Consider the following 282,132-nt stretch of genomic DNA (forward strand, 5'->3'; position numbering starts at 1 on the left):
AATATCCTCATAGACCTGCACTGCCCCCAAACAACAAAAAAATAACCCAAAGGCATCCAGTGGAATTGAGAATGCTGTGGAATGCTGTGAGCTCATCAGGAGAACTTTCATGGAGACCATGAGGCCTCTGGAGTCCGAAGTCTCAGAGGGTGGCTGTGACTCAGAGGAAGCGAGAGTTCCAGTGTCTGAAGAAAGTTCCAGGATATTTTTGTTACTTGGAGAAAATCTGGCAAAGTAGGCCAGCTGTCTTCTTAATGAGGTCTGGAGATGGGCTGGAAGTGGATCAGTGGGAACAGAACAGGCCTTGTGTCACACTAGGGTCCTGGGTGTGAGCCAGGGGACCACTGAAAGCACCATGGACAACACCAGGGCCTCCATGCCTGGTGGAGCAGTGTTTTGGTGTCTCTTCTAGTCTCCTTGTTTTCTTTCTGTCTCTCTAAGTACACAGAATTAAAAAAAAAAAAAAAAAAAAAAAAGGCAGGTCATTCAGCAATACTACACATGTGTAAACCCCTGGGTTCACTGCCATGAGATAAAGTCCAGGCAGCAGGGATGGAGCTGGGTTCACCCTGATATTTCTAAGGGACACAGGCAGCCAGAGTTGTGTCTGATTTACTACAGACAGGAAGGGAGATCCCAGGAAGGTGGTGGGAGGCTCTATGCAACTCTCTCTCTCACTCTCTCTCTCTCTCTCTCTCTCTCTCCCTCTGTCTCTCTCCCTTGCCTCCAGTGTTATAGCTGGGGCTTGGTGCCTGCACTACAAATCCACTGCTCTGGGGGCTATTTTTTCCCTTTTGTTGCCCTTGTTGTTTGTCATTGTTGTTGTTATTACTGTCATTGTTGTTGGATAGGACAGAGAGAAATTGAGAGATGACGGGAAGACAGAGAGAGGGAGAGGAAGATAAACACCTGCAGACCTGTTCACCACTTGTGAAGCCACCTTCCTGCAGGTGGGGGCCAGGGGATTGAACCGGGATCCTTGCACTGGTTCTTGCGCTTTGCATTATATGTGCTTAACCTGCTATACTAGGGCCTAGCCCCAGCAACTCTCTCTTCTTTCTTTCTTTCTTTTCTTTCTTTTTTTCTCCTCATCAAGTGACAATAGTCAGGGCTTCCCTCCCCAGGGACAGTTCAGCACCCTGAAGCCTGACCCCCAGCCTGGACCATGGCCTCCCTGGGCCTCCCCCTCCTCGCTCTCAGGGCACTCTGGATCCTCCCGCTCCTGACTGCCACCCTGAGGGCTCAGAATAAAAGTAAGTCTCCTTCCATGTCTCTGCCCAGGGTTTGGGAGGCAGGTGTGGGGGGCAGGCTGCTTGGAAGAGACTGAGGGCAGACATGGGTTGTGCTGTCACCCCCAAACAGGGCTCAGTGAGGACCCGACACTTGCTTTCCCCCTCCCTTACCTCACTAGTTTGGGATGACCCCGTCTGCACAGAGAACGTGTCTGTGACCAGCGGCCACCCAGCAGTCATGTCCTGCAACATCTCCAACCCATTCAAGACTGTCTCCATCTTTCTGAACATCTCTGGGAGGGATCTCCAGCCTCTCTTCATAGACAAGCCCCCAGGATACTACTCTGAGCCCGGAAGGCAGTTCTGGGTGGCAGGTGGCATGGCGCAGCTGGTGATAGAGGAGGCCTGGGACAGCCACAAGGGGCAGTACATTTGGAATCTCCAAGGACAGCAGAGAAATATTCTAATCACTTCACTGAATGTGTCAGGTGAGGGGGGGGGGGGGCAGGAAGGGGATCCTGAAACCCCAGTCTGTCTCTATTGGAGTGCAGTCCAGGGGGAGGGGATACCATTCATGTTGACTGAGGAGGTATTGGTGACGGATTGTGGAATTGGGGGCTGGTGACTGGGGTTGGGGGCAGAGAAGATACCTCCAAGGAAAGGAGACATAACCTGCTTCTGGAAGTTACTGGGCACCTGGGACAAAGGACCATTCTGGGGGCAGCATTTCCAGGGAGGAGGTGAACCAAGAAACTTTCCATTCCATCTACCCGCTCCCACCACTGGCTGTGAGTGCTCCTCCAGAACCCTCAGACTTTCTCCAATCCCCCCAATATCTTGACTTAGAACGTGTCTTGGGTTACTCAAGAACTAGGGTCTCTTCTATTCCTTGCTGTCTACCCACCCTACTCTACTGCCTTGCCTGGGACACTGCACCTCCAGAAGAGACCCTCAGTCCTGACCAGCCCCCAGACCTCTTGCTTTCTGCTTCATACCTCTCCCCATTTTGTCCAAGTCCTACTGACACATCCTCACTGCCCTCCCTCCAGACACTCATCACTGCCTTCAGCACAGAGCTGTCCCATAATACTCTCAGGACTGACTAGTGACTGTGATTCACTGAGAAAGTGGGACAACCTGCAGGGTTTTTCTCCATCTTCCACCTCCAAATCCCATGTCTGCATCCTCCAGCTGCCTTCCAAATTACAACCCCCTCCCAGGCCCTCTAGGGTTCCTTGCTTGTGAACTCCAACACCTCCCTTGCCTGTGCAAAGGCTGGCCGCCCAGATCCCTAAGTCCTCCCCTCAGTCCCGTTCCTGTGTCCCACTCCTCAAGTCTCCACACCCAGTCCTTGACACCCGCATATCCACCACACCCCATTTCATCCAGTCATGGTCATCCTGAGCGCTGGGGTTCTAGATAGTGGAAAGGTGATGTGACATAGGCTCCCCCTCCTGGTGGGATCTGGAAACAGCAACCTGGGAACGGTCCAGCCATCCCAGCCCCTCTAACCTGTTATGTATTTCATTAACAGAGTCCATAGACCTGCGTCCTTCTTCACCAGAGACTAAAAACTTACCTGTCACAACAGCTACCTTCCAGGGTACAGGTGAGTACCTGCGGCAGGTCCTAGAGTCCTCAGCAGCCCCTCCCTGGCTCATCCTGTCTTGATGTCTGCATACCCCATGCCAAGTCCCCATTTCAAAGTTCTCTGCTCACCTAATATTCTCCTGCACTCTGTCCTATCCTGCACCCTTTCCCCTCTCCTGCACATAGTTTGCTCTCTCACCCCTGGCCATGGGGTGATTTCTACCCTGGGGTGTGGGCAGGGAGGGAGGCAGATGGTCCTGAGGAGTGATAGTGGAGACCCACCACTTCTTGCAATCCTAGGACTAAAGAATTATAGCAAGCTATCCTGGAATGAGTCTATAATACTTGTCTGCATTGTTCTTCTTGTCACCGTTATGGTGCTGGCATGCATCGCCTGGCACAAAAGCCGTGGTCCCTCAAATGCCAAGAGGCTCCTGATTTAACGGTAAGGGCCCCCTGCTCCTCCCCAGCCTGTGGGGCAGGTGTGTGTGTGTGTGTGTGTGTGTGTGTGTGTGTGTGTGTAGGGTGTCAGGTAGGCTCACACTGAACCCAGCCTTCACACTGGACCTCTGAGCACTGCACTCTGGGGCTATAGAGGAGGGTATAGTAGTTCAGAGCTTCAGGGAGATAGTGCCAGAACTGGACACCACTATCCCTTAATTCCTGAGTCCTCAGGACCCCACGAAGGCTACCTGGGATGGGGTTGACTTTCTGCTCCTTTGGGAGAGCCAGGATGTGCATGCAGGAAAGAGAGAGAGAGTAGGGCAGGTGCATTCATGTAGCATGTCTGTGTATCTATCCATCACACACTCCTCTGCTGACACTCTCGTCTCTCCCTGCAGATGTGGTTGCCCTGAACTTGGGGACTGAGGGAGGACCAGGAGAGTGAATAAACCCACGTGGAATCTAGAATCCAGCCCTCCCTCCATTTGCAGGGGGGACGTTTCATGAGTGGTGAAGCAGGTCTGTAGGTGTCCTAAAATATAGTGATCTTCAGGTATAGGCCTCCAACACATGCATGGACAGATGCGAACAGAACTCCACACAAGTCTGCAGCTGTAGCTCACCAAGCAGAGGGGAATCCCTGAAATAGGGACCTTAGAGAGGACTGAGGACAAGAGTGTAAGACTTTAAGCCAAGAAGAATGTGAACCTGAAGTCATGGTATAAGTTATAACCTGTGAGCACTACACAGAGAACAGGGAAACTTAGAAATGGCAGCTGAGGGTGGAGCTAATACCTTAATTTTTTGTTGTTATTGTTTGATTTTGCCTTTAACCAGAGAATTGCTCAACTCTGGTTTATGGTGTGCTTTGCATTTAACCTAGGAGCTCAGAAACTCAGGTATGAAATTCTTTCTGCATAATTATTTTACTATCTTTATGACTGATGCTTTTAGTCTTTAATCAAATCTCAGAGAGTCTAAGAGTCTGAGTAAAAGAGGAAAGATAAGTTTAAGAATGAAAGGGAGGGGGGTCAGTCGGTGGCGCAGTGGGTTAAGCGCACGTGGCGCAGAGCGCAGGGACCGGCGTAAGGATCCCGGTTCGAGCCCCCGGCTCCCCACCTGCAGGGGAGTCGCTTCACAGGTGGTGAGGCAGGTCTTTCTCTCTCTCTGTCTTCCCCTACTCTCTCCATTTCTCTCTGTCCTATCCAACAACAAAGCAACGTCAACAATGGCAATAATAACCGCAACGAGGCTGCAACAACTAGGGCAAACAAAAAGGGGGAAAAATGGCCTCCAGGAGCGGTGGATTCATGGTGCAGGCATTGAGCCCAGCAATAACCCTGGAGGGGGAAAAAAAAGAATGAAAGGGAGAATGTAAGATAAGAAATAGTATGAGGCCCTAATCAGGGAGTCTTGAGATTCCCAGACTTGATGAGCCCAGACCTCAAATAAATCCCTCTCTCCATTGTTCGTGGTCATTTCTGTCAGGAACAACAAAATAGGCCCTTTGTGGGCTCCCATAGGACCTTGCCCTCAACTTGGATCAACAATAGTAGAGAATGTTCCATCCTCTGAAGGGAAGATGAACAACATACTCTATGCTACACCGGAGGAAGATGGGTCGATATTGGTGTAGCATGGACTGTTCCTACTCATGACCAAAGAATGTGAGCTCAAATCTACAGGGATGCAGAGGTCACACAGGCTCCTAAGCGAATTATAGGCCCCAGATCACATCAAATCGATGGGGTTTACAGTCAACAATATTTATACACCTTTCCCATATTATGGAGCTACTCTCTTCCCTGATCCAGCTTTCTGGTCCTTTTCCCAGCCATGACATCATCTCCCCAGACAATAACGGATCCACTGGCATATCAGATTTTAGGCTCAGGGGCAAAAAGAAAAAGGAAAAAGAAAAAAAAAAGTATAGCCACAGGCCATTTGGAATATAAATAAAATATGCCTACTAGCTATCTACAAAATGGAGGACCCCCCCATCCCAACTATTCATCTGCACTATTCCAGCCCTTAGGTCCATGATTGAGCAACAATTTGTTTGGCTCTGTATGTTAACTCTCTTGTCAACCACCAGCTTCCAGATGCCAACCAGACTTCCCTGGACAGACAACCCCACCAATGTGTCTTGGAGCTCTGCTTCCCCAGAGCCCTTCCCCACTAGGGAGAGAGAGGCTGGGAGTATGAATCGACCTGTCAACGCCCGTGTTCAGCAGGGAAGCAATTACAGAAGCAGACCTTCAACCTTCTACATCCCACAATGACCTTGGGTCCATGCTCCCAGAGGGTTGATGAGTAGGAAAGCTATCGGGGGAGGTGATGGGATACACAGTTCTGGTGGTGGGAATTCTAAGAAGCTGTACCCCTCTTATCCTATGGTTTTGTCAGTTTCCTTTTTATAAATAAAAATTACAGTAAATAAATAAATAAATAAATAAATAAAAAGAAATAGTAAAAGCGAAAGAGTGAAAATTGCCCAAAATAGTGACTCATGTCAAACGCAACAAGATTTAACGCCATAGACTAACAGCTGCCTCACATCACTCCCCCGATAAACTAATGAAAAATTACCTAGAAACGTAACAAAATGCAAACCAGAATTTCTTCAGAAACTCACTAAGCCACAAGTAAGTGCAGACATGTGTAGTCAATGGATGGGGAAAAGAAGGGGGGTAAGGGAGAGATTCTTAGAACTTAAACTATACTTAGTGACAACACTATTTTGTGATTATGCAGCAAAATATATTGCTGGTAGCAAGAAAGTGGGTCTGGGTGAACTCAGGGCAACCTATGAATTCAGGGAAAGCAAGAACTCACTAGTGTTTAAGGGAAAAATCTGGCTGAGGATTAAAGTCCAGTGGTGAGTTCAGGCTCTCAAAACCGATAGAAAAATAAATCCTGGCCAACTTGCAGAAGCATGGCAAGTGATTCACAGCTGTAGTACTTTGCTCCCTGGATCAATGAGTTAAGGCAACAATGACTGTTTTTTTTAAAAAAAATCACCTGAAAACTGACCAATTTACAGCTGTGACTTCTTAAGTAGCTCACTTAGCCAGAAGTGGGTGTAGGCATGCATCTCAGGGCTTAAGAAGCCATGCTTTGGGGCAGCTGGCACCATTTTAGTAGTTACAAAGCAGAGCACATGGTGGGAGGAAGGAAGACTGAGAATTTCTGGGGATTTAACACTGCTCACAAATTTTTTTTTTTTTTTTTACCAGAGCACTGCTCAGCTCTGCCTTATAGTTCTTCTTCTAGCGTTTGCCCTTCTTCCGTAGCCAGTCAACAGGTCAGGTTGAAAGCTGTCAGGAGCTGCTTGTTGCTGGCTTTGAAAGTGACTGGGATCCATGTGGATTCAGTCGGCTAGGAAGGATCGTCAGTTTCCCCAATGAATGGGTACTCACGGGATGCACCACGAGGTCGATCCAGTGCATCCTTATAGTGGTGCAGGGGATTGAACCTGGGACTTTGGAGCCTCGGTCATGACAGTCTGTTTGCATAACCATTATGCTATCTACCCCTGTCCTGCTCACAAGTTTTTAAGGCAAAAACTTGGCTGAGAACTAAACCTGTGTGGGCTACTCAAGCATAGGCACCTGACTAGGAGAATAAACCCTACTTGTTCTTTGAACATAAAGTAATTCTTCCATGTTGTTACCCCCCCCCCAAAGGCTGGAAATACAGCTGGGAGACCCTATATTGACATCATAGACACTCACCTGGTCAGTGACACATGATAGAAGCTCCCCTCTTACTCCTCCACAATAGGTAAGCAGGGATATCCAACACCATAGCTACAGTGTCACCTGCTGGCAAAACAAAAATTGTGTTAAATGTGGAGACAGAAATACACAGCAAACGAGCCCTAGGAACCCCACCCCTCCCCAGGGGCACCATAAACTCCAGCTCAACCACCAGCACAGCAGGCTACACACATTCCATCCCCTGCAGGAGTCCTGCCAGTCCACTCTTCTGGTATGCTTGCCAGATGCTGAGAGCCCACAGACAGATGGCAGATAGAAACAGAGTCTGTCTCTCTTTGTTAACTGATAAATAACATATATGTCTGAGTGGACATGGGGAGGCAACAGAGAGCTCCCCAAGTAGAGTTACAGGTTGGAGCTTCAGCATCACAGGGGAAAGTACATGTTGTGCTGTTTCTCCCTTGTTCCCTGTTTCTTTTTATCTTATGAATGAATGAATGAATGAATGAATGAAATAAAAAGTGGACATGATGGCCCTGAGGCAGTATAGTGACATAAGGTCTTTAATTTGGTCTCTGGCATCTCATGGTGCCAGAGTGATGCTCTGGTTCTCTCTCTCTCTCTCTCTCCATCCTCTATCACAAATAAATAAATACACAAATCTTTTTTTAAAAAATGACATGAACTCATCCAGAGTCTAGATAAAGTCAGCAGAGCTGGGAGGCTGTGGAGGGCAGGGTTCCAGGTGTATGCAGGTGTACCTGGTACTCTAATCCTTCCCAGGCACAACCAGGAGAAGAGGAAGCAGTCACTGAGAGCCCCACACCTGCTGGGACTGGCTAACTGATGCCCACTGGGCAGTCCACCAATCAGAACAATGGTAGCATATAGTAACCTAGCTCCAGCCCTTCATCTCTGTGTTTGTTCCTCACTTGCGGAGGTCCACACACCCCAAACTGCAGTTCTGAAACTACAATCAGTGCTAAGTTGTAACACTTGGGCTGTGAACACTCTTGGGATGTAACACTGTAACCCAGCAGTTGTGACTCAACCAGACTGTGGCTTCCTAGGCAACACAGCAAGGAACTGTCCCATGTGCTGATGTCAGATGGGTCCTCCAGCACCAGGGCCAGCTCTGTGCCCCTCACAGAGGGCAAGGACCATGAAGGGGGGGGCCCAAGAAACAAAGTCAAGGATGGGAACTTTCTTGGGGGGACATAGGCTGACTCTGGCAGGTTTAGGTCACCTGCACCAGGGATCAGGCAGCCCTGCCCACTTCTGCTGTTCCCAGAGGCCAAATCGTCAAAGTCTCTGTGACAAAGCTTATCCCCACAGGGACCTCACTCCCAGTCTGTGAACTCCCTTGTCACCATAACTTCTCCATCAAGCAGATGTCATGATCTTGATGTCATGATCATGATGTCATGATCACAGCAGCTTGTCTTGTTACCATGAGCAAGAACAAGTTCCTGGAATCCTCTGACCAGTGGGGACCAAGCAGGAGCTTGAGATGACATGACAGACCACTAGGAGGCAGCACACAGCCAGTGAAGGTGCCCTCTCTGAGGAGGTGGGCAGGCTGCTCTGCTCTGTGTCCTCACCTCAGGGTGAGGAATAGCCCTATGCTCACACTCCCACACTCCTGTCCCCTACCCCCACTACCCCTGCCTCTAGGCCCATGAGCTCACCACTCAACACGAACAGCAAATGCAGAAGGGAAGCATTCTCGTGTGTGTGTGTGTGTGTGTGTGTGTGTGTGTGTGTGTGTGTGTGTTGTTTTGTACCAGGGCTTCATGCCTGCACAACCCCATGAGTCTTGTGGACTCTTCTTTTTTTCCTTTTAAGTTAGAATCACAGTGAGAGAGAGAGAGAGAGAGAGAGAGAGAGAGAAGAAGAGGGGGAGGAGGGGGTTGGGGAAGAAGACAAAAAAAGGGGACAAGAAAAAGAGGAGAGGCACCACAACGCCATACTATGAATAGCACTCCCACATGGTGTCAGGGGCTTGAACCCAATTCCTCAAAAATGATAGTGTGCTCTACTGTGTGTGCTGTCTCCTTCTCCCCCAGATGGGTTTTCTAGAGGAACCACATCCAAGACCTTTAACCACCTCCTTTACACTCTCTTGGGATGAATCATCCAGCAGTTTGGTTCAATTAGGTGAAAAAAACAGAAAATCCAAAAGGAATCAGCTTTTGTTTCTCCGTTTTGAAGATCTAGCATCTGAGTCACAGACTGTAGGGACCTGTTCTTTAGGAGAACCCCAAAATGGCCCCCAAACTGCCCCCACAAACTTCTTCCATTGGCATCCGGGACTCAGGGCCACATGGGCACATCTGTAGCTCTAAGTGACACTGGGTTCCAACCACCAGAGGGTGGGCTAGGGCCAGGGGTCCCAGCACCAGGCTGGCAACTCCAGGCACACAGTCATAGGCTCCATATCTGGACTCCAGAAATCAAAGCTAAGCTTGCCTGAGACTCAAGTGCAGTGTGTTTTCACATGGACACCATGAGGGGAGGGCCCCAGGAGGACCCCAGAGGGGACACTTGTCCTGGTTGTCAGCTATCTTTTAGATTCCTGAGGGAGGGGCTGAGCATGGATTTCCCCTCCCAGAAGGCCCTTGTTTTTCTCTGCCTCTGCTCCCCCTGCCTGACCTGTACAGTCAAGGTAACCCTGCCTCCAGGAAGTCCACCAGAACATCTTTAGCCTCAGGTGCCATCCTCCCCACCCCACCCCAGGAAGTGATCTAGCTTTAGGTTTGGGGCGGTGCCTTCCCTGAGATAATGCTCCCTCAGAGCTGCAGACAGGAAGAGTCTGGACCCAGCAGCCGAGAGATAGGCCTAGGTTCCCCCGTGGGGTGCTGGGAACTGGTGTGGAGAGCATGTCCCCATGGTCCCCTTTGTTCCTCCTGCTCCTGGAGGTCTCCTGGGCCCTACACACCCCAGGTAAGCTCTCCCCAGCCTCTTCCTCCCCCCTCCACCCATGTCTTGCCCAACCTCTCCCTGACTCTCAGTGTGCTCAGCATCCCCTCTGGCCACCCCTGCAGCCCTCACCTGACACTCCCTTGGGTCAGTTTCAGCCTTGAGCTCCTGTCACCAAACACCCAGCATCATGATGTTGGTCACAGTGACACAATATTGGTCCCCTCCTTCCCTTCCTGGCATGGCTGGGACCTTCTCTCTGAAGGTCACAGGGTGGCCTTTGTCACCAGTGGTCAGCTACACATGTTGGAGGGAAGTAGGTACACTGCCTTTGCCCCCAGCAATCAGCTGCTGATGTAGCTGGCAAAGAGGCAGTGCTTGGGCTCCATGAAAAAAGGTTCTGGAAGTGGGGTCCTGTGGGTACACAGGGACATTATGAGGTTCCTAGAAACAAGGATGCCTCGTGGTTCTCCCCATAGAGATATGCAAATCCCTTGCCTACTTGGTCACCCCCAAGGGGAGCTCTGTGGAAATCACCTGCTCCATGGAGGGCTTGAAGGGGGTCTACCTGAAGCAGAGGTGGCCGAAAGACAGCAATGTCATCTACTATGAGCAAGCTCAGATATACACTGTGGACACGAGCTTCCAGGGCCGCATCACCTTCTCAGGTTCCATGAGCAACCTGACCATCACCATGAGGGGCCTGCAGCCCAGGGACACGGGTATCTTCTTCTGCCAGTACGTCATGCAGATGAAGGAGGTGCCAGGCCCCGAGACCTTCATCCTGGTGACAGGTAAGGAATGGGCTTCCTGCCACCTTCCTCAGGCCAGGCTCTGCTCCCCAGCCCTCAGTGGGGAGCTCTCCTCAACTCTTTTCTGAGTTATTTCCAGCTGGAGCCTGCCTCTTCCAGGAAGCATCCTGGGCTGTGCCTCCTCTCCAAAGCCCCCTGGCCCCTGAGCCCCAAGGTTTCATAGACTGCCCTAAGTCATGTGTTTCTCTCCTTCCTTCTCCCCAAGATGTCCAAGAGACTTGGCTGACGAGTGTCACTTTCCCTATAGTCCTGGCCGTGGTCTGCTTCTTCTTCGGGCTGGGGCTAGGGGCCCTGTGTGCGATGTGGAGGACACAGGTCAGTGTGAGCCCTGATATCTATCCCCTGAGTCCCTGTAGGTCTGCTCCTGTCACCCAGAGCAGGAAGGGCTTGGGTGCTGGGAGTGAGGAAGACCTGAGGCCCAAGCTGTGGAGTCACTACTGAGCACAGCTTGGGGCCTGGGATGATATATCCTGCTTGAATATTTATTAATTAATTGATTTTTGTGGTTTAAATGTGTTTATATTTTTATTTGCTATTAATAGTTTGTTACAAGATTGTAAGATTACAGTGTATGAATGAGTCCACAACCACAACCACCACCACCAAAGTTCTGTGTCCTCACCCTCCCACCTCCCAAAGAGAACCACCAGAGTCCTTACAAGGCTTAGAATAATTTGCTCGCTTCAAGTTTATGTGTATCAGTTCTCTAGATTCCACATGCATGAAACCATCTGGTAATATTTTGTCTCTTTACTTATTTTACTAAGTATAATCACCTCCAATTCCACCCAGTTTGTCCCAGTGGACACAGTGCCATCTTTTTTGATTACAGAATAGTACTTTTTAAAATATTTCCTTTTGTTGCCCTTGTTTTATTGTTGTAGTTACTATTTTTGTCGTTGTTGGATAGGACAGAGAGAAATAGAGAGAGGAAAGTAAGACAGGGAGGGGGAGAGAAAGATAGACAATTGCAGACCTGCTTCACCACTTGTGAAGCGACTCCCCTGCAGGTGGGGAGCCGGGCTTAAACCCAGGTCCTTACGCTGGTCCTTGCGCTTTGCACCACATGTGCTTAACCCGCTGTGCTACCAACTGACTCCCCTCAGAATAGTATTCTATTTATAAATCCCATAAATTCTTTAACCAATTGCTTGGACATTTTAAAAATATTTTATTTGTTTATTAGGGAGAGAGGGTGGGGGGCATCATTCTGGTACATGAGATGCCAGGGATCAAACTCAGGGATCAAACCTGAGAGTCCAACACTATATCCACTGCGCCACCTCCTGGGTCCCTGTCCTGCTCTGAAATTTAAGTCTGAGGCACTCAGTGAGACTAGGTGCACATGTGTGTGAGAGTGTGATCAAGTATGCACAGCTCAAAGCAAGTGTTCATGACACAAGCATGTTGAAACCTGCAAGTGAGAGTAGCAGCTTGTGTATGTCATTGTATGAGTGTGTGTACATGTGTGAGTGTGTGCGCACATGAGAACATGTGCTGACACATGTGCAAGCAAGTGGGCATGCATGTATGTCCGTATGTGTGTGCGCATGCGCGCGCGCATGCCCATGCAAGTGTGCACACAACTGGGGGTGTGAAGTCAGTGTGAGCATACTGGGCTGTTAGCTCTGCCATTGCTCAGCTGAGCCCTTCCCCCGCCTCCCGACAGATACACTGCTTCATGGGCTGCACCCCACTACATCCAGGTCCCTGGGGACACCTTCCCCCTCCCAGTTCCAGGAGACTGGGTGGTGGGTCGTGCCTCTGTGAGCTAGTGGATCTCCAATTTCAGTCTAGAAGCTTCCACAGGGGAGGGGGACCCAGAGCAAGTGTCCCTCTGGAGGTGACAGGCTTTTTCTTTCAGATAAAGAGTCTCTGCTGGAGGAAAGACAAGTCCTCAGTGTGTGTGGTCTACGAGGACATGTCCTACAGTCACTGCAACACTCTGTCCACCCCCAACCAGTACCTCTGACCCCACAGGATGGACAGATAGCTGCACAGCTCCTGGGGCCTTCTAGCCACCTCCCTGCCCACTGCCTGCTGCACCTTCCCACATCCTCAGGACCCCCAGATTGCCAGAAATAAAGTGCCTCCCCACTTCCAGTTTCAGTGTCTCTTTGTCAACACCTGGGCCCTGCAGAGGTGAGGGCCACCCCTTCTTCAAGTGCTGCAGACTGTGTGTGAGAAGCGGGAAGGAGCAGAGGGAGGAAGGAGGTACTCCACCAGCCCCAGGCCCCCAGCCCAGGACACAGGCAGAACAGAACTCCATCTGCTGCTCACAGCCCCCTTCCCACCCCACCCCCAAAGGTTTGGGATGCAAGTGACCCCAGTTCTGCTCTAGAAAGTGCCCTAGCGCAGGGCCTGGGTCCCACCAGCCTGGTGCCTGGTGAGGGCAGCACAGAGCCCAGAGCGCTCTGGAGGATCAGTGTTAGCCAGCATGGCGACACCCAAGTGGTAGCTAGCTGTCTGTCCCAGGACCCTGGCTCCTGAGCCCAGCAGCCAGCTGAGATTAGAGAAGAGAAGTGAGAACCCAGAGCTGAAGACATATTTGAGCTGCTTCTTCTGGCCGGTGATGCACAGGGGATCCTGGGGAGAATAAGGCAGCACACAGCAAAGGTTCTAGAAAGTTTACTGGAATAAACAAGTTAAGAAATAGTCACCAGGAAAAGAGAAGGGTGACCATTAAAAAAGGAACCAGGTGCCTCACAGGCAACATAAGAGGGAGACCTGTCAGCAAAGAACTAGAGCCAATTGTCTGCTTGCTAAGCAGGAGTATGCTGGTTATATACTTTTCAGTTGAAATGGGATTTTTGTGGACAAACATGGGAAGGGGTGTATCACTAGCCACCCTGGTGTTGGAGCAGATTTCTAGCCTATTCATTTGTCTCCTATTCAATTACCAGGTGTGAAAGCTCTTACTGTCTCTTTCTTTCTTTCCTCCCTCCCTCCCTCTCTTCCTTCCATTCTCTCTTTCTTTCTTCTTATTTTTTAAATATATATATATATATTTTTTTATCACCACCAGGGTTATCGCTGGGGCTCAGTGTCAGCACTATGAATACACTGCTCTTGAAGGCCATTCTTCTTCCTCCTCTCCCTCTTTTTTTTTTTTTTCTACTTTATTTGACAGGACAAAGAGAAGTTGAGAGGAGATGGGGAGATAGAGAAAGAAGGACACCTGCAGACCTGCTTCACCACTCATGACTCCCTGCAGGTGGGGGAGCAGGGCCTCGAACCTGTGTCCTTGTGTATGATGATATGTGCACTTAACCAGATGTGCTACTGCCAGGCCCCAGAACCTTTTTCTTTAGATATTCAAAATGACTAGAAGCTGACTGCTAGCTTTTGCAGTTGTAAGCACCTGTGGATTTTCACTGGCTCTGAACTGTTGCTACTCTGTCAGCCTGGCAACAGACTTATTTATAGTTCTATGCCACAGCTAGTGTCACCTAGTGCCACTGCGTCAAATGGCCACATGGTAGTCCTGGGGACAGCCCCGGTCACTAGACTGGCTAACCCTGGGACTCTGCAGCCCTCAAGGGTAGTGCTGTCCAACTGGGGACAGGGGTGTTACTCCTCTTGCTAAGAGCATAGGGAAACTGAAGTCCAGGTCCACCTGGGTACATGGGAGGGCTAATTGAACTCTGAACCTCCACAGGCTGACCGCCCCCCAGGGTTTTCTGTGGTTCGAAGAGTGGGTCTCTGCTGGCACTGGCACCCTACGTGGTCACCTGCAGCATCAGCATCAGCATCAGTCAGCTGTCTGTCCCCAGCACTATGTGGAACACGTTGAGCTGAGCTCCTGTGTGTTAGTACGACACAGGAGAAGCTTCAGGACAAACAGCAGCTGCCTTTGGTCTAAAAATTGAAAAGAAAAAAAATTAAAATAAGGGGGCAAGCGGTATCACAGCAGGATAAGCGTACATGGCACAGAGCACAAGGACTGGCTTAAGGTTCCCAGTTCGAGCCTGGCTTCCCACCTGCAAGGGGGTCACTTCACAAGTGGTGAAGCAGGTCTGCAGGTGTCTATCTTTCTCTCCCCCTCTCTGTCTTCCCCTCCTCTCTCAGTTTCTGTCTGTCCTATCCAAAAGCAACGAGAGCAATAACAATAAACACAAGGGCATCAAAAGGGGGAAATTAGCCTCCAGGAGCAGTGGATTCATAGTGCAGGCACCAAGACCCAGCAATAAACCTGGGGAGAAAAAGTTTTAAAAAATTAAAGTAAAAAAAGAAAAGAAAAGGGACCTGCACTTTGTGTGGTGGGCCTCATTACAGAGACTACAATTTTAGAGAATATCACAAGGTCAAGAGGGCGGGACTGGGATGTGAAAGCCACGGTGAGATTATCTTTTCAGGAGGAAGACGTAGATGGAGATCAGGTTGAGAAATCAGGGAGGGGTGAGACCTGCTTAAAGCTGCACTGAGAACTGTCTAGAGGAGAGAAGGAGGGAGAAAACATGCTAAAAAAAGACGTGCAATGAACGGAAACTGAAAAGAAGATAACAAAATGTCAGTAAAGCCTGATTTAACAGTAAGAACAACATCCTAAGAACTGTGCTTGCACTTTTGATAACACTACCGCAAATGCTTTGACAGTAAATGTAAAGGGAATAAACTGGACCGACTGAAAGTCTCAAGTTGAGTTTAAAAATTTTCAGAATGGAGGCTGAATGCCCAGGCACCTGGTAAAACACACACATTACCGTGTGCAAGGATCTGGGTACAAGTCCCCAGCTCCCACCTGCAGGGGTTAAGCTTCACAAATGGTGAAGCAATGCTGCAATTGTCTCTCTCTCTCTCTCTATCTCTCCATCTCCCCTTTCTTATCAATTTCTCTGCTTCTATCCAAAATTTTTTAAAAGTTTTTATTTATCTATTGCATAGAGACAGAGAAAAATTGAGAGGGAGCGAGGGCGAGAGAGAGGAAGAGAGGGAGACTTGAAGCACTGCTTCACTTCAAAGCTTTCCTGCTGCAGATGGGGACAGGGGCTTGAACCCAGTGCACATTGTAGCATGAGCACTCAACGGGGTAGTCCACCACCCAGCTCCCCCAAATTATTTTTAATATTTATTTATTTATTTACTTATAATCTGATAGGGCAGAGAAAAATTGAGAGGAAGAAAAGAGATAGCGACACCTATCAGAGAGAAACACCTGAAAAACTGCTTCATCATTTGTGAAGCTTCCCATTTGGAAGTGCAAACTAGGGACCTGAACCTGGGTCCTTGTGCATGGTTATGCGTATGTTCAACTGAACATGCCACCAACTGGCTCCTATAAAATAATTTTTAATGGGGGACAGGTAGTGGTGCACTTGGTTAAGCGCGCACACTACAGTGCATAAGGACCAGGGTTCAAGCCCCTGGACCCCACCTGCAGGGGGAAAGCTTCATGAGTGGTGAAGCAGGTCTGCAGGTGTCTCTCTGGTTTTTCCCTCTCTATCCCCTCTCCCCTCTCAGTTTCTCTCTGTCTATATCCAATAATAAATAAACCAACAAAGATTTTAAAATAAAATAATTTTAATTTAAAAAACATATGGTGGTCTGGGAGGTGATGCAGTGGATAAAACACTGGACTCTCAAGCATGAGGTCCAGAGATCAATCCCCTGCAGCACATGTGCCAGAGTGATGTCTGGTGCATTCTCTCTCTCTCCCCCTCTTTCTTATTAATAAATAAATAAATAAAATATATGTTTAAAAAAACATATGTAGGGAGTCAGGCGGTAGCACAGCAGGTTAAGCGCACCTGGCGCAAAGCTCAAGGACCAGAGTAAGGTTCCCAGTTCCAGCCCCCGGCTCCCCACCTACAGGGGAATCACTTCACAGGCGGTGAAACAGGTCTGCAGGTGTCTATCTTTCTCTCCCTCTCTCTGTCTTCCTCTCCTCTCATCATTTCTCTCTGTCCTATCCAACAACAATGACATCAATAATAACTACAACAATAAAACAAGGGCAACAAAAGGGAATAAATAAATATTTAAAAATATTTTTAAAAAAATTAAACAAATATATATAAAACAATTTCAGAGTTTGTCTTCTGTAAGAGATATGTGCTTTAAGCAGCTTGAAAACTGAATGCTGGAAAACACCAGAACATGAACAAAAAATGTATATATTCTGAAAAAATAGTAATATGAGCAAAATGAACAATGGTACAAAAAGATATAACTCATGTTGACGCAGATGAGCAGTAAAGCCTTGATGACAAAATAGATAAATAAAAATAGAGCATCACTGTTTCTGGTGTAGCGTCTGTCTCTTTAGATGAGCAGAATTTTGTCACGTCATTTTCTCAGGCGAGAGAACTTAATGACCACCCACCCACCTAGCAACACACTGTCAGGGACAAGGCAGGAGGAGTCCAGATGGACACAGCAGCCTGCTTCATACAGAAAGACTTTTAGGCTTGGAAAGGCCCATTATTCAAGCCTCTCAAAATAGGACAAGGGAGCTACTATCATAACTGTGTTGAGCTGTTGGGTAGTATGCCAGCTCCCCTGGCTTAAAGCTTCTGTCTCTAATCCTGCTTAACTAAGCACTGGCATGCCTGCATGGCATTGGTTTGATCCCACTCAAAGCTGCAGTCTATTTACATAAACCACTGTTAACTAAGCACCACCTTCCCTCCAGGGCATTGGTGGTTCAGTGGTAGAATTCTCACCTGCTCCGCCCCCCCTCCTTGTCACACCCTGATTTTTCACCAATCTTTTTTTTCGCTCCACCCTGTCTACGGCACACCCTGTTTCCACCCTACTTGGCTACTATATATATATACAAGCTGCTTTTCTGAGTAAAATCACTTGGAATTGCTTTCCAGCTCCGAGAATTCCAGAGTGTATCTCCTGCGACATTAGTGCAGCACGAGATCCTGATCCCTCTCCCACGCAGCAGCCTAGATCGGCTCCAGTTGAGTTCTCTCCAAACCAGAGAGCACTTGCTCGGGAAGAAGCACCCTCAGGCTATCCCGGCATTGGGCTACAATCCAGGGCAGGTGAAGAGTGTAGAGGAGCCCAGGCCACCCCCACCAACTGTCCTCTTGCAGTCCCTGTCCATATGGTCACTTGGGGGACAGTGCATCCACCCCACCCCCCCCAAGAGCTCCTCAGTGGTGGCATTTGTGCTAGTGACTGCCAAAGCCAATTGCCACAAATTTGGTGTCCTTAATACAATAGGAATCCACTGGCTGAGAGGTGGCTCAATGGGTATAGCTCCTTCCTTACTTGTCTGAGGCCCCAGGTTTTATCCCAAACACTGGATATGATGGAATGATGCTCAGATCTCTCCACCTTAGAAACAACTCCACTGCTCCTGAAGGCCATTTTTCCACTATATTGGGTAAGACAGAGAGAAATTGAGAGGGGAGGGGGAGGAGAAGGAAGAGAGGGAGAGCGAAAGATAGACACCTGCAGACCTGCTTCACCACTTGTGAAACTAAGCCTTGCAGGTGGAGAGCCAGGGCTTGAACTTGAATCTTTGCACAGGCCCTAGCACTTCCTACTATGTGTGCTTAACCAATGCACCATCAACTGATCCCCAATCCTCTCTCTCTCTCCCCTTCTCTCTCTCTCGCTCTCTCCCTCTCTCTCTCTCTCTCTTCCAGAGGAAGTAGACTCAGAGTCAAGGCTGAGCTGATTCCTTCTTGTGTCGGAAGGCAGCCTCTGCCCAGGTCTCTGCCAGCTTCTGAGGAGCAGCCTCAGTGTTGGCTTGTGGCCCCATCACTCCATGCTGACCCTATGGCAACTTGGCTTCTCCTGGCACCTGTGTGTTTGTGTCTCCTCATCTCCCTCCTTATAAGGACCCTTATCACAGGTTCCAGGTAGACATGGATTGAGGGGGCACCGCTCACCTCCACCCCCGTAAACATCTAACAAGAATCCATCCCAGAGCCGTGAGAGCTGAAGACATGTGCCCCTCCACAGCCACTAGAATATCTGAGGTCAGCAAGGCCACCACATATTCTAGAAGGAGATGGGCTGGACCATGTACTTGAAACATCTTTGGGAGAATTGTCCCTTCCCATACTTGCTTTGCCAGCTTTGTAACCAGGTCTCTTCCCCTGCAGAAATCAAGGACTCTCTGCTCCCAGCCAGGCAGAATGACAGACTCTTTAAGACCAAACCAAACAAAATAATGTAAAGGTCAAGTTCAATGCAACAGACAGCTTTATATCTGTTGGGCAGCACAGGCAGAGGAAGCTGAGCTTGCACCCAGTTTAGCAGTCAAAGAGCTAAAATGAGCCAGGAATGCTGACTCAAACTGTAGTGGAAAATTAAAATTAGAGAGTCGGGCTGTAGCTCAGTGGGTTAAGCGCAGGTGGCGCAAAACACAAGGACCGGAGTAAGGATCCCTGTTCCAGCCCTGGCTCTCCACCAGCAGGGGAGTCACTTCACAAGTGGTGAAGCAGGTCTGCAGGTGTCTATCTTTCTCTCCTCCACTCTGTCTTCCCCTCCACTCTCCATTTCTCTCTGTCCTATCCAACAATGATGACAACAATAATAACTACAATAATAAAACAACAAGGGCCACAAAAAGGAAATAAATAAATAGGTATTAAAAAAAAACCTTTAAAAAAAAAGAAAAGAAAACTTAAAATCAAAATCTTAGCAAATCTTCCACCATGTCCCAACTCTGCCAGAAAGAGGACTGAGGCTGGGGGACAGGCTCTGTACACACTGTGTGTCCTTGTCCCTTTAGTCACCTTCCTCAGCCGGCCTGTTATTTCTGTCCTGGAGGCCAGAGGAGGCTGGGGACTTGGGGGCCCAGTGATCTCAGCCTTAGAGCCTGCTCAGATTTCCCCCAGGGTCCCCAATTCCCTGCCACCTTAGGGACATTTGGTCCTGTCACACATAAGAGATCAGCTCTACAGTGGGAACACAGGTGCCCAGGGAGCCACAGTGGTCATCCTGAGCCAGTGAGGCTGGTGCCACCCCCAGGCCTAGGTGTTGAGGTCCCTGTGTCCAGTCTCAGGAGGCTAAAGAGGCCTGAGGGCCAACAAGAGCCCCAGAAGCCAGGTCAGCAGAACTGCCAGGATCAAAGAGCTGCTTTCTGAACCCTCACTATGGGCAAGGAAGAGGGGGGCATTGCCAGGCTGCCACAGGGGCATGGAGCTCATGTTACTGGGAGGCCTGGCCCTGAGAGTATATGGGGAGCCATGAACTGTAAGGAGGGTCCTGCAGTGGGGAAGGGGGTGGGGGCTGAGGCTCAGTGTGGGAACTCCTTGGGCATTTGCTGTGACCTTGCCCATCAGGTCCCCAAGTCCCATCTGACAGTGGGGGAGCTGCATCCCTTTCAGACAAGCAGCTCTGCCTCACCTTCTGACCTGGTCTGAGCGCTGGTTACTGTGGCCTCTGTGTATCAGAATTAAAAGCTGGGGGATGCCTTTTATCCCCCAGTTGCCTTAACTCAGGAGGGTGACAGGTAGAGCGAGTGTGTGGGTGCTGGGGTGGGGTGGGGTGGGGGAGAGCAGATAAGTGCAAAGCTGGTGGGAACATGAGAATGGGGGAGAGCAACAACAGAACTGGGGGCCCCTCCAGACCCCACAGCAACCCTAGCAGGAACCGCAGGCAGGCGCTGACATTTTATGGGTGGCTCTGTACCTGGGGTGGGGAGGGGTGGAAGGAGGCCCAGCATCCCCCACAGCCCACATCCCCCACAATGACACAGCCTGAGCGCACGCGCACCCAGCAGCCTTTCTGCAGCCCAGAACAGCATAACCTTGGCTTTGAGCTCAGCCCCCTCATAAAGCCCTGGGAGTCCTGGCTTTTGCTGAGCCAGCCCTCCCACTGCTCCCCCCTAAAAGGTGCCCCTGTTATGTGCTCATCCAGTTACCTCCCAAAGGTGGTGGCCAGCCTCCCCTTGTACCCCCTCTTCCCTGTACCCTGCAGTCAGTTGCCCAGACATACCAGACTGCCATCAGCACCCCTGGGTGCCCCTCATGGAAGTCCTGGGGGCACCAGCATGGATGGCCTGTCCAGGCTCCCTGCTGCCCCTCTGAGCTGGGTCCAGGTGCTGGGGCTGCAGAGGCTTGACCACTTCCTATTTACCTCAGGATTCAGCAAGTGGGGCGGAAGACCACATCCTGCCTTCCCCCAGGTCCCCTCTCAGCCCCTTGGGGTGCTATGGAGCTTGCTGGACTTCCTAAGGCCCAGGTCACAAGGGCCATCGCTGGAGGCCCTGGATTTGTGTCTACCTGGCTCCATAGCCAACTGCCTCCCCCCAAGATGGGAGGGTCAGCCGCTGCAGCATCACTGAAAAGCACTGGGAGAAGGTGACAACTGGTCTGCAAACAGGCACAATGACAAGGGCTCAGGGTTTCAGCAGGGACCCTCAGTTCTGCCTTACTCAAATATGGGGTGTGAGCTCTAGAAAGTGGGGTTTCAGGAGCAGAAAGCCAAACCAGGGATGCAGGGCATGGGGCAGCTACACACCGTCCCCAGGCTCAGAGTGTAGGAGGTATAGGCACACTGAGTCCACCTTGGCACTGCCCTTCCTCATCCACCAGCCTCTGGAAGAATGGGGCGAAGAATCTGACCCAAGCCTCTGGAAGGCTTCTGGGGTGGGGAGGCTCTTCTATTATTATCTCTGGAATCAGATGAGTTTCTGTAGCTTCTTCTCTTTCTCACATCTTGCTGAAGCAAAGTTTGGGGGGGAACAAAACCTCAAGTTCAGCTATTCCCCCAGAAGACATCTGTTATCAGAGATGATCTCCATGGGGGCCTGGCTCCAGCTGCTGCACCCTTGTCCATTCCCCATGTAAACCTGCTTGCCATTTGTTCCCTGCTTGCAGAGTGACTCTGAAACCCTGCCAAAAACTACACAACAGAACACAGAAACAGGAATGCATTCAACACCTACAAAAAGCAACATGATAAAAAATTTAAAGAACAAATTTCCTTGTGATGCGATGTGTCAAAATATACCTTTTTTATTTTAACAAGTAATGTCATAAATTATGGAATCTTCACATGCCTTTAAGTATTATTTATACTTGGTATTGGGGTATTATAATTTTTCAGACATTTTTCTAGCTTACTAATGCAAATTTTAATCCATTTAAGTCAACTTAATTTGACCCCTAAATTGCTGTGCCCTCAGCATTGACATGCTGTTACCCCTCTTATAGGACTGTTTAAAACATATTTTGTTGCAAAGCACAAGGACTGGTGCAAGGATCCCAGTTCTAGTCCCTGGCTCCCCACCTGCAGGGGAGTCGCTTCCCAGGTGGTGAAGCAGGTTTGCAGGTGTCTAGCTTTCCCTCCCCCTCTGTGTCTTCCCCTCCTCTATTTTTCTTTGTCCTATCTAACAACGACATCAATAACAACAACAATAAAAACGAGGGCAACAAAAGGGAATAAATAAATTAATACTAAAAAAAAACATATTTTGAGGTGGAAGAAGCCCACACTAGTGGAATCAGCTTTATGAGAACAGAGCTTTTAAAACTAAAAAAACAATGTGAATACATGAAAAAAATTATCTTTTTTAAAGAGCAAAACATTAAAGATAATAATGATGGGGTTGGGTGGTGGCACACCTAATTGAGTGCACATGTTATAATGCACAAGGACTGGGGTTCGAGTCCCCAGTCCCCACCTGCAGGAGGGAAGCTTTGCGAGTGGTGAAGCAGTGTTGCAAGCATCTCTCTGTCCCTCCTTTTCTATCACTCCTTTTCCTCTCAATTCTGTCACTATCCAGTAAATAAAGATAATAAAAAATTAAAATAATAATAATGATAAAAATAGAAGCTAAAACAAGCACCCCTTTTCTTCCCCCATCTCAGCCATCCCAGACCCTGATGGGATCTGAGGCTTGTCCAGCCATTTCCAGGGAGCTAGGGTCAGTGGGGGAGTTGGGGGTCAATGGCATCCACTTATGCTCACCCTTGTAATCCCCTCGCCACCTCCCCTAGAAACTCCCTCACCTGACTGCTAGGATTTCCCCAGGCAGGTGTCCCCATCTGTCCAGCATTCGACCTTGCACAACACTATGGCCCGCTGGAGCCCCCCAGCTCCAGCCCTGTGGGAACAGAGTCCTAAAGCTGTCTGGGGCAGCTTTTAAAATTTAAAAAAGAAATAAAGATAGCAACGCAGAGAAAAATGCCCCTTGAGGTTACAAAGGACACTAAAGCTTGTGAACATGGTCACCCATTCAACACTGAAGAAAACTAAGCATAGCTGTTAAGCTCCCCAACCCCCAACCCTACAGACTCACCAACTGTGGGGAGCAGCCTCCCACCCCAGGAGGGCTGGCTGGCAGAGGGGATGGCTGGGAAAGAAAGGTGGACAGGTGGTACCTCAGGAAACATGACCTGTCACACCCAGTAATGGCAGAGGGAGAGCTCCCCTCTACTCAGCCCTAAGACTGGGGGGTCTTGGAGTAGAGCATGTGAGGACATAGGGTATGGAGACACAAGTACATAAAGACAAAGTGGGGAGCCAGGTGATTGTTCACCTGGTTGAGTACACATATTACAGTGTGCAAGGACCCAGGTTCAAGCCCCCAGTCCCCAACTGCAGGGGGAAAGCTTCACAAGTGGTGAAGTAGTGTGGCAGAAGACAGTGGGATGGGAACATGGGGACATGGGGGCAGCCCCTAGACACTGACAGCAGTAGGATGAGCCGCAAGAAGAAAACCCAGTCTACTCTTCCCAAGGTGAGATTGCTCCCCTTCCTTGCCCCCCATAGCTCCAGCTTGGCTATACCCCTTCTCAGTCCAGCCAGTTGTATGTCTCCCATCTCAAGCTTATTCTGGGGTGAGTGTGTCCCTACTTCCTCTTCAGGACACCAACTCACTTCTGTAATTGTGACTTCAGTGACATTATTATTATTTTACCAGAACACTGCTCAGCTCTGGTTTACGGTGGTGCAGGGGTTAGAACCTGAAACTTTTGAGCCTCAGGTATAATAGTCTCTTTGCAAAACCATAGTGCTATCTACCCCTGCCCACTTTATTATTTTTTTATCAAGTCATTTTTACAGGGAGATAATGGTTTACAGTACAATTGTTGACACACGGGCAGAATTTCTCATCTCCCTGTGACAGGGTTCTACTGAACACTCACCCCCAATTGAGGTCCTTCTTCACCTTTGTGTACAGTGTCCCCAATGCCCTCTCTACCCTCTCCTACCTCCTCCCCCAAAGTCCTCCAGTGACTTTAAAGCTGCCAAGAGGCTGACAAAAAAACTCATGCCTGAGGCTCTAAGGCTGCAGGTTCAATCCTCAGCAGCACCATCAACCAGAGCTGAGCAGTGATATAGCTGAAAACAAACAGAAAAGATGCCAAGAATCTTGACAGTGCAGGGAGACGAGGTCTTCCTCCTCCAGGAGAATAGTGTATAAAATAAAGTATAAAGTATAAAGAATTAATGTATAACATTAATTCCCCAATAAAGAAATAAATTTAAAAAGTAAATAAATTTTTAAAAATATATATTTTTATTTTTTTAATTTTTTAATTTTTTTTGCACTACCTGCGCTACCACCTGACTTTCATTTATTTATTTATTTAATATTTATTTATTCCCTTTTGTTGCCCTTGTTTTTTTTTAAATAATTTATTTCTTTATTGGGGAATTAATGTTTTACATTCAACAGTAAATACAATAGTTTGTACATGCATAACATTCCCAGATTCCCATTTAACAATACCACCCCCACTATGTCAGTCATCATCTTTCATGGACCTATATTCTCCCCACCCAACCACCCACCCCAGAGTCTTTTACTTTGGTATAATACTCCAATTCCATTTCAGGTTCGACTTGTGTTTTCTTTTCTAATCTTGTTTTTCAACTTCGGCCTGAGAGTGAGATCATCCCATATTCATCCTTCTGTTTCTGACTTATTTCACTCAACATGATTTTTTCAAGGTCCATCCAAGATCGGCTGAAAATGGTGAAGTCACCATTTTTTACAGCTGAGTAGTATTCCATCGTGTATATATACCACAACTTGCTCAGCCACTCATCTGTTGTTGGACACCTGGGTTGCTTCCAGGTTTTGGCTATTACAAATTGTGCTGCCAAGAACATATGTGTACACAGATCTTTTTGGATGGATGTGTTGGGTTCCTTAGGATATATCCCCAGGAGGGGAATTGCAGGGTCATAGGGTAGGTCCATTTCTAGCCTTCTGAGAGTTCTCCAGACTGTTCTCCACAGAGGTTGGACCAATTGACATTCCCACCAGCAGTGCAGGAGGGTTCCTTTGACCCCACACCCTCTCCAGCATTTGCTGCTGTTACCTTTTCTGATGTATGACATTCTCACAGGAGTGAAGTGATATCTCATTGTTGTCTTGATTTGCATTTCTCTGACAGAGACTTGGAGCATTTTTTCATGTGTTTCTAGGCCTTTTGGATCTCTTCTGTGGTGAATATTCCGTCCAAATCCTCCCCCCATTTTTGGATGGGGTTATTTGTTGTCTTGTTGTTGAGTCTGGCAAGCTCTTTATATATGTTGGTTATTAAACTCTTATCTGATGTATGGCATGTAAAGATCTTCTCCCATTCTGTGAGGGGTCTCTTGGTTTGGGTAGTGGTTTCTTTTGCTGTGCAGAAGTTTTTCAATTTGATGTAGTCCCATAGGTTTATACTTGCCTTAGTCTTCCTTGTAATTGGATTCGTTTCATTGAACATGTCTTTAAAATTTATGCGGAAAAGAGTTCTGCCAATATTTTCCTCTAAGTATCTGATAGTTTCTGGTCTAACATCCAAGTCCTTGATCCACTTGGAATTTACTTTTGTATTCGGTGAAATACAGTGATTCAGTTTCATTCTTCTGCATGTTTCAACCCATTGTTACCAACACCATTTGTTGAAGAGACTCTGCTTTCCCCATGTAATAGTCTGGGCCCCTTTGTCAAAGATTAGATGTCCATACGTGTGGGGCCTCATTTCTGGGCTCTCAATTCTATTCCACTGGTCAGTGTGTCTATTCATGGTCCAGTACCAAGCAGTTTTGATGACAATGGCCCTATAATACAGTTTGAGATCTGGGAGTGTGATGCCTCCAGTTCTGTTCTTTTTTCTCAAGATTGTTTTGGCAATTCTAGGTCTTTTCTGGTTCCAGATAAACATTTGTAGCATTTTTTTCTATTCTCCTAAAAAATGTGCTTGGGATCTTGATGGAGATAGCATTAAATTTGTAGATGGCTCTGGGTAATATATTCATTTTGATGATGTTAATTCTTCCAACCCATGAACATGGGATATCTTTCCACTTCTTTGTGTCTTTTTCAATTTCTTTGAGTAGTGACTCAGAATTTTCAGTATACAACTCTTTCACTTCTTTGGTTAGGTTTACTCCTAGATATTTTATTGTTTTTGTTGCTATAGAAAAAGGAACTGATTTCTGGATTTCAATTTCTTCTAACTTAGTGTTTGCATAGAGGAATGCCACTGACTTTTGAATGTTAATTTTATAGCCTGACACATTACTGTATTGCCTGATGATTTCCAAAAGCTTCTTGCTGGATTCCTTAGATTTTTCCATGTATACTATCATGTCATCTGCAAATAAGGAGAGTTTGACTTCTTCTCTTCCAATCTGTATCCCTTTAATTCCTTGCTCCTGCCTGATTGCTATGGCAAGAACTTCCAACACTATGTTGAATAGTAATGGTGATAGTGGGCATCCCTGTCTAGTACCTGATCTGAGGGGAAATGCTTCCAGTTTTTCACCATTGAGTATGATGTTGGCTGTAGGTTTGCTATATATAGACTCCACTATTTTCAGGAATTTTCCATCTATTCCCATTTTGTGTAGTGTTTTGATCATAAAGGGATGTTGTATTTTGTCAAAGGCTTTCTCTGCATCTATTGATATGACCATGTGGTTTTTGGTCTTGCTTTTGTTGATGTGGTGGATCACATTGATTGAGTTACGTATATTAAACCAACCTTGCATGCCTGGGATAAACCCCACTTGGTCATGATGAACAATCTTTTTGATAGACTGCTGTATCCGGTTGGCTAGAATTTTGTTTAATATTTTCGCATCTATGTTCATCAGAGATAATGGTCTATAGTTTTCTTTTTTGGTTGTGTCCCTGTTTGCTTTTGGTATCAGGGTGATGTTGGCTTCATAGAAGCTGGCAGGGAGTATTCCAGTGTCTTCAATCTTCTGGAAGACTTTTAAAAGTAGAGGTATTAGTTCTTCTTTGAAAGTTTTGTAGAATTCATTTGTAAAACCATCTGGTCCAGGACTTTTATTTTTGGGAAGATTTTTGATAACTGTTTCAATTTCATTAGCTGTGATGGGCCTGTTCATGTTATCCACTTCCTCTTTACTTAGTTTTGGAAGTTGGTAGGTATCTAGGAAATCATTCATTTCTTCCAGGTTCTCTAGCTTGGTGGCATATAGTTGTTCATAGAAGCCTCGCAAGATATGTTGAATTTCTGCAGTGTCTGTTGTGATTTCTCCTCTTTCATTTACTATCCGATTTATTTGGGTCTTCTCCTTTTTTTGTTTTGTGATTCTGGCTAAAGGTTTGTCGATTTTGTTTACTCTTTCGAAGAACCAACATTTACTTTCATTGATCTTTTGTATGGTTTTCCTATTCTCAATGTTATTTATTTCTGCCCTAACTTTAGTGATGTCTGTCCTTCTGATTGCTTTAGGATTCCTTTGTTGTTCTTCTTCTAGGTCTTTAAGATGTGCAATCAGGCTGTTTATTTGTGCCTTTTCTTGTTTCCTAATGTGTGCTTGTATAGCTATGAACTTCCCTCTTAGGACTGCTTTAGCTGTGTCCCAAATATTTTGATAGCTTGTGTCTTCAATTTCATTGAACTCTTGAAACATTTTGATTTCTTCCTTGATTTCCTCTTTGACCCAGAAGTTGTTAAGAAGTGTACTGTTGAGCTTCCACATATTGGGACTGTTACTAATCTTTTGTTGATTGTTAAGTGTTAGTTTAATTCCACTGTGGTCTGAGAAGATGCTTGGGATGATTTCAGTGCTCTTGAATTGGCTGATGCTGTCTTTGTGGCCTAACATATGGTCTATCCTTGAGAATGATCCATGTGGATTTGAGTAAAATGTGTATTCCAGTTTCTTGGGATGAATGACTCTGAAAATGTCCAATAGTTCTAGTTTATCTATCTCTTCATTTAGCTCCCTTATGTCTTTACTGATTTTCTTCCTGGATGATCTGTCAAGTTGAGATAGTGGGGTGTTGAAGTCCCCTACTATGATTGTGTTACTGTTAATATATTGCTGTAGCTCTTTCAGTAGAAGTTTGATGTATTTAGATGGCTTCTCATTGGGTGCATAGATATTAATAATTGTTAAGTCCTCTTGATTGACTGATCCTCTGAGCATTAAGTAGTGTCCATTCCTATCTTTTTAAATCTTATCTATTTTAAAGTCTATCATGTCAGATATGAGAATAGCTGTTCCTGCCCTTTTTTGTGGGCCATTGGCTTGTATGGTAGTTTTCCATCCTTTCACTTTAAGTCTGTGTCTGTCTTGTTGAGTTAGGTGAGTTTCCTGTAGACAACATATTGTTGGGTTGTGTTTTCTGATCCATCTTCCTACTCTGTGTCTTTTAATAGGTGAATTCAGGCCATTCACATTTATTGATATCAAAGATTGAAGATATTTTAACGCCATTCTTGTAGAGTTTTAGAGTGTTTTGATATATATCCTATTTGTGGTGGTCTGGTTGTTTATAGGAGACCTTTCAGAACTTCTTTCAGGGCAGGCTTGGTGATGGTTGCTTCCTTCAACTGTTGCTTGTCTGAGAAGGTTTTGATGCTTCCATCTATTCTGAATGACAGTCTATCAGGATATAGTATTCTTGGCTGAAAGCCTTTCTCATTGAGCACTCGATAGATATCTTGCCATTCTCTTCTGGCCTGTAGTGTTTGTATGGAGAAGTCTGCTGCTAATCTTATGGGTTTTCCTTTGTAGGTGACTCTTTGTTTTTCTCTTACAGCCTTGAGGATCCTTTCTTTATCCTTATTCCTTTCCATTCTAAGTATGACATGTCTTGGTGTCTTTAGGTCTGGGTTAATTCTGTTTGGGACCCTCTGGGCTTCTTGAATCTTTATGTCTTTGGTGTTGTCTAGACTAGAGAAATTTTCAGCTATTATGGCCTGGAGAATGCTTTCTTCCTCTCCTTCTCTTTCTTCCTCTGGTAAGCCAATAATGTGTATATTGTTTCTTTTGAAGTCATCCCATAAGACTCTGTAGTTGTTTTCAGCATCTCTTAATCTCTTTTTGAGATCTCTTACTTCTTTTTTAGTTGTCTCTAATTCATCCTCAATCTTGCTAATTCTGTCTTCAGCCTCATAGATTCTATTCTCTCTGCCCTCTACTGCTCTCTGGAGTTCATCTATTTTGTTGCCCTGCTCTGATACTGTTTTAGCTTGTTCAGCTAGTTGCCTTCTTAGCTCAGAGACTTCAGCTTTCAGCTCTCTAATAACCATGAGATAATTAGAATTTTCTTCCATATTCTCATTTGTTGTTCCTGCATTTCTGATTACAATTTTTTCAAATTCTTTACTCACTCCTGTTATTTTCTTAGCTAATGTTTGGATGTTGAACTTGTTGTTTTGTGCTTCACCCTCTTGAGGACTTTTAGCTGAACTCGAGTCTCCAATATTTTTTCTTGTTGTTTTAACCATTATATATTATGTTATGAGTTCCCTTTATCAGTACTTTTCAAATTATTGATTACTATTGCCTGGATTGACTTGTGTCTAAGTAATTTAATTAAAGGGTTTACCGTGGTGAAAGTTAACAGTTTTTTCAATCCCTGAGTTGGAGCTCAGTGGTGTAAAAGCCTCTTTTTTTCCTTCCCTGTAGGCTATGGGTGCCTGAGGGCTTTTAAACTATCAATAGGCTTCTTTGCTTAATCACTGACTCCTGACCAAGAGATAAAGCAGGGTGTGGCAGAGATAATCCAGTGGTTATGCAAAGAGACTTTCACAGCCCCTCAGCTATGCCACCGAGGTATAGGTCTGCTCCTGAGTTTCTCGGTTAGATCTCTGTACCCTGGTGTCCCTCCCTGTTGCTGCTCCAGATTCTGAGGGTAGTAGCAATGGAGACTCAGAGTTGCACTTGGTGAGTCTCTGGGGAGTCCTTTCCTCCCTTCAGCTGTCCCCTTGTTGTGGAGCAGACTGGAGGTGGTGTCTCCACTGATAAACTGTTGAACTGTTAGCAGCCACTTAATCTCTCCTTAGGCCCCTCTCTCCTCTCTGTCACCAGCCACGCGTGTTTGTAACTCACGGGTGATTTACTGGGTTCCTGTGGTCATTCTAGTCCTGTCTTGTTTCGGTCCGGGTGGTCTCCTTTGGTAGTCCTAGTTGATCCGGGAGAGGAGAGGAGACAATATATATTTTTTAAATTAAAAAAAAAATGTAGGAATGACTTAGAAAGGAAGAGAAGACAGGACCATAGAAAAAATGGGCAAGAAATCAACAGATAGATAGACAGATAGTCTGTCAACCGATAATAATAATAGTCAACCCATATCTGTGACCTTGGGAGAACCATTGAAGTTTCCAATTATGGGAATGGGGACACAGAACTCTGTTGGTGGGGACGGTGTAGAACTGTACCCCTGTTATCTCATAATTTTGTAAAATAAAATAAAAAGTTGCAACAAGAATGTAAATCTAGAGAGTTCAAACAGAAACATGGTGAAAGGGGGGGCCTGGTGGTAGCACTCCCAGTTAAGTGTACAGTATACCATGTGCAAGGGCCTGGGTTTGAGCCCCTGATCCCCACCTGCATGGGGACACTTCACAGTCAGTGAAGCAGATCTGCAGGTCTCTCTCTCTCTCATCTTTATTTATTTATTCACTTATTTTTATTTCATTGCCTTCGTTATTATTGTTATTGATGTTGTTGTTGGACAGGAGAGAGAGAAATCAAGAGAGGACAAGAAGACAGAGAGGGGTAGAGAAAGACACCTGTAGACCTGCTTTACCACTTGCGAAGTGACCACCCTGCAGTTACTGGTTGTGGCACTTCGTGTCATGTATGCTTAACCTGCTGTGCTCCCACCCAGACCCCTTATCTTTATTTATTATTTATTATTATTGGATAGAGACAGCCAGAAATCAAGAGGGAAGGAGATGATAAAGAGGGAGAAAGGGTGGAAAGGGGTAGGTCCACTTCACAAGTGGTGAAGCAAGTCTACAGGTTTTTATCTTTCTCTCTCTCCATCTCCCGCTCCTCTCAGTCTCTCTCTGTTCTGTCCAGTAAAGTAAGGAGAGAGAGAGAGAGAGGACATGGTGAAGCACAGAGGGGGCGGTGGGGAGAGCGATTCTGATCTGTGCTCGCTCCTCTTTCCAGAGCATGTCCAGGCCATGGGGTCACCTAGGGAAAGACTGGATATGTGAGGTCACTGTCACTCCCTGGGACACGTCTGGAGAACCTTTGCCCCTCCACTGTCCAGTCAGTTGTGTCCCACTCCACATGTGGGCTCTTTGCTCTGTGGAATCACCAGAAGGCCCCTGGACTGTTGGAGTGGAGAAAGGGACTGGGAGTGGAAAACTCAGAAACACCAGCTTACTGTGGCATCACCCTTCCCTGTGATGTCATCTGACTTCGTGGGTCACATCTGAGTCATTGATGGAATGACTGATGAGATAGAGGAAGCAGAAATCCATCTTCAACCGGAAGCACAGCTCCACCCCATACCCAGCTGGCCCACTGTTCGAGTCAGCTGCTCCCAAATGGCAATAGCTTTACTTTTTCCCTCCCAACTCTGGGAAACCCTGGAGCTGAAGCCCTGAAATATTGTCTTAAGAGTTAGAACAGCCTGCAGCCCAGGAAGTGGCACAGTAGATAAGGAATTAGACTCTCAAGCATGAAGTCCTGAGTTTGATCCTGTTAGCGAGCATAAATCAAACCACCATCCACTGTAAGGAAGCAAAGATGTTTATTGACGAATTGCAATCCGGGCCGAGATGGTGACTGGTGTTAGTCTACCAAGCTCGACCGCGAACAGGGCTCAAACCATACAATTTATAGGAATTCAGACTACACTCAGGGAGGGGGAGCACATCACCTTATCAACCTACATCCAATAACAGGCTATAGCAAACACAAGATCCAATCATTTCAAACTTAGCAAAAGCATGATCCATTCAAAGCAAAGCGCGGGCTAGTTTCAAATATAGTAAGATCACACAACCAATAGAATTCAACCAGGCACATCCTCCTGCCATCGGCTATGACCACCCATCCGGTAGACAGCATACCACAAAGTCTGTTCAAAGGTCCTGATAAGGCTTGTCCCCATGTAGGGTCCTTCGAACAATGGGTGGCCTTCACTGATGAGGTCCTGATAAGGCTTGTCCCCAGGCAGGGTCCTTCGAACAATGGGTGGCCTTAACTGATTAGGTCCTGCTTATTCAAGGGGGAAGGGGCAAGGAATTTTCCACCTCATACTACAAGCAACTCATACTAAAAGCACTTAACAACCAACTGCATAAAAAGGGAATTTCAAGGCTACTGCCTTTTACAGATCCCTTGCATTACATGTTCCAGAGGTTGCCTGGGAAGGGGAATTTGGGGTCCTCCCTCAGATGGTGTAATCCCAGGGAGCCAGCTGGGCAGCTGGGGACTGCAAGAACCTGACTGGAGTCTTGGAGAAAGGGTTTCCTCTAGTTCTATGGAGCTCAGGGTACAGGCAAGGGTCTTGGCCCTCAGTTCTAGAGAGCAAGAAGCAACCCCAGTGGGGGTACACAGAGAACACCCCAATTCAGAGCAATGGGTTTTCCCAGGAGATTTCGATATTCTTTTGCTAAAGTTGGGATTGTTTCCAATAGTTCCGCCCTGTCCAAGAGACAATGAAGTACATGAAAGAAAAGAATGGAAAGAAAAGTTTAGGGATAGGCACGTGGCTCACCCAGTAAGACACACATTTCCATGTGCAAGGACCTCGGTTCAGGCCTTAAGTCACCATATGAGAGCGCCACCAGCAGGGTGAAAGCTTCACAAGCAGTGAAGTGGTGCTGCAGGGGTCTCCTCTGTTCTCTTTCTCTCTCTGCTTGTCATTCTCTATAAAATGGGGGGGCATTAGTCACTTAGAGCAGTGGTGGAATCATGCAAACACTGAGTCCCAGCAGTAATCTTGATGGGGTGGGGGGAGACAAAGAAAGAAGGAAAGGAAAGAAAGGAGGAGGGAAGGAAGAAAAAAGAAAGAGAGAAAGAGAGGCCCTTATCCTGGAGGGAGGGGGGTCCTTCTCTGCAAAATTGCTGAGAAACAAAGAATTTATAATAATAATAACTTGACTTTTCCCAGCTTCGGGACACATGCTGCTTCATGACCATTCAAACCTGCAGTGGAGATCAGAGTGGGGTCAGATCTCCCTTCCCATCCTGCTGTTTTCAAGGGTCATTTACATTGATAAAGTATGGGGAGGGGAAAGAGGGACTAGAAAACCAGGAAGTGGATTTAGAGGCAAGTAAGGAGAGGAGGTGGCCAGATCTCCCCTCCTCCTGGGTTGTAAAGTGTCCTCTCAAACTTCCTCTTAGAATATAGCTTATAAAGGTCTTAAATTACCCTTGATTCATTTTTTAAATTATTTTTCATGACAGAACCAGAGTCTTATGTACACATAAAGTCACCACTCAGGATCACTATTTAAAAAAATGATTTATTTATTTATTTATTGTTGGGTAGAGAAAGAGAGAAATTGAGAGGGGGAGATAAAGAGGGAGAAAGACCGAAGAGACACCTGCAGCCCTGCTTCACCACTTGTGAAGCTTCTCCCCTGCAGGTGAGGACTACGGACTTGAACCAAGTCCCTTGTGCACTGTGATATGTGTGCTCAATCAGGTGGGCCTCTGCTTGGCCCCTTTAGCATCATTTTTCATTCAGATCAAAATAGAGAGGGAAGGAGAGATAAGGGTCCAGGTGGTGTTGCACCTGATTAAACAGACACACTATAGTTTGCGAAGACCCAGGTTCAAGCCCCTGGTCCGTACCTACAGAGGGAAAGCTTCACAAGTGGTGAAGCAGATCTGTAGGTGTCTCTCTGTTTCTCCCATTCCTCTCTCAATTTCTCTCTGTGTCTATCCAATAATAAGTAAATTTAATTTAAATAAATAAATTAATAAATAAGAAAAGGTATCACAACATCAGAGCTTCCTCCAGTTCCTTAACATCTCCCATATGGTACTAGGATTTGAATCTGGGCATGGAAAAGCATATACCTAAATAAGTGAACTATTGCCCTAATCTACTCTTCACTATTTTATTATTTATTTATTTATTTGAAAGGAAAAGGGGAGATAGACAAAAAAAACACCTGCAGGACTGCTCATAGAGTTTCCTCACGCAGATGGGGAATAGAGATTTGAACCCTGGTCTTTGAGCATAGTAATGTGTGCCTTACCAGGTGTGCCACTACCTGGCCCCACTCTTCATTATTTTAAGGCAAAAGGAGAGCAAGAATGAAGTAGGGGTGTGAGTGCCCTTTCCTTTTCTGAATTCAACTGTAGCCCATTAATGGCCAGCAAAGTGCTAACAAGTTCCCATCTATGTGCAATCTGTCAGTCTCAGGTCGTCTCTGTCCACGGGGCCACATCAGATGGCCCCTTCCTTCACGTGCTCACTTGTTCTTATTATTAGCAAGGTAGAAATAACAGGGAAAACCCTTAACTTATCATGGAGCAGTCAGGTACCCACAAGTTCCATCGGGTTTCTTATTTGCTTCATAACATATATCAGTGGCGTGTTTGTTACGATCAATGAGTCAGCACTGACACATTGCTCTTAACGATAATCTACTCTCTGTAGATTCTGCCTGCTGTCATCCTTCTGCTCCCCATCTACAAATCTGTGTGACACTTAGTCCTCCCACTTCCTGGCCTCTATGGCTGTGTGAGTCTGTCCAACTGTCCTTGTGTCCATGACCTTGCAGCATGAGTAAATCAGGGAGGAGGGGAGGAGGAGGTCAAGCTATGGGGATCTGCATCTGATGGTCTGGTCAGTAACTCAGTATAGGTCCTCAGCATTGCTGCAAGAAGGAATTGAAGAATAAGCCAGGAGGAGCTGGGTGGTGGTGCAACTGGTTGAACACATGTAACCATGTCCAAGGATCTGGGTCCAAGTCCCCAGTCCTTATCTGCATGCAGGAGGCTTCATGAATGGTGAAACAATGCTGCAGGTTTCTCTCTCTGTTTTTTTATTTTTATTTATTTTTTTTATTAAAGAAAGGATTAATTAACAAAACCATAGGGTTGGAGGGGTACAACTCCACACAATTCCCACCGCCCAATCTCCATATCCCACCCCCTCCCCCGATAGCTTTCCCATTCTCTATCCCTCTGGGAGCATGGACCCAGGGTCATTGAGGGTTGTAGAAGGTAGAAGGTCTGGCTTCTGTAATTGCTTTCTCGCTGAACATGGGCGTTGACTGGTCGGTCCATACTCCCAGTCTGCCTCTCTCTTTCCCTAGTAGGATGGGTCTCTGGGGAAGCTGAGCTCCAGGACACATTGGTGGTGTCTTCAATCCAGGGAAGTCTGGCCGGCATCCTGATGACACCTGGAACCTGGTGACTGAAAAGAGAATTAACATACAAAGCCAAACAAATTGTTGAGCAATCATGGACCCAAAGCTTGGAAAAGTGGAGAGGAAGTATTAGGGAGGTACTCACTGCAAACTCTAGTATACTTCTGCTTTCTTACTTTGGTGCCATACTCCAAACTCAGTCAATTTCTGCTTTGCGTTTCTACTTCTTTTTTTTTTTACATGCATAACATTCCCCAGATTCCCATTTAGTAATACAACCCCCACTATTTCATTCATCATTTTTCATGGACCTGTATTCTCCCCACCCACCCACCCACCCCAGAGTCTTTTACTTTGGTGTAATACTCCAATTCCATTTCAGGTTCGACTTGTGTTTTCTTTTCTAATCTTGTTTTTCAACTTCAGCCTGAGAGTGAGATCATCCCATATTCATCCTTCTGTTTCTGACTTATTTCACTCAACATGATTTTTTCAAGGTCCATCCAAGATCAGCTGAAAACGGTGAAGTCACCATTTTTTACAGCTGAGTAGTATTCCATTGTGTATATATACCATAACTTGCTCAGCCACTCATCTGTTGTTGGACACCTGGGTTGCTTCCAGGTTTTGGCTATTACAAATTGTGCTGCCAAGAACATATGTGTACACAGATCTTTTTGGATGGATGTGTTGGGTTCCTTAGGATATATCCCCAGGAGGGGAATTGCAGGGTCATAGGGTAGGTCCATTTCTAGCCTTCTGAGAGTTCTCCAGACTGTTCTCCACAGAGGTTGGACCAATTGACATTCCCACCAGCAGTGCAGGAGGGTTCCTTTGACCCCACACCCTCTCCAGCATTTGCTGCTGTTACCTTTTCTGATGTGTGACATTCTCACAGGAGTGCAGTGATATCTCATTGTTGTCTTGATTTGCATTTCTCTAACAGAGACTTGGAGCATTTTTTCATGTGTTTCTCGGCCTTTTGGATCTCTTCTGTGGTGAATATTCTGTCCAATTCCTCCCCCCATTTTTGGATGGGGTTATTTGTTGTCTTGTTGTTGAGTCTGGTAAGCTCTTTATATATGTTGGTTATTAAACTCTTATCTGATGTATGGCATGTAAAGATCTTCTCCCATTCTGTGAGGGGTCTCTTGATTTGGGTAGTGGTTTCTTTTGCTGTGAAGAAGCTTTTTAATTTGATGTAGTCCCATAGGTTTATACTTGCCTTAGTCTTCCTTGTAATTGGATTCGTTTCATTGAAAATGTCTTTAAAATTTATGCGGAAAAAAGTTCTTCCAATATTTTCCTCTAAGTATCTGATAGTTTCTGGTCTAACATCCAAGTCCTTGATCCACTTGGAATTTACTTTTGTATTTGGTGAAATACAGTGATTCAGTTTCATTCTTCTGCATGTTTCAACCCATTGTTTCCAACACCATTTGTTGAAGAGACTCTGCTTCCCCCATATAATAGTCTGGGCCCCTTTGTCAAAGATTAGATGTCCATACGTGTGGGGCCTCATTTCTGGGCTCTCAATTCTATTCCACTGGTCAGTGTGTCTGTTCATGTTCCAGTACCAAGCAGTTTTGATGACAATGGCCCTATAATATAGTTTGAGATCTGGCAGTGTGATGCCTCCGGTTCTGTTCTTTTTTCTCAAGATTGTTTTGGCAATTCTAGGTCTTTTCTGGTTCCAGATAAACATTTGTAGCATTTGTCCTATTCTCCTAAAAAATGTGCTTGGGATCTTGATGGGGATAGCATTAAATTTGTAGATGGCTCTGGGTAATATATTCATTTTGATGATGTTAATTCTTCCAACCCATGAGCATGGAATATCTTTCCACTTCTTTGTGTCTTTTTCAATTTCTTTGAGTAGTGACTCATAATTTTCAGTATACAAGTCTTTCACTTCTTTGGTTAGGTTTATTCCTAGATATTTTATTGTTTTTGTTGCTATAGAAAAAGGAACTGATTTCTGGATTTCAATTTCTTCTAACTTAGTGTTTGCATAGAGGAATGCCACTGACTTTTGAATGTTAATTTTATAGCCTGACACATTACTGTATTGCCTGATGATTTCCAAAAGCTTCTTGCTAGATTCCTTTGGTTTTTCCATGTATACTATCATGTCATCTGCAAATAAGGAGAGTTTGACTTCTTCTCTTCCAATCTGTATCCCTTTAATTCCTTGCTCCTGCCTGATTGCTATGGCAAGAACTTCCAACACTATGTTGAATAGTAATGGTGATAGTGGGCATCCCTGTCTAGTACCTGATCTGAGGGGAAATGCTTCCAGTTTTTCACCATTGAGTATGATGTTGGCTGTAGGTTTGCTATATATAGACTCCACTATCTTCAGGAATTTTCCATCTATTCCTATTTTTTGTAGTGTTTTGATCATAAAGGGATGTTGTATTTTGTCAAAGGCTTTCTCTGCATCTATTGATATGACCATGTGGTTTTTGGTCTTGCTTTTGTTGATGTGGTGGATCACATTGATTGATTTACGTATATTAAACCAACCTTGCATGCCTGGGATAAACCCCACTTGGTCATGATGAATAATTTTTTTGATATACTGCTGTATCCGGTTGGCTAGAATTTTGTTTAATATTTTCGCATCTATGTTCATCAGAGATATTGGTCTGTAGTTTTCTTTTTTGGTTGTGTCCCTGTCTGCTTTTGGTATCAGGGTGATGTTGGCTTCATAGAAGCTGGAAGGGAGTATTCCAGTGTCTTCAATCTTCTGGAAGACTTTTAAAAGTAGAGGTATTAGTTCTTCTTTGAAAGTTTTGTAGAATTCATTTGTAAAACCATCTGGTCCAGGACTTTTATTTTTGGGAAGATTTTTGATAACTGTTTCAATTTCATTAGCTGTGATGGGCCTGTTCATGTTATCCACTTCCTCTTTACTTAGTTTTGGAAGTTGGTAGGTATCTAGGAAATCATTCATTTCTTCCAGGTTCTCTAGCTTGGTGGCATATAGTTGTTCATAGAAGCCTCGCATGATATGTTGAATTTCTGCAGTGTCTGTTGTGATATCTCCTCTTTCATTTACTATCCGATTTATTTGGGTCTTCTCCCTTTTTTGTTTTGTGAGTCTGGCTAAAGGTTTGTCGATTTTGTTTACTCTTTCGAAGAACCAACATTTACTTTCATTGATCTTTTGTATGGTTTTCCTATTCTCAATGTTATTTATTTCTGCCCTAACTTTAGTAATTTCTGTCCTTCTGGTTGCTTTAGGGTTCCTTTGTTGTTCTTCTTCTAGGTCTTTAAGATGTGCAATCAGGCTGTTTATTTGTGCCTTTTCTTGTTTCCTAATGTGTGCTTGTATAGCTATGAACTTCCCTCTTAGGACTGCTTTAGCTGTGTCCCAAATATTTTGATAGCTTGTGTCTTCATTTTCATTGAACTCTCGAAACATTTTGATTTCTTCCTTGATTTCCTCTTTGACCCAGAAGTTGTTAAGAAGTGTACTGTTGAGCTTCCACATTTTGGCACTGTTACTAATCTTTTGTTGATTGTTAAGTGTTAGTTTAATTCCACTGTGGTCTGAGAAGATGCTTGGGATGATTTCAGTGCTCTTGAATAGGCTGATGCTGTCTTTGTGGCCTAACATATGGTCTATCCTTGAGAATGATCCATGTGGATTTGAGTAAAATGTGTATTCCAGTTTCTTGGGATGAATGACTCTGAAAATGTCCAATAGTTCTAGTTTATCTATCTCTTCATTTAGCTCCCTTATGTCTTTACTGATTTTCTTCCTGGATGATCTGTCAAGTTGAGATAGTGGGGTGTTGAAGTCCCCTACTATGATTGTGTTACTGTTAATATATTGCTGTAGCTCTTTCAGTAGAAGTTTGATGTATTTAGATGGCTTCTCATTGGGTGCATAGATATTAATAATTGTTAAGTCCTCTTGATTGACTGATCCTCTGAGCATTAAGTAGTGTCCATTCCTATCTTTTTTAATCTTATCTATTTTAAAGTCTATCATGTCAGATATGAGAATAGCTGTTCCTGCCCTTTTTTGTGGGCCATTGGCTTGTATGATAGTTTTCCATCCTTTCACTTTAAGTCTGTGTTTGTCTTGTTGCGTTAGGTGAGTTTCCTGTAGACAACATATTGTTGGGTTGTGTTTTCTGATCCATCTTCCTACTCTGTGTCTTTTAATAGGTGAATTCAGGCCATTCACATTTGTTGATATCAAAGATTGAAGATATTTTAACGCCATTCTTGTAGAGTTTTAGAGTGTTTTGATATATGTTCTATTTGTGGTGGTCTGGTTGTTTATAGGAAACCTTTCAGAACTTCTTTCAAGGCAGGCTTGGTGATGGTTGCTTCCTTCAACTGTTGCTTGTCTGAGAAGGTTTTGATGCTTCCATCTAGTCTGAATGACAATCTAGCAGGATATAGTATTCTTGGCTGAAAGCCTTTCTCATTGAGCACTCGATAGATATCTTGCCATTCTCTTCTGGCCTGTAGTGTTTGTATGGAGAAGTCTGCTGCTAATCTTATGGGTTTTCCTTTGTAGGTGACTCTTTTTCTCTTGCAGCCTTGAGGATCCTTTCTTTATCCTTATTCCTTTCCAATCTAAGTATGACATGTCTTGGTGTCTTTAGGTCTGGGTTAATTCTGTTTGGGACCCGCTGGGCTTCTTGAATCTTTATGTCTTTGGTGTTGTCTAGACTAGAGAAATTTTCAGCTATTATGGCCTGGAGAACGCTTTCTTCCTCCCCTTCTCTTTCTTCCTCTGGTAAGCCAATAATGCGTATATTGTTTCTTTTGAAGTCATCCCATAGGACTCTGTTGTTGTTTTCAGCATCTCTTAATCTCTTTTTGAGATCTCTTACTTCTTTTTTAGTTGTCTCTAATTCATCCTCAATCTTGCTAATTCTGTCTTCAGCCTCATTGATTCTATTCTCTCTGCCCTCTACTGCTTTCTGGAGTTCATCTATTTTGTCGCCCTGCTCTGATACTGTTTTAGCTTGTTCAGCTAGTTGCCTTCTTAGCTCAGCGATTTCAGCTTTCAGCTCTCTAATAACCATGAGATTATTAGAATTTTCTTCCATATTCTCATTTGTTGTTCCTGCATTTCTGATTACAATTTTTTCAAATTCTTTACTCACTCCTGTTATTTTCTTAGCTAATGTTTGGATGTTGAACTTGTTGTTTTGTGCTTCGCCCTCTGGAGGACCTTTAGCTGGACTCTTGTTCTGGTTCGAGTCTCCATTATTTTTTCTTGTTGTTTTAACCATTTTATATAAGTTAACAGTTTTTTCAATCCCTGAGTTGGAGTTCAGTGGTGTAAAAGCCTTTTTTTTTTTCCCCTGTAGGCTATGGTAGCCTGAGGGCTTTTAAACTATCAATAGGCTTCTTGGCTTAATCAATGACTCCTGACCAAGAGATAAAGCAGGGTGTGGCAGAGATAATCCAGTGGTTATGCAAAGAGACTTTCAAAGCCCTTCAGCTATGCCACCGAGGTATAGGTCTTCTCCTGAGTTTCCCGGTTAGATCTCTGTGCCCTGTTGTCCCTCCCTGTTGCTGCTCCAGATTCTGAGGGTAGTAGCAATGGAGACTCAGAGTTGTACTTGGTGAGTCTCTGGGGAGTCCTTTCCTCCCTTCAGCTGTCCCCTTGTTGGTGGAGCAGACTGGAGGTGGTGTCTCCACTGACAAACTGTTGAACTGTTAGCAGTCACTTAATCTCTTCTTAGGCCCCTCTCTCCTCTCTGTCACCAGCCACGCGTGTTTGTACTCACGGGTGATTTACTGGGTTTCTGTGGTCATTCTAGTCCTGTCTTGTTTCGGTCCGGGTGGTCTCCTTTGGTATTCCTAGTTGATCCGGGAGAGGAGAGGAGAGGAGAGAAAGCGATCTGCTGCTCGTAGCTCCGCCTCCGGAAGTCGAATCCTTCTCTCTCTGTTTTAATTCCTTCCTTCCTTTCTGTTACTATTTGTTTGTTTGTTTATTTATTTATTTATATTGCCACCAGGGTTATTGCTGGGGCTCAGTGCAAGCACTATGAACCCAGTACTCCTAGAAGCCATTTTTCTTTTCATTTCTCATCTCTTTTCTTTCTTTATTCCTTTTTTTGTTTTTTCTCTCTCTTCTTTATTTGATACAACAGAGAGAAATTGAGAGAAGAGTGTAAGACCACTTAACCAAGTGCACCACCACCTAGTTGTCTCTCCCCCTCTCTACCTCCCCTTTCCCTATCAATTTATCTGTCACTATCAAATAAATAAATAAATTTAAGAAAGAATAATCCAGAAGATTTAAAGGACAGAAGGAGAGAAGGCTTGCCGGAGAGTAAGCAGTGGCATCTCTAAGCTCCATGCCTCTTTTCTCTTAAAAAAAAATTAGGGGGCTTTATTTTAATTTTATTTTTTATATTTTTATAACTTTTATTGGTAATTTAATATTGATTTACAAAAAATTACAAGATAACACAGGTACAATTCCATACCATTCCCACCACCACAGTCCTCTATCACTATTTCCTTCATTGGAAACTGCATTGGTTCTCCCAAGGTTATAGACATCTTTCTTTTTTAATTAATTAAGTAATTAATCTATTTATTTATGATTGGATAGAGAGGGGAGGGGGAAAGAGAGAGAGAGAGAGAGAGAGAGACACCTGTAGATTTACTTCACCAATTGTGAAGCTTTTCAGGGGCTTGAGCCAGGGGCTTGAACCCAGATCCTTGTTCATTGTAGTGTGTGTGCTTACCCAGGTGTGCCACCGCCTGGCCCCAATTTTTTTTTCTTTCTTATATTTGATAAGGCAGACAGAAACTAAGAGGGAAAGGGGAAACAGAGGGAGAGGGAAGGGCCGGATAGTGACACACCTGGTTGAGTGCACATATTACAATGCACAAAGACCCAAGTTTGAGCTCTTGGTCCCCACCTGTAGAGGGAAAGCTTTTTGAGTGGTGAAGCAGTGTTGTAGGTGTCTCTCTGTCTCCCTCCCTCTCTATCACCTCTACCCTCTCAATTTCTGGCTGTCTCTATCCAATAAAGATAATTTAAAAATTTTTAAAAACTAGAGGCCAGATGGTGGCACACCTCGTTGAGTGCACATGTTACAATGTTCAAGGACTTGAGTTTGAGCCTCCAGTCCCCATCTGCAGGGGGAAAGCTTCACAGCAATTAAGCAGGGCTGCAGGTGTCTCTCTGTCTCTCTCCCTCTTTACCTTGTCATATACTTCACTTCTGGGGATGATCAAATATATTTTGTGGGGAAGTAAAGGAACATGATGATGACTGATGAGGGGCTTGAATGAGCAGTTTCAGGGGGGTACCTGAGAGTCTGGGATTACTGCCAGCCCATGGAATAAATAAGCACAATTAACAGTCTTGGGACAAGGAACCTATGCTGAACCATAAGTATTATTATTATCATCATTATTATTATTACCAGGGTTATCACTGGGGCTCAGTGCCAGTACTATGAATCCACTACTCCCAGTGGCCATTTTTATCTTTTTTCTCTTTATTTATTTTTATTCTTTCTTTCTCTCACTTTTAACCACAGCTGATCAGTGCTCTGGTAAAGAAAGAAAACTGATAATAATTAAAATTAAATTAATTAAGTAGTTAGAAAGAGAGGGGGCAACTCATTTCTTCTAAAGCATTTCTCCCATCCTGAGCTCCACGCTCCAGGCTTACTCACCCCCTAGCACCATCAGAAGGGGATAGCGTTTAGCATGTGAACTGTGGATTCAGGAATGTGGATTTTGAGTGCTTGTTGACTTGCTTTCCATACTGTCCTACAGCTGCCATAATCAAGGCCGGAGTCTGAGGCATAAACAACCCAGATACTCTCACAGTGTCAGATACTGGGGTGCAAAAGCAAGGCTCCCCTGAGGCCTGTCCCCAGGCCTTGCTGGTGCTTCTTGGCAGGCAGAGCACGGATCTGCATGTGTGCTAGCCAGGACGTATGCACGCATTTGCAGATGTCCCACTCCGTCCTCCAAGCATCCACATTCAGTGACCTCATGGATAACTCTAGCCCTCCCAATTCTTCACCTGGAAGCTCCCATTCCACCAGTGACCAGTGAGCCAGCAGGCTCCCCCTTCCACCATCTGCGTTCTTAATGGCTCAAGTCTCCGGTGGTTTCAGAATGGTTAACCAGAGCCCCCAGGAGGCCACTTTGCCAACTGCAGTCATTCTTCATTGCAGATTTTCCTGTCTTTTATCCTAAAGACTCAGCTCACTCTCAAAGTGACACATCTGCAGCTTCTTCAGCAAGGTTGTTTCAGCCTTTGTGACTGTGAGATCCTTTGACATTCCACCATAACAAAACGATCCCTTTAAATGTGTGAATATTAAGTCTGCTTAGTGAACAAGCAATGCTTCCCATGCCTTTATCATTACAGTATCAGAGAAGAGACCCACGGTCTCCAAAGTCCCTCTATTCCCTCACCCACTTAACCCTTTCTCCCCCACCAACCCCTTGCACCCATTAGTCTTTTTTTTAGTATGAGAGAGAGCATTCTCACATGAGATAGAGAGATAAGGGCCAGAACACTATTCTGGTATCTGTAGTGTCTAGTGTTGAACAGGAACTTCAGACCTGTAAGTTCAATGTTCTGCCAGCCAAACCACCTCCCACCCCCAGCTACCACCCCACTGGTCTTTTTGCTGTCTCCACAGTCTTCCTGTTTTCCCAAATGTCATATAGCTGGGACCACAGAACATGTCACATTTTCAGGCTGTGGCTTCACAGAGCCAGCCAATGTACTTGCCCCTCCATTTGTGCCTTAGTGCGCCTGGAGAGTGGGTGTCTTCTTGACTCTAAGTAATCCCCCATTTATACACACGCATGTATGTCTATACCCATTCCTGCACTAAGGCGTGTTTTGGTTACTTCCACGTTAGAGCAGCCATCGTCAAACCTGCTGTAGCTATCCACACCAAGGCTTTGTGGTCTGATAAGGCGATAAGCTCAAAAGAGAAAAGCCCAGACGAGTGTCTAGGTTCATGTGGCTATAAACAAGCTCTGCGGCTTAAACGACAGACTTCTCCAATTTCTGGAGGCTGAAAGTCCAAGATCAAGATGTTGGCAGACCCAGTATCTGGTGAGAGTGCTCTTGCTGGCTTGTACATAGCTGGCTTCTTGCTGTGACCTCAACTGACGGAGAGAGAGAGAGAGAGAAGAAGAAGAAGAAGAAGAAGAAGAAGAAGAAGAAGAAGAAGAAGAAGAAGAAGAAGAAGGAGAAGAAGAAGGAGAAAGAAGAAGAGATGGGGTAGATAGAATAATGGTTATGCAAAGAAACTCTCATGCCTGAGGCTCTGAAGTCCCAAATTCACTCCCTGCACCACCATAAGCCACAGCTGATCAGTGCTCTGGTAAAGGGAAAAAAAACTGATATTAATTAAAATTGAATTAATTAAGTAATTAAAAAGAGAGGGGGCAACTCATCTCTTCCAAAGCATTTCTCCCACCCTGAGCTCCAACCTCCAGGCTTACTTATCCCCTAGCACCATCAGAAGAGGATAGCGTTAAGCATGTGAAGTGTGGGGTGGGGTGCATACAAACACGGCATCTCACTGGCTCAGTCACTAGCTGGCTTGTCCAGAGTCGTGGTGTCAGTCACTGCAGTGTCTCCACCAGGTACACAGGGGCTGTGGGCTTGGTGAACAAAATGCTCTGGGTCAAGAGCTTTTGAATCAGTAACCAGTCAAGTGAAGTCTGCTGTCCACAGCACACATTTCAAAAGTTCTTCTCTGTACCCCCGTGAGTCAGAGAATCTTCCTCATTCAGCTGATTCCTGGAGTGAATGGCATTGATATTGTTTGATACTAAACTAGAGAAATCCGGACTTCTGCCTCTATCTAAAAAATATTTCTCATATATAATATTTCATTTCAGATTTCTAAGCCCCTGAGTAAAACGAGTCTCCCATAATCCTCTTGCCTTGGTCTTTGCTCAGAAACTAGGATTCCCTGGGCCTTGGAGAGTGAGTTGAGCGCACTCACTCTTTCACTTTTTGGAACATTCTGTTCAAGACAGGAATGAGCTTGTCTCTGGCATGGAGGGGAAGGGGGAGCTCCAGGCAGAAGATGGGAGGGGCCAGCAGCCACTTTGGCTCATCCCTGTTCTTTGCTCTTTTTTGGTCATTTTATGTTTTCCAAAAATGGATTTACTTCATTTAGGTTTCCAACTTTACTAATGTGTTCCCAATTTAAAAAAGAAAGAAAGAAAGAAAATCTGGGGACCAGGTGGCGACACACCTGGTAGAGTGCACAAGTTACAGTGTGCAAGTGCCAGGGTTCAAGCCCTTGTTCCCCTCACTTACAGGGGAGAAGCTTTGCAAGTGGTGAAGCAGGGCTGCAGCTGTCTGTCTCTTTCTTTCCCTATCTCTTTACCTCTCTCAATTTATCTCTGTCTCTATCTAAAATAAATACATACATAAATACTTTTAAAAGGCCACTGGGGGGCCAGGTGGTGGCGCACCTGGTTGAGTGCACATGTTGCAATGCGCAAGGACCCAGGTTCCAGCCCCCAGCCCCTCCTGCAGGGGGAAAGCTTCACAAGTAGTGGAGCAGTGTTGCAGGTGTCTCTCTCCTTCTCTATCACCCCCTTCTCTCTTGATTTCTAGCTGTCTTTGTCCAATAAATAAAGATTTTTAAAAAATTATATTTAAAAAGGCCACTGGAAGGCAAGGAAAATAATATAATGTATATGTATGTGAGACAGAGTTTCACATGAGAGAGAAAAGGAAACAGACAGACCACTGTAGCACCACTGTAGCACATGCAGTTCCTGGAACCTCAGGCATGAAAGTCTGATGCTAAAGCACAAGGACCGGCATAAGGAACCTAGTTCGAACCCCGGCTCCCCACCTGCAGGGGAGTCGCTTCACAGGCGGTGAAGCAGGTCTGCAGGTGTCTATCTTTCTCTCCTCCTCTCTGTCTTCCCCTCCCTCTCTCCATTTCTCTCTGTCCTATCCAACAATGACAACAACAATAATAACTACAACAATAAAACAACAAGGGCAACAAAAGGGAATAAATAAATATTTAAAAAAAAATTTTTTTTATTAAAAAAAAAAGGAAGTCTGATGCTCTGCTAGTTGAGCTATCTATACCCCAGCCATCACCACCACCATTTATAACACTCAAGACAGTTGGCCTTTCTTGTACTCAAATGCTGACTCGGCTTGCTCTGTCCCCACCTCTCCCTTTTGTGGGATTTTTCAGAGACGGGACACACTGAAGCAATTAGGCAGGAAGTGGTGTTTATTTAATGTCAGTAGGCTTAGTGGACTCACATCCAAAATAAACAGCCTAGAACAAGCTAGGCTTCTTGCTTTTATACATTTTTCAACTACTTGATGGCAAGAAGTTTAAAAGAATAGCAACAAACTGAAAGGTCATTTTTCCAAATCAAGAAAATAAATTTTGTTTGGGTTATCATTGGCTCTCGCAGAACAAGCAGTCTCTAAGGCTGCTGCCCAAGGCCACTTTGATTACAGCAGTAGAAAGTCCTGTTTATGCTGGGGCTGGGAGCCCCCAGTTAAGCACCCACATTACCATGCACAAGGACCCCAGTTTGAACCCTCGCTCCCTGCCTGCAGGCAAGATGCTTCCCAGGTTTGCAGGTCTCTCTCTCTCTCCTCTCTCTCCTCTCTCTTCTCTCTCTCCTCTCTCTCCTCTCTCTTCTCTCTCTCTCTTTTACCAGAGTCCTGTTCAGCTCTGATTTCTGGTGGTATGGGCAACTGAACCTGGGACTTTGGAGCCTCAGGCATGAGAGTCTCTTTGCATAACCATTATGCTATCTACCCCCATGCACATCTCTCTTTCTCCCTGTCTATCACCCCCTACCCTCTCAGTTTCTAGTTGTCTTATCTAATAAAAATAGAAAATAAATAAAGTCCTGTTTATACCGAGGGGAGGAGGAAGCTTACTGCCAACTGCATTTTTCTTCTTCCTCTTCTTCTTCTTCTCCTCTCTCTCTTTTTTTTTTTTTTTTTTTTTTTGCCTCCAGGGTTATCCCTAGGGCTCTGAATTCCCTGTTCTTGGAGGCTGTTTTTTCCCTTTTGTTGCCCTGGTTACTTATCATTGTTGTTGTTATTACTGTTATTTTTGTCACTGATGTTGTTGGATAGGACAGAGAAATCAATCAAGAAAAGATAGGAAGACAGAGAGGGGGAGAGAAAGACACCTGCAGACCTGCTTCACCACTTGTGAAGCAGTTGGATCCCCTGCAGGTGGGGATCCAACAGTTCCTTTCACTGGTCCTTTTGCTTTGTGCCATGTATGCTTAACCTGCTGCTCTACCTTCCAGCCCCCTGAATTTTTCTTCTTCAACCAAGAAGTTAACCCTGACTTCTCTGACTACCCCAGGCAGGTGTGAACACCCAGAGAATGTCCCCAATCTGGCTGTGATTGGATTAAGAGTCCCCAGAACCTGCACCATGGCCCAGACACCCCCTCTCTGAAGCCTGGGGATGGGGATGAGGGACATGCTTAGTGCTGCCAGGCTGAGTGTGTCATCTCCTGCTGGTGCTCACGTGGGTGGCCTTGCAACCGAGGTAGCCGCTGGCCTCCCCATCACCTATTCAAGAGATGTGCATGATGCAGAAAGGACAGTCAGGAGAAATTCAGGTATGAACTTCCTATTTTATTCAGAAAGGAGAGTGCTTATATAGCAAAGTGGAACAAAGAACATTTTTCACATATGTCAGTAATCATAGGTTTCTAAAAGGTCAGTACCCCTATGGTGGGGAGGGTGAAGGAATGATGGGAATTGATCAGATACCAAAAGGTCAAAGCAATTAGTTACCATGAAACAAGAGATGTTAATTATCTAAAGGTACTAAGAAAAACATGGTGGTTAAACCAGTGGAGTAAGATAAAGTGGAGAAGGGCAGAGTATTAATGTAAAACATGATCAAAGAAGGAGGAATAAGGTGTGTGGGGGTCTCATCGTTAAGTTACTGGCAAGGCAGTGTGATGGAGTATACTTTATATGTGATCAAAAGATGGTGAACTCGAACTTTAAGTGAACTTTCAAGCAGGAAACCATTTGGTTTGCAGCAGGGGAATGAGTTAAGTGTGAGAGGTTGCAGGCCTCTGAAGCCTGGGAGACTGACAAGGGGGAACTGAGTCAGGAAAGTGTTTCCCTCCAAGCTCTGTCCTCGAAAGGGAGAGACTGATAGGTGGGGTGTCTTTTCAGACCTCCATCCCAAGGATGGGGGAGTTCCCCTATGCTCTACCATGCTTTCACATAATCCCACAATCTCCCACTGGGTCTCTGAGCTGGTGAGTTAACCCAGCTGGAGAAGACTGGGGTGGTGGATTCCCTCTGTGGTCAGAGACCCCAGCCACACCTCCACGGATGCGTAGGAGTGGAGGAGGAGTCCCACACCTGCCCACCTGCAGCCAGTAAGTAGATGGTGCTGGGGGGAAAGATGCTGGGAATTTCCATGCTGCCAGCTCAGTGAGGGGCAGCTGCTGAGGGCTTTGCTCCTGGGGGCAGGTGGGAGGGTCGAGCAGGCACCAGGGATGGGAAAAGCTCCTCATAGTGACTCATAGCACTGTCACCCACAAGGCAGAGATGCAGAGATAGGTGATCAGAGCCATCGCAATTGTGCCAGGCAGCCTGGCTGGCACCTGAAAAGGTGGGGCACACAGGGTGGGCCTGGTGGAAAATGACACCACCCTGAAACCTGGAACAGGCATGCCCCCCACCCTTGCCTACCCTGGCCCTGACAGGCCAGTAGTCACCATCAGATGGAGAAGGAGCCTGGGGATCACCTCAAGTTCCTTTAGGCTGAATGATACTAGGACTATAGCAGGTCACAGTCCCTGGCACCTAGTGGCACCACCTCCCACACTGCAGTCCCTGGAGTGACAAGGACAGGGTGTGGTGGGGCCACCAATGCTGAAGGGCAGAGGTGAGAGGAGACGTGGCTAGGAGGCTCTTGGCTCACTTCCTTATGACCTTCGAGGCTGCAACAAGGATGGGGTGCCCAGGGGTGTCTGAGGTGGGGAGGAGTCTGGGGTGGGGAGGTCCTGCTCAAGCAGGGAAGGGACCTGGGAGTTGTCTGTTGTAGTCACAGCACCCACAGGCTCCGGCCACACCCCACTGTGCCAGGGCTCAGTGCTTTCTAGGCTGCAGGCACGATGTGGGGATAGGCGGAAGCTGGCTGTCGACCCCCCATGCAGTTCATGGCATGGTCAGGTCTGAGGCAGGTGTGTTGTTATTTAACTTAAATGGGGTTAGTTTGGCTGCTGCAGTATGTAAAAGGATTCATAGCGGGGAGCTAGGAACAGGTTTAAACAAAACAATGTTTATTAGGGTGAAACAGGTAAAAAGAAAAATAAGCAACTATCATCAAGGGTTAAGAATACTCTAGCTCCATAAAGTCTGAGTACAGTAATCAACAGTTTAGTTCCGTAAGATAAACAATTATCAGCTCTGGTAAAGGTTGTTCCTGGCTGTAGAGGGGTCTAAAAGTTTACCAGATAGCAGAGTCACACGTGTTCAGTTCCCGGGAGAAGTAGCCATGACAGATACCTGGAGCACCTCCACCAAGATGCTTCTGACCAGGAGAAGAAGCAGCAGTCAAAGACAGCTGACTTCTGGCTGGCTGTCTTTTAAGTCTATTCAGTCCACCCACAATGCTTTGTGCACCAGCACAGACTGGATCCACCCACAGTCCACCATGCGCCTGTACAGATCACTGCATACTCTGTCTCCAAGACTGATGTCAACACTGTGCTGGGACTTCCATCCATGGTCGCCGGTATACTGAGTCACCACACAGGTGCTCTGTCAGTCCCTGAAGACTACCAGACCCCTGTCTCTTGCACCCAGACTGACCCTCCCACACTTGGGAGTTGTGCAGGCCCTGAGCCCCACATCCACAATTCAGGAGCAGGTAATCCTTCACCCAAAGGAAAGTTGTCCTGGGGAAGGCTTCTAGTACTCCACACAAGAGGCAAGTTGGTGGGAGGGGAGGGGTGTCCAGATTCTAAATGTTGGACCTGAACCCACTCAGTTCAGGTTGCCCTCCCCCCTGCCAGCTCCCCCACCACTGGCAGAGGAATGATAACACTCAGGTTTATAATGTCCTGCCCCATCTGGGATGCACAGCAGAGTCCCTTCTAGCAGCTAGATTCCTCCAGTGCTCACACCCCTACCTGGCAATGACTAAGACAAGTGTGGGAGTTGGGGTGTCCTTAGAGTATCAAGGTGCTTATGAGGCTCTGGCTCCACCTGGGCAGGGTCTCCACCTCCACGCCACTTACATGTAAAATCCTGGGACTGAGGGAGTTGGGCTGTAGCGCAGCGGGTTAAGCGCAGGTGGCGCAAAGCACAAGGACCGGCATAAGGAACCCGGTTCGAACCCCGGCTCCCCACCTGCAGGGGAGTTGCTTCACAGGCGGTGAAGCAGGTCTGCAGGTGTCTATCTTTCTCTCCTCCTCTCTGTCTTCCCCTCCTCTCTCCATTTCTGCCAGGATAGCCTGAGGGTACTTCTTCCCGAGCTAGTGCTCTCTGGCTTGGAGAGAACTCAACTGGAGCCGATCTAGGCTGCTGCGTGGGAGAGGGATCAGGAACTCGTGCCGCACTAACTTCCGCAGGAGATACACTCTGGAACTCTCGGAGCGGGAAAGCAATTTCCAGGTGTCTTTAATCAGAAGAGCAGCTGTTTTTATACTCTCCAAGTAGGGTGGAAACAGGATGTGATATAGAGAGGGTGGAGAGAAAAGTGACTGGTGAAAATCAGAGTGTGACAAGGAGGGGGCGGAACAGGCGAGAATCCTATCACTGAACCACCAATGCCCTGGAGTGCTTTATGTAAAAGTGATTTATGTAAACAGACCAAAGCTTTGGATCATTAAATCCCTATATAGGCATATGGTTAAGCAGAAGCCAGGGGGAGGTGGCATACTGCCCAACACATTTCTCTCTGTCCTATCCAACAACGACAACAACAGTAATAACTACAACAATAAAATAACAAGGGCAACAAAAGGGAATAAATAAATTAAATAAATATTAAAAAAAAAATCCTGGGACTGAAACATTCTTGTCAGGGGACTCCTGTGCACCTCAGCCTCCACCCACAGGGTGCCAGAGACTCCCTCATTTTAGTTGCCAGGGGCTGGAAAGATAGTACAATGGTTCTTCAAACACTTTCATGTTTGAGGCCCCAGAGTCTCAGGTTCAATCCCCAGCGTCTCCATAAGCCAGAGCTGAGCAGTGCTCTGGTCTTTGTCTTCCTCTTCTTATCTCTCTTGCTCTCACTCTCTCATTAAAATAAAGCAAATAAAATACTTTTTAAAAAAATTATGTTGCCAGACATTGCCAAGTGCTCCTCTCTGACCCCAACCCCACTGAGATAAGCTTGTCTCCAGCAGCCTGGCCTGAGAGAACTTTCTAGGACAAAGGCAACGTCCCATTCTGTGCTGCCCAATCTAGGTGTCACTGAAAGCTTGGGGTGTGCTAGCCAGACTGGAGGGGGGGGCAACTTTATTCATGTTTAAGTTATTATGTACTTGTTTGTGACCAGTAGCTGCCCCAGAGCAGGACCACCAATGTCAGAGTCCCAGCAGCTCCTGGCCTTGTCCCTAGCCTGAGTCGTGAGGAGCTGGTTGGACTCGGGGGCTCATTTATATCCCCCACCACACACTTCTGCCAGACTCACCATGGGGTTGGCACCACCCGCCTGCTGGAACCTGAAAGGTTGCTCCTGACTCCCATGGTATCTCTGTCCAGCCTGGGTCCTGGCATAGTCCTGGGCCTCCCATGTACCCACACACACATGGGCACAGCAGGTTGGCCCTCACCTTTGGGCTACTCTCAGGACCACAGAGGGTCCTCCTTGCTTACTGCCCCCTCCTAGGCTGCTCCCCTCTCAGAAGCAGCCCTGCTCACGGAGGACCCACGGCTTGTCCAGCTGGTTGGCTCATCGGCCCTGCCCTCCCCAGACTGCGCCTCAGTGGGGAACTGTACTAGTGCATCAAGGACAATCATTAGTGCTGACCATGCCCCCAGGACTCAAGAGCACCTGGTTAAGGGTCCAGATGGGCACAGATCCTGCCTTGCCCTGTGGGTCGGGTGGAGGCGACTATTGGGCCAGGGCACTGCCACCTGTTCTGCTGGCAAACATGGATGCTGCTGCCCCCAATGCTACTCTCTGCAATTAACACCACTCATATTCATAGAAGTAGCAGATAGGGGAGTCGGGCGGTAGTGCAGCGGGGCACAGGGGAGTCACTTTACAGGCAGTGAAGCAGGTTTCTCCCCCTCTCTGTCTTCCCTTCCTCTCTCCACTTCTCTCTGTCCTGTCTAACAATGATGATATCAATAACAACAACAATAAAAAACAAGGGCAACAAAAGGGAAAATAAATAAATATAAAAAATTAAAAAAAAAAGAAGTAGCAGATACTTCTGCATAGCTGCCTTGCTTACAGTGGGACTGCCTCCCAATAACCCTGTACTTATCTACCTTGAGTTGGAGTTACCCTAAATCAGATATGCATGTCAGCCCCTTCATCTAGGCTGACATGCTTAAGTTTCTATGCTCTGTTGGCCTTTAGCCAGGCCTGTCATAAAGGTGACTGGGAGCACTCACATTAGCCTCCAGCTAGATGAATGCATCTAATGTAGTAAGGCCTGGTTTAGAACAGAGAGTTGAGGAGCTCTGGCTAGCTATCACAGTGCACTGTAAGTATGGCCCACTTCCCCTCCTAATCGCAGGGCTGGCTGGGAGCAGGGCTGCCTAGCAACACAGGGGAGGATCCCTATAACAATTGCCAGGAGGGAGAGCATATTCAAAACTGGAGGTACTGGGGCCCGATGTAGGTGCACCCAGTTGAGCATGTTACCATGCACAAGGACCTGGGTTCAAGCTTTCACTCCCCTTCTGTAGGGGGAGGCTTCACAAGTGGTGAAGCAGGTCTGTAGGTGCTTATCTTTCTTTCTCCCACTCTATCTTTTCTCCCCATTCCTTATCAGTTTCTCTCTTATCAGGTAAAATGAAAAAAAAATGAAAGAAAGAAGGAAAGAAAGAAAGAAAAAGAAAGAAAAAATTGGCTGCTGGAAGCAATTGAATTTATAGTGCCAGCACTAAGCCCCAGTGATAACCCAGGTGGCAAAAAAAAAAAAAATCACTGGAGGTACAGACACAACAGAGCACAGATGTGCAAAGACCAGTTTCAAGCCCCTGGCTCCCACCTACAGAGGGGATCCTTAATAAGCAGTGGAGTATTGGTGTAGTGTTTCCTTCTCTCTGTCCTTCCTCCCCCTCCCTCATTATCTCTCTCTGTCTATTATCCACTATCAAAAATGACCATTGGCAATATGGAGTTGTGTAGGCACTGAGCCTCAGCAGTAACTCTGGTGGAAAAAAATTAAAAGTAAAAAACCTCAAGGTAAGGTTTCCACTGACTATACAGCACTTTCGCACCACTATATATTGAAAAACATATATAGTTGCAACATCATAAGCCAGTAACACAAGACCTCAAGTATCTCAGTTTCCTACCAGAGTTGTCTTATAACTTTAGTAAGAAAAAAAAAAATCCTTGTTGACACCAGATGAGACAGGAGGACTATATCACCTTAGATAAAGTTTCTGTTTTTAAGTTGTACTTTCCAAGACCCAGTGGGTGATATTAAGGGAAGATAGTGTATTTATTTGGTCCCTGGTCCTGTTCTTTTTTTTAAATATTTATTTATTTATTCCCTTTTGTTGCCCTTGTTTTATTGTTGTAGTTATTATTGTTGTTGTTGGATAGGACGGAGGGAAATGGAGAAAGGAGGGGAAGACAGAGAGGGGGAGAGAAAGATAGACACCTGCAGACCTGCTTCACTACTTGTGAAGCGACTCCCCAGCATGTGGGAAGCCGGTGCTTGAACCGGGATACTTACACTGGTCCATGCACTTTGTGCCACCTGCATTTAACCTGCTGTGCTACCGCCAGACTCCCCCTGGTCCTGTTCTAAGTCCTGCTGATCCCCATGAGAATCCTAGGGGCACTGTCTTCTTACCATCCTGTTTCACGGAGGAGAAAGCAGAGCACACTAGGCTGAGTTACATGCCTGAGGTTGTACAACTGTAGCAGAGTGGAAATTGAAACTTGGTGCCTGACCTAGTGCCCCCTTTCCTGTTCAGCCCTGTTTGACTCAGTCTTCAGAGCTGGTTGGTGTATTTTTGTAACTGAGGTAAAACTCACTTAACATAATAAAGTTCACCGTTTCCCCATTCCAAAGTGTAGAACCCAGGATAACAATGGAAATACCTTAGGACCCAGCAGTACCACCCCTAGGCATATACGTAAAGGACTTGAAAGCTCAAATTCAAAAGTATATATGAGTGTCCATGAGATATATAGTGTATCCACTGTAGCATTGGACTCTCAAGCTCAGAGACCAAAGTTTGGTCCCTGGCATCACATGTGCTAGAGTGACGCTCTGGTTCTCTCTCTTTCTCCTAAATAAATAAATATTTTAATGATATATGCATTTCTATGTGCATGGCTGCACTATTCACAGTAGCCAAGATATGGAAGCAACCTAAATGTTTATCAATGGGTAACTGGATAAAGAAGTTAGGGGGTATATTATTCAATAGAATACTACTATGCAATGTATTGGATCATCTGAAATAAAGTGAATGAAAACAAAAGTGATTATGCTAAGTGGAATCAACAAAGAGGTGAAAGACAACTACTGGATGGTTTCACTCACATGTGGACTACAGATGACAAAAGCAAATGAACTTGCAAAAATAACAGTAGCCAAATTCTAAATGGATAGCTTCTTCTTCTTCTTCTTCTTCTTCTTCTTCTTCTTCTTCTTCTTCTTCTTCTATCTCTTCCCCTTCCCCTTCCCCTTCCCCTTCCCCTTCCCCTTCCCCTTCCCCTTCCCCTTCTCCTTCTCCTTCTCCTTCTCCTTCTTCTTCTCCTCCTCCTTCTCCTCCTCATCATCATCATTTCCACCAGAGTTATTGCTGGGGCTTGGTGCCTGCATGACGAATCAACTGCTCCTGCCATCCTTTTTTTTCCTTTTCTTTTTACTTGCTAGGATAGAGAAAAATTGGTGTTTGGGGGGGGAGAGTGGCACGAAGAGGGAGAGAAAGACAAACACTGGTAGCCTTACTTCACCATCTGTGAAGCATCTCTCTTAATGCTTGTGGCAGGAGCTTGAACTTGGGTCCTTGCACAAGGTAACATGTGCAATCAATCAGGAGAGTCACAATCCAGCCCTCATGTTCAGCTTCTATGGCTCCCTATGCCTGGCAGCAAGAAGATATACACCCATTTCCAATATTCAGAATTCACCTCAACAACCGAAGTCACTTCCAGTGGATGTGTGGGGCAGGTTGAAGCAGAGGGTGAGGATAACATCACAGGTTTCTGCTATTGTGAGAGGAGAGAACCCACCCCATGTGGAGCTGGCCTTCAAAGCAGCTTAGCCTGATGACTGCACTCAAGATCAGTGGAAAGACTTCCAACCCCCTCCCTACTCAGCCTTGCAGGTGAAATGTGCTTCTACTGCAGTTTTGAGTTGAAAAATAAAATGACCCTGGGCAGCAGGGACAGAGAGCAGAGGGGTTCCTGCCCAGTGGGAATAAACAGTAGAATCTCGGGCAGGAATGTTATTGAAAGAAGACTGGTGCTCCATGTTTGAAGGGCCAATTAATCAAGAGGCAAGGGACGGGATAAGCAGTCTTTAAAAATCAGGTCACCGTGAGCCCCCACACCTATGGACATCTAATCTTTGACAAAGGGGCTCAGACTATTAAATGGGGGAAAACATTTTTTGAAGAGTCTCTTCAACAAATGGTGTTGGAAACAATGGGTTGAAACATGCAGAAGAATGAAACTGAACCACTGTATTTCACCAAATGCAAAAGTAAATTCCAAGTGGATCAAGGACTTGGATGTTAGACCACAAACTATCAGATACTTCAAAGAAAATATTGGCAGAACTCTTTTCCACAACCCAGGTGTCCAACAACAGATGAGTGGCTGAGCAAGTTGTGGTGTATATACACTCAGCTGTAAAAAAATGGTGACTTCACCGTTTTCAGCTGATCTTGGATGGACCTAGAAAAAATCATGTTGAGTGAAATAAGTCAGAAACAGAAGGATGAATATGGGATGATCTCACTCTCAGGCCGAAGTTGAAAAACAAGATCAGAAAAGAAAACACAAGTAGAACCTGAACTGGAATTGGCGTATTGCACCAAAGTAAAAGACTCTGGGGTGGGTGGGTGGGGAAAATACAGGTCCAAGAAGGATTCAGAGGACCTAGTGGGAGTTGTATTGTTATATGGGAAACAGGGGAATGTTATGCATGTACAAACCATTGTACTTACTGTTGAATGTAAAAAATTAATTCCCCAATAAAAAAAATTTTTTTTGTTCGGCATTTCTCTTTTCTTTTTTTCCCAATAAAAATTTTTAAAAAATCAGGTCATCAGCATCACCTGAGAAGATGGCAGGCTTCTGTAAAAAAAACCACCTCAGCAACTTTGACCTGAGCTGGGTTTTTATGGATAAGGGGGAGGGAGAAGAAACGATATAGTGTTGGCCACCCATGGAGGCAGGCATCTTGAGATCTTGACTAGGAGACCACGGTGCCAAACCATGTCATAGGCTGCTGTGAGATCAACAAAGACAGCACCCATCTTTAAATTCTTCTGGAATCCATTTTCAATGTAAGTTGAGAGGGCCAGGGCTTGTTCGCAGGTAGATCTTCCTGGGCGGAAACCAGCTTGGGCGGGTGATAGGAATTTCTCTGTAAGATGAGAAATACATGACAGAAGCAGCCTCTCAAGGAGTTTGTAACACACGGAGAGGAGAGAAATTGGTCTATAGTTGGTGGCCAGTGTTGGGTCTTTCTTTGGTTTCAAAACCGCTATAATCTTCGCACGACACCAAACTTTGGGCATAGACTCAGATTCCAAGATGTGGGACAGGAATGAAGCGAGCCACTTCTTTGCCTCGGGGCCCAGGTTAAGAATGAGTTCTGGAGTGATGTTATCATAGCCAGCAGCTGTTCCCGGTTTAACCCTCTTCAAAGCGTCTTCCAGTTCAGACAGTGTAAAGGGAGAGAGTTTTGGAGATGGACAAGATAACCGGAAGTGGGATGACCACTCATGGGAAATTTCTCTTTTCCAGACTGGGTCGATCTTAGCACGTCCAACTTGAGTTAGGTGACTGGCCACTGAGTTTGGAGATACAGGAGGATGGGAGACGGAAGGGGGTTGGCTACCGGCACCCAGTCTGTGAAGAAGCTTCCAGGCCTTCCTACTTGAGTGGGTGAAGTTCAGACTTTCCGTGAGTTGTTGCCAGCAGGCTTGGCGTGCTGCATCCAGGGAGGCAATGAGATGGTCAGCCACATCTGGGTCACCCGACTCATCATACTGCTTTAGTAGTTGCTCGCATTCAGCATCAAGACAAGGCGTATAGTTAGCACGTCTCCCACGAGGAATGGCTTGGGAAGCTGCTTTGAAGATGGCTTGGCGGAAGCGCCTGTAGGAATCTTCAGAGGGGATAGAGTTAATTGGAATTGCAGGAATCTATTTGTTGGTAAGATCACTGAACAGACGCCAGTTTGCTTTCCGAAAGTTCCATCTTAGTTTCTCCGAGCACAGAATCAGTGGGAGCTGGAGACCAATGTGGATGATAGCTGGGCGGTGAGGACTGTGCGGGAAGATCTTGAGAACTTGTCTCGTAGCGGGAAAGGCTTGGCCGTTGACTGTGCTAATCCAGCACAGGTCGGGTGACGAGTCTTTATTCCATCTAGCACTGTGAAAAGAGCCTGGCTGTTTGGGATAGTATAATAGGGAGAGGTCATTCGCTGAAGCCCAGTCGGCTAAGATAGAGCCGTCAGCACGAGTGGAGGAATAGCCCCAGTCTTGGTGATGACTATTAAAGTCTCCAATGTAAACGGCTGGGTGATTTCGGGCTAGGCAGGACCTCATTATCCCATGAGGCACTGGGAGGCTTATATACATTGACGAGCTGAATAGTTCCAATAGTAATGGAGCCGTAGAAGGTCGAAGAGGCCGTATGGTAAACGTCCACAAGACACGATTTGGTGTAGATGGCTCGGCCATGTTTAGGAGGGAGATTATAGCATATTAAATCGAATCCACTGATGGTGAATTGAGCAGCTTCATCGACTGCTATATGTGTTTCTTGTAGGCAGATAACATCTGCCTGATGCTGTATCGTCAATTGACCAATAAGAACACGTTTGGCAAAGGACAGCCCCTCAACATTAAGTTGGAGGACTCAAAGAGCAGGACCAACAACTTGAAAGCTGTCAGGAGCTGCTTGTTGCTGGCTTTGAAAGTGACTGGGATCCATGTGGATTCAGTCGGCTAGGAAGGATCGTCAGTTTCCCCAACGAATGGGTACTCACGAGATGCACCATGGAAAGGTCGATCCAATGCATCCCTATATCATTTCTTCTCCAAAACAGAAGATTCCGGGTGCATCTGGGTGACAAGTCTAGCAGATGGAGACTTGTCTCAAGTGGCCTCCCCCAGGGCTCTGTTCTGGCTCCTACGCTATTTAATATTTACATCAATGACCTCCCAGAAACTTCTTCAAGGAAGTTCATCTACGCCGATGACATCTGCTGTGCAACTCAGGCATCCAAGTTCGACATCCTCGAGGAAACACTCACGAAAGACATGTCTCTGATATCTGATTACTGTAAAAAATGGCGACTAATCCTTAGCACTGCAAAAACGGTATAATCTGTTTTCCATCTACACCATGCCTCGGCCTCGCGTGAGCTTAATGTGCAGCTTGGCGATACGAGAATCCAGCATGAAGCCCAGCCAGTCTATCTTGGTGTTACTCTTGATCACACTCTGTCATTTCACAAACATCTCATAAAAACTGCAGCAAAGGTGGGCGTGAGGAATAACATCATTGCAAGACTGGCCAGCTCCTCATGGGGCGCGAGCGCTTCCACACTACGATCATCTCTGGCATTATGCTATTCCACTGCAGAATACTGTGCCCCAGTATGGTTCCGTAGCCCCCATGTCCACTTGGTCGATTCCAAATTATATTCCTCCATGAGGATAATTTCTGGAACCATCCGTTCCACCCCGGTTCCATGGCTGCCAGTTCTTAGCAACATCGCCCCGCCAGATATTCGTCGGGATGCGGCATCATCTAAGTTCATTTCCCACGTCTGCGCTCGACCGGACCTGCCAATATACTCGGATATCTTCGCCCACCCTGTCCAATGCTTGATGTCTCGTCATCCAATATGGTCCCCTACGCCTACACTGAACTTCTCTGTTCCAGACTCTTGGAAACAGAGTTGGCAGTCAGCTGAGGTAAAGAACAAACACCTCATCACAGACCCCTGCAAGCGTCAACCCGGCTTTGACCTAGCACGTTACGATTGGGCCCTCCTCAATCGCTATGGAACAGGCCATGGCCGGTGCGCCGCTATGTTCCACCGCTGGGGAGCCAGAGATGACCTGAACTGCCCCTGTGGCTACAGACAGACTATGACCCACATAGTCAGTGACTGCCACCTCTCCAGATTCAAAGGAGGTCTCGAAACTTTACATCAGACTCAACCTAACGCTGTTGACTGGCTAAGGAAGAAGGGCAAACGCTAGAAGAAGAAAAAGGGCGAGGGAGGGACTGGGAGAGACTGGTTGCAGGTAAGGAACAGGGAGGGAGGGTAAGAAATAGGGGGGAGGGGCTGAGAGAGGCTGAGGTACATGGTAGGGAACAGGGAGGTAGGAGTTAGGGTGAGGTTGCAAGCGCAGACTTTGGGGTGCTCAGTCAGCCCCTCCAAATTCTTTCCCCCAGTTTCCTCAAACAAATCAGTTTCTGTTCAATGAAGTTGCTTATTTTCTTTTACTTTCTTTATTGCTACTCAGGTTATCACTGGGGCTTGGTGCCAGCACAGGTCTACAGCTCCTATTGTTATTTAATTTATTCAGAGAGAAATTGAAAGAAGGGGTGGGGTAGATAGCCTAATGGTTATGCAAAGAGACTCTTGTGCCTGAGGCTCCAAAGTCCCAGATTGAATACCTGTGCTACCTACCATAGGCTAGAGCTGAGCAGTGCTCTGGTAAAAAAAAAAATAAAGAAGAAAAGAAAGAGAAAGAGAGGAAGAAAGAAAGAAAGAAAGAAATTGAAAAAGGAAGAGGGAGATAGGGAGAGAGAAAGATACATGCATCACTGGTCCACTGCTAGTGAAGTTCTGTCCTCCTACAGAGGGGGATGAGGAGGAAGAGGGCTTGAATCTTGGTCCCTGTGTGTGTAACATGTACTCTATTGGGTACACCACCCCTGCAGCCCTTCAAGTTGCTGCCGTTCACACAGCAGCTCCAGTTGTGTTCTGTCTACAGAAATGCACACAGGTCTGATCGACAATGAATGTGTCAGTTAGCTATGTAAGGAATAAAGTGGAGTTTATAACACTCACTAACAGAAGGAAGTGAGTTTTGAAAAGGTAAAGGCACAGACCAGAACCCTGTCTGAAGGTTGGCCAAGTGAGTCCTTTCTGAAGCCAGTGTTTCCTGAGTGCAGGAACAGGTGTGTGCTGAGAGCCTTCATGCCAGTGTTGGTCCTCTTGCTCTTACTCCTGTTCCTCCTGCCCTTTATTCAGTCAAGGGCTTCTGCACTTTCTCCAGGTCACTCAGGGACTAGCAAAGAAGGACTAGAGTGCAGGACCTGAGCAGAGTGCGGCCTTCAGTTCCCAGCCAGCCCTGACCTGAGTCAGGTCTTTTGGATTATTATTCTGAATGCCAACACTCAGTTGCTCAGTACTCCAAGGCTGATCAATCCAGAGACAGGTATGGTGCAAGGAAAACGGCTTATTCAGGTGCTAGCAACCAGAGAAGATGCCAGACTAACCCCTCAGAAAGCATCTTACTCTCATTTTAGGGTTTGGAGTGTCCACAGGGGTAGTCAATGAGGTAGGGAAAGATAGAAAAGGACGGTGAGTCCGTGAGAAAGAGAAAGGGGGTTCAGTCACATGATCATCCACCTGGTTTCAATGGTTTGATGAATCACTGGGGCATGTCTGCATGGCACAAAACTTTTAAGATATTTTAAGAAATATTTTTCAGAGTCTATATAACAGTCATCAGAGATCTCTCCTGTGAGGCTGATGTTTGTTTCTGCATATTCTTTCCTTTTCACTCATGACTGGTGCCTAGAGGGGTAACATTAACACATAAATGCATGAGAACGGTCTCTGCTGATGCCCACTTACCCATAGGGTATCCAAGCTCAGCCCATGCAAGCTTGGTCCCCTGCACCGAGTGCAACACAAGTGGAAAACAAGACATACCAGGACAGCTGCAGTCTATGAACTAGGGGCTGCTGAGAGGGTCCTTGCTAGGCCTCTTCTGGGTACCTCTCCCTCTTTATATGATAGCAACAGAAAAGATGCAAGGAGGAATGTCTGGTCCCACTTATCAGCTTGCTACTCGCACATTTGAGATTCTCACACTAGTGAAGTGGTTATCTCATTGTTGTCTTTATTTGCATTTCTCTATCAATGACTTGGAGCATCTTTTCATATGTTTGTTTCATATGGATCTTTCTCTCTCTCCCTTTTAAAAAAGATTTTATTTATTCATTCATGAAGAATGATAGGCAGAGAGAGAGAGAGACAAAGAACCAGACATCACTCTGGTATATGTGCTTCGGGGATTGAACTCAGGACCTCACGCTTGAGAGTCCAATGCTTTATCCACACATTTGGATCTCTTCTTGGTGAATATTCTGTTCATATCCTCTTCCCATTTTTGGGGTGAGGTCATTTGTTATTGTTGTTGCTGAGTTCAGTGAGCTGTTTATATATTTTGGTTATTAGCCTGATGTATGAGATGTGAGATATTTTCCCATTCTGTAAGGAGTCTCATTGTTTGGGTGGTGGTTTCTTTTGCTGTGCAGAAGCTTTTCAATTTGATGTAGTCCCATTGGTTTATTGTTTTAGTCTTCCATGCAATTGGATTTGTATCATTGAAGATGCCTCTAAAATTTAGATGGAAAAGAATTCTGCCAATATTTCCCTCTAAGTATTTGATAGCTTCTGGTCTAACATCCAAGTCCTTGATCCATTTGGAATTAAAAACATTTTTTTCCTTTTTGTTGCCCTTTTTTTAAATTGTTGTTGTTGTTGTTGATGTTGTCATTGTTGGATAGGACAGAGAAATGGAGAGAGGAGGGAAAGACAGAGGGGGGAAAGAAAGATAGACACCTGCAGACCTGCTTCACCATTTGTGAAGTGACTCCCCTGTTGGTGGGGAGCCGGGGGCTTGAACCAGGATACTTACACTGGTCCTTGAGCTTTGTGCCACACTTCTGCATGTTTCAACCCAATTTTTCCAAGACCGTTTGTTGAAGAGACTCTCCTTTCCCCACTTAATACTCTGGGAACCTTTGTTAAAGATTAGATGTCCATAGGTGTGGGGGCTCACTGCTTTGAGAATACAATAGAGGAAGCTAGAAACACCCCCCCCTCCCAATCTTTTTATTCCAAGAGAGGATATGTACACCAAGAGGGACCATGATCAGCTAAGAGAATGGTGGTTTGGATCTCCCAGGGAGCAGAAGGCAGACCCCTTTCTGTTCACAACTGGCCTTGTGGTCCTCTGAAGTAGGCAGCAAGTGTTGATGAACTCTGCCAACAAGACTATGTTCACTGCCTTGGCAAAGCCCTTGCCTCTAGTCCCATGAGACTCAGAGCTGTGCTGACCCCTCCATGGACAGGACCCACTAGCCATTATCACTGAGGCTTGTGGCCTCTCCTGCCCTCTCCTCAAAAGAACTGCCCACTGGTATTGGTCAGGAGTGTACCATTGAGCTGGGGAAGGAGTGGAGAGAGAGTCCTGAGAGGGGAGAGTGTTGGGTGTGCCCTAGGAGGAAAGGCCCCTGCAGGCCCAGAAATGAACTAGCCTCAGCTCAGGCTGCTATCTTGCCCACATCTTTGTCACCCCCTGCAGAGCAGTATGTTGGCTTCATATCCAAAGCTTGTTTCCCTGTTCTTCCATTGTAATGGGGGTAGCAGAGAGAGGTGTGGCATAAAGTCATCACTTTCTGGTTTGGGTCCCTCTCCTTCCCCAATGGCTGGCATCAAGACTGAGGGGCCCGGGACTGGGCGGTAGTGCAGCTGGTTGAGGGCACATGGCACAAAGTGCAAGGACCATTGTAAGGATCCCTGTTTGAGCCCCAGCTCCCCACCTGCAGGGGGGTTGCTTCACAAGTGGTGAAGCGGGTCTGCAAGATGTCTTTCTCCTCCCCCCACTACCTCATTTTCTATCTTATCCAACAACAACAACAGCAATAACAACAACAATAATAACAATATCAATGATAAACAATAAGGGCAACAAAAGGGAAAAATAGTCTCCAGGAGTGCTGGATTCGTAGTGCAGGCACTGAGTCCCAAAGATAACCCTGGAGGCAGAAAAAAAAAAAAAAAAGAGGGACCCTACACACCCTTGCCCCCTGCTGCCACTCCCTCCAGTCGCCTACCGGGCCCCCCTCCTTCTGAAAGGCACTGCCGGACGCTTTCCGGAGTCTGAGCGAAGGGAGGGCACTTGCCTGGCAAAGGAAGCCCTGCACGAGCACGTCGGCTAGCAAGCTGAGAGGCCAGCGGAGCTGCAGGCAGCCAGATAGCGGACTGCACTGCCAGAGTCAGATCATTCTAGGGCACAAGACAGCTGAGCGCGCGCCAGCCCCGCCTCCCAGGGCCCCGCCCCCATGAGGGGCCGCCCCCGAGATGCCTCCAGCCCCACCCCATCGCCCGAATCCCCAGCCCCGCCCCCCGGGACAGCTCGGCCCCGCCCCGCCGGGTTGCCAGGGGAAGTGACGTCACAGCGCGATGGCGGCGGCTCCTTCAGGCAGCTGAAGGGGGATTTAGGCCCGGAAGATCCGAGTCCATCCGCGGCTGGGAGAGGGTAAACGGGGCCGGTGGAGGCCGAAGCAGGGGCGGCGGCGCTCGGACTGTCCCATCCGCCCGGTATTGAGGCGCTGGGAGCGGTGGGGCCGCTGGAAAGCGATGGTGAAAGCGGGGCCGTGAGGGGGGCGGAGCTGGCAGCCGGACCCGCAGTAGCGGCAGCGGCGGCGCCGCCTCCCCAAGCTCAGACCCAGGAAGCGGCCGGGAGGGCAGGAGCGAGCCGGGCCGTGCCGCCATGGAGCTCAGAGTCGGGAACCGGTACCGGCTGGGCCGGAAGATCGGCAGCGGCTCTTTCGGAGACATCTATCTCGGTGAGACATCCCTCGGGCTCGGGGCCGCCCCTAAACCGGCGTCCGCCCGCCCCCCGCACGGGACCCCGCCCCGAGGCCCGGCCCCCCTCCCGCGGCCGGGTACAGGGACCCTCGCCCCACCCCCTCCCCGCAGCCGCTGGCCGGAACCCCCCCCCCTCCGTGAGCCGGGACACCCTGTCCCCGCTCCTCCCCTGGCGACTGCGGGGTCCTCTCTGACCCCTCCCGGTGACCGAGCCGGGACCCCCGCCCTCGCCCGCGGGCACCTGCCCCCTTGTGCCCTTCGGGGGGCAGGACCCAGCCGCTGCGACCCCCGGCCCGGCAGACAAAGACGGGGGTGCGTTGGGGAGCGGCGTCCCGGGGCCGGGCCTGGCGGGGGAGGGGCGGGGCCTGCTGCACCCCACTTCTGCCCGGGGAACCGGGGGCCGAGCCCTGGGAGCCCCCACGGGCGGCGGGCGAGGCCAGAAAGTATCCGGGCCCTGTGTGCCCGCCCCTGGCTGTTGACATTCTCAGGTTATGCTGGAAAACAATGCGACTTGGAATGTTCTTGAACCCTCCGGCTGGACAAGAGAAGCTCTCACTAACAGCTTCAAGTTGGAAATTGAGGAATAACTTTGCCACATTGGCACCGGGTTTGTCCAGTCCCCTGGCACATGGCGCCAGGGCAGGGGGGCTGGCTGCCAGCGAGTTTGGGGGTGCTCCTGTTCACGGCCGCGTGCCTGTCAGACAGGGTTGGGGACAGCTTTGTGTGACACTCGTGCTTCCGGTTCTGCCTTCCAGGTGGACCTAGGTGCTTGTGCTCACCGCCCCCCCCCCCTTATTGTCACTCGAGAGGACAGAAACCCCCTGCCTGGACTGACAGTTGAGGCCGGTCCTCCTCGGGGTCCTCGGGAAGAGCTTCTGGAAATGCTTGTCACCGTCCACGCTGCTGCTGTGCCTGTGCCTTGCTGTAGTGCTGAGCAGAGCACACCTTAAAGACACTGGGTTTTGACTGTTTAATTATTTATATCTGGTAGTCATCTGGGTGCCTTCTCAGTAGCCTTTTGGAAGGCACAGTACTGGGCCAATACAGGCTGCTTGGCTTATTTATAGAACAATAGATTTTGGCAAAAGTTTTTACCATCGGTTTCCGGGAGTTTCACAGAAAAAGGCCAGACTGTTAAGACACCCTGTGCAGACTTCAGAAAGTGGATGTTCTGAAACTTGTCCTGTGGTCTGACAGCTTTGTGCTTTCTGGAAGCTAAGCCCGGACAGTCGGGCTGTGGAGTGTTGTCACCAGATCACTCGCAAAGATCTAGCCCTTCACCGTGGCAAGAGCTCCCTCTGCTTATTTGCCATTGCAACCAAAGGCCTTGCATTGTTATGCACTCATAGGCCCACTCCACCCAGTTGCTGGTCCCATAGGGGCCTATCCCGACCTGGATGGTGGCTTTAGTTTTGCTCCCAGCACCCACATGCCCCGCCTATCAGGATACTCTTGTGTGGGGTTGAGTTGGGCACACCAGCTTCTTCCAGGTACACAGGCCACTCTTTTGTGAGATGTGAAATGATGATGAAAGTGGGTGCCACTCAGCACAGCAAGGCACATAAAAGCATAGGCTCAAAAGCACCGCCACGGAAGGTGAAAGGTGACCAGGGTTTCCAGTAGGTGGGATGGGCTCCAGAAGCTGGGACCCAGGAAGCACCCACATGCCACAGTTCAGGGTCAAAGATGACTGATGGAGAAGCCGGGGATGGCGAATCATCGGGGACAGGGTTTTGCTTTTGTCTGTCTGGACCGCTAATTCAACATGAGTTGAGGGGTTGCTTGGCTTCTTTCTCACCTTGAAAATCAATATGCCCTCCTGGGTGTTCTGTGGTGACTATAATTGAGGTTATTCCTGCTGCCTTCACTTTGCTGTCGGTCAGACATTCCTGCTAGACCCACCACGTTTTGACTGTGGAGTTTGGGGGTCCCAAATTTCTGCTGGGACTTGGTGCTTTTAGACACCGAAGGGGGTTTGGCCTCCCACTGCCAAGTGCCTCCCAGTCTAGAAGATGAGTGTTGACCAACCTTTAGGTGACCTACAGTGCTAACACCACCCACCCTCCTCCAGACTATTCCAGATCTTTCCCGGACTTTTCCTTCTAAGGAGAACAGCATCTTGAAGCAGCTTCAGTGCCTGGAGGACGTATCTACTGAGTTGACTTCATCGTGGAGCCCAACCCAGCTGGCCCTTAGTCTACCTCCCCTGAAGCTTGTGGGACCTGGGGGCTCCCACCTCCAGTGGATACACACAGAGGGCGAGACCTTGCTCAGTGCCTGCCCTTGGCTGTAGCATCCCTGCACGTACCCCTTCTCAGGGTTGGGGGGCAGTAGGAAGCAGATGTCCTTTCGTTTTCTGGCAGTGTAGCTCAGTATTCAGTAACATCTGAAAACAAAGGAAAAGCCAGTCAGTGTGCTTGGGGCTGTGTCCCAAGCCCCGCAGTCCCAGTGGGCATAGTGGTGGTGGAGCGGAGCTGCTGCTCTGTGCAGCAAGTGTTTGCGAGGTTCCCAGGTAGCTCTGTGCCCCATGTTTGTCTTCCGGAGGCCAGCAATAGGCTTCCCGGCCGGGCCCTCCTTTGGCTAGTAGAATGAGCTTTCCTTTCCACCAGCTATTTACATTTGTACTACATCAGGCCACTTCCAGGTGGCCCAGGGATGGCCTCAGCGTCCACCTGGTCCCGCATGGCCTGCCTACATGCTGTGTGCAAACACTGGGTGAGCCCTATCCCCTTATCTGATTTCCCAGTTTCTCCTCTCCCTGCTCCTCTTTTCTTTTCAGTGGTGCCTAGCAGGGCGGCTGGAACACAGCAGGGGTGATGGCGCCTGGCTGCCAGGGAAGGGAGCCAGCTCTGCTTGTTAGCTCCTCCCCCAGTTCTTAGGGGTGGGGTAGCCTGAGCATTTCCAGTGAGGAGTCTTGAGACAAGCAAACTTCAGCTGTCTTGTCAACAGTTGCCCTGGAGATTGACCTTTGCCCTCCTGCTCCTCAGGCCTCTCCCTTTTTCTTTGTTGATAAGATAGGGTCAAACTTGGGGTTATTTTCACTAATTCACCGTCTGCTTTTGTCTGCCTAGCTACGGAGACCAACACTGTCCTATGTCTAAAACATCTTTGCCCAGAGAGGAGAACTTTTGTGTTGGAACAGACGGGCTGGGCTGTTGGGACTGGGAGATATAAACAGACACTGAATAAGCATTGACATGCACTTGTCTTCGATATGTTCTGAGTCTGGAACCCAGAGTTCGGTGTTCTCTTTCACATGTTCTTTCCCCAGTTGAGACTTGCACGTGGTGTGGGGGACCAGGATTCATCGTTCAGGTCTGTTGGAGAGCAGCACTTTTGTAAAGTCCGTGTTAGATGTTGAGCGGTGTCACCTGCTCCCAGAGCTGCTCTGTGCTGCTTCACTTTGCTGTGCCCTTGCTGCTGGCTGCAGTTTGAGGGCTAGACTTGGAGCAGGAGGAGGGGTGGCTACAAGCAGTAGATGGTGGAGCTCAGTTTTACTGAGAGGTCTGACTTTTGGGACTCATGGTTGCTCTCGCAAGATTATTCAAGTCATTCAGACTCTGAGTGACCTTCACCTCTCTGGTCCCACAATGGGGGCTGGGTCCTCTTGAGTTGACCTGGAGGAAGGCCCCGTTCGTTCTGTTCTGGTATGATCTAGTGTCTTATCTCCTGTGATCCTGGATGAAGACTAGTGCCATGACAAGAGGATGGAATTCATCTTGTGTTTAGAGTTGTCTGGTCATTTGACCCCATGACTCTGAGTGTTGCATAGTGACTGGCAGATGTTAGCTTTTTTTTTTTTTAAATTGCCACCAGGGTTATTAATAGGGCTTGGTGCCTACACAACAAATTCAGCACTCCTGGCAGCCATTTCTCCCTCTTCCCTCCTTTGCCTTTGATAGGACAGAAAGAAATTAAGAAGGGGAGATAGAGAAAAAAGAGAGACACCTGCAGCACTGTTAACTGTTCATGAAGCTTCTCCCCTGCAGATGTGGGGGGAGGTTTGCATATGGTAACGTGTGTGCTCACCAAATGTGCCATTGCCCAGCCCCTAAACATTAGCTTTATCAGCTACAAAAGATCTGAGCTAGACCACTGCTCTGCTCACTAGTCCTGTGGGCCATATGTGCCTGATGGCCTGTATCTAAGGCCCTGCCTTGGGGGAGTGGTGGTTTGAAGGTGCGGACATCGCTGGGGAAGAAGAGTATTCTGGGCAGTCTACATCGCTCATGCTCAGTGCGGGGGACCTGCTGATGTAACTGGGAGGATGAGTCACTGCTCCTGGGCTGGCAAGTTCAGGTCAGAGTTCCAGGTCCTCACAGGACCCACGGCCTTGGTTTTTCATCATTTTCACAGTACATTTGGATGGTGAAGTGATTTCTCTTGTAGTTGGATAGGTAGCCCCACTTGCAGGCAGGAGGTGCAAAGTGTGTTAGCCTGTCTTCTCAGAGCCCTTGTGGACCAGCCACTGGCAGTGGCCAGGTAGTGGGGGTTTCCATGGTAGTTCATCTGGGATGTGATAGTTGGCTTGGATCCAGGTTCACTTAAGGTGACTGCATCTCATGCATCTCTGGCAGACTAGAGGTGATAGTTCCCCAATGGTTCTTGAGCAATTCCTGACCTCGGGAACATCAGCACACAGCTGTCCCGATGCTTGCTGACCTCTTTCTGCTATTGCACTGGGGGTGTCAGTACTTCACATGGCTCCTCCCTCGTAAGACAGACTCAGGCCTGGCCAGTGAGCACAGCTGGCCAGAGAAACCAGCCAGGTGTCTGCCTGCTGTCCATTCCCCCTGGGGCCACTGACCCTGCTTTGGGCAGGATCTGGGAGGCAGTGTGAGTTCATTCCCATACACCCCTGCTACTGGAAAGATAGGTGTGTTTTTACCAGGGAGAACCTGGGCAAAGGTGGGTGTAGACTGTGTGGAGATTCTTTCTCTATTCCCTGTGAAAGTTCCTAAAGGGTGGGGAGGGGGTAGCATAATAGTGATACAAAAGACTCATTCCTGAGTTGTCAGGTTCAGTCCCCAGTAGCACCATACACCAACACTGAGCAGTACTCTGGTATCTCTCATTAAGATAAAATGAGTGACAAAGGATGACAGAGGACTTAGTGGGGGTTGTATTGTTATGTGGAAAACTGAGAAATATTATACATGTACAAACTATTGTATTTATTGTCGACTGTAAAACATTAATCTCCCAATAAAGGGGAAAAAAATGTTTCTGAGGAAGTGCTCGTGGACTGGGTGTTTGGTCAGGTGGGAACTGAGGATCGTTTTTGTGGAGCCTGCAAGAACCCGTTATTGTCGTCTTTGCAGTTCCTTGTTGGAAGAAAGCAGAGAGGTAATCCCTTTTAGATGAAAACTACTTTGCCTATGAACTCAGGCTAGAACAGGTAGTACCAGCATCTGCATTGCTGGTTTTAACGCACAGCTAACAAAAGGTGTGTGGCCAGTCACATTGCACAGGTGTAGTCCAGACTTTGAACACATCCGTCCTCCTGCCTGGTGTCAGCTGGAGGTGATGTCCTGTTCCCAGGGAGGAAACCACTCACTGAGCCTCCCTAGGGGCCCCTCAGCCTGCCTGCCAGGGTTTAGCACTGATTACTGTAGTCCTGTGAGCCCTACTGTTCAGAGATGTGCAGCTCATACTGAGCCTGGAGGCACTGAAGCCATGTGAGTGTTTGAAAAAAATCTAAGCCATCCTCTAGAGAAAGGCTCATCAAAGCAGCTTGGATTCTGCAACCCACAATGACCCTGGGTCCATGCTCCCAGAGGGATAGAGAATGGGAAAGCTATCGGGGGAGGGGGTGGGATATGGAGATTGGGCGGTGGGAATTGTGTGGAGTTGTACCCCTCCTACCCTATGGTTTTGTTAATTAATCCTTTCTTAAATAAAAAAAATAAAAAATAAAAAAAAAAAGCAGCTTGGAGAGACCACTGGGACCACTGAGAGAGGTGTGTGTGTGTGTGTGTGTGTGTGTGTGTGTGTGTGTGTGTGTCACAGCAATGTCAAATTCCCCACAGTGGATATTGGGTAGGTGAAGGCAGGGCCCAATCAGTGGGCATGATAGGAAGTTTCCAACAACAAAGAAAAACACCCTAATCCTACAGAGAGAATCCCGCATTGGCCTGCCTCTGGTCCCCAAGTGACTAGATCAGAGTGAGGACATATGGACGTGGGTGGTGAAATATCAAATAGATTTTTCTATACATATCAAATACTTAGTTTTCAAAAGTGAAAATAAGGGTAATTTTCCACAGGGACTTGACTGTCACTGACAGAAAGAAGAGCACATCCACTGGTTATCTCTTGGGGGGGGAGCTTCCAAGCATGCAGAGGCATTGGGTGGCAGGCGTAGCTAACAGATCATTAATGTCTATGATTGTCTCTGCCAAGGTACGGACATAGCCGCAGGAGAAGAAGTTGCCATCAAGCTTGAATGTGTCAAAACCAAACACCCTCAGCTCCACATTGAAAGCAAGATCTACAAAATGATGCAAGGAGGAGGTACAGCCTTTGCCTATTGGGGGGAATCAAGTCTGTTTGCTGAGGGAGAAGGTGGAAGGACATGGAGTTTCTTGTTTGTATGGGGTAGGGAGGGAATGGCCACACCCTTGACCAGGCTGCATGATCTTGTCCTAAGCGGCCTATAGATTGGCCTCACTCAGAAAGAACTGTGTGCTTGTGGTTTTTGATTAAGTACCACCTTCCTTAGCTTCACATTACTTAATAGTGCCTTTAAGCTGGGGTTTGTGTGACTTTTGCTTTTACAAGCACACTACTTGGTTGTGTGGGATGTGCCACCTTTGTCACACCCTTTGCTCACTGCTTGGGAGGGGGTCCTTTCAAATTCTCCTGAGTAGAGCAACAGATTTGCACTCGGACCACTGTGACCTCTTCAAATCAATTTATGTCCCAATTTTGGAAACCCTCTCAGCCTTAGAGCAAGACCTGATGTCAGAAAACACGTTGTGATCTGTGGATTTCAGAATGGCTTGATTTATGGGGGAGTTTATGGAGGATTTATGGCTTGATTTATGGGGGAGTTCTCAATCCTGAAGGCCCTGCAGAATCATGAGCATTTGTCTGAGCACTTGTCTCTGGTAGCCCAGGGTTCTTGGCATAGCCCTCAATGTTCTGGACCTTTTTTGGTAACAGAATTTTTTGTGACCACAGAATGGTTGCACTGCTTCCTCTCTGGAAGCCCTTCAAGTCTCTGGCATCTTGATGGTGTGTGTTGGGGTGGGGGAGAAGGCATCCATGACTTCTGAGTCTGAATTAGCCCTCTGTCTGGTAGAAAGGGGAGTACTCATCACTTAACTTTCCCCCACAAAAACAGTTAAATCTATGCCAGCATTAAAAGCTGGTTATCGAGGGTGGGGGTATAGCATAATGGTTATGCAAAGAGACTTTCATGCCCGTGGCTCTCAAGTCCCAGGTTCAATCCCCCACACCGCCATAAGCCAGAGCTGGGCAGTGCTCTGATAAAAAATAAATAAATAAATAAAAGCTGGTTATCAGTCCATAGACTTGGTGCAAAGTGTCAGCAGTGGATATATCTCAGAGCACACAGTTCAGTGCAGAACAGTGTCTGACACCTATACTGGGTATCATGGCGCCAGAGGAGGCAGCAAGCTCTCAGTCAGCATTTGAGAATGAGAACTTGCTGACCCCTGTTGTTCCTGTGAGGGAACCCACCTAGTACCTTTGTCCTCACTGAAGTGCAGGCTTCTCAGGCATTGAAGATGATCTGTGGGTTGTCCAAGGTGTGGCCTCAGGGCAGGAGCCTGGCCCTGGGATTGAGCAAGACCTCTGAGGTTTTTTTGTTTGCTTGCGTATTTTTTCCATCAGGGTTACCAATCAACTCCTAGGCAATTAAAAAAAAATTTTTAATATTTATTTATTTTTCCTTTTTGTTGCCCTTGTTTTATTGTTATAGTTATTATTGTTGTTCTTGATGTCATCGTTGTTGGATAGGACAGACAGAAATGGAGAGAGGAGGGGAAGACTGAGAGGGGAGAGAAAGATAGACACCTGCAGATCTGCTTCACTGCTTGTGAAGTGCCTCCCCAGCAGGTGGGGAGTTGGAGCCAGGATTCTTATGCTGGTCCTTGCACTTTGCACCACATGCACTTAACCCATTGTGCTACTACCCGACTCCTGGGACTTTCCTTTTTCTTCTTCTTCGTTTTAATAGAGAATGAGACTGCTCACTTTAGCAGCATGCGTATACTAAAATTGGAGTGATAAAGAGATTAGTGTTGATAGAGGGTGAGACAGAGAGGAGAGACACTTGGAGCACCGCTTGTGACACTTTTCCCCTTGTACTTGGGGATCTGTGTGCTTTGCTTGTTTAACCACCACTCAGCCCCAAGACCTCCTCCTCCGAGCTTTTAAAAGCCTTGTTGAGTGCCCCCCACTCCCGCCAAGTTTTGTCTCTATGAGAGAGAGGAGAAACCATAGCTCTGAGCCATGCTCAATTCTGGCATAAGGTGGTGCCAGGAATTGATCCAGTGGCCTCTGGGAAGATCTGTGATCAAAGAGGCTGAGCTATCTCTCCAGCACAGACTTCCTGAAATTTAAGGGAGGGAGACCATTAATGATGCTCACAATCAGGACCAGCTGAGCAATCTTACACTAACCTGAGGGTTTCTTCAGGCTGCTTGGCCTATACTGCTTGAGGGACCTGTTGTGTAGGTTGTTTGATAAGTAGTGAGCAGCAGCCTACAGGGTGTTGGTCACATGTCTCCCACCCTCCACCCCCCCTCCCATGACAATCTGGAGACTGGCTAAGTGCCCTCAGACACAAAATTTACCCATTGTAAAACCCTGCTTTATCACACATGAGGAATCAGGTACTTTCTCCCTGTCATCATGTCCCTTTTCTACACCCTAGAAACCTACCAGAGTTCTAGAAACTGACTTCCCTCATCTGATGTAGGCGAGGTTTTACTCACATGTTAGATGTGCACTTTACTCTCCTGTGAGTGATAGGTACTGTCAAGGTTTAAAGATCCCTCAGAAAATCTTGTCCAGGGCCTGGAAAACTGATGCAGTGGTTATACAATAGACTCTCATGCCTGAGGCTCAGATAGCCGAGGTCAAATCCTCTGCCTAATCATGAACCAGCAGTGAGCAGTGCTCTGGCAAAACAAAAAACAAAACAAAACAAAAAAACAAAAAGGAAAGAAGGAAGGAAAAGAGAAAATTTTCTGTCCAGAAAGGCAAAGCTTTCTGGGGCTTCATCATGTAACCTCACTCTGTGTAGGACCAGACAAGCTACAACTCAAGCTCAGCGTCCTTCACTCCTGGCAAAAACTTTGGGAGCGGGAGTCCTTTGCTTCTGCTGTATATCACCCTCACTTGCATTCACTCTGCCATTATGTGAAAGGAACGATGTTGTAATCAGACACACCACATGGCAACACATAAAACTTGTGAACTTACAGGATACAGTTTTGCTGTGTGTGTCTTCCTAGTTTCCTTTTGACAGGCTGTGTGCCTGACTGTGTTTACTTCTGTTACTCTTTAGTGGTTAAGTTCTCTCTGTTGTAGAGAAGCCCCTGATGTGTTTCTAGTATCCGAATCTTCAGAGTGGTGCCTCATGACACCCTACACCTTATCTTTTGCACAACTTCGAGTGAAATTTGTGGAGCAGGCAGATGCTTGGCCCTGCACTCTGGTGCTGGCTACCAGGCATGTACACAGCAGTGTGCTCTAAAGTGGCAGCACAGGCCTCTTGCCCCGCCTGCATGGCATCAAGCTCCTGCTGTCATCTTCAGCCTTGCTGTCACCATGTCCATCCTGGCAGATGTCCTGGCTGGCACTGAAGAAATTTAAAGAAAGTTGATGGAAGTATGGGGGTGAGGAAGTGGTGCTGTTATCAGCACTTGGCTTAATGTCTTACGTAGAAAACCCAGAAAAGGAGTGATTTAGCCAGATCAGATTTAGCTTAGCATCAAAATAGAAATTTATTTTACAACAGTACCAAGAGCTAGTTATAGGATGTCATCCTGCTTCTCCTCAGTACAGGGGAGAAGTATGTGCACAGGGGAAGGGGTTAGTGTGTGTGGCAGGTGGGAAAGGGAGTGTTAAGCTCTGGGAGGCCAATCATCACACACAGGGCAGGAAAAATAGGCCCACACTTCAGATATGTCACACTCCTGTTCTTGTAAGCTCAGGATTCTAAGAGAGCTTGATCAACAGTAAGTGATTACATTCATCTTTCTCTTTCATTCATTCATTCTTTCTTTCTTTCCTTTTTTTTTTTTTTTGGGAGTAGTTGGTACATGTATAGTATTTCTCAGTTTCCCACATAATAGCTTAACTCTTCCTCTGCCATCATGTTCCAGGACCTGAATACTCTCCCCCACCTCCCACCCCAGAGTCCTTTACTTTGGTGCTCATGTTTCTTTTAAACATGTTTGTGGCCAGGGCCAGCAAAACAGCTAACCTGGATAGTGTGCCTGCTTTGTCATGCAAGCAGCCCAGATTCAAACTTGGCCCTCACTGCATTGGAAAAGCTTCAGATCTCAGATGTCTCTCCCTCTATCTATAGCTCTATCTGAAAAAAATCAACCTGGAGCAGTGAAACCCCAGAGACAACAAAAAAGTCTTGAGACCACTTTGACACAAGTTTCCTGCACCTCCATGATGGCTCTTGAGTGAGTTAGAGCTGCATATATCTTCCCTTTCTTGATTTCTAGACTCTGTTTTCTGTATGGAAGGCTCTACTCTCACCCTATTGCATCTTTGTGCCTTCCTATTAGAATTTAAGGAGTTCTCATCACCCAAATAGAATGTCCAGGACTGGTCTTGACCCAGGAGGAAGTTGAGGACAAGTTCATTGAGAGTGTAGGTTTGGATGTGTGGGCTTTTGGGTGGGGCAGAGGTAGGGGAGGAGTCAAGTTTTTAGGACAGATCTGACCCAAAACAGGAAATAGGGAAAGAGGAAGATAAAGGATGTTGCAAGACCCCCTCGCTTCACTCAGAGGGCCCCAAACTTGTTTCAGATCCTGTTGCCCAGTGCAGAAATGTTTTCAAATGCTCTGTTTAGCTCTGGATACAAAAAGGAATTTATAAATGATAACACCCCAGCAGAATATAGAGGAAGACTAACTTGCACAGTGTTTGCACAAACAAGGCTGTGCAGGGCACACCCAGACAGCAGCCTGTGAAGTCCTACGGAGCCTGGAACAGCAACAGGAAGGACAACAGTTGGGAAACTAAGACCCAGGCTTCCACACATGCCCAGCATGTTCTGTGCCCTGCCCCTGCCCCCCAACTCAGTGACCTCAGATCACATAAACAAGAGTGCCTTTTCTCCTCCAGCTCCACACTGCCAGTCACTGCAGTAGTAGGGTGGCTCCCTGGCTCCTGGTTCCAGGCGCCTGGGAGGGACTGTCACTCAGGGACTCTGGAAACCACTGCAGAAAGCTCATTGCCAGCTGTCATGGACTTGGGCCTTGCTTCATAGCTGCTGGGGCCAGCACAAATTGGACGCAGAAGTCTTGTATTTTGGGCCTGAACACCCGTGCACATGTGCAGTCTTGAGCAGGGAGGTTCGCCCCTTTAGTGCCCTGGGGCTTGGGAGGGGGAAGCAGGAATGATCCTTCATGTGTAGATTCCTTTCACACAGCTCGGCTTCCACATTGTGACTAAGTGTGAGTTTTGTTCAGGAACTCCTGGTCTTACGGTTAAAACCTAGTTTCCTCTGAGACATTGAGGGTGGAGGGGTTTCAAGAGGACCTGGTGGAATAACTCAAGTCTGATTAGCAGACTGAGCTATTTGAGACTGGAGACTCCCACTTAGCTGTTCTCTGTGCAAAGTATCCTGCTTGCCCAGACCTGGCAGAGCCTAGACCTCATGCCTGAGGTCACAGTGCTCAGAGATGATCGTCACACACTGTTAGTGCCATTGGTACCTCAAAAAGTGGAGCCTAAAGGGCACTTGCCCCAGAATAAGCAAGATCACAGTGGCTCAGTGGAGGGTGATATTCATAGGAACAGCCTTACTCAGATACCTCTCTTAGCCTAGTGTCAGTCCATTGCCCAGGACAGTTTGCTACTCTGTCCAAGAGAAGAAAATCTTCACCCCTGAGAGTCTCTTCCATGGGATGTGGTTTGGGTCCGTCTGGTCTCTTGCTGAATCTTTAACTCTGGCACAGAAACATCACTTTTACATGTCCACTTGGGGGGGGGGGGAGTTTTTAATTTTTTTAATTATCTTTATTTATTGTATAGAGATAGCTAGAAATCAAGAAGATAGGCAAAGCTTTCCCTCTGCAGGTTGGAGCCAGGGGCTTGAACCCCGGTCCTTGCCTATTTGTAACACGCGCACTCAAACAAGTATACTAACATCCAGCCCCCAGGCCACTTTCAGAATGCCCACAAAGCAAGTCTATCTCCTGTATCCTTCACATGAGCTGGCTGGAGAAGTCCTCTGCTTTGCTTTGGGAGAGCCCAGCCCCTGGGGCATGGAGGGCCCCTGCCCACCTGTCTTTCCCTACTCCGCCCATCAACATCTGGTCACAGAAGGCAGCCACCTATCTCTTGAGGTGTAGCTATGTGGGGTTGCTGTTACCACACACTGTCTCTTGAGGTGTAGCTATGTGGGGTCGCTTTCCCTGTGGGACAACAATGGTGGTGGTCTTCTACCAGAAGGGACACTTCTGGGCCTGGAGGGGCAGCTTATCTACTCAGATTACCTTCTACAGCAGCAGCGCCTGTCTTCCTTGATCTTCCTTCAACCCATGGCACCTGTCAATTCCTACCACGGCCAGTGACTTGAAATTTTAGGCCCCTGTTGGTTGGACATGGAGCCTGTAGTCTCATGGCCTCAGAGAAATTCAGAGGCTAAAGTATCATTTTTTAAAGATTTTATTTATTTATTAATGTGAAAGATAGGAAGAGAGAGAGAAAGAACCAGACATCACTCTGGTACATGTGCTGCTGGGGATTGAACTCAGGACTTCATGCTTGAGAGTCCAATACTTTATCCATTGCGCTACTTCCCAGACCAAGTATAATTCTTTAAATACTGTTTTGAAGTAGTCAAAACTAAGCCAGAAGTTATTTAGGAGTAAATCTTATTTTTAAAAAAGATAAATTATGAGAAAGGAGAGGAAACCAGAACATCATTCTGCTAAGCTCAGTGCCGAGAATTTAACTTGGGACATTATACTTGAAAGTCTAACACCTCATCCACTGCATTACTTCCCAGGCCACTAGGAATATATCTTAAAGCAGGCAAAATTTATATAAAGAAATGTTTAACTTTCTTGGAGGACACTAAGAGATACTCTTCATTCATGGAAAGGATTGAGTACGGTTCATTGAGATACCAATCACAGTTTAGCAGGACTTGTAGCTGATCATGAATTCATAGAATAGCAAAGGGTCAACAGGCTAAAACACTCTGAGGAAGGAGAGGTTTTTTTTTTTTTACACTAAAATTGAGGGAAGAGGAAGAGATATATCTATATATATGGAAAGAGGGAGAAAATACCCAGTGAAACACTGCTTCACCACTCATGAAGCTGCCCCCCATACACACACAGGTGGCAACTGGGGGCTTCCCCCTATAGGTGGGGCCCAGGGGTTTGAGCTGGGGACATTGTAAATTATGTAGTATACTAAATGTGCCACCACCCAGGCACCCCTCCCCTGAGGCCCATTTTTCTCTTCAAGTGTTCAGAAAACTCTTGGAAATAGTGGCCACCTAGGGCTAAGAACACACCTGGTGTCCAGACTGGTCTCTAAATTATCCCCCACCAGGTAGGGCAGGGAGGAAGAGTGACTGCAGTGTGGTGGTGGGGTGTGTGTGTGTGTTCGTCCAGCTTGGGGCAATTCTCAGAGTGAATAGTGGACTCTAATGCATAGGCTAGGGCCAGGACCCACAAGCAGAGACGTTGCTGCAGAGGTGCCACAGGAAGGCACAGAAGGAACCATGAAAATAGAAAATCAGTTTGCAGATACCGCAGCTTGCTTAGTGACAGCCAATAGAAAAGCACCGTAGGTGTGAGAGATCTGGTAGGCAGCTAACAGCAGTCAGACCCAGCAGCCAGGCAAATCCAAATAGAGGACTCTTACAAAAATGGCCATAACAAGGGGCCAGGTGGTGGTACACCTGGTTAAGTGCTCATAAAAATGACCACAGCTTTTATGTGGTGAAAAATTTGGTAGCTCTATAGACTTTTGACCTGCTAAGCATGTTTACCTTTGCTCTAAGACCTGACCCCTAGACAAGGAAGTTATGAAAGGTGTGGCAGCACCATAGGTGGGGAAATGTGAGTGTGAATATCGCCATTGCAGCTCTGCAGGTGTCCCTACAGAGACTAGGTGGACCCTTGGCACAGAGGTGTGGTAAATCACCTGTATTTTAATTATTCCATTTTGATAAGTTTTGCCAGCTGTATAGGTTGTCCTCACTTAGTGACCAGGTTTCAGTCCTGAACCTTGTTAATAAATGATTTGGTCAATAAAAAAGGAGCCACCTCTTAGCTGTATATTGGATATAGTGGACTGTACTGGTAGTGGGTTTATCAACCATCGTATTTATGCCAGAGCATTGCTCAAACTTGTCTTACCCTTCCTTCCTTCTTCCTCTGCTGCTGTTGCTTCTCCTGTTTCTTGTTATTGTTGTTGTTCTTGATTGACTAGGACAGAGGAGAAAAAAAAGGTTTTAAGTTCCTGAAATTATTGACATGAGTCTATTATTATTATCTATTACCTGTTTTATTTCCCTGCTAGCTATTAACATTTTAATATTGTGCAATCTCATTACACCCTTGATTAGTTCTGTCCTTTTTTCTTCCTGGTTTGTCTGACTAGAAGTTTATCAGAAATCTTAAAGAATCATAGTGTCTAATTTTTTCTGTTCCTTTCTCTTAAATCTATTCTTACTAGTGATTTAACATTGATTTATAACGTTATAAGACAATAGAGATATAATTTCACACTGTTCCTACTAGTAGAATTCTGTGTCCCCATCCCCTCCATTGGAAACTGCAGTGGTTCTCCCAAGGTCACAGATAACGGGCTGTGTCTATCACTTTACATGTGTATCTATATATTCCCCTCCCCATTTTTTCAATGGTCTTGCCTTTACTTCTTTCTTACTCCCAAGTGAGTGTCCTCACTTTTTCCCTCTTCTTTCTCATCTAAGAGAAGCAGTGCCTAACATCCTTTGGTGTTTTCCAGATTCACCTCCCTTTATGTGATGGTATAAAAACAAGATCCTGGTGGCAGACAGTTCATGTTCTAGTGTAATTGGGGTTCAGAGCCCTCTGGTCACCTTATAACTTAGCCCTCTGTTCCATTTTATTTGTATTATTTATTGCATAGAGACAGCCAGACATTGAGAGGAAGGGGGAGATAGAGAGACAGAGAGGCATACCTGCAGCCCTGCTTCACCACTTGTTAAGCTTTCCCTCTGTGCGTGGGGACGGAGGGCTTGAACCTGGGTCCTTGCACATTGTAACATGTGCACTCAACTGGGTGCATCACCACCCAGCCCTCTGTTTCATTTTATATATCATTATGCTTTGATCTTTTACTTCATCTCTTCTACTTTATTTAGGGTTAATTTCCTATTAAGATAGAAACTGAAGGTGGGAGACTAACACAATGATTCTGCAAAAGACTTTCATGCCTGAGGCACCCAAGGTCCCAGGCTCAAACCACCCTTTATTTCTGATTCTACTGCCAACTGGGATCATACTTTATATAACTTAATCCCTTTTAACTTTATTGGGACTTGCATTATGTCCAGAATATAGCCTGTCCAAGTAAACACTCCATGCATGCTTGAGAAGAAGGTATGCTTTGATGTTGGGAGAGGGAAATTGAGGTCCCTGGTAAGATTTGTGAAGTATCACTGTGTTTCCAGTGTTTTCTCATCTTTGTGTGGGGCCAGACTTCATCTGGTGTTTCCTGCCTCCTTTGACATGTGTATCCATGCTTTCACTGCTGGAAACACCGCTTCTCCCTTGCTTTGCTAAGGCCTCTTTGCAGACTACTATCAGTCTAATCATGTAGCCTCTCAGTAGAATGAAAGGTGTACATTCTGAAAGTTGTACATTCTCTCTTCTTTGGAGATATTGTCGATGTTGTCTTTGTTGCTTTGTACATAATGTCTCTTCAACGATTTTTGTGAACATACACATTGATGTGGTGGTCTCCAGGAGGTTTGCTGAATTTCTTGAACCTGTGGCCTGATTGGGTTGTTTGTTTTGCTTTTATTTATATCTCAATATACCTTTTGCCCTCCTCTTTTTTTTTTTTTCCCCCTCTCTGGGACTTCCATATGTAGGTGGCAGGTGACAGGGTCTCAAGGCACCCTGAATTGTGTGGGTATTCTCAGTATCTTTTGATGCTGTGCCTTCAGCTTCACAGGTCTTCTCTTCTGCAGTGTCCAATCTCTTGTGTTTTCCATCTCAAACACTTTGGTCTTTGTCTTCGTCTCCAAAAGTTAGATTCAATTTTTTTTTTTTTTTTAACAATTTTAGAAACTTTTTATCTCTGCTAATTCTAACATCTACATGAGTTTCTGTTGTATGCTTTACATTGGTTTGGTCTAGCTCTCCCCCCCCCCCCCCCCCGCCAGAAAAATTGGTTTGGCCCCTGCTAGTTTTGCGGCCCGCTTGTCCCCACCCCAAGGGAACCCCTACAGAGTTCCAGAGTTCTTGGTGAGGAGAAGGATGCAGGTGGTTAGTTTAAGGGTCTCTCTCTGCCGCCAGAGGAGAAAGACAGGAGAGCACGTGTTTGCCCGCTCGTGAATAAAGATACACAGCTTCCCAGCCCAGCCGTGTGTCCCCGAGTCTCTGTCTCTGTCTACTGCCACGAAGCTAGCCCAGCCTGCTGGAGCCCCCGAAACTTTAACAAGTTTCAGTTTTCTTAATATGGATCGTGATTTTTTTCCTTTTTTTTTGCACACTAGCTGTCTTTGGGTGCTGGACACTTGAATTTGGCATTCTTGTGTACTGGGTATTTGAATATTTGTGGGGAGAAGGCAGCTTGCTTTCAGGGCTTAGTTTCTTTTGTACTCATGGTTGGAACACGATTATAAGTCTGTCTGCAGACTCACGTGACCTTTTCTTGTCTTCCAGGCAGCTGTGTGATTCACTGACTCCTGTTCAGTGTCTCATAAACCATCTTTATGTTCTGTTTTGTTTTCTCCTTGGTTTTGGCAGAGGTGAGAGTGAATTTGGTCCCTGATACTTCATCTTAGCTAGAAAATAAAATTTTCAAACTTTTAAACGAAAATGTTGGTTTTTTTTTTTTCATTTAAAAAAAATGTTTATTTTCCCTTTTGTTGCCCTTGTTTTTCATTGTTGTCATAGTTGTTGTTGTTATTGATGTCCTCATTGTTAGATAGGACAGAGAGAAATGGAGAGAGGAGGGGAAGGCAGAGAGGGGGAGAGAAAGATAGACACCTGCAGACCTGCTTCACCACCTGTGAAGCGACTCCCCTGCAGGTGGGGAGCCGGGGGCTCAAACCGGGATCTTTAAGCGGGCCCTCATGCTTTGTGCCACATGCGCTTAACCCGCTGCACTACCGCCCGACTCCCGGTTTTTTCCTAATATTTATTTATTTCCTTCTGTTGCCCTTGTTTTATTGTTGTAGTTATTGTTACTGATGTTGTTGTTGGATAAGACAGACAGAAATGGAGAGAGATGAGGAAGACAGGGAAAGAGAAAGAGACACCTGCAGACCTGCTTCACTGCCTGTGAAGAGACTCCCTTGCAGATGGGGAGCTGGGGGCTCAAACCGGGATCCTTGAGTCGGTCCTTGTGCTTTGCGTCACATGTGCTTAACCCACTGTGCTACCGCCTGACTCCTGGTTTTATTTATTTATTTATTTATTTATTTTGGCTCTTTGTCACTCTGAGTTCAAGATGGATTTCCTGGGTAAGATACCATATACTCACAAAGGAAAGGGTTGATACTTGCATCTTTGTTAGGATTTAGCAACTCTTTTCATCAAAAGGTTCCAAAATAAAATTAAATATTTTGTGAGTGTTTGCCTCACATAAAACCAGGGATATAGTTTAGGGACCACCCAGCTTAGTAGTATCCAGAATTACAAGGAACAGTAGGAAGAAGATAACCTGAAGGAAAAGAATGGCAAAAGACCATGCATGGACTTACTATAGAAGAGGAAACATGATTGACCAATAAATGTATGAAAAAAAAGATGCAAATTTACACCTACCGGAGTGATCAAAAGGAAGAAATCAGTTTCCCATGTCAGAATTTTCATCAGTGAGCAGATAAGAATGCTCTTGAGGAAGAGAACAGTGTGAAGGCGATCTAGCTGTGACATCTGTCACCCCATCGATGACCGATGTTGATTCAGCTGATCTGGCTGGCTAGGCAGGTGTCTCCTTCCTCCCTCACCGCTCCATGTGTGTCTCTCATCCCATACTCATCCTTCTCTTTCTGGCTTATCTCACTTAACATAAGTCCTTCAAGCTTCATCCAGGATGGGCTAAAAATGGTGAAATCACCATTTTTAATAGCTGGATAGTATTCCTTTGTGCAGATAGAACACAACTTTCTCAGCCACTCACTCATCTATTGTTAGACACCTGGGTTGCTTCAGGTTTTGGCTATTTGAAATTGTACTGCCATGAACACAGGTATACACAGATCTTTTTGGATGGATGTGGTTGACTCCTTAGGATATATCCCCAGAAGAGGAATTGCAGGGTCATAGGACAGGTCCATTTCTAGCCTTCTGAGAATTCTCCAGACTGCTCTCCATGAGGGTTGGAACAATTTACATTCCTTTGTCCCCATAACCTCCAGCAGTTGTTGTTGCTATTCTTTCTGATGTATGATATTCTCACAGGATTGAAGTGGTATCTCATTGTTGTCTTTATTTGCATTTCTCTGACATTTTTTCATGTCTGGTGGCCTTTTGAATGTCTTCTGTGGTGAATATTCTTTTCATATCCTCTCCCCATGCTCTTAATAGTGAATCAAAGTTAGACATTAGTGACAGATGTGCTATACCAGTAACAGATGTTACCCAGAGGGAAACCAGGTGTCTGGGGTATGTGGACCCCCACCTCTTTCCTGTCTGTTGTGCCCCTTACACACACACACACACACACACACACACACACACACACACACACACACACACACACCATGAATTTTGCATATTGTGTCGCTTCCAGTACATCCTGGCACTTGTCCAGTAGCATCTGTCTCTAGTGGTTATTAAGGGTGCTAGGACCCCACCCTGCTCAGGGGCACACACTGACAGGATGCCCCTGTCTTCTGCAGTGGGCATCCCTACCATTAGGTGGTGTGGAGCAGAGGGGGACTACAACGTCATGGTGATGGAGCTGCTGGGGCCCAGCCTGGAAGACCTCTTCAACTTCTGCTCCAGGAAATTCAGTCTCAAAACTGTCCTGCTTCTTGCTGACCAAATGGTAAGAGTATTTTCCTGCTGCAGCCCTGCAGCTAAGTGCCTGGCCCACCCTTGGTTGACTGTATGAAGCCGGGTGCTTGCTGTCTTTCCTTGTCCTGCCTGGTGAGAGCCAGGAGAGCCTGGAGGCCTACTCTGCCTTTACACAGACTGGTGACACCCCGCATCATATGGGGCTCCAGGGCCCTGCAGGAATCACCAAATGGTTCCTTGTGGAGCTTTCTTTGAAGAATCCTGCTTTCATCCATTGTGTGTAGCTGACCTCATCAAATTGCTGTCACCCAACCTGTGAGGGACAGCTGGGGAAAACAACAGGCCTGTGGAGTGCCAAGATGCTTGTTACCTTAGTGGTTGTGTTCTCTGCTCAGCCCAGGGGTACAAGGAGTGTAGCTAAACAGGGCACCACTCTGCTGACCAGACCCCTCTCCCAAGAGCTGAAGTTTTTTGTTTGTGCCTCCAGGGTTACTGCTGGGGCTAGGTGCCTGCACTACGAATCCACTGCTCCTGGAGGCCACTTTTTCCATTTTGTTGCCCTTACTGTTATTGCTGTTGTTGGATAGGACAGAGAGAAATCAAGAGAAAGGAGGGGAAGATGGGGGGAGGAGGGGAGAGAAAGATAGGTGCTGGCAGACCTGCTTCATGTCATGTGCACTTAGCCCACTGTGCCACTGCCTGCCCCTCCCCCCCAAGAGCTGTTTTCAACAGAACCTTTCAATGCTGCTCTGTCTGCAGATTAGTCGTATTGAATATATTCATTCAAAGAACTTCATTCACCGTGATGTGAAGCCAGATAACTTTCTTATGGGACTGGGGAAGAAGGGCAACCTGGTGTACATCATAGACTTCGGACTGGCCAAGAAATATCGGGATGCCAGGACCCACCAGCACATCCCCTACCGTGAGAACAAGAACCTCACAGGGACGGCGCGGTACGCCTCCATAAACACACACCTTGGAATCGGTGAGCCCATGGGTCTGGTCATGGATTTGGGCTGCCTCTAGGCATGTCATTGCCCCATAAGGGGCCATGGGAGTGGTTAGTGTGTTTGTCTGTGGACAAAGTGTCAGGGATCAGAATCTTGCTTTGTGTGGTTGTGACCTTGGTGTCATTCTCAAGTTGAGTTGCAGCAGAGGATACTTGTTGAAACAAGAATCCAAGGATATTTTTTGTGATTAAAAAAATTAACTAGGGGCTAGGTGGTGGTACACCTGGTTGAGTGCACACATTACAGTGCATAAGGACCTGGTTCAAGCCCTTAGTCCCCACCTGCAGGGGGAAAGCTTCACAGTTGGTGAAGCAGGGCTGCAGGTGTCTTTCTGACTCCGTATCTCCCCGCTCCTCAATTTCTGGCTGTCTCTTTCTAAAAATTAATTGAGTGGGAGAGATAACAATGGTTATGCAAATAGACTCTCATGCCTGAGGTTCTAAGGTTCCAGGCTCAGTCCCTTAATGCATGCCACTATAAGCTAGAGCTGAGTAGTTAGTACTCTGATAAAAAAGAGTAAGAATAATTTCCTTTTTTAAAAAATATTTTATTACTTATTTATTCCCTTTTGTTGCCCTTGTTGTTTTATTGTAGTTATTGTTGTTATTGATGTCCTTGTTGTTGGATAAGACAGAGAGAAATGGAGAGAGGAGAGGAAGACAGGAGGAGAGAAAGATAGACACTTGCAGACCTGCTTCACCGCCTGTGAAGCGACTCCCCTGCAGGTGGGGAGCCAGGGGCTCAAACAGGGATCCTTCTGCCTGTCCTTGTGCTTTGCACCACCTGCGCTTAACCCACTGCGCTACCGCCCGACTCCCTAAGAATAATTTCCATAGTGGGGTGGAGATAGCTCACCCAGTGGAGTGTAAAGTGTGACCTGAATTTGAGCCCTCTGCCAACACGTGGGAGCTTCACAAGTGGAGGAGCAGTGCTATGGTATCTCCTATCTCTTTTATCTCTTTTTCCCTCTGTCTCTCACCCTCTATCTGGGGAGTGGGAGGTGGGGGGAATAGTCTACCCAGAGAGGTGGAATCATGTAAGCACAGGACCCCAGCAATGACTCTGGTTGGAGGAGAGGGGGATTTCATTGTCTGACCTTCAACTCTGCTGTCACCATACACATGTGCCTCCATGAACCCATTTTTCTTCTCTCTCCAGAACAGTCTCGAAGGGATGACCTGGAGTCACTAGGTTATGTGCTCATGTATTTCAACCTGGGCTCCCTGCCCTGGCAGGGCCTGAAGGCTGCCACCAAGAGGCAGAAGTATGAGAGAATCAGTGAGAAGAAAATGTCCACTCCCATTGAAGTGTTATGTAAAGGCTACCCTTGTGAGTGTCCTTGACAGGGGCTGGCCACAGTGGTTCTCACCTTGCTCCTGACATGCTGAATCTCCCCTCACCCCATGGCTTCTGTGGGAGAAGGGTGACTTTGCATCTGGACACTGGCTGACTTTGCCCTCTGGAGTTCTGTCTTGGGGAGTCTTTCTCTGTCTGTGAGCCTTCCCATAGGATTGATGCCCAGGGGGTAGCCAAGATCTGCTCTGTCCTGTGGGCTTTCTAAGCACCCTTTCCTGAGGTCTGGCTTCAAAACACCATGGTATACCCTGCGTGGCACAGGGACAGTGAGGTTCACACACTCCACCCTGGAGTGCTAACCACTGCTGCATCTCTTGTTTTGCAGCTGAATTTGCCACTTACCTGAATTTCTGCCGTTCCTTGCGTTTTGATGATAAACCTGACTACTCTTACCTAAGACAACTCTTCAGAAACCTGTTTCATCGCCAGGGTTTCTCCTATGACTATGTGTTTGACTGGAACATGCTCAAGTTTGTAAGTGTACCTGCTTCTTAGTGTGAAAGGAATGGCCTCTCTGGCCAGGGCTACCTAGTGTGAGACACAACCCCCGCCCTGGCCCGTCCTTGCAGGACTATGGCGTGTGGGGTGGCACATGTACCAGGGTGGGTGCCTGGTGCAGAAAACAAGGGTTGGGACCACTTAGAGTGGACGAATGCAGTGGCTTCAGAAGAAAGCTTTTCTTTATTGTAAAGTGTTTTGCTATTATTATTTTTTGGTATTGTTGCACCATCTGTCCAGAGAATGGTTTTGATCACCTGTGGCGTTGTATCATAGTATGGGAATGCAATCCTTGTAGCAGGAGGGTGTGGCCCTGACCAAGGTTTCCTACCACCGTGTTTGGGGACCTGCCCCATCTCCCTGTGATCAACTGCAGTGTGGTGCTGGGTGTCAAACCTGGGACAGTAAGCACCCAAGCAATGTGTTTTACCTGTAGGGCTACTTCCCTAGATACCCAGTTGGGGTAGGGGGGGGACAGGGAGTGTGTGTGTGTGTGTGTGTGTGTGTGTGTGTGTGTGTGTGTGTGTGTGTGTGTGTAGTGGGAAGGAGGGGAAGAGAATGTTGGAACGGGGGGGGGGTTGGACTTTGTTTCTTTTCTAAAATGGAAGTTTTGTCAGTCTTTTTGTTTTTAATATTTATTCATTTTCCCTTTGTTTTTGCCCTTGTTGTTTTATTGTTGTAGTTATTATTGTTGTTATTGATGTCTTCGTTGTTGGATAGGACAGAGGGAATTGGAGAGAGGAGAGGGAGACAGAGGGAGAGAAAGATAGACACCTGCAGACCTGTTTCACTGCCTGTGAAGTGACTCCCCTGCAGGTGGGGAACTGGGGGCTTGAACCGGGATCCTTTCGACGGTCTTTGTGCTTTGCGCCGCGTGCACTTAACCCGCTATGCTACCGCCCGACTCCTGTTTTGTCAGTCTTTTACACCATGACCAGAATTCAGGGTCTTTGTTTTTTGGAAGTTTTTTTTTTAATATTTGTTTTATTTATTTATTCCCTTTTGTTGCCCTTGTTGTTTTATTGTTGTAGTTATTATTGCTGTTGTCGTTGTTGGATAGGACAGAGAGAAATGGAGAGAGGAGGGGAAGACAGAGAGGAGGAGAGAAAGATAGACACCTGCAGACCTGCTTCACCGCCTGTGAAGCGACTCCCCTGCAGGTGAGGAGCCGGGGTTTGAACCGGGATCCTTATGCCGATCCTTGTGCTTTGCGCCACCTGCGCTTAACCCACTGCGCTACAGCCCGACTCCCCAGGGTCTTTGTTTTTTACAGATTTATTTTATTACATAGAGTTTTGAGGAGAGAGAGAGAGAGAGAAGCCAGAGCACCACTCTGGCACATGGGGCACCAAGGATTGATTTGGAGCCTCAGACACATGAGCCATCAGTGCTCTACCAGTTGAGCTATTTTCCCATCTGCCAAAATTCAGTTTTTATGAGACTTTTATTAACCTCTTTCATTAAGAATTTGTTCTGGGGGAGTCAGGCGGTAGTTCAGCGGGTTAAGCGCACGTGGCACTTAGCACAAGGACCGGTGTAAGGATCCTGGTTCGAGCCTCCGGCTCCCCACCTGCAGGGGAGTCGCTTCACAGGCAGTGAAGGCAGGTCTGCAGGTGTCTGTCTTTCTCTCACCTCCCCCTTCTACCCCTCCCCTCTCCAATTCTCTCTGTCCTATCTAACAATGACGACTTCAGTAACAACAACAGTAACTACAACAAGGGCAACAAAAGGGAAAATAAATAAATGTAAAAAAAAAAGATTTGTTCTGGGAGTCGGGCGGTAACACAGTGGGTTAAGCACAACGTGGCACAAAGCGCAAGGACCGACATAAGGATCCCGGTTCAAGCCCCCGGCTCCCACCTGCAGGGGAGTCATTTCACAAGCACTGAAGCAGGTCTGCAGGTGTCTATCTTTCTCTCAACCTCTCTCTTCCCCTCCTCTCTCCACTTCTCTGTCCTATACAACAATGACAACAACAATAATTACAACAGTAAAAAAATCAGGGCAACAAGAGGGAATAGATAAATAAATAATTAAAAGAAAAGAATGTGTTCTAGTTAGCTTTGAGTTTGAAATGAATTGGAACCTTTCCAGGGTGACAAAACCCAACAGGAGCACAGCAGGTAGCATTGTCCCCAAGCCTTACTGGAAGAGGGGTGTCCATGTGGCAGGGCCCTCTGGTGAGAATACTCACCCTGTCACAGGGCTTTGCAGGCCTTTTGTGCAGAGGTCCAGCATCACGTCACATCCTCTCTTCTGCAACCAGCAGACCACTGCAGAGTGTGGGTATGGCCACCCCAGTAAAGTGGCCTGTGCAGAAGGGGTTGGCAGACTCTGACCTTAGGATTAGAAAAGTCACCCTTGGGACTTGGGCAGTAGTGCAGCAGGTTAAGTGCACATGGCACAAAGCGCAAGGACCAGTATAAGGATTCCGGTTTGAGCCCCCAGCTCCCCGCCTGCAGGGGAGTCGCTTTACAGGCAGTGAAGGAAGTCTGCAGGTGTCTATCTTTCGCCCTCTGTCTTCCCCTCCTCTCTCCATTTCTCTCTGTCCTATCCCAACGACATCAATAACAACAATAATAACTACAACAATAAAAATATATATATATATATGGGCAACAAAAAAGGAATAAAGAAATATTTAAAAAAAAAGTCACCCTTATGTGAGGGTATCCAGTTAAGCATCTATACCCTCCCTGGGACTGGGGGCTGGGTTCCCCCACTGTTACTGTTTTGAACCCAGTTCTGGCCTCAGATTATTTCCCATCCTGGTGTGGCTGTCGCCAGCTCCCCTGGACATTGGGCTTTGTAGAGGTCTTGTGCTTGGCAGATGGGAAGGAGGAGGCAGTGCTGGTCCTGGAGGAGAAGTATCACATGCCACTCATTGGTTGGTGGTGTGGTAGTCTTGTCTGTGTGGGGGGGACAGCCAAGTTGCACAGGTGCCACCTCTTCACTAAACCTAACTAAGTCTGGTTCATCCTCTCCCCACAGGGAGCCAGCCGGGCAGCTGATGATGCAGAGCGGGAACGCAGGGACCGAGAGGAAAGGTTGAGACACTCTCGAAATCCAGCCACCCGTGGACTCCCTTCCACGGCTTCAGGCCGGCTGAGGGGGACGCAGGAAGTGGCGCCTCCCACTCCCCTCACCCCTACCTCACACACGGGTGAGTGTTCCCAGGGTTCTAGCCCCCAGCTGGAGGGAATGCTTCCATTCTGTGTGTGGTTGATCTGGTTACTCTAGCTGTGTGGCTTCAGGTGCCTTGTAGGAAGGTGAATATCCCCATCTAGTCTTTTCTTGGTGCCCAGAGTAGACAGGCTGGGAGGCAGACACTTCACAGGACTTGGTCTCTTGGAGGACAGAGTTCCTGGAAAGCTCTGTTCTTCCTTAGCTACTGTGCTGCACTGTTTTCTCATAACTGGATTCCTTGACCCCTCACCCTGCTGCCTGCCCTGCCCACTGCTGAGGACATGGGTTGTGAGCCTGCTTCATTAGCGCCAGGTCCTCTAAGGCAGGGGCTCATGAAGGAGGGCCAGGCTTGAGCTTCACCTGTCCTCTCCTCTCTTTTAGCCAACACTTCTCCTCGGCCTGTGTCTGGCATGGAAAGAGAGCGGAAAGTGAGTATGCGGCTGCACCGGGGTGCCCCTGTCAACATCTCCTCGTCTGATCTCACAGGCCGACAAGATACCTCCCGCATGTCCACCTCACAGGTACTCAGCCTGCCTTCTGTGCAGAACTGGGGGTTGAGGGTGGGACCTGCAGGTGGGATGAGGGGTTAGAACATTTGCCTGCCTGCTCCATCATTGTAAGCATCATAACCTAGGGGCCATGGCCGTCAGAAGTACAGCAGCCATGTTGTAGCAGGTGACTAGGCTTTCTCTTCTGCCTCCCGTCCCCTGTGGACTGTGGTCGGGCACACCCAGCCTCGAGATGCTTCCTCATTCTTACTAGCAGGTGCTTACCCAGGGCGGGGAGCAAAGGGTGCTACAGAAGGTCACTGCAGGTGGCCATGCACAGGGGGACTTATAGGGTAGAGCATCTGGTGGAGTGCCCTGAGGCCAGGGTTCCCCTCTTTTGACATCCTGATTGTCTTCTCTGAGATGGCTCAGCGGCTGCGTGAGTCTCTGCCTCTCCCTCTGCCCGGGTCCTCTTCCCACTCTGGCTTCTGCTCCTGTTCTGCATTGCTGACATGCCTCTTTTAACAGAACAGCTCTTCACATACATGCTGACACATTCCCTTGGATAGCAGGGTTTGGGGGGAGGAGTCTGTGTCCCCTGGTGCATATTAGGTGGTCAGGAACTGGGTTCAGCAAGAGACAGCACCCAGACCCTTGGCGTGTCTGCTGAGTTCTGAGGCCCTGCCACCTACACCTGTGCAGTGCTGGGCATAGCTGGTAGGTGAATCCGGTCACTCATGAGGCTCGGGAAGGGCTACATCTGAGAACAGCATTATGCTATAGAAGGCATGGTCCAACCCACTTTTGGCTTATTCTACTAGGAATGGGTTATAGAGACCAGACATGTAAGGGGTTTGAATCAGAGGCTTTGGGAATTTAGTCAGGGAATGATATTGGACCTCTATGGCCCCTGCCCCACCCCTCACAGGAATACAGAAAGGACTTGAGGGGTTCTCCATAGAAACCCTGAGGTCTGTGACTCACTCTGGCTCTTGGATGTCAGGCTGGGGTGACCAGACCCCCAGGAGTACTGTGAGCTCTGTCTAGACTCAGTGTCTGCAAGCCAGAGGCAAAGGATGGGCAGACTGAACTTTTTTTTTTTGTTGTTCTTTTTGGTTGGTTGGTTGTTCTCATTGAGACAGAAATTAAGAGGGGAAGGGAGCGAGCAAGAGAGAGATGCCTGCAGCACAGTTTTACCACTCATGAAGCTTCCCCCCTGCAAGTGGGGACCAGAAGCTTGAACTCTGGTCCTTGTACATGGTAACATATTTTAAACATTTTTTAATTTATTATTGGATAAAGACAGAGAAATTGAGAAGAGAGGGGGAGTAGGGAGAGAAGACGCCTGCAGCACTGCTTTGCCATTCATGAAGCTTTCCCCCTGCAGATAGGGACCAGGGGCATAAACCTGGGTTCTTGCACACTGTAATGTGTACACTTAACCAGGTGCATCACTGCCTGCCCCCCACCTTGAACTTTTTTTGTTTTGTTTTGATTTTGTAGTTTTAAGCATTTAGTGGGTTTGTGGTCATTAGAGAAATGGAAGTGGGTCCTTCGGATTTTTCCGTGGCACCTCTGGTGAGACCCTGGCTGATGTGGAGGCTCACAGTGGGATCATGCATCTTGTCTCTTATTCTCCCTTTTTGCTCCATGCACAAAAGCACAAAATGGGTTTGAGCAGTAGGGGTGAATCTCCAAGGAGTTATGATTTGGGAGGTATCTCCTTCCAAAATAGGAATTTAGCTGTGGTCACTGGCATCTTGGAATGTTCTTAGGATTTCACCTGGAAGTGCCACACCACTTCCATCTTGGCTTTCCACTTTGGTGACCCATGGCTACTCTTGTACAGAAAACTGAAGGCTCCCTTCGAGGGTGTAATTGGGGACCCCACAGCACCATGGAGGCTCCTCCTAAGCCTCTCAGCAGCAGGACTACCTCAGGTGTCAGCCCTGGTGGCTTGGAGTTCCCTCTAGTTCTCATGATACTGCAGCCTTCACTGATCCCACCCCAGGGAAGCTGGAACAAAAGCACAAGTGGTAGAGCATAGGGTGGACAGGTGGGCACCACACATGCAGGGGTGCTGACCATGCAGGCTGTCAGGACTGAGGCCTCGCCCTCTCTCCTTGTACTCTCCAAGGATGTTGTATCCTGGGCAGGTGTCTTCTTTCTCTGCTGAACGTTACTCAGGGCTCCTGGCCCTCCTTGGGCGGGGGGGATATGGCACTAGTGACTCAGCTTTGTGCACTGAGATGTTGAAGAGAGTGGCCACTGCACCTGGTACACAATTCTTGGTGCTGGGGTCATCAGCCACGACCGCTTTATCAGGTTCATGGAGCTGAAGGGCCAAAGGGATGGCTTTGACTTTCTTTTCTCTGAGAAGAAAGGGTTGTATTAGTCCAGTACTGTTCATAAACGTAGTACAGTTGTCACGTGTTTCCTTTAACTCAGTCCTGTTAACCTGTGCCCCTGTGCCATGTTCAGATAAGGTCTGTGGCCTAGTCCTCCTTTGTGTGTTAATGAGGGAAGGTATCATGGGAGGAGGTTGTCCTTCTTGGAGCCGTCGGTGCTGAGCGCACAGTGGGGGGCTGGCCCTTCTCCGCGTCAGTTCTTTTAGCAAGGGAGAAACTAGGCAGGGTGTGCTGTCTCCTGGGCCTCCGTGGTGGGTCTCCTCTGGAAGGGCGATGTTGGACTCTCCCCAAAACTCAGGAGAGGTCATGGGCCTGCTGGAAAGAGCCTGGAAGCAGGAAGTCACACGTGCCAGCCGACCAGCTGAACTTTACCAACAGCTGTCTTTCCCCCCCACCTCAGAATAGCATTCCTTTCGAACACCACGGCAAGTAGCTGCATGGCTCCTGTTGGAAGGCAGCGCTGGGTGAGTGCTTGTGCGGCCCACATACACAGAGTCGGGGGTGGGGGAGCGGCCAGCCACCCATTTCCCTGCCCAGCTGCCTGCAGGGGAACCAGGGGTGAGGCTTGCATTCCAGGCCCCACAGGCAGGGCCCGCTTCCCCCTGCCCAGCACTCTCCTTTCTGTGGATTCCAGAGCAGCAGCCAGGCCTGGGTGCAAGCAGTCCACAGAGAGTCCTGGGGCAGGGTGATCCTGGACCCCTGCCTGTTGTGCCCTTGGCCTGTGACCCCCACAGCAGTCTTGATTCTGCCCCTGTTGGAGAACACTCGGAACAGTGGCTTGTTGTGTGACAATGTGTCTGTCATGCTCAACTGAGTAGGCTGTGCTTGGTGGGGATTCTCGAGCTTTGCTGTGAGATTCCTGGTGGTCTCTGCGTCCTGGCTTTGCCATTTTTCTTCCTGACTTGTTGATTCCTGTCCTCGTTTTGCTTTTCCCTTTGAATCCAGTCTCTGCCTGCATCTTGTCCACGCAGCTGTCGTTTCTGTTAACCCATCAGCCACAGCCACCTACTCCCCTGGTGTTGGTGCATGGCTGGGCATCCTGGCTGGGCTCCCCTCTCGTCGCCATCCTCTGCAACTTCTCCATTGGGGCTGGCAGCCTGAGCCTGTGGGCTCAGTGCCCTGGAGAGACCCGCCGCAGCCCCCGTCACTGCATCTTGGGAACCTCTTCTTGGGAATGGCTTTCCATATCTTCCCCCAGAGGGCCCTCCCAGCACCCGATGGGGCAGGTGTCTTCCCTGCTTGGACTCTGGTCTGGTTGTTCTTGAGCTTCTTGGCTTTGCAGCCACAGCCTCCTTGCCTGCATGTCTCTTCTTCCCTGTCTTCCTGTGACTTGTTCTGCTGAGCAACGTGTCTTAGCCGCGGAGGGTCTTCCCAGAGTAGCTGGGGGTGCAGGCGTCCAGAGTGGGGCTAGGCGGCATCTGTGTCCCCTCCCCCCAAGGCACTGTCACTGGTGTTTGGTGCCCGTACCCACGGGCCTCACTCTGACCTTCTCCTGTGCTTTGGCTCCGACAGATTCCCGGTCGGGTGGCTTCCAGTGGTCTTCAGTCTGTGGTGCACCGATGAGAACTCTCCTTTTTGCTGTGAAGGGCAGACAATGCATGGCTGATCTACTCTGTTACAGTGGCTTTACTAGTGACACGCCCCCGGTCTAGGACCAGGCCACCCACCCAGCGACGCCCATGGGGGAGCAAAACACAAACTAAACCGGACAGACTCCAAGCGCTGCCATCGCCGGGGGCTGCCACCAGGCCCCATGGACTCAGTCATACGGGCTGGGAAGAAATGCGTGAGTGAGACGGTTGCAGAGAAGCCCAGCGGCTTGTCAGCCCCTGCCGTGGTGGCGCCCTGCTCCCTGATGAGTCTACTGTAACTATTGATCTTCTACTTGGTTAAGACAGTTTTGTATCATTTTGCTAAAAATTACTGGCTTAAATCTATGTAAAGAAATCTTTTTATTGTTTTCTTTCTTGTCTGTTGTGCGGTCTTAAAAACGATGTTGACTTCAAAGAACCCTGAAACAAAGAAACTGTCTTGGAGTTTCTGTCAGAGGGAGCGAGGCAGGAGAGGAGGGCACGGTAGCTTCTGGTGGCCTGTGCTTTGCGGTCTGTCCTGTCATGTAGTCCACTGTGGACGAGGGGTGTGCTCATGTATGTAAGTTGTGTGCGTGTTTGTGCGTGTGTCTTGACATATTGACCTGGTTTTGGCTGTTGCCCCCTTCACCACTGTCACCCGGAAGCCTGCACAGCAGAGCCACTAGAATCCCCACAGCGAGTCGTCAGAGCAGGCCCAGCTGTGGGTACTTCTGGGATGGAAGCTGAGAGTGGAAACCCATGGAACTAAGGGCCACCGAGTGTGGCAGGTCTCTTGAGAGGAGGTCTGTGAGCCCAAAGACAGGCCCCCTCCTTGGGGTGGTACATGCTTACTCTGGCGGTTGTGATTGCCTCAATGCCTTTGAAATTTGGGAACTTTCCTAAACAGACTGTAAATTCCATCACCAGTGCAGATTGGCCCTCATTTGTGTTAGCAGCTATAAGCATCCCCACCGTGTGCCTGGTGTACACTCTGAAATGCCAGGAAGCTGGTGACTTGGTGGCCTGCACATCACAGAGGAGCCAGGGTAGAGCTTCCAAAGCCTGGGACGGTGGCACCAGGATCAAATGCAACATGTATCAGAGGTACTTTTCATTTTTCTGTCACCTCTGCAGAATTTGCTGCTTGGAAATGGGCATTTATTGGAAGCTAGAGTTCTAGAAGGCACCCGCCTCTTTGAGTTTCGCACTTCCCAGACCCTCCTCCCCATCACAGGGAAGCCAGCCCTCAGGTCCCTGACTCGTGAGCCAGTCAGTGCGTGGATGCCACTTTCTGACTCCTAAGCTGGCTGCTTCTGAGCGCTTCCAGCACAGGGCCCTGTCTGGTGGGTCAGAGCAATTGTGGGCTCTCATTGAAGCTTACCTCCTTCTGCAGAGGGAGGCATCCCAGGGTGTGGTCAGTAGTTCAGGTCCCTGCTGTAGTGTCAGAGGTGGCAGGGGCAGCCTCCCAGGCACACCCCCAGGGTTCTGCCTGAGTTTAAGTAGTGGACTCAGCCCAGCTGTGACTGGGACAGTTGTTGCCCTCCCAGTATTTAATTTCTCATCACAACGTGCAGGAAACATAGTTAGGACGTGTATCAACCTGTGTATCGGTGGCCAGTCTCAGAACTGTGCGTTTGTATGACCACTGTATTTGTGTACTTAACATCCATGTAAATAATAAATTCATGACGACTTCCACCTTTCTTCCCCTCCCCGTCGTGTCTTTATTTCATCAGTGTGTGCCCAGAGGCTTGCAGGCCTGGCTTATGGTCTGGTGTTGAGTACCAGCTGGGAGCAGGTGGGGGCGACCCTGCATGTGTGCCCATCTGCTCAGATTTCTGAAAGACCCCTGGCTTAACCACCTTCATTTTTGTGGTAGACCTGTGACTTCATCGTTCTGTGCCACCTTTTCATTCAGATGGGCTGTAGGGCAGGGGGACACCTCAGCACCAAGGCTGTGGCTCTTCCCACACAGTGCCGAGACTTGAACCTGGATCTCATCCACCACCTTAGCTGGTGAGCATTCGCTTTCTCAGGGGCATGGACTATGTCACTGGCATAGCAAGGGGTGCCCAGGGTTCCCACTAGGCAGCTCCCAGGTAGGCCTTGCACTGTGCCTCATGTCACTTATTTCCAGGGTGACATGCTTGGGGGTGATGGGTGGGTCGAGGGGTGTACACTGCCTCCTTCCTCAGAGGTGTTCTGGTGTGATCTTAGCTCCTCTGGCATCCCTCTCCCACTTGTGGTAGGTGCTCCAAACAGCTCAGACTCCCATGTCTGGGAGCATGGGGGGAGGTCACAAGTCAGAGATACCAGCCTACCCTATCCCACACCCTATCTACTACCAGCTACCAGGCCCTACAAGTGATGGGACAGGGAGGGGCAGGCCTCCCCCACCTCCAGTTTTTGTTTTCTCTAGCACCCCATTTCTCCCCCCTCTCACTGTGCCCCAAGATGTGGAATCCAAGAAAGAGAGGCTTCTTCCTTGGCTCTGCCCCTGCTCACCTTCCTGACCTGCCATCTGCCAGCCCTCAGTGGGGAGCCTGGCCCCTCTGTCAAGAAAGTGACAGGACTCAACATATCGCCTCCAGGCTAAGTGACCAAACACTGTCCACTCAGCATGTGTGGTCTTACCCTCGAGAGCACCCTCATGCCCCACCCTACCCCCTGGGTCGCACTGCTATTGGAGAGATGCCTAGAAATCCCTGAGAGCCTCAGCATAAGGCCAGCTGGGACCAGGGAGAGCAAGGAGGACTCACCATGCTGTCCTCCCATATGGAGCCTCTCCCAGCACTGCTTTTTACTAGTCTCACTTGGATGGCATGTTGGAGAGGACAAGGGACAATCCCCCCCAGAGTCCTATCTTTGGTGGCTACATATATGCTGGGAAGGATGGATGGACACACTACTTCCTGTGGTGTTTTCCTGGTCAGCCATGAAAGGCAGTGTCTGTCACCTGCCAGCTCCCACATGGCCTGCCTCAGGCTTCCCGACTATGACACTAACCTTCAACTCCTCTTGGGGCCCTTAGCTTTTGAAGCCACAGGTAGGAATGTGCGACCAGATTAGGCAGAATGAAGACTGCTCAGTGGCCTCCCTGGCCCCCAATGTCAGCCTTCATGTGGGGTAGAGATATCATAGACTGTGGTGGCTGGGCTGACGTTCTCACCTCCAGTACATATGGCATAGACTGCAAAACCTAAATTTCCAATGCTAAAAATTACCATACCTGCTGCCATATGACTCAAGAACAGGAGCTGGCTTCCCTGGAAGTAGCCAGCCATGCTGCCCACTCAGCTGCCTACTGGTATCCCAGGAGCATGACCAGAGGACTGGTCCTTACAAGACCAAGCACTCTGGATTGGATATGGGGACAGGGAACAGGAAGAGGAAGTCTTAGGCTGGGAGAGGTCTGACAGCTTAGGGAAAGAGAGACCAGGGGAGATACACAGCCTTGATCAGCACTTAGTTTCAAGTGTGGGCACTCCATGTCCCCCTACTCCAAGATACTGAGTTGGCGGAAGAAAGGGAGGAAGGAGGTACGCCTGCCGGGGGAGTAGGGCAAAGGGGGTATACACCCCTCCATTCACCAAACTAGAGACCAGAATCAGGGGCTAAAGCTGGGGTTACCCCAGGGCACCCAACCCAAACACCGAAGTAGATGTCATACCCCACCATGAGGGGTGAGTTCAGTAGGTGTTTGGGACCTTGAGCCCTGCAGCTGCTGCCCACCCTGTCTGCAGGGAGCTCAGCTGTGTGTGTGGAGCAGGGGGAGGGTGGGAGGACCCCGCTCTGCACACAGTGGTAGTGGGCCCGGCTGCTAGCTCTCCCTTGCTTGTCTTTGCAGAGGAGCAGGGACATGGCATCTCTTCGGCTGCATTCGGCCCGCCAGGGCACCCGCTGCCGTCCCCAGCGCTCTCGACGCACCACCTACTGAGGCGGCCCCCACAGCCTCCAACCAGGCTTCCGGCCACACAGGCCGCTGCTGGCCACAAGGGCAGGTGGGTGTGAGGGATCAGGCGAGGACAGGGAGTAGACCCCCACTCACAGAGGGTGGCTTCAGCTAACCAGAGGGGGCAAGGACAGGAGGCAGTTTACTTTCCACACAGTGAGTGGAGACTCTACATCCACTGGGCCTCCACCCGCCCGGGTCTGGGCCAGAATCACATGCAAACAGCGGCCCCACCGACAGGACCAGAGTGTCCAAGTGACCAGGCCATAGGCTTGGGACAGTGAGCATATGCTGCTCCCACACGAAGACCCAGTCCAGGCCCTGCACATGGGGCATGGGGAGGGGCTGGGGTGTCAGGACATGGGGGTCCAGTCCCCAGAGGGCCCCAGCCCTGCCTCTGATTAAAGTTGTGTTGTCTCAGCAGCATGGGTTTCCAGGTCCTTGAGCCACCCCAGTGGTGGGCACCGGGCCAATCGGGGTCAGCCGGCGGGGGTCCCCGGTGCGGACGGCTTGTAACTCCCAGGCTTGGCTTCACCGCAGATCCACTTTGGAATGACACGGTTCCCACCCCGCCACCTCCCCCGAAAAACATTGATGGGGCGATGATCTGCTGCCTGGGCAGCCGCCCAAGCCAACGGCCCCGCCCCTGCCCGTCCTGTTTGTGAAATAAATCCGAGCCTTGACGGTCTCTGTCCGCTGCCTGCACCACTGGGCGCGCCAGCCTCACACACTTGTCTCAGGGGTGTGGGCCACCTCCCCATTGGGCTCGGGCTCGGCCTTCAAGAAGTGCTCCACCTCCCTGGAGTCCACCTGCACATCCTCAGGGGGCTTGGGATGCTCCTGGGCCACCACCACCGATTCGGGCATCTTGGGCCTCTTCCCCAGGCAGAAGAAGTTGCCCAGCAGAAGCACCAGGGAAGAGGCCAGCACCTCCACCCCTGCCAGCACGAACACATACTGGTACACTCTCGTGGCGTCTAGGAGCTTGCCTGCAAAGGGACGGGTCTGCACTGAACCATGGGCTCTGCTCCCCTCCCCGGCCCACCTCAGGGAGTGCAGACCCAGAGGCTTAACCCACACTTGGGAACTATAGGGGGAGGGGTCTCAGATTTAACCAGGAGACTGCTCCTGGCCTCACTGCCCTCATGGTGGGTGGGGGCTTCCCTTCCAGGGACTCCCAGGAACTGCCAAGGCACATTCTCCAGGAACCACAGAGTATGAGGATTGGGGCACCTCCCACCTTGACCATTCTGAGGGGGGCTAGGGGAGGAGCCAGAGGCCTGAAGCACAACTCATAGGGCTGTGGGTCCCAGGATGGGGAGGGTCTCCAGACCCAGGGCAGGAGACCCAGGCTGGGGTTTCAGAAAGGCCTCTGCCCGCTACCCCCACCCAGCACTTGTTCAGCCTGGCTTCTGCATAGACTCGAACCCTACCCACAGTGCCAGAGGATATGAGGCCTACAGGCTAAAGAGGTGGAAAGTGGGGTTCCTTTAGCCCTGGCCCATCTCTCAGTAGGGGCTCCCTGCTCAGGAAGGGGGAGGCTTGCCCCCCATTATAACTGCCCTCACACTTACCTCCCGAGGGTGGCCCAATCAGCACTGCCACGGCCTCCAGCAACAGCACCAGCCCAATCGCACTGGAAAACTTGTGGGTACCCACAATGGCCATGAGCACCTCGAACTGCAGAGCCCCCACCATGCCATAGGAGATGCCAAAGAAGATGCTGAAGACCACCAGGCCACCATAGTCGCTGGCCGTGGAGCCCGTGAGGTCGGTGAAGCCATTGAAGAACATGGAGAAGCTGAAGAGGTAGACAGAGTAGGGCCGCACCCGGGGGAGTCCCGCCACAAAGCCAGCCGTGGGCCGCGCAAAGATGTCAATAAAGCCCAGCACAGTGAGCAGAAAGGCCGCCTTGGTGTCCGGCACGCCCAGGTCCTTGGCATAGCTCACCAAGAACACAGGTGGCACAAACAACCCCAGCACCATGATGGAGGCAGCCAGCGCGTACACGATAAAGCCACGGTCCCGGAACACACTCAGGTCCAGCAGCCGCCGCCGGGGGGCCAACGAGGATGCTTGGGAGCCAGGTCCTGGGCTCAGCACCTCCAGGGGCCGCATGAGCGCGGCACACACGCAGCAGTGCAGCAGCAGGCCGCCCAGGATGAGGAAGCCGCCGCGCCAGCCATAGTGGTCCTGCAGCAGCTGGCCCAGTGGGGACAATGCACATAGGAACACAGGGCTGCCTGCCGCTGCCAGCCCATTGGCCAGGGGGCGCCGCTGGCTGAAGTAGCGGTTGAGCATGATGAGCGATGGCTGGAAGTTGAGTGCCAGCCCCAGGCCTGGAGAGGAGGCTGGTCGTCAAGCTGGCCAGGCCCACCTGCCAGGGACCCCGCCAGCCACACCCACCCAGGGGAACAACAGAGCCCATCCCTCTGTCCAACCCCTGGCTGGCTCACCAGTGATGACTCCCGTGGTGAGGTAGAGCTGGATGATGCTCCCACAGAAGGCCGCGGCCACCATGCCCAGGGACGCCAGCAGACCACCCACCAGCATGACAGGCCGGCAGCCGAACCGGTTCACACACACGCTGCACAGTGGGCCTGAGGAGGGAGGGGTGGCAGGGGCTGGAACGGGTGCCTCCTCCCAGGCCCCAGCTTAGAGCCCAGAGCACAGGTCACACTGAGACAACTACCAGGTCACCTGCAGGAGGACCATCCCCAGGACCCCTCACCTGTTCCATAGAGCATGGCCAGGAGGATGGAGGAGATCCAGGCCGTGTCGCTGTAGCCAATGCCAAACTCACGCATGAGTTCCTTGAAAAAAACACTGACTGCCTTGGGGAAGGCATAGGAGAAGCCAGTGATGACGAAGCAGCCCAGGAGCACAGCCCAGCCCCAGCCACCATCAGGGGCTTTGATGCCCATAGGGCCCTCATCCACCACAGCCCCTCCCATGGCCTGGATGGCTGCTGCTCGACACCTGGGAAATGAAGAGCAAAATGTCAGGCTGTGTGGGGAAAGGGACACCACTGCTCCAGCCCGCTGCCCTGGCCTCCCCTGCTTCCCACACAGCTGGCTGTAAAGGGCAGAGGCTTTTTAAGGCTCAGCCAAGACTCGGGTTACCTTGAGGGCACACCTTGGGAGCCAGCCAGCCAATCCCCAGCACACTTCACCCCACAGAAGCAAAGCAGGCCTGGAGCTTAGCTGGGGGCTGGGGCCCTGCTCCCTGCTTCTGGGGGCCCAAGTGAGAAAAAACACCAGGGAGTGCTGGCCCCAAGAGAGCAGATAGGAGAAAAGGCTGCAGCCCCTGACCTTCCAGGTGAGAGACCCCAGCTGTCCAGCCTGTGGTGGTCTGCCAACCTGTGCAGCTGGGGTGACTCCCAACCTGACACTAGGAGAGTCAGTGAGCAAAGGCATCTAGAATTCAGGCTTTGGGGCCAGCCTTCCAGCTGGAGCCCCTTCCCCCCCTTCTTTATCTTCTCCCCCTCTTCTCCACCCATCACCTCCCTCCTCTAGCCCAACCCAGCACCAGAAATCCTGTAATCTCCAGCATGAGCTGCTGGCCTGTCCCCCACCTCACGTGACAGAAGTGCCTTCAGCTGCAGGGACAGGGCCGGGAGGCCCGGCTGAGACCTGGGGTTCTCGGCTGGCTGCCACCTGGAAGTGGATCTCCCCAGCCCTGGGGGAGAGGAAGCCGGCTGATGTGCAGTGTCTGCTGAGGTGTGACTCCTCCCCCACATTGCCCTGTCCAGCCCACTGCCTGACTGCCTACTCCATGCCTTGGCTCCACCCCATGGCCTGGCAGAGCTCCTAGTGCACAATGTCTGCATGTATGTTGGCCCTGGAGTCTGCGTTGGAGCTGGAGGAAGAGCAGGGCACAGCATGCAGGGTGAGGGAAGTGTGAGACAGGAGCCCTCTCCATCTTTGGGGAGGTCCAGTCTCAGGTTCAGCCTTGGGATGAGCCATTTTGCAAAGTCACAGCTGAACTCCCAGGAGCGCTGACAGTCACACCCAAACCAGGCCCCAGATCTCCCTGCAGAGGACTTCTGAGCTAGGGGTCAGGACCAGGCATACCACTTCTAGGGTCCCCAAAGAAACACCCACCTCTCCTGGCACCCAGACCCTCGGTGTTTCCAGTGCTAGGTGCACACACTGTGAGGTGGCAGAGTCCCCTGTCAGCATGAGGACCTCTTGTGCCCACAGCCTGCAGTGTGACCCCCTCCTATCAGAGACACATCTCTGATGGTTCAGGGGTGCCTGGGAAGGGACAAAGGGGCGAACAGCCAATGAAGCAGAAGGCAGAGTCCCCATATGCAGAACTGGCCATGGTCACAGTACCCTGGGCTGGTTTGGGCCGTGAGCTCAGGCATATGCTGCACTTTCTAAGGAGACTGGGGGAAGGAGGCACATCTGGACCACCAGGACCAGCCCAAGGACCTGCACTAGCTGCTCAGTGGACCCTGTTTTTTGCTTGTCCACTGCCCACCAGGGCTGACCTCTTTGTGGAGCGTCCTGGGGTCTTCAGGGGACACTGACCATCTGTGGGACACTGGGTATTGGAGAGCTGACTCCCAGGAAGGCACAGCATGTCTGGAGTTGTACCTCACCCGGGTGCCAGAACCATGGCCGTTTCTCCCACCCACCCACCCACCCCTAGCCTGGGCACTTCCTCATGATGGGGAGGGATGGGGGGCACAAGAAGGGCTCCCCCAGCAGGTCAGTGAGCAAGTGGGAGTTAAGAAGGGTTAGGGGTTTCTAGAGAGGGGGGCTCTGGGTCCCAAACTGCTAGAGAGGACACAGGCTGCTATCCCCAGGAAGCACTTGTAGCTGCCTAGTTTTGAGGAGCTGGGGGAGGCCCTCACTGCACTTAGTGCCACCATGGTCCTAGAAGCGCCAGCATGTCTGTGGCCACATGCCTACTGGCCTTTCCGTGACATTTACCCTCTGGGAGAAACACTTGAACCACCAGCCCAGAAATAGCCTCCCCACTGGGCCTCAGAAAGCTGAGCCCAGGTGGGGCGCTGTGCCCGCCTGATTGCCTGGCAGAGATCCCTAGGGTGCCCCCAGATTCCACAAGGAAAGACCCCAGCCCCAGGCAGCTAGAAACTGAGCCAAAGGCCCAAGAAGGGGGGATGTGTGCATTCCAGAGCAGTCTATAGAACCCATCTACCATCCTCAGCTCCTTCCTCAGGCTAGAGCTCCACCCGCCACCCCCCCTCCAGGGTCTGCCTGTAGTCTTGCCAGGACCCCGGCCTTCCCTATGGCACCACTTCTCTCATGTGCACCCCTTCACATTCCCCAGGTCTGAGCTCCATCCTGGTGCCAGTGTTCAGACCCACAGCTCCCTCCACCTGAAGCCAACACACCTCACTCTGTACCTCCCGTCCTGCCACCCCCTTCCCATCCCCCACTCGTCCCCCTCCACCTCTGTGCCAGGGCCCCTCACCCACGATGGATCCTGGTTATGCGCCTGTCAGGCCCCTGCTCTGGGCTTTACGCAGTGGCCCTGGTCCAGGGTCCCCACAAGTGTGCCTTCGGAGCAGGCTGGCACGTTGGTGATGGCCTCCAGCAGGTCCTGGGAGACTGGCTCTGGGTAGGCGGGGCAGGAAAGGGCTGTCACATTCCTCCCTGGACTCTGCCCGCCCAAGAGCCCAGCGGATGCCCAGAGCCACGGAAACTGCCCCCTAGGCTCAGCCTGCAGGTCCCTGAAGCCAGTGGGGGTGCTGTGCCCTCGGGGAGGGAGCCCCCCATTCTGTGCTCCCAAAGCAGCTGGTGTGAAAGCCAGTTTCCAAGCCCAGGCTAGCACAGGATCCTCACTGCAAGCTGTCTTCTGGGGATGTGGGCAGCCTGGCCCTTGCCCCACCTCCACTGACCAAGGCGGTGGCACCCTACCTGCCTCCACCAGCTCGGCTCCTCCCCTTCTAACATCCTCCTGGGGACAAGGAAGGAGCCACTAGTGGGGACACTGGACCCTTCAACAGGCAAGGGGAGGGGCTGGAGGCCCCAAAGCCGCCCGCACCCCTCCACGTGACCACCTGGTCCCATCCCTCCCCCCCCCCCCCTCCACCAGCACCCAGAGGTCCAGCCCTGAGGCCAAGCCCGAAAAGGGATCTTGCTCAGTGGGAAGAGGCTGGAGACTAGGAGGCGCTCTAAGCACCGCCCCCTCCAGCGAGGCAGGTGGGACTAGGGGATGATGCTCCACCCCGCGGCCACCCACCAGCCAGGACGTGGGGGACGTGACCGCGCCAAGGGAAGAGCTGCTGCCGTATTGTCTAGAGTATGCGCCCCCACGCGGTCGTATTGTCCGGTGGGCGCGCATCTGACAGGCGGGGGCAGCACGGGGCACCAGCGACCCCTACACCCAAGGGACCCCAAAGACCCTCCTGCGCCCCCACCCCCATGACTAGCTTCTTTCATCCTCCGCGGCCGGATGGGCGTGGCTTGGCGTGGGAACATTAGCGGGATCCCCGGTTCACCCCTGGGGTCGGTTCACCAGGAGCAGGGGAGGCCAGGAGGGCGGCAGGGTGCCAGGCTCTACCAGGCCCTATCCAGCCGGCGTGTCTGAGGCTGGCCGCCAGGGACCCAGTACACGCACCCAGCCTGGAGGCACCCTGTTTCCCCACCCTTCACACCCGCCTGGTTCAATATAGAGGCGCCCTGCCCTCCTCCCTCCCCTCCAAACAAATGTCAGCGGGAGTCAGGACCTTCCCAAGGTCTCCAAGAATCTGGATCAGGGCTCCCCTGCCCATGCCATGCTCTGTCCAACCTGCTCCTTGCCAGGCAGGTACCCCTGTGCCCTCCAGCCCATGAAGGCACGACGCCCCTCCCCCCAGGACCAGTTTCTCCCTTGCCCCTATACTCCCCCCAGCCCAGATGCCTCTGGGACCCTCCACCCACCTACATAGCACCCATCCGGTTCTGGCTTTGGACAGGCCCTAGGCAGTGCTGGGGGGGAGGGGGGTGTCGCCCAGACCCGCAGCCTAGTGTGGTCATCACAGTGATCCTGTCACCTAGAATGTCTAGACCGCCCCCTCCCCACTTCCTCAGTGGGCCCCAGGCACGCCTGTGGCCATGACCTGATTCAGTCACTTTCCTGCCACCCGCCTGCTTGCCTCCAGCAGGCCCAAAGCACCCTGAGTTCTTAGCCCACTTTCCAACTCAGTAGAAGTCACAGGCCTGCCCATCTCCCCAGGGGCCGGAGAGGGGAGTGCACACCACACCCCACACTCCGCGGGGTCCCAGTCAGTGCCTCAGGTCTGGGCTCTGGGACTTAGGGGGCCTCCCAGAAGGCGGGGGTGGAGGTGAGGGAGTGGAACCGCACACCATTCCTAGCACCCCAGTACTCGTGTGCCATCTACTCCTGCTAGGGCAGTCCCGCCAAATATAGCCCCTGAGCGAGCTATTTTTACCCGGTCCCAACTGTGGGCAGGGGCTCAACCCTAGACGGAGCAGCGCCAGAAAGTGAAGGATGCAGGGGCGAGCGCACCGCGCAGCCAGTACGAGGCCCAGCGCACCCGGCTACGCCTACCTGCTGCCCGCAGCCCCGACTTCCTCGCTCCGGGTGCTCGCGCCGCTGTCGCTGTTCCCGCGCAGGGCCTGGCCAGGCCAGCCCGCTCGCTACCACCCCGACGGCGCGTCCGTCTCCGCCCTCTGGGGGTCCCCGAAGACACGCCTGCCTGCCCCTCCTTCTCCCCCTGGGACACGGGCTCCAACCCCCCTCGCTCATCGTACCAGCCCCGCCCTAGGAGCTCCGCACCCCCCCCCCGTACCTGGCCTGTGACACCGGGCACGAGCCCCCCCCACCCCGCGCACCCCTCACCTCGCGGCGTCCTGACACGGGAAGCCTCCCCCCATCCACTCAGCTCTGGGACTCCAGGAATTTTATCCCCAGCCCACGCCCCACTTTGGGCCCCTGCGACCCCATTGGAACCTCAGCTCTTTGGCCAGGGCGGCGCTTCCTGGGGCCGGGGGTGCACGGATAGGTTGCTGCTTGGCTGTTGGGCAAGGCCTTCACCCGCTCAACTTCCGTTTCCCCAGTGGCTCCACACCCTGGAAGCCAGATAAAGCCGCCTGACACCCCCCCACACACATACAAACCGGGTCAAGGTGAAGCTATCCCCAGCGCCTTTTCTTAGCTGTGACCTGGAAAGTACTAAAGCTTGTGGAGGCCTCAGAAAGTGTGGTCTTTGGGTGGCCTGGGCTTGTGCACGCACTTGGTGACAGTGACCCAGGGGGCTCACGACACTGCACCTAACCAGCTCTGGGGTGACCTTGGCTTTTGGGGCAGCAGGAGGGGAGGTGTAGGCCATTCTAGGCTTGTCACAAATCTACCCTCTTAGGGGTGGGAGGCGGGCAGAGTGAACCTCCAGTATATCTATCCCTGACCCCTTCCCAACGGGTGCCATGGGGGCGGGGTGGGTAGCACCTGCTTCAAAAGCTGTCGGGTGGGGGGGGGGGGGCTTCTGGATCCCATTTTCCCTGTGCACCTGGGCCAACAAAAGTGACCTTGGGGCGGCCAGGTGGTAGCAAGGACTGACTTAAAGATTTCAGTTAGAGCCCTGGCTCCCCACCTGCAGGGGAGTCGGGGAGTCGCTTCACAGGCGGTGAAGCAGGTATGCTGGTGTCTACCTTTCTCTCCCACTCTTTGTCCTCCCTCTCAATTTCTCCAACAACAACAACAGCAATAACAATAACAACAAGGGCAATAAAATTAGGAAAATGGCCTCCAGGAACAGTGGATTTGTAGTGCAGGCACCAAGTTCCAGCAATAACCTTGGAGGGGAAAAATGACCTTGGGTAAGGGGAGGTGGATGGGGACAAACAGTGGTGCACCTGAGTAAGAGCTCACATCACAGTGCACAAGGACTCAGGTTCAAGCCCCTGGTCCCCATCTGCAAGCGAAAAGCTTCACCAGTGATGAAGTAGGGCTACAGGTGTCTCTGTCTCTCTCTTCTTCTCTGTCTCTCCCTTCCCTCTCAAGTTCTCTCTGTCTCTATCCAATAAATAATAAATAAATAAATAACTACAAAAATGACCTTGGAGGCTCAGAACACCCTTCCCTATGGGGCCACATCTTGGCTCCAGGGAAACTTCCAGACCTTGAGAGGATCACATGGACTCCCATTCTCAAACCGCCAGAATGCCTACTAGATTCAAGCCCCATTCTGTCCAGTGCCACCCAATCAAAAGCCACCACCTGAGATCTGGGCAGTAGTGCAGAGAGTTAAGTGCACGTGACACAAAGCGCAAGGACCGGCGGGAGGATCCTGGTTCGAGCCCCTGGCTCCCCACCTGCAGGAGAGTTGATTCACAGGCAGTGAATCAGGTCTGCAGGTGTCTGTCTTTCTCTCCCCCTCTCTGTCTCCCCCTCCTCTCTCCATTTCTCTGTCCTATCCAACAATGACATCAATAACAACAACAATAAAACAACAAGAGCAACAAAAGGGAATAAATAAATATTAAAAAAAAAAAAAGCCACCACCCTGGACTGGATGCCAGAGAGACAGAGCTATGCATAGCTGGGTAGTGACACCTAGTCTCAGTGGAGCCTCCGTTGCCCATCCAGGCCCTTCAAGTCACTCCTGGGACCCCCTTCTGCCAGGGTCTCCCCATTTATATGAGGAGAGGGGACTATCCCAGCCAGTCCCCACTCAGGTCACAGCTTGTGATAGAGGGACAGAGCCTCACCCAGCCTGGGGTGCCCACCACCTCTCCCCTCCTTTTTCCCTGAACTCTCAGAAATACTGAAGCAGAGGCCACCCCCCAGCACTGCACTTGCAGACACATGGCAGCCTGAGTAGGGTGTCTGCGTGGGAAGTGGGAGGTACACTGGGGATGGGGGGTGACAAGTAAGTTTCTGTCTGCACGCTGTCTTCCTTCCTCACACACATGAACCTCATTCTCTCTCTCCTCTGTCCATCTCCCTCCCTCTTTTTTTAAAACTGCCATCAGGGTTATCACTGGGGCTGAGTACCTGCTGGATGAAATCACAACTCCTGGTAGCCATTTTTTCTCTTTCTTTTCTTTTTTATTAGATAGGACAGAGAAATTGAGAGGGGAGGAGGAGGCAAAGAGGGAGAGAGACAGAGAGACACCTGCAGCACTGCTTTACCACTTGTGAAGCTTCTCCTCTGTGGGTGGGGAACAGGAGCTTGAACCTGGGTTCTTGTGCACTATAATATGTGCACTTAACCAGGTACACCACTCCTGGCCCACCTGTACCCCACTCTTTTTGAGGAACTAGCTGATAGATTCCTATAATGGTGGAGCTGAGTCCATCCCACCCAAAGGCGCCTGTTTCCCCATCCCCTCCCCATACTTGCTATTTGCCTTTTTCTCTACAGTGAACCCCCCTCTGCCCTGTGAATGTGAGGTGCTGTGTCACTGTGGCTGGTTTTGCGTTTCCATGATGATTCATGGTGTTGACCATTTTCTTTTGAACTCACTGGCCACTTGCCCATCTGTGGAGAACTGTCTACTCACTTCCTTTGCTGGGTTGTCTCACTTCACTTCAGCTGGGTTATACTGCTGGTTGAGTTTTCAGAGTGCTTTCTGTGTCACACTGGCAAACACTTCCTGCCATTCTGTGGGTCTCCCCACTCCCTCCCACAGTCCCTTGATGCAGAAATGTTTTGTTTTTGCTTGGTTGGTTGCTGTATATTTTCTGCTTAAGGGGATTATTAAGTGAGTTCTATTTTGTTGTCTCTGGGATAACTTTTTCAGATAGACAGAGATAGGCACAGAGAAAGAGAGTGAAAGAGACCACAGTGACAAAGCTTCCCTTCAATGTGATGGCCTAGCCCAAACCTGGGTCACACACATGGCAAAGTAGCACACTGTCTAGGTGAGCTGTCCCTCCCCATATTATTCTGTTCTATTATTCCCCCAGCTTATTCTGTTCTATTTTTTATTGGTGTAATGTTGTCTTACAAGGTATAGTTTTAAATGGTGCAATCCCACCTCTCTTCAAATTCTGTCATCACACCACAGCCACCACCAAGGACCAACTTAGCCTTTAATTGGCAGGTGGGACAGCAAGTGCCCCCCATGCTGGGCTTCCCTTCCTGTGCCCCCTTGTCCCCACCCCCAGGCCCTATGAATCCAGCCTGACATTCTCCCTCCCTCCACTCATCTGCCCTTTGTCTCAGGGTCACTGTCCCTAAGTGGTACTGGGGCCGGAGGTTGAGAGCACCACTATACCCTGTGCCCTGGGAGACCATCTAGGCCCTGGGGGTGTGACTCAGGGCTGGGACTGTCACTGTGCTTCCCACTTGTTGGTGCCCCCCTCCCCCTCTGTCCTCCAGGGAGTCCCCCCACCCTGGCTTGGTCACCTCCTAGAGGTCCCCAGCCCAGTGCAGGATAGACCCCACTCAGCTGCCCACAGATCTGTCCTGCCCCCATACCCAGATTGGCAGCTGTCCACTCAGCTGCCCACCCTGATGAGTGGGATGTCACTTAGAAGCAACCAGGTGGCCAGGCAGGGACCTACGACCCCACCAGGAAAGGCTGCCATCATCACCTGAGGAGAGTGCTGCAGGGGTCATAGCCCTCAGCCCTCTGGGGGCCAGGCTGGGAGTGGACGAGGCAGTCAGGCCTCAGGAAGGCTTGGGTAGCTGTGCCAGGCTCTGTGCCCCCTTCTAGTCTTGGGAGAAGCCAGGCTTCACCCGCCCTTCTTACGAATTATGCAACCCCAACTCAGTGCTGAAAGGGGGCCCTGGGGACAAGGTGTGGTCCACAGACTCTGGTGGCTTAAATCCCACCCATGCCTCCTCGATGCCCAACCAATCATATGACTTCCCTGGGCTTCCTGCTCTCAGGGCTTGCCCTTCAAAGGGGTGCTCATGGTTTATATGTAGCCTTGAGTTATCTCCTGCCCACAGTGCTGACAGTGAGGGGCAGGATAGCCAAGGAAATGGAGTACTCCCATGGGCAGGATAGCTTTGGGGGAGCTTCCTGGCTCCTGGCTGGAGCAGCATGTCCTCCCACACAGGACTCAGGGTCTAGCCCCAACCTGCCTCCAGCTCTGGCCTCTGGGAGATGGTGGCATTGGACTCCTGTCCCCTGCCCCTGCCAGGTGCACTGTCTCTCCTACCAGAGGGATCTGGAGGTGCCCATCCAAGGCCTGGTACACATTAGGGGGTCAAAGTCCATTCCCCACAGCGGACCACTCTGGCTTGGCAACTCGATGCCAGGCATCCATTCAGGCAGCACTTGGAGATCCAGGCTTCACAGCAGGGGCCCAACCCTGTGTGTGGTGACATTCCTGGGGTTCACTGACCCGCAACAGAGCCCCCTGCCCCCAGGACTTAATGTCCACATGGAGCTGGAGGGGCAAGCAAGGCAGGCTCCTCTGACTCAGTTTCCTCATCTGGAAAGTGGGGAGAGCTTGAGTGCCACTAAGGGGACTGTGAGGGCCTTCTGTAGTCAGGGCTGTCCCATGTGATACCCTGGAGCAAACCCAGCTCTCACTGGGTATGCCTACAGAGACATGGGACCTGTTGGGGAGATTGCCCCTGTGGTAGCTGTGACCCAGGGCAGACAGGGGAACAGGCTACATTGACAGAATAGCGCTGCACCTCTAATCCCAGCCCCCAGGGTGCATCCTCCCTGGAAACCGGCTGGTAAGGGAGCATAGGAGTGGGGACCGAATGCACAGGACTGGGGGCTTGGTGGAAGAGCAGGAGCTGAGACCTGGGGGACTGGGGGGAGGCAGAGAGCTGTGTTTACACTCTGGGGCACTTGTCATCTCCAGCTCCCAAAGCTGGCAGAGGCAGCATGAACCTCCAGGGAGCACAGCCACAGACAGCCTGGCCCTGGGCTGGTGGCCTTGGGAATGTTTCTTAGGCTCCTCTCCCAGTGTGCCATCACTAACCACAGCAACTGGGACATCAGCATGGCACAGTGACTGGAAACTGTGGGGGACAGCAGTGGTGCCAGGGTTGGGCCCTGCAGAGAGGAGTAGCAGCCCTCAGGGTAAGGGAGGTGGGCTCAGGTAGAAGGGGCCCAGGGTTCCCCAATGTCCTTGGTCCCTCCAGAGGCATCTCCTGAAGCTTCTTGGGGTCACTAAACACAGAGCAGGGACACACTTTCCTGGGGATGCTAAGTGGACAAGACAGCACCCCTGGGTGGGGGCTCTGACAGGTGGGGTGCTGCCTGGGGGACAGGCGGGTCTGGACCACTGGGCTGAGGCTCAGATGGGAGGCCAGGTCTTCTGGGGCTATTTGGGATGGGGGGGGGTGCTGAAGATGGACTGCCAAATGGCAGTATGAACTGGCCCATTCCCAGGGAATCCATACCCTCTGTGGGGTCAGGGCTGGGGTCTTGGGGGTGGTCAAGGTCAGGCACATCCCCACTTGTTGGGACACTGTGCTGATAAGGACATTTGGTGGAGCTTGGGTGGAGGTTAGCTTATTGCTGCTGCTGCTCCTTCCTCTTCCCCCCATCCCTGCACCCAAGCACTCAGCTCTGCTTATGTTGGTGCCTGGGATTGAACGTGAGATTCTGTTGCATACAGCACTGTGTTGTCCCCCAGATCCACTTCCTGCTTCTGTGCTGTGAGTCACCTGTGAACTTGTTTTTTTTTTTCTTTTTTTGGCATAAGGAGGCACTGGAGAAATAGCTCCCTGGAGCAGTGCTGCTTACCACGTTCAAATCAAAACCCTGACCCCGAATGGGAGATGCTATGGTACCAGAGGAAGCTCTGGTGCTGTAGTGGTGACCCCCCCCCCCCCGCCTCCAAATGAAAAAATATTTCCTTTGTCCAGGAAGTGACAGTGCACATGTGCAACAGCCCAGTTCTACAAAGATGAATGAATGAAGAAAGAAGAAAGAAGGCTGGGGAGACAGCATAGTAGTTCTGCAAAGAGCTTCCATGTCTGAGGCTTTGCGGTCCCAGGTGCAATCTACTGTACCATCATAAGTCAGAGCAGAGCAGTGCTCTGGTAAAAGAAAAAAGAAAACAGAAAGAAGTGAACAAACACACAGAGTAGGAATGTACAACAAGATGACAAGCCTTTACAAACCAAACATCCAGAACAAGAGACAGTCAAGGGGTTCTGAATGTGCAAGACCCCACAGATTCACCCAGGACAAACTCCCCTGCTGCCCCCCACCTGTGGGTTTTCTTGCTATTGGACAGTCCTGGTTCTGAGGCTCTGGCCCCGCCTCTGGGCTCAGCACAGGTGTCGCAGTCAGTGTGGCGCCGGCCAGTGTCTGGCTGTCCTGACACCTTCCCTGGTGCTACATGCAGGCACTTCGGGGACCTGGAAGCTGCATCTGTGGTGTGTGAACCCCACTAGCATTGCTCTCCCACTCCTGCTGAGTCAGTGTTCCCAGAGCTCAGGGTCTAGCTTAAATGGAACCTTCCCTGTTTTTAAAAAATGATTTATTTTAAATTTGACGAGAAATTGAGGAGAGGGAGATAGTGAAAGAAGACAGAGAGATAACTGCCACAGTTTCACTCCCCATGAAGCTCACCCCCTGCAAATGGGGGCTGGGGAGTTGAACACAGGTCTTTGCACATGGTAATGTGTTTGCTCAACCAGGTCCAGCACCACAGGGCCCTCAGATGTATCCTTTTCCTGACTGCCAAAGGGAAAGTGTCTGAAAAAGCTCCCCCCAGGAGAGTACATGCTGGGCTGGGTGCAAGGCTGAGTTCATGCCCCGGCACCACCTGGGAGCCCCACGGACAGCACTGGTGGGAGGTCCATGAAGGGTGGAGCAGTGTTGCGGTGTCTCTCCTCTCTGTTCATCTCTCTTCTCTCCAAATAAAATAAATAAATAAATAATTGGATTGGGGGAGCTGCTCAGTGGTACCCAGTGTGGATAAGGTCCTAGATTTATTCCCTGGTGCTATATTTTTTTAAGTGAAAATCTAGAAGTTTTGGAAATGTAAAACAAGAACAAATGGTTCTGGTCTTGGGCACAGAGTCAAATGACCAAAAGAAGGTCATCCTATGGGGGGGGGGACCAGATGCACAAGGACCCAGGTTCAAGCCCCCATCTCCACCTATGGGGGGCCAGGTGGTGGTACACACACTACAATGCACATGGACCCAGTCTCAAGCCCCTGGTCCTCACAGTAGTGGGAAAGCTTAACAAGTGGTGAAGTAAGGCTGCAGATGTCTTTCTATCTCTCTCCTTATCAATTTCTCTCTGTCTCTATTCAATAATAAATAAATAAAAATAAAAAAGAGATCATCCTTTGCAAAACAGTGCAGTGGGGGTTCATGGTGACTCATGCCTGCAAGCTCCTGCCACACAGCAGAGAAAGCGCAAGCAGGGTGCTCAGGCTGCACTGTGACACAATGATGTTCCCGGGAAGAACCAGCCTGGAATCTTCCAGCCCTCCCCAGGGCTTGCAGAGTCCAAGAAGAAGTGGGTGTTTCCCCTCCTGCACTCATCTCAATAGCAGAAATTGCACGGAAATGCTGCCCACACATAGCCCAGCATACCTGTCTGCTCCTCTGTGGGGTATTGCATTGTCACAGACACCAGAAGCCATTTGAAAATATTTTCATCTCCCCAGAGAAAGTCCACACTGGGGCTGGGTGGTGGTACACCTTCTTACAATGTGCAAGGACTGGAGTTTGAGCCCCCACTCCCCACCTGCAGGGGGAAAGCTTTGTGAGAGGTGAAGCAGTGCTGCAGATGTCTCTCTTTCTCTCTCCCTCTCTGTCACCCACTACCCCTTAATTTCTGAATTAAAGACAATGTGAGGGAGAGAGAGAGAAAGAGAGAGAGAGAGAGAGAGGTCCCACACCTATCCAGTTCTTGTCCCCCAGCCTAGTCCCTGGCAGTAGTGGAGATTGGGGGGGGGGGCAGGTTCTTGGCACAAACCCTGAGGTGCACCCTGACTCTTGCACACTGCTTATGATCAGAATGGTGCTTGGCCCCTCCCCCTGCCCCCCCCCAAAAAAAAGTTTGTGTTTTAGTCCTGACCTCAGAATCTTAGAGGGTGGCCTTACCAAATGTGACTGGTTAGGTTAGGGCCACAGTCAGAGAGATAGAGATAAAGACAGAGAGAAGAGAAGAGAAGAGAAGAGGGAGAGAGAAAGAGAGATGATCCAAAGGAACAGGTATCTTTTTTTTTTTTTTTTTCCTCCAGGGTTACTGCTGGGCTCCGTGACTGCACCATAAATCCACCGCTCCTGGAGGCCATTTTCCCCCCCTTTTGTTCACCTTGTTGTAGTAGCCTCGTTGTGGTTATTATTGTTGCCATTGTTTGTTGTTGGATAGGACAGAAGAGAAATGAAGAGAGGAGAGGAAGACAGAGAAGGGGAGAGAAAGATAGACACCTGCAGACCTGCTTCACTGCCTGTGAAGCGACTCCCCTGCAGGTGGGGAGCCTGGGGGCTCGAACCGGGATCTTACGCTGGTCCTTGCGCTTGGCGCCACGTGCGCTTAACCCGCTGCACAGGTATCTTTACAGAAAGGAACCAAGACAGAAGCATAGGGCCCTGCAGCCCCGTCCCCACGTGCACCCCCACCTCTGTCCCCCTCCCCCCATTGGGTTTAGAGTACTGGAGTCTTGGGGTCCCAGGGCGCCCTGCAATTGCCTGCCACTGTTAGGGTCCTGGTCTTCTCATTCGGCTGAAGCATCCGCCGGAGTCGACTGAGTGGGAGACAGGCCTTTTCGCCCCCTGCCCGGGGCCCCTTGGGCTGGGTCTGTGTAGGGCGGGCGCAAGGAACCCGGAACCCCACGCTGGGGCTCGAGTTCCCGGCCGGCAGCGTCGGAGCACAACACTGGAATACTTGGTCGCTATAGCAACGCGACCGTCGAGTCCCGGGGAGCGTTCTGGGTGAGTCTGAAGCGCCCGGGGACGCGCCGGGACGCAAGCGGTGACTTCCGGTGCCTTTTGGTCATTGTGCGGGGAAACCCGGGCCCTCCACCCGCAAGTCTGAAGCGGGTTGGCGTCGCTGCCCAGTCCTGCCGGCAAACAGTCCCTCGACCGACGCGTCGGGCTGCTGCGCTTTCCGGGCGGGGCGGAGCGGGGCGCTTGCTGGCAACTCAGGGCGGACCGGCTCCCAGGACCTCGCGGGCCCGGCCGACAGCACCCCCTCCATCCCTCCCACCCACACATCATCCATTCATCCAATATTCACAAGCAGTGAAGCAGGTCTGCAGGTGTCTGTCTCTCTACCTCCCCTTCCTGATTTCTTACTGTCTCTATCCAATGAATAAATAGCTTTAAAATTTCAAAAAAAAATCAATAAGAATAATATTAATTTACAACAAAATTAAAGATCTGAACCCTTTTTGTTTTGTTTTAATTTTTTATATTTACTTATTTATTTATTCCCTTTTGTTGCCCTTGTTGTTGGATAGTCCGGAGAGAAATGGAGAGAGGAGGGGAAGACAGAGAGGGGGACAGAAAGACAGACACCTGCAGACCTGCTTCACCGCCTGTGAAGTGACTCCCCTGCAGGTGGGGAACGGGGATTGAACCGGCATTCTTACTCTCTCTTTCTTTCTCATTAGTAAATAATAAAAATAAATAGATTGGGGACCAGGTCTAGCACACCCAGTTGAGAACACATGCACAAGGATCCTGGTTCAGACCCCTGACCCCCACCTTCAGGGGGAGGCTTCACAAGCAGTGAAGCAGGTCTGCAGGTGTCTTTCTCTCCCTATCTCTCCACCACCTCCCCTCTCAGTTTCTCTCTGTCCTTTGCTCTTGCTGGTCTCTTTTTGTTTATTTACTCTTTGGAAGGGGGCTAGAGACAGAGTGAGTGAGGCCTAGAGAGGAGAGACACCACAACGCTGCTCCTTGTGGTGGCCAGGGGCTCCAACCTTGTCATGGTGAAGCGTGCACTCTGCCAGGTGAGCCCTTTCCTGGTGCCTGCATGAAAATCTGTCACCATTGAAGCTCGCTGAATGCATTTAAACAAAGACAAAGCTATCTCGCTCACTAGAGTTGGTTGGTGTTCTGCCAGGGAGGGGTGTGTAGCTGGGTGGAAAGCTTGCATCTGGCTCAGAGTCCTCAGAGCAGTACATAGAAGGGGCCCTTTGTCTGGCTGCCTCTTTGTCCAGCATGCTGACTCAATGGCCCATTCATGCAGGCCTAGTGACTGAGTCCAGTTTTCACAGCTGGCCCCTTTGTGGACATTTCTCTCTGCAACTGCTTCTACTTCCGTGACATCACACTGGGCTTCCCCACTGCAACCCTTATCAAATGCTTATTCTAAAACCCGGTTCTTCCGAGTTTGGGTTAGTGAAAGAGAAGTGTGACTGATCCCACGGTTACACCTGCAGGTGGGGAAACCTGGGTAGGGGTTCCTCTGCTTCTGTCACATCTTGCTGTGTGTCCTGGCGCCTTGGCCCCCTCTACCCCTCCCTGTTTGGACTGGATGCAACCAGCTTCGTCCTCACAGAGCCCCACTACCCCTCTACATCCCTCTCCACTTGAGTTTTTAACTTTATTTATTTATTTATTTATTTGTAATAAATAAATAATCCACCAGGATTATTGTTTGGGCTCAGTGTCAGTACTATGAACCCTCTGCTCCCAGTGGCTTATTATTATTATTTTCAATATTTATTTATTTTCCCTTTTATTGCCCTTGTTTTACATCATTGTTGTTATTATTATTGTTATTGATGTCGTTGTTGTTGGATAGGACAGAGAGAAATCAAGGGAGGAGGGGAAGACAGAGAGGGAGAGAGAAAGACAAGACACCTGCAGACCTGCTTCACCGCTTGTGAAGTGACTTCCCTGCAGGTGGGGAGCTGGGGGCTCAAACCGGGATACTTTCGCCTGTCCTTGCTTTGTGCCATATGCCGTTAATCGGATGCCACCCAACCCTGGCATTTTTTTTTAACTTGATTATTTGACACAACAAAAAACATTGAGAAGGGAGAGAGGAGAGACACCTTCAGACCTGCTTCCATCCTGCAGGTGGGGAGCGTGGGGAGCGGGGGCTGGAACCAGAGTCTTTGTGCATGGTAATGTGTGCTTCCCTCCTCACCAGCTTGTCTCCGTCTCTGCCCTTCCCACAACACTGGTGGCTGTAGAGAGGGTGCCTCACTGCCTGCCTATTCCCAGAGGGTGAAGCCATGCCTGGCACCTAGAAAGTGCCAGCCAGATGCAAGGGCATTTCCTATGTGGGTTGGTCTCTGACCCAGCTGTTTTGTTCCAGCTATAGTAACTGCCAGGAGGCCAGGGTGGGTGACTTCCCCTCAGGGAGCCCTGTGGCTAGAATGGGGCTCCCTTCCCCACTCCCTTCCCCTGCAGCTGGGACTCAGGGCGCACAGTACCAAGTGGACCTCAGGAATCCAGGGAACCCCCTTGGCTGTCTGCTTGGGGGAAATACTTGGTGGCAGCCCACTAAATTTGAAGCCAGTGACTCCCATTTCCTAAAAAAAAAAAAAAAAAATTGATTTATTTCACAAGAAGGGGGCAGGTCCGAGCACCAGTTCTGCTTAGGCAGTGTCAGGAACCTGGGGCAACTCACACACGCAAGTCCTATACTCTATCCTTTGAGCTACCTCCTGGAGCTCAGTAGCTCTAGTTTTGACTGAATTCAGAGCCTCATAAAGTGGATGTCCCTCCTGTGCTTACTGCTGGGGTCCCTGTAGGTAATGACAGATCTGCCAGTGGGGTGGTGGGAGGGTGCTGGGTGACCAGGGTGGGTAGCACCAGGATCTGAGAGCAGCCTCATGTGGTCTGGGAGGAGGAGGAGGAAGAGGGCCCTGAGAGTAACCCTAGGCCTGAGAGGGGTTGCAGGAACCTGGAGGTCAGGCTTGTGGACAGAGGTCCTTTTGACTGACATAGAAGGACAGCTGTGGAGGGGCATAGAGGTGGTGCATCTGGTACCATGTGCAAGGACCTGGCTTCAAGCCCCTAGTTTCCACCTGTAGGAAGTTTGGCAAGTGGTGAAGCAGGGCTGCAGGTGTCTTTCTCTCTACCTCCCTCCTACTTTTTCTCAATTTCTTTTTTTTTTAATTTTTAAAATTTTCTTTATTGGAGGATTAATGGTTTATAGTTGACAGTAAAATACAGTAGTTATGTGTAATATTTCCCAGTTTTTCACATAACAAACCCCTACTAGGTCCACCTCTGCCATCATGTTCCCCCCACCCCACCCCAGAGTCTTTTACTTTGGTGCAATACACCAACTCCAGAGTTCAGGTTCTACTTGTGTTTTATTTATTTATTCATCTTCCCTTTTTGTTGCCCTTGTTGCTGTTTTTTAATTGTTGTAGTTATTATTGTTGTTGTTATTGATGTCATCGTTGTTGGATAGGACAGAGAAAAATGGAGAGAGGAGGGGGAGACAGAGAGGGGGAGAGGGGGAGAGAAAGACACCTGCAGACCTGCTTCACGGCTTTTGAAGCAACTCCCCTGCAGGTGGGGAGCTGGGGGCTTGAACCCGGATCCTTAACACAGGTCCTTGTGTTTTGCGCCACCTTAACCGCAAAACACAAAAGCACTACCGCCCAACTCCCTGCTTCCAGGTTTTGGCTATTACAAATTGTGCTGCTATGAACATAGGTATACACAAATCTTTTTGGATGGGTGTGTTGGGTTCCTTAGGATATATCGAGGAATTGCAGGGTCATAGCTACGGTAGGTTCACTTCTAGCCTTCTGAGAGTTCTACAGACTGTTCTCCACAGGGGTTGGACCAATTGACATTCCCACCAGCAGTGCAGGAGGGTTCCTTTGACCCCACACCCTCTCCAGCATTTGTTGCTGCTACCTTTTCTGATGTATGACATTCTCACAGGAGGGAAGTGGTATCTCATTGTTGTCTTGATTTGCATTTTTCTGACAATCAGAGACTTAGGGCATTTTTTCATGTTTGTTGGCATTTCAGATCTCTTCTATGGTGAATATTCTGTTCATGTCCTCTCCCTATTTTTGGATGGGGTCATTAGTTTTCTTGTTGTTTGGCCAGCTTTTTATATATGTTGGTTATTAGCCTTTTGTCTGCTGTATGGCATGTAAAGATCTTCTCCCATTCTGTGAGGGGTCTTTTTGTTTGGATAGTGGTTTCTTTTGCTGTTCAGGAGCTTTTTAGTTTGATGTAGTCCCATTGGTTTATTCTTTATTCTTTATTCTTTTTCTTTCTTTCTTTTTTTTTTTTTTTACCAGAGCACTGCTCAGCTCTGGTTTATGGTGGTGTGGGCGATTGAACCTGGGACTCTGGAGCCTAAGGCTTGAGAGTCTTTTTACATAACTATTATGCTATCTACCCCCACTCCCATTGGTTTATTCTTGCGTTAGTCTTCTTTGTAATTGGATTTGTTTCACTGAAGAGGTCTTTAAAATTTAGGCGGAAAAGAGTTCTGCCAACATTTTCCTCTAAGTATTTGATAGTTTCTGATCTGACATCTAAATCCTTGATCCACTTGGAATTTACTTTTGTGTTTGGTGAAATATAGTGGTTCAGCTTCATTCTTCTGCATGTTTCAACCCAATTTTTCCAACACCATTTGTTGAAGAGACTCCCCTTTCCCCCATTTAATAGTCTGGGCACCTTTGTCAAAGATTAGATGTCCATGTGTGTGGGTGTTTAATTCTGGGCTCTCAATTCTATTGCACTGGTCAGTGTGTCTATTCGTGTTCCAGTACCAAGCAGTTTTGATGACAATGGCCCTATAATACAATTTGAGATCTGGGAGTGTGATGTTCTATTCTTTCTTCTCAAGATTGTTTTGGTAATTCTAGGTCTTTCCTAGTTCCAGATAAACATTTGTAGCTTTTGTTCTATTCTAAAAAAAATTTGGTTGGGATATTGATGGGGACAGCATTTAATTTGTATATGGCTCTGGGTAGTATATTCATTTTAATGATGTTAATTCTTCCAACACATGAACATGGAATATCTTTCCACTTCTTTGTGTCTTTTTCTATTTCCTTGAATAGTGAGTCATAATTTTCAGTATACAAATCTTTCACTTCTTTGGTTAGGTTTATTCCTAGATATTTTATTGTTTTTGTTGCTATAGTAAAAGGAATTGATTTCTGGATTTTTTTTTTTTGTCTCCAGGGTTATCACTGGGACTCTATGAATCCACTGTTCCTGGAGGCTATTTTTTCCCTTCTGTTGCCCTTGTTCATTATTGTTGTTGTTATTATTGTTATTTCTGTTGTTGTTGTTAGATAGGACAGGGAGGAATCGAGAGAGGAGGGGAAGACAGAGAGGGAGAGAGAAAGACAGACACCTGCAGGCCTGCTTCACCGCTTGTGAAGCCACCCCCCTGCAGGTGGCGATCCAGGGGCTCTAACCGGGATCCTTATGCTGGTCCTTCTTCTAACTTAAGTCTTTCTTTTTTTTTTTTTTTTTTTTTTTGCCTCCAGGGTTATCACTGGGGCTCAGTGCCTGCACTAGGAATCCACTGCTCCTGGAGGCCGTTGTTTCCCTTTTGTTGCCCTTGTTTATCGTTGTTGTTATTGCTGTCATTGTTGCTGGGTAGGACAGAGAGAAATCGAGATAGGAGGGGAAGACAGAGAGTGGGAGAGAAAGACGGTCACCTGCAGACCTGTTTCACCGCTTGTGAAGTGACCCTCCAGCAGGTGGGGAGCTGGGGGCTTGAACTGGGATCCTTGCGCTTAGCACCATGTGCACTTAACCCACTGTGCTACTGCCTGACCCCAACTTAGTGTTTCAGTTTCTTTCTGTTTCCTCACTGCCTCTCATCTAACTGATAACCCCTGAGTAACAGTCTTTGCAAAGCCAGTGAGTCAGTCAGGGAACTTCCTGAGTGTTGTGATGGCTTCAGCACCAAACCCAAAGAGCCCGTTTCTAACCAGTGATCAGATGCATAGGTGAAGGTTTGGAGACTGGTTTCTGAAGTGCAATCTTGTGGGACTGACCCCCTAACATGTGGAGTCTGTATGGCTCTAGGAAGACAGTGTGGGTTGAGAGAAATAAGGGTCCACAGGGACTAGTGGTCCATGTGGTATCAGCAGAGCCCACTCCCAAATCTGGCATCAGGAGCACAGCAGGGTGTCAGGTTGCGTCCTGGGGGAAAGAGAAGAGACCGTAGTGGAGCAGGAACACAAATCTTTATTCACCCAGGCGTCTCAGAGTTGGGTGAGGACACAGCGGTTCGGGCCACGTGGAGCTAGCAAGATGGCCGCCTCATGCTATGTGTAGCTACCTTTCTCTGAGTCAGATCGCCAAGCGAGAAAAAGCGAGAGAGAAAGGCTGAAGTGGGAGGGCTTTTATGGGAGAAATTCCGAAAGTGGCCAGTCAGGATGGGATTGGCTAGAAAAAAGGGGGTGGGGGAAAACAAGGCACTCTGGGAAGCTAGGGTTTCAGTGCTCTCGGAATGGGCGATACCCTGAGGTTATCTGCACAATTACCCAACACCAAGGCACTCTGGGAAGCTAGGGTTTCAGCTCTCGTGAGAATGGGTGATACTCTGAGGGTATCTGCATAATTACCCAACAGCAGGGCTTTCTCCAGGGTGATAGGGACTGGGCTTGAGTCTATGTAGTACACATGTGAGCTATTTTTACTAACCCTCTTTTGTTTTTTCATTTTTGTAAGATGTATTTGTCTATGAGAGGTGGAGAGGGAGAGGGAGAGGGAAGCCAGAGCATTACTCTGGCACATTCGAGCTGGGAATGGAAGTCAGGACCTTATATTATACTTGGGAGTCCAACACTTTGACCACTGCACCACCTCCCAGTCTGCCATGTGTATTCCTTATGCCATAGCCCTGAGGCCTGCTTCTGGCTCCCCGCCCTTTGATCACAGTGCCCTCCCCATCATGCAGTCACTCCTAGACCAGCCAGGTAGGCAATGTGTGCTGTCTTCCCAGCTTGAGCCCCATGTGGACCCCTTAAAAAAGTTATAGGGAGATGTTTGTGTGCAGATGAAGTTGTACTTGGAGAATTAGAACCACAAGAACAGTCAAAGGACATGACACCAGGCAGGCATCAGGATTGGGGCTGAGATGGCAGAGGAACTGGCAGGTGTGGGGAAGCCGGGCCAGCAGCTTCTGCTGAGAACCAGGTGGCTCTTAAGAGCTGCAAACATCCTCTTGGCCTTGACAGCAAGGCCTGAATGAGCATCTCTATAGGCTTCTCCCTGTAGGGTTTTTGCTATCTGCAACAAGGCAAACTGCCTGCCTCAAACATCTGGGACCCTGAGAACCCTGTCTCACAGGGCAGCCTCCCTGTTTTTTTTTTTCTTCTAGAACACTGCTAAGCTTTGTCTTACAGTGCTGCTGGGAATTGAACCTGAGAAGTTTGGTGCCTTCTGGCATGAATGTCTTTTTGTATAAACATTATACCATCTCCCCAGTCCTCCCCTGTGCTTCTTACCTTACTGTGGGTCACAGGTTTGCTGTCTCAACTCTTGGGGGTAGGAAGTAAAGGGTTATGTTTGGCCACAGGCCTACTGGCCAGCCCTCTGCAGGACTCTCCTCAGCACCTGTGTGTCAAGAACTGCCATTTCTTGTGGCCTGAGAGGTGGCCCAATGGTAGAATTCTGGACTTACTAGTATGAGGCCTCAAGTTCAGTTCCTGGCATCTCAACTCTGGTTCTGTGTGTCTTGTGTCCTGTGACCTGAGCTCCCGTGGGAAGAGTGCCACGCCAACATGTCTGTCGTAGCTGCTACACAGACATCTCTAGGCAGTACACCTGCTGTTCCTTCTGTCCTGGAGGATGCCAGACAGACAGCACCCTGCTTCCCTTTGCTTTCCATCCTGTTATGGAAATGGGGCGATAGCATCGGTTTTGGTTGTGTTGGTGACTCTGCACTTACTTGGCTTTTGTTAGTAGTCGTTTCTGAGTGAAATGATCTTATGCCTCTAAAAAGTAACCACACCCTTGCTGAGCTGCAGGGCTGCCAGCTTATGAGCCCAGTGTTAGTGTCCCAACTAAAGACAGTCGCCAGGCCCTCTCCACCCTACTCTCTGTGGTTAGTCTAGTCTGTGAATTCCTGTTGGATATTGTCCCAGCTGAGGCCTGGCAGTGGACTGTGCTGTGACTCTGAGGTGTCCTTCCAGGGTTTCTCTGTGGCTGTCCGAAACCTCATTCACTCAGAGAGATACCTCTACCAATGCATGTTAAGCAAGTGCATTGAAGTGACTGAGATAGTGTGGTGTTTTTCTTTTAAAGAAATAGATCCACTCAGACCTAAGGTGGATCCTTTGGGGTGGCGAGCCTCAGCCTCAGGCTGCCCTTCTGGAAAATACTCAGAGGGGAGTAACCCCTGGTTCCTTGGTTCCCTCCCCAGACAGCAGAGCCTCTGCCCCCTCTGTCCATGTTGGGGTCTCCAGTGGGCTTGCAGAGCCAGGCCAGGACACACAGGCTTCATGTGTGAGAGCCGCCCCTCTCCGCCTGGGGGTGTGGCCTGGGTGAATGTGCCTAGAGCCCCCTGGGCACACACGGGGTAGGTCCAAGACACTCCATAGCAGCTAGGTCAAGTGACAGTGTTTATGTCTTCAGGGTCACTTATTTCAGCACACACACACCCCACCCCCGGGTTTTATTGTTTTACAGAAGGACAGTCTCTCTGGGCGGTGGAGGCTTCAGCCAACTCAGGCTTAGTGAGCCTCTTATTTCTGCCTGCACAGGTGCTGTGTGGCTAGCTGTCTTCCTTCTCCGCTGGCAGGCTGCATCGATGTGCCTAGGGCCTGCCTACCCCTGACCAGTCCTGCGGAGTTCCTGTGTGCCCGGCCACCCAGATCAGGGCAGACCCAGAGGCCTCACCCATCTCAGCACTGCCTATTCCTGCAGCACCTCATGGAGCCGAGCCTGAGCGAGCTGCTAGCCCACAAAGAAGAGGAGTGGCGGGCGTTGCAGGCCCAGCAGGCCCTGCTGCAGGAGGAGGCATGGCAAGACACCCAGCAGCAGTTGCAGGAGGCACAGGCTGAGCTTCACAGCCTGCGGGAGGACTTTGTCTACAACCTGAAGCTGCTGGAGGAGCGGGATCAAGAGCTGCAACGCTATGATGCTGCCTTTGCCCAGGCCCAGGGGCTGGAGGGGGCACGGCAGGCTGAGCTGAGCGAGCTCAAGATCCAGGTGGTGAAGCTGCAGCAGGCGCTGTTGGGCCAGGCCCAGAGGGCAGAAGCCCTGCAGCAGCAGCAGGAGCAGGCAGGCCAGGAGCACCGCATGCAGCTTGAGCGGCTGCACAGGTGAGGCACAGGGCTGCCTGGTGGGGGCGGTGTGTGTGTGGGGGCGTTCCCAGGGGAGAGGGGGTGGAGGCTGTCCAGGTGATTGACAGGTGGGCTGCCAGGAAGGGACACAGGGGGGCTGTCCAGGTGAGAGAGAGGTGGGCTGCCCAGATGAGACACAGTGCTACCTAGGTGAGAGATGAAGGACTTCCCAGTGAGACACAGGGGGCTGCTCAGGTGAGACACAGGTGGGCTGTCCAGGTGAGGCCTCAGATGCTCTCCCAACCCTGCCCACAGGAAAACCTACTGGGGGAATATGGACAGGACACACCTTGCTGTCTGTTTCTGGGCTCTGACATTAATGGAGTTGGAGGTGACCTCTCGGGATCACTGTGAATCCCTGCTGTGTGTCTCCAGTGGTGCTAAGCTGGGTGTAGTTTCTGTTAAACCCTGAGGCTGCTCACACTGCACTATCCACACAGTGACAAGAACAGCGAGCTAGACCAGCAGCGGGAGCAGTACGCACACCTCAAGTGGAAGCTGGAGAGGAAGTTGGGGGAGCTGAGCAATGAGTTGGCTCTGCAGAGGCAGGTGAGCTGCACCCCCCTCCTGGCCTCCACCCTCCACCCCCCATTTATTTCCCCATCCCTTTGCCCTTGCCCCTCCATCCCTCCACCCCCTCCATTCTGTCCAGGTGAGCATCTGTCTGGCTGGGGCTTATGGCACCAAGGCCTCTGCCTGCACACTGAGTGCATGCTCTCTAAGTGATAAATATTCCCTCCTTTGTTTTTAGAAGAAAAAAATATCTAAAGTTAAAAATTGATATATTTGGGAGCTCAGACTATTAAATCCTGTCTCAACAAAGCAATAACCGATTGCAAGTTTAGACACAATCATGGGCCAGAGGACCTGTTTGCTGGGCAGGGCATTTGCCTTGCTCACACACAGTCTGGCCTCAGGCTTCAGCACCACGACATTGGGCGCAGCTTTGGGGCTTTGGGGTCTCTCTCTCTCTCTCAGTAGAAAAGTGGTCCAGGAGCAGTGAAGGCGTGCATTTCTGGGCCCTGACTCATCAAAACTAAATAGATACAAACACATCTACCCCCAGTAGATGTGTTTAGGCCGGGTCAGAGAACCAGCAGAGCATGTGGGAGATTGTCCTGGGATTGGGGAGACCTCTAGCATTATCACAGGGTACTGGTGAGCATGGTCCTTAGACACACAGATGCCATCGGCTGTGACATGTAGTATGGGGGCACAGTAGGGGAGTGAGGCCTGAGAGCCTGGTGTCTCTTTGTCCATCCTCTAACAAGTCCATTTGCATGCAGGAGCTGCTGCTGGGGTTCGAGGCTGAGATGCAGCGGAGGGAGCATGAATTCCGCCTGCAGGCCGATGACATGAGCCACGCAGTGCTGACGCATGAGCTCAGGGTCCGTTGGTGCCATCCTTGCTCAGCACATGGGGGTCGGGGGGGCTATTTTCCTTGTCCCCTTATCAGTGGTGCTGGCACCAGCTCCCCATCTGCCCGTGGTGAACCACTCTTCCTCTCCTGCAGGTGAAGGTGCTGAGCAAAGAGCTGGCGGCCCTGAAGGAGGCAGGTGTGCGGGCCACAGAGTCCCTCCAGGGTGCAGAGGCTGCACAGGCGGAGCTGCAGGAGCAGCTGCAGCACCGGGACTGGGTGCTCCGCGACGTCACTGCAGTCAAGGATGCCCGGTACAGTGTGACCCTCACTCCCCCGCGTCTGGACTCTGTGCTTCTAGCTGATCTGCACCCTTGCTTCCCCCCTGATAGCTGCTTCTTTTCAGGATAAAAGACTTAGAGGATCAGCTTCACTCACTGCAACGGACTAGAAAAAGAGAAGAGGAAATGTTCAAGAGAAGGTGAGTAGACTGGGCCCCTGGCAGGAGACAGAGCTGGCCCAGTGGCTGAGTTTAGGGACCAGGCGAGGGCCTTGTCATTATCCTCCATCCCCCTGTCCTCTAGGGGGTGTTTGGCCTGCAGATTCGCTGCTTTGGATATGCCTTTGACCCCTGGAATTTTGACCAGGTGGCATTAGCAGCTTGGTGACATCACAGCTTGGTGATTGTCACAACTAATGTCTGATCTGGTGAGAGTCCCCAAGGGCTTGGCATTTGCAGCAATAGCAGAAATATAAGACAGCACCTTGTCCTTGTCACCCTGGAGGTATAACCTGGAACCCAGGTTAGAGTCAATTGACCTGGGGGCCTGCTCCACATATGCTGTGGTGTGTCAGTGGGCTGCTGCTGGCTCTGGGAGGTGCATCTGGGGGCGGCCAGCCCAGCCCAGGCCCAGCGGCTCAGGCATTGCCACCATTTGTACAGGGCTGCTGGCAGAGGCCTAGAGTGCCATGGTTTGCCCTGTTTCAGATACGAGGAGCTGGACCGCCTGGCTAGGGAGAGGGAAGCGGCTCTGGGTGCGGTGAAGTGTGCCCACAAGGAGCAAATGCAGCTGCTGGAGGCCCGGGCCCAAGAGTTGGAGGCCCACAGTCAGGCCCTGGAGCTGCAGCTGTACCGGGCCGAGGGGAGATGGGCAGATGCCACCAAGGAAAAGGACACCATAATCAGCAGGTGAGCACTGTAGGCCTATGCCCATGGGCGGTCACTTCTGCAGTGCTCTGGCTGGCTTCCTCCTCCCTTTCTGACTTATATGGTGCGCCAGGGAATGAACCCAGAGCCTCACATGCATAGTACTGCTGAGTGACCTCCCAAGCCCAAGATCAGTCTTTGTTCCTCCTTCCTTTCCTTTTTTTTAAAATATATTTATTTATTTTTTTATTTCCCCTTTTGTTGCCCTTGTTGTCTTTTCTTTTTTTGTTGTTGTAGTTATTACTGTTGTTGTTATTGATGTCATTGTTGTTGGATAGGACAGAGATAAATGGAGAGAGGAGGGGAAGACAGAGAGAGGGAGAGAAAGACAGACACATGCAGACCTGCTTCACCACTTGTGAAGCGACTCCCCTACAGGTGGGGAGCCGGGGGCTCGAACCGGGATCCTTATACTGGTCCTTGCGCTTTGCTCCACGTGCGCTTAACCCACTGCACTACCACCCGACTCCCCTCCCTCTTTTTTTAAAGATTTTATTTATTTATGAGAAAGATAGGAGGCGAGAGAAAGAACCAGACATCACTCTGGCACATGTGCTGCAGGGGATTGAACTCAGGACCTCATGCTTGAGAGTCCAAAGCTTTACCGCTGCGCCACCTCCTGGACTCCTTCCTTCCTTTCTTAATTTATTTATTATTTATTTTATTTACTACTATTATTTTTAATATTTTATTTATTTATTATTGAATAGAGACAAACAGAAATTGAAAGGGGAGGAGGAGATAGAGAGGAGAGACACCTGCAGCCTTGTTTCACCATTCGTGAAGTTTCCCACCTGCAGGTGGGAACCAGGGACTTGAACCTGTGTCCTTGTGAATGTAATGTGTGCATTAAACCAGGTGCACCAGCACCTGTCCCCTATTATTAATTTTTATTTTCCTCTAGGATTATCAATGGGGCTTGGTGCCTGCACTACAAATCCACTGCTCTTATGGCCATTTTTACCCATTTTATTTAATAGGACAGAGAGAAATTGAGAGAGGAGGGGAGACAGAGAGGGGAAGAGAAAGAGAGACACCTGCAGACCACTGTTTTTGAAGCATTCCCCACGCACGTGGGGAGCCAGGGGCTTGAACCAGGATCCTTGCACTTCATACTATGTGCACCTGACCCAGTGCGCCACCACTCTCCCCCACATTGTAACTTTAAAAATTTTTTTTTTACCAGTGCCCTGTCACATGAGGGCTCCAGTTTCTCCACTGGTTGATTTCTGTCTGTGTGAGCAAAGCCACGGCATGAAAACAGCTCACTGTACCCTGGTCTGGGCAGAAGGGCGGGAGTGCAGAGAGCCCTTGGTAAAGCAGCTTTGACTGTAGACAACCAAGGCAACTCTGTGAGTCCCTTGCTGGTGGCAGGTTCTTCTCCTGGGGCGGGGCTGGGGTGTGAGGAGTGTCCTTGTAGGACACCTTGCTCCTCTCCCCTTGTGCTGGTCCATGGCCACGCTTTCTTCCTTCCTGCTGTGCTGCTCAGGGCCCAGACAGACTGGGAGCGCTGAGGCTGCAGGGCCTGGAGAGCTCTTCTCCTGTGTCTGTGTCCTTTCACACGGAGATATATTCTGCTTAAAGACCAGCAGGGGTGGGGGGTAGCACATCTGGTGGAGTGCAGATGGTACCATGCATAAGACTTGGGTTCAAGCCCTCCAGACCCCACCCATATACCATAGTGTGGTCCAAAGAGACATGGGGCCATACAGGCGCAGTAGCTGCTCCCACAGTTAGACCTGGAGAGAACTAGGTGAAGCTCACTCCCACAGCATCTCCTGTAACACAGCAGATCCATCAATACACCATGCATTGTATAAGCAAGGAAAATTCACTCATTAAAATAGGTGCTTCATTGTTACTGAGCTGCTTTGCATTTAGGGATGCTCAATTTTGAAGCCACATCTCAATTCAGACTGGGCACGTGCTGAGGAGCCTTGAGTGGCTCAGGTAGCCTGTAGGGTGCAGTCTAAATGCTGGTGAGGACTCTGGGGCTCTGTGTACCCCCAATGAGGCACAGGTGTCAGCATGGATGAAGCCTGCTGTACTCTGACGCTTGTTTAGGTTTTTGGGACACTGGGAAGAAAGAAAAATGTAGCTCTTGACTTGCAGCCACCCCCTTTTTCCAGCCGGCTGGGGCTCAGTGCCTACGCAATTCCACCATTCTCTGCCGCCATTTTTTTTTCCCCCTTACTGGGTCTTGGTGATGGCACTACGAATACTCTTTTCCTGGCATCCATTTTCTCCCATTTTATTGGATAGGACAGAGAGAAATTGAGAGTCGATGGGGGGAACGGAGAGGGAAAGAGAAAGATATATACCTGCAGGTTTGCAGGTATATATCATTTATGAAGCTTCCCCCATGCAGGTGAGGACTTTTTTTTTTTTTTTTTTTTTTAGATAGAGAGCAAGAGATAAATAGGAGAGAGAAAGAGGAGCAGCAGGAGGAAGAGAGATACTACTTGAAGCCCCCACCCTAACCCCTGCAGGCACTCCCATGAATGACCTGAGGCTCGAACCTGGGTCCTCGCATTTGGTGATGTGCACTTTAGAAATTCAGAGTACCACCCAGGTGTGTGAGTCCATTTGTCTTGTGGGTGCTGAGTGGGATTCTGGATGTGGGGCTGAGAAGCTTCTTTCTCCTGTCACTATCACCCTCTCTCAGCTGGGCTCTTCTGGTGTTCCTGAAGTCATTTAGTGACATTAGAAGGGGGCTGTTTTATTCAAAGTGGTAAGCTTGAGTTGGGACAAATTGTACTAGCAGTCGTTTGTTTAAAGTATATAGAAAAGTGTTCCAGTAGGTGGCACAGTGGATAAAGCATTGGACTCTCAAGCATGAGGTCCTGAGTTCAATCCCCAGCAGCACCTGTACCAGAAGGATGTCTGGTTCTTTCTCTCTCTCTTCCTATATTTATAATAAATAAAATATTAAAAAATAATTAAAAAGCATATAGGAAACATTTGTTTTGTTTCCTCCCCATGTTTGAGACACTTGGTCAACTTGCTGCCTCCCTTGAGGTAGTTTTGTGTTGCCCGACTTAGTGCTTGATGTTTCTGGACCTGTCCCCAGGGGGCGCTCACCACTCATTTATGGAGATAGTCTTCCTGGTTCTCCACTTTCGCTGGATGCTGGGCTTTGTACACTTCCTAGTCACTCCCCCTCTCTCACACACTCTTTAAAAATAAAAATATGGGGGTCAGGCAGTAGTGCAGCGGTTTAAGCTCACATGATGCGAAACACAAGGGCTGCCTTAAGGATCCCGGTTTAAGCCCCTGGTTCTCCACCTGCAGGGGGGCTGCTTTACGGGCGGTAAAGCAGGTCTGCAGGTGTTTGTCTTTCTCTCCCCCTCTGTCTCCTCTCTCGATTTCTCTCTGTCCTGTCCAACAGCAACAACAATAATAATGACAACAAGGGTAACAACAAGGACAACAAAATGGGAAAAATGGCCTCCAGGAGCTGTGGATTCATAGTTCAGGCACTGAGCTCCAGCAATAACCCTGGAGATAAAAAAATTATATATATATTTTTATTTTGTTTCTTTTTAAAGCTTTATTTACTTATTTGTTGGATAGAGACAGACAGAGAAATCAAGGTGGGGAGAGATAAAGAGGCAGAGTTTTCACCCTGAGAGATAACAGTCCTGCCTGACCCCAAGCAGCCACCCCCTCCCCCCCCATATCACAGGGCACCTGGGTGGGAACACAGGGCAGGGTCCAGGGAAGAGGCACACATGGGATACTGACTTGGGCTGCTGGATGGGTTTTCCTCAGACGTCAGTACCCCTGCCATGAGCCTGTACTCCACTTGGTGGGGGAGGTCCCACTGATGCATTGGAGTTCTGCTTCAGGTTCTCTTGGTTGGGTCCCCTTGGCTCTCTGCCACCATGGTGGCCAGCTCGGTGCCTATGGCTCTAGGCTGTTCAGAGTGTGCCCCCTGCACCTACCCCAGCTTCCTGAAAGCAGCTGAGAAGGAAGGCGGGGGAACATGGGATAGGCACCCAGTGGTTTTCTCAGTGCAGCCCATAAGGCATCAAGTCACCTGCCTCACCTGGCCGGAAGAGGCCATCATCTTTGAACAGGAGTCCAACAGCTGGGCATTGCTGACTAATGTCTTTAGCTTTTGCCCTTGCGTAAGATTTGCTTAAGGAAGTTCAGTGTGGGGGCTAGGTGGTGGCACACCCAGTTGAGTGCACACAGTACTATGCAGAAGGACCTGTACAAGGACCCAGGTTCAAGCCCTCACTTCCCACCTGCAGGGGGGAAGCTTCACAAGCGGTGAAACAGGGCTACAGGTGTCTATCTTTCTCTCTTCTTATCTCCCCCTCCTTTCTCAATATGTCTCTGACCTATCCAATAAAATGGAGGGAAAAAAGGAAAAAATGGCTGCCAGGAACTGTGGCTTTGTAATGTTGGCACCAAACTTCAGCAATAACCCTGGAGGCAAAAACAGATGAAAGAAAGAAAAGCAGATCAGTGCTACAGACAGGCTTCTTGGCTCTTGGGCTCAGGTCCTTGTTCTCAGACATGTGGGGTGCTCAGTCACCATCAGTCTCCTCCACACACCCCGTTCTCAGTTACCTCAGCTCTCCTCCACACACCCCGTTCTCAGCAGCACCAATTTTTTTGGCAGTTCTGTGCCAATTTGATGTTTGCTACTGAGATTTCAGAGGATGGAGATGCCAATCAGGGACTTTATGTGGGGATCCCACTCTTGCTGTGATTGTTCTGTCTGCACCAAGGCTCAGTGCATGCCCTGTCCATGTGGCCACACTGGTGTCTGCTACCAGCCCATCCCTTGTGTCCTTATCCAGGCACGCCTGGTGGGCACCTCGTAATCTGGTACCCATGTCACTTTCAGGAACTCAGTCAGAGATGTGCACCTTATTTCTGTGCTGTCAGATGTGACTGACATGTCACCCTCGTGCCAGCCAGTGACCTCTGTGGGACTCTTTCATTTCCGTATCTGTCAGTGCAAATTTTGTGAGTTGAGATACTGTGAGATGACACTGTCACCACCAGTGCAGGCTGTCCAGATGCCTGCTTGAGAGCCAGGCCATTGTGGGCAGGCCAGCTCATGCCCCCCTCCAACCTCTCCAGGTCTCCTCTCCTCAGCTGCTCCTCCTAGGAAGGGGCCCATATTACAGTCACCATACTAGGGAGCCTTCAACTTGCCTAGAACTTCAGCTGGAAAACATTCACCACCATGGACAGGGCAGGGTCTGGGATTGGGGTGTTCTTGACATTGGGGGTAGTTCTGGAGGAGGACTGTACACTTGTTGGGCAGGGATGGTGGCGTGGGAGAGACTGGGCCCCCAGAAGCTCCTTCTTGGTTTTGCATGAGTGTGTGTGCACGTGTGAAGGTGTGAATGTGTGGATAAATGTGTGTGAGTGCACATATGAATGTCTGTGTGTGAAAGGAGTCGAAGGTGAGTGAGCTGTGGGTGAGTGTGAGTGTACTGTGTTCTATGGCTGTGAGTGTGCTGGGGTGGGTGTGAGTGAGCCTGAGTTGAGTGAACTGGTGCCCACACTCACCTGCTTGCCTCCCTGGTCAGGCTCCATGAGGATGCTGCAGCCCTGCAGTCAGCCTGGGACGCCCAGGTGGCCCAGCTGTCAAAGGAGCTCGTGTCCCGAGACTTGCAGGTGCAGGCACGGTGGGAAGAGGAGGAGAGGCTTAAGGCCCAACTGGCCAGCTGCCAGCAGGATGTGGACAGGTGAGTAGTCCTCGGCCCCTGGCAGCATGCCCTGCACCCTGGTCCTGCTCAAATTCTGCTGAGGACACAGGCAGCAGGAGATGGGTAGGGACAGGTCTGCTGTGGGGGTGAGGAGAGTATGAGGGGAATGGAGTAAAGTCCCTCTGACCGGAGTGCACAGGGTGTGCTGTGACTGGTTTTGACATCTTTGTCTTGCTGCAATCAGGACCCCTGGCTGCCACCCACAGTTCCCTGCTGCCTTGTCCCTGCAGCAAGTGTCTTCCATCCGGGGCATCTAGATTCCACACAAGATGAAACAATTAGCAGCTGTCTTTCACCTCTCCTTACTTCACTCAGCATAGTTACCTCCAGGTCCATCCATTTGTTCCAAATAATACAATCTCATCCTTTTTGATTGCAGAGTAGTATTCCATTGAATAAATTTTAAAAAAACTATTATCTTTATTTTGTTTGATAGAGACAGCCAGAAATCAAGAAGGGGGTGATAGGGAGAGAGATAAAGAGACACCTGCAACACTGGTTCACCACTTTCAAAGCTTTCCCCCTGCAGGTAGGCACCAGGGGCTTGAACACGGGTCCTTGTGCACTGTAATGTGTGTGCTCAACCAGGTGCACCCCTCCAGCCCCCCCTTTTTGACACTTAAATTATAACTGGGGCTTGGTGCCTGCATGACCCACCCAACCCACCACACCCAGCAGCCTTTTATTTTCTTCTTTCTTTCCTTTTCTTTATTCCCTTTCTTTTATTTTGAGAGCTTATTTGGGGAAGGCTATCTTCCTCGACAGAGCATGCACATGGAATGGTGAGGGAGGAAGGAGACACTTGCCTAGCTAGCCAGATCAGCAGTCAACGGGGTGACAGATGTCGCAGTCAGATCGCCCTCACATCCGACCCTTTATTTTATTTTGATAGGACATAAAAACTTTGAGAAGGGAGAGGAGATAGAAAGGGAGAGAGAAAGAGCACCTAAAGCCTTGCTGCACAACTCATGAGGCTTCCCCATTTCAGGTGGGGACCAGGGGCTTGAACCTGGATCCTTGCACCTGTTAGCATGTGCTCTCAGTCTGGTAACCCACTGCCTTCTCCACCCCCCGCCCCATTTCTTCTTTATCTAGTCCTCCATCCTTGAGCATTTAGGCTGCTTCCACATTTTGACTGTTGTGAATAGTGCAGCTGTGAACACAGGGTGCATATGTTAGGTGTTCCCCGTTCTTACATATGAGTGGCCACTCTCCTCCTCCCCAGGTCCTCTATTGTGCCAGCAAGGTATATTGGGGTGGCCTGAGGAGGCCAAGAGAGCAAAGGTTCCAGCCCTGGATGTCCACTGCCCAGCATGGCAGCTCTCCTCTGCCTGGGGCCTGGGGACGCTGGTGGCAGGTAACTTGCCCACAGGTACCGGCAACAGCTGGCACTGGCAGAGGGCCGTGAGCAGGACCTGCAGCGGGAGAAGGTGCAGCTGGAGCTAGACTGGCAGCGGCGCTGCGATGGCATCGAGCGGAACCTGTACCGGCAGTCGGAGGATCTGGTGCAGGCGCTGACCACTGCCAGAGAGCAGGTGGGAGCCCCTCACCATGGCCACTCTGCACTCCACACAGCTGGCAGGCAGACTCTAGCCAGAATGCCAGGGCTCATGGTAGCGAAGTCTAACTTAAACACAACAGCTGGGAAAGGGAACACGGCCCTGCCCCACCCACAGCTGGCAATGTTCTGTGCTGCCTCTCAGCCCTGATGTGCTGCTCTGGCTGCTCCTGGCTCCCAGTAGTTCTCCCCAGGTTGCTGTTGTCTATCCCCACCCCAGGAATTGCCCTAGGAAGGCCTCATGAACTCCTCCTCCCCTCCAGGTGACAGCCAAGCTTCAGGAAGCAGAACACATGCTGTGTGACCGGGAGGCAGCGCTCAAGGCCGTGAGCCTTGAGCGAGACCAGGCCCTGCAGGCACTGGGGAAACACTCACTTGTCCCCAAGGAGAAGGACCCAGAAGTACAGGTCAGTGGTCTGGCCAGTACAGCCCCCTTCAGATCCCTCAATGCCACCCTCCCAGCCAGTCCCCAAGACCTCCTTCAGTGCCCAACAGACTTGTCTCGGTTAGGCTTGCTCTTCTTTTCTCTTATGAGAAAAAGGAATATGTTTCAGAATGCCGTTATAATGATGTGATGAGATGTGTTGGTAATAACACGTGTACCTCCTGTGTGTGCTGGGGGACACTCAGGAAAACAAACTCGCCCATGTGACTTCAGACACTGTCCTTAGTATTTCACTAATGCTGAGGGTATTGGGGGGGCTAGGGGGGCTTGGAGAGACAGCACAGCACACAAGCTACATGGAAGTAAGCTTCCTTCCTCCTTCCTCGGAAATTTTATGGGGGGGGGGGCTGGAGGTAGCTTTCAGTGGTAGTGGTGGTGGTGGGGAGGCTCTTGCAGAAACTACTTGCAGGTATAGATCACAGAAGGTGCTGGGGGTAGATAGCATAATGGCTATGCAAAGAGACTTTCATGCCTAAGGCTCCAAAGTCCCAGGTTCAATCCCCTGCACCACCATAAACCAGAGCTCAGCAGTTCTTTAGGGGAGAAAAAAACACAGAAGACAAAATTGATTTTGTGTGTGTGTGTGTATTGGTGCTTTCTAACTTGATTAGATACCAAAGAGATTTTTTATTATATTTATTTATTTATTTTCCCTTTTGTTGCCCTTGTTTGTTTTTTATTATTGTTATAGTTATTATTGTTGTTATTGATGTCATCACTGTTAGATGGGACAGAGAGAAATGGAGAGAGGAGGGGAAGACAGAGAGAGGGAGAGAAAGACAGACACCTGCAGACCTGCTTTACTCCCTGTGAAGCGACTCCCCTACAGGTGGGGAGCCGGGGGCTCGAACCAGGATCCTTAAGCTGGTCCTTGCGCTTCACGCCACGTGCACTTAACCCGCTGCACTACCACTCGACTCCCTCATTTGATTTTTTTCACTAGATTTTTTTTCTCAGTCCTAAGACTAGAGCTGTGAACTGGGGAGTCAGGTGGTAGCGCAGCAGGTTAAGCGCATGTGGTGCGAAGCGCAAGGACCAGCATAAGGATCCCAGTTTGAGCCCCCAGCTCCTCCCACCTGCAGGGGAGTCGCTTCACAGGGAGTGAAGCAGGTTTGCAGGTGTCTATCTTTCTCTCCCTCTCTCTGTCTTCTCCTCCACTCTCCATTTCTCTCTGTCCTATCCAACAATGACGACATCAATAACAACAACAATAAAACAACAAGGGCAACAAAAGGGAATAAATAAATAAATAAATAAATATTTTATTTTAAAAAAAGAGCTGTAAACTGTTCCTGGAGACAGCCTGAGAGGAAGGTCCCCAAGTCTAGCCGATACTACGCACTTCCCGAGAGCCCCCACTGCACAAGGGAGTGACCACCTGCTGGGCCCCAAGTCCTGCCCATCACCTTGCCACTGGTCACAGCACCACGTAGCTTGGTTCTAAATATTGAAATGGTGCTTTCTGTCCTTCCGGCTTCCTGAATAACCATGGTGCTGAGTTTAGAATTGTTAAAAATTATTTCTATTATCTTTATTTATTTGATAGAGACAGCCTGAAATCAAGAGGGGGAGAGAGAAGGAAAGAGAGAGAGACACCTGCAGCCCTGCTTCACTGCTTGAAAAGTTTTCCCCCTGCAGGTGGCAAGGGCTTGAACCCAGGTCCTTGTGCATTGTAACCTGTACACTCAACCAGGTATACCACCACCTGGCCCCTGATTTTAGAAATTTCTTGCTCTATATCTTTTAGATCTTTCAACATAGATGACCTTAACCACAACCCTAGGACACTTTTTCATCCAGATAGGAGAGAGATGGAAAAGGGTGGGGGGAGATGCCACTCGCACCTGCCGTGTGTTCCTGAGGCTTGAATCTGGGCCACTCTCTTGGCAAGGCACCTAGCTCCTGGGGGAGTTTCCCTCCTGCCCTGGAGACACCAGCACCGCCAGATGCCTAGAAGGGGAGCTCAAGTCCAGAGTCTGGATTTGTATCCCAAGGCCACACACACAAGGACTGAGCTGGGGAGGAGGGACAGAGGCTTTATCATTGGACACTCCCCCCTTGACTGAGCCCTGAGACTGAGGAGTCACTCCAGGGTGCACCCTCCCCCAGGGAGCAGCGTCTGGTGATGGAGCTCAGGAAACAGGCTGAGCATGGGAGTGAGGGGCTGGTCCCTCAGGGCTGGGGGCCTGTGAAAGAGCTGCAGCTGAGGATGGATTCTGGAAAAGGCTGGCGGGGGGGGGGGGGGTTGTGGGGTGGGGGGAGGGGTTTTGGGGTGGGGGGAGGATGAGAGCCAGGCCCACAGCCCACAGGCAGGTCACCCTGAAGCTGAGAGAGGCAGAGTGGGCCCTCTTGGAGTCTCTAGGAACATTCACTGCCCCCCATCCCAGGACCCTGACCCTGTGCTGGTGTCTCCACATGCTAGTGACAACCCCATGTCCCCCACTCAAGGCTTGTGATTCCCTCACAAGGGAATGTGGCTGTGGGACCACCCTTCCGACCCAGGCCCTGCTCTCCATGGTCCACCCTGGAGGAAAGTGACTCACACTGTCCTGGCAACAGGGCTTTCCCGATGGATGCCCTGCCGCCTGCCACAGTGCCCACTGCCCACTGCTGAGCACGGGCCCTAGGGTTGTACTGAGCACCCAGCACCGTAGCTGACCCAGAAGGTCCTCAGAAGAACAGTCTTCAGCCAGACCAAGAGACACACAACTCCTGAGCAACCAGCACTGCCCTTCACCCTGCTCCTCATCCTGCCTCTCCCCTGTTGCAAAATGCCCCATGACCACCTCCAGGGGAGCAGTGGGACATGTATCTATGAAAAGCCCCACCCCACTTTACCCAACCCCCCCACCCCACCGTGCTGAGGAGGGCTCCCCACCACTCAGTGCCCCCAGAGAAATGGCTGCTGCTCTTACATACACACACACACACACACCACCACCACCACCACCACCACCACCACCCCTTCTTCCCCCCACTGCACAGAACGGACACTCTCCTTTGGTCTAGCAGGGGGAACTCTGACCCTCCTACAGGTCTGTGGCCAGGCTGGGAGCCACAGCAAAAGAACTATGTTACAATTCAAGACACCAGCCTTCCAGTGCTCTGGGCGTATCCCAGCTGTGCCCTCACAGTGTCCCCCACCATGGTGGCAGCACCTGGAGTGGCTGGGCAGAGGCCCCACTAGTGCAGAGAGGCCCTGATTGTGCTCAGTCCAGCGGCTCTCCATACCCCAGCCCTCCTGCCTGCCCTTCAGGTTACCTCAGGGTGATGCCATTGGGTGGGGGCATATGCAAGGACCCTTCACTCACCTCACCCTTCACAGGAGACGTGAGGAAGGGCCCATGGGAAGTTCATGGCCACTGTGGGGCTGATATGTGCTGGCAATATCTAGGGACTGTCACTTCATGAAACTCTTATTTCCTGGCTTGTCACCCAGGGGGCAGATCCTTGAGCACCAGGTCCCTGGGTGCCACTGGGGAAGGGCACTTCCCCTGACTCTAGCATTCTGAGTCATGGGTGTCTGCTCCTCTCTTTCTTCCTCCCTTTCTTTCTTTTTGTTTTTGTTTTTGTTTATATTAATGAGAGAGAGATAGAGAGACAGAGAGACCAGAGCCCAGCTTAGCTCTAGATGATGATGATGCTGAGGATTGAACCTGGGACCTCAGAGCCTCAGGCATGAGACTCTTGTAGAACCATTATGATGTCTCCCATGCCCCTTTTCTTTTCTTTCTTTAAAATTTTTTTTATTAATGAGAAATAAGACAAAGAGATAGATGATAGATAGATAGATAAACTTTTTCCATCAGAGAGTGAGAGAGAGAAAGAGAGACAAGAGAGAGAGAGAGAGAGAGAGAGAGAGAGAGTCACCACAGCACTGGAGCCTCCCCCAGTGCCATAGCACCCTCATGTGGTACTGGAGCTTGACCCTGGGCCATGGCACACAACAAGACACAGGCTCTCCCCAAGAGCTGCCTCACCAACCCCTAGCCCACTTGTGATGGCGGCAGCAGTGCTGTAGCAAAGTCCATGAGGTCTGACCAGTTTGAATGACCTTATGCTGAGTCCACCAAGCACCAATTCCATTTTCCATCCAAATGCCTCTGGGTTTGTTTTCCTTTTTCTACCTCTTAAATTTCTTTTCCAGCAGAGAATATCCTATCCTTGTGTGGACAACAAGAATTTTTTTTCTTTTTGTTTTTTTACTACTTAGCTTTGGCTTTTAGTGATGCCAGAAACTGAACCTGGGACCTCTGGAACCTCAGGCATGAAAGTTGTTTGCATAAACTGCTGTGCTGAGGTGTGTGCGTGTGGGGGAGCTGGTCTCTGTAAATTCTCTCTCATCACCAGTGCTTCCTTTCTTTCTTCTTCTTGTTCTTCTTTGTTTTTTTCCTCCAGGGTTATTACTAGGGCTCAATGCCTGCACCATGAATCCACTGCTCCTGGAGGCTGTTTTTCCCTTTTGTTGCCCTTGTTGTTTTATCATTGTTGTGGTTATTATTGTTGTTGTTGTATAGGACAGAGAGAAATGGAGAGAGGAGGGGAAGACAGAGAGGGAGAAAGATAGACACCTGCAGACCTGCTTCACCACTTGTGAAACGACCGCCTGCAGGTGGGGAGCCGGGGGCTCGAACCGGAATCCTTAGGCTGGTCCTTGCACTTTGCGCCATGTGCACATAACCTGCTGCGCTACCACCTAGCCCCACCACCCAGTCCCCCAGTGCTTCCTTTCTTGTTGCCCACATTTTCAGATAGAATGAGAAACAACAGAGAGAGAGAGAGAGAGGAGACACCACAATAGCAAAGCGTGGTGGGGGTCGGACTTAAACCTGGGTCATGCATATGACGAAGCAGGCACCCTCCCACCTGTGCTCTCTTGCTGGCCCAAGTTTTTCTCTTCCTCACTAATTAAAAAAAATTTCTTAATTATACTTATTTATTTATTGGAAAGAGATAGAAATCAAGAGGAAGAGGGAGAAAGAGGGAAAGAGAGAGACACCTGCAGCCCTGCTTCACCACTCGCAAAGCTTTCCCCCTGCAGGTGGGGACCAGGGGCTCCAACCCAGGTCTTTGAGCACTGTAACATGTGTGCTTATCCAGGTGCGCCACCACCCGGCCTCTTCTTCATTAATTTGTTATCACTTTCGTTGCTGTGCTCTTCAGTCTCATTTTCCTTGTTTCAGGTTTCTTGGATACATGAACTTGGATTTTCACCAATTTAAAAAATACTTCTGCACCCTCAGTTATTTTTATTTTTATTTTGTCTCCAAGGTTATCACTGGGGCTCAGTGCCTACACTATGAACCCACTGCTCCTGGAGGCCATTTTTCCCATTTTGTTGCCCTTGTTGTTGTTGTTGTTATTGTTACTGCTGTTGCTATTGTTGGACAGAGAGAAATCGAGAGAGGAGGGGAAGACAGAGAGAGGGAGAGAAAGATAGACACCTGCAGACCTGCCTCATTGCTTGTGAAGCAGTCCCCCTGAGGTGGGGAGCTGGGGGCTCAAACTGGGGCCTCGAACTTGGATCCTTACACCTGTCCATGCCCTTCGCGCCATGTGAGCTTAACCTGCTGTGCTACCACCCAGCCCCCTATTTGGTTTTTTTTTAGTATTTGTTTTATAATATATAGAGAGAAAAATACCAGAGCCCTGCTCAGCTCTGGCTGATGGTGTTGCTGGGTATTGAACCTGAGACCTCAGAGACCCAGACATGAATCTTTTACAGAACTATCATGCAGTCTCCCCAGCCTAACTATTTCGTGTTCTCGTTTCTCTGCATGTTAGATTGATTAATATTGCTCCAGTCATGGAAGCCTCGTGACTCTTTCCTTTTGGTCACCTTTTCTCTACTAGAGTTTGTATATTTCCTTTTGCTGTATGATTCCCCACCCCACCCCCATCTTTTCTCCTCTGACACTAAATCTACTTTTAATCCCTTCCTAGCCAGTGACTTTTTAAAAAATTTCAAATCACTTTTTTCCCTCCCAAGTTGCTAGTGGGTTCTTTTGAAAATACCTCCTGGTGGCCCAGGAGACGGTACAGTGAATAAAGCAGTGGGCTCTCAAGCATGAGTTCCTGAGGTCCATCCCCGGCAGCACATGTCAGTGACGGCCTGGAGTCTCAGTCTCTCTCTCTCTCATAAATCTTTAAAATATCTGCAACTCTTCTGCTTTTCATAGTCATTTTTGCTTTGTGGCCTTGAGCATGTTTGTGATAAGTGCTTTAGAAACCTAATTGGGGAGGGTATAGCATAATAGTTATGCAAAGAGACTTTCATGCCTGAGGCTGTCAAGTCCCAGGTTCAATCCCCCACACTGCCATAAGCCAGCGCTGAGTAGTACTATGGTAAAAAAACAAAAACAAAAAACCTAACTGGGGCCAAGAGAGAGTCTACCTGGCAGAGTGCATGCCTTACCATGCATGAGGGCCTGGGTGTGAGCCCCACCAGCATGTGCAGTCCCATGAATAGCACCAAGGGAGCACTATGGGTGGTGGAGCAATGCTACAGGACCTCTCCCCACCCCGCTTCAAGTAATCAAAACTTATCCCAGGGAGGCCACTCACTGGTGATATTGCACCTGTGTGGGTCCCCAAGGCACATAATTGATTAATTAAACAAGTAAAGAGCTTGACTGCTAATTATCTCATCACGGTTTGTTTTTTTTTCCTCCTGGGTCTGTTTCTGCTGACTGATTTTTCTTTTATAGATGGATCATGCTTCCCTGCTTCTTGATACTTCTAATAATTGTATCAGGCTATTATACTTTTTTGTCCCCTGAGCTCTGATTAGGCAGCTGTTAATCTTGAGTTACATAAATGCTAGTCATTATGTCCACTAGTGAGCATTCTGAATGCACCATTGTGCTCCTGGAGTTTCTGTCTTGTGTTGTGCTTTACTTTGGTAAACAGTCAAGTCCTGAGCGCTTAAACTTCCCTGTCCCAGCATAGCCTTCAGCTCTGTTAGGGCAAGTCTGGGGTACCCTGTCCTGGGGACAGGTCCCCATCCAAGGTACACTCTCTCTCTGAAGCACCTGGTGGTTCTGGAAGTATCTCCCCACCCTGCACCAGCTCTGAGAACTCCCTGCTGACTCACCGTCAGCCCCTCCTAGGCAGCTCTGGGCTAGAAGAGAATCCCAGCGTCAGATTCCTGGAGGCTTTTCCTAGAAACTACCCCTCCTGGTTTACCAGCTCCACCGAGATGACACTCGCTGTCCTCCACTACCTGCTCTGGAGCCTCCCTCTGGGGCTCTGGAGAAAGCTCGGGTGCAGGCCGGCCACTTTGGTTCCCACTCACAGGCCTCACTCAGGGGCAGTGGCCCTGGGTTGTCTGTTGTCCAGTGTGCAAGGTTCTAGCTGCAGAGGCATGGTGGGAACTGGTGGTTTCTCTGAAAAATCAAGATATGGGGCCAGGCAGTGGCACAACTGGTTAAGCACACATTACAGTGTACATGGACCTAGGTTCAAGACCCCCACCTGCAGGGGAAAAGCTTCTAGAGTGGGGAAGCAGAGCTGCAGGTGTCTCTCTGTCTCTTTCTCTGTTTCCCCTTCCCCTCTCAATTCCTCTATGTCTCTATCCAATAATAAATGAATAAAAAAGTTTTAAAAAGAAAAACCAAGATACAATTCATGTACCAATGTTTACTTTTTTGTCATCGCTGTCATCATCAAGGCTTCACCACTCCAAGCAGACTTTTTCAGATAGAAAGACAGAGACAGAAGAAGAGAGAAGGCACCATAGTACCAAAGCTTCCACCAATGTGAGGGGGGCTGGGGCTCAAACCTGGGTCATGCACAGGGCAAAGCAGGCATCTCCCCACCTGGGCTTTTGTTGGCCCAGTGTGCTTTCTTTTCTAACATTGGTTTTTGTGATTTTCAACATGACCCATTATTTGTTTTGAGAATATTCTGACAGGGACCAGGATGTGGCATGCTCAATTGAGTGTACTCATGTGAAAAGACCTGGGGTTCAAATTCCCTGGTCCCCACGAGTGGTACGGCAGTGCTGCAGGGATCTCTCTCTCTCTCTTTCCCTCCCCTCCCCCCTTTTTTTGCCTCCAGGGTTATTGCTGGGGCTTGATGCCTGCACCATGAATCCACTGCTCCTGGAGGCTATTTTTCCCTCTTGTTGCCCTTGTTGTTTTATCATTGTTATGGTTATTGTTGTTGTTATTGATGTCATTGTTGGATTAGGACAGAGAGAAATGGAGAGAGGAGGGGAAGGAGAGGAAGATAGACACCTGCAGACCTGCTTTACCACTTGTGAGGCTACCCCCCTGCAGGTGGGGAGCCGGGGGTGGGGGGCTGGAACCGCGATCCTTACACATCGCACTATGTGTACACTTAACCCGCTGTGCTACTGCCCAACCCCCCCCTTTATATCTCCCCCTCTCCTCTCAGTTTCTCTCTGTCCTATCAAATAAAAAAGTAGAAAGGAAGTGCTAAGTTAAGTGGTGGATCAACTGGTTAAGCATATACCTTACAGTATGCAAGGACGCAGATTTAAGCCGCTAATATACTCAGGTTTAAGCTAATATTTCAAGTGTTAATGTCTGAGTGTCTGCATGGCTGCTGTGGCCATTGAAGCTGTGCACATGTGTGTGCAAGTGTCAGTGAGGTACATTTTCTCAGCCCCCGGGTGCATCTCAGGAGTGGGAGCAGCTCTGGCTTTAGGCAACGGCTGAGCTAAACGCAAGCGGGACCAGGTACACTGAGTTTCCGAACGTCTGTGAAAGCTTTAGTTTTTGTGGAAGAAAAATACTTCTTCATATCTCAGTTCACTCAGCAAGGACCTGCCTCCTGTGCCCTGTAGGGCAAGAAGAGACCAGAGGGGATACCAGAGGACAGCAAGTGGGCAGGAAGTGGGCACTCTATAGATCTCTGGCCAAATGCTCTCTCATGTGTGTGTGACAGGTGCCCCTGCAATCTCAGGAGGGAGATATAGGTGACAGCGCCCCTTGCCAGGAGATCCGCCAGCTCCGGGAGCAGAACGCCACCCTACAGAGTGTCATCTCCCAGATGAGGAGGGAAATGGAATCGCTGAGCGACCAGGTCCTCCCCACTGCCCAGTCAGATGGTGAGGCCACTGAGACAAGCCAGCCTGACCCTATGGCCACCACCACTCCTGGTGAGGAGGGGACAGGACAGAAAGACAGTGGCCAAGGCAGATGGCTATGGGGGTCAGGATTGGGTTCATTTAGAGCTACCCCCTAGCAAAGGACTGGAGTAATATTAATCAGTCTAGCATGCGGAGAAACAAGAACACAGATAGCTAGGCTGGGGAGACAGCATAATGGTTCTGCAAAAACTCATAACTGAGCTTCTAAGGTCCGTATGCTGGTCCTTGCGCTTTGCAACACCTGCACTTAACCCGCTGAGCTACTTACTGCCCGACCCCCTGACATCACTCTGGTACATGTGCTGCTGGAGATCGAACTTGGGACCTCATGCATGAGAGTCTGTTACACCATTTCCCGGACCACTTGAACCACTTGACTTGTTATTTTGTATTTAATGTTTAGGAGAATATCTTGTTGACTTTACATTGTCATGATTACAGTTTGCTTATATTTAACCATTTGATATGATTATAGTTACCCAAAATATTGCCTGAAGATAATCAGGACTAGCTTCCCTTTGTTCTATATTCTGAATACCTGAGATCATTCACAGTAAATCACACACACACACACATACACACACACACACACACACACACACACACACACACACACACACACACACAGATGGGGGGGGAGATACCAAAACACTGAAGTTTCCTTCAGCGCTATGGGTGCCAGGCTTGAACCTAGGTCTTGCACATGACGAGGCAGTGCATTATTCAGATGAGCTCTCTTGCCAGCCATGAGAGCAGAGATCTTGTGTCTGTCTTCAGACATGAGATTGAAATGTTTGGAGGCAGCAGGCACTCCCGGGCCTCCTATCTGGTTCCTGGGACTGAGTCCAGGCTGTGTGAGGCTCCTCCCCATTGGGTATGAGGGCACCATCCCAAGCTGGTGGGTGGGGGCAGGCATGAGTATGCCCTGCCGAGGGAATCAAGACTCACATGTCCACATCCCCTGGTTTGGGGCAGGTTATGTCCTGGCCCTTGAAGCAGAAATCCAAAGTCTGAAGGAAAAGTTTAAAACGCTGGAAGAACAGCTGGACGCGTTTGATTCTTCGAAGGCGTCACCACCATTGGCTCCTGTCCCCACCCAAATCCTCCCCTTGGCAGAAGCCACAGGTGAGTGTTTTCCTGGGGACCTTGGAATTTACCAACAGAGGTTGGACCCTGCAGGACTGAGCTGTCCTCACTGGGCTTTGCAGGTGCCACCTTGTCCCCATGATCTTATGGTCTGTCCTCTGAGCTTCACCCTGGTGTCTCTTCCTTTTGGGTCAGGGCCACCTTCACAGCCCTGTTTCACCTCTGCTGACATTGGGCCCAGGCTTCAAGTCCACGGCAAGCAGCCCTTCATGTACTTGCTTTTATGGGCCAGTTGGATCTACTGCCATTTTTCAGAGCTTGTCTGCCTTTCCTTCTTGCTCAAGGCTGTCTCATGCCAAGCACGTACAAGCCTGTTGGCTCTGTACACTGCACGCTCCCACAGGCAGCCCTTCACCGGGGGTGGGGCAGAGAGATGAGGTGTTAGACTCCCACAGCCCATCATGAAGACAGAGAGAGGACAGCAACACCATCCCTGAAGCTTCCCCTCTACATGGTGCTGCCCCATGGTGGCCAGAGACTTGAACCCAGGCCCTTTAGCATGGCAAAGTGTGCTCTCTACTGGGTGAGCCACCTCCCAGCCTCTAGTATGTTGCTTTATGTTTAGTCTAACATTACATTTCCCTCCTTCTTCATTACTCTTACTACCCTTCCTGACAATAAGGAACCTTTGGGTATGGCCCCTCTGCCCACTTGGCCCTGCTCTGATGGTGCCCCCAAGAGCCTTCTCCTGGAAGGACGCCGACTCATGCCAGCACCTCCTCTAACTGGGCAGCTGGGCAAAGCTAGGAAAGGTCTCACCAGAGTAATGAAATTAGAGGACTGACATTCCACACCTGACGTCTCTGGACATGTAGCTTAGTCTGCTGGAGCACAAAACTTGCATGTCTAAGAGCCAAAGGCCACAGCTTCAATCCCCAGCACTACCTTTTACCAGAGCTGAGTAGTTTCTGGTGTATGTCTCTTTCTCTTAGAAGCCAGGTGGTGGCGCAGCAGGTTAAGCAGACATAGTATGAAGCACAAGGACCCGAGCTAGGGTCCCAGTTTGAACCCTCGCTCCCCACCTATATAGGGGAAGCGTTACAAGCGGTGAAGCAAATCTACAGATTTTTCTCTTTCTCTCCCTCTTACTTGTTTTTGGTCAGTTTTGGAGTCACCATTTCATGGGCCTCATATATATGTAGAAAGATAGTCTGTATTTCTGTTCTTTGAGGCTTATTAGACTGTGTTCATTTGTTCTTACTCGATTGCTAGAACTCAACTTAGAAACCACCAGGACTTGGCATTTCTTCCCTTCTTGGGAAGATTTTCAACTGTAGATTTTTAATTTTTTTCCGTTATAGGACCAATATGTGTCATTCATTATCTTTTGCTAGAAAACTGTCTGCTTTGTTTAAAGTTTTTTACTTTGGGGGTAGAGTAGATAGCATAATGCTTATGCAAAGAGATTCAAATGCTTGAGGCGCCAAAGTCCCAGGTTCAATCCCCCATACCACCAGAGCTGATTAGTGCTCTAGTAAGAAAAAAAAAAAAAAAGAAAGAAAGAAAGAAAGAAAAGAAAAAGGAAGAAGAAAGAAAGAAAAAAAGAAAAGAAAGTTTTCAAAAATAAGCTTCTAGGGGCCAAGTGGTGGTTGAGTGCACTTGTTACAAAAAAAAAGCTCCGTGGTCCGGCAGTGGTAAAACATCGGATTCTTAAGTGTGAGGTCCCAAATTCAATCCCTGGCAGCATATGTACCAGAGTGATGTCTAGTTCTTTCTCTCTCCTCCTATCTTTCTCATTAATAAATAAATAAATTCTTGGGAGTTGGGCAGTAGCGCAACAGGTTAAGCGCACATGGCGTAAAACACAAGGACTGGCGTAAGGATCCCGGTTCGAGCCCTGGCTCCCCACCTGCAGGGGGGTCACCTCACAAGCGGTGAAGCAGGTCTGCAGGTGTCTATCTTTCTCTTCCCCTCTGTCTTCCCCTCCTCTCTCCATTTCTCTCTGTCCTATCCAACAGCGACGATATCAATAACAACAATAATAATAACTATAGCAATAAAACAACAAGGGCAACAAAAGGAAATAAATATTTAAAAAATTTTTTTAAATACATTCTAAAAAAAAAAAAGAAAAATAAGTTCATGACTTTGGGCCTCTGTTTGGAGTGTCCTCAAGAATTTTAAAAGCTGAGCAGGTACAGAGCAAGGGCCCTTTTCCTCACTTGAATTCAGCCCCTTTTTCTTCCTGCTTAGTTTTCCAGGGACACTCCTGCTCAGACTCTTTTCAAAAATGCAGCTATGGGGTCTGTGGATTCTCCGCTATAAACTCACTTCATTTCTTGTTTCCTCAAGCCCAACATTTGCTTTTTCTTTCTATTCATCTACTTTAGTTCTCCTTTTTCTCCTATTTTCAAAGGAGCATCTAGCTCACTGTCTTTCTGATTCCTTCTTTCTCCTCTCACCACAGCTCTGTGTGACCATTTTGTCCTTCACAGAGGTAGCAGGAGCCTCCCCAGGCAGAGGCAAGGACTCCTGGCTCTCCCTGCATGACCCCTGCTAGTGTCAAACCCTCCACCCACTCAGCTGGGGACATCTCCACCCCCTGCCTGGAGAACCCCGACTCCTCTACCAGAAGAATGGGTACCTGTAAAGCCTGCCCCAGGGCCTTGTCATCTGACTGACCTTGGCTGCTCTCTCTACAGGAGGCTCTGTACAGGCTGCTGGTGTAGGTGTGGCACTGGCACTCAGGAAGCTGAGAGAGCGGGCACGCCTCGTGAGCTTCCTGGTGGCTCGGCTCAGACAAAAGGTACAACAGGTCTCCTGACAGAGCGCCACCCCTGGGTGTGCAGCGTATAAATTGGGGGCAGGGACACCCCAGTGTGATTCCAAGCACGTCTATCAGAGAAAGAGAGACCAAAATCACAACACTAGAACTCTCCCCCTGCTAAACAGCATTCCCATGTGGTGCCAGGACTTAAACCCAAGGGAGGGCTCTGGTGTAGGGCAGCCTCTCCATCCTTGTGTGGGCCTGGATGGTGCATGGGGTAGCAGACTGCCCAGGGGTGCCTCCCACTGGAGGGCGCAGCTGTCAGTTTGAATCTACCCCCTTCCCAAACTCTGGAACCCATCACCATTCTTCAGCAGTGGTGAGCCCACACCCTGGCGAGCTTTTCCTCTTGCCCCTTGGCCTTCCTTCCTGGATTGTGACCATGACCTCGGGTTATGTCACATCTCTACCCTCAAGTATATGTTCACCAGACACACAGCTCTGCTTCACTTCAAAAATCTCATAACACTTCTTGTTTTAGTGGTGAGAAATACACATGGCAAAGAGCTTAACATTTTTGGCTTTAAGTGTTTATTTTTTTATGTGGCTAGCTCCAGGAAGTGAGTGGAGGACGTAGAGCTCACACAGCACAGCACAGCACAACACAACACAACACAACACAACACAACACAACACAACACAACACTGCCAAGCAGCTTTTTGGATCAGTTTTTTTATTCCACAGAGAGAGGAAGCAAAGAGAATGAGAGATACCAAAGCACCCCTCCACCATTCATGGTGCTGCCTTGGTGCTGTCCATGGTGCTCCTGTGAGGTCCTGGGGATTGAACCCAGGATGTCACACACGGAAAGACACGTGCTGTAATCAATGAGCTGCTCCTGGCCCTTAATTGTCCCTCTCCAAGTGTGCAGTGTAGTGACACTAAAACCTATTCACAGTATCACACAGTCCAAACCATCTCCAGAGCTTCTGTGTCTCCCAGAAGCTCTGCCCTATCAGCACTGAGTCCTAGCCCCATCCCCCCACCCCCATGGGTCTGATGGCTCTGTGGCTTCACACGAGTGGAGTTGTGTAGGGTTTGTCCTAGGGTAACACAGTCAGTACTTCATTCCTTGCCACAACTGAATAATGTCCCAGTATGTGCACTCAGCCAAGGTCCCTTCTGGGCCACCATGGAGAGTGTTGCCATGGAAAATATCTGTTCTACTCCCTGTGCTCTTGTTGGGTTTTTTTTGTTGTTGTTGTTTGTTTTGTTTTGTTTTGTTTTAGATTTATGAGAACGAGAAAAGAAAGGGAGAACAGAGCCTCACTCTGGCACTTGTGATACCAGGATGGAACTCAGGACCTCATACCAGAGAGTCTGATGTTTTATCCACTGTGCCACCTTCCAGAATGCTATGTTTAACTTTCTAAAGAACCATCCAACCACTTCCACAGCGGCTGCACTTAGTTCACCACCAAGGCCCAGCATCCCCACTACACTGTCTGCTCTGTCTCAATGAGGGTTGCCATCCTGCTGGGGGTGAAGTAGCAAGCACCACATGTATTTCTGGCTTTTTTTTTTTTTTTTTTGGGGGGGGGAATTTTTTCTCAGTTTATCCTCCTTCTGATCTGTGTCAGTGAGCTGTAACAATGAGTTCAGGATTACAAAAGAGGACTTCTTTTTTTTTTCCTCCTTTTTTCCCCCAGGGTTATTGTTGGGGCTTGGTGCCTGCACTACGAATCCACTGCTACTGGAGGCCATTTTTTCCCATTTTGTTGCCCTTGTTGTTACCCTTGTTGTTGTAATTATTATTATTGTTGTCATTAATGTTGTTGTTACTGGATAGGACAGAGAGAAATCGAGAGCGGAGGGGAGACAGAGGGGGAAAGAAAGACAGACACCTGCAGACCTGCTTCACCACCTGTGAAGGGACTCCTTGTAGGTGGGGAGCCGGGGGTTCTAACTGGGATCCTTATGCCGGTCCTGCGCTTTGTGCCATGTGCGCTTAACCTACTGCACTACCACCCAACCCCCGAGGACTTATTTTTCATACCTGCCTCAAAATTGTTTGGACAGGGGTAGATAGCATAATGGTTATGCAAAGAGACTTTCATGCCTGAGGTCTGAATTCCCAGGTTCAATCCCTGCACCACCATAAACCAGAGCTGAGCAGTGCTCTGTTTTGCTGTTGTTGTGGTGGTGGTTTTTTGTTTTGTTCTTTTACCAGAGCACTGCATTCAACCAGGTAAGCTGCCACCAGCCTCCTAGAATTCTTTGTAGAGGCTCAGATTTTTCTCCTACTCCATGACTTATCTTTCCCCTGTCTTAAAATGTCCTTTGAAACACAGATGTCATATTCATTTATTGCTGCTGGGGTTATTGCTGGGGCTCCTCACTGGCCCTGTTCCACCACTCTCCCCATGCTGGGACTCCTCTGTGGTGAGTAGGGGCTTGAACCTGGGTCCCCACATGTGGTAAGGTGTGCTTTACCAGTCCCCACAAAGTTTTTAACTTTGGTGAAATCCAACTCCCCCATTTTCCTGTGGTGTGTACTTTCAGTGCTTTGCCATGTCTGCACAGCCGTAAATACAGAGGTGGTCAGGCCTAGGTGGTGGCACACCTGGTTGAGTGCACATTACAGTGTGCAAGGTTTGAGACCCTGGTCTCTAACTGCAGTGGGGTGAAGTAGGTCTGCAGTTGTCTCTGTCTGTCTGTCTATCTATCTATCTATCTTCCTCTTCCCTCTTGGTTTCTGGCAGTCCCTATCCAATAAATAAATAAAGATAATAAAAGAAGAATTACTGGGAGTCAGGTGGTAGTGCAGCAGGTTAAGTGTAGGTGGTGCAAAGCACAAGGACTAGCATAAGGATCCTGGTTCGAGCCCCTGGCTCCCCACATTCAGGGGGTCGCTTCACAAGCAGTGAAGCAGGTCTGCAGGTGTCTCTTTTTCTCTCCTCCTCTCTATCTCCCCCCCCCATTTCTCTCTGTCCTATCCAACAACAATGACATCAATAACAACAATAATAACTAGAACAATAAAACAAGGGCAACAAAAGGGAATAAATAAATATTTAAAAAAATAAAAGAACAGAATTACTATTTTAAAAAGAAAAGAAAAAAAAAAAAACAGATGTGACCTCTTAAGCCCATGAGCACACAACCTTTCCATCTCCTGGAAAACTGCAGGCCCAGGCCGGGGCATGGGGGAAGGGGGGCATCTGGAAACATTATTCTGAGCTTCCCTTCTCCTGGGAACAGGCAGTGTCCCCAGAAGCCCAATGCTTTCCCTGAACTGAAAGTGCTTTTCTACTGCTGCAGTGGAGGAGGAGTGAGCATTGGGGTGGCTGGGGTCACAGGGCCACATGCACATGGTGGGGCCTCAGCTCTGGGAGCTCAGGGCTGGCAAGTCCCCATCTCTGCCTGCTGTCAGAACTCCACACATGCTCACACAATCATGTGCATGCTCACATGGGCACACATACTCCCTTCACATGGACGAGCACACACTCACATGCACACACTGGCACATCGAAAATAAACACTGGAATAGCAGCTTTTGACCCCTCTTGGCAATCACATGCAGCTTGACAGTCCTGGGGGGGAAGTCCACCTGGAAGACCTACATCTGGTTTCTAGTCAACAGTATTCACTTGCCAAGTGGTTGTGTTTAGGGTGTGTAAGTGGCAAATGTCGAGAGTCAGCTGTTGGCTGGGAATTCATCAGCAGAGTTTCTGGAGAAGGAAAATAGCTCTTTCTCTTTGAGAGTAAAATGGACCACCAGCAGTGCCTCTTCTCACCCCCTCATGTGTGTGTGTGTTTTGGGGGGGTGTCCCCAAGAAACACCTAACCCTGCTGTGCATCTGTGGCTCTGACAGCTTTGTGTGACCTGTGGCCCTCCTGTCGTGGGAACTTCTCTTTCCAAACCTGTCCACCCTGCCTCTGCTCGCCCCCATACCTGTCCCTGTAATGAGGGGCCCAGGAGAGCCAAAGCAGCGATGTGGCAGTGCAGGTTTGTTGGGGAGGGCACACTGGGGAGGAGAGCCTGACCACATGTTCCCACCCTGCTCCCCAGACTCTGTGTTGTCTTCCCCTTGATTCCTGTCCCCCAGCCCAGCTTACCAGATCCTGTCCTCCCCCAGGGCCTCTACCCACCCCTCCCTCACCTGCCCCCTAGGTGCTGCAGGAACCCCTGGACCTGGCCACTGTGAAGCATGACCTGCTCCCTGAGCTGGACCAGGTACACCTGGAGATGCGGGAGCTGCGTGCACAAGTGTCTGAGCTGGAACAGCACATCCAGGCATCGGGGCAGGAGGAAGGGGGCACCACCAGTGGGCTGCGACTCTGCACTTCAGGCCCTGGTGCCCCCAAGAGAGAGGTAGGCTCCTCTGGCTCCTCACCGTGCGAAGTGGGATGCTGTTGAGGGTGGTCCTGCTTCCCCAATCAGGAGCCCTCTGTTCAGAGAGAGGGTCAGGAGCCTGCACCTGCAGCATAGGCACCCCTCCCCTGCCCTGCACTGAACTGATCGCTGTGGGCTCCCCACTGGGGCCCCAGAGAGACGCTGATGTGCTGGGCTGCTGGGGTGGACTCCTGAGAACCTTGGGGGCTGCTGGGGCAGTAGGAGGTGGAGCTGCCCTGTCCTGGCTCTCTTCTTGGCCCACCTGCTGATCAGTCTGGGGACCCCATGCCCAGTAGTTCCTCAACTGTGGGTGCCCAGGCTGAGCCTGGAAAGAGCAGAGCACAGCCCCCCCCCCCCCCCCAGCACCCAGAAGAGCCTGCAGGCACCATCCTCCTTCCAAGGGCAGTATGAGCCTGCTTTCAGGCCAAAGGGGGAAGGGCGGCCAGGAAGGGCGCATGCCTGGCTTTGGGTACAGCCAGAGTTTGAGCCCCAACACCACATAGAGGGTGCTACAGTACCTAGGGAAGCTCTCCTTCTTTGCCTCTCCATCTGGGTGAAAATTCACTGCTCAGGAGCAGTGGATTCAGGCATAGATGAGGACTCAAATCAGAAAAAAAAAAAGTGAGAGAGAGAGAAAACAAAACAATGAGCTGGTTTTCTCACTTGCCTCCTGAGAACTGTCAGTCTGGTGACCTGGCTTTCCTCTGATCACCTGCCATCACCTCTGCTCACCTGCAGTGTTAGGCAACATGTGGTGACCTGCAGTCTTCCGAAGTAGACATGAGATAGCCTGGAACCACTCTGGTCCACCGGCAGAAGGGGCTTGGAATGACCTTGTGTGCTCACAGAAACAGCAGTGTCCCCTAGGGGCCCAGGCTGGAAGCTTCTCTGGGGACAGGGACTGAATGAAGGACATGAGACAGGCCAGAGAAGAGTTGAGAAAGATGGCTCTGCCTGGGTGGGGAAACTGAGGCCACCCAGGCCTTGGTGAGAGGCACAGGCAGCAGGATGGATGCATGTCAGAGTCTGGGGACACTGTGCCACTGGGCTTCCTAGATTCAGGAAAACCTGCTGCTAGGGGCCTCTACCCACCCAAGTCAGGAGGGGCAGCTCCAGTGTGAGCACTGACAACCCCCAGCCCTGCGGGTTGGGAGCCACCTCTGGGGCTGAGTGTCCGCAGCTCTGCATTTCCACACACCCTCTCACTGCCACTGCCCTCCTGGGGCCCCTTGTGCAGAGGGACCCTCAACCACCCACTTTCCCACCTGAAAGCCACCTCAGAGGCTGGCTTCCCACCAGGCCTTTCTGCCTGTCCTGTCCACTGGGGGCAGTGTGAGTTGGTACCTGCCTTGCCCTGCCCTTCTGGCCAGCCAGCCCACACAGGGAGCCCAGGGGGCCACTGCAAGGAGCACCCTGCCCTCCAATGCCTCCACCCCTCCACCCTCCTGTTCCACTTCACCCCAACCCCCACCAGGACCCCAGGGCTCCTCCGTTCCTAGTGCCCTTGCATTGGGCCTTTTTGTTGGCCTCAGCCTCCTCTAGAATCACCCAGCTCATGGGGGGTGGGAGTGGTGAGTGTGGGGGGAACCATCAGCCTCAGTGTCTCTGGGATGAGCTCACACTCACTGGAACCAAGTCCAGGAGAGTGGGTCCCTGTGTAGCCCTGCTTCCCTAGAGTCTCTGTGGCTGTTAACCTCAAGTCTCAGCCAGGAGTTCAGGCTGTCCTTAGTACCTGTTTGTTCACCCCAGGTGCCAGCTTAGGGGGTTAGCCAGAGGCTTGCATGCACAGTGTCACCACCCCTGGCCCAACTCTTTCATTCAGAGAGACAGTGAGGAGAGACACCACTGCGCCAGAGCGTCCCTCAGTGCCCTGGCACCTCCCATGTGGTGCCAGGGTTCAAACAGGGGCTATATACATGGCAAAGCATGTGCCCTACCCAATGAGCTAGCTCTCAGCTCCCACCAAAAAAAAAAAAAGAGAGAGAGAGAGAGACTATTTCCTGATGGAGGTTGGTCAGAGCACGATTAGTGCTGGGGAATTATGAACCCAGGCCTCCAGCATGCAAGTCCTGCACTCTGCCTGCTGAGCTGTCTCTGGGCCTCTTAGGAGCAGCTTTGGAAGCATGGGTTTTCCTCTACAGTGTCAGTGTTCTGAGCTTTGCAAGCCCCCAGCCCCCATGGCTGTGCAACCTTCACTGAGAGTCCAGTAGGAACCCCCTTGGGGGCCTGGTGGGATGCCCTTTGGGCCTGTGTGGCCCCTACATGTGGGCCTGCCTGCTGCTAGTCTGTCCCACCCCCTGGAGGTGCCCTGTACCCCATAAAGATCAGCCTGTCCTTCCCTCCCTGCTCACTTCTTGCCCAGAGTTCCCTAGCACATGTGCTGTCATCATGTACAGCCCCAAGCACACCAGGAACTTGCAGGCACAGGATGTCCTGTCTGTTCCAGGGACCCGAGTGCTGGCTGTCCCTGGGCCAGTGCATGTGGCCTTGTTGGCTCTTCACAAGTTGTGGAGCACTCACACTTGAGGCCACCTGTGCTCCCCCGGGGGGACCCTGGACACCACTGGTCCCTCCCTGCCCCTCTGACACGGAGGCAGCCCCCATTCTTCCAGCTGTGTGTGTGGGGGGGAGTGCCCCATGGTCTCCCTGATGAGGACTCAGGCCTCACTGGCCCAGGAGAAGGGCACCCTCAGAAGACCCGTGTTGTCACCCTGTGTGGGGGTGCCTGCGTGGGAGGGGGTGCAGGCAGAAGCAAGAAGGCCTCTGAACCAGCCCAGTAGCTAGGAGGGGGGAGGAAGAAGGGGGCGCTGCGGTGGCCCATCCCCATCCCCACAGCAGCACTTTGTCTGTGGCTCCTGCTGGGGGGCACCCAGCTCGACCCCACGGCCCAGGGCTGTGTAGAAAGGCCTTCTCCAGGAGCCCGCTGGGGTCTCCCGCCCCTGGGCCCTTTGTCTGCTTCGCCAGGGCCGGTCTGAAGGGCCCCTCCCTGGTCTGGTTGCAGGGCCCAGTAGAGGGCAGCCCTGGGCCCAGGTTGCAGCGGCGGCTGAAGGAGGCTGCGCGCAGGATCTTGCGGCTATGCCTGGAGCGGGAGCAGCTTCTGGAGCTGGGGAACCGGCTGCGAGCCCAGCGGGGCTGCCCCACAGGTGAGGGCTGGGTGGGGCTGGAGCACAGAGGATGCTTTCTTCTCCCCTCGGACCTGCCCTCTGGGGAGTGGACCCTGGGATGAAGGTACAGGAGGAGGCCCCAGAACAGAGCCGCCTATTGTGAGCAAATCGGGTCAGCAGTCACGGGCACAGAGCACCCCTATACACATACCCTACCCCCGCCTTTGTGAGAGATGCGCTGCAGCAGCCCTGAGCGTCAGAGCCCTGGAGGCTGAACCTGGGCCCCATTGCGTTCCCAGGTTGCTAGGCTGAACCCCCACCCCCACCCCTTGCTCCTGCCACCCAGCCTAGCCTCAAGCCCACTGTCAGGAAAAGCAAGCAGCCCTGAGCCCAAACCCAACGCAGGCCTGAGGACCATCAGCAGAACTGTGGGTGACCACAGCAGCCAGTCTTAGCCCCAGCAGCAGACCCCCCCCCCCAGCCCCAACCCACAAGGCCCTGCCTTTCTGCAGGGCTCCCCAGCCTTCTGTAACTCTCCTGCCCAAGCCTTCCCTGCCTGGAGCTTGGAGTCACCCCAGCAGGTGATCCTCCAGCAGTGTCAACACAAAAGGACATCAGAAGCTCAGGAACAGACCTTGGGCCCCTCTGTGCCCCTGCGGGGCAGGAGTGTTGCACAGAAAGGGCAGCAAAATGCATTGACTACAGAGAATTCCCCGGGTGCCCCTAGCCAGTCAGCACCCAGAGAAACAAATAGCACCGAAGGGACAGAAGATCTGCCACATCCACACTGTGCAGAGTTTTTGCAGCCGGACTAACTGCTGAACTTCTGTGGCTCAAGTAGGTGTACTTAGGGTGTACGGGGACCAACGCTTAAAAAGCAGCAAGCTCAGTGTGGCAGGAAGTAGGTGGACGTTATCTATGAAAATCCGGATACAGATCGGAAGAGAAGAAGTCAAACTCTCCCTATTTGCAGATGACATGATAGTATATACACAAAAACCTAAGGAATCCAGCAAGAAGCTTTTGGAAATCATCAGGCAATACAGTAAGGTGTCAGGCTACAAAATTAACATTCAAAAGTCAGTGGTATTTCTCTATGCAAACACTAAGCTAGAAGAAATTGAAATCCAGAAATCAATTCCTTTTACTGTAGCAACAAAAACAATAAAATATCTAGGAGTAAACCTAACCAAAGAAGTGAAAGGCTTGTTTACTGAAATTATGAGTCACTACTCAAGGAAATTGAAAAAGACACAAAGAAGTGGAAAGATATTCCATGTTCATGGGTTGGTAGAATTAACATCATCAAAATGAATATACTACCCAGAACCATCTACAAATTTAATGCTATCCCCATCAAGATCCCAAGCACATTTTTTAGGAGAACAGAACAAATGCTACAGATGTTTATCTGGAACCAGAAAAGACCTAGAATTGCCAAAACAATCTTGAGAAAAAAGAACAGAACCGGAGGCATCAAACTCCCAGATCTCAAACTGTATTACAGGGCCATTGTCATCAAAACTGCTTGATACTGGAACATGAATAGACACACTGATCAGTGGAATAGAATTGAGAGCCCAGAAGTGAGCCCCCACACCTATGGATATCTAATCTTTGACAAAGGTGCCCAGACTATTAAATGGGGAAAGCAGAGTCTCTTCAACAAATGGTGTTGGAAACAATGGGTTGAAACATGCAGAAGAATGAAACTGAACCACTGTATTTCACCAAATACAAAAATAAATTCCAAGTGGATCAAGGACTTGGATGTTAGACCAGAAACTATCAGATACTTAGAGGAAAATATTGGCAGAACTGTTTTCTGCATAAATTTTAAAGACATCTTCAATGAAACGAATCCAATTACAAAGAAGACTAAGGCAAGTATAAACCTATGGGACTACATCAAATTAAAAAGCTTCTTCACAGCAAAAGAAACCACTACCCAAACCAAGAGACCCCTCACAGAATAGGAGAAGATCTTTACATGCCATACATCAGACAAAAGTTTTTTTTTTAAATATTTATTTTATTTATTTATTCCCTTTTGTTGCCCTTGCTGTTTTATTGTTGTAGTTATTATTGTTGTTGTCATTGTTGGATAGGACAGAGAGAAATGGAGGAGGGGAAGACAGAGAGGAGGAGAGAAAGATAGACACCTGCAGACCTGCTTCACCACCTGTGAAGCGACTCCCCTGCAGGTGGGGAGCTGGGGTTCGAACTGGGATCCTTATGCTGGTCCTTGTGCTTTGCGCCACCTGCGCTTAACCCGCTGCGCTACAGCCCGACTCCCCAGACAAAAGTTTAATAACCAAAATATATAAAGAGCTTGCCAAACTCAACAACAAGACAACAAATAACCCCATCCAAAAATGGGGGGAGGACATGGACAGAATATTCACCACAGAAGAGATCCAAAAGGCCGAGAAACACATGAAAAAATGCTCCAAGTCTCTGATTGTCAGAGAAATGCAAATAAAGACAACAATGAGATACCACTTCACTCCTGTGAGAATGTCATACATCAGAAAAGATAACAGCAGCAAATGCTGGAGAGGGTGTGGGTCAAAGACAGAACTTGATAGGGAATGGGGAGATAGGAAGGAAGGGTGGGGGGTTCGGAGGATAGCGCAGCGGGTTAAGTACACATGGTGCGAAACCTGCAGGGGGATCACTTCATAAGTGGTGAAGCAGGTCTACAGGTGTCTTTCTCTCCCCCTCTCTGTCTTCCCCTCCTTTCTCCATTTCTCTTGGTCCTGTCCAACAACAACGACATCAATAACAACAACAATAATAAATACAACAACAATAAAACGACAAGGACAGCAAAAGGGAAAAAAATAGCCTCCAGGAGCAGTGGACTGAGCCTCAATAATAAATAAAGATTTATTGGAGGCAAAAAAAAAAAAAAAGAAAAAAAAAAGAAAAGAAAAGAAAAAAAGGAAGGAAGGGTGGGAGAGAGGGAGAGATAGCATAATGGTTATGCAAAGAGACTCTCAAGCCTGAGGCTCCAAGGTCTTAGGTTTAGTCCCCCTGCACCACCATAAACCAGAGCTGAACCAGAGCTCTGATAAAATAAAATAAAATAATTAAATTAAAATTAAATTAAATTAAAAGTTTATAGAAAGGAAGAAAGAGACACCTGTAGCCTACTTCAATGCTTGTGAAGTTTTCCCCTGCAGGCGAGAACTGGGTATTTATTTGAACCCACGTCCTTGCACATTGTAACACTTGCACTCTACCTTGTGCTCCCCTGCCTGGCCACTCACCTTATTACTGTTCCGACTCCTAGAATGTTACAGAGTTGGAATTAGTGTGGAGCCTTCACTAACTATTTTTTAATGTTTTTTGTTTTGTTTTGTCTTGTTTTCTGATTATAAAGAGGCTGTTTGCACCCTGTAAGAATGAAATGTGTGCAGAGAGCACAGACATGGGGGTGTGGAGTGCTGGCTGGGATCTCTTTCTGCTGTGCTTCTGAAAACTCTGTCTGGGGTGCTGACCCTTCACCTGTCAAACAGGCTGCAGGTTCCCCCCAGGCTGTTGTTGTCTCAGTCTGTATGTGGTGTCATTCCCTGAGACACATTTTATGACTTGTTTATTTTAACATGGGGCCAAGGGAATGAACTTTAAGCCTTCACCCCCACACCCCCCCACACACACTTTCTTTTTTCTTTCTTTCTTTCTCTCTTTTTTTTTTATTTAGAAAGAGAGGAGAGGCTTCACAGCACTGCTCCACCATCCATGGAATTCCCCCCACCCCAGTGCTGCCCACGATGGTCCCATGAGGTGCCAGGGCTCAAACCCCAGCTAAACTTGAAGTGTGGGAAGGCATGCACTTTATCGGGTCAGCTATCTCATACCCACCAGAGATTTTTAAAATTTATCATTTTATTGAGGAGTCAATAGTTTATAGCATAGTTGTTGACACATGGGTAAAATTTCTATCTCCCCGTGATAGGTGTCTACAGAACACTCTCACCCCCAGCTTTGGTCTTTTTTCACCTTCATGCACCAGGACCCCAAAGCCCACCCCTATCCCTTTCCCTGCCCTCCTTCCTTCCCTAGAGGCCTGTGCTTTGTGCAACACAACAAACTCAATCCAAGTCTTATTTTGTGTTTCCCCTTTGCTTTTATTTCTCAACTTCTATTCATGAATGAGGTCAGTCAGATTCATCCTTCTCTTTCTGGCTGATCTCACTCAACATGGTTCCTTCAAAGTCCATCCAAGATGAGGTGAAGATGACTTCATCATTCTTAACAGCTGAATAATATTCCGTTGTATATATACCACGACTTTCTCAGCCAATTCTTAACAGCTGAATAATATTCCGTTGTATATATACCACAACTTTCTCAGCCACTCATCTGTTGTTGGACTACTGGGTTGTTTCCAGCTTGGGGCTATTACAAATTGTGCTGCTATAAGTAGAGGTGTTCAGAAATCTCTTTGGGGGAGTCAGGAGGTAGCACAGTGGGTTAAGCGCAAGGACCAGTATAACAATCCCGGTTCGAGCCCCCAGCTCCCCACCTGCAGGGGAGTCGCTTCACAGGCATTGAAGCAGGTCTGCAGGTGTCTATCTTTCTCTCTCCCTCTCTGTCTTCCCCTCCTCTCTCCATTTCTCTCTGTCCTATCTAACAATGACGACATCAGTAGCAACAACAATAATAACTACAGCAACAATAAAAAACAAGGGCAACAAATGGGAAAATAAATATTTAAAAAAAATTAAAAAAAAGAAATCTCTTTGGATGGGTGTATTTGTTCCCTTAGAATATATGCAGGAGAGTCTCTTTGCGTAACTATTATGCTGTCTACCCTTGTGAGATGTTTTATTTTTAAAAATATTTATTTATCAATGAGAGAGAGTATGAGAACCAGAGTATATTGGGGATCAAACTCAGGACCTCATGCTTGAAAATCCAATGCTTTATCCACTGCTCTACCTCCCAGGCTGCCCCCCCAATTTTTTTTTTTTTTTTGCCTCCAGGGTTATTGCCGGGGCTCGGTGCCTGCACCGCTAATCCACTGTTCCTGGAGGCCATTTTTTCTCTTTTGTTACCCTGGTTGTTTTACCATTGTGATTATTATCATCATTGTTATTGATGTTATGGATGGGAAGAGAGAAATGGAGAGAGCAGGGGAAGACAGGGAGGGGGAGAGAAAGATAGACACCTGCAGACCTGCTTCACCGCCTGTGAAGCGACTCCCCTGCAGGTGGGGAGCCGGGGGCTTGAACCAGGTCCTTCCGCTGGTCCTTGCACTTCGCGCCACTTGCACTTAACCTACTGCGCTACCACCCGACCCCCGTTTTTTTGTTTTTTTTTAACTAGGGAACTACTCAGCTCTGGTTCATGGTGGTGTGGGGGACTGAACCTGGGACTTTGGAGCCTCAGGTAGGAGAGTCTCTTTGGATAACCATTATGCTATCTATCCCAGCCCTTGAGATATTTTAAATGTAAGGACATCTGCGAACATATGAGATACTTGCTTGTCAGAGTGTGTGTTCACACTCCGACATACACCATGTACACTCACACCAGACCAGTTGGCCACTTCCAGGTAGCCCTCTAGCAGGTTTTTTGCAGAGGAAACCTCACTGGCTAACTCCACTGCCCCTGACCAGACAGAGATCTCTGTCCCCAAGAGTCTGGAGAACATGGAATGTTCGAGCAGCCTCCAGAGGAGGCCAAGATGCCTGTATGGCCACTACTGCCCCCCACCTCCATCACCACCACCAACGTGTGGCATTCAATAATAGCTGTTAGAGAAAGCCTTTCGTCAACCTTTTTGGTTAAAAAGCATTTCATAGTTTAAATTTTTGTTTAAAGATGTTTATTAGCATGACCGAAAAGCAGAGAGAGAGAGAACCAGAGCATCACTCTGGCACATGGGATGATGGAGATCAAACTCAGGGCCTCTAAGTTCAGTGCCCCACTCAGTACATCACCTCCTGGGCCAAAATATTTTATAGTTTTAATTCAGTTGTGTGTAGGGACAGGGTGAGAGTGAGTTTCTGCTGCTTCCCAGAGAAATGTCCCGGTGACTGTTACTGAAGGCTGGATCCTCTGGGTTGACAAGAAACCCAAATCTCACCTCCAGTCACTGCTGTTCTGTGGTTTATTGTATTGCTCTTCTCCCAGTCTAGTTAAAAAAAAAAGAAAAGAAAAGGAAAGAGAAGAAAACCCAGAGAAGTAGGTAGCATAATGGTTATACAAAGAGACTCTCCTACCTGAGGCTCCAAGGTCCAAAGTTCAATCCTCCCCACCAGTACTGCCATGAACTAGAGTTGAGCTATGCTCTAGTTAAAAAAAAGAAGGCAGGAAGGAAGGAAGAAGAAAGTAAAAGTAAACACTGTTTCTGTGCTGCTTTGTTGTGTAGTTGCCACATTCAAGGTGGGAACTGTCTGCCTGAGTCCTGCTCCAGCGGTGTCCTTGTGAGGGATAGTGTCTGTGATTAGTGTCTGGATTCTTGCCATCAGTGGGCTCAGGCTTCTGCTTTGCTCCAGCTACTTAGGAGAGGATTTCAAACTCCCCTCCCCTCCTTTTAAAAATGTGTTCAAATTCTACTATTGCATTTCTTCTGCTGAGCATATCCACGTCAGCTTCCTGACAGTCCCTCTGTGTGTCTACATGCCCTTCAGCTTCATCTGCCAGGAGCCCTAGCTTCTGTGTGGATGACTCCCATTGTTGGCATCTGTGCCCGTCCCTCCTTAGAGTTCACTGTCTGTCACTCAGAGCAGGAAGGCCTGAGAAGCCAGGCTCATCGTGGGTCACAGGTGGGGCAGGGGCTGTCCTCCCTGACACTTGTGTCTAACAAGTATTCTTTTATTCATTATTTATTGGATAGAGACAGAGAAATTGAGAGGGAAGGAAGAGACAGAGAGAGAGAGAGAGAGAAAGACAGAGACACCTGCAGAAATGCTTCACCAAATTATGAAGCTTTCCCCCTACAGATGGGGATGGGGAATGAACCCCAGTCCTCCTGCATGGTAACATGGGTGCTCAACCAAGTGCACCACTGCCTGGCCCCTTTAACTGCTTCTGCTTCTGCTTCTGCTTCTGCTTCTGCTTCTGCTTCTCCCTCTCCCTCTCCCTCTCCCTTTCCCTCTCCCTCTCCCTCTCCCCCTCCCCCTCCCCTCCTCCTCCTCCTCCTTCTTCTTTTTCTTCTCCTTCTCCTTCTTTTTCTTCTCCTCCTCCTCTTCCTCTTCCTCCTCCTCCTTTTAATTGTATAGAGAAAGAGAGAAATTGAGAGGGGAGGGGAAAATAGAGAGGGACAGAGACAGAGAGACACCTGAAGCCCTGCTTCGCCACTTGTGAAGTTTTCCTCCAGCAGGTGGGGACCAGGGTCTTGAACCCAGGTCCTTGCACACTGTAAATGCTTAACCAGGTGCCCAGGTGCGCCCCTCCTGCCCCTCCTGCCTCTCTCTCTTTTTTTTTTTTTTTACTGAGAGAAAGATGCAGAGACAGTGGAGGTGGGTGGGGGAAGGGGGAGAGACCAGATCACTGCTCAGCTCTAGCTGATGATGGTGCTGGGGATTGAACTATGGACCTCAAGCATGAAAGTCTTTTGCAGAACCACCATGCTGTCTCTCCAGCCCAACAAGGCTTCTTTAGCCAGGAGTCGGGCAGTAGTGCAGTGGGTGGTGCAAAGCGCAGGGACCGGTGTAAGGATCCCAGTTTGAACCCCCAGCTCCCCACCTACATGGGAGTCACTTCACAGGCAGTGAAGCAGGCCTGCAGGTGTCTATCTTTCTCTCCCCTTCTCTGTCTTCCCCTCCTCTCTCCATTTCTCTCTGTCCTAACAACAACGACATCAGTAACAACAGTAATAACTACAACAACAAACAACAAGGACAACAAAAAGGAATAAATAAATAAATATTTTTAAAAAATAATTTCTGTTTAAAGAAAAAAATAAGGTGATTCTCAGAAAGAGGTAATAGTTCTCAGAACACTGAGAAGATGAGCTAGCCCACTAGTTTTCTGAGCAGTTCTTAGGAAAAGTCACAAGAGCACAGATTTCCAGGGGAAGGACCTGGGTTGCAAGTGGAGGCAAGATTGGGGGGGTGGCTGCCTGTCGGGCACAGCCAGGAGAGGTAGCCAGCTGCCCCATCTGCTTCCCAGGAAGCACAGTTTTCTTTCCTATGGTATCTCACCTTTGGTGAAAAAGCATCTTAGGGGCAGATATTCTTTTTTATTTTATTATTTTTTGTTAAATGTATCTTTTATCTGTTTATTGGATAAGAGACAGCTGCAGCACTACTTCACTGCTTTTGAAGCTTTTAACCTTCAGGGAGTGGGGCTTGAACCCTGGCCCTTGTGTTTTGTAACATATGCTCTCAACCAGGTACACCACTGTGTGGCCCCAGATATTTTTTTCTTAAAAGGACTTAGTTACTTATATGTTAATGAGATAGAGAGGGAGAGAAAACCAGAGTATCACTCTGGCACTTGCAGCACCAGGAATCAAAGTCAGGCCCTCATGCTTTTGCAAACCCAATGCTTTATCTCCTGCACCACCTCCCAGGTCACTGGAGGCAGATATTCTTGATCATGAAACAAGGCTTGTTTTCTTCCAAGTTGTAGCAAGAGTGCCCATTTGGCCTTGTGGAGCTTTCTACAGGGTTCCAGAGAAGAAGATGAATAAATGATGGTGAAGCAGTGCTGCAGGTGTCTTTCTCTGTCTCTCTCCCTATAAACCCCTTCCCTCTCAATTTCTGGCCATTTCTATCAAATAAAGATAATTAAAAAATATATTAGCACATCAGCTAAGCAAACCAATTTTTTTAAAAATGGGGGAGGAGGCAAAAGATTTGAACAAACACTTCTGCGAAGGAGACACACAGATGGCCCTCAGACATAAGAAAAAATACTGGTGTCACTTATTACTTGAGAAAAGCATATTAAAATCAAAACAAGATACCACCTCACACCAAAGAGAATGGCCTACATCATGCAGATTGGAGGGGCTAGCAAAAGAGCTTGCTTGGATTATGCATTGCTTTGCCATGTATGTGAACCAGGTTTGAGCCCAGCCCCCTTCCTTCAGTGCTGTGACCTCTTTCTTTTTCTCTCTGTCTCTTGAGAAAAAGGGAGGGAGGAACAGAGGGAGGGGGACCTCCCTGACAAGTGCACACATTATCGTGAGTCCCTGTGGAGAGCTGCAATGTCTCCTCTCCCTCATCTCTCTCTCCCTCTATCTAAAAGAAAGAAAATGTCTTCCAGCAATAGTGGAGTCATGCAGGCACTAAGCCATAGTGATAACCCTGGTGACAAAAATAAAAATGGGAATACCATACAACCCAGCTATACCACTCCAAGGCATATATGAAAGAAAAATAAAAGACGGTAGTGTGGTGGGTTAAGCGCATGTGGCGTGAAGCACAAGGATAGGCCGGCATAAGGATACTGGTTCAAGACCCCAGCTCCCCACCTGCAGGGGAGTTGCTTCACAGGCAGTGCAGCAGGTCTGAAGGTGTCTGTCTTTCAACCTCTCTGTCTTCCCCTCCTCTCTCCATTTCTCTCTGTCCTATCTAACAAAAACAACATCAAAAACAATAACAACAACAACAACAAAACAAGGGCAACAAAAGGAATAAATAAATAAATTAAAAAAAAAATTTTTTAAAAGACTAATTCGAAGGGACATATGTACCGCTGTGTTCATAGCTACACTATTCACAGTAGCCAAAGATCGGAAATAGCCTAAATGCCCAAAAACTGGATAAAGAAGTTTTGGGACATCTCAGCTGCTTTTTGGACTCTCATTATGAACATGCATTGGCTTTCCCTTTTAAAATTAAATACTGGGAGACTTCTGGAGGTGGGGCTATGGAGCAGCAGCAGCTGTGTTTCTCTCCTCTCCTTTCCTGGATCAACTAGGAATACCAAAGGAGACCACCTGGGACCACAACAAGACAGGACTAGAATGACTTCAGGAACCCACCAAATCACCGGTGAGTGCAAACATGTGTGGCTCATGGACAGAGATGAGCCTAGGGAGAGATTAAATGGCTGGTAATAGTCCGGCAGTTTACCAGTTGAGACACTGCCTCCAGTCTGTTTCAGCAACAAAAGGACAGCTGAAGGGAGGAGAGGACTCCCCTAAGACTCATCAAATACAACTGTGAGTCTCCATTGCTACTGCCCTCAGAAGCTGGGGGGTGGGGGGGGGGGAGGAGGCCCTGTGCTGATACCAGCCGACAGAGAACTAACAAGGAAACTCAGGAGAAGATCTATACCTCGGAGGCCTAGTGGTGGGGCTGTGAGAGTCTCTTTGCATAACCACTGGATTACCTCTGCCCCACTCTGCTTTATGTCTTGGTCAGGAGTCAATGATTAAGCTAAGAAGCCTGCTTATAATTTAAAAGCCCTCAGGCTCCCATAGCCTACAGGGAAGAAAAAGAACAAAAGAGGCTTTTAAGTCAGTGAGTAAAATACTATTGAAACAACTGTCAATTTCCACAACTGTGAACCCTTTAACTTATCTAGACACAAGTCAATCCAGGCAAGAGTGATCAGTAATTTGAAAAGTACTGAGAGAGGGGCCTCATAACATAAAACTATATTTAATGTTTAAACCAACAAGAAGAAATATTAGAGAAATGAACCAGGTCAAGAGTCCAACTAAAAGCCCCCCAAAGGGTGAAGCACAAAATAATGAGGTCAACATCCAAACACTAGTTAAGGAAATAATCACAGGAGTGAGTAAAGAGTTTGAAAGAATTGTCATCAGAAATGTAGAAACCACAAATAAGACTCTGGAAGAAAACACTAATTATCTCAAGGTCATTAGAGAGCTGAAAGCTGAAATAGCTGAGCTAAGAACACAACTAGCTGAACAAGCTAAAACAGTATCAGAACAAGGTAACAAAATAGATGAACTCCAGAAAACAGTAGAGGGGAGAGAGAATAGAATCAATGAGGCTGAAGAGAGAATTAGCAAGATTGAGGACGAATTAGAGACAAAAAGAAGAGATCTCAAAAAGAGATTAAGAGATATGAAACAACAACGGAGACCTATGGGATGACTTCAAAAGAAAAAATATATGCCTTATTCGCTTACCAGAGGAAGAAAGAGAGGGAGGGGAAAGAAAGCATTCTTCAGAACGTAATAGCTGAGAACTTCTCTAGTCTAGACAACATCAAAGACATAAAAGTTCAAGAATCCCAGAGGGTCCCAAACAGAATTAACCCAGACTTAAAGATACCAAGACACATTATATTTAGAATGGAAAGGAATAACGATAAAGAAAGGATCCTGAAGGCTGAAAGAGAAAAACAAAGAGTCATCTACAGAGGAAAACCCATAAGATTAGCAGCAGACTTCTCCACACAAACACTACAGGCCAGAAGAGAATGGCAAGATATCTATCGAGTTCTCAATGAGAAAGGCTTTCAACCAAGACTACTGTATCCTAGGGACCGGGTGGTGGTGCACCTGGTTGAGTGCATGTATTACAGTGTGCAGGGACCCAGGTTCAAGCCCCTGGTCCCCACCTGCAGGAGGAAAGCTTTGTGAGTGGTGAAGTAGTGCTCCAGGTGTCTCTCTGTCTCTCTCCCTCTCTATCACCCTCTTGATTTCTGGCTGTCTGTACACAATAAATAAAGATCATAAAAAAAATTTTTAAAAAAGACTACTGTATCTGGCAAGACTGTCATTCAGACTAGAAGAAGGCGTAAAAATCTTCTCAGACAAGCAACAGTTGAAAGAATCAACAATCACCAAGCCTGCCCTGAAAGACGTTCTGAAAAGTCTCCTATAAATATGCCGTATATGAACACTCTAAAAATCTACAAGAAGGGCGTTAAAATATCTTCACTCTTTGATATCAATAAATGTCAACGGCCTGAATTCACCTATTAAAAGGCACAGAGTAGGAAGATGGATCAGAAAACACAACCCAACAATATGCTGTCTACAGGAAACCCACCTAACTCAACAAGACAAACACAGACTCAAAGTCAAGGATGGAAAACCATCAAACAAGCCAATGGCCCACAAAAAAGGGCAGGAACAGCTATTCTCATATCTGAAATAATAGACTTTAAATAAAATTTAAAAAGATAGGGATGGACACTACTTAATGCTCAGTGGATCAGTGAATCAAGAGGACTTAACAATTATTAACATCTATGCACCCAATGAGAAGCCATCTCAATACATCAAACTTCTACTGAAAGAGCTACAGCAATATATTAACAGCAACACAGTCATAGTAGGGGACTTCAACACCCCACTCTCTCAACTTGACAGATCATCCAGGAAGAAAATCAATAAAGACATGAGGGAGCTAAATGAGGAGATTGATAAACTAGAACTATTGGACATTTTCAGAGTCATTCATCCCAAGAAACTGGAATACACATTTTACTCAAGTCCACACGGGTCATTCTCAAGGATAGACCATATGTTAGGCCACAAAGACAGCATCAGCCAATTCAAGAGCACTGAAATCATCCCAAGCATCTTCTCAGACCACAGTGGAATTAAACTAACACTTAACAATCAAAATAGTCCCAAAATGTGGAAGCTCTACAGTACACTACTTAACAACTACTGGGTCAAGAGGAAATAAAGGAAGAAATCGAAATATTTTGAGAGTTCAATGAAAATGAAGAAACAAGCTATCAAAATATTTGGGACACAGCTAAGGCAGTCCTGAGAGGGAAGTTCATAGCCATACAGGCACACATTAGGAAACAAGAAAAAGCACAAATAAAAAGCCTGATTGCACATCTTAAAAGACCTAGAACAACAACAACAAAGGAACCCTAAAGCAACCAGAAGGTCAGAATTAACTAAAGTTAGGGCTGAAATAAATAATATTGAAAATAAGAAAACCATACAAAAGATCAATGAAAGTAAATGTTGGTTCTTCAAAAAAGTGAACAAAATTGACAAACTTTTAGCCAGGGTCACAAAACAAAAAAGGGAGAAGATCCAAATAAATTGGATCATAAATGAAAGAGACACAACAGACACCACAGAAATTCAGCATATCGTGCGAGCCTTCTATGAACAAATATATGCCACCAAGCTAGAGAACCTGGAAGAAATGGATGATTTCCTAGATACCTTTGAACTTCCAAAATTAAGTAAAGAGGAGCTAGATAACATGAACAAGCCCATCACAGCTAATGAAATTGAAATAGTTATCAAAAACCTTCCCCAACTGAAATGGAATTGGTGTATCGCACCAAAGTAAAAGATGCTGGGGTGGGTGGGTGGGGAGAATACAGGTCCATGAAGGATGATAAATGACATAGTGGGGGTTGTATTGTTAAATGGGAAACTCGGGAATGTTATGAATGTACAAACTATTGTATTTACTGTTGAATGTAAAACATTAATTCCCCAATAAAGAAATAAATTAATAAAAAAGAAAAAAGAGAAAACACAAGTAGAACCTGAAATGGAGTTGGCGTATCGCACCAAAGTAAAAGACTCTGGGGTAGGTGGGTGGGGAGAATACAGGTCCATGAAGGATGATAAATGACATAGTGGGGGTTGTATTGTTAAATGGGAAACTGGGGAATGTTATGCATGTACAAACTATTGTATTTACTGTTGAATGTAAAACATTAATTCCCCAGTAAAGAAATAAATCTAAAAAAAAAACAAAAAGCCTTCCCCAAAATAAAAGTCCTGGACCAGATGGTTTTACAAATGAATTCTACAAAACCTTTAAAGAAGAACTAATACCTCTACTTTTAAAATTCTTCCAGAAGACTGAAGACACTGGAATACTCCCTTCCAGATTCTATGAAGCCAACATCACTTTGATACCAAAAGCAGACAGGGTCACAACCAAAAAAGAAAACTACAGACCAGTATCTCTGATGAACATAGATGCGAAAATATTGAACAAAATTCTAGTCAACTGGATACAGCAGAATATTAAAAAGATTGTTCATCATGACCAAGTGGGTTTTATCCCAGGTATGCAAGGTTGGTTTAATATACCTAAATCAATCAACGTGATCCACCACATCAACAAAAGCAAGACCAAAAACCACATGGTCATATCAATAGATGCAGAGAAAGCCTTTAACAAAATACAACATCCCTTTATGAGCAAAACACTACAAGAAATGGGAACAGATGGAAAATTCCTGAAGATAGTGGAGTCTATATATAGCCAACATCATACTCAATGGTGAAAAACTGGAAGCATTTCCCCTCAGATCAGGTACTAGACAGGGATGCCCACTATCACCATTACTATTCAACATAGTGTTGGAAGTTCTTGCCATAGCAATCAGGCAGGAGCAAGGAATTAAAGGCATACAGATTGGAAGAGAAGAAGTCAAACTTTCCTTATTTGCAGATGACATGATATAGTATACATAGAAAATCCTAAGGAATCCAGCAAGAAGCTTTTGGAAATCATTAGGCAATACAGTAAGGTGTCAGGCTATAAAATTGACATTCAAAAGTCAGTGGCATTCCTCTATGCAAACACCAAGTTAGAAGAAGTTGAAATCCAGAAATCAATTCCTTTTACTGTAGCAATAAAAACAATAAAATATCTAGGAATAAACCTAACCAAAGAAGTGAAAGACTTGTATACTGAAAATTATGAATCACTTCTCAAGGAAACTGAAAAAGACACAAAGAAGTGGAAAGATATTCCATGTTCATGGGTTGGAAGAATTAACATCATCAAAATGATATACTGCTGAGAGCCATCTACAAATTTAATGCTATCCCCATCAAGATCCCAAGCACATTTTTTAGGAGAATAGAACAAATGCTACAGATGTTTGTCTGGAACCAGGAAAGACCTAGAATTGCCAAAACAATCTTGAGAAAAAAGAACAGAACTGGAGGCATCACACTCCCAGATCTCAAATTGTATTAGAGGGCTGCTGTCATCAAAACTTCTTGGTACTGGAACATGAATAGACACACTGACCAGTGGAATAGAATTGAGAGCCCAGAAGTAAGCCCCCACACCTATGGACATCTAATCTTTGACAAAGGTGCCCAGACTATTAAATGGGGAAAGCAGAGTCTCTTCAACAAATGGTGTTGGAAAAAATGGGTTGAAACATGCTGAAGAGGGAGTTCAGCGGTAGCGCAGCGGGTTAAGCACATGTGGCACAAAGCGCAAGGATCAGCGTAAAGATCCCGGTTGGAGCCCTGGCTCCCCACCTACAGGGGAGTCGTTTCACAGGCGGTGAAGCAGGTCTGAAGGTGTCTCTCTTTCTCTCGCCCTCTCTGTCTTCCCCTCCTCTCTCCATTTCTCTCTGTCCTATGCAACAATGACGACAACAATAATAACTACAACAATGAAAAAACAAGGGCAACAAAAAGGAATAAATAAATAAATAAATATTTTAAAAAAACATGCAGAAGAATGAAACTGAACCACTGTATTTCACCAAATACAAAAGTAAATTCCAAGTGGATCAAGGACTTGGATATTAGACCAGAAACTATCAGATACTTAGAGGAAAATGTTGGCAGAACTCTTTTCTGCATAAATTGTAAAAGCATCTTCAATGAAACAAATCCAATTACAAAGAAGAGTAAGACAAGCATAAACCTATGGGATAACAACAAATTAAAAAGCTTCTGCACAGCAAAAGAAACCACCACCCAAACCACGAGACCCCTCACAGAATGGGAGAAGGTCTTTACATGCCATACATCAAACAAGAGGCTAATAACCAGAATAAATAAAGAGCTTGCTAAACTCAACAACAATTAAACAAATAGCCCCATCCAAAAATAGGGAGAGGACATGGACAGAATATTCACCATAGAAGAGGTCCAAAAGGCCGAGAAACACATGAAAAAATGCTCCAAGTCTTTGATTGTCAGAGAAATACAAATAAAGACAACAATGAGATACCACTTCCCTCCTGTGAGAATGTCATACTCAGAAAAGGTAACAGCAGCAAATGCTGGAGAGGTTGTGGGGACAAAGGAACCCTCCTGCACTGCTAATGGGAATGTAAATTAGTCTAGCCTCTGTGGAGAGCAGTTTGGAGAACTCTCAGAAGGCTAGAAATGGACCTACCTATGATCCTGCAATTCCTCTCCTGGGGATATATCCTAAGGAACCCAACGCACCCATCCAAAAAGATCTGTGTACACATATGTTCTTGGCAGCACAATTTGTAATAGCCAAAACCTGGAAGCAGCCCAGGTGTCCAACAACAGATGAGTGGCTGAGCAAGTTGTAGTGTATATTTACAGTGGAATACTACTCAGCTATTAAAAAGGATGACTTCACCATTTTCAGCCAATCTCGGATGGAGCTTGAAGAAATCATGTTAAGTGAAGTAAGCCAGAAACATAAGGATGAATATGGGGTGATGGGGTGATCTCATTCACAGGCAGAAATTGAAAAACAAGATCAGAAGAGAAAACACAAGTAGAACTTGAACTGGAATTGGCATATTGCACCAAAGTAAAAGACTCTGGGGTGGGTGGTGGGGGGAGAATAGAGGTCCAAGAAGGATGACAGAGGTCCTAGTGGGGGTTGTATTATTATATGGAAACTGAGAAATGTTATGCATGTAGAAACTATTATATTTACTGTTTAATGTAAAACATTAATTCCCCAGTAAAGAAATTAAAAAAGTCTGTTCCACACTGATAAATGTGAGTGGATGCACTACCACCATCCTGCACCACAGAGTCCTCTGTTGCCACAGCATGTGCCCCCCCCATCTCTACCACTATCATCACAGAGTCTAAGAGCCAGTTTGGAGATACATATTCAGTGGAACACTACTCTGCAATCAGAGGAGACTATCATATGGGACAAAACAGTTGGAACTTGGGGTGACTGTGTTAAGTGAAGTAAGTAAAGAGGTGAAGGACAACTGCTGGACAGTCTCCTTCATGCATGGAAGACAGAGGACTAAAGCAAAAGAACTTGCAAGAATAATAACCAAGCTGGCTCACAGACTTCATGAGTGCTGAAGCCAGGCAGTAGGTGTCTTTCTGTCTCCCCTCCCTTCTCAACTTCTCTATGTCTCTATCAGATAAATAGATATTAAAGAATAAAATTTCTTCAAAAAGAGAGAGAAATCTGTTTTCAAAGAAGACTGCAAACTTTTAATCCAACTTCTACACATGGATGCATGAATACAATCTTCACAGAGTGAAAACTCTCAGAATATAACCTAAAATAATCCTGAGCCCAGACCATTAGCCAGAAGCCCACAAGAGTGGAGCCATGAGGCCCCTGGACACTTCCTGGAAGATTCTGGGGCCCAGTGAATGGAGCCAGGTAGCAATCTCACAGGAACCTCATAGCAGGAATCATGGCCACCCCTATGCCCTGCAGTCTGATAACTCAAACATAGCATCCAGGGGCTCTTGTGAAGAGAGGCCCATGCACATCTAGAAAAGCCCCCCATGCAGCCACAACTCCTGAGGTAACTGACAGACTGAAGTCCTGATTGGCAGGCCTGGCAGGCACCCTGGGATTTCACCCTTCTGAGAAAACGCCTCGGTGCCAACATGTCAGATCAACCTCGAATTTCTCATTTGTATTCCTTGTCTACCAAAAGGGTTTTTTGTTTGTTTGTTTGTTTGTTTTCCTGCACACATGCTCCATTCCAGGAGTGTCCCTTTGGTCTTATCTCCTGGTCCCTGACCCCACTGAGGGTGTCAACACATGAGGACCAAACTGGAGGCTCCTGCCATTTTTCTAGATCTCTGCCTTCCAGCCCTGTCTGGGGCCCATCCACCCCGGATCCACACATGCACATGCACACACATGTTCAGTCTGCCTGTGACAACACCTCTCTTTTGTGTAAAGACAAGTCCTTGTGATTTTCCAGAGGCCCGCTAGGGAACCTCAAAAATAGTTTCAGGTGAAAAAGATATCCTGAGGGGCTGGGTGGTGGTGCACACCTGGTTGAGAGCACGTTACAATGAGCAAGGACCCAGGTTCAATCCCCTGGTCCCCACCTACAGGGGGAAAACTTCACAAGTGGTGAAGCAGGGCTGCAGGTGTCTCTCTGTCTCTCTCCCTCTCTATCACCCCCTTCTCTCTCAATTTCTACCTGTCTATCCAATAAATAAATAAAGATAATTTAAAAAAAAAAGGTTTAAAAAAACTTTAAAAAAATATATATCCTGATGGTTTTACCTTGTGGTCTGTGGATAAGGCATCGGATTCTCAAACATGAGGTCTTGGGTTCAGTCCCTAGCAGCACATGTGCCAGAGTGATGCTCTGATTCTCTCCCTCCCCACATTACTAAGTAAAGCTTTAAAAAAAAAATGGGCAGGAGTGGTCCAGGAGGTGGTGCAGTGATAAAGCTTTGGACTCTCAAGCATGAGGTCCTGAGTTCAATCCCAGGCAGCACATGTACCAGAGTGATGTCTGGTTCTTTCTCTCTCCTCCTGTCTTTCTCATAAATAAATAAAATTAAAAAAAAAAATGGGCAGGTAGGAGTCGGGCAGTAGCACAGTGGGTTAAAGCGCAGGTGGCACAAAGCGCAAGGACCAGATTAAGGATCCCGGTTCGAGTACCTGGCTCCCCACCTGCAGGGGAGTTGCTTCACAAGCGGTGAAGCAGGTCTACAGGTGTCTATCTTTCTCTCCCCCTCTCTGTCTTCCCCTCCTCTCTCCATTTCTCTCTGTCCTATCCAACAACAACAACATCAATAATAACTACAACGATAAAAAACAAGGGCAACAAAAAGGAATAAATAAATAAATATAAAAAAATGGGCAGGAGACAATGGCTATGCTAAAGACTCTCATGCCTGAGGCTCCAAGGTCCCAGATTCCCCAACATCATCATCAGCCAGAGCTGAGCAGAGCTCTGGTCACTGTCTCTCTCTGTTTCTATAAAGTAATTTTTTAATATATATAAATTTCATGTGCCTTTATACCAAGGATTCATCTTTGAGAAGGAAAACAATCAGAATTCAGGTATTGTAAACTAAGGGAGGCTGAGCAATGCTCTGGTAATAAATAAATAAATAAATAAATAAATAAAATTAAAATAAATTAATTAAAAAATAAAATAAAATAAATAAACTAAGGGAAATAAACTCCCATGCTGTGGGCTCCTCTGTCCTGTTAGTGCTTGGGAAATGCTGGGGTCCAACCTCAGCACCATCTGGCCTGTGTGGCATCCACACCTACATTGTGCCCATCACCACTGGAACAAATGCCTTGAAAGAGCTCCTGTTTGAGTTTCCAGGGTGGTCTGTTGGGATCCCGGCCCAATAAACACGGTGTTGGTGTCCTCAGTTGGCTTCTGTTTGACCAGATGGGCTCCTATTCTAAGAAGTGCTGTTTCCACAGCAGTCATGCTTGGTTTCTTATCCACCCAAAGCAGGCTTCCCAAGACCTAGGGAAGAGCAGGCCTGGTGGTGTCTGCTGCCATGTTTGCACAAGGGGGAGGCCATGTCTTCAGGGGTTGCAGGGGGCGAGGGGAGGCCTGTGTGCCTGGAGCACTACTCTGGACTCATAGCTGTCCCCAAGGATCTCATATACCAGAGGGCTGTGGCTTCAAAGGGGCTGTTCTGTGGAGTGTTTGCACTCAGCAGAGAGGCCCTGAAGCAGTATGACTATGAGCCTGCCTCTTCTCATTTCCAGGAAAGCCTTGCCTTCCTCTGCATGCAGCCCCTGAGGCCCAGCAACCTTCCCCTGAGGCCCCTCCCCACAGTGGCTCACCTCAGGGACTGCCCCAGGCTACCACTCAGGTAAGGCAAATGCCATTGCTTTACTCCTCCCTTGTGGGTTACACACTTTATCACAGAGACTTCAGAATATAGTAAACACTTTTCTGTGTTAAGATCTAATTATTTATGAGAGAGTGGGGAGGAAGAGGGGCCTATGTGATGCCAAAGATTGAACTCAGGCCCCCATGTCAGGGAGTCCAACACCTTAGCCATTAGTGCCACCTCCCAGGCTGCAGAAACACTTTAAAACATTTTTTTTGAAATCTTTATTTATTTTTTTTGTATAGAAACATCCAGAAATCAAGAGTGGGGGCAAGATAGAGACAGAGACACCTGCAGTTCTACTTCACCACTTGCAAAGCTTTCGCCCTGCAGGTGGGGGACCAGAAGCTTGAACCTAGGTCCTTGTGTATTGTAATGTACATTCAACTAGGTGCACTCCACCCAACTCCCAGTAAACATAGTTTTAAAGCTTTGTAACCTTCAGCACTCAAGCCTGTCTTCTGCTATTTTTTTTAAATGAATTTATTTTTCAAGATTTCTTATGAGCGAGAATGAGAAATGAAAGACACCCAGCACACCACTTAGCTCTGGTAGACGGCAATGCCAGGGATCAGACCTGGGGCCTCCGGGGCCTTAGGCGTGCACACTCTGTGCTCTGACACTGAGCTAACTCCCCACCCTTCCTGCTGCCCTTTAATCACAAACTTTACTGAGCATACAGTTTATTTTTTTAATATTTTATTTTTATTCTTGGATAGAGACAGAGAAATCAAGAGGGAAGGGGAAAATAGAGAAGAGAGACAGAGACTTCTGCAGTCCAGCTTCACCACTCCTAAAGGGTTCCTCCTGCTGGTGGGGACAAGGAGCTTGAACCTGGGTCATTGCACTTAAGCACACAGTTTCGTTCACCTGGTTATCGTTTTTCAAATCCTTATCAATATGATGAACTTTTTGAATGCCTCTTCTGGGTTAAGAGACAGGTTGCCCGGTGGTGTGCACTCCTTCTTATGCCTAAGGCCCTGGGTTCAAGCCCCAGCACCACTTGGGAGCATTGAGGTGCTCCATGGATGACACAGCAGTGGGGTCTCTCCTCCTTATCTCTCTCTCTCTCTCTCTCTCCCCTTCATTCTTCTCAATGAAAAAAAGGGGGAAAAAGGAAAAGTGCTTTGTTAGGCTTTGTATATGCTCAAGGCCCAGAGTTGCATTTTAAAAATGCATTTTCTGGGGTGAGGTGGTGTTTCACCTGGTACAGGTTATGATGCATGAGGTCTTGGCTTCAAGCCCCGGCCCCTACATGCAGGAAGGGAAGCTTCATGAGTGGTGGAGCAGTGCTGCAGGTGTCTCTCCTCTCTGCTTTTCTTTGTCTCTTATCCTTTGTTAAAAAGAAAGGAAAAAAGGGGGGGATAGCTGCCAGGAAAGGTGGAACATTGCAGGCACCAAGCCCCACTGATAACCCTGGTGGATAAATATATATATTCTTATTTTTTAAATATTTATTTATTTTCCCTTTTGTTGCCCTTGTTGTTTTATTGTTGTGGTTATTGTTGTCGTCGTTGTTAGATAGGACAGAGAGAAATGGAGAGAGGAAGACAGAGAGGGGGAGAGAAGAATAGATACCTACAGACCTGCTTCACCGCCTGTGAAGCGACTTCCCTGCAGGTGGAGAGCCAGGGGCTAGACCTGGGATCCTTACTCTGGTCCTTGCGCTTTGCGCCACATGCACTTAACCTGCTGCACTACCGCCCGGCTCCCAAATATATACATATTCTAAAACTTTCTTATATCCTCAGGGGTATTAAAGTTTTTGTTATATTGACCAGCTGTATTCCTTCTTTCATGAGTTATCTATACACATTCTTTGCTAATTTTTCTATACTTATATACTCATAAGTTTGTAATAGTTCTTTATATATTAAAGAAATTTCAGGGAGTTGGGCAGTAGCACCGTGGGTTAAGCGCAGGTGGTGCAAAACGCAAGGACCAGCGGGAAATCTCAGTTCAAGCCCCCAGCTCCCCACCTGCAGGGGAGTCACTTCACAAGCGGTGAAATAGGTCTGCGGGTGTCTCTCTTTCTCTCCCCCTGTCTGTCTTCCCCTCCTCCCTCCATTTCTCTCTGTCCTATCCAACAAAGACAACATCAATAACAATAATAATAACTACGACACTAAAACAACAAGGGCAACAAAAAGGAATAAACAAATAAAAAAAAGAAGAAGAAAAGAAATTTCATGATCCAGGAGGTGGTACAGTGTATAAAGCATGAAACTCTCAAGCATGAGGCCCTGAGTTCAATCTCTGGCAGCACATGTACCAGAGGGATGCCTTTTTCTCATTCTCTCTCCCCTCTCCTGTCCTTCTAATAAATAAATCCGATTTTAAAAAGAAATTTCTCCCTTTTTAAAATGTTTTATCTTTATTTATTGGATAGAGACAGTCAGAAATTGAGAGGGAAGGGGGTGATAACGAGGGAGAGAGACAGAGAGACACCTGCAGCTCTGCTTCACCACTTGTGAAGCTTTCCCATGCAGGTGGGGACCAGGGGCTCGAACCTGGGTCCTTGTGCACTCAACCAGGTGTGCCACCACCCGGCCCTCAGAAATTTCTTTTTCTGTTATAAATCTTTCTTGGTTTTTTCATTTACCTTTTAATTTTTTCAAGTACAGACAACTCTTTTTTTTTCCTTTTTTTTTTTTTTTTTAATAATAAACATGATCTGCTCTTCTGGTGGATTTATTCATTGGCTGCAGGGCTTGCTTGCATTCTGCATTTAGGTAAATGGTCACACATTCCTTCCAGATGTACTGTCTCACTAGTTGTCATAGTACCTTAAGGTTATTGTCCTTTTTCTGACTGATTTTGAACTGACACTTTTATCATGTACTAAAATCTATACTCTTAGGTCTTTTGTTTGTTTTCCCCAGCTCTGGTTTATTGAACCTGGGACCTCAGAGCCTCAGGCATGAGAGGTATTGGCATAGCCATTATACTGTCTCCCCAGCCCTCTTGCTTATGTTTATAACTTTTTTTTTCAAATAGCTTCATATTTATGCAAAATTTCAAGAATAGCCCCGGATCTCATAGACCCTGCCCATCGTTCACTTTTAGCGACATTTGCTTTTTCCAAGCTTTCTCTTTCCTCTTTCTGGCCCCCACCCCCATGCTGAGGAGACAAAGTCAGCTGTCCACACTGAACCCCTTTGTCTGGTTGTCTGAAAACCAGGGCCCCTGACACAGAGCCCCAATCAATTATGAGAATCTAGACACAGCACAGACAGGGTCCTGGGAGGAAGCCTGCCCTCCCTTGGACCCTGTGACCCCTCAGCCACCTTCTCTGTCCCTGTGGCCCGGATGTGGGCAGCCTCTGCCTCTTGCACCCTTGACCTTGAAGTAGCCCCGGGGTGGCTTCAAGCTGCACTGCCTGGCTCTGACCCTCAGAAACTTCTTGAATCTTCTCTCATTTCTTTATTGGGTCAGAGTTTCTATGCATTCCTTTATAGTATAAATGTTTTAGACTTGAAGAAGATACTGAAGCTAATGAAAGGGATGGCTCTGTGCACAGTTCCCCAACACAGTGTGACAACCATGGCCCCATGGCCCCTGCCAGGGAGATGGGAAACCTACCTAGTCATAGCCACTGTGCCGCTCACCCTGGCCTATTTAGTGCACCTCCATGTGCTTCTGGGACTGGCAACCTTTCTCTACAGACAGCCCTGTCAGCCCAGGTCGGCAATGTTGACACGGGCCTGTGGGAACTTGTCACCTCTGAGGCTGGCTGCCCAGGCAGCTCTGGGCCCACATGTACCATAAGGATGTACCACACAGGGCTCCAAGGAGGGAGGTGTTTTCCTTGCTATAGAAGTCATCCTTGGGGTTCCTTTCTTTCTTTCTCTTTTTTATTTTTTTGCTTATTTATTTATTTTTTAAAGTTTTGTGGGGTTGTATTGTTTTGTTTTTTTTTTATTGGGGAATTAATGTTTTACATTCAACAGTAAGTGCAATAGTTTGTACATGCATAACATTCCCCAGTTTCCCATATAACAATACAACCACCACTAGGTCCTCTGAATCCTTCTTGGACCTGTATTCTCCCCGCCCACGCACCCACTCCAGAGTCTTTTACTTTGGTGCAATACGCCAATTCCATTTCAGGTTCTACTTGTGTTTTCTCTTCTGATCTTGTTTTCAACTTCTGCCTGAGAGTGAGATCATCCCATATTCATCCTTCTGTTTCTGACTTATTTCACTTAACATGATTTTTTCTAGGTCCATCCAAGGTCGGCTGCAAATGGTGAAGTCACCATTTTTTACAGCTGAGTAGTATTCCATTGTGTATATATACCACAACTTGCTCAGCCACTCATCTGTTGTTGGACACCTGGGTTGCTTCCAGGTTTTGGCTATTACAAATTGTGCTGCCAAGAACATATGTGTACACAGATCTTTTTGGATGGATATGTTGGGTTCCTTAGGATATATCCCCAGGAGAGGAATTGCAGGATCATAGGGTAGGTCCATTTCTAGCCTTCTGAGAGTTCTCCAGACTGTTCTCCACAGAGGTTGGACCAATTTACATTCCCACCAGCAGTGCAGGAGGGTTCCTTTGACCCCACACCCTGTCCAGCATTTGCTGCTGTTACCTTTTCTGATGTATGACATTCTCACAGGAGGGAAGTAGTATCTCATTGTTGTCTTTATTTGCATTTCTCTGACAATCAAAGACTTGGAGCATTTTTTCATGTGTTTCTTGGCCTTTTGGATCTCTTCTGTGGTGACTATTCTGTCCATATCCTTCCCCCATTTTTGGATGGGGTTATTTGTTGTCTTGTTGTTGAGTTTGGCAAGCTCTTTATATATGTTGGTTATTAAACTCTTGTCTGATGTATGGCATGTAAAGATCTTCTCCCATTCTGTGAGGGGTCTCTTGGTTTGGGTAGTGGTTTCTTTTGCTGTGAAGAAGCTTTTTAATTTGATGTAGTCCCATATGTTTATACTTGCCTTAGTCTTCTTTGTAATTGGATTTGTTTCATTGAAGATGTCTTTAAAATTTATGCAGAAAACAGTTCTGCCAATATTTTCCTCTAAGTATCTGATAGTTTCTGGTCTAATATCCAAGTCCTTGATCCACTTGGAATTTGCTTTTGTATTTGGTGAAATACAGTGGTTCAGTTTCATTCTTCTGCATGTTTCAACCCATTGTTTCCAACACCATTTGTTGAAAAGACTTTGCTTTTCCCATTTAATAGTCTGAGCCCCTTTGTCAAAGATTAGATGTCCATAGGTGTGGGGGCTTATTTTTTTGTTTATTAATGAGAGACAGAAGAACAAGAAAAACAGATATCACCGTGTATATGCAATGCCAGAGATCAAACTTAGAACTTCATGCTTGAGAGTTCAGTGCCTTATCCACTGCACCACTTCCCACACCACTGGGTTTCTTTTTTAACAACTGAAAAGATGAAATTCTTAGCTTCTGGGCCATACAAAATTGGGTGGTGAGCAGGAGTCAGCCTGCTGTCATGGATTCTCAAACTCCATGGAGGTGGGTTTGCATATTTACTTTATTTTTCTCCCCTCTCCTCTCCTCTCCTCTCCTCTCCTCTCCTCTCCTCTCCTCTCCTCTCCTCTCCTCTCCTCCCCTCCCCTCCCCTTTCCCCTTCCCCTTCCCCTCCCCTCCCCTCCCCTCCCCATCTCTCCTCACTTCTTCTCCTTTCTTCTTTTCTCTTCTCTTCTCACTTCTTTTTGTCTAAATAATTTATTTATTTACTAATGATAGAGATAGGAGAAGAGAGAGCATGAGAACCAGAGCATCACTCTGGTATATGTGCTATTAGGGATTGAACTCAGGACCTCATGCTTGAGAGTCTACTGCTTTATTAGCAGCACCACCTCTTAGACCACGTTTTTGTTGTTTTTTGTTTGTTTGTTTTACCAAAACACTGGATTTCCCTCAGTTCCATAGTGCCTTCCTTGTGGTGTAGGGACTTAAACTAGGCCATACCTGTGACAGAGTGGGCACCCTCCTTGGTGAGCTTTCTCTCCAGCCCAGTACTTTGCTTTCTCTGGCATCACTCTACCCAAGCTGGTTCATTCTCTTATTGAGGGACACACCTGATTCCTGCTGTTAACACCACTCTGACAATGTATTCTGACATGTAAAAGAATATTTTCTTTCCTTCCTGCCAACAGGGTTATTGCTGGGTCTCTGTGATTTCTGTGATTATACAATCACTTCACCGCTCCTTTTTTTTTTTTCTTATAGAGCCAGAGATAAATATGGATGGGGGAGTGGACAGAGAGAGAGAGAGAGAGAGACCTACAGCACTATCTTACTGCTTGTGAAATATCCTCCTGAAAGTGGAGCTGGGGGCCTTGAACCTGAGTCCTCATACATAGTAATGTGTGTCTTTTCTAGGCTAAGTACAGGCACAAAACTGTTGAGTCCAGGCTGTGCAGCCTGTCCAGTCATGTCCACACCTCCATGGACAGCACAGAAATTATCAACATAGTCTGTCACATATTGGTCTTTTGAAGGTCAATGAAATAGAATAATCTATTTTTTATTGTTATCTTTAATTATTGGATAGAGACAGCCAGAAATCAAGAGGGAAGGGGGAGATATGAAGAGAGACAGACAGCTGTAACACTGCTTTACCACTCACAAAGCTTTCCCTCTGCAGGAGGGGACCAGGGACTAGAACCCAGGTCCTTGCACATTATAACATGCGCGTTCAACCAGGTGTGCCACCACCTGGCCTCAGAGTCATCTATTTTTATTACTGTTTGATTTATTTTTTGTAATAAATAGAGTATTTTGAGGGGCAGTTAACAGGGGCCCCTGAAGATTGCTCAGCCTGTGAGCCCTAGGGGCAAGGCTGAGCTCTGGTGGCCTCCATGTCAGTCCCCACCTCAAAAGTCCCCAAGCCCCCCCCTTAAATTACTGCAATGGGCTGCTCCCCACGCTCCTCCTGGGGAGCAGTAGCCCTGAGCTGAGAGGGGCCGTTTTCAGGAGTGAGTCTCTCCTGGAGCTCCAGTGGCGCAATCAGTTAGTGTGCGCGGCACGTATATAGGAATGAATCTTTCCTCCCTCCCTCCACACAGAGGCAGCGCAGAGGCTCCAGTGTGACTTGCAGATCCACTCGGCAGAAGGAAAACAGGTCCCCAAAGCCACAGTCCTCCCCAGGGCACAGAAAAGAGAGTAGCCGACATACCCAGACAACATCCTCCCAGGCCAGCACTTCACTCCAGGACGTGTGGAAGCTGCTGGAGCTGGGGTCCAGCCCTTCAGGCCTCACTTCCCTGGACAGCTCCACTCCAGGTAGGTGCAGGCCTCTGTGATGGTCTCTTGCACTGGCTGCAGCACAATGATGTGTCCACCTGCTTCCCAGACCCATCTAGACATGTCTGCATGTCAGGTCAACCCCAAGCCAGCCCTGGCCCACAAGCCTTCTTGCCCAGATACCAGGGCAGCCATCGCCACCAACCTCCTAGGGATGGAGAAGGGTTGTTTGTTTAGATGGAGATAGAGAGATAAAGAGAGTGAAAGAGACCAAAGCAGTAGGGACCAGACTCTAACCTGGGTCACACACCAGTGGTATTGATTTAATTGCATTTCACTGTTACACTGCTGTGCATCTCCTCACATGTGTGTTTCTCCGCCCACCTGTCTATGGAACTTGTTTGCTTTGTATCATCAATTTGGCATCACTCAGCATGGGTGATGGGAATTAGACCTCTGCTGAGACATGGACTGGTGGCATTCTTGCCCACCATTTTCCAACTGTTTTTTATTTTCTTCCATTGTTTCTGGGGATATATGTCATGTACCTATTTTTTCTTTTAACTAGAATGTATTCTCCTTGTTTTTAATATAGACCTTTTTTTGGTTTCATATTACATAGACAGAGTTTTCCATTGACAGAGAAGCCAGAGAGCTACTTCTGACACATATAGAGCTGAGTCTCAAACCAGGAGCCTTACACATTGGGTTCCTATGCGCTCATTCTACCAGTTGAACTATCTTCCCAGCTACATGTTTGTGAGTTGTTTTTTCTGGTTTTTTATTTTTTAAGATTTTATTTATTTGTTTGTTTGTTTGTTTACGAGAATGATAGGAGGAAAGAGAGAAAGAACCAGACATCACTCTGGTGCATGTGCTGCTGAGGATCAAACTCAGGACCTCATGCTTGAGAGTCCAATGCTTTATCCACTGCACCACCTCCCGGACCACTTTTTTTTTTTCTACCAGGTTTATTGCTAGGTCTCAGGTGTCTGCACAATGACTCCACTGTACCTGACAGCCTCTGGTTGCTTTTTCCTTGATAGATGGTAAGAAAGATAGAAAGAAGTAAGGGGTGGGGCCAGGCAGTGGTGCACCTGGTTAAGTGCACACATTACAATGCACAAAGACCTGGGTTCAAGCCCCTGTCCCCACCTGCAGGGGAAAAGCTTCACAAGTGGTGGAGCAGGGCTGCAGGTGTCTCTCTGTCTCTTTCCTTTTCTGTTTCCCCCTCCTCTCTCAATATTTCTCTATCTCTATCCAATAATAAAAATAAATAAAATATTTAAGAAAGAAAGAGAGAGAGAAAGGACCAGTTGGTGGTGCACCTGGTTGAGCACACATGTTACAGTGTGCAAAGACCGGGTTTGAGCAACTGGTCTCCACCTGCAGGGGGAAAGTTTTGCAAATGGTGAAGTAGTGCTGCAGGCGTCTCTGTCTCTCACCCTCTTTAGCTCCCCTTTCCCTTCTGATTTCTGGCTGTCTCTATCCAGTAAATAAATAGATAATAAAAAAAGTTTTAGGGGGCTGAGTGGTAGCACAGCATTAGGCATAAGGATCCGAGTTCCAGCCCCCGACTCCCCACCTGCAGGGGTGGTCACCTCACAAGCAGTGAAACAGATCTGCAGTTGCCTATCTTTCCATCCCCTCTCTGTCTTCCCCTCCTCTCTCAATTTCTTTCTGTCCTATCCAACAACGACAGCAAGAACAACAACAACAATAAACAACAAGGGCAACAGAAGGGGAAAATTGGCCTCTAGGAGCAGTAGATTCCTAGTGCAGGCACCAAGCCCCAGCAATAACCCTGGAAGCAAAAAAAAAAAAGGGAGTTGGGCGTTAGCGCAGTGGGTTAAATGCAGGTGGCTCAAAGCACAAGGACCAGTGTAAGGATCCTGGTTCAGGCACCCAGCTCCCCACCTGCAGGGGAGTTGCTTCACAGGTGGTGAAGCAGGTCTGCAGGTGTCTGTCTTTCTCTCCCCCTCTCTGTCTTCCCCTCCTCCATTTCTCTCTGTCCTATCCAACAATGATGACAACAATAACTATAACAATAAAACAAGGGCAATAAAAGGGAATAAGTAAATATTAAAAAAAAAGTTAAGATAGAAAGAAATAGAGATACCTGCAGCACTACTCCATTGTTCATGAAGCTTGTACCCTACAGGTGGGGGCCTGGGGCTTGAACCCAGGTCTTTGCACATGGTAGTATGTGCATGTATGTTCCACTAGTTATACTACCGCCAGCTCCTGCTACTTTTTTTTTGGTTGGTGGTTTTTATTATTACTATTATTATTATTATTACTATTATTATATATGGGACAGACAAAAAGAAGCCATAACACCATAGAACCAGAAACCATATGTATGCAAGCCCATGCTGTGCCAGCTGAGCTATTTCCCAAGCCACTAGGTATTGTGTGTATATATAATTTAATTATATATATATATATATATATATAGTTAAATTAATGTTCTTTTTAATCCTTTCTGAGTTCTGTGACATACTCTACCATTTATTCATCCTGCTATCTTTTCTTTCTTTTTTTTTTTTCCTTCTGGGGTTATCACTGGGGCTTGATGTATGTAGTTAAATTAATGTTCTTGTTTTTTTTTTTTAATTTCTTTATTGGGGGATTAATGTTCTACATTTGGAAGTAAATACAATATTTTGTACATGTGTTATATTTCCCAGTTTTCAACATAACAATACAACTCCCACTAGGTCCTCTGTCATCCTTTTTGGACCTGTACTCTCCCCCCACCCCCACCCCAGAGTCTTTTACTTTGGTGCAATATGCCAGTTCCAGTTCAGGTTCTACTTATGTTTTCTCTTCTGATCTTGTTTTTCAACTTCTGCCTGAGAGTGAGATCATCCCATATTCATCCTTCTGTTTCTGACTTATTTCACTTAACATGATGTCTTCAAGCTCCATCCAAGATGGGCTGAAAACGGTGAAGTCACCATTTTTGATAGCTGAGTAGTATTCCACTGTGTATATATACCACAACTTGCTCAGCCACTCATCTATTGTTGAATACCTGGGTTGCTTCCAGGTTTTGGCTATTACAAATGTGCTGCTATGAACAAAGGTATACACAAATCTTTTTGGATGGGTGTGTTGGGTTCCTTAGGATATATCCCCAGGAGAGGAATTGCAGGGTCATAGGGTAGGTCCATTTCTAGCCTCCTGAGAGTTCTCCAGACTGTTCTCCACAGAGGTTGGACCAATTGACATTCCCACCAGCAGTGCAGGAGGGTTCCTTTGTCCCCACACCCTCTCCAGCATTTGCTGCTGCTGTTACTTTTTCTGATGTATGGCATTCTCAAAGGAGTGAAGTGGTATCTCATTGTTGTCTTTGTTTTTTGTTTTTGTTTTGTGTATATATATTTTTTACTTTATTTTATTTATTTGCCTCCAAGGTTATCACTGGGAGGCGGTGCCTGCACTATGAATCCACAGCTCCTGGAGGCTGTTTTTTCCCTTTTGTTGTCTTTGTTGTTTATCATTGTTGTTATTACTGTTGTTGAATAGAATAAAGAGAAAGCGAGAGAGGAGGGGAAGACAGAGAGGGGGAAAGGTAGATACCTTCAGACCTGCTTCACTGCTTGTGAAGCGACTCCCCTGCAGGTGGGGAGCTGGGGGCTTGAACTGGTATCCTTGCTCAGGTCCTTGTGTTTCATGCCATGTGCACTTAACCCGCTGCACCACCGCCCAGCCCCCAATGTTCTTGTTTTTTGTTTTTCTTTTTTAAATATTTATTTTCTCTTTTGTTGCCCTTGTTTTTTATTGTTGTTATTGATGTCATCGTTGTTAGATAGGACAGAGAGAAATGAGAAGACAGAGAGAAATGAGAAGCCAGAGAGGGGGAGAGAAAGACACCTGCAGACCTGCTTTACTGCCTGTGAAGTGACTCCCCTGCAGGTGAGGAGCCGGGAGCTCAAACCAGGATTCTTACGCCTGTCCTTGTGCTTCACGCCACATGCGCTAACTCGCTGCACTACCGCCTAACTCCCCAGGTTCTTGTTTTTTAATCCTTTCTGAGCTTTGTGGCAGGCCTTTTCCCCTCCAAAATTCAATTGTCCTTCTTTCTTCTAGTACAGTTATGGCCTCTTTTTAACTAGTTTATTTTTATTTATTTTTAATGAGAGAGGAATACAGAGAGAGACTAAGACCAGAGCCCTGCTCAGCTCTGGCTCATGGTGGTGCAGGAGATTGAGCCTGGGACCTCAGAGTGTCAGGCAGGAGACTCTTTTACAAAACCATTATGCTGTTCCCCAGCCCTCATTCCTTTATACTGAAATCCATGATCCATTTGGGCTTTGTCATAGTACATGTTAAGAAGTCAAAGCCAAGGGAGTCGGGCTGTAACGCAGCGGGTTAAGCGCAGGTGGCGCAAAGCACAAGGACCGGCATAAGGATCCCGGTTTGAACCCTGGCTCCCCACCTGCAGGGGAGTCGCTTCACAGGCGGTGAAGCAGGTCTGCAGGTGTCTGTCTTTCTCTCCTCCTCTCTGTCTTCCCCTCCTCTCTCCATTTCTCCCTATCCTATCCAACAATGACAACAACAATAATAACTACAACAATAAAACAACAAGGGCAACAAAAGGGAATAAATAAATAAAAAATAAAAAAAAAAAGAAGAAGAAGAAAAAAGAAAGAAGTCAAAGCCAAATGCTGTTTTATTTTGTATTGTATTGTTTTAAGCCCCTGACAAGGCCCATACCTGCAGGCCTGCCTTCTCTGAAGCCTAGTTTCTAAGTGCACTGGTGTCTAAATCTGTTTCACCCACTGGCTTCTTTCCTATGCTGAGTGTCATGGTGTGTGAACTGTTGTGACCCAGGAGTTCCTCTCTGCATGTCCTCTTCCCCATTCTCATTCATTTCTTTATCTGCTCCACATAGTCCTCAGACTCAGCTTGTTAGTTCCCAGTCCTCCTCCTCCCCCAAACTATTGTTCATTTTCTTAGGACTAACTTGACGGCCCCACCGTGGTAGCATGCTGTGTTCTGTTCCGTGCCCTCCTTCCCAGGGATGTCTGTCTTTCATTGTTGTCTCTGAACCAGCCAGCTGTGATAACATGTCACTCTCCCAACTTTCTCCACATATTTGTGTCCCTGCTGTCTTCATTCCAAGGGGCGGCTGTTATTCCTCATATTTGTAGTTATGTATTTATTTGCAAGTGACTTTTCAAGATTTATTTTATTTATTGAGAGAGAGGGAGAGAGAGAGAAGCAGAGTACCACTCTGTCACATGTGATGTCAGAGGTCAAACATGGAACTTGATACTTGTAAGTCAAAAATTCTATCACTATGCCACCCCCTGGGCTTCACTTTTTAAAAATATTTATTTTCCCTTTTTGTTGCCCTTGTTTTATTGTTGTAGTTATTATTGTTGTTATTGATGTCATTGTTGTTGGATAGGACAGAGAGAAATGGAGAGAGGAGGGGAAGACAGAGAGGGGGAGAGAAAGATAGACACCTGCAGACCTGCTTTACCACCTGTGAAGCGACTCCCCTGCAGGTGGGGAGCTGGGGGCTCGAACTGGGATCCTTACACCAGTCCTTGCGCTTTGTGCCACCTGCTCACTTAACCCGCTGCGCTACTGCCAACTCCCAGGCTTCACATTTTTTAATGATTTAAAGAAGGAGAGTAGGGACCGGGTGGTAGCACACCTAGTTGAGTGCACATGTTACAATGTGCAAGAACCTGGGTTCGAGCCTCTGGTCCTCACCTGCAGGGGAGAAGCTTCACAAGCAGTGAAGCAGGGCTGCAGGTGTCTCTCTGTCTCTCTTCTTCTCTATCTCCCCTTCCTCTCTCAATTTCTGGCTGTCTCTATCCGATAAATAAAAATAATTTAAAAAGAAAGAAAGAAAAAGAGGGAGAGGGAGAGAAAGAGAGAGACGACCAGAGAGTGTGACTCTGGCATACTTGATGTCAGGGATTGAACTCAGGACCTCATGCTTGAGAGTCTGATGCTTTATCCACCGCACCATTTACCAAGGCTATTATTCTTCACCTTTTAAATCTGGGAGTATTTGTCATCTTTTTTTTAAATTCTTTTGTTAAAAATATTTATTTATTCCCTTTTGTTGTCCTTGTTGTTTTTTATTGTTGTAGTTATTATTGTTGTCATTGCTGTTGGTTAGGACAAAGAAATGGAGAGAGGAGGGGAAGACAGAGAGGGGGAGAAAAAGATAGACATCTGCAGACCTGCTTCACTCCCCTGCACATGGGGAGCTGGGGACTCTAACTAGGATCCTTCTGCCGGTCCTTGCGGTTCATGCCACATGCACTGAACCCCCTGCACTACTGCCCGACTCCCATATTTGTCATCTTTTCATCTACTTCATCCAAAGACACTCTCTCCCTTTCCCTCTCTCTCTCTCATCAAGATTTATTTTTCTGAGAGGAACCGGGGCTCTAGTCTGGCATATGTAGTAAGGCTGGAAGCCTGAGCCCTGCCCACTTGGATCCAGTACTTTCTCTGCTGAGCCTCCTCCTGGGTCACACCCACCTGCAGGTCTTTGGGTGACATTCATTGGCATTTACTTCCCTCATTTCTGACCTCCTTTCCCCTCAAAGCACATTTGTTCCTTTGTTCCCCATCACCTGTAAACGAGGCACAGTTTCCTTGGCCAGGTCTTTGTAGGAGGTAGGTAAGAGAAAGGAGGCCAGGGCTAGCTTCCAGTGTAACAGAGTTTGTTGTTTTAAAGAAGTTTAGCCTGTTAGTCAATAATGTTGGTGCCTTTAGGTTTCCCACAAAGCAAGGCTTCTCCTTCCTTTCCTCATTTAACACATGCTTTACAGAGCAGCCCCCCACACACACACACACACCATCATGTTCTAGAAGATTCTCCTCCACATGTGCTTCTGCAGAGGGGCCCCACCTCTTCCTCCACAGCACCTGTGTTCCACTGCCCACACTGTCAACTTAAGCTAAGTTTATCACTTTGTCTCAATAAAACTCTCTCTTCTCTTCTGGACAATTTACAGGAAGAAAGGGAAGATACAGGAACTTTCCAATCATATGTCTGTCCTGTTTCCTGAGGGATGCACTCATCTCTCAGACACACTTCCCTCCAGCAACACTTTGTTGTGCACATCTTGACATTTCACACTTCCTCTTTGAGTGCCTGGGTGTCACATGACGTAACATGTGCTTTTCTTTCATGTACATGGAATTCTTTTAAACTTTCAGGGCAGGACTAGGGAATAGCACAGTGGTTTATATAACAGACTCTCATGCCTGAAGCCTCAGACGCCCAGTTTCAATCCCCAGTACCACCATAAGCCAGAGTTGAGCAGTGCTCTGGTCCTAAAAAAAATGGTTATAAAGAAAAGCAAAAAAAGAAACCTGAAATGGAGTTGGCGTATTGCACCAAAGTAAAAGACTCTGGAGTGGGTGCGTGGGCGGGGAGAATACAGGTCCAAGAAGGATTCAGAGGACCTAGTGGGGATTGTATTGTTATATGGGAAACTGGGGAATGTTATGCATGTACAAACTATTGTACTTACTGTTGAATGTAAAACATTAATTCCCCCAATAAAAAAAAATCAGAAAAGAAAGAAAAGAAAAGAAAAGAGAAGAAAAGAAAAAGCAAGGCTGAGGAGAGCGCATAGTAGTTCTGCAAAAGAGACTCCCAGGTCTTAGGTTTAGTCCCCGGCATCACCATAAACCATAACTGAGCAGTGCTCTGATCTCTTTATCTTTCTCATTAAAATAAATAAGTAGATAAATTAATAAAATGAAAAAACTCAAGAAAGAAAAGAAAAAGCCTCCCACAGTCAGGAGAATGCAGTGATAGTAGATCAGACAGACTTACATACTGAAGGCTCCTGAGGTTCCAGGTTCAAGCCCCAGTACTGAGTGGTACTCTGGTCTCTCATGAAAATAAATAAATCTTAAAAAATAAACTAGACCTTCAGAGTTATGATTTTTTTTCCTTTCCAGTTGTCTTCCAGTTAGTGGTTTTTAATATGTTTCCATTTGTGTCAGAGAATAAAATGTTAGCTCTCTCTTTTTTTTTGCCACCAGGGTTATCTTTGGAGCTCAGTGCCAACACTAGAATCCACTGCTCCTGGTGGCCATTTTTTTCCTTTCTATTTTATTTGATAGAACAGAGAGAAATAGAGAGGGACATTGGGGGGGGAGGAAACCTGCAGACCTATTTCACTACTCATGAAGCAACCCCTCCATCTCCCCAACCTCCGCATACCCCCACAACTGGGGAGCAGGACCTCCAACCTAGGTCCTTGAGCATGGGATACCGCCTGTGTGTTCAACCAGGTGATTCAACACCTGGCCCCTCATATTAGCTCTTCACACAGTTGCTAACTGAGCTGCTCTGTGACAGGGGGCTCTCAGGTTTCCCCAGCACGCATCTTCCCCATTTGCCCTTTCCAGTTGAGGTCACACACACACACACACACACACACACACACACACACACACCCCTGCCCAGGCCCCATCTTCAGAAAACTCACCATCTCAGGAGGTTCTAGTTCTTTAATTGTTGCCTTCCTTCCATGTGCCACACGTCTTCTTTAGGTGCAGTGCTGTGGCCACTGTTCTCATGACGGGCTACCCGGCCAGCTGATTCTGAGCTTTCTCTTTAGTGTGATTCCACTTTTTCATTTTGCTTCCATCTGTTAATTGCTAGAAAACATTTTCCACATCCTTCATCTTTTTAAACACTTTAATGGAGGGAATAGTGATTTCCAAGGCTGTTGTCACACAAGTAGAGCTTCTTGTTTCCCATGATAGGTGACAATAGGTGTATTTAGAAGAGGGTAGAGAGGGTGGGGAGACAGCATAATGGCTATACAAACTCTTCTGTCCAAAGCTCTGAGCTCACAAGATCAATCCCCAGTGCTATCATCAGCCAGAGCTAAGCAGGGCTCTGGTTAGTAGAGGAACAGAGACAAAGTGAATCAGTATATCACTCTGACACAGGTGGTGCCAAGGATCAAACTTGTGAGTCCATTGTACCACCTCCCAGGTCATTATTTATTTATTTATACCACAGCACTACTCAGCTCTGGATTATGGTGGTACAGGGAACTGAACCTGAAACTTTGGACCATCAGTCATTAAAGGCTTTTTTTGCATAAGCATCATGCTATCTCCCCAGCCCAGAGACATCTTCAGATATGTGTAGATACATGTCTTTGTGTTTGTTTTTGTTTTGTGTAGATCCCTAGAATTGTCAGATTGTATGGTAGGTCCATTTCTAGTGTTCTGTTTTTCACAGGTCCAATTTACATCCCCACCAACAGTGCAGAAGGGCTCCTTTCTCTCCACATCCTTGCCAGCCCTTGTTGTTTCTGCCCTTTTAAATACACTCTCCATTTGTGTCCTCCTGGATGTCACTCCTAGAGTATTAAGACCTTAGCTATTTTCTTCTTACTCATCAGTCATTGAACTTGCCAGCATCTGTGCTCTATATTTCTCATTAGCATCAGTCATGCAGGCGGGGGAGACAGCATCATTGTTCTGCAAAAGACTCTCATGCCTAAAGCTCTGAGGTCCCAGGTCAGTCCCCAGCACCACCACAAATCAGAGTTGAGCATGGCTCTGGTAAAAAAAACATAACATATAAACAAACAAACAAACATTTGTGGGAACTTTGGCGGGGAGATATCTTTTGACAAAAGTAAACTGACTGAGCTCTCTTGTGCTTCCTTCCCCCTTTCTTTCTTTCTTTCTTTCTTTCTTTCTTTCTTTCTTCCTTTCTCTCTTTCTTTTTTTAAAAAAGATTTTTTAATTTATTAATGAGAAACATAGGAAGAAAGAGAAAGAGCCAGACATCACTCTGGTACATGTGCTGCTGGGAATTGAACTCAGGGCCTCATGCTTGAGAGTCCAATGCTTTATTCACTGTGCCACCTCCTGAACCTCTTTCTTTCTTTCTTCCTTCCTTCCTTCCTTCCTTCCACCCTTCCTTTCTTCCTTCCTTCCTTCCTTCCTTCCTTCCTTCCTTCCTTAACCAGAGCACTACTCAACTGTGGTTTATGATGGTGCAGAGGACTGAACCTGGGACTTTTGGAGCCTCAGGCATGAGAGTCTCTTTAAATAACTATTATGCTATCTGCCCCTGCCCTCTTTTTCCCTTTTCCTCACTTACTTTCCAAGTCTTTCACAAAGGCCCTTTGTATACATTAGCATTTCCTCTAGGAGAATTTTCAAGAGGTTTCATATGGGAAGCTTTTTGAGACATTACATGCAGGGTTGAGATTGTGTTTTCATTCTTAGACTTATGTTGAGTACAGGCCTCTAACCTCCCATTTCTGAGGCTACATCAGGGTAGTGTCTCATTTACAGTCCCACAGAAATTATACACAAGTGCTGACTAACGTGCTAAAAGCATGTTGGTAAGATAGTGATGGGTGGAGGGAAGGAAAGGACTCTCAGGCCCTCAGATGGGATGGCAGACACACCTGGAGCACAGCCTGACTGTGGCCTTGACCCCAGTAGCACCATCAGGCTGGATGAGCTTGAAATGTGCTTCCAGAGCCGCTCAGGACTTAGCACACACGTGGCAAAAGGCAGGGTCCACCTGGGTGGTAGAGTGAGGGGTGATCCCTACCCCAGAGCTGAAGCTCCAGAACCCACCCTCCTCAAAGTCACCCTTTGTTTGCAGCCATAAATGCCCCCTCACAAGCCAGCTCCTCACTGAAAATAGTGTCCACACAGAGGAGCAGAGTCCCCTATCTCTCTGTGGCCTGAGAGTCACAGGGATAAAGAGGAAAGTTGACTGGAGGTGGCTCAGAGATGGAAGAGCTATAGAAAATGAAGAAATAGAACTGTTAGGATTGCAAACCCAAGGGATGGATTTAACAGCATATCATGGACCACAGAATTAATGAAATCAGTGTTATGTATGAAGACATTACCCAAGGAGACAGAGACATGAGAGAAGGAAAAAGCAGGACTGACTTGTAGCTCACCTGGAAGAACACATACTGTACCATGCACAAAGCCCTTGGTTCAAACCCCAACACTGCACAGGAGCACTGTGGACGGCACTGGGATGGAACTCCGTGGATTGTGAAGTGATGCTCTGGTGTCTCTTCTCTTTCTTTATCTCTCCCTCTCTCAAAAGATAAGGAGTAGAAAACTGGGTGAAGAGTCAACTCAACGCTATCACGCATGCCAAGGCCCTGAACTGGTTGCCTGGCACTTCCTGTAAAAGAAGAAAGAGGCTAGGAGATAATTTACCCAATAGAGCACACACTGTGTCAAATGTGAGGACCTGGGTTTGAACCCCTGGCTACCACATGGGAGCACTTGCATAGGGGATGCTTTAAAAGCAGTGGAGCAGCACAGTCATGTCCTTGCTCTCCCTCTCTCTCTCTCTCTCTCTCCCTCTCTCGCTCTCTCCCTTTCTGTCTCTCACTATTGAGAGAAAGGAGAAATGGAGACTGACAGCCAGGAGTAGTGGAACCATGCGGGTGCAGAGTCAAAAGATAGGGAAGGAGAGGAAGAAGGAGCAAGAGAAGGACAAAGAGAAGGAGAGTAAGAAAAGGAGGAGAAAGAGAAAAGCAAAGGAGTCTGGGTCTAAGACAACAGTGAGAATTGGTGCTGAAGATTTGTGAGAAGTGTTGCAAGGTACTGAGTCTCAGGTCTAGAAAGTGTGATGATCCCAGGTGGGAATAACGAATAACACACACACACACACACACACACACACCCCTGTGCCGGGTGAAACAGACTTCTGGTGGCAGGAGCTAAGTGGCTGCTTCTACCGCCTGTTGCTCACTGAAGCCAGTAACTTCCACAAGAATTAGCACACTTCCCATGAGGAACCAACTGCACCATTTCAAGACAGCAGTGGCTGCTGTGGGGCATGGGGGACAGGCTGCTCCAGGGCAGTGTCTGGGGTGGGGTGGGGGATGCAATTGTTTGACCTGTCGACCCGCTGTACCTTCCCCGGGAGGCAGCAAGGGCCTAGCCGAGGGGCCACCTGTCCCAGCCTGCTTGTCCCTGTCCTGGAACCCCACATCTGCTGCGCTGGTGACAGCATCCCAGCTTCAAGCTACAGAGGCAGCTGATCCCAGGGTGAACATGCCCACTGGGGCATAGGGGCTCCCATCCCCACAGACACACCTCCCATGTCCAGGAGAGAAACGAAACCACGGCCCAGGCCTGTAGGTAAAGAGTTGTCTCCTCCCCCTCCCTCCTGGTCTGCTCAGGCTCAGTGCCAGCCCCTCACAAACTGGGGCCTGGGGTGGCCCTGATTCCTTCCAGCACCCCAGGCCAGCGGCCACTGAGCAACTTTGCCCATAGTTGCTCTAAGCAAGAACACAGAGGCCTTGCAGTAGCAAATACCCAAACAGCCTCTCTCCCGCCTGTGAGCAGGTGGTGGTGGTTGCGCAGAGTTCTCTGAGGGGTCCAGTGTGCGTGGGGAGCACTGGAGGGAGCCACCCCTCGATAGCTATATGACTGGGTGCAGGGGCAGGATCACAAGCACTTTGGGTTCTGAGAGGTCTTGCCACATGCCCTCAGCAGGTTGGCCAATTCCCTGGCTGCCAGCCCTCACCCAGGGCCACACTGTCCTCTTAAGGGATGGGGTGGGACACATGCCTTGGACCCTTTGCCACCCTATGCCAAGTGGACATCATACCAGGCGCCCCCCACCCCCCGCTTCTCAGTCTTTAGGTAGAATGTCATAGTTTTTGAGCCTTTGCAGCTAATTAAGAAAGATCAAAACACACTGCAGTCTAAATGACAGCTCTGCCTTGTAGCAAGAGCCAGGTGGTGAGCATGGCCCCAGTCCTGGGCAGAGCTGTATGTTCCCCCGGGAAGCCATGCAGTCCATCCACAAGTCGGCAAAAATTAGCAGGAAATGCAGGGGAGCTGGGTGGGCATAGCTTCCCAGGGAGCCTCCGGCACAGCATCCCAGACTGGGACCTCAGTGACTGCTGGTGACAGAGGATCTGGCATGTTTGTCCATGCAGGATGTTACCTGTATATGCCAACAAAATAGCTCACCTGGACAGTGTGCTGCTTTGCCATGTGAGCCACCTGGGTTCAAACCCAGCCCTCACCACTTTAGAGGACACTTCAGTGCATTGCCCCCCCCCCTTAATTGCCACTGAGGTTATCACTGGGGCTCAGTGCCTGCACAATGAATCCACCACTCCTAGTTGCCTCTTTTTTCTTTTTTCTTTCTTTCCTTTCTATTTTAGAGAGAAACCTATTTTAGGTAGCACAGAGAGAAATGGGGGTGGGTGTAGACAAGGAGAAAGATAGACACCTGCAGACCTGCTTTACCACTCATGAGGTGTCCCCCCTGCAGGTGGGGAGCAGGGGCTCAAACACAAGTCCTTGTGAATGGTGCCAGGAAACTCCTCAACGATCCTGCTCTGGGGAGAGGCACCTGCCCGCAGGAAGAGCCACGCTCCAGTCCCTGCCCCGTACCAGGCCCAGTGCAAAGTGCTCCCCTCACCCTTGACCCGAGACTCCATACTGGCAGCTGAGCAAGGGGTGGTGGACAGACCCAGCCTGTGGGAACAGGTGACACAGCCAGGGAGTGCCATGCTCTGCACCAAGTGCATGACAACAAGGCCTCTTGGGTCCTCAAACCAGAAGGAGGACTCTGAGGCCTTCCTCACCAAGGTCCACACAGCCCCCTGGGTGTTCCCAGATTACCATGACTGTGACCATGCCAAGACCCCAGGGGTATGGGATGGCCTGCTCTCTGTTCTTAGCACCTGCCTTTCCCAGTGGTCTAGGAGACAATGGCTCCCAACAGTAAAACAAGTTTATTCTGATGCAAAATAGCTCTCTTGGACAGTGTGCTGCTTTGCCATGTGCACCACCAGGTTCGAGCCTGGCCCCCACCACACTGAAGGAAGCTCTGGTACTGTGGTCTCCTTTACTCTCTCTCTCTCCCTCTCCCTCTCCCTCTCCCTCTCCCTCTCCCTCTCTCTCTCTATATATATTTTTTCCTTCTCTGTGTATCTAAAAAATAAAAATAAAATTCTAAGACTCAGGTTCCAGGCATTGGAGAAAGCAGTGCATGTCTCATCCCAAGCTGACTTTCTGCCTCTGCTGGCGTTGCCAGCTAAGGCCTCTGAGGAGAGCAGCAGACCCTTGAGATGGTTTACGAAACTCGTCTTTGCTCTTTTCTTTAGAGTGTTCTGAGGAAACGTGGACACTACTACAGAAAAGAACTTGTGTTGAAATCACTTCTGAACAAAGTAAACACTTTAGTAGTTGCTTGCTAGCTTGCTCTTTTTTTTTGGGGGGGGGGGCGGGGGCAGGGGACAGCAGGGTGCACTCCCACTGCTAAACATTTTGTCAGAAGGACTAAACTATTAATCCTCCAGAAACAGCTAGGAAAATGGGCAAAATATGTGAAACAACTGTTTGCAGACACTAGTCAGTGTTTGGAAGGACCACATGGGAGCAGTGAGGACAACACCAAGTGGTATTTTGGTGTGTCAATCCCCCCACACACACACACACCCTCTAAAAATGTAAAATTTAAAAATTAGACCACCTTCAGACCTACTGAGAATTAATTTCTGACATGGAGACCCACAAAATGAAATGGAGAGTGCAAAATCTTCTCAATAAATGGCACTGGGAAAATTGGGCTGCTCTCAAATTACTGAATGGAGAAAAGAGGGTCTTTTTAATAAATAGTGTTGGGAAAATTGGGTTGAAACATGTAAAAGAATGAAACTGAACCACTATATCTCACCAGAAACAAAAGTCAACTCCAGATGGATCAAGGACATGGATATTAGACCAGAAACCACCAAATACTTAGAGAAAAGTATTGGTGGAACTATTTTCCATCTAAACTTCTTAGGCATCTTTAATGATACAGATCCAATTGCAAGGAAGACTAAAACAAAAATAAACCAATGGGGAAAACTGGGATATTCTAAGCAGAAAGATGAAACCAGACCACTATGTGGCATCAGACATAACAGTTGGCCTCTAAATGGATCAGAGACGTGGACATTAAACCAGAAACAATAAAAGACATGGCAGAAAGCATTGGCAGAACACTTCACAGTGTCTTCTTTGGAAATGTTTTTGGAAACTCAAGCCTAAGAGCAGGAAAACAAAAACAAATGTAAGCCAATAGGGTTACTTCAACTTACAAGCTTCTGCACAGCCAAAGGAACCGTCACTGAAACAGAAAGACACGCTACTGAATGAGAGGTCTTTGCACACTCTCCATTAGCCAAAGGGCTAATAGCCAAAGTCTATAAAGAACTCATTAAACTCAGCAATAAAATAAATAAATAAATAACAAGGGTGGGTGTAGATAGCACAATGGTTATGCAAAGAGACTCTCATGCCTGAGGCTTCAAAGTCCCAGGTCAATCCCCCACACCACCATAAACCAGGACTGAGTAGTACTCTAGTTAAAAAAAAAAAAAAGGGGGGGAGCCGGGTGGGAGCGCAGCAGGTTAAGCACATGTGGCACAAAGCGCAAGGACCGGCATAAGGATCCTGGTTTGAGCCCCCTGCTCCCCACCTGCAGGGGAGTCGCTTCACAAGCAGTGAAGCAGGTCTGCAGGTGTCTATCTTTCTCCCCCCCCCCCCGTTTTCCCCTCCTCTCTCCATTTCTCTCTGTCCTATTCAACAACAATGACATCAATAACAACAACTACAGCAACAATAAAAAGACAACAAGGGCAACAAAAGGGAAATTTAATAAATAAAATTTAAAATATATATAAAAACTGAGGAGTGTGTGGTCTGGAAGGTGGCGCAGTGGTTAAGGAACTAGACTCTCAAGCATGAGGTCCTGAGTTCAATCCCTGGCAGCATATGTACCAGATTGATGTCTGACTCTTTCTCTCTCTCCTCCTATCTTTCCCATTAATAAAATTTTAAAAAAATCTAAAAAAAAAAAAAAACCAAACAAAAAACTGAGGAGTGTTGTGGTCCGGGAGGTGGCGCAGTGGATAAAGCATCGGACTCTCAAGCATGAGGTCCTGAGTTCAATCCCTGGCAGCACATGTACCAGAGTGATGTCTGGCTCTTTCTCTCTCCTCCTATGTTTCTCATTAATAAATAAATAAGTAAAATCTTTTTTAAAAAAAAAAAACCTGAGGAGTGGCCTGAGATAAAATACTGGACCCTCAAGTCTGAGGCCTAGTTCATACCCAGTATTGCATATGCCTCTGGTTCTCTTTCTCATTGGATAGGTAAGTCTTTAAAAAATAGATGAAAGAACTGAAGAACTGAAGAGACTATATCAGAGAATATATCCAGATAGCTAACAATTGTGGGGAAAATATGTTCATAGTCACTGTTTATCAGAAAATGGCACATCGGGAGTTGGGCAGTAGCGCAGCTGGTTAAGGGCACGTGGCGTGAAACGCAAGGATCAGGGAGTAATCCTGGAGGCAAAAAAAAAAAAAAGACAGAAACAACAGGGAGTGTGGAGAGGAAGGAAGCCTTTTATACAGTTGGTGGGAATGTAAATTGACTCAGTTCTTGTGGAAAACAGACTGTGAGACAGTTTCTTCAAAACACTAGAAGCTGGAGAGACAGCATAAAGGTTCTGCAAAAAGACTTTCGTGCCTGAGGCACCAAAAGTCCCAGATTTGATCCCCAGCACCACCATAAGCCAGAGCTGAGCAGTGCAAAAGAAGGAAGGAAGAAAGGAAGGAAGGTAGGAAGGAAGGAAGGAGAAAGGAAGGGAAGAAGGAAGGGAGAAACCAACCATCCTATCCAGCAACCCCTCTCCTAAGGATTTACCCAAAGAACAAACAATCACTTATCTAAGGAGATCTCTGTCCACCATGCATACAGCACCGCTACTTATAATAGCCTAAATTTGGAAACAGTCCAAATGTTCTAGTGGTTAAGAAGCTGCAGTATATATACACGCCGTGGAATACTGCTCATCTGTACAAAGTGATGAAACCTTCTCTTTTGCCATATCTTGGATAAAACTTGAAAGGAAACACAGGGTGAAGCTTGGACTAGCAATGGCAAGGACTCTAAGGGGGGTGGGAAGGAAGGGATTGACGGACGGCTAGGATTTGAGTAGCAGCAGTGGAGGAGGACTTAAATTGATGCAGGCACCTATCCCAGGGAGATGAGAAACTGTATTCGTGTGACAATAACTGTGATTTTATTTCCCCCAATGAGATGATATGGCAGTATCACACATATGCAAGTCCCTGGATTCTTTCCTGTCCTGGCCCTGTCAAATATAAAACATTAATCTCCCAATAAAAAAAAATTAAAAAGAGAGAGTGGGAGTCAAGCAGTAGTGCAGCGGGTTAAGTGCACATGGCACAAAGCGCAAGGACCAGCGTAATGATCCCGGTTCGAGCCCCTGGCTCCCTACCTGCTAAGGGGGGGGTCGCTTCACAGGTGGCGAAGCATGTCTGCAGGTGTCTTTCTCTTCCCCTCCTCTCTCCATTTCTCTCTGTCCTATCCAAGAATTCCGACATCAGTAACAACAATAATAACTACAACAATAAAACAAGGGCAACAAAAGGGAATAAATATATAAATACTAAAAAGAGAGAGAAAGAGGCCCAGGAGGTGGCTAGGCATAGTGACTAGATAGCCAGACTTAAAAGCATGAGGTCCCCAGCATTGCACCTGCTGGAATGGTGCTGTGGTTCCCCCCCTCACCCCCTTCCTCCTCTCTCCTGTATTAATGTTTTTAAAATGTGGTCCAAGAGGTGGTACACTAGGTAAAGCATAGGTATGAGGTCCTGAGTTCAGTTCCTGGCAGCACATGTACCAGAGTGATGTCTGGTTCATTCTCTCTCTCCTCCTGTCTTTCTCATTAATAAATAATCTTTAAAAAATTATTTTTGGTGGTCTGGAGGTGGCTCAGTGATAAAGCTTTGGACTCTCAAGCATGAGGTCCCGAGTTCGATCCCCAGCAGCACATGTGCCAGAGTGATGTCTGGTTCTTTCTCTCTCCTCCTATCTTTCTCAGAAATAAATACAATCTTAAAAAAAAAAAAAAAAGGGCAGGTGGGAGTCGGGTGGTAGCGCAGCAGGTTAAGTGTACGTGGCGCGAAGTGCAAGGTCCAGTGTAAGGATCCCAGTTCGAGCTCCCGGCTCCCCACCTGCAGGGGAGTCGCTTCACAAGTGGTGAAGCAGGTCTCCAAGTGTCTCTTTCTCTCCCCCTCTCTGTCTTCTCCTCCCCTCTCCATTTCTCTCTGTCCTATCTAACAACGACAACATCAGTAACAACAACAATAAAAAAAACAGCAAGGGGCAACAAAAGGGAAAATAAATAAATATAATTTTTTTTAAGTTAAAAACAATTTTTTGGAGCCAGGCGGTGATGCAGTGGGTTAAGCGCACATGGCGCAAAGACTCCCAGTTCAAACCCCAGCTCCCCCACCAGCAGGGGGGGTGCCCTTCACAGGCCATGAAGCAGGTCTTCAGGTGTCTATCTTTCTCTCCCTCTCTCTGTCTTCCCGTCCTCTCTCAATTTCTCTCTTTTCTATCCAGTGACAGCAATAACAACAAGACAAGGGCAACAAAAGGGAAAAAATAGCCTCCAGGAGCAGTGGATTCGTAGAGCCCAGCAATAACTGTGGAGGCTATATTTTTTTTTCTTTTTTTTTTTAAGATTTTATTTATTTTAGGGGCCAGGCAGTGGCGCACCTGGTTAAGCACACACTACAGTGTGCAAGGACCCGGGTTCAAGCCCCAGTCCCCACCTGCATGGGGAAAGCTTCATGAGTGGTGAAGCAGAATTGCAGGCGTCTCTCTGTCTCTTTCCCTCTCTATCTCTCCCCCTCTCAATTTCTCTATCTCTATCCAATAAATAAAAAAATAATAAAAATATTTTTATTATGAATATATATATATATATATATATATATATATATATATATATAGGTAGAGAGAGAGAGAGAAGAGGGGGAGACAGAGAGAGAGAGAGAGAACTTGAGCACTGCTTAGCTCTGGTTTAAGTTGGTATGGAGGATTGACCCTGGAACCTCAGAATCTTAGGCAAGAAAGTATTTTGCAGAACCATTATGCAATCTCCTCAAACCAATAAGGATCCTGGTTCGAGCCCCTGGCTCCCCACCTGCAGGGGAGTCGCTTCACAAGTGGTGAAGCAGGTCTGCAGGTGTCTGTCTTTCTCTCCCCCTCTCTGTCTTCCCCTCCTCTCTCCATTTCTCTCTGTCCTATCCAACAATGATGACATCAATAACAACAACAACAATAATAACTACAACAACAATAAAAAGACAACAAGAACAACAAAAGAGAAAATAAATTTTAAAAAATTAGAGGGCTGAGTGGTGGTGCACCTGGTTGAGTGTACATGTTACAATGTGCAAGGACCCAGGTTCGAGCCCCCAGTCCCCACCTGCAGGGGGAAAGCTTCACAAGTGGTGAAGCAGTGCTACAGGTGTCTCTCTGTCTCTCTCCCTCTCTGTCCCTCCCATCCCTCTCGATTTCTGGCTGTCTCTATCCAATAAATAAATAAAGATAATAAAAAAATTAAGAAAAAAGAAAAAAATTAGGGCTGGGGAGACTTTCATGTTTGAGGCTCTGAGCTCCCATGATCAATCTTCCACACCACTATAAGCCAGATCTGGGCAGTGCTCTGGTAAGTATTAATTGATTAATTAATTTAATTAAAATAAAGAAACTCTTTGGATGGCAAAGCAAGCACCTAACTGGCCAATTACAGATGAATGATCAGCCCTTTAAATGCCTGTGTTAGGAGAAGTCAAGAAAATGGGGTTGGGAGGTGGGGTAGTGTGTAAAACAGTGGACTCTCAAGCATGAGATCCTGAGTTCCATCCCTGGAATCCTATGTGCCAGAATGATACCCTGGCATGTTGTTGTTGTTGTTGTTAACAGAGATAGTAGAGAGAGAGAGAGAGAGACAATGAAAGAAAACATAGCACCAAAGCTTCCTTCAGTGTACTGGGGAGCAGCTTGTACATAATGGAGCAAATTTTTTCCCAACCCTCATATTGCTCTATTGAGGGAATGCTGATTAACAGGATTGGTGGTGTCACGAGCGTACATTTCCCCAAGACATGTGTCAGTAGGGTTTACTGTTTTATTGAATGAGAAAGAAAACATTTCTGGCATATGGGGGTGGGGGGGAGGTTAGGGACCAGTTTCACTCATGCCTACAGGCTTAGCACTCTATACATGGCCCCCTCGGGGCCTCCTCCCTCCTTAGCTTGGTCCCTACAACTCCTGCAAATGAACTTTTGAAAATGGGTCTGTTTCGTGTAAATCACACCTCAGTGGCAATGATGCAGAAAAACCAGTGACACTCCAACTCCAGCTAGGACAGGTGGGCAGCCCTCTGCCCAGGAGGGAAAGCCCATCTGTGTGGTGTCCCTGAGGCAGGGTGTTTAATTCCCCGTGCCACTGGGATCTCCTAATTACTCTCTGCTGTAGCACTCGGGAACTCCTGAGGGAGGTCATTACTACGTACTCCCAGAACTTAAGATTTACTTATTTATTAGTCAGGGGAGAGAGTGAGAAACAGAGAAGAACAAGAGAGAAAAGAGCACTGCATCTGGTATCTGTCAGTGCCGGGGGTCCTAGCTGCCACCTCTGGGGCCTCACTCGTGCACATTGTCACTCTACCAGAGCAACCTATCTCCCCAGTCCAGGTTCTCTCTCTCTCTCTCTGGATTTGTAGTGGATTTGTAGTGCAGAAATTGAGCCCCGGTGATAACCCTGGAGGCAGAGAGAGAGAGAGATGGGGAGGGAGGAAAAGAGGAAGGGAGGGCAGAGACTGAGACCAAAGCAATGTTTTGCTTTATGGTGATGCTGGGGATTGAACCAGGGGCCGTGGAGCATCAGGCATGAGTCTTTGGCAGAACCATTATACTGCCTCCCTAGCCCTGTCACTTTGTTATTGTTTGCTTGTTTTGTTACCAAGGTTATCACCAGAGCTCTACCTAACTTCGCAGAATTCCCAGTAGCTTTTTCTTCTTTCTTTTCTTTTCTCTCCTTTTCTTTTCTTTTCTTTTCTTCTCTTTTCTTTTCTTGCCTTTCCCTCCCTTTCCTTTTCTCTTCTTTCTCACTTTTTTTTTTCCAGAGCCCTACTCAGCTTTGGCTTATGGTGGTGCTAGAGATTGAATCTGGGACCTCAGAGACTCAGGAATGAGAATTGTTTTTGCAGAACCATTATGCTGTCTCCCCAGCCTCTATCCCTCACCTCTCCCCCCCTTTTTTTTTTTTAATTTTAGATAGATAATGAGAAAGAGTCTCAGGGAGTGGAGACACCATAGTCCTGGTCCACTGCTCTTGAAGCTCACCCCAACCCTCCCCCCACCAAAAAAAAAAAAAAAAGCTCCCATGTGGTGACTGGGGTCCTCAAGCATGGTAACGTGCACTCAAATAGGCGAGTCACCCCCTTCCTTCTGTCCCCCGCCCCGTACCTCAATTTTAAAAGAAGGTTAAAAGCCAGTGTGCACAAGTCTGGAAGATGGTTCCTCTGCCAGACCATAGGCATTACCATACTTGAGGACCGAGGTTCCAGCCCACAGCACCACATGGGAGCACTATGCAAAAGGAAAACTTCATGAGATACTGTGGTGTCTCACCTTCTGTCTGACCAGGAACGGTGGAATCTTTTGGACGAGAAGCCCCAGTGAAGGCCTGGTGGCAAGAAAATACAACCCACTTCCATTTCCCTGGATTCAGAGTGTTCAGGGCTAGGGGTCACTGTGGACCAGGCCCGCCTCCTCTGCTGAGAAGGAGGTCAAGCAGCAGCCAGAGGGCTCAGCCTCAGGGCCTGGCCGCATCCTGATGCGAGGCTGTGCAACACCAGGAACCTTCTGGACTTTCCAGTTTCCTCCTGCCGCAGAGGAGAAGGCAAGATGATCAGGGATGGGGGTGGAAGCGGGGGGAGGGTGGAGGCCTTCAGCCTCTCCACTCACCCTCTTGCGTGCACTCTGTGTCCAGGCAGAACTGTTTGACTTCGATGAGTGCTGCCTTTCGTTGAGTAAAGATCACTATCTTCAAATAGTGACTCACTGAGAGATGCAGCCCTCCCCAGCCCTGTTTCTATTTATTTATTCCCTTTTGCTACCCTTATTTTTTTGTTGTTGTTGTTGTTGTAGTTATTACTGTTGTTGTTATTGATGTCATTGTTGTTGGATAGGACAGAGAGAAATGGAGAGAGGAGGGGAAGACAGAGGAGGAAGAGAAAGATAGACACCAGCAGACCTGCTTCACCACTTGTGAAGCGACTCCCCTGCAGGTGGGGAGCCAAGGCTTAAACCATGATCCTTACGCCAGTCCTTACACTTTGTGCCACCTGCATTTAACCTACAGCCCGACTCCCTTATTATTGTTGTTGTAGTTATTATTGTTGTTGTTATTGATGTCACCGTTGTTAGATAGGACAGAGAGAAATGGAGAAAGGAGGGAGTCGGGCAGTAGCACAGCGGGTTAAGCACATGTGGCACAAAGTGCAAGGACCAGCGTAAGGATCCCGGTTCGAGCCCCTGGCTCCCCACCTGCAAGGGAGTCACTCCATAATCAGTGAAGCAGGTCTGCAGGTGTCTGTCTTTCTCTCCCCCTCTCTGACTTCCCCATCTCTCTCCATCTCTCTCTTTCATATCCAACAACAACGACATCAATAATAACTACAATAATAAAACAAGGGCAACAAAAAGGGAATAAATAAATAAATATTAAAAAAAAGAAATGGAGAGAGGAGGGGAAGGCAGAGAAGGGAGAGAAAGATAGACACCTGCAGACCTGCTTCATCACCTGTCAAGCGACTCCCCTGCAGGTGGGGAGCCAGGGATCCTTACACAGGTCCTTGTGCTTCCTGCATGTGCGCTTAACCCACTGAGCTACCACCTGACTCCCTTATTTATTTTTATTTTACAAGGGCACTGCTCAGTTCTGGTTTATGGTGGTGCTGGGGATAGAACCTGGAACGTCAGAACTTCCAGCAGGAAAGTCTTCTTGCAGAACCATTATGCTGTCTCCCCAGCCCTCATGGTGTGCTTTTTAAAACATAGTCTTTATTCAGGTTAAATAATTTTCTTTATAGTACTAACTTTGTTTTTTACCCTAAACAGGTATTAAACTGGGCCAGGACATAACTTGTCTGATGAAGCACACACTTTACCAAGTGTGAGGCCCAGGTTCAATCCCCTGGCCACCACATGCAAAAGGAAAGCTTCATGAGTGGTGGAGCAGTGTCATGGTGCCTCTCTCTCTCTCCCTCTCTCCCTCTCCCCTTCTCTGCCCCTCTGTCTAGGAGAAAAAAGGAAGAGTCCCATGGGAGCTGTGGAATCACATAAGAGAGAAGCCCTAGTGGACAAAAAAAAAAAATGTAGGGGGACTTTGCTGGGAAGACAGCATAATGGTTCTGCAAAAGGCTTTTATGCGGGAGTCGGGCAGTAGCGCAGCAGGTTAAGTGCATTTGGCACAAAGAGCAAGGACCGGTATAAGGATCCTGGTTAGAGCCCCCGGCTCCCCACCTTCAGAAGTCACTTCACAGGCGTTGAAGCAGGTGTGCAGGTGTCTATCTTTCTCTCCCCCTCTCTGTCTTCCCCTCCTCTCTCCATTTCTCTCTGTCCTATCCAACAACAACGACAGCAATAACAACAGCAATAGTAACTACAACAATAAAACAAGGACAACAAAAGGAAATAAATAAATTTTTTTTTAAAAAAAAAAGGCTTTCATGCCTTAGGCTCTAAGGTCTCAGGTTCAATCCCCAGCACCACCACAAACCAGAGCTGAGCAGTGTTCTGGTATCTATCTCTATCTTTCTCTCTGGAATCTCTCATATAAATAAATATTTTTTAGAAAGGAAGAGGGAAAGAAGGAAAGATAATAAAAGAAAAAAATGTGTTGAACTTTACTAGATGTTTTCTCTCTACATTAAGATGATGTTTGACTTTTTTTTTTCCTACTGGGCCTTTAGTATGCAGGATTCCACTTCTCCTGGTAGACTTGCTTTTCTCCTTAATTCCAGACAGAGAGACATACAGAGAAAGAGAGACAACACAGCACCACTCTGCTATTCATGGAGTTCCCTCTTGATGCTGTGTATAGTGCTCCCATGTGGTGCTGGGGACTTCAACTCAGGTCCTGGAGCATGACAAGCCAGGTGAGCTAGCCCCCACACCCCATTTGATCTGTTTTTATTATTTTTTTTTAAATTTTTTATTTAAGAAAGGATTAGTGAACAAAAGCATAAGGTAGGAGGGGTACAACTCCACACAATTCCCACCACCCAATCCCCATAACCCACCCCCTCCCATGATAGCCTTCCCATTCTCTAGCCCTCTGGGAGCATGGACCCAGGGTCGTTGAGGGTTGCAGAAGGTAGAGGGTCTGGCTTCTGTAATTGCTTCCCCGCTGAACATGGGCGTTGACTGGTCGGTCCATACTCCCAGTCTGCCTCTCTCTTTCCCTAGTAGGGTGGGTCTCTGGGGAAGCTGAGCTCCAGGACACATTGGTGGGGTCTTCAATCCAGGGAAGCCTAGCCAGCATCCTGGTGGCATCTGGAACCTGGTGATTGAAAAGAGAGTTAACATACAAAGCCAAACAATTTGTTGAGCAATCATGGATCCCAAGCTTGGAATAGTGGAGAGGAAGTGTTAGGGAGGTACTCACTGCAAACTCTAGTGTAATCCTGCTTTCAGGTATATATTTTGCAGTAGTTTATGGATACGTGTGCACATACGCTCTCTCTCACAGAAACTGGTGTATGTCTAGGTTATGGGACTTTGTTAGAAAGTGAACTACCTGAGATGAAATTAGAGTGTACTATAAAAGGAAAGGTCTCACCCGAGTAATGAAGCTGAAGGGTTGTCATTCCACACGTGAAGTCTCTGGATACACTCTGAGGTGAAGCATGTTGAGATGGCAATCGTTGCTTTGGTTAGGTTGTGATCGGCGGATGCCTGGGCCAGTGGGGGGTGGGAGTGGGCGGGAGGGATGGGTCACGGTCCTTTGGTGATGGGAATGGTGTTTATGTACACTCCTAGCAAAATGTAGACATATAAATCAGTAGTTAATTAATATGAGAGGGGGAAATCAATTGTATGTCTCAAAGGTTCTCAAAAGACAAACTGAATCTTTTTAATAGATAGGCTACGTATTTGATATGCGGACTCTCTCAAAAGCCTAGACCAAGTAGATTAGAAGCTTCCAATAGCACAGCTATATACAAGATACTGGGTACGGTACAGCAAACCATAACAAAGGGACTTTTCAAAGTTAACCCAATTAACAAATAATGTGATGATAATATTAACTATTGATTGCCTTTTTGAACCCTAAGACAGCAGGAACCTCACATCTTCACTATAGAGCCCCTACTTCCCCCAGTCCTGGCACCCTCGGATAGGGCTCACTTTCCCGTATGCATCTCCCAATCCAAACCAAATAATATTTTATTATTTTTTTAAATCTCTTTGTTTTCAATGTGGTGAAATGAAGTGGTAGATCTTCCCTTTTTTAGAAAAAACATTTATGTATTCCCTTTTGTTGCCCTTGTTGTTTTATTGTTGTAGTTATTATTGCTATTGTTATTAATGTCATCGTTGTTGGATAGGACAGAGAGAAATGGAAAGAGGAGGGGAAGACAGAGAGGGGGAGAGAAAGATAGACACCTGCAGACTTGCATCACCCATTGTGAAGCGACTCCCCTGCAGATGGGGAGCCGGGAGTTCGAACCGGGATCCTTACGCCAGTTCTTGTGCTTTGCGCCATGTGCGCTTAACCCGCTGCGCTACCACCCGACTCCCGATCTAACCTTTTTTTTTAAAAAATTATATTTATTTTATTATTTTCCCTTTTGTCACCCTTGTTTTTTTTTTAATTGTTGTAGTTATTATTGCTGTTGCTGTCATCGTTGTTGGATAGGAGAGAAATGGAGAGAGGAGGGGAAGACAGAGAGGGAGAGAGAAAAACAAACACCTGCTGACCAGCTTCACCACTTGTGAAGCGACTCCCTTGCAGGTGAGGAGCTGGGATCTTTACGCCGGTCCTTGGGCTTTGTGCCATGTGCTCTTAACCCACTGTGCTACCGCCGACTCCCTCTTCCCTTTTTTTAACCTAAGTTTTTCAAAATATTTATTCATTTATGAGAGATACAAAGACAAAGATAGAGATGGAGAGACCAAGGCACTGCTCAGTTGTGGTTTACAGTGGTGCTGAGAATTGAACCTGGGATGTTGGGGCTTCAGGCATGAAAGTCTTTTGCATAAACATGTATGCCATCTCCCCAGCCCAGTGGAAATACCAAACACACCTCGTATTACTGTGATAAACTTGATACTGGTGCACAGGTATTGCTTGTTTGTTGGTCTTGCTAATAATTATGTGCAGCTCTAAGTTAAACGGGCTTTTTTTCTTACTATTTTTTTAAAAAGATTTTATTTATTTATGAGAAAGGTAGGAGGAGAGAGAAAGAACCAGACATCACTCTGGCATATGTGCTGCTGGGGATCGAACTCGGGACCTCATGCTTTTATCACTGCGCCACCTCCCGGACCACATTCTTACTATTTTTTTAATTGATTGATAGTTTGGGAGTGTAGACTCTTCATGAACTGAGCTGTGCAGTTTTCGATTCCTTAATCATTGCAATAAGATAGACTATTCCCTGAAGTCTCGGTTTCTTTCAAAATCCAGTGAACCCTCCTGTAAAGCCATCGGAGCCATGGGTTTGTGAGTCACTCTGAAAGTGATTCCCCTTTTAATGTCGTTAGCAGTCACTGGACATTTCAGATGCGATGCTGGGCACCAAGTCAGTTGAGACCTTGCATTCCTTCCAGGCTTTATTGATTTGTTTTCTTGGTAATTGCCTCTCGGTCAGTCTCAGCAGAGGGGATGCCTGCACTCAACACCTGGGCTCTGTTGGCAATCTCTACTCCGTTTTCCTGGGGTTTCTGTCTCTGGGATTTGCCTTTATGGTCTTATTTCTCATTTCCCTGAGTTTGTTCTGTTGCTTTGTAGCCTCAGGTGTTGCTGTGTGATTCATCTTCTGCCTCTGTTTCTATTACTACTAGTAGTAATAATATATACTTTTTATTTTTTTAATTTATTTTTTTATTTATAAAAAGGAAACATTGACTAAACCATAGGATAAGAGGGGTACAACTTCACACAATTCCCACCACCAGAACTCCATATCCCATCCCCTCCCTGATAGCCTTCCTACTGTTTAACCCTCTGGGAGTATGGACCCAAGGTCATTGTGGGATGCAGAAGGTGGAAGGTCTGGCTTCTGTAATTGCTTCCCCGCTGAACATGGGCGTTGACAGGTTGATCTATACTCCCAGCCTGTCTTTCTCTTTCCCTAGTGGGGAAGGGCTCTGGGGAAGTGGAGCTCCAGGACACATTGGTGGGGTTGTCTGTCCAGGGAAGTCTGGCCGGCATCATCTGGAACCTGGTGGTTGAAAATAGAGTTAAGATACAAAGCCAAACAAATTGTTGAACAATCATGAACCTAAAGGCTGGAATAGTGCAGATGAAGATTTGGGTTAGGGGGGGGGCCTCCATTTTGTAGATAGCTAGTAGGCATATTTTAGTTAAATTCCAAAGGGCCTGTGGCTAAACTAGTGTTTTTGTTTGTTTGTTTTATTTTGTTTTGGCCTGGGCCTGAAATCTGATATGCAGGTGGATCCTAATTATTGTCTGGGGAGGTGGTATCATGGCTGGCAGAAGAACCAGAAAGCTGGATCAAGGAAGAGAGTAGCTCCCAAATATGGGAAAGGTGTATAAATATTGTTGACTGTAAACCCCATCGATTTGATCTGATCTGGGGCCCATATTCAGCTTAGGGGCCTATGTGACCTCTGCATCCCTGTAGATCTGAGCTCACATTCTGGTCATAAGTAGGAACGTTCCAAGCTGCCCCAATATCAGGACCCATCTTCCTCAGGTGTAGCATAGAGTATACTGTCCAGCCTTCTTTTGGAGGATGGAACATTCTCTACCATTGTTGATCCAAGTTGAGGGCAAGGTCCTTTGGGGGCCCACAAAGGGGTCTATTGTGTTGTTCCTGATAGGAATGACTGAAAACAATGGAGAGAGGGATTTATTCGAGGTCTAGGCTATGCTTTTTATTTTTTAATTTTTGATAGGACAGAAAACTTGAGAGAGGAAGGGGACAGAATGAGGGAGACATCTGCAACACTTTTTTTAATTTTTTTTTTTTTATTACCCGAGCACTGTTCAGCTCTGGCTTATGGTGGTACAAGATACTGAACCTGGGACTTTAGAGCTTCAGGCACAAGAGTATCTTTGCATAACCATTATGCTATCTACCCCCACCCTAGCTGCAGTACTTCTTCACTACTGGTGAAGCTCTCCTCCTGAAAGTGGGGGACTGGCTACTTAAAAAAATTTTTTTTAATATTTATTCCCTTTTGTTGCCCTTATTTTATTGTTGTAGTTATTATTGTTGTTGTTATTGATGCCATCGTTGTCTGATAGGGCAGAGAGGAATGGTGAGAGGAGGGGAAGACGGAGGAGGAGAGAAAGACACCTGCAGAGCTGCTTCACCGCTTGTGAAGCGACTCCCCTTCAGGTGGGGAGCTGGGGGCTCGAACCGGGATTCTTATGTAGGTCCTTGAGCTGTTGTGCCAGTGCACTTAACCCGCTGTGCTACCACTGGACTCCCGACTGCATACTTTTGAACCCTGATCTATGTGCATAGTAATATGTGCTCTCAGCTGGGTGTGCCACCACCTAGTCCCTCCCCCAACTATATATATGTATCATATTTTTTCTTTTTATTTAATTGGACATGAAAGAAACTGAGAGGGGAATGATAGGAAGAGAGACACCTGTAGACCTGTTTCACTTGTTTTTTAAATTTACTTTTTAAGTTTTTTAACATTTATTTTCCCTTTTGTTGCCCTTGTTTTTTATTGTTGTTGTAGTTGTTATTATTGTTATTGTTGTTGTTGAATGGGACAGAGAGAAATGTTGAGAGGAGGGGAAGACAAAGAGGGGGAGAGAGACACCTACAGACCTGCTTCACCACCTGTGAAGCGACTCCCCTGCAGGTGGGGAGCCAGGGGGTCAAACTGGCATCTTTACCCCGTCCTTGTGCTTGGCGCCACGTGTGCGCTTAATCCACTGCACTACCGCCCGACTTCCCTGGTTCACTTTCTAGGAAGTTTACCCCCCTACAAGTGGGGAGCCAGGGCTCAAACTGATATCCTTAAGAATGGTAATGCGTGTGTGGCCCGGGAGGTGGCGCAGTGGATAAAGCATTGGATTCTCAAGCATGTGGTCCAGAATTCAGTCCCGGGTAGCACTTGTACCAGAGTGATGTCTAGTTCTTTCTCTCCTTCTATCTTCATAAATAAATAAATAAATAAATAAATAAATAAATAAATAAATGGTAATGTGTACGTTTAACCCAGGTGTGCCACTGCCCAGCCTCCCTTTTGTCTGTTTGTTTAAGATGTATCAGTACTTATTGGGTCAGGCACCCAGTCAAGCACATGTGTTACAAAGATCAAGGACCGGCAGGGGTAGATAGCATAATGGTTATGCAAAGAGACTCTCAGGCCTGAGGCTCCAAAGTCCCAGGTTCAGTCCCCCCATACCACCATAAACCAGAGCTGAGCAAAAACAAACAAAAAAACAAGATATAAAATCTTAAAAAAAAAACAAAAAACAAAAAAACAAAGCTCAAGGACCCAGGTTCAAGCCCTGCCCATAACCCCCCTGCAGTGGGGAGAAGCTTCAGAGATGGAGAAACAGTGTTGCAGGTATCTCTCTTTCTCTCTCCTCTATCTTCCCCTTCCCTCTTGATTTCTTTGTCTCTACCAAATAAATAAATAAGTAAAATATTAAACAACAAAAAATTATGTATTTATTTTATGAGCAAGTTGAAGAGACTGATTGACCAAAACAGGAGTAGAACCAGTAGAACCTCAAGCCTCACACATACAAATCTTGCATTCTACCCACTGAGCCGAGCCACCTCCCCTACTTTTAAGTGGTTTTTCCACATTTAGTGGAATCTTTCCTTTTTTAAAAAAAAAAAATTGCTTGTTTGTAGGGTGGGGCAGAGAGCCAGAGCATATGTGATGTTAGGGATTGAGACCTCATGCCTGAGACTCCAATGCTCTATCTACTGTACCACCTCCAAACCTTGCTCTTTTTTTTTTTAACAGATTCTACCTGAGAGCTCTTGTCTTTATTAATTGAATTCATTTACAGTGAGTGCTTTTCTGCTGGAATTTAACTCCCCCATATTATTTATCTCCCATGAATCTTTTTCATTGTTTCACCTTGGAGAATCAAGTCTTATGCTAATCTGCAGACCTCCTCTGGGGAAGGGAGGAGGCAGGACATCTTTACCTTGGAAGGACTGAGGAGATACTTCCTGGACTCTTATCTTCTTTAGCTCTTTGACCAGTTTCTTTAGATTTGAAGGTTCCACTACTTTTAAAAAATATTTTATTTTATGTTAATGAGAGAGATACAGAGAAACACCAGAACACTTCTCAACTCTGGATGGTGGTGGTGCTGGGGATTAAAACAGAGACTTCAGAGCCTTAGGCAGTAGAGCCTTTTTGCAGAACCATCATGCTGTCTCCCCAGTTTGGATCCACCACTCTGGATTCTAGTTTACAGCAATGAACCAGTCTCAATGCTGTTGTGGGCTGCAAATGAGGGCATAAACAAAGGGCCCGGATCCTGTGCCACTTTGCTACCCATGCCACCCACACCCAGCCACATAGCCATGTCTGCTCCTCTGACCCCATGGCCTTCCTGTGGCCTCACTGTGGTGCAAATCCCAGCCCCTTGGACTGGAAGCTGAGCACAGAGCAAAGAACCTTCTGGGAAGACAGATCTCTCAAGTTTGTTTTGTGTGTGAGGGTAGAGGCAGGGATGATAACGGGTGTGGTGCCCACTCTACTTGTATGTGTGTGTGTGTGTGGGGGGTCCTTTATCAGATGGGTTCATGGAGAGGAGTCTCCCCAAGCCCTGCACTGGTCTTGGTAACAAGGCCTAGAACATTAAGATAGGAGGGAGCCTCTGAGGTAGGTCAGCATCTCCACTTTGTGCAGCCTCATCCATCTTCTCATGGGGGCTCACACCCTGTCCTGCAGCTTCTGTGCATCCTGTCAGGATGGGGTGACCACTGTCCCTGCAGGGAGGGACATGAATAACGCAGGGTGCCCCCACTAGGACTCAGCAATTAGGCTGCACAGTGGGTCCTCCACCCCCAGGGGCAGGAGGTAACCTATGGGTCACTCAGCCCTCCCTCACTCCCCCCTCCCCCAGTGCTGCCTGCCCAACCTTTGTCTCTCCCTCCCAGGGGTACAGGGATCACAACTAGCCCTGCCAGGCATGCTCAGCCTGTGACCACAGTGCCTTGAGCAAGACACAGCTGGGCGTGCAAGGCATCTGCTTTCCTGACCTCACCCAGGCCCCAGCACCACACACAGCAGGACTCCCTGCAGGAGGCATTTCTGGGGGCCCTCCCCCAAACACTCAGGCTCTGGGCTTGGGGCTTTATTCCACAGGTGGAAAGCATGGGGGGTTTAGAGTGCTGGGAGAGAGTTAAGTGAATTTAACTGTAGCAACTAGTCCAAAAGAGGGAGTCAGGTAGGGAGATGGTAGGCTGGGAGTTGGGGGTAATTGGCTTCTGAGAAGTGAGGGGCTCCCAGTGCAGCAAAATAGGCTGGTCAGTGGAGGAGTCAACCCCCAAAGAGGAAGAAATGCAGAGGAGCCAGAATGCCAAGCTGACCTCTCACCCCAGGGAAGGCTCTGGAACCTGATGGCAGGGAGGGCAAGCCCTGGCATGGTGCCCCATTCACCCACCTGGACAGGCCCAGCCTCTTCACTTTCCTGATAACATTAGTGCTACAGTGGCATCCCAAGCCCCACTTGTTTCACTTTTAGACAGAGACAGGGAGAATGGGAGAGACCACAGCACTGAAGCTTCCTTCAATACAATGGGAGCCGGGCTCAAACCCAGGTTGAGTACATGGCAAAGCACTGTCCAACTGAGCTATTTCCTGGGGTCTCACTTATTCTGTTGGCTAGATCAGAACTGCCCAGGGAAGCTGGAGCACCTTCTGGGGAAAAGCATATGGCAGGAGGTGGGCCCAAGCAGTCACCTAACCCAGCAACTGTGGGTCAGTAGTACTGGGAGTTCATGTGGGTAGGGGCAGCGCCCAAGGTTGCTTCTAGGGTATAGCCCTGGAGTAGCTACCTGCTTAGGGAGGATTGGAGGAGGGGAGTGTGTGTGTGTGTGTGTGTGTGTGTGTGTGTGTGTGTGTGGTGGTGGGGGGTGAGCTTCCAAACCCTGGACAAACTTCCATGGCAGTGGAGCTGATAAAGCTGGCTGGCAGGTGCACTGCAAGGAGGCATGGGCTGGGCATTCGGAGGAACCCAAAGGCAGTGTGTCAGGATTGGAGGCAGTCACCAAGGCTGTAGGGGCAAATAGGGCATTTGGGGCTCCTTGCCCCAGCATGACCACAACCCCTGCACGTGGAGCCCAGAAGCAGGAAAAGAGCAAGGAGAGCACTTAGGCCAGAGGTTCTATGAGTACTCACTGAGGTGCAGGTGCCACTGTGTCCACACTGCAGGGCAGGCACCCAGGCTTGAAAAGGGCCAGGGACCTGGACACATCTGGCTGAGCTCCAGCCTAGGGCTGCTGACCGGACCCAGTGCCAGCTGGCCCATCTCTGCTTCCTGAAGCACAGCCTTTCCCAGGCTGCCTGCTCCACTCAAGCTTCGTGTGCACTCTTATTTATTTGTATTTTTAAGATTTATTTCTCACCTGTAAGAAGGCTTTCACACAAGGCAAAAAGAAAGAGAGAGGGAAGCCAGAACACCATTCCAGTATAGGCAGTGCTGGGGAGTAGCCTCAGGCTGGAAAGTCCAATGCGACACCAGTTGAGCTATCTCCCCAGCAGGTGCAGCTTCTTTCCTCAGTGGCTGTTGTCCATCATCCCTTGGTTGTCCTTGTCATCCTCCTTCTTCCTCTCTCTCTCTAATTATCTTTATTTATTGGATAGAGACAGCCAGAAACTGAAAGGAGAAGGGGGAGATAAAGAGGGAGACAAAGAGACACCTGCAGCCCTGCTTCACTACTTGGAAAGCTTTCCCCCTGCAGGTGGGGAACAGGGTTCTAACCCGGGTCTTCATAGTAATATGTGCACTCAGGCAGGTGTGCCACCCCTCCCCCCGTTTAGACTTATGTATTTTATTTATGAGAGAACCAGAGCATATGCAATACCAAGGATCAAACATCTCATGGTTGAAAGTCCAACACTTTATTCACCATGCCACCCCACTCAGGTCCCCACCCTTCAGTGCTCCTAGCTGAGCTGCAGTAGGCCAGATGCTAGGTGGCCCTCAACTTTGTCCCCACATTGCCCCTCCAGGCCCTCACACTCTCCTGATATGTGGCTGGGCTTGGAGATACTGTGCAGACAGTGTGTGGCATGCCCATGACGTGCCCCTTCAGGGTCAGCCCGGCTCTACCTTCCCAGGGCTGGCAGTCACAGCCAGTTCAATTCCAGAGATGACTCAACGGTGCCCCCACGTTTGTATCTTTCAGTTGCTTTGTAAATCTCCATTATTGGGGGGGGGGGTAGGGGAGGGCATATTATAAAAGGAGAAGCTGGAAGGACCGAACACCATGGGTCAGACCCTGGCCCACAGGGTGAGGTTTTGCAAGGGCTGGCCCACGCAGTGTGGAGGCTGCCCAGGTTCGGCCACGCGGATCAGACTACTGGGCACGCGGTTCCACCTACATTAACCATTAATCCTGAACCTCCCCCTCCTCGGGGACCCATTGCAAAATGATCCCGGCAGGAGGTGGCTTTCTGGGGCCTGGCTGCTGCGTGCCCGCGAGGCCGGCCCAGGCCCTCAGGGCACCGGGAGCACGTGTACACCCAGACCTCTGGGCCCCCGGGCCGAAACCCAGCAGGCTAGCACCACCAGGAGGACGGAGCTGGGGGAGGGGGCAGGAAGCATCCCTCTGACTCGGCTTCCGGCACCTCGGCCTCACCGCCCCGCCCCCTGTTCTTCTTCACCTGCAGAACTCGCCACGCCCCCCGCGCCTCGCAGCCTCCCGGGGACTGCCATCACCGTCCACGGGGTGAAGGTGGAAGCCCACACCAAGGCCAAGCCTGCCCGGCTCGCCCGGGCTCCAGCCAGACCTCAGCCGGCCCAGCGGACACCCAGGATCCGGAACTACAACGTCAAGGACTGACTTCCTCCGCCATCCCCTCCTCCCTCCCCTCTCCCACTCCACCTTCCCCGCCTCCTGGGTACTAAGAGCCCCTGTTGTTATCTCCCCACGTGCACAGGTGTCTGAGTTTACGGGTGCATGTGTAAGGTAGGGTGGCTTGCAGAAGCATCTCTAAAATTGTGGATATGAGTTTGTCAGTGGTTTATTTGTCTGGCGCGGGGGAATGCTTAATGCTAAGGCTTCCACACCCTGCCTGTCATCCCCCTCCCCCCGTCATGGGCAGTGCCCCCATATCCGAGCCTGAGGGTCCCGGCGGTGGAGAATGAAGAAGGGCCACTCACAGCGCACGTGCCCCTCTCCCAGAATGGCCAGCACAGCGGACCTCAGGTCACCCAGCGGATCACAGCAGCACCGTCCCAAGCACTCCCCCCAAAGGTGCGCGCGCACACACACACGCACACGCCTTCCACCCGGCTCTGCACCTTTAGGGGCTCGGTGGGGCAGCTTGAGAGCTGATAGTCGCCGTGCTGAGGGATTCCCCCCCCCCCGCACGTGGAGTGGCCCCATTTGTCTGGCTTACAGGCCCATGGGGGGGGGGGGTCAATGTCCCCAGAGGCTCTAATAGTGGGGCAGCGCCCGGGGCCTGAGCACAGACTCAGGGAGGCCTTGCTCGGCCGCAGCCTCTGCTCTGCATGCCGAGAACGGCCGCGAGCAGAGCGCCCGGATCCTGCACGCCTGGTCGTGGGCAGAGGCCCATGGGCCGTCCAGATTGAGCCCTCCGTGGGACTAGCACCAGCGCCCCCTTTTCCGTTCCTTGTACTGTAGGACCCCGGGAGCCTCTCCTAAGCCGACCCCAGCGACCCCGGGGTGTCTGGTTGCGCCGTCCGCGGTCGGGGCCGAGGCCGCTCGGGCTGTCCCCGGCGTTAGGTTCCTCCTCTGCCGAAGCGGGAAGCCCGGTAGGCGACCCGCCCAGCAGCGCCCAGAGCGCGTCCGCGGCCACGTGCGCGCGCCAAGCCCCGAGCGCCGGGCAGCGGCTCCTTTGTTCCCGTCACACCCGGCCGAGTCCGCGCCGAGCCCGCTCGCCAGATGGCCGCGGCCTACTCAGCCCGCTCCGGGACCGACCGACAGCCGACTCATCACGCCGGGGGGCCGGATGGAAGCCATAGTTGCGCGGGCGGTGGTGACCGGCAATAACCCTGCCTGGGGCGCCCGGGCCCGGGGTCAACGACCGCGTTCTCCCCGCCGCAGCCCGCGCTGCGCTGGCCGCCCCGCCCCGCGCCCCCCGCCCGGCCCATCACCCTATCGCCTAGCAACGCCCACTCGCGCGCCGCCGCCGTGCCGTTGCGCACGCCCCCTGCTCCTGATTGGCCGCGTGATCGGCGAGCCCCGCCCATGGCCACGCCCCCGCATCCCCGAGAGCGGAGCCATGCGCCCGCCCGAGCGCCTCCGTGCTGTTCCTGGAGTGCCCCCCAAAAAACTAAAAGTGGCCATAGTGTGGCCAAAGTACGCCCTGCCTCACGTCCCCACGCACACGTGGCTCCTGAATCTCCAGGTGGGGACGGGCGGCGGCCCTGGCTGGCCCACAGCAGAGCCTACTCACAGGGCGGGGAGCGGAAGCGGGGGGCCAGGGGATCCCGCCCACAGCCCGGGCCGCGCGGCCTGCCCCCCCCCCGCGCGTGCCCGTCGGGGTCTCCGCGGGAGCGCGCGGCATCACCCCACTGGCGGCGGCGCGCCGGGTCCCGGGGCGCAGCCCCGACGCTCATTGGCCTGGGCGGCGCAGCCAAGCTGTCAGCCCATGTGGCGTGTCCGCGCGGGGACGGCCGCGGTTAAATAGAGTCTGCGCCGGCCTAGAGGGAGCCAGAGAGACGGCAGCGGCCCCGACTCCGCCGCCGCGCTCCATCCTCGCCTCGCCGCCTTCTCCGCCGCCTGCTCGCCCGCCCCAGGTGAGAGCGCCGGCTCGGGGCCGTTCCCGCCCGCCGGCTGCGGTGCCAGAGCTTGGGGGGAAGGGGGCGCCGGGAACAGCCATTTTGGGCGCGGGCGGGGGTATCGGCGGCCGGGCCGAGGGGACCCCGCGCCCCGACCCAGCCCCCTGGGGTCGCCCTGCTCGCCGGCCGCGGCGCCGCGTGGGGGGGGCAGCGCTGGAGTCTTCCCGGGGGAACCCGCCGGCGTCACGTGGGCGACACCCAGCCCAGTGGTCGGCGACGAGTGCGGGCGCGGCCGAGGCTCTTTATCCCGGGCTGGGGGAGGGGCCGCGATCTGCGCTCGCCGCTCCCGGTGCGGCGCCACGAGGGCCCGAGGGCGGCGGAGAGCAGCCCCCAACCCGGCCTGGCCGCACGGCTCCAGGGCGGCCCTGGCTCCCTCTGGGCGCCTTGTGGAGCCGGGAGGGGGCTCGGCAGGGCGGCGAGCAGCTTAGTGTCCTGAGGCCTCACCTGCACAGGTGTGTGGCGGGGCAGAGCGGCTGGGGGCCAAGCCTGGCTGCGGTGCCCACGTTTCCCCATCCAGCGTGGCCCCAGCTCTGCCGCCTTTTCCAACCCATCCCTGCCTGCCTTTTCTTTAGCTGAGCCAATCTCCAAAGCATCCTGGCCATGGCTTTTCTTGTCCTGGGAGGGCCTTGGGTCTTTCTCTGGAGTGGCCGTGCGTGTTTCTTGGAATGAAAGCCCATTGCCGGGCACAGGGTAGGGGGCTGCAGAGACAGTGCCACTAAGAGGAAGGCTACAAGGCAGCCATGCCATGGTGGGGTCACTCCAGGTCAGGGTCGAGTCCCAGGAGACCCGTTCCCTTGAATGAAGTGAGAACTGCCTGAACTGTAGTGGACACCACCCCTGGGGCGTCCATCCAGCTGGCTCACTGCCTAGGAGCTGCTTCTGGTTGCGGGGCTTTCTTGCAGCTCAGATCTCTGGGTGGCTGGGAGGAGGAGAAGGGAGAGCAGGAGATCAGGGGGCCTACAGGCTGAGCTGACCTCGAATCCTCCTGCAGAAAGCAGTCATGGAGGAGGTGGTCATTGCTGGCATGTCCGGGAAGCTGCCAGAGTCAGAGAACTTGCAGGAGTTCTGGGCCAATCTCATCGGTGGTGTGGACATGGTGACAGACGACGACCGGCGGTGGAAGGCCGGTGAGTGGGCAACCAGATCTGGCACACACACACCCCGGCGCCCCCCCCCCCCCCCCCCCCCCCCCCCCCCCCCCCCCCCCCCCCCGCCACACTGCAGGCCGGGTGCTTGCTGGAGGCAGCTCCCATGGAGCTCGGCCTCCAGCCTGGCTGTCAGATAAGGCAGCTGGCTCAGGGAAGCTGGTTTGACTCCCTCACACCCTATGGGTCCTTTCTGAGCAGCTCTACCTGATCTACGGGCTGTGAGTCAGCAGGGCCTGGGTGGCCCGGCCCAGAGCAGGGCCAGCACCATGAGGCTGAGGGGTCCCTGGCCAGGACTGCCAGCTGGAGGAAGCTCACTGCCCCTGTGGCTATGCTCTGGGATCCCCATACAACCAGGCATCCACTGGGTCCCTCTGTAGAAATGGTGCTGGGGACCAACCCTGCCTAACTGCTTAGCCCTGAGTGGCCTGCAGCCATCTCTTGGGGATTATGTGACTGCTCACTGCCTCACCACCAGCCTAACCCAACTCCACCTCTGTCCTGTAGGACTTTATGGTCTCCCCCGGCGATCTGGCAAGCTGAAGGACCTGTCCAAGTTTGACGCCTCCTTCTTTGGTGTCCACCCCAAGCAGGCACACACGATGGACCCTCAACTACGGCTGCTGCTGGAGGTCACCTACGAGGCCATCGTGGATGGAGGTGGGTGGCCGGGGAAGTCTGGGGGAGGCCAGCTGGCTTCAGGCAGGCAGGTTTCACAAGGCCCTGGCTTGCCTGCTGCCCCAGTTTTCTCACTCCCCATGTTGGGCCATCAATCCAGGGTGAGGTGCTGGCATCTGGGCCCCAGCGTTCCCACTGTCCATGCTCGTGTCCACTCTTCTCTGCTGGCTGGCATAGCACCCTGGTCCACCCCTCTACCGCATGGGGCCTTTCTGACCAGCAGGGGGACCTGGTGTCCTTCCAGGCCTGGGGCCAGTATCAAGGGGGGGCGGCTGTGGACACAGTCCCCAGGGTGGAAGTGGAGCCTGCTTCTGACCGGGTCCCACCCTGGGGCCTTGGCCACCACTCCCGGCCCTCCCCCGCCCCCTGCCAGTTGAACACTTAGCCTTTGTCTCCTTTCCCTTATCGCCATCCCAGGCGGGCAGCCCTTGGCACTTGGGTGCTTATTGGCCCACAGGATTTGCTGGACCCTGCCTGGGACACTAGGGGCCAGGGGAGTCACCAGAGACAATGCTGCTCTCTGTCCTCGCCTCTCACCACCACTGGCCTTTGCCTGACCCTGGCGTTGACCCTGGTGCCCCACCTGGTGACCCCACTGCTTTGTCCCAGGTCCTAGCAATCTGTTTCTCAAATCTCTCTTGTCTGGGTGCGCGCACCCCCCCCCCCCCACGCACACCACATCTGACTGCTGCTTCCTGCAGGCATCAACCCGACCTCACTTCGGGGGACAAACACTGGCGTATGGGTGGGTGTGAGTGGCTCTGAAGCCTCTGAGGCCCTGAGCCGAGACCCTGAGACACTCCTAGGCTACAGCATGGTGGGTTGCCAGCGTGCCATGATGGCCAACCGCCTCTCCTTCTTCTTCGACTTCAAAGGTAGGTGCTCAAGGGCTGGTGAAATGGCTCTGTCCCTGACCCAAGTTCAAGCCCAGCCCCCACCACACCGAGGAGACTAGTCTTTTTCACTATCTGTTTCTATCTTTTTCTCCAAAAAGAAAAAAAAAAAAAAAGGCCTAGTCACAGCACACTCATTACCGTGTGCAAAGACCTGGGATCTCCCACCTGCGGGAGAGGGTTGGGAGGCTTCATGAGGAGTGATTGCAGTACATTAAACTAGTGAAATGATTGTTGGAAAAAAGAAATAGGTACTTCCACAGCTTCATCTCATGGCTAGGTAGCATCTCTCTGTCCAACTCCCCGTGGAAGGCTCTGGGCTGGGCAAGAGGGCAGCTCACTGGAGTCAGGGCCCTACTGAGTCCTTGCCTTGACCGCAGGCCCCAGCATTTCCCTGGACACAGCCTGCTCCTCCAGCCTGCTGGCCCTACAGAATGCCTACAAGGCCATCTGTAGCGGCGAGTGCCCCGCAGCTATCGTGGGCGGCATCAACTTGCTGCTGAAGCCTAACACCTCCGTGCAGTTCATGAAGCTGGGCATGCTCAGCCCCGAGGGTGCCTGCAAGTCCTTCGACGAGGCTGGTGAGAGCTGGAGGGGTGGGCCCCAGGGACTGTAGCTTCAGCTGGTCACTCCAGCCTACCTCCAGGGGGTGTCCAGGCTCTGAGCTGCCTTTGTGCTGCCCTCAGGGAATGGCTACTGCCGCTCAGAGGCCGCAGTTGTTGTCTTGCTAACCAGGAAGTCCCTCGCCCGGCGGGTATACGCCACCATCCTGAACGCTGGCACCAACACAGATGGTTATAAGGAGCAAGGTGGGACTGAGAGGCAACCCTCAAGGGTCTGGGTGGTTGGCAGCTGTCAGGGTGCTGAGGAGGCCCCCCTCTTGCAGGTGTGACCTTCCCCTCGGGAGAATCCCAGGAGCAATTAATCCGATCCCTATATGAGCCCGCTGGACTGGCCCCTGAGTCCCTGGAGTACATTGAAGCTCATGGCACAGGCACCAAGGTGAGGCCCTGACCCGGCCTTGCCCCACCCCCCAAGAGGGCCTCCGCAGGGGTCCTGATGCTCCCCGTGTCCTGCACCAGGTGGGAGACCCCCAAGAACTGAAAGGCGTTGTCCAAGCCCTGTGCTCAAAGCGCAAAGAGCCACTGCTGATTGGGTCCACCAAGTCCAACATGGGACACCCTGAGCCTGCCTCAGGACTGTCTGCACTGATCAAGGTAGGGCATCCAGTTGAGCCAGGTGGGGAGGAAGGAGCACCCCCACCCAGGTCTCCTGCCCAGCTGGGGGCTGCCTGGGGACCTGAACTGGGAGACCACTAGGGGCCCTGGAGCCAGTCAGCCGACACCACCCCACCCACCCACAGGTGCTACTGTCCCTGGAGCATGGGCTCTGGGCCCCCAACCTGCACTTCCACAACCCTAACCCTGATATCCCAGAACTGCATAATGGACAGCTGCGAGTGGTGGACCAGCCCCTGCCTGTCCAAGGGGGCATCGTGGGCATCAACTCCTTTGGCTTCGGCGGGTCAAACGTTCACGTCATCCTGCAGCCCCATCTGCAGCCAGCCCCTGCCCCAGCCCCCCACGCTTCTCTGCCCCGGCTGTTGGTATCCAGTGGACGCACCCCCAAGGCTGTGCAGGGCTTGCTGGAGCAGGGCCTGCAGCATAGCCAGGACCTGGCCTTCCTGAGCATGCTCAACAGCATTGCTGCCACCCCCATGGGCACCATGCCCTGGAGGGGCTACACCCTGCTGGGTGCCCAGGACAGCAGCCAGGAGGTGCAACAGGTGCCTCCTGGCAAGCGCCCACTATGGTTCATCTGTTCCGGTGAGCCCCTGGCCAGCAGCCTGGGAGGGTGGTGTGGACGGTGGTCGGCCTATCAACTGACTGGTCCTCTTCTGGCAGGGATGGGTTCACAGTGGTGCGGCATGGGCAAGAGCCTCATGCGCCTGGACACCTTCCGCGACTCCATCTTGAAATCTGATGAGGCTGTGAAGCCCTTTGGGATGAAGGTGTCAGACCTGCTTATGAGCACAGATGAGAATACCTTCGACGACATGATCCTCACCTTTGTGTCCCTCACTGCCATCCATGTGGGTGCCCTAAGGACCTGATGATGGATATGGGCTCGGGTGGCCAGGAGGCCTGGCCTGGCCTGACTCACCCTGTCTTCCCAGATTGCCCTCATCGACCTGCTGATTGCCATGGGCCTGAAGCCTGATGGCATCGCGGGACACTCCCTGGGAGAGGTGGCCTGTGGCTACATGGACGGCTGCCTGTCACATGAGGAGGCTGTGCTGGCTGCCTACTGGAGGGGCCAGTGCATCAAAGAGGCCAATGTTGCACCGGGTGCCATGGCAGCTGTGGGTAGGCACTGCCTGAGACCCCTTGTCCCTCTTCATAGGGACCTCTGAGGGTTTCCACAGGGGTGTCCACACTGGGCAGAGTAGGAACCCAGGACCACTTTGCATCTTGCTGGATTGCTGCCCAGCCTAGCTGTGGATGGGTGGGTGAGGGGTCGTCTGCCCTCTGGGGGCAAAGGGGAACAGGCACAGCCTCCATCCATGGGATGCAGGTAGCAGTAATGCAGCCTCTGCCCCAAGATCAAACGGTGTGACCTGTGGGAGTGAAAGTCCCCAGACTGTCATTACTGTTGCATGCCATTCTTCCCTGGGGCAAGGGGATGCCCTCTGAGCCATCCCTGCTCACACAGGCCTGTCCTGGGAGGAGTGTAAGCAGCGCTGTCCCCCTGGCATCGTGCCTTCCTGCCACAACTGCGAGGATTCAGTGACCATCTCAGGACCTCAGGTGGGCCCTGGACGCTGGTGTTAGTACCCTTTATGCCTCGCCTGGTGGGAGCTGGGGGTAACTGGCTCCCTGAGAATGCAAGCCTAGCCCCCGATCCCCACCCTATAGGCCTCAGTGTCTGAGTTTGTGAAGCAGCTGAAGCAGGAGGGTGTCTTTGCCAAGGAGGTACGCACAAATGGTGTGGCTTTCCACTCCTACTTCATGGAGTCCATAGCCCCCACGTTGCTGCAGGTGCTCAAGAAGGTGGGTGCAGGCCTGGGGGAGGAGGCTGGGCAGGGCAGCTGGAACCCCACTGACACTCCTGTGCACAGGTGATCCAGCACCCGAGGCCCCGCTCAGCACGCTGGCTGAGCACCTCCATCCCTGAGGCCCAGTGGGGCGGCAGCCTGGCTCAGATGTGCTCTGCTGAATATAATGTCAACAACCTGGTGAGCCCTGTGCTCTTCCAGGAGGTGCTGCGCCACGTGCCCGAGAATGCTGTGGTACTGGAGATCGGGCCCCAAGGCCTGCTGCAGGTGCGTGTGCCAGGGCCACAGGACTAGGGGGCTGTCCCAAGGCTATGGGGGGGGGGGAGTAGGACACTTAGCCCTGTGTCCCCCACCAGTCTGTCCTGAAGAGAGGCCTCAAGTCTAGCTGTACCATCATCCCCTTGATGAAGAAGGGCCACAGAGACAATCTTGAGTTCTTCCTCACCAACATGGGCCGGCTCCACATGGCAGGGTACGTGCTTGAACCAGGCCCTGGGGGGAGACCACTTTCCCCGCAGGCCAGGTGTGTTCCTCACACCTCTTCCCACCTCTCCTACCAGCATCAACGTTGACCCCAGTGGCCTGCTCCCCCCTGTGCCGTTCCCGGCCCCGCGTGGGACCCCCCTCATCTCCCCTCACATCCAGTGGGACCACAGTCAGACCTGGGATGTGCCCACCTCCGATCATTTCCCTAGTGGCTCCAGCTTCTCCTCTGCCACCGTCTATAACATCGGTGAGCTGAGCGGGTAAACCAATGCTCGGGCTGCGTGGGATTGCAGGGACTCTAGGTACCAGCACTGACCTCTCACCTCCACAGATGTCGGCCCCGAGTCTCCTGACCACTACCTGGTAGATCACTGTATAGATAGCCGTGTTCTTTTCCCTGCCACTGGCCAGCTGTGCCTGGTCTGGAGGACCCTGGCCCGCACCCTAGGCCAGAGCATGGAGCAGATGCCTGTGGTGTTTGAGGACGTGACCCTGCACCAGGCTACCATCCTGCCCAAGGCCGGTGAGTGGGGTGGTGGCAGGGGTGGGTGGCCAGGCCTCCCCTTCCTCCTCAGCTGAGCTTCCTCATGCCCCGTCCCTCCCCTGCAGGGACTGTGCCCCTAGAGGTGCGTCTGCTGGAGGCCTCTCACTCCTTTGAGGTGTCTGACAGCAGTGGCAGCCTGGTTGTGAGTGGTAAGTAGAGGCGCTTGGTGGCAAAACCTGGGGGTCCTGGTGCTCCCACACTCCCTGAGGGCCTTCTGCTTCCCTTCGAGCAGGAAAGGTATATCACTGGGAGGACCCTGATCCCACGCTCTTCAATAGTCCAGAGACTGCACACAACTTGGACTCCACGGCTGCCTTCAGCCTGACCCAGGGTGACGTGTACAAGGAGCTGCGCATCCGTGGCTACGACTATGGCCCCTACTTCCAGGGCGTTGCAGCTGCCAACCTCGAAGGTGGGGCAGGAGGGCAGCTTTAGGGGCAGCGGTGGGCCTGGCAGGAAAGACCCCAAGGCCCACAACCCGTCCCCCACAGGCACTGCTGGCCAGCTACTGTGGAAGAATAACTGGGTGACCTTCCTGGACACCATGCTGCAGATCTCCGTCCTGAGCATGGACCAGCGCTCCCTGCGCCTGCCCACCCGCATTGGTGCCGTCCACATCGACCCCACCATCCACCAGCAGAAGGTCCACTTGGCACAGGGAGACACCCCAGGTAGCCTTTGCCCTGCCCACCCACATCCCCAGTGCTGCAGCCCCTGTGACCACCCCCTGCCTCACCCACCGTGTTCCTGCAGTGGTGGACGTGACGGTGGACAATGTGTTGGACTCCACACTTGCTGGCGGTGTGCTCTTCTCCCGCATACACACCTCAATGGCCCCACGGCGGCCTCAGGAGCAGCTGGCACCCATCCTGGAAAAGTTCTGCTTCTCACCATACATTGAGGATGGATGCCTGTCGGGGAGCACTGATTTGCAGGAGCAGCTGCAACTGTGCAGGGGTGAGGCTCTGGCCTCCACTGGGCGTCCTCACTTGCCTCTCAACCTGGGAGCTACATGCACACACAACCTGGCTTTGGGACCCACTGACCTGCAACCCCCCTCCAAACAAGGACCCTCATCTTCTGAAATACCCACAAGGGACAGGCTGACGATCCAGCTGTGGCCCTGCTGTCTGGGGCGGGGGTGGGGGTGGGGGTGGTGGTGGTGGTGGTGGTGGTGGTGGTGGTGAGGGCCTAGGGATGCAGGTACATTGGGGAACTGAACCCTCCTCGGGCACCTACCAAAGCCCCCACAGCCTTTTGATGCCTCCTGGTCGGTACTTTCCCCTGGGCCAGGATATAGTGCTGCCCTCCCATCTACCTGTTTACTTACCCAGCCAAGTAAGGGTCTTCAGCCCCCTGAGATCCCCCCCACACCTGTCTCCATGTAGGGCTGGTTCATGTGCTACAGAAGAAGCTGGCCCAACAGGGGCTGAAGATGGTGGTGCCTGGGCTGGAGGGTGCCCAGGTCCCCCAGGAGCCCCCACAGCATGGCCTGCCCCGCCTGCTGGCAGCTGCCTGTCAACTACAGTTCAATGGGAGCCTGCAGCTGGAGCTGGGGTGCCTGCTGGCCCAAGAAGGGGTGCTGCTGCAGGAAGACACCTTGCTGGGTGGCCTGCTTGACTCACCAGCCCTCAAAGCCTGTGTGGACACAGCCCTGGAAAACATGCCCAGCCTCCGGGTGAAGGTGGTGGAGGTGGGTGTCACTGTGGTCTGAGTCACGCCAGTGCCTGGGGTGCTGGCAAGAGGTATGGTCAGCAGTGGGGCAGGAGCAGCACCCACGTACCAAGATGCCTCTCGGGCAGCTGACCAGGCCAGGCATCTCTCCAGGTACTGGCTGGAGATGGCCACCTGTACACCCGCATCCCGAAGCTTCTTGGCACCCAGCCCATGCTGCATCTGGATTACATGGCCACCGACCGCCACCCAGAGGCCCTGGAGGTGAAGCTGCAGCAGCTCGGCCTGGCTCAGGGCCAGTGGGACCCCACCGCTGAACCTTCCCCCACCAGGTTAGGCCAGGCTGACTTTCTGGTGTGCAATTGCGCCTCAGCCCCTCTGGGAAACCCAGCCTTGGCCCTGACCAACATGGCAGCCGCCCTGAAGGAGGGTGGCTTCCTGCTGCTGCACACTCTGCTGTCTGGACATGTGCTAGGGGAGACCATGGCTTTCCTCACCTGCCCTGAGCCACAGCAGGGCCACCAGAGCCTCCTGAGCCAGGTGAGGGAGGCTGGGTGGCAGGGGGGAGGAGAGCTCACCTACACTGAGTACCCAGCACTGAGCACCTGCCTTGCACCCACCTCACAGGATGAGTGGGAGCACCTGTTCACAGGGGCTGCCCTAAACCTGGTGGGCATGAAGAGGTCCTTCTACGGCTCCGTGATCTTCCTGTGCCGCCGCCCTACCCCGTCCACCAGCCCGCTCTTGCTGCCAGTGGAGGACACCAGCTTCCAGTGGGTGGACTCGCTGAAGGTCAGTCTTCCCACATGTACCCAGCACCTCCCCCAACCTGCCCTCCCAGTGCTGACCTTCCCCTGTCCTGCAGGACATCCTGGCCGAGGGCTCCTCACAGCCGGTGTGGCTCACAGCTGTGGGCTGCCCCACCTCAGGGGTTGTGGGCATGGTCAACTGTCTGCGCAGAGAGCCTGGCGGGCACCGCATCCGGTGAGTGCCACTGTGGGTGAGCACCCCCTACCCCCCCCCCTCCTTTCCTTCACTGTGCCCACTCATGGGCTGCCTGCCACCTGCAGGTGTGTGTTGGTGTCCAACCTCAGCAACACAGCTTCTGTTCCTGACCTGGCCCGAGGCTCCCAGGAGCTGCAAAAAGTGCTTCGAGGCGACTTGGTGATGAATGTCTACCGGGACGGGGCCTGGGGCACTTTCCACCACTTTCCAATGGAGAAGGGTAAGCCCCCTGGATGGACACTGGAGGGCCAAGGGGGGGTGCCTGGGGTCCTTGGGTGGAAGCCCCACTCCCTAGGGCTCAGCAGCCCTGTGTTCTGTGACATAAACACACACACACACACACACACACACCCAGAACGACCAGAGAAGCTGACAGAGCATGCCTTTGTGAATGTCCTCACCCGCGGAGACCTGTCCTCCATCCGCTGGGTCTGCTCCCCGGTGTGCCATGCCCAGCCCTCCAGCCCTGGCATGGAACTCTGCACCATCAGCTATGCCTCCCTCAATTTCCGGGACGTCATGCTGGCCACCGGCAAGCTTTCCCCTGACGCCATCCCAGGTAAGGCCGAGTGCAGACCTGGGAAGAGTAGTAGCATATAGGGGCCTGGCCTCCATGCTGTGGGCACTACCCCCCCCCATGCCCTGTAGGCTCACTGCCCAGGCCCTTCACTTAGCTCTATCCTCTTCCAGGGAAGTGGACCACCCGTGACTGCATGCTGGGCATGGAATTCTCAGGCCGGGATGCCAGCGGCAAGCGGGTAATGGGGCTAGTGCCTGCTGAAGGCCTGGCCACCTCTGTCCTGCTGTCTCGGAATTTCTTGTGGGATGTGCCCTCCAGTTGGTGAGTCACTCTGCCTGTCAGCCTGGCACATGCACTGCAGCCAGGAGTGGACCCCTGTGACCCTGTGCTCTGCCCTCAGGACCCTGAAGGAAGCAGCTACTGTGCCTGTTGTCTATACTACTGCCTACTACTCGCTGGTGGTGCGTGGGCGTGCACGGCGTGGGGAGACCATTCTCATCCACTCAGGCTCAGGGGGTGTTGGCCAGGCTGCCATCTCTATCGCACTCAGCCTGGGCTGCCGGGTCTTCACCACCGTAGGTGAGCCAGTATCCTGCCTGCCTGCCTGCCTACCTGCCTCTCTCTCCCACCTGCCCTGGCCCTGGGCTCACCAGCAGTCTATCCTGCAGGATCAGCTGAAAAGCGGGCCTACCTCCAGGCCAGGTTCCCCCAGCTCGATGACACCAGCTTCGCCAACTCCCGGGACACGTCCTTTGAGCAGCATGTGCTGCGGCACACAGCTGGGAAGGGTGAGCGATGGCTGGCCACAGGAGGCAGCGGGGGGGGGGGGGCAAGGTGGGGTGCAGAGAGCCTGATGTGGAGCCCTCTTGTCCTGCAGGTGTGGACCTGGTCCTGAACTCCCTGGCAGAGGAAAAGCTGCAGGCCAGTGTCCGGTGCCTGGCCCTGCACGGTCGCTTCCTGGAAATCGGCAAATTCGATCTTTCCAACAACCACCCCCTTGGTGAGACCTGGTGGTAGCAGGCAGGCAAGTGGGGTCCCAGGTGGCAGAGGCCAACAAGACTGAGTCTTCTCCCACCCCCAGGCATGGCCATCTTCCTGAAGAACATCAGCTTCCACGGAATCCTACTAGACGCCCTCTTTGATGAGAACAATAGTGACTGGCAGGAGGTGTCTGGTCTGCTGCGTGCAGGCATCCGGGACGGTGTGGTGCAGCCCCTCAAATGCACTTTGTTCTCCAAGGAGCATGTGGAGGATGCCTTCCGCTACATGGCACAGGGCAAGCACATTGGCAAAGTGGTGGTCCAGGTAAGAGGGTCCCCTGCACCTTGGCCCTGGTCCCAGCCCTGGCTCCTGTGGGCAGTTCTGAGTAACTGATTCTGCTGTAGGTATGTGAGGAAAAGGAGGCTACAGAGGGTACCAGGTCTCTGACTGCTGCCTTGTCCAAGACATTCTGCCCTGCACATAAGAGCTACATTGTGGCTGGTGGCCTGGGTGGCTTTGGGTTGGAGCTGGCCCACTGGCTAGTGCAGCGTGGTGCCCAGAAGCTGGTGCTGACCTCCCGATCTGGGATCCGCACAGGTGAGCAGGGTATGGTATGAGGAGGGCCTGAGTACTTGGCCCTGGGCACTGCCCATCTCATCACGCCATGTCCACAGGCTACCAGGCCAAGCAGGTGCGGGAGTGGCGGCGCCAGGGTGTGCACGTGCTGCTCTCCACCAGCAATGCCAGCTCACTGGATGGGGCACGGGCTCTCATTGCCGAGGCCAAGCAGCTGGGGCCCGTGGGTGGTGTCTTCAACCTGGCCATGGTGAGTACCGTCCTGAGGGGGGACACCCCCCCTGCAATCCCCCAGCTGCCCGCAGGAGGGTGCTGAGCGAGCCTCCCCCAGGTACTGAGAGATGCCATGCTGGAGAACCAGACTCCTGAGCTCTTCCAGGATGTCAGCAAGCCCAAGTACAGCGGCACCCTCAACCTGGACAGGTGGGCACCCTACCCTAGCCCTGGCTCAGGTTGTGAGCCTCGGAACAGCCAGCTGGGGTCTGACATTCTCCACTGTCCACAGGGTAACCCGGGAGGCCTGTCCTGAGCTGGACTACTTCGTGGCCTTCTCCTCTGTGAGCTGCGGGCGTGGCAACGCAGGCCAGACCAACTACGGCTTTGCCAACTCCAGCATGGAGCGCATCTGTGAGAAGCGACGCCACGATGGCCTCCCAGGTGGGCATGTGCCTGTCTGTTGCTCTGCCCCTTGTGCCCCTGCCCAGCCCACACTCACCACGCCCTCCCTTCCTTCCTGCAGGCCTAGCTGTGCAGTGGGGCGCCATCGGTGATGTAGGCATCGTGCTGGAGGCCATGGGTACCAATGACACGGTCATCGGCGGCACCCTGCCCCAGCGCATTGCCTCCTGCATGGAAGTGCTGGACCTCTTCCTGCAGCAGCCCCACCCCGTCCTGAGCAGCTTTGTGCTGGCCGAGAAGAAGACAACCTCCCAGGGGGACAAGGACGGCAAGCTGGACTTGGTGAAAGCCGTGGCACACGTCCTGGGTATGTGGGCTGCCACCCTCAGACCCCACCCTCACCCCTCCACCCCAAGGCCTGCCTGTTTGTCCCTGGGGCCGGGGGTCAGGCCTGCAGGGGTGGGGCATTGCAGGAGCCATGGCAGGGTGGTCTGAAGAGATGGCACCTCACCTATTACCAGGATCCTGCTCCCACAGCCTCAGCCCTCTCTGAGGTGCCAACCAGTGTGTGTCCATAGGCATCCGTGATATGGCTGAGCTGGGCCTAGATAGCTCACTGGCCGACTTGGGCCTGGACTCCCTCATGGGTGTGGAGGTGCGGCAGATACTGGAGCGCGAGTACGACCTGGTGCTGTCCATGCGTGAGGTGCGCCAGCTCACACTGAGGAAGCTTCAGGAACTCTCCTCCACGACCAGTGCCGCTGAGGGTGTGTACAGGGCCCCAGGGGTGCCCTGCCAGGGCTTGTGCACTGGGCCTTCTGAAAGCCCCTTGGGGGCCCATCCTGGCCCGCCCTGCATCTGTCTGTCCCTCTCACAGAGCGAAGCAGCCCCCAGCAAAAAGAGAACAGCCCCTCCATGCTGCAGGCCCCACTGAATGTTAGCTCCCTGCTGGTGAACCCCGAGGGCCCAACTCTGACGCAGCTGAACCTGGTGCAGAGCTCTGAGCGGCCCCTGTTTCTGGTGCACCCCATTGAGGGCTCCATCACCGTGTTCCACAACCTGGCCGCCAAGCTCAGTATCCCCACCTATGGCCTACAGTGCACCCAAGGTAACTGCTGCCCCCACACTACCTCTTCCCACAGCCAGGCTGGGCCTGGGCCCACCTGCCGTGTCCCCATCTTGCCAGGGCTGAGCCCCCTGTCCCTGTCCACCACAGCTGCACCCCTGGACAGCATCCAGAGCCTGGCTGCCTACTACATAGAGTGCATCAAGCAGGTGCAGCCCGAGGGGCCCTACCGCATCGCTGGCTACTCCTATGGGGCCTGCGTGGCCTTCGAGATGTGCTCACAGCTGCAGGCGGCCCAGCAGGGCCCGTCCCCTGCGCACAACAGCCTATTTCTGTTTGATGGCTCCCACACCTTCGTGCTGGCCTATACCCAGGTAAGCAGCAGGGCCCCCCCCCCCCACCTACCAGGAGGACTGGGCTTTCCAGGTGGGAGCTGGGCTACAGCAGTGCCCCCTCGTGCAGGGCTACCGCGCCAAGATGACACCAGGCTGTGAGGCAGAGGCAGAAACTGAGGCCTTGTGCTTCTTTGTGCAGCAATTCACGGAAAGTGAGCACGACAAGGTGGGTGCACTGGCTGCACGGAGGGCTGCCTGGGTGGGGGAGCCCCGGGCACTGGGCACCCACTCAGCCTCATCCCTTGCAGGTGCTGGAGGCCCTGCTGCCTCTGCAGAACCTGGAGGCCCGTGTGGCGACTGCGGTGGACATGATCGTGCAGAAGCACCCAGGCCTGAACCGCCGCGAGCTGAGCTTTGCCGCCCTGTCCTTCTACTACAAGCTGCGCGCAGCTGAGCAGTATTCACCCCGGGCCACCTACCATGGCAACGTGACACTGCTGCGTGCCAAGACGGGCGGCCTCTACAGCGGGGACCTGGGGGCTGACTACAACCTTTCGCAGGTGTGCGACGGCAAGGTGTCGGTGCATGTCATTGAGGGTGACCACCGCACTCTCCTGGAGGGCAGCGGCCTGGAGTCCATTCTCAGCATCATCCACAGCTCTCTGGCTGAGCCTCGAGTCAGTGTGCGGGAGGGCTAGACCACACGCTGCCCACACCACCCTGCCACACTGCCCTACCCAGGTCAGAAGGTCCTGCCGGTGGGACCCCGCCTGCACACCTGCCCGCTGCCGCCCCATAGCCCCAGCCCTGTCACTGCCTCCACCCTGTGTACCAATGCCCAGGCCGGCCTCTGGGACAGGCTGACCCTCCCGCATGGCTACCTGCCCTGAACCCGGAGACCTATTCTGGTCTGTGATGGGTCACCCAGGTGGCCAGCCCATGGCTCCAAGTGGAGCCTCCCTATTTATTGTGTCACTGGGGAGCCACCAGGGCCACTTCCTCTGAGAAGGCCACAGCCCCTCCCACAGGGGAGGAGGGAGGGGTGAAGGAGGGCTGGCCTAAACCCCTTTGCCCCAGGACCCCCATGATGCAGGGGCCTGTGGAGGATCAGCTCTGGAGTGTGGCCTCACCTACTTATCCCCCTTTGGTCTGTGCGCGCGCGCACATGCGCGCGCGCGTGTGTGTGTGTGTGTGTGTGTGTGTGTGTGTCAGTGTGTCATGAAACATGATTTTAATTGCTGCTCAGATTTTGCATTGACTGTCAGTGTGAAGAACTATCTGTACCCTGTTGCGTTTCTATACTCACCTGGTCAAAGTGCTCACCCGGAGCCTCCCTATTAAACTCACTGTGGTGAGCTCTAGCTTCCTGGTGTCCTCTCTTCCTTCTGCTCCCCTGCAGGTGGGGTGTGTGGCTGTGCTGGAGAAGGTAGCCCTGAGCACAGATGCCCCCTAGGCCACCTGATGAGTGGTCTCTGGCTGGAGACATGGACAACTTCACTTACCTGGCCTCTTGTGCACAGCCGGTCAGCCATGTGGAAGGAAAGACAGCATCAGGGGCCTAGGCGGTAGTACAGCAAGTTAAGCACACATAGCACAAAGCACAAAAACCAGCATAAGGATCCCAGTTCAAGCCCCCAGCTCCCCATCTGTGGGGGGGGGGTCACTTCGCCAGTGGTGAAGATCTGCAAGTGTCTTTCCTCTGTCTTCCCCTCTTCTCCATTTCTCTCTTACTCAACAACAACAGCTATAACAACTACAAGAGCAACAAAGTGTGAAACACAGCCTCTAGGAGCAGTGGATTCGTAGGATAGGCTCCAAGCCCAAGCAATAGCCATGGAGACAAGATTAAAAAAAGGAAAGACAGCATCAGGGGCTGAGGCTTGGTAAGGGTGGGCTCTGAACAGGTGCATCCAAAGGACCTGCCGGGGGGAGTAGGCCTGTCTTCCTTTCTGGAATGGTGTGGTGAGCCCCGGGACAAGCCAGAGACTGTTCCAAAGGAGGTTCAGACTTGAATTTCCACCCAAGCCAGAATTCCACTCAGTCCACACCCCAAAGCTGCACTTTGCAAAGCAGCTACCATCTGCCCAAATATGGAATTATTGCCCACTATGGAGAGGTAGCATAGTGGTTAGGCTGAAAGATCATGCCTAAGGCTCTAAAGTCCCAGGTTCAACCCCCAACACTACCAGAGCTGTGGGGAGAACTGACCTTAGAAACACAGCTAATTTCTTTTCTTTTTTTTTTTTTCTTCAAGATTTTACTAATGAGAATTATAGGAGAAAAAGAACCAGATACCACTCTGGTACATGTGCTGGTGGGGATTGAACTCACGACCTTATGCTTGAGAGTCCAATGTATCTACTGTGCCACCTCCCAGACCACACACAGCTGTATTTCAAAGCAGAAAGCAGCCTAGGTATAAAAAGTTTCATGGAGACCAAGTGATGATTTCCCCTAGTAGAATACACTGCTGTGGATAGGGGCCCAATTGAGAGCCTCTGTCACAACATGAGCACTCTAATTGAAATTGGGAAGGAAGAAAAAAGTACCCTAGGAGTTGGTGTGGTGGATTGGCTTCCCAGCATGAGGTCGTCCTCTAAATTTTATTCCCAGTATCACGTGTGCCAGAGTGATGCTCTAGGTCTCTCTCCCTCTACTTTCATAAATAAATGCATCTTAAAAAAAACACCAAAAGCTGAAAAGTAAAAAGACACTGGGGACAGTAGAATTGTATAGACTCAAGTTCCAGCAGCAATAGAGTTGTTCCCCAATGGCTCAGTGGTAGAGTGCAGGGCTTATGTCATCTCACGCATGTCAGAACACTTTCAGTTCTATTAAAAAATTGGGGGAGAAATAGACATAGCAATTATAAACTCATGTCCTGAGAACATCCATGAGTTACAAGGAAGCAAAGATTACAGGGTAAATAACCCTACAATTAAAACTGATTATTTTTAAATCTTCCCTCTTAATTGAGTGGGCTGAAGGGCTATCGAGTCAAATTAGCATCTGTAAAACATCTGATGGTACATTGGATGAGAGCATCTTTCTGGGTCAAAGTTGTTTGTAACCAGAGCACTGCTCAGCTCTGGCTTATGTTGATGCTGGGGTTTGAACCTGGGACCTTTGGTGCCTTGGGTATAAAAAGCTTTTTGCATAACCATTATGCTAGCTTTACAGCCCTAAAGCCTCCCATGCCTATCCCCAGACACCAGGGAATTTTTCCCCCCAGGAAGAAAAACACCACAGCAACGACTTCTGTTGGTTTTTTTCCTCATTAATGAGGCTTCACCTCTCCAAGCTGACTTTTTCACTGAAAGCTCTGAAGTGGGGAGGAGGACTGGATTCAAACCTGGGTCCTGTGCATGCAAAACAGGCATGCTATCCAAGCTAGCTTGCCAGTCCTCATGGATGTCCTTAAATTCGAAATAACTCAATCCTGACTTTAGTAAAATTACCATCATTAGCAAAAAAGAAAATCTCCAGAAAAGCCTCATATTTAGAAGGCATGGTTCTTAATGAGCTATGTGTTGAAGAAGGGAAATTAGCATTTCCCAGGCTTCCTGAACAAACAGGTCTGGCTGGGGCAGGACAGTAAGGGGCCTGCTGGTGGCAGAGGGGATAGTGTGGCATCCAAGTGGATTCCAATCCAATGCCACAGGGACAGAGAAGTGCCCACACTTTAATGCCTGTGCAGCCCTGTTCCTCCCCCTCTCCAGGGAGAGTAACCAGAACTGCTAAAATAAAAATAAAAGCCACTGAGCATCTCAGGTGGTGCAGTGGGTGAAGCCCTGAGCCTCCAGGTGTGAGGCCAGGGCACTGTGTGTCTACAGAGTGGGAAGCTGGGAAGCAATGCTTTGGGCAGCCTGGGCCTGCCTCACTTTGGAATAAAACACTGGGACTTGCAGCCCCAAGCTCCGTGGGTCCCGGGGTCCGGGGAACAGACAGGGAGACTATTTGCAGAGAAGCTGAGAGCAGGGCAGGGAAAATCCTTGAAAAGGAAATGGCTGAACAGCTGCCAAGAATCTTGAAAAACATTGAGTTTAAGATAAAGAAGCTCTGCAACCCCCAAATGGGATGCATACCAATTAAATCAGTCAACAAGAATAGACCCAGTGCTGAAAACCAGATAAAGAGAAAAAAATCCTGGGTAGTGAAGATAGCATAAAGGTTACTTTAATGGAATCTCTTGCCCGAGGCTCTGAGGTCACAGCTTCAACCCCCCATGCCACTATAAACCAGAGCTGAGCAAAAAAATAATTAAAAAATAATAAATTGGGATTCGGCTTCCGGAGGCGAAGCTACAAGCAGCAGATCCCTTTCTCTCCTCTCCTCTCCTCTCCCGGATCAACTAGGAATACCAAAGGAGACCACCCGGGACCGAAACAAGACAGGACTAGAATGACCACAGGAACCCAGGAAATCACCCGTGAGTACAAACACGCGTGGCTGGTGACAGAGAGGAGAGAGGGGCCTAAGGAGAGATTAAGTGACTGCTAACAGTTCAACAGTTTATCAGTGGAGACACAACCTCCAGTCTGCTCCACAACAAGGGGACAGCTGAAGGGAGGAAAGGACTCCCCAGAGTGCAACTCACCAAGTGCAACTCTGAGTCTCCATTGCTACTACCCTCAGAATCTGGAGCAGCAACAGGGAGGGACACCAGGGGACAGAGATCTAACCAGGAAACTCAGGAGAAGACCTATACCTCGGTGGCATAGCTGAGGGGCTGTGAAAGTCTCTTTGCATAACCACTGGATTATCTCTGCCACACCCTGCTTTATCTCTTGGTCAGGAGTCAGTGATTAAGCTAAGAAGCCTATTGATAGTTTAAAAGCCCTCAGGCACCCATAGCCTACAGGGAAGAAAAAAAAAGAGGCTTTTACACCACTGAGCTCCAACTCAGGGATTGAAAAAACTGTTAACTTCCACCACGGTAAACCCTTTAATTAAATTACTTAGACACAAGTCAATCCAGGCAATAGTGATCAATAATTTGAAAAGTACTGATAAAGGGAACTCATAACATAATATATAAAATGGTTAAAACAACAAGAAAAAATATTGGAGACTCGAACCAGGACAAGAGTCCAGCTAAAAGTCCTCCAGAGGGTGAAGCACAAAACAACAAGTTCAACATCCAAACATTAGCTAAGGAAATAATAACAGGAGTGAGTAAAGAATTTGAAAAAATTGTAATCAGAAATGCAGGAACAACAAATGAGAATATGGAAGAAAATTCTAATAATCTCATGGTTATTAAAGAGCTGAAAGCTGAAATCGCTGAGCTAAGAAGGCAACTAGCTGAACAAGCTAAAACAGTATCAGAGCAGGGCAACAAAATAGATGAACTCCAGAAAGCAGTAGAGGGCAGAGAGAATAGAATCTATGAAGCTGAAGACAGAATTAGCAAGACTGAGCATGAATTAGAGACAACTAAAAAAGAAGTAAGAGATCTCAAAAAGAGATTAAGAGATGCTGAAAACAACAATAGAGTCCTCTGGGATGACTTCAAAAGAAACAATATACGCATTATTGGCTTACCAGAAGAAGAAAGAGAAGGAGAGGAAGAAAGCATTCTCCAGGCCATAATAGCTGAAAATTTCTCTAGTCTAGACAACACCAAAGACATAAAGATTCAAGAAGCCCAGAGGGTCCCAAACAGAATTAACCCAGACCTAAAGACACCAAGACATGTCATACTTAGAATGGAAAGGAATAAGGATAAAGAAAGGCTCCTCAAGGCTGCAAGAGAAAAACAAAGAGTCACCTACAAAGGAAAACCCATAAGATTAGCAGCAGACTTCTCCATACAAACACTACAGGCCAGAAGAGAATGGCAAGCTATCTATCGAGTGCTCAATGAGAAAGGCTTTCAGCCAAGAATACTATATCCTGCTAGACTGTCATTCAGACTAGATGGAAGCATCAAAACCTTCTCAGACAAGCAACAGTTGAAGGAAGCAACCATTACCAAGCCTGCCCTGAAAGAAGTTCTGAAAGGTCTCCTATAAACAACCAGACCACCACAAATAGGACATATATCAAAACACTCTAAAACTCTACAAGAATGGCGTTAAAATATCTTCCATGTCTGATATAAATAAATGTCAAATGGCCTGAATTCACCTATTAAAAGACACAGAGTAGGAAGATGGATCAGAAAACACAACCCAACAATATGTTGTCTACAGGAAACTCACCTAACTCAACAAGACAAACACAGACTTAAAGTGAAAGGATGGAAAACTATCATTCAAGCCAATGGCCCACAAAAAAGGGCAGGAACAGCTATTCTCATATCTGACATGATAGACTTGAAAATAGATAAGATTAAAAAAGATAGGAATGGACACTACTTAATGCTCAGAGGATCAGTCAATCAAGAGGACTTAACAATTATTAATATCTATTAATATCTATGCACCCAATGAGAAGCCATCTAAATACATCAAACCCAAGATTTCCGAATCTCAGATATGACAGTCTTTTGCAGAACCATTGTGCTGTCCCCCTTGCCAGCCTTTCATTCTTTTTCTTGCCTTTTTTTTTTTGTGTGTGTGTGTGTGCGTGTGCTGAGGAGAGGGACCTGTGATGTACAGAGTAAGAGGGGCCTCTCTGCCCACTCCTGACTTTAGGGGAGAGTCTTAGTGTTCAGTCTTTCTCCACAAAGTGCTACTTTAGTGCCTGCCTATGGGAGACAGGCACCTTGGAGATTCTGCCACTTGCCTCCAGGGTGGGTGGTGAGCAAATACTGCAATAAAATGAGTCATGCAAGCCCTCTCCTGTCCTAGTGCTCACACCAGTACTGTTCATTCTGCAATAGCAGCTCATCCACAGAAACCATGTACTGGCAACCACTCCTTAATGCTTCACTGTGGGTGGGAGGGAGCTCAGCAGGCAGAACACAGAACTTGCATGTGTGTGGGCCCTGGTGTGAGACTGAAGGGTGCTATGGCCTCATTCTCTTGCTCTCTCTTGTAGAACAAACACATTTTTTTGAATATTTATTTGCTTATTTTATAACAGAAAGAAAGGGGGGAGGGCTGGGCAGTGGTACACCCTGTTAAGTGCACATAAGTACTTATCACATGTAGTACTAAGTGCAAGACCCATACAAAGATCGGGGTTCAAGCCCCATTTCTCACCTGCAAGGAGAACACTTCACAAGTGGTGAAGCAGATCTGCAAGTGTTTCTCTTTCTCTCTCCAATTCTATCTCTCCTTCCCCACTCAATTTCTCTTTGTCCTATCCAATAAAATGGGAGAAAAGTGGCTGCTAGCTCCCTCTCTCCATTGTTACCGGTCATTTCTATCAGGAACAACACAATAGACCCCTTTATGGGCCCCCATAGGACCTTGCCCTCAACTTGGATCAACAATGGTAGAGAATGTTCCATCCTCCAAAGGGAGGATGGACAACATACTCTATGCTACACCTGAGGAAGATGGGTCGATACTGGGGCAGCATGGAATGTTCCTACTCATGACCACAGAATGTGAACTCAGATCTAGAGGGATGCAGAGGTCACACAGGCTCCTAAGCTAATTATGGACCCCAGATCACATCAAATCGATGGGGTTTACAGTCAACAATATTTATACCCCTTTCCCATATTGGGGAGCTACTCTCTTCCCTGATCCAGCTTCCTGGTCCTTTTCCCAGCCATGACATCATCTCCCCAGAAAATAACTTGGATCCACCTGCATATCAGATTTCAGGCTCAGGCAAAAAACCCAACAACAACAACAACAAAACAGCACTAGTATAGCCACAGGCCCTTTGAAATATAACTAAAATATGCCTACTAGCTATCTACAAAATGGAGGATCCCCCCACCCCCAACACTTCATCTACACGATTCCAGCCTTTAGGTCCATGATTGTTCAACAATTTGTTTGGCTTTGTATGTTAACTCTCTTTTCAGCCACCAGGTTCCAAATGCTAGCAGGATGCAGTCAGACTTCCCTGGATAGACAACCCCACCAATGCCACCAATGTGCCTTGGAACTCTGCTTCCCCAGAGCCCTTCCCCACTAGGGAAAGAGAGAGACAGGCTGGGAATATGGATTGACCTGTCAACACCCATGTTCATTGGGGAAGCAATTACAAAAGCCAGACCTTCCACCTTCTGCATCCCACAATGATCTTGGGTCCATACTCCCAGAGGGTTAAAGAATAGGGAAGCTATCAGGGAGGGGATGGGATATGGAGGTCTGGTGGTGGGAATTGTGCGAATTTGTACCCCTCTTATGCTATGGTTTTGTCAATGTTTCCTTTTTATAAAATAAAAAATTTTTTAAAGAATGGCTGCCAGGAGCAGTGGATTGGTAGTGCCGACACCTAGCCCCAGCAGTTACCCTGGAGACAAGGGATAGATAGATAGATAGATAGATAGATAGATAGGAAGGGGAGAGAGAGACAGACCAGAGCACTGCTCAGCTCTGGCTTATGCTGGTGCTTGGGGATTGAACCTGGGACCTCAGAGTCTCAAGCACATTAGTATGGTGCTCTATCACATTGAGCTATTTCCTTGAACCTAATCTTAAAGAACTAATTAATTAACTAATTAATTTAAAAACCTTAGGACTGGAGAAATTGCTGACTTGGATAGTACGCTACTTTGCCATGTGCACCACCCACCCAGGTTCAAGCTCAGCTCCCACCACATGGTAGTGTCCTATTTTCACTCTCTCCCTAAAAATAAATAAATATATAAAATAATAATAATAAACAAAGGGGATGAGTGGTGCTGCACCTGGTGCATGTATACATTACAGTGTGCAAGGACCCAGATTCAAGACCCCAGTTCCCACCTGTAGGGGAGAAGCTTCACGAGCGGTGAAGCAGTGCTACAAGTGTCTCTCTCACTTCCTCTATCTCCTCTTTCCCTCTCAATTTCTCTGTCTCTACCCAAAACAAATAGATTTTAAATAAAATAAATAAATAAAAATATCAGGTAAAGGGTGGTGGTATACTTGGTTGAGCACACATTATAATGTGCAAGGACCTGGGTTCAAGTCCCTGGTCCCCACCTGTAGTGGGGAAGCTTTACATGTGGTGAAGCAGTGTGGCAACTTTCTGTTTTTCACCCTTTTTATTGCATTTATTTGTTTGTTTGTTTGTTTATGAGAAAGATAGTAGGAGAGAATTAACCAGACATCACTCTGCTACATGTGCTGCCAGGGATTGACCTCAGAATCTCATATTTGAGAGTCTAATGCTTTATCCACTGCACCACCTCCTGGACCACCTCTCCCTGTCTATCTCTCCTTCCTCCTTCAATTTCTCTATCTTATAAAATAAAAAATAATAACAACAAGTTAATTTAAAGGTAAAAAGCAATAAGGAGGGAGTTGGGCGGTAGAGCAGCAGCTTAAGCGCAGGTGGCTCAAAGCGCAAAGACCTGCGTAAGGATCCCAGTTCAAGCCCCCAGATCTCCACCTGCAGGGGAGTCCCTTCACAGGCAGTGAAGCAGGTCTGCAAGTGTCTTTCTCTCCCCATCTCTGTCTTCCTCTTCTCTCTCCATTTCTCTCTGTCCTATCCAACAACGACATCAAGAACAACAAGAATAACTACAACAATAAAACAACAAGAGCAACAGAAGGGAAAATAAATAAATATTTAAAAAATTTAAAAAGCAATAAGGAACATGTTGTCACATGCAAGCATCCGGGCTAAAGCCCCTGAACCCATCCACAGTGGGGAAGCTTCTCAAGCGGTGAAGCAGTGCTACAGGTATCTCTCACTTCCACTCTCTCACCCTTCTATCTCAGTTTCTCTCTGCCTTTATCAAATAATTTTAAAAACTATTAAAAAATAGTGTCACAGAAAGTTGAAGTGAGCACATGGCATCAGGAAGTTAACATGGGAAGGTGACACTTGCAGACTTGGTCAACACTAGGTAACCCTCACCCTTCAATTTGCCTAAAACACGGTGTCTGCAAGAACCAAGAGTTGCATAATAAAACAAGGTACAGCAGTACACCTTATCCAACTGAGGCAGTTCCTGATAGTCAGATTTTATGGAACAGTCTCTTGTGAATAGGTGTTAGATTCTGTCAAATAACTTTTTTTTTCCTTGAAGTCTCTGGAAGGGGGAAGCTCCACCTAATGGTGAAGCAGTGCTGAGGGTGTCTTTCTTCTCCTTCTTTCTTTCCCCCTTCTCTCTCAATGTATCTCTATTTCTATCCAATGAATGAATGAAATATTTAAAAAGAAGTGTGTCATTCACTTGAAAATATTTGGCAGATATGGCACAGTGGCTAGAGTACTGGACTTCTCAAATGTGAAGTCCTGAGTGGCCAGTGTAGTGGATAAAGCATTTAGCTCTCAAGCATAAAGTCCCGAGTTCAATTTCCAGCATTACATGTGCCAGAATGATGCTCTGGTTCACTCTCATAAATAAATAAATCTCAAAACAAACAAACAAACAAACAAAAAGAAGTGTGAGATCCCAAGTATGATCTACGACACCATGTGTGCCAAAATAGTGTAGCGCTCTAGTTCCTAGTCCTTTCTCACTCCCTCCTTTCCTTCCTTCCCTCTTTCCTTCCATCCTTCCTTTCTTCCTTCTTTCCTTTTTTTCTTCCTTCCTTTCTCCTCTCTCTCTCTCATTACTAATAAATAACTCTTTAAAAATAAGTAAATAGGGAGTCGGGCAGTAGCACAGTGGGTTAAGCACACACAGCGCAAAGCGCAAGGACCGACTCAAAGATCCTGGTTCGAGCCCCCGGCTCCCCACCTGCAGGGGAGTCACTTCACAGGCGGTGAAGCAGGTCTGCAGGTGTCTGTCTTTCTCTCCCCCTCTCTGTCTTCCCCTCCTCTCTCCATTTCTCTCTATCCTATCTAACAACAATGACATCAATAACAACTACAACAACAATAAAAAGCAAGGGCAACAAACAGGAAAATAAATATTAAAAAATTTAAAAAATAAGTAAATAGTGGGAGTTTGGTGGTGGCACAGCTAATAGAGCATACACATTCCCAGGTTCAAGTCTTTGATCTCCACCTGCTGGGGGGGGGACTTAACAAGAAGTAAAGCAGTGCTATAGGTGTCTCTCTCTCTCTCTCTTTCTCTGTCCCCCTTCTCATTCAATTTCTTTCAGTATTTATTAAATAAAAGAAAGAGAGAGAGAAAGGTTAAGAGAAAAAGGAAGGAAAAGGGTCACTGGGAGCAGTAGATTTATTGTGCAGGCACTAAGCCACAGTGTTAATCCTGTTTGCAATAATAAAATAATAAATAAATAAAATTAAGTAAATAGTGGTCCGACAAAACAGCTCATTGGATGGTGTGCTGCTATGCCATGTGAACAACCCAGGTTTGAGCCTGGACCTGATCTCACTGAAGGAAGTTTTGTGCTGTAATCTCTTCTCTTCTTCTTCTTCTTCTTCTTCTTCTTCTTCTTCTTCTTCTTCTTCTTCTCTCTCTCTCTCTCTCTCTCCTCTATCTCCCCCTTCTCTCTATTTCTGGTTGTGTCTAGCCAATAAATAAATAAAGACAATTTAAAAATAAAATCAGTCTCTCCTCTCCTCTCCTCTCCTGGATCAACTAGGAATACCAAAGGAGACCACCCGGGACCGAAACAAGACAGGACTAAAATGACCACAGGAACCCAGGAAATCACCAGTGAGTACAAACACGTGTGGCTGGTGACAGAGAGGAGAGAGGTTACTAAGGAGAGATTAAGTGACTGCTAACAGTTCAGCAGTTTATCAGTTGAGACACCACCTCCAGTCTGCTCCACCAACAAGGGGACAGCTGAAGGGAGGAGAGGACTCCCCAGAGACTCACCAAGAGCAACTCTGAGTCTTCATTGCTACTACCCTCAGAATCTGGAGCAGCGACAGGAAGGGACACCAGGGGACAGAGATCTAACCGGGAAACTCAGGAGAAGACCTATACCTCGGTGGCATAGCTGAAGGGCTGTGAAAGTCTCTTTGCATAACCACTGATTATCTCTGCCACACCCTGCTTTATCTTTTGGTCAGGAATCAGTGATTAAGCTAAGAAGCCTATTGATAGTTTAAAAGCCCTCAGGCTCCCATAGCCTTCAGGGAAGAAAAAAAAAAGAGGCTTTTAAACCACTGAGCTCCAACTCAGGGATTGAAATAACTGTTAACTTCCACCACTGTGAACCCTTTAATTAACTTACTTAGACACAAGTCAATCCAGGCAATAGTGATCAATAATTTGAAAAGTACTGATAAAGGGAACTCATAACATAATATATAAAATGGTTAAAACAATAAGAAAAAATATTGGAGACTCGAACCAGGACAAGAGTCCAGCTAAAAGTCCTCCAGAGGGTGAAGCACAAAACAACAAGTTCAACATCCAAACATTAGCTAAGGAAATAATAACAGGAGTGAGTAAAGAATTTGAAAAAATTGTAATCAGAAATGCAGGAACAACAAATGAGAATATGGAAGAAAATTCTAATAATCTCATGGTTATTAGAGAGCTGAAAGCTGAAATCGCTGAGCTAAGAAGGCAACTAGCTGAACAAGCTAAAACAGTATCAGAGCAGGGCAACAAAATAGATGAACTCCAGAAAACAGTACAGGGCAGAGAGAATAGAATAAATGAGGCTGAAGACAGAATTAGCAAGATTGAGGGTGAATTAGAGACAACTAAAAAAGAAGTAAGAGATCTCAAAAAGAGATTAAGAGTTGCTGAAAACAACAACAGAGTCCTATGGGATGACTTCAAAAGAAACAATAAACTCATTATTGGCTTACCAGAGGAAGAAAGAGAAGGAGAGGAAGAAAGCATTCTCCAGGCCATATTAGCTGAAAACTTCTCTAGTCTAGACAACCTCAAAGATATAAAAATTCAAGAAGAACAGAGGGTCCCAAACAGAATTAACCCAGACCTAAAGACACCAAGACATGTCATACTTAGAATGGAAAGGAATAAGGATAAAGAAAGGATCCTCAAGGCTGCAAGAGAAAAACAAAGAGTCACCTACAAAGGAAAACCCATAAGATTAGCAGCAGACTTCTTCACACAAACACTACAGGCCAGAAGAGAATGGCAAGCTATCTATCGAGGGCTCAATGAGAAAGGCTTTCAGCCAAGAATACTATATTGTTGTTAAAATTTTCGGAAGGCTTTTGCCGGGTGGGTCTAGCTTCACGGGCGGGTAACAGAGACGCGGAGACAACGGCTGGGCAGGGAAGCTGTATTTCTTTATTCAGGAACAATTCACAAACTAAGACAAACTAATCACCAAACAGAACTCGGCTGTCTCTTTGCGGCAGCACAAGCACTCTCTCTCTGGAACTCTGGAACTCAGGAACTCAGGAACCCTCCAACTCTGGCACTCTGAAACTCTTCCACTGTGGAACTCTCTCTTACTCTGTAACTCTGAAAACTCTCGAACTCAGGAACTCAGGAACTCTCGGACTCAGGAACCCTCTCTCGGGGTTCCTTGGGGCGGGGCCAAGCAGGCCCGCGAAATTAACAGGACTGATCCAATTCTCTTGGCGGGGGAGGGCTAGAACAAACCAATGTAAAGTATACGACAATTCCCCCTTTTCTTTTTAACTAAATGACTATAGTATCAAGGGTGTGGGGTGAACAGAAACATATATAACAAAAACCAGCATGTTGCCAAGGGAAGGCCTGAGGGGGCCATATCTGAAAAAAAAACATTTCTTGCCTCTGGGGGGCTACTTGCCTCAACGGGCAATTGCATGGGGGCGGGGAACGGCCTAGAGTCCCACAGGCAGCTGGCTGCAACTTACTATGAAACAAAACTTGTTATTAGCATATCTACTGCACGATCCAACGTTTCTAATAGAGAAGGAATTTGAGACTTTTACATATCAACAACGTCTTTTAACCTTTTGTTACACCCATTCAAGATGGAGACACACCCTAGGTGTGGGCTGGAGAGGAAACCTCAGGCATGAGAATAATTAGTATAGCCATTGTGCGATCTACCATTTCTAATAGAGAAGGTAGTGGAGAGTTTTACATATCAACAAGTCTATTTAACCTTTTGTTTAGCCTAACTTAGTTAAAATATATTGCTTGTTAACTAATTTTTACCTTAGACTTTAAATGTAAGTTAATTTTATCTTTATGAGAATTACATTGAAAACCTTTTTCATTTAACTTTGACTAGTAAGAATTTAGCCTTAAAGTTACTGTTTACCAAACTTTAAACATACACATAAACATGGTCATTAATACAAGAGGAGAGAAACCTTTGTTATGAAGACATGTCATTTTAAACACGAATTTAAATCTGTACTGTCTTAGTGGTTGGGGGGGGGTCACCATTCGGAGGTGGCTTCCCGCGCAGCTCCATTCCCGTGCAGCTCCACTTCTAGGAATTGCAGGTTGCGATCTCTGCACAAATCTCTGCATACTCCAGCTTGTCTGTCTTCAGACCGGACCGGCGGCTGGAGATCTCGTGTGCCCAGTTTCGGCAGGGAGCCCAGGGGTCCAGGAGGCCCGGGATGGTTCCAGAATTTACAGAAAGAGGGCAGGCAGGCCATCTTTGTAGAAGGCGTGAGCCTAGGTTCCCAGGGGTGGCGGCCATGATAGGCCGCCGCGGCCCTGCCCCATGGCCCTGCCATGTCTGCTGCCCTGTTCGCAGTGGCCGAGCAGCGTGGAGGGATCATGCGTCCAGTGCCCTGCGCCACGCGGTGGAGAGCCGGCTCCTATGGGCTGGCCTCTGGCTCTTGCGTGTTGGCCTCGGGCTCCAGGGGCTCTTGTGTGCTGGTGTCGGCCTCCTGCGGGCTGCGGGGCTGTGGGCGCAGTGCGCGGGGTTGTCTGGGCGCAGCTGGCTGGCTGGCTGTTTAACCAGGTGGAAACAGCAGCTCCGCGCCTCGCCTCCCGCCCGCTGGCTCTTCCCGCTGGCTGTTCTGAGTTCGCCTGAGCGAGTGGAAACCACAGAGTGGTCCAGAGATAAATGTTCCAGAAACAGCAAAACAGTCTCGTGAAGAAAGAGCAGAGGCCTTTGGAGATCTCTTCACAAGCAGAAGAGAAGGCCATAGTACATAGGTAGCCAAATTGTCTTTACTTATCTGAGAGATGCGCAGGTAGCCCCACTTGGGCGCCATTTGTTGTTAAAATTTTTGGAAGGCTCTTGCCGGGTGGGTCTAGCTTCACGGGCGGGTAACAGAGACGCGGAGACAATGGCTGGGCAGGGAAGCTGTATTTCTTTATTCAGGAACAACAATTCACAAACTAAGACAAACTAATCACCAAACAGAACTCGGCTGTCTCTTTGCGGCAGCACAAGCACTCTCTCTCTGGAACTCTGGAACTCAGGAACTCAGGAACTCAGGAACCCTCCAACTCTGGCACTCTGAAACTCTTCCACTGTGGAACTCTCTCTTACTCTGTAACTCTGAAAACTCTCGAACTCAGGAACTCAGGAACTCTCGGACTCAGGAACCCTCTCTCGGGGTTCCTTGGGGCGGGGCCAAGCAGGCCCGCGAAATTAACAGGACTGATCCAATTCTCTTGGCGGGGGAGGGCTAGAACAAACCAATGTAAAGCATACGACACTATATCCTGATAGACTGTCATTCAGACTAGATGGAAGCATCAAAACCTTCTCAGACAAGCAACAGTTGAAGGAAGCAACCATCACCAAGCCTGCCCTGAAAGAACTTCTGAAAGGTCTCCTATAAACAACCAGACCACCACAAATAGGACATATATCAAAACACTCTAAAACTCTACAAGAATGGTGTTAAAATATCTTCAATCTTTGATATCAATAAATGTCAATGGCCTGAATTCACCTATTAAAAGACACAGAGTAGGAAGATGGATCAGAAAACACAACCCAACAATATGTTGTCTACAGGAAACTCACCTAACTCAACAAGACAAACACAGACTTAAAGTGAAAGGATGGAAAACTATCATACAAGCCAATGGCCCACAAAAAAGGGCAGGAGCAGCTATTCTCATATCTGATATGATAGACTTTAAAATAGATATGATTAAAAAAGATAGGAATGGACACCACTTAATGCTCAGAGGATCAGTCAATCAAGAGGACTTAACAATTATTAACATCTATGCACCCAATGAGAAGCCATCTAAATACATCAAACTTCTACTGAAAGAGCTACAGCAATATATTAACAGTTACACAATCATAGGAGGAGACTTCAACACCCCACTCTCTCAACTTGACAGATCATCCAGGCAGAAAATCAATAAAGACATAAGGGAGCTAAATGAAGAGATAGATAAACTAGAAATATTGGACATTTTCAGAGTCATTCACCCCAAGAAACTGAAATACACATTTTACTCAAATCCACATGGATCATTCTCAAGGATAGACCATATGTTAGGCCACAAAGACAGCATCAGCCCATTCAAGAGCACTGAAATCATCCCAAGCATCTTCTCAGACCACAGTGGAATTAAATTAACATTTAACAATCAATAAAAGATTAGTAACAGGGCCAAAATGTGGAAGCTCAACAGTAACTTCTTAACAACTTCTGGGTCAAAGAGGAAATCAAGGAAGAAATCAAAATGTTTCGAGAGTTCAATGAAAATGAAGACACAAGCTATCAAAATATTTGGGACACAGCTAAAGCAGTCCTAAGAGGGAAGTTCATAGCTATACAAGCACACATTAGGAAACAAGAAAAAGCACAAATAAATAGCCTGATTGCACATCTTAAAGACCTAGAAGAACAACAAAGGAACCCTAAAGCAACCAGAAGGACAGAAATCACTAAAGTTAGGGCAGAAATAAATAACATTGAGAATAGGAAAACCATACAAAAGATCAACGAAAGTAAATGTTGGTTCTTCGAAAGAATAAACAAAATCAACAAACCTTTAGCCAGACTCACAAAACAAAAAAGGGAGAAGACCCAAATAAATCGGAAATGAAAGAGGAGATATCACAACAGACACTGCAGAAATTCAACATATCATGTGAGGCTTCTATGAACAACTATATGCCACCAAGCTAGAGAACCTGGAAGAAATGGATGATTTCCTAGATACCTACCAACTTCCAAAACTAAGTAAAGAGGAAGTGGATAACATGAACAGGCCCATCACAGCTAATGAAATTGAAACAGTTATCAAAAATCTTCCCAAAAATAAAAGTCCTGGACCAGATGGTTTTACAAATGAATTCTACAAAACTTTCAAAGAAGAACTAATACCTCTACTTTTAAAAGTCTTCCAGAAGATTGAAGCCACTGGAATACTCCCTTCCAGCTTCTATGAAATCAACATCACCCTGATACCAAAAGCAGACAGGGACACAACCAAAAAAGAAAACTACAGACCAATATCTCTGATGAACATAGATGCTAAAATATTGAACAAAATTCTAGCCAACCGGATATAGCAGTATATCAAAAAGATTGTTCATCATGACCAAGTGGGGTTTATCCCAGGCATGCAAGGTTGGTTTAATATACGTAAATCAATCAATGTGATCCACCACATCAACAAAAGCAAGACCAAAAACCACATGGTCATATCAATAGATGCAGAGAAAGCCTTTGACAAAATACAACATCCCTTTATGAGCAAAACACTACAAAAAATGGGAATAGATGGAAAATTCCTGAAGATCATGGAGTCTATATATAGCAAACCTACAGCCAACATCATACTCAATGGTGAAAAACTGGAAGCATTTCCCCTCAGATCAGGTACTAGACAGGGATGCCCACTATCACCATTACTATTCAACATAGTGTTGGAAGTTCTTGCCATAGCAATCAGGCAGGAGCAAGGAATTAAAGGCATACAGATTGGAAGAGAAGAAGTCAAACTCTCCTTATTTGCAGATGACATGATAGTATACATGGAAAAACCTAAGGAATCCAGCAAGAAGCTTTTGGAAATCATCAGGCAATACAGTAAGGTGTCAGGCTACAAAATTAACATTCAAAAGTCAGTGGCATTCCTCTATGCAAACACTAAGTTAGAAGAAATTGAAATCCAGAAATCAATTCCTTTTACTATAGCAACAAAAACAATAAAATATCTAGGAGTAAACCTAACCGAAGAAGTGAAAGACTTGTATACTGAAAACTATGAGTCACTACTCAAAGAAATTGAAAAAGACACAAAGAAGTGGAAAGACATTCCATGTTCATGGGTTGGAAGAATTAACATCATCAAAATGAATATATTACCCAGAGCCATCTACAAATTTAATGCTATCCCCATCAAGATCCCAAGCACATTTTTTAGGAGAATAGAAAAAATGCTACAAATGTTTATCTGGAACCAGAAAAGACCTAGTATTGCCAAAACCATCTTGAGAAAAAAGAACAGAACCGGAGGCATCACACTCCCAGATCTCAAACTGTATTATAGGGCCACTGTCATCAAAACTCCTTGGTGCTGGAACATGAATAGACACACTGACCAGTGGAATAGAATTGAGAGCCCAGAAATGAGGCCCCACAAGTATGGACATCTAATCTTTGACAAAGAGGCCCAGACTATTACATGGGGAAAGCAGAGTCTCTTCAACAAATGGTGTTGGTAACAATGGGTTAAAACATGCAGAAGATTGAAACTGAATCACTGTATTTCACCGAATACAAAAGTAAATTCCAAGTGGATCAAGGACTTGGATGTTAGACTACAAACTATCAAATACTTAGAGGAAAATATTGGCAGAACTTTTTTCTGCATAAATTTTAAAGACATTTTCAATGAAATGAATCCAATTACAAAGAAGACTAAGGCAAGTATAAACCTATGGGACTACATCAAATTAAAAAGCTTCTTCACAGCAAAAGAAACCACTACCCAAACCAAGAGACCCCTCACAGAATGGGAGAAGATCTTTACATGTCATATATCAGATAAGAGTTTAATAACCAACATATATAAAGAGCTTGCCAGAATCAACAACAAGACAACAAATAACCCCATCCAAAAATGGGGGGAGGACTTGGACAGAATATGCACCACAGAAGAGATCCAAAAGGCTGAGAAACACATGAAAAAATGCTCCAAGTCTCTGATTGTCAGAGAAATGCAAATAAAGACAACAATGAGATACCACTTTCCTCCTGTGAGAATGTCATACATCAGAAAAGGTAGTAGCAGCAAATGCTGGAGAGGGTGTGGGGTCCAAGGAACCCTCCTGCACTGCTGGTGGGAATGTCAATTGGGCCAACCTCTGTGGAGAACAGTCTGGAGAACTCTCAGAAGGCTAGAAATGGACCTACCCTATGACCCTGCAATCCCTTTCCTGGAGATATATCCTAAGGAACTCAACACATCCATCCAAAAAGATCTGTGTACACATATGTTCTTGGTAGCACAATTTGTTATAGCCAAAACCTGGAAGCAATCCAGGTGTCCAACAACAGATGAGTGGCTGAGCAAGTTGTGGTCTATATACACAATGGAATACTACTCAGCTGTAAAAAAAAAAAAAAAAGGTGACTTCACTGTTTTCAGCCGATCTTGGATGGACCTTGAAAAGTTCATGTTGAGTGAAATAAGTCAGAAACAGAAGGATAAATATTGGATGATCTCACTCTCAGGCAGAAGTTGAAAACAAGATCAGAAAAGAAAACACAAGTAGAACCTGAAATGGAATTGGCATATTGCCCCCAAGTAAAAGACTCTGGGGTAGGTGGGTGGGAGAATACAGGTCCATGAAGGATGATAAATGACATAGTGGGGGTTATATTGTTAAATGGGAAACTGGGTAATGTTATGCATGTACAAACTATTGTATTTACTGTTGAATGTAAAACATTAATTCCCCAATAAAGAAATAAATTTAAAAAATAATAATAAAATAAAATCATCTGGTGGTCTGGGAGGTGGTGCTGTGGATAAAGCATTGGATTCTCAATATGAGGTCCCAAGTACAATTCCCAGCAGCACATGTACCAGAGTGATGTCTGGTTCTTTCTCTCTCCTCCTATCTTTCTCATTAATAAATAAATTAATTCTTAAAAAAAAATCATCCTGGAGGCATGAATGATGACTAAGCAAGTAAATACATGTTGGCCTGACAGGTGACTCAGTGAATAGGTGTTAAATTCTCAAGCATGAGCTCCTGAGTTTGACACCTGACATCAGGTGTGTCAGAATGATGCTCTGGTTCTCTCCCCCACCCTATTCTCTCTCCTTTTTTAAAACTTTAATTTTATCTTCGTTTATTGGATAGAGATAGCCATAAATTGAAAGGAAAGAGATGGTAGAGAGGGAGAAAGACAGACATCTGTAGCCCTGCTTCACCACTTGCAAAGCTTTCCCCCTGCAGATGGGGACCAGGGGCTTGAACCTGTGTTGTTTTATTATTATTATTATCTATTTTTTTATATACTTTGGTTATTAGACTCTTGTCTGATGTATGGCATGTAAAGATCTTCTCCCATTCTGTGAGGGTTCTCTTTGTTTGGGTGGTGGTTGCTTTTTCTGTGCAGAAGCCTTTTAATTTGATGTAGTCCCATAGGTTTATGCTTGCCTTAGTCTTCTTTGTAATTGGTTTCGTTTCATTGAAGATGTCTTTAAAATTTATGTGGGAAAGAGTTCTGCCAATATTTTCCTCTAAGTATTTGATAGTTTCTGGTCAGCTCTGATTTATTATGGTGCTGGGAATTGCACCTGGGACTTTAGAATCTTGGGCATTCATGTCCTTTGCACAACCCTTATGCAATCCCCCCCATCCATTGCATATTTTGTCTTTAAGGTTATTTCTGTATGGTGATAGCAGACCTGCTCAGCTCTCTTTGCAATACTATTTACAAGATATATTTTTAACACACTTTTTCTTCAACATATGTGTGTATTTAAAGTATAGGGGGCTGGGGGGTGGCAGAATTTGCCGGGCTGGGCTAGCTTCACGGGCAGTAGAGAGATGACCAGGCTGAGCTGGGAAGCAGTATCTTGTTTATTAATCAGATACATCGCCTTTTATGCATCTCTTCACCGGAAGTGGCAAGGGAAAGGAAATGACTAGGAAAGGGGGTGGAGCAAAAAAAGAGCTCGAACAGAATATAGAAAGCTTCCATCTAACCAGTGGGGATTAAACCAATACCCTGCAGGCAGGGTGTGACCCAGGTAAAACAGTGATTATGTAAATAGACCACATTGTAAGTAATACAAGCTAACCTAATGTGATGATCAAAACAGAAGGCCTTATAAGCAGAATTTAGAAGCATACCAACAACAATTAACCATCGCACATAGGACAAAGCAGTGAAGCAGGTCTGCAGGTGTCTTTCTGTCTCTCTTCCACTCTATCTTCCCATCCCATCTCAATTTCTCTGTGTCCTATCCCAAAAAACAAATAAATAAATGGTCACAGGAGCAGTGGATTGGTAGTGCAGGCACTGAGCCCCAGCAATAACTCTGGAGGCAAAAAAAATTATAAAATATATATTTAGGCAGAAGTAGATAGCATAATGATTATGCAAAGAGACTACCATGCCTGTGGCTCTAAAGTTCCCAGTTCATTTTTAAAAAATTATTTATTTATTATTAGATAGAGACAGAGAAGTTGAGAAGGGAAGGAAAGATAGAGAGGGAAAGAGACAGAGACACCTGCAGACCTGCTTCACCACTTGTGAAGCTTCCCCATTTGCAGGTGAGGACCAAGGGCTTGAATCCAGGTCCTTGCTCACTATAATGGGTGCACTTAACCAGGTGCACCACTGCCTGGCTCCTAAAGTCCTCAGTTCAAGCCCCTGCACCACTATAAGCAGAGCTGAGTAGTGCTCTGGTAAAGAGATACTAAATAAATCAATAATATGGTTAGCACTTCTTTATTCTACTCTGACACTCCAGGCATTTAAATTATTTATTTAGTATATTGTGTTTGTTTTATTTTAATGATACAGAGAGAGAAATATATAGGTGGATATATATAGAGAAAGTCCAGAATCCTGCTCAGCTATTGCTTGTGGTGGTACAAGGGATTGAACCTGAGGTTTTGGAGCTTCAGGCATAAAAGACCTTGTGTGGGGGTTGAGTGGTAGCGTAGCGAGTTAAGCGCACATGGGCCAGCATAAGGATCCCAGTTCAAGACCCCAGCTCTCCACCTGCAGGGGGTCGCTTCACAGGTGGTGAAGCAGGTCTGCAGGTGTCTATCTTTCTCTTCCCTTCTCTGTCTTCCCTTCTTTCTTGATTTGTCCCTGTCCTATCCAACGATGACATCAATGACAAGAATAATAATAACCACAACAATGATAAAACAATAAGAGCAACAAAAGGGGAAAAACCCTAGAGGCAAAAAAAAAAAAGTCTTTATGCATCACCATTAAGCTGTGCCTCCACCCTACTTTACTTATTTCACATGACATAGAGCTTCATGTGAGAGAAAGAAACCACAACACCACTCCAACATGTGGTACTGGGGATGGAACCAAGAGCTGCAAGTCCTGCACTCTTCCAGCTTAGCTATTTCTTAGTATGTATTTTGCTTTTTACTTACTCTCAGGCAGGAAGTGCTGAAGAACCTGAGAAAAAAGATGACCAGCTCATGTCTCAGAAAAACATCCTGGGGCTGACAGATAGCTCACCTGGTATAGCACACATTGGACCATGTTCCAGGGCCTGGGTTTAAGATGGCAGCACCATGCATGACAGCTACTGTGGTGTCTCTCCTTTCTTTTTCTAAAATTCTGCCTCTGTTTCTTTCTTTTTTTTAATCATTTCTTTAAAATTTATTTCTTTATTGGGGAATTAATGTTTTACATTCAACAGTAAATACAATAGTTTATACATGCTTAACATTCCCCAGTTTCCCATTTAACAATACAACCCCCACTATATCATTTATCATCCTTCATGGACCTGTATTCTCCCCACCCACCCACTCCAGTTTTTAAATCATTTTTAAAAAAATATTTATTTGTGGTCCGGGAGGTGGCACAGTGGATAAAACATTGGATTCTTAACCATGAGATCCTGAGTTCAATCCCCGGCAGCACATGTACCCTAGTGATGTCTGTTTCTTTCTCTCCTTCTGTCTCCGGAATAAATAAATAAATTCTTTTCAAAATGTTTATTTATTTATTCCCTTTTATTGCCCTTGTTGTTTTATTGTTGTAGTTATTATTGTTGATATTGATGTTGTCATTGTTGGATAGGACAGAGACAAATGGAGAGAGGAGGGGAAGACAAAAAGGGAGAGAGACAGATAGATACTTGCAGACCTGCTTCACAGCCTGTGAAGAGACTCCCCTGCAGGTGGGGAGCCGGGGCCTCAAACCGGGATCCTTAAGCTGGTCCTTGCACTTCATGCCACGTGCACTTAACCCGCTGCACTACTGGTTCGAGGCCCCGGATCCCCACTTGCAGGGGAGTCACTTCACAGGCGGTGAAGCAGGTCTACAGGTGTCTTTCTCTCCCCCTCTCTATCTTCCCCTCCTCTCTCCATTTCTCTCTGTCCTATCCAGCAATGGCGACACCAACAACGACAATAATAACTATAACAATAAAACAAGGGCAACAAAAGGGAATAAATAAATAAATATTTTTTAAAATCTTAAAAAAAAAGAATAGGAAATTTATCAGGGGATGGGATACAGAGTTATGGTGGTGGGACTTGTGTGGAATTGTACCCCTCTTATCATATGTTTTTTGTCATTTTTTACTTTTTATAAATAAAATTTTTTAAAAAGATAATAAAATTTTAATAAAATGGTCTGGGAGGTGGCGCAGTGGATAAAGCATTATACTTTTAAGCATGAGGTCCTGAGTTTGATCCCCAGCAGCACATGTACCAAAGTGATATCTGGTTCTTTCTCTCTCTCTCTCTCCTCCTATCTTTCTCATAAATAAATAAAATCTTTTAAAAAACCCTCCTAATTAAAAAAATTAAATAAATAAAATATATAAATATATAGGTAGATGGATAAACGATAGCTTGCTAGATAGATAGACTGATTGATCTTCCTCTCGCTAAGTTCACACCTTATAAACTGCAGTGAGGTCTGTGGAGGAGAGGAGAGGGGCCTCAGGATGGTCATTCACACGGCTTTCCTTTAGAAATGGGTCTGGTCACTCAGCAGTGACTCACCAGGGTTTGTTTGGTAGTTGTGTCCCTTGTAAAGCTTGAGATAACATCATTAAACACTGAAGTTTGGTGGTCTAAACCTCTAAGCTTACATCCTTAAACAATGTCTCCCTGAATTGCAGGCCCCTGGTTTATCATTCCCAGGGACTGGGAGAAGGGACAAAGGACAGGAAAACATTGTTTATCAATACCTTCTGCCTGAGGCCATCTCCTACAGGAGGGAAGGAGAATGTAAGAGCTGCTTCCACATATGAGGAGCAAGATGGTAAATATGTTGCTCTCTCACCGAGAAATATGCTCACATATATTAACAATGAGGTGCCCTTTGCCCATAGCTCTGTGTCTGGGTGAAAGCATTCTAAATTCCCAGCAATTTACAATTAGTGCAAGTTTTTCTTCTGTCTCTTGCACAAATCCTTGCAGACAGAGAAGAGTAGGCAGTTGGGGCCCTCTCTGGCCTTTCCTAGCTCTGTGCACAGAGCCATCTGGAATAAAACAAGGCCCCGAATGGCTATTTGATATATAGCTGAATTTCTAGCTGGGGGGCTATTTGCTGTTACAATGTCCTTGGCCTCTTCTCTAGTGGTTGCTATCAATATTGCAAGTGTTTGGGACAAATAGCTTCCCCCCCAGGGTGCCCCCTCCTCCAGTCCAACCAGTCCTTTCCAGTTCAGCCAGATAGTTTTTTTTTTTTTTTTAATCATTTATTTATTTATTATTGGATAGACATATACAGAAAATGAGAGGAGAGGAGGAGACAGAGAGGGAAACAGAGAGACACCTGCAGTACTGCTTCACCACTTGCAAAGATTTCCCCCGGCACACCGGGACTGGGGGCTTGGACCCAGGTCGTTGCACATGTGCACTCTACCAGGTGTGCCATCACTTGGACCCCAGTGAATGCTTCTGGGGACATCAGGATAGCACCTGCTTTATTATACAAGTGGTCCAGGTTCTAGCGTAGTCTCCATCATGCTGAAGGAATTTTGATGCTATGGCATCTTTCTCTCTCAAAAACTTTGTGTTATTTACTAATGATATAAATAGGAGAGAAAGGGAAGTTGAGCTGTAGCGCAGCAGGTTAAGCGCACGTGGCGCAAAGCACAAGGACCGGCATAAGGATCCCAGTTTGAGCCCCCAGCTCCCCACCTGCAGGGAAGTCACTTCACAGGCGGTGAAGCAAGTTTGCAGGTGTCTATCTTTCTCTCCCCCCTCTGTATTCCCCTCCTCTCTCCATTTCTCTCTGTCCTATCTAACAACAACAACAATAATAACTACAACAACAATAAAAACAAGGACAACAAAAGGGAAAATAAATAAATAATTTTTTTAAAAAAAAAGGTTTAAAAAGAAATAGGAGAGAAAGAGAACCAAACATCACTTTGGCACCAAACTCAGGACCTCATGTTTAAGAGTACAGCGCTTTATCCACCAAGCCGCCTCTCTTTATAAATGGGGGGGGGGGGGGGGCGGCGGACGTCAAAGCATCACTCTGCCATTAGGGAATCAAACTGGGAGCTCAAGCTTGAGTCCATTGTTTTATCCACAGCGCCACCTCCTGTCTCTTGTCTGAAAAAGTCACTTGACAGCAAGGAAGCCCTGGAAACTACAAAAATAAAAAGTGTATCTCAACTGTATCCTATTGGCCACCTTCTACAGTCCTGAAACGATTGTTTTAAATAATTCTGTGGGGGGTTACCTTTTTTTTTTTGCTAGAGCACCGCTCAGCTGTAGCTTATGGTGGTGCTGGAAAATGAACTTGGGATCTCAGAATCTCAGTCATGAAAAGCTGTTTGTATAACAACCATGTTACCTCCCCAGCCCTTTACTATATTGTCTTAAGGAGATTTGGTGACCCTCTCAGTCTTCCATCCAGAGACCACAGTCTTGTGCATAATTAATTTTCATATTTGATATATTTATTGAATAGAGACAGAGAGATGGAGGGGGGAAATAGAGAAGGAGAGAGGAAAAGAGATGCCTGCAGCCCTGGTTCACTGCTCACGAAGGGATGAAGAATCAGTGTGCTTGCATATTGTAATGTGTGTGCTCTACTGGGTGCACCACAGCCCCCACCATGTGTATAATTAAATGTTGTTTGACTACACTGGAAAACAGGAAAAGAAACTGATGCAATTAATTTGAACGACCAGGAAGATACACTGATGGAACACAGGGTCTGTATGTCTGTGGGGTCAGCTTTGATGCCCTGCCTCGTATTTGCCCCTCCTCCTCCCCTCCTCCTCCCCTCCTCCTCCCCTCCTCCTCCCCTCCTCCTCCCTTCCTCCTCCCCTCCTCCTCCTCCCTCCTCCTCCCCTCCTCCTCCCTCCTCCTCCCTTCCTCCTCCCCTCCTCCTCCCTCCTCCTCCCCTCCTCCTCTGTGCATGGTGCTCTGATTGCTCTCTTTCAAGTACGACCACCTCTATTTCATAAACAATAATGACCATTTTATTTATTCATTTTATTATTATTTCTTAATGTTTTTATTTATTTGTTATTGGGTAGAGACAGAGAAATTGAGGAGCAGTGAAGATAGGGAGAGAGATACCTGCAGCCCTGCTTCACCACTTGTTAAGCTTTCCCCCAGCAGATGGGGACCAGGAGCTTGAACCTGAGTCCTTGTGCACTGTAATGTAACCAGATGTGCCACCACCTGGCCCCAAGATCTTTTTTTGTTGTTGTTGCCTCCAGGGTAGTCACTGGGGCTCAGTGCCTGTACTACAAATCCACTGCTCCTAGAGGCAAATTTTCCCATTTTGTTGCCTTGTTATTATTATTGTTGTTACTACTGTTGCTGGATAAGACAGAGAGAATTCAAGAGAGATGGGGAAAACAGGGCGGGGTAGAGAAAGAGAGACACCTGCAGACCTGCTTCACCACCTGTAAAGCAACCCCCTACAGGTGGGGAGCTGGAGCCTCGAAACCGGATCTTTACGATGGTCCTTGTGCTTTATGCCATGTGCGGATAACCCACTGCGCTACCACCCACCCACCACCCAAAATCTTTTTATTTTTAATTAAGATTAAAATTTTTTTTTTATTATTTACTTTTCCTTTTCTTGCCCTTGTTTTGTTTTTGTAGTTATTACTGTTGTTGATGTCGTCGTTGTTGGATAGGACAGAAAGAAATGGAGAGAGGAGGGAAGACAGAGAGGGGAGAGAAAGACAGACACCTCCAGACCTGCTTCACCGCTTGTGAAGCGACTCCCCTACAGTTGGGAAGCTGGGGGCTCGAACCAGGATCCTTACGCTGGTCCTTGCAGCTTTGCTACCAGCCCGACCGCCTTAATTTAAGATGTTTTTATTCAGGGGTCAGGTGGTAGCGCAGCGGGTTGAGCACACATGGCGCAAAGCGCAAGGACCGGAGTAAGAATCCCAGTTTGAGCCCCTGGCTCTCCACCTGCAGGGGAATCAGGTGAAGCAAGTCTGTAGGTGTTTTTCTCTCCCCCTCTTTGTCTTCCCCTCCTCTCTCCATGTCTCTCTATACTATCCAACAACAATGACATCAACAACAACAATAATAACTACAACAATAAAACAACAAGGGCAACAAAAAAGGGAATAAATAAATTAATATTAAAAATGTTTTTATTCATCTGTGAGAGAGAAGAGGAGAGAAAGAACCAGGTGCCTGGGATCAAACTCAGGACCTGGATCTGGGTCCTTGGGCACAATAATGTGTTTGAGTTTAACACTTTAGAGGGGCAGGCAGTGGTGCACTTGGTTAAGGGCACATAGTACTAAGCACAAGGACCTGCGCAAGGACCTGGTTTCAAGCTCCTACTCTCCACTTGCAGGGAGGACTCTTGACGAGTCGTGAAACAGGTCTACAGGTATCTTATCTTTCTCTCTCCCTCTCTATTTCCCCTTCTTCTCTCGGTTTCTCTCTTTCCTAATAAAATGGAAAAAACGGATTGCAGAAGTGGCTTCATAGTGCTGGCATTGAGCTCCAGAGATAACCCTCAAGGCAAAAAGAAGAATGAGGAGGAAGAGGAGGGGAGGAGGAGGAAGGGAGGAAGGGGCAGGAAAGAGGAAGAGGGGAGGAAGAGGGGAGGAGGAGGGAGGAGGAGAGGAGGAGGAGGGGAGGAGGAGGGGAGGAGGAAGGGAGGAGGAGGGGAGGAGGAGGGAGGACGAGGGGAGGACGAGGGAGGAGGAGAGAGGGGGAGAGGAGGAGGAGGGGAGGAGGAGGGAGGAGGAGGAGAGGAAAGGGAGGAGCGAGGGAGGTAGGAAGGGAGGAGGAGGGGGAAGGAGGAGGGAGGACGAGGGAGGACGAGGAGGAGGAGAGAGGGGGAGAGGAGGAGGAGGGAGGAGGAGGGGAGGAGGAAGGGAGGAGGAAGGAGGAAGAGGAGGAGGAGGGGAGGAGGAGGGAGGAGGAAGAGGAGGAGGAGGGGAGGAGGAGGGGAGGAGGAGGAGGAGAGGGAGGAGGAGGAGAGAGGAGGAGAGAGGGGAGAGGAGGAGGAGGGGAGGAGGAGGGAGGAGGGGGCAGGAAGGAGGAGGAGGGGAGGAGGCGGAGATTTTATTTGGCATGCACAAGCACACTGACTCATCACCTCTTCATGAGCAGTGAAGCAGGGCTGCAGGCATCTCTTTTTCTCTCCTCTCTATTTCTCCCCTCCATTTCTCTGTCTGTATTCAATAAATATATCAAATATGGAAATTAATTCTGCTGAAAAAATTCAACTTCCGGAGGCGGAGCTACAAGCAGCAGATCACTTTCGCTCCTCTCCTCTCCTCTCCTCTCCTCTCCTGGATCAACTAGGAATACCAAAGGAGACCACCCAGACCGAAACAAGACAGGACTAGAATGACCACAGGAACCCAGTAAATCACCCGTGAGTACAAACACGCGTGGCTGGTGACAGAGAGGAGAGAGGGGCCTAAGGAGAGATTAAGTGACTGCTAACAGTTCAACAGTTTATCAGTGGAGACACCACCTCCAGTCTGCTCCACAACAAGGGGACAGCTGAAGGGAGGAAAGGACTCCCCAGAGACTCACCAAGTACAACTCTGAGTCTCCATTGCTACTACCCTCAGAATCTGGAGCAGCAACAGGGAGGGACACCAGGGGACAGAGATCTAACCAGGAAACTCAGGAGAAGACCTATACCTCGGTGGCGTAGCTGAGGGGCTGTGAAAGTCTCTTTGCATAACCACTGGATTATCTCTCCCCCACCCTGCTTTATCTCTTGGTCAGGAGTCAGTGATTAAGCTAAGAAGCCTATTGATAGTTTAAAAGCCCTCAGGCTCCCATAGCCTACAGGGAAGAAAAAAAAAGAGGCTTTTACACCACTGAGCTCCAACTCAGGGATTGAAAAAACTGTTAACTTCCACCACGGTAAAACCTTTAATTAAATTACTTAGACACAAGTCAATCCAGGCAATAGTGATCAATAATCTGAAAAGTACTGATAAAGGGAACTCATAACATAATATATAAAATGGTTAAAACAACAAGAAAAAATATTGGAGACTCGAACCAGGACAAGAGTCCAGCTAAAAGTCCTCCAGAGGGTGAAGCACAAAACAACAAGTTCAACATCCAAACATTAGCTAAGGAAATAATAACAGGAGTGAGTAAAGAATTTGAAAAAATTGTAATCAGAAATGCAGGAACAACAAATGAGAATATGGAAGAAAATTCTAATAATCTCATGGTTATTAGAGAGCTGAAAGCTGAAATCGCTGAGCTAAGAAGGCAACTAGCTGAACAAGCTAAAACAGTATCAGAGCAGGGCAACAAAATAGATGAACTCCAGAAAGCAGTAGAGGACAGAGAGAATAGAATCTATGAAGCTGAAGACAGAATTGGCAAGATTGAGGATGAATTAGAGACAACTAAAAAAGAAGTAAGAGATCTCAAAAAGAGATTAAGAGATGCTGAAAACAACAACAGAGTCCTCTGGGATGACTTCAAAAGAAACAATATACGCATTATTGGCTTACCAGAAGAAGAAAGAGAAGGGGAGGAAGAAAGCGTTCTCCAAGCCATAATAGCTGAAAATTTCTCTAGTCTAGACAACACCAAAGACATAAAGATTCAAGAAGCCCAGAGGGTCCCAAACAGAATTAACCCAGACCTAAAGACACCAAGACATGTCATACTTAGATTGGAAAGGAATAAGGATAAAGAAAGGATCCTCAAGGCTGCAAGAGAAAAACAAAGAGTCACCTACAAAGGAAAACCCATAAGATTAGCAGCAGACTTCTCCATACAAACACTACAGGCCAGAAGAGAATGGCAAGATATCTATCGAGTGCTCAATGAGAAAGGCTTTCATCCAAGAATACTATATCCTGATAGACTGTCATTCAGACTAGATGGAAGCATCAAAACCTTCTCAGACAAGCAACAGTTGAAGGAAGCAACCATCACCAAGCCTGCCCTGAAAGAAGTTCTGAAAGGTCTCCTATATACAACCAGACCACCACAAATAGGATATATATCAAAACACTCTAAAACTCTACAAGAATGGTGTTAAAATATCTTCAATCGTTGATATCAATAAATGTCAATGGCCTGAATTCACCTATTAAAAGACACAGAGTAGGAAGATGGATCAGAAAACACAACCCAACAATATGTTGTCTACAGGAAACTCACCTAACTCAACAAGACAAACACAGACTTAAAGTGAAAGGATGGAAAACTATCATTCAAGCCAATGGCCCACAAAAAAGGGCAGGAACAGCTATTCTCATATCTGACATGATAGACTTGAAAATAGATAAGATTTAAAAAGATAGGAATGGACACTACTTAATGCTCAGAGGATCAGTCAATCAAGAGGACTTAACAATTATTAATATCTATGCACCCAATGAGAAGCCATCTAAATACATCAAACTTCTACTGAAAGAGCTACAGCAATATATTAACAGTAACACAATCATAGTAGGGGACTTCAACACCCCACTCTCTCAACTTGACAGATCATCCAGGCAGAAAATCAGTAAAGACATAAGGGAGCTAAATGAAGAGATAGATAAACTAGAACTATTGGACATTTTCAGAGTCATTCATCCCAAGAAACTGGAATACACATTTTACTCAAATCCACATGGATCATTCTCAAGGATAGACCATATGTTAGGCCACAAAGACAGCATCAGCCCATTCAAGAGCACTGAAATCATCCCAAGCATCTTCTCAGACCACAGTGGAATTAAACTAACACTTAACAATCAATAAAAGATTAGTAACAGTGCCAAAATGTGGAAGCTCAACAGTACACTTCTTAACAACGTCTGGGTCAAAGAGGAAATCAAGGAAGAAATCAAAATGTTTCGAGAGTTCAATGAAAATGAAGACACAAGCTATCAAAATATTTGGGACACAGCTAAAGCAGTCCTAAGAGGGAAGTTCATAGCTATACAAGCACACATTAGGAAACAAGAAAAGGCACAAATAAACAGCCTGATTGCACATCTTAAAGACCTAGAAGAAGAACAACAAAGGAATCCTAAAGCAACCAGAAGGACAGAAATTACTAAAGTTAGGGCAGAAATAAATAACATTGAGAATAGGAAAACCATACAAAAGATCAATGAAAGTAAATGTTGGTTCTTCGAAAGAGTAAACAAAATCGACAAACCTTTAGCCAGACTCACAAAACAAAAAAGGGAGAAGACCCAAATAAATCGGATAGTAAATGAAAGAGGAGAAATCACAACAGACACTGCAGAAATTCAACATATCATGTGAGGCTTCTATGAACAACTATATGCCACCAAGCTAGAGAACCTGGAAGAAATGAATGATTTCCTAGATACCTACCAATTTCCAAAACTAAGTAAAGAGGAAGTGGATAACATGAACAGGCCCATCACAGCTAATGAAATTGAAACAGTTATCAAAAATCTTCCCAAAATTAAAAGTCCTGGACCAGATGGTTTTACAAATGAATTCTACAAAACTTTCATAGAAGAACTAATACCTCTACTTTTAAAAGTCTTCCAGAAGATTGAAGACACTGGAATACTCCCTGCCAGCTTCTATGAAGCCAACATCACCCTAATACCAAAAGCAGACAGGGACACAACCAAAAAAGAAAACTACAGACCAATATCTCTGATGAACATAGATGCTAAAATATTGAACAAAATTCTAGCCAACCGGATACAGCAGTATATCAAAAAGATTGTTCATCATGACCAAGTGGGGTTTATCCCAGGCATGCAAGGTTGGTTTAATATACGTAAATCAATCAATGTGATCCACCACATCAACAAAAGCAAGACCAAAAACCACATGGTCATATCAATAGATGCAGAGAAAGCCTTTGACAAAATACAACATCCCTTTATGAGCAAAACACTACAAGAAATGGGAACAGATGGAAAATTCCTGAAGATAGTGGAGACTATATATAGCAAACCTACAGCCAACATCATACTCAATGGTGAAAAACTGGAAGCATTTCCCCTCAGATCAGGTACTAGACAGGGATGCCCACTATCACCATTACTATTCAACATAGTGTTGGAAGTTCTTGCCATAGCAATCAGGCAGGAGCAAGGAATTAAAGGCATACAGATTGGAAGAGAAGAAGCCAAACTCTCCTTATTTGCAGATGACATGATAGTATACATGGAAAAACCTAAGGAATCCAGCAAGAAGCTTTTGGAAATCATCAGGCAATACAGTAAGGTGTCAGGCTATAAAATTAACATTCAAAAGTCAGTGGCATTCCTCTATGCAGACACTAAGTTAGAAGAAATTGAAATCCAGAAATCAGTTCCTTTTTCTATAGCAACAAAAACAATAAAATATCTAGGAATAAACCTAACCAAAGAAATGAAAGACTTGTATACTGAAAATTATGAGTCACTACTCAAAGAAATTAAAAAAGACACAAAGAAGTGGAAAGATATTCCATGTTCATGGGTTGGAAGAATTAACATCATCAAAATGAATATATTACCCAGAGCCATCTACAAATTTAATGCTATCCCCATCAAGATCCCAAGCACATTTTTTAGGAGAATAGAAAAAATGCTACAAATGTTTATCTGGAACCAGAAAAGACCTAGAATTGCCAAAACAATCTTGAGAAAAAAGAACAGAACCGGAGGCATCACACTGCCAGATCTCAAACTGTATTATAGGGCCATTGTCATCAAAACTGCTTGGTACTGGAACATGAATAGACACACTGACCAGTGGAATAGAATTGAGAGCCCAGAAATGAGGCCCCACACGTATGGACATCTAATCTTTGACAAAGGGGCCCAGACTATTATATGGGGGAAGCAGAGTCTCTTCAACAAATGGTGTTGGAAACAATGGGTTGAAACATGCAGAAGAATGAAACTGAATCACTGTATTTCACCAAATACAAAAGTAAACTCAAAGTGGATCAAGGACTTGGATGTTAGACCAGAAACTATCAGATACTTAGAGGAAAATATTGGCAGAACTTTTTTCCGCATAAATTTTAAAGACATTTTCAATGAAACGAATCCAATTACAAGGAAGACTAAGGCAAGTATAAACCTATGGGACTACATCAAATTAAAAAGCTTCTGCACAGCAAAAGAAACCACTACCCAAATCAAGAGACCCCTCACAGAATGGGAGAAGATCTTTACATGCCATACATCAGATAAGAGTTTAATAACCAACATATATAAAGAGCTTGTCAGAATCAACAACAAGACAACAAATAACCCCATCCAAAAATGGGGGGAGGACTTGGACAGAATATTCACCACAGAAGAGATCCAAAAGGCCTAGAAACACATGAAAAAATGCTCCAAGTCTCTGTCAGAGAAATGCAAATCAAGACAACAATGAGATATCACTTCACTCCTGTAAGAATGTCATACATCAGAAAAGGTAACAGCAGCAAATGCTGGAGAGGGTGTGGGGTCAAAGGAACCCTCCTGCACTGCTGGTGGGAATGTCAATTGGTCCAACCTCTGTGGAGAACAGTCTGGAGAACTCTCAGAAGGCTAGAAATGGACCTACCCTATGACCCTGCAATTCCCCTCCTGGGGATATATCCTAAGGAACCCAACACATCCATCCAAAAAGATCTGTGTACACATATGTTCTTGGCAGCACAATTTGTAATAGCCGAAACCTGGAAGCAACCCAGGTGTCCAACAACAGATGAGTGGCTGAGCAAGTTGTGGTATATATACACAATGGAATACTACTCAGCTGTAAAAAAATGGTGACTTCACCATTTTCAGCAGATCTTGGATGGACCTTGAAAAAATCATGTTGAGTGAAATAAGTCATAAACAGAAGGATGAATATGGGATGATATCACTCTCAGGCCGAAGTTGAAAAACAAGATTAGAAAAGTAAAACACAAGTCGAACCTGAAATGGAATTGGAGTATTACACCAAAGTAAAAGACTCAGGGGTGGGTGGGTGGGTGGGGAGAATACAGGTCCATGAAAAATGATGAATGAAATAGTGGGGGTTGTATTGTTAAATGGGAATGGCACCAAAGTAAGAAAGCAGAAGTACACTAGAGTTTGCAGTGAGTACCTCCCTAATACTTCCTCTCCACTTTTCCAAGCTTTGGGTCCATGATTGCTCAACAATTTGTTTGGCTTTGTATGTTAACTCTCTTTTCAGTCACCAGGTTCCAGGTGTCATCAGGATGCCGACCAGACTTCCCTGGATTGAAGACCCCACCAATATGTCCTGGGGCTCAGCTTCCCCAGAGACTCACCCTACTAGGGAAAGAGAGAGGCAGACTGGGAGTATGGACCGACCAGTCAACGCCCATGTACAGCGGGGAAGCAATTACAGAAGCCAGACCTTCTACCTTCTGCAACCCACAATGACCCTGGGTCCATGCTCCCAGAGGGATAGAGAATGGGAAAGCTATCGTGGGAGGGGGTGGGATATGGAGATTGGGCGGTGGGAATTGTGTGGAGTTGTACCCCTCCTACCCTATGGTTTTGTTAATTAATCCTTTCTTAAATAAAAAAAAAAAGAGATGCTGAAAACAACAACAGAGTCCTCTGGGATGACTTCAAAAGAAACAATATACGCATTATTCGCTTACCAGAAGAAGAAAGAGAAGGAGAGGAAGAAAGCATTCTCCAGGCCATATTAGCTGAAAATTTCTCTAGTCTAGACAACACCAAAGACATAAAGATTCAAGAAGCCCAGAGGGTCCCAAACAGAATTAACCCAGACCTAAAGACACCAAGACATGTCATACTTAGAATGGAAAGGAATAAGGATAAAGAAAGGATCCTCAAGGCTGCAAGAGAAAAACAAAGAGTCACCTACAAAGGAAAACCCATAAGATTAGCAGCAGACTTCTTCACACAAACACTACATGCCAGAAGAGAAAGGCAAGATATCTATCGAGTGCTCAATGAGAAAGGCTTTCATCCAAGAATACTATATCCTGATAGACTGTCATTCAGACTAGATGGAAGCATCAAAACCTTCTCAGACAAGCAACAGTTGAAGGAAGCAACCATCACCAAGCCTGCCCTGAAAGAAGTCCTGAAAGGTCTCCTATAAACAACCAGACCACCACAAATAGGATATATATCAAAACACTCTAAAACTCTACAAGAATGGTGTTAAAATATCTTCAATCTTTGATATAAATAAATGTCAAATGGCCTGAATTCACCTATTAAAAGACACAGAGTAGGAAGATAATCAGAAAACACAACCCAACAATATGTTGTCTACAGGAAACTCACCTAACTCAACAAGACAAACACAGACTTAAAGTGAAAGGATGGAAAACTATCATTCAAGCCAATGGCCCACAAAAAAGGGCAGGAACAGCTATTCTCATATCTGACATGATAGACTTGAAAATAGATAAGATTTAAAAAGATAGGAATGGACACTACTTAATGCTCAGAGGATCAGTCAATCAAGAGGACTTAACAATTATTAATATCTATGCACCCAATGAGAAGCCATCTAAATACATCAAACTTCTACTGAAAGAGCTACAGCAATATATTAACAGTAACACAATCATAGTAGGGGACTTCAACACCCCACTCTCTCAACTTGACAGATCATCCAGGCAGAAAATCAGTAAAGACATAAGGGAGCTAAATGAAGAGATAGATAAACTAGAACTATTGGACATTTTCAGAGTCATTCATCCCAAGAAACTGGAATACACATTTTACTCAAATCCACATGGATCATTCTCAAGGATAGACCATATGTTAGGCCACAAAGACAGCATCAGCCAATTCAAGAGCATTGAAATCATCCCAAGCATCATCTCAGACCACAGTGGAATTAAACTAACACTTAACAATCAACAAAAGATTAGTAACAGTCCCAAAATGTGGAAGCTCAACAGTACACTTCTTAACAACTTCCGGGTCAAAAAGGAAATCAAGGAAGAAATCAAAATGTTTCGAGAGTTCAATGAAAATGAAGACACAAGCTATCAAAATATTTGGGATACAGCTAAAGCAGTCCTAAGAGGGAAGTTCATAGCTATACAAGCACACATTAGGAAACAAGAAAAGGCACAAATAAACAGCCTGATTGCACATCTCAAAGACCTAGAAGAAGAACAACAAAGGAATCCTAAAGCAACCAGAAGGACAGAAATCACTAAAGTTAGGGCAGAAATAAATAACATTGAGAATAGGAAAACAATACAAAAGATCAATGAAAGTAAATGTTGGTTCTTCGAAAGAGTAAACAAAATCGACAAGCCTTTAGCCAGACTCACAAAACAAAAAAGGGAGAAGACCCAAATAAATTGGATACTAAATGAAAGAGGAGATATCACAACAGACACTGCAGAAATTCAACATATCATGTGAGGCTTCTATGAACAACTATATGCCACCAAGCTAGAGAACCTGGAAGAAATGGATGATTTCCTAGATACCTACCAACTTGCTAAACTAAGTAAAGAGGAAGTGGATAACATGAACAGGCCCATCACAGCTAATGAAATTGAAACAGTTATCAAAAATCTTCTCAAAAATAAAAGTCCTGGACCAGATGGTTTTACAAATGAATTCTACAAAACTTTCAAAGAAGAACTAATACCTCTACTTTTAAAAGTCTTCCAGAAGATTGAAGACACTGGAATACTCTCTTCCAGCTTCTATGAAGCCAGAATCACTTTGATATCAAAAGCAGACAGGGACACAACCAAAAAAGAAAACTACAGACCAATATCTCTGATGAACATAGATGCTAAAATATTGAACAAAATTCTAGCCAACCGGATACAGCAGTATATCAAAAAGATTGTTCATCATGACCAAGTGGGGTTTATCCCAGGCATGCAAGGTTGGTTTAATATACGTAAATCAATCAATGTGATCCACCACATCAACAAAAGCAAGACCAAAAACCACATGGTCATATCAATAGATGCAGAGAAAGCCTTTGACAAAATACAACATCCCTTTATGAGCAAAACACTACAAAAAATGGGAATAGATGGAAAATTCCTAAAGATCATGGAGTCTATATATAGCAAACCTACAGCCAACATCATACTCAATGGTGAAAAACTGGAAGCATTTCCCCTCAGATCAGGTACTAGACAGGGATGCCCACTATCACCATTACTATTCAACATAGTGTTGGAAGTTCTTGCCATAGCAATCAGGCAGGAGCAAGGAATTAAAGGCATACAGATTGGAAGAGAAGAAGCCAAACTCTCCTTATTTGCAGATGACATGATAGTATACATGGAAAAACCTAAGGAATCCAGCAAGAAGCTTTTGGAAATCATCAGGCAATACAGTAAGGTGTCAGGCTATAAAATTAACATTCAAAAGTCAGTGGCATTCCTCTATGCAAACACTAAGTTAGAAGAAATTGAAATCCAGAAATAAGTTCCTTTTTCTATAGCAACAAAAACAATAAATTATCTAGGAGTAAACCTAACCAAAGAAGTGAAAGACTTGTATACTGAAAACTATGAGTCACTACTCAAAGAAATTGAAAAAGACACAAAAGAAGTGGAAAGACATTCCATGTTCATGGGTTGGAAGAATTAACATCATCAAAATGAATATATTACCCAGAGCCATCTACAAATTTAATGCTATCCCCATCAAGATCCCAAGCACATTTTTTAGGAGAATAGAAAAAATGCTACAAATGTTTATCTGGAACCAGAAAAGACCTAGAATTGCCAAAAACATCTTGAGAAAAAAGAACAGAACCGGAGGCATCACACTCCCAGATCTCAAACTGTATTATAGGGCCACTGTCATCAAAACTCCTTGGTACTGGAACATGAATAGACACACTGACCAGTGGAATAGAATTGAGAGCCCAGAAATGAGGCCCCACAAGTATGGACATCTAATCTTTGACAAAGGGGCCCAGACTATTACATGGGGAAAGCAGAGTCTCTTCAACAAATGGTGTTGGAAACAATGGGTTGAGACATGCAGAAGAATGAAACTGAATCACCGTATTTCACCAAATACAAAAGTAAACTCAAAGTGGATCAAGGACTTGGATGTTAGACCAGAAACTATCAGATACTTAGAGGAAAATATTGGAAGAACTTTTTCTGCATAAATTTTAAAGACATGTTCAATGAAACGAATCCAATTACAAGGAAGACTAAGGCAAGTATAAACCTATGGGACTACATCAAATTAAAAAGCTTCTTCACAGCAAAAGAAACCACTTCCCAAACCAAGAGACCCCTCACAGAATGGGAGAAGATCTTTACATGCCATACATCAGATAAGAGTTTAATAACCAACATATATAAAGAGCTTGCCAGACTCAACAACAAGACAACAAATAACCCCATCCAAAAATGGGGGGAGGACTTGGACAGAATATTCACCACAGAAGAGATCCAAAAGGCTGAGAAACACATAGGATTTCTGGGTGGCAGACTGAGGGGATCACCAAATCTCCGTAAGATTTCTCCATTGCCAGGCTGGAGAAGTAGCTCATTTGTAGTGTGCTGCATTGCCAGGCTGGCGAAATAGCTCACTTTGGGTAGTGTGCTGCATTGCCACGTGCAGGACACAGGTTCTAGCCTGGCTCCCACAGTACTGAAGGAAGCTTCAATGCTGTGGTTTCTTCTTTCCCTCCCTACATCTATCTAGAAACAAATGAATAAACAAATACCTTCTGTGCCACTTTCGAGACCATGTAATGATTTTTTTAAAAAGAAATCAGGACAGGGGAGATAACAGCGATTTATGTACCAACATATCACAACTGATACTCTGAGGTGGCTGGTTCAATCCTTGGCATCACCGTAAGCCAGGGCTGATGAATGTTATGGTTAATAAACAAGTAAATATGTGGTCTGGGAGGTGGCACAGTGGATAAATCATCGGACTCTCAAACATGAGGTCCTGAGTTCAATTCCTGGCAGTACATATACCAGGGTGATGCCTGGTTCTTTCTCTTTCCTCCTATGTTTCTCATGAATAAATAAAGAAAATCTTCAAAAAATTATTTAAAAAATAAAACAAGTAGATAAAGTCCAATAAAATATTCTTCTTTTCTTTTTTAAATGCTTTCCTTTATTATTTTTTAATTTTGGTTTTTGCCTCCAAGGTTATTGCTGGGGATCAATGCTTGCACCATGACTCCACTGCTCCTGGAGGCTATTTTTCCCCCTTCTGTTGTCCTTACTGTTGTAGCCATGTTCTGGTTATTATTGTTATTGTTGATGTCGTTCGTTGTTGGATAGGACAGAGAAAAATGGAGAGAGAAGAGGAAGACAGGGAGAGAGAAAGATAGACACTTGCAGACCTGCTTTACTGCCTGTGAAGTGACTCCCCTGTAGGTGGGGAGCTGGGGGCTCCAACCGGGATCCTTACTCCAGTCCTTGTGCTTTGTGCCATGTACACTTAACCCGCTGCACTACCGCCCGACCCCCTTATTTTCTTTATTATCTATTTATTATAGATACAGAGAGAAATTGAGAAAGGGAAGTGGGAGACAGAGAGGGAGAAAGACACCTGCAGAGCTGCTTCACCTCTTGTGAAGTGACTCCCTTGCAAGTGGGGAGCTGGGGACTTGAACCAGGATCCTATGACAGCCCTTCAGCTTTGCGCCACCTGCGCTTAACCCACTGTGCTACCACCCGACCTCCAACTTTTTTTTTTTTTTTTTTTAATTCTGGAAAAATGAGAACATTCACATGTTACGGAATGAGAGAGACAGAAAGACAGTGGGACTGAAAGAGAGAGCAGTGGAGTTAATACTCACACAAGAGAGCTAGAGAAGTCCACCGGTCTAGCTCTTTTTTTTTTTATTTCTTTATTGGGGAATTAATGCTATACATTCAACAGCAAATACAAAAGTTTGTACATGCATAACATTTCTCAGTTTTCCATATAACAATACAACCCCCACTAGGACCTCTGTCATCCTTCTTGGCTCTGTATTCTCCCCACCCACCCACCCCAGAGTCTTACTTTGTTGCAATACGCCTGCCTGAGCTCACGTGGGTTGGCTCTCAGCCAGGAAGTTAAATGACCAGTTCTCCCTCGCTGGCTCAAAGGCCCAACCATACAGACAAGAGACACCGGGGAGAATTAAAGCACTCTCATAGGTTTAAATAGGAATTCAAATAACATATTTCAAATATGTCAGGAATTACAGATTTCTTAAAGGTCAGCTTGCCCCTATGGTAGGGGGCTGGTATGACAGGAATTGATGAGATACATAAAGGTCAAGACAATTAGTCTCCATGATGCAAGCAACTTAATTATCCAAAGGTATTTGAGAGAAACATAGGTGTTAAACCAGCAGGGTGAGATAGAGAAAAGATAAACAGAGCATGGTAGTTATCAAAGCTATAAGAAAATAAAGTTTGGAGCCTCACTGACTGATGTCAGAGAGGTGTTTGATGGAGTATACTTTCTCTAGTGATCAAAAGTGAGGTGATTGTGTGAACTCTGGGTGACTATGTGAACTTTGAATGAACCTTAAGGCAGGCAGCCATGTGGCCTGCAGTTAATGGGGAGAGGCAGTGAGGTTTCTGTGGGCTTGAGAGTCTGAAAGGGAAGAACTAAGTCTGAGAGTGTTTTTTCCCCTTTGCTCATCTCGGTTGAGTGAGACTAACAAGGGGGTGTCTTTCCCAGACCTCCATCCAAGGATGGGGATAGTTTTCCCTAAGCTCTATCAAGTTTACACATATCCCCACATATGCCAATTCCAGTTCAGATTCTACTTGTGTTTTCTCTTATGATCTTGTTTTTCAACTTCGGCCTGAGAGTGAGATCATCCCATATTCATCCTTCTGTTTCTGACTTATTTCACTTAACATGAATTTTTCAAGGTCCATCCAAGATCGGCTGAAAACGGTTAAGTCACCATTTTTTATAGCTGAGTAGCATTTCATTTTATATATATATATATATATATATATATATATATATATATATATATATCACAACTTGCTCAGCCACTCATCTGTTGTTGGCTACCTGGGTTGCTTCCAGGTTTTGGCGATTACAAATTGTGCTGCTAAGAACATATGTGTACACAGATCTTTTTGGATAGGTGTGTTGGGTTCCTTAGGATTGCAGGATCATAGGGTAGGTCCATTTCTAGCCTCCTGAGAGTTCTCCAGACTGTTCTCCACAGAGGTTGTACCAATTTACATTCCCTCCAGCAGTGCAGGAGGGTTTTCTTTGACCCCCACAACCTCTCCAGCATTTGTTGCTGCTACCTTATCTGATGTATGACATTCTCAAAAAGAGTGAAGTGGTATCTTATTGTTGTCTTTATTTGCTTTTCTCTGACAATCAGAGACTTGGAGCATTTTTTCATGTGTTTCTCGGCCTTTTGGATCTCTTCTGTGGTGAATATTCTGTCCATGTCCTCACCCCATTTTTGGATGGGTTTATTTGTTGTCTTGTTGTTGAGTTTGTCAAGCTCTTTATATAGTTTGGTTATTAAACTCTTGTCTGATGTATGGCATGTAAATATCTTCTCCCATTCTGTGAGGGGTCTCTTGGTTTGGGTAGTTGATGGGCTAGTGTGGGGTTGCCTCTTCTTGGGCACATACTCTCTGGGTTGGAGAGAACGTGACAGGAGCCAGCTTGGGCTGCTGCTCACTCAGCGACAGGGGAGAGAGATGACCCAGGGACAGAGTTGGTGGTGGCAGGGCAATTCAATTCTTTATTGATCAGAGAGCCAAGGCTTTTAAGAGTTGGACCCGGAAGTGGCAAGTTGGAAACAGAAATGGCTTGACATGGTTTGGAAAGGGGCAGAGAAAGGCAAAAGGAGGCTGGGAAAGGTAGGAACTTCCTTAGCAACTGTTGCAAGGCTTTTAACTGGTAGGATTAATAATACCCTGTAGGCAGGGAGGGTCTTGAGGGTAGAAAGTAGATCAAAGAAATGGAATGGGTGGGGATCTTTCAGGCAAAACAATGACTATGTAGATAATAATGGAGTAGGCTATAGTATCAGGAATGCAGGGTGCTTTGAGAGGCAGGGAGTCTGACAAGATGAGGCAAGCCCTGGGGTGTTGTGTTTCTCCTTGCTCGACCTCTCAGTAGAAAGAGAGAGACTGACAGGATGGATGTTCCCTCAAGTCAAGCCCTGTCAAGCTCAACCACATCCTCACAATTTCCCCACTGGCAGTGGTTTCTTTTGCTGTGCAGAAGCTTTTTTTTTTTTAATATTTATTTATTCCCTTTTGTTGCCCTTGTTGTTTTATTCTGGTTATTACTGTTGTTGCTGCTGTCGTTGTTGTTGGATAGGACAAAGAGAAATGGAGAGAGGAGGGGAAGACAGAGGGAGGAGAGAAATATAGACACCTGCAGACCTGCTTCACCACCTGTGAAGCGACTCAACTGCAGGTGGGGAGCCAGGGGCTCGAACCTGGATCCTCATGCCGGTCCTTGCGCTTTGTGCCACGTGCTCTTAACCCGCTGCACTACTGCCCAGCTACCAGTGCAGAAGCTTTTTAATTTGATGTAGTCCCATAGGTTTATGCTTGCCTTAATCTGATTTGTAATTGGATTCGTTTCTTTGAAGATGTCTTTAAAATTTATGTGGAAAAGAGTTCTGTCAATATTTTCCACTAAGTATCTGATAGTTTCTGGTCTAACATCCAAGTCCTTGATCCACTTGGACTTTACTTTTGTATTTGGTGAAATATAGTGGTTCAGCTTCATTCTTCTGTATGTTTCAACCCATTGTTTCCAACACCATTTGTTGAAAAGACTCTGCTTTCCTCATTTAATAGTCTGGGCACCTCTGTCAAAGATTAGATGTCCATAGGTGTGGGAGCTTACTTCTGGGCTCTCAACTCTATTCCACTGGTCAGTGTGTCTATTCATGTTCCAGTACCAAGCAGTTTTGATGACAACAGCCCTCTAATACAATTTGAGATCGGGGAGTATGATGCATCCAGTTCTGTTTATTGTTTTGGCAATTCTAGGTCTTTTCTGGTTCCAGATAAACATTTGTAGCATTTTTTCTATTCTCCTAAAAAATGTTCTTGGGATCTTGATGGGGATAGCATTAAATTTGTAGATGGCTCTCAGTAGTATATTCATTCTGATGATGTTAATTCTTCCAACCCATGAACATGGAATATCTTTCCACTTCTTGTGTATTTTTCAATTTCCTTGAGTAGTGACTCATAATTTCAGTATACAAGTCTTTCACTTCTTTGGTTAGGTTTATTCCTAGATATTTTATTGTTTTTGTTGCTACAGTAAAAGGAATTCATTTCTGGATTTCAATTTCTTCTAGCTTAGCATTTGCATAGAGGAATGCCACTGACTTTTGAATGTTAATTTTATAGCCTGACACCTTACTGTATTGCCTGATGATTTCCAAAAGCTTCTTGCTGGATTCCTTAGGTTTTTCCATGTATACTATCATGTCATCTGCAAATAAGGAGAGTTTGGCTTCTTCTCTTCCAATCTGTATGCCTTTAATTCCTTGCTCCTGCCTGATTGCTATGGCAAGAACTTCCAACACTATGTTGAATAGTAATGGTGATAGTGGGCATCCCTGTCTAGTACCTGATCTGAGGGGAAATGCTTCCAGTTTTTCACCATTGAGTATGATGTTGGCTGTAGGTTTGCTATATATAGACTCCACTATCTTCAGGAATTTTCCATCTGTTCCCATTTCTTGTAGTGTTTTGCTCATAAAGGGATGTTGTATTTTGTCAAAGGCTTTCTCTGCATCTATTGATATGACCATGTGGTTTTTGGTCTTGCTTTTGTTGATGTGGTGGATCACATTGATTGATTTACGTATATTAAACCAACCTTGCATGCCTGGGATAAACCCCACTTGGTCATGATGAACAATCTTTTTGATATACTGCTGTATCCGGTTGGCTAGAATTTTGTTCAATATTTTAGCATCTATGTTCATCAGAGATATTGGTCTGTAGTTTTCTTTTTTGGTTGTGTCCCTGTCTGCTTTTGATATCAAAGTGATTCTGGCTTCATAGAAGCTGGAAGAGAGTATTCCAGTGTCTTCAATCTTCTGGAAGACTGAACTTTTTCTGACTTATTTCACTCAACATGATTTTTTCAAGGTCCATCCAAGATGGGCTGAAAACGGTGAAGTCACCTCTTTCTTTTTTTTTTTTTTTTTCCTGTAGGCTATGGGAGCCTGAGGGCTTTTAAACTATCAATAGGCTTCTTAGCTTAATCACTGACTCCTGACCAAGAGATAAAGCAGGGTGTGGCAGAGATAATCCAGTGGTTATGCAAAGAGACTTTCACAGCCCCTCAGCTATGTCACTGAGGTATATGACTTCTCCTGAGTTTCCTGGTTAGATCTCTGTCCCCTGGTGTCCCTCCCTGCCACTGCTCAAGATTCTGAGGGTAGTAGCAATGGAAACTCAGAGTTGCACTTGGTGAGTCTCTGGGGAGTCCTCTCCTCCCTTAAGCTGTCCCCTTGTTGGTGGAGCAGACTGGAGGTGGTGTCTCAACTGATAAACTGCTGAACTGTTAGCAGTCACTTAATCTCTCCTTAGTAACCTCTCTCCTCTCTGTCACCAGCCACATGTGTTTGTACTCATGGGTGATTTACTGGGTTCCTGTGGTCATTTTAGTCCTGTCTTGTTTCGGTCCCGGGTGGTCTCCTTTGGTATTCTAGAGTGCAGGGTGCTTCTAAGGGTGGCGCTGGCAGAGCTGGTGTATAAAGGCAGCTGCAAGGGAGTGGGCCAAGTCAACTCGTAGGCCCCCAGCCTTTCACAGCCATAGTTTGAGAAACTTGACCCCAGTCTCAGCTTAGGGTTTTTTATTTTAACCAGAGCACTGCTCAACTCCTGTTTATGGTAGTGCAGAGGATTGAACCTGGGACTTTGGAGCTTCAATGATTAGAGTTTCTTTGCATAACCATTATGCTATATCCCCCAAGTCTCTTTCACTGCTTGTGAAGCCCACCCCCCACCTGAAGGTGGAGACTAGGAGCTTGAACATGGGTCCTTAAGCACTGGACTGTGTGCACTCAACTAGGCATGCCACCATCAAGTCTTTCATTTATTTCATTTTATTTATTTATTTATTTATTTATTTATCATTAGAGCACCAGCACTCAGCTCTGGCTTATGGTGGTGTGGGGGATTGAACCTGGGACTTTGAAGCCTCAGGCATGAGAGTCTCTTTGTATAACCATTATGCTATGGACACCTAGATTCCCCCTCCCCCCGTTAACTTCAGAGAATGGGGGGGGGGTAGATAATATAATGGTTATAGAGACTCTCATGCCTGAGTCTCCAAAATCTCAGGTTCAATCTCCTGGGCCACCATAAACTAGAGCTGAGCAGTTCTCTGAAGAGAAAGAGAGAGAGAGAGAGAGAGAGAGAGAGAGCAGCATCATGGTCCTATTCATGATATTTCCCCTGGTATCCATGCATGTTGTTCCCACATGGTGCCAGGGGCTTAAACTAAGATCCTAGCACATGCCAATATGCACTCTACTGGGTCCTATCTCCTGCAATCTATATGTGGTCTAGAGCCTGCCTATCTCAGTATAGAAGAGACACTAGCACTCTGGCCATCCACCCATGTGGCATCGACAAGACTGATGTTCCACTGAGGACATTACTGCTTGTTTTCTTTAATATTTTGTTTATTAATGAGAAAGATAGAAGGAGAGAGAGAACAAACCAGACATCACTCTGGTACATATGCTGCCAAGGATTGAACTCAGGACCTTGTACTTGAGAGTCCAATGCTGCGACAACCTCCCAGACAACCATGGCATCATGTTTTTGTTTTGTTTCCTTTCCTCATCCTCTACAGATTGAGATACATGTAAGGGTGAGACAAAATGTCTGAAATGAGTCTGTTGGGAGGGGGAAGGAAGTCTTAAATTATTATTTTTTATTTCTTTATTGGGGAATTAATGTTTTACATTAAACAGTAAATACAATAAATTATTTTATTTTTGATTAAAAAGTTTAATGTGTGATTAATAGTATGTTACAAGACTGTAAGATCACAGTGTATAGCTCCACACCATACCCACCACCAAAGCTCTGTATTTCCACCCTCCCACCTTCCAAAGATAACAACCATAGTTTTCACAAGTCTTATAAACAGTTTGCTTGCTTCTATTTTTCATTTGTTTGGTTTTCATTTGTTTGTTTTTCCAAGTTCCTCTTAAATTTTGGATGTGGTCGCGGCCCAGGATGTGGTGCAGTAGATAAAGCTTTGGGTTCGGGAGGTAGTGCAGTGGGTTAAGTGCACGTGGCACAAAGTGCAAGGACTGGCTTTCCCTTTTGTTGCCCTTGTTTTGTTGTTGTAGTTACTGTTGTTATTGATGTCGTCGTTGTTGGATAGGACAGAGAGAAATGGAGAGAGGAGGAGAAATCAGAGAGGGGGAGAGAAAGACAGACACCTGCAGACCTGCTTTACCGCCTGTGAAGCCAATTCCCTTGCAGGTGGGGCGCCAGAGGCTCGAACCAGGATCCTTGTGCTGGTCCTTGTGCTTTGTGCCACATGCACTTAACCCGCTGCACCACCCACCACCCGACTCCCACTAAATATATATTTTTAAAAATTCTGAATGTGGTGGCCTGTGAGTTGACAAAAGAAAGTTTAATAGAAGATAAGAAGTTTACCTAATGATATTTGTAGCACAGAAGTAGCTCACCAAGTAATTGGAGCTAGAGAGTTGTATTCCTAATTAGATAAAGGAAGGGGAGGGAGGAAGAAAGGTGGAGGGGGCACAGGAGAATCTAGAAGTATCTTTGGGAAAGATAAGTGGGACTTAGTGGCTGGGGAGATGGTGCAGTAGATAAGGCACTGGACTCTGAAGCATGAGGGTCCTGAATCCATCTCTGGTATTCATTGCATGTGCCAGAATGATGTTCTTATCAACTCCCTCTCTAATTAATAAAAAATGAGCCTTTTTTTTTTTTTGGTGGTGTGAGGGGTTGAACCTGGGACTTTAGACCTTCAGGCATGTGAGTCTCTTTATTCCACCCTAAATAAGTCCTTTTAAATTTTATTTATATTTAATTATTTATTATTATTATTTATTTTTAACCAGAGCACTGTTCAGCTTTGGCTTATTGTGGTGGAGGGGATTGAACCTGGGACTTTGGAGCCTCAGGCATGAGAGTCTGTTTGCATAACCATTATGCTATCTACCCTCTGCCCTATTTTTATCAGTTTATTTTTTAGAAGGATTAATGGTGTGTTCACAGTAAAAAAAAAAAAAAAAAGCGTATTGCACCAAAGTAAAAGACTCTGGGGGGGGGGTGGGTGGGGAGAATACAGGTCCAAGAAGGATTCAGAGGACCTAGTGGGGGTTGTATTGTTATATGGGAAACTGGGGAATGTTATGCATGTACAAACTATTGTACTTACTGTTGAATGTAAAACATTAATTCCCCAATAAAAAATAATAATAATAAAGTGGTACACGTGTAACAGTTCTCAGTTTTCTGCACAACAACTAGCCCCCCCCCATCTACCATCATGCTCCAGGATCTGAAAGTCGTCCCCCCTCCAACCAGAGCCCTTTACTTTGGCGCAATACACCAACTCTGCTTTGTTCAAGCTCTGCTTTGTGTTTTCCCTTCTGTTCTTATTTCTAAACTTCGGTCCCTGAGTGGGATCATCCCATATTCATCCTTCTCTTTCAGGCTTATCTCACTTAACGTGATTCCTTCAAGCGCCATCCAATATGAGGTGAAGGCAAATTCACCATCTTAATAGCTCGGTAGTTACTGTTTATTTATTTATTTATTTTTATTTACTTATGATTGGATAGAGACAGGGAAATTGAGAGGGGAGACAGACAGACACCTGCAGGCCTGTTTCACCACTCGTGAAGCTTCCGCCTTGCAGGTGGGGAGCGGGGTTTGAACCCCCGACCTTGCGCACTTAATATGTGCACTAAACCAGATGCGCTACCGCCTGGCTCCCCTTATCGATTTTTAAAGACAACAGTGGGGTTTCGGGGGCCTAGGAGGCGGTCTGTGCCAGCAGGTGCCAATCTGTCTGCACTGCCCTCGCGTCCATTTGGGGTCCCGGCCGGGGTGAGGTCTCGGGGTGCGGTGCGGAGAGGGCAGCGGTGAGAGTGGGGTAGGGTATGAACCGGGAAGGTTGTAAGGTTGTCGGGGTCCGGGCCTAGGCTCCCGGCAGGGCCGGGAAGTGACGGCCGAGCCCCGTGGCCCGCGTCCGGGAAGGAGCGGCGCGAGAGGCCGCGGCGGGACAATCCCTGACCTTGGACCCGCGCCCCGGGCCTCATCCGCGACGGGCTCGATTTCCCGGGGACGCGTTTTCCCGCCGCACGCCACCGTCCGGAGCGTCCTGAGGAACACCTTCCGGCGGCCGGGCGCGGAGCCCTGGCCGGGCTGCGGCCGGAGGTTGTGCTGCTTTGTGTGCGGGTGGCGGAGCCCCGGGAATTCCCGGAGCCCTCGGCCTTCGTCCCCGCGGCGCCAGGACGGGCAGCGGTGGTTTCGGAGAGTGACTCCCGGAAGTCCCACCCCGGGGCTCCTGGCGCGGCCCCGCCGACCCCTCTGCGTGCTCTCCTACCCGGGTAGGTGCCCCCGGCGGCGACGGACCCGGACACATCCCAGGTGCACCCTCCCTTCCTTTCCTCCTCCTTGTATTTTGTTTTGTTTTATTTTAGAGAGAGGTTAGAGCACAGATCTGGCTGTTGATACTGGGAATTGAACCTGGGACCTCAGGCAGGAAAAGTCTTTTGCAGAACTATGATGCTGTCTCCCCTGCCCAGCTATCTTTTATTTCTTCTATTTCTCTCTTAAGATTTATTGGGCGGGGGAGATAGATAATGGTTATGCAAAGACTCTCGTGCCTAAGGTAGCAGTGGTCCCAGGTTCAGTCTTCATCAGCCACAGCTCAGCAGGGCTCTCCTGTATATATAGGGGAAGGGAGAGAACCAGACATCACTCTGGCAAGTACAGTACTGGAGATGGGATTCAGGACCTCAAGCTTGAAAGCCCAAAGCGCAAGGACAGACGCAGGGATTCTTTGGGGGGGGGGGGGTGTCACTTCACAGGCGGTAAAGCAGGTCTGAAGGTGTCTATCTTTCTCTCCTTTCTGTCTTTCCCTCCTCTCTCAGTTTCTGTCTTATCCAACAACAACAAGGGCAACAACAAAAAAGGTGTGGGGGTCGGTCCCAGCAATAACCCTGGAGGCAAAAAAAGAGAGAAACAAATTCCAAAGTTTCATCCATGGCACCACCTCCCAGGCCACTGTTGGTTTCTTTTCATGGCAGCCTGTTTGTGGCCAGGACATGTCGTACGTGGTCCGGTGGGCAACAGGGAGTGGGGAGGCTCGGAGAAGCGTATGAGGTTTGGGGGTCTCCTCTGGAGGTGGTGATTGGGTTTTGGGCCTGCACCACCTGAGACCTTCAGCGTGCTCACTTGCACCTTGAGAAAACCTGCTCCCTCTCTTGGCTTCTAGACCACCTGCTCCCTGTGGCATGCCCAAGTCCTGCTTCTGTTCCCCCTGAGAGAGGCGACCATGCCCAAGCTGCAGGGCTTTGAGTTCTGGAGCCAAACGCTGGGAGGTGCCCGCCACGTGGTGGCCCCCATGGTGGACCAGAGCGAGCTGGCCTGGAGGCTGCTGAGCCGCCGCCATGGGGCCCAGCTCTGCTACACACCCATGCTGCATGCCCAGGTCTTCGTCCGTGATGCCAACTACCGCAAGGAGAACCTGTACTGCGCCGTGTGCCCCGAGGACCGGCCCCTCATAGTGCAGGTGAGTCTGCACCTGAGTCTCCCATGCACAAGCTGCCCTGCCCCTGGGGGCACACCCAGGACAGTCACTGTCACCAGCTTTTTGTACTGACCGATCTTGAAGAACTG

At 48.3% G+C, this 282,132-nt stretch overlaps 7 protein-coding genes across 28 annotated transcripts in view; 6 read left to right on the plus strand and 1 right to left on the minus strand.

Moving 5' to 3' along the window:
- Positions 1-1,121: 1,121 nt before the first annotated feature.
- SECTM1 (secreted and transmembrane 1) lies at positions 1,122-3,265 on the plus strand. Its single transcript, XM_007524502.2, has 4 exons — positions 1,122-1,253; positions 1,412-1,720; positions 2,767-2,841; positions 3,123-3,265. Exons 1-4 carry the CDS (start codon positions 1,166-1,168, stop codon positions 3,263-3,265), a joined length of 615 nt encoding a protein of 204 aa, XP_007524564.2. The 5' UTR covers positions 1,122-1,165.
- A 6,542-nt stretch (positions 3,266-9,807) lies between these two features.
- On the plus strand, positions 9,808-12,738 carry CD7 (CD7 molecule). The gene is made up of 4 exons (XM_007524504.2): positions 9,808-9,928; positions 10,384-10,698; positions 10,922-11,031; positions 12,581-12,738. Exons 1-4 carry the CDS (start codon positions 9,865-9,867, stop codon positions 12,686-12,688), a joined length of 597 nt encoding a protein of 198 aa, XP_007524566.1. The 5' UTR covers positions 9,808-9,864; the 3' UTR covers positions 12,689-12,738.
- Positions 12,739-64,026: 51,288 nt separating this feature from the next.
- On the plus strand, positions 64,027-99,028 carry CSNK1D (casein kinase 1 delta). Of its 4 annotated transcripts, XM_007524457.3 has the most exons (10): positions 64,029-64,428; positions 70,853-70,963; positions 83,751-83,899; positions 84,628-84,856; positions 86,040-86,210; positions 86,563-86,711; positions 89,727-89,898; positions 90,303-90,442; positions 93,218-93,281; positions 94,330-96,091. In XM_007524457.3, exons 1-9 carry the CDS (start codon positions 64,353-64,355, stop codon positions 93,248-93,250), a joined length of 1,230 nt encoding a protein of 409 aa, XP_007524519.1. In that variant the 5' UTR covers positions 64,029-64,352; the 3' UTR covers positions 93,251-93,281; positions 94,330-96,091. The 4 variants fall into 4 exon arrangements, with proteins under 4 accessions (XP_007524517.1, XP_007524518.1, XP_060027687.1 ...); XM_007524455.3 differs by lacking the exons at positions 93,218-93,281; positions 94,330-96,091 and adding an exon at positions 98,236-99,028 and having other exon boundaries at positions 64,027-64,428; XM_007524456.3 differs by lacking the exon at positions 93,218-93,281 and having other exon boundaries at positions 64,028-64,428.
- SLC16A3 (solute carrier family 16 member 3) lies at positions 98,466-106,281 on the minus strand. Of its 4 annotated transcripts, none has more exons than XM_060171701.1 (7): positions 106,159-106,281; positions 103,786-103,928; positions 101,915-102,018; positions 101,072-101,319; positions 100,797-100,940; positions 99,915-100,679; positions 98,466-99,329 (listed from the first exon to the last, which is right to left on the minus strand). In XM_060171701.1, exons 4-7 carry the CDS (start codon positions 101,292-101,294, stop codon positions 99,064-99,066), a joined length of 1,398 nt encoding a protein of 465 aa, XP_060027684.1. In that variant the 5' UTR covers positions 101,295-101,319; positions 101,915-102,018; positions 103,786-103,928; positions 106,159-106,281; the 3' UTR covers positions 98,466-99,063. The 4 variants fall into 4 exon arrangements, with proteins under 4 accessions (XP_060027684.1, XP_007524520.1, XP_060027685.1 ...); XM_007524458.3 differs by lacking the exon at positions 106,159-106,281 and adding an exon at positions 105,868-106,023; XM_060171702.1 differs by lacking the exon at positions 106,159-106,281 and adding an exon at positions 104,232-104,379.
- Positions 106,282-115,053: 8,772 nt separating this feature from the next.
- On the plus strand, positions 115,054-216,507 carry CCDC57 (coiled-coil domain containing 57). Of its 10 annotated transcripts, none has more exons than XM_060171706.1 (18): positions 115,054-115,138; positions 124,037-124,434; positions 124,896-125,004; positions 125,742-125,843; positions 125,969-126,126; positions 126,219-126,293; positions 126,801-127,001; positions 132,572-132,730; positions 134,124-134,286; positions 134,573-134,716; positions 143,665-143,878; positions 144,845-144,994; positions 147,658-147,761; positions 151,901-152,101; positions 155,124-155,265; positions 174,807-174,913; positions 181,994-182,210; positions 216,167-216,507. In XM_060171706.1, the coding sequence occupies exons 2-18, from the start codon at positions 124,043-124,045 to the stop codon at positions 216,337-216,339; spliced, it is 2,811 nt and encodes a 936-aa protein (XP_060027689.1). In that variant the 5' UTR covers positions 115,054-115,138; positions 124,037-124,042; the 3' UTR covers positions 216,340-216,507. The 10 variants fall into 10 exon arrangements, 9 of the variants coding, with proteins under 9 accessions (XP_060027689.1, XP_060027695.1, XP_060027697.1 ...); XR_009544717.1 differs by lacking the exon at positions 115,054-115,138 and adding an exon at positions 175,180-175,267 and having other exon boundaries at positions 123,878-124,434; positions 216,167-216,302; XM_060171707.1 differs by lacking the exon at positions 115,054-115,138 and having other exon boundaries at positions 123,879-124,434; positions 134,124-134,262.
- A 1,479-nt stretch (positions 216,508-217,986) lies between these two features.
- On the plus strand, positions 217,987-233,242 carry FASN (fatty acid synthase). Its single transcript, XM_060171705.1, has 42 exons — positions 217,987-218,261; positions 219,295-219,430; positions 219,956-220,108; positions 220,828-221,001; positions 221,400-221,600; positions 221,706-221,828; positions 221,906-222,021; positions 222,102-222,236; positions 222,383-222,845; positions 222,924-223,111; positions 223,196-223,385; positions 223,732-223,826; positions 223,935-224,069; positions 224,138-224,341; positions 224,431-224,546; positions 224,635-224,807; positions 224,892-225,083; positions 225,170-225,253; positions 225,337-225,516; positions 225,596-225,775; positions 225,858-226,061; positions 226,493-226,797; positions 226,932-227,318; positions 227,406-227,570; positions 227,644-227,762; positions 227,849-228,003; positions 228,139-228,342; positions 228,474-228,624; positions 228,704-228,882; positions 228,972-229,091; positions 229,181-229,303; positions 229,385-229,608; positions 229,689-229,881; positions 229,959-230,110; positions 230,192-230,283; positions 230,366-230,517; positions 230,600-230,845; positions 231,057-231,245; positions 231,356-231,586; positions 231,695-231,918; positions 232,007-232,105; positions 232,188-233,242. The coding sequence occupies exons 2-42, from the start codon at positions 219,304-219,306 to the stop codon at positions 232,575-232,577; spliced, it is 7,533 nt and encodes a 2,510-aa protein (XP_060027688.1). The 5' UTR covers positions 217,987-218,261; positions 219,295-219,303; the 3' UTR covers positions 232,578-233,242.
- Positions 233,243-280,524: 47,282 nt separating this feature from the next.
- The window catches only part of DUS1L (dihydrouridine synthase 1 like), a 5,663-nt gene continuing 4,055 nt past the window's right edge, over positions 280,525-282,132 (plus strand). The window contains exons 1-3 of one of the 7 annotated variants that reach the window (XM_060171723.1): positions 280,526-280,838; positions 281,541-281,616; positions 281,729-282,025. In XM_060171723.1, coding sequence (XP_060027706.1) covers positions 281,789-282,025 — 237 coding nt within the window. In that variant the 5' untranslated portion in view covers positions 280,526-280,838; positions 281,541-281,616; positions 281,729-281,788. Of the gene's footprint in view, positions 280,879-281,540; positions 281,617-281,728; positions 282,026-282,132 lie in introns of all 7 variants that reach the window. The other 6 variants (XM_060171725.1, XM_060171721.1, XM_060171722.1 and 3 more) reach the window with 6 other exon arrangements.

Source organism: Erinaceus europaeus, chromosome 14 (assembly GCF_950295315.1).
Source record: "Erinaceus europaeus chromosome 14, mEriEur2.1, whole genome shotgun sequence".
NCBI lineage: Eukaryota > Metazoa > Chordata > Mammalia > Eulipotyphla > Erinaceidae > Erinaceus > Erinaceus europaeus.

Coding starts and splice junctions, on each gene's coding strand:
- SECTM1 (XM_007524502.2), top strand. CDS start 1,166: ATGGCCTCCCTGGGCCTCCCCCTCCTCGCTCTCAGGGCACTCTGGATC. Junction 1,254..1,411: donor CCTGAGGGCTCAGAATAAAA/GTAAGTCTCCTT, acceptor TTACCTCACTAG/TTTGGGATGACCCCGTCTGC. Junction 2,842..3,122: donor AGCTACCTTCCAGGGTACAG/GTGAGTACCTGC, acceptor TTGCAATCCTAG/GACTAAAGAATTATAGCAAG.
- CD7 (XM_007524504.2), top strand. CDS start 9,865: ATGTCCCCATGGTCCCCTTTGTTCCTCCTGCTCCTGGAGGTCTCCTGG. Junction 9,929..10,383: donor CTGGGCCCTACACACCCCAG/GTAAGCTCTCCC, acceptor TTCTCCCCATAG/AGATATGCAAATCCCTTGCC. Junction 11,032..12,580: donor GTGCGATGTGGAGGACACAG/GTCAGTGTGAGC, acceptor TTTTTCTTTCAG/ATAAAGAGTCTCTGCTGGAG.
- CSNK1D (XM_007524455.3), top strand. CDS start 64,353: ATGGAGCTCAGAGTCGGGAACCGGTACCGGCTGGGCCGGAAGATCGGC. Junction 64,429..70,852: donor TTTCGGAGACATCTATCTCG/GTGAGACATCCC, acceptor GTCTCTGCCAAG/GTACGGACATAGCCGCAGGA. Junction 89,899..90,302: donor CACCCCTACCTCACACACGG/GTGAGTGTTCCC, acceptor CCTCTCTTTTAG/CCAACACTTCTCCTCGGCCT.
- SLC16A3 (XM_060171701.1), bottom strand. CDS start 101,294: ATGGGAGGGGCTGTGGTGGATGAGGGCCCTATGGGCATCAAAGCCCCT. Junction 100,941..101,071: donor GGCCATGCTCTATGGAACAG/GTGAGGGGTCCT, acceptor CTCCCTCCTCAG/GCCCACTGTGCAGCGTGTGT. Junction 99,330..99,914: donor GATTGGGCCACCCTCGGGAG/GTAAGTGTGAGG, acceptor GTCCCTTTGCAG/GCAAGCTCCTAGACGCCACG.
- CCDC57 (XM_060171706.1), top strand. CDS start 124,043: ATGGAGCCGAGCCTGAGCGAGCTGCTAGCCCACAAAGAAGAGGAGTGG. Junction 152,102..155,123: donor CTGGTGCCCCCAAGAGAGAG/GTAGGCTCCTCT, acceptor GTCTGGTTGCAG/GGCCCAGTAGAGGGCAGCCC. Junction 155,266..174,806: donor CCAGCGGGGCTGCCCCACAG/GTGAGGGCTGGG, acceptor TCTCATTTCCAG/GAAAGCCTTGCCTTCCTCTG.
- FASN (XM_060171705.1), top strand. CDS start 219,304: ATGGAGGAGGTGGTCATTGCTGGCATGTCCGGGAAGCTGCCAGAGTCA. Junction 225,254..225,336: donor TGGCAGCCTGGTTGTGAGTG/GTAAGTAGAGGC, acceptor CCCTTCGAGCAG/GAAAGGTATATCACTGGGAG. Junction 229,882..229,958: donor CCGATCTGGGATCCGCACAG/GTGAGCAGGGTA, acceptor CCATGTCCACAG/GCTACCAGGCCAAGCAGGTG.